Source organism: Hippoglossus hippoglossus, chromosome 5, assembly GCF_009819705.1.
Source record: "Hippoglossus hippoglossus isolate fHipHip1 chromosome 5, fHipHip1.pri, whole genome shotgun sequence".
Classification (NCBI taxonomy): Eukaryota; Metazoa; Chordata; class Actinopteri; order Pleuronectiformes; family Pleuronectidae; genus Hippoglossus; species Hippoglossus hippoglossus.
Window position 1 is genome coordinate 11,569,205 of NC_047155.1, and position 288,358 is coordinate 11,857,562.

The 288,358-nt window shown below is 41.2% G+C and overlaps 11 protein-coding genes across 21 annotated transcripts in view; 9 read left to right on the plus strand and 2 right to left on the minus strand.

Annotated features, from left to right (window-relative positions):
- znf362a (zinc finger protein 362a) overlaps positions 1-4,957 on the plus strand; it is a 12,218-nt gene extending 7,261 nt beyond the window's left edge. For all 6 annotated transcript variants that reach the window (XM_034584518.1, XM_034584521.1, XM_034584523.1 and 3 more), the window contains exons 5-9: positions 1,296-1,623; positions 1,926-2,150; positions 3,157-3,235; positions 3,375-3,533; positions 3,632-4,957. In XM_034584518.1, the coding sequence (XP_034440409.1) occupies positions 1,296-1,623; positions 1,926-2,150; positions 3,157-3,235; positions 3,375-3,533; positions 3,632-3,751 (911 nt within the window). In that variant the 3' untranslated portion in view covers positions 3,752-4,957. The remainder of the gene's footprint in view (positions 1-1,295; positions 1,624-1,925; positions 2,151-3,156; positions 3,236-3,374; positions 3,534-3,631) is intronic.
- Positions 4,958-20,893: 15,936 nt separating this feature from the next.
- LOC117761542 (N-acetyllactosaminide alpha-1,3-galactosyltransferase-like) lies at positions 20,894-27,005 on the plus strand. 2 transcript variants are annotated; one of them, XM_034585534.1, is made up of 6 exons: positions 20,894-21,108; positions 22,909-22,983; positions 23,102-23,191; positions 24,083-24,178; positions 25,548-25,685; positions 26,313-27,005. In XM_034585534.1, the coding sequence occupies exons 2-6, from the start codon at positions 22,979-22,981 to the stop codon at positions 26,995-26,997; spliced, it is 1,014 nt and encodes a 337-aa protein (XP_034441425.1). In that variant the 5' UTR covers positions 20,894-21,108; positions 22,909-22,978; the 3' UTR covers positions 26,998-27,005. The 2 variants fall into 2 exon arrangements, with proteins under 2 accessions (XP_034441425.1, XP_034441424.1); XM_034585533.1 differs by having other exon boundaries at positions 21,043-21,101; positions 22,906-22,983.
- A 1,889-nt stretch (positions 27,006-28,894) lies between these two features.
- On the minus strand, positions 28,895-38,961 carry si:dkey-264d12.5 (coiled-coil domain-containing protein 30). Of its 2 annotated transcripts, XM_034585531.1 has the most exons (16): positions 38,843-38,961; positions 37,653-37,829; positions 37,441-37,561; positions 36,457-36,683; positions 35,979-36,077; positions 35,444-35,609; positions 34,240-34,290; positions 33,691-33,803; positions 32,882-32,992; positions 32,533-32,628; positions 32,281-32,421; positions 31,975-32,081; positions 31,185-31,326; positions 30,556-30,692; positions 30,348-30,465; positions 28,895-29,883 (listed from the first exon to the last, which is right to left on the minus strand). In XM_034585531.1, the coding sequence occupies exons 1-16, from the start codon at positions 38,855-38,857 to the stop codon at positions 29,869-29,871; spliced, it is 1,836 nt and encodes a 611-aa protein (XP_034441422.1). In that variant the 5' UTR covers positions 38,858-38,961; the 3' UTR covers positions 28,895-29,868. The 2 variants fall into 2 exon arrangements, with proteins under 2 accessions (XP_034441422.1, XP_034441421.1); XM_034585530.1 differs by lacking the exon at positions 28,895-29,883 and having other exon boundaries at positions 30,099-30,465.
- A 139-nt stretch (positions 38,962-39,100) lies between these two features.
- On the plus strand, positions 39,101-44,801 carry LOC117761543 (epithelial membrane protein 3-like). Its single transcript, XM_034585536.1, has 6 exons — positions 39,101-39,237; positions 40,696-40,803; positions 42,569-42,677; positions 43,101-43,203; positions 43,306-43,446; positions 44,050-44,801. Exons 3-6 carry the CDS (start codon positions 42,600-42,602, stop codon positions 44,223-44,225), a joined length of 498 nt encoding a protein of 165 aa, XP_034441427.1. The 5' UTR covers positions 39,101-39,237; positions 40,696-40,803; positions 42,569-42,599; the 3' UTR covers positions 44,226-44,801.
- A 575-nt stretch (positions 44,802-45,376) lies between these two features.
- On the plus strand, positions 45,377-48,716 carry fam83e (family with sequence similarity 83 member E). The gene is made up of 3 exons (XM_034585532.1): positions 45,377-46,278; positions 46,715-46,861; positions 48,588-48,716. The coding sequence occupies exons 1-3, from the start codon at positions 45,817-45,819 to the stop codon at positions 48,714-48,716; spliced, it is 738 nt and encodes a 245-aa protein (XP_034441423.1). The 5' UTR covers positions 45,377-45,816.
- A 3,795-nt stretch (positions 48,717-52,511) lies between these two features.
- utp3 (UTP3 small subunit processome component) lies at positions 52,512-58,004 on the plus strand. The gene is made up of 16 exons (XM_034585921.1): positions 52,512-52,745; positions 53,050-53,137; positions 54,204-54,260; positions 54,349-54,405; positions 54,503-54,611; positions 54,716-54,784; positions 54,890-55,011; positions 55,094-55,249; positions 55,331-55,402; positions 55,874-55,914; positions 56,000-56,096; positions 56,319-56,441; positions 56,538-56,674; positions 56,756-56,822; positions 57,464-57,571; positions 57,736-58,004. The coding sequence occupies exons 1-16, from the start codon at positions 52,729-52,731 to the stop codon at positions 57,823-57,825; spliced, it is 1,410 nt and encodes a 469-aa protein (XP_034441812.1). The 5' UTR covers positions 52,512-52,728; the 3' UTR covers positions 57,826-58,004.
- Positions 57,993-61,185, minus strand: ppcs (phosphopantothenoylcysteine synthetase). The gene is made up of 4 exons (XM_034585922.1): positions 61,072-61,185; positions 59,446-59,983; positions 59,256-59,359; positions 57,993-58,561 (listed from the first exon to the last, which is right to left on the minus strand). Exons 2-4 carry the CDS (start codon positions 59,978-59,980, stop codon positions 58,235-58,237), a joined length of 966 nt encoding a protein of 321 aa, XP_034441813.1. The 5' UTR covers positions 59,981-59,983; positions 61,072-61,185; the 3' UTR covers positions 57,993-58,234.
- Positions 61,186-63,854: 2,669 nt separating this feature from the next.
- Positions 63,855-145,701, plus strand: foxj3 (forkhead box J3). The gene is made up of 12 exons (XM_034585370.1): positions 63,855-64,150; positions 99,368-99,876; positions 124,193-124,267; positions 127,266-127,349; positions 129,290-129,391; positions 133,044-133,172; positions 135,469-135,637; positions 138,873-139,367; positions 139,954-140,055; positions 140,629-140,820; positions 140,943-141,041; positions 141,204-145,701. The coding sequence occupies exons 2-12, from the start codon at positions 99,556-99,558 to the stop codon at positions 141,314-141,316; spliced, it is 1,881 nt and encodes a 626-aa protein (XP_034441261.1). The 5' UTR covers positions 63,855-64,150; positions 99,368-99,555; the 3' UTR covers positions 141,317-145,701.
- A 5,835-nt stretch (positions 145,702-151,536) lies between these two features.
- prdm2b (PR domain containing 2, with ZNF domain b) lies at positions 151,537-167,420 on the plus strand. Of its 2 annotated transcripts, XM_034585516.1 has the most exons (8): positions 151,537-151,774; positions 153,556-153,673; positions 155,021-155,124; positions 156,141-156,293; positions 158,033-158,159; positions 160,555-160,659; positions 160,759-165,293; positions 165,768-167,420. In XM_034585516.1, exons 2-8 carry the CDS (start codon positions 153,559-153,561, stop codon positions 165,783-165,785), a joined length of 5,157 nt encoding a protein of 1,718 aa, XP_034441407.1. In that variant the 5' UTR covers positions 151,537-151,774; positions 153,556-153,558; the 3' UTR covers positions 165,786-167,420. The 2 variants fall into 2 exon arrangements, with proteins under 2 accessions (XP_034441407.1, XP_034441408.1); XM_034585517.1 differs by lacking the exons at positions 151,537-151,774; positions 153,556-153,673; positions 155,021-155,124; positions 156,141-156,293; positions 158,033-158,159 and adding an exon at positions 158,213-158,839.
- A 2,075-nt stretch (positions 167,421-169,495) lies between these two features.
- kaznb (kazrin, periplakin interacting protein b) lies at positions 169,496-279,304 on the plus strand. Of its 3 annotated transcripts, XM_034584754.1 has the most exons (19): positions 169,496-169,632; positions 171,852-172,404; positions 172,542-172,637; positions 192,241-192,398; positions 216,605-216,812; positions 249,277-249,384; positions 265,762-265,953; positions 267,848-267,984; positions 269,233-269,403; positions 271,364-271,544; positions 271,704-271,837; positions 272,996-273,119; positions 275,612-275,802; positions 275,892-276,010; positions 276,413-276,644; positions 276,908-277,009; positions 277,474-277,640; positions 278,211-278,307; positions 279,143-279,304. In XM_034584754.1, exons 3-19 carry the CDS (start codon positions 172,562-172,564, stop codon positions 279,302-279,304), a joined length of 2,559 nt encoding a protein of 852 aa, XP_034440645.1. In that variant the 5' UTR covers positions 169,496-169,632; positions 171,852-172,404; positions 172,542-172,561. The 3 variants fall into 3 exon arrangements, with proteins under 3 accessions (XP_034440645.1, XP_034440648.1, XP_034440646.1); XM_034584755.1 differs by lacking the exons at positions 169,496-169,632; positions 171,852-172,404; positions 172,542-172,637; ... (1 more) ...; positions 216,605-216,812; positions 249,277-249,384 and adding an exon at positions 252,474-252,784; XM_034584757.1 differs by lacking the exons at positions 169,496-169,632; positions 275,612-275,802; positions 275,892-276,010; ... (3 more) ...; positions 278,211-278,307; positions 279,143-279,304 and having other exon boundaries at positions 272,996-274,648.
- A 3,777-nt stretch (positions 279,305-283,081) lies between these two features.
- Positions 283,082-288,358, plus strand: part of tmem51b (transmembrane protein 51b) — a 9,259-nt gene continuing 3,982 nt past the window's right edge. The window contains exons 1-2 of the mRNA XM_034584759.1: positions 283,082-283,435; positions 284,035-284,136. The gene's annotated coding sequence lies outside the window, so the exon portion shown is untranslated. The remainder of the gene's footprint in view (positions 283,436-284,034; positions 284,137-288,358) is intronic.

A 288,358-nucleotide genomic window follows, 5' to 3' on the forward strand; every position in this document is an offset into this window, starting at 1 on the left:
CTCTCAGCGTGGGTTGGGTTGGGTTGGGTTAGTTAATGATTAGTTAATCTACAGTTGAAGGTTCAGGACGTTACTCACACTTCTATAGAAATCAGTCTTTGTGGGGTTTTTACGTATTTTAACAGCTCAGACTATTTTATTTATTTCTCAATTTCAGATGTTTTACAATTTTTAACCCTTTTAAACACTACAATCAAGGTGTCAGATAAAAGAAAATACTAGAAACATGGTTACTTATATCCTTTGTATTAAGTTACAGACCAAATGTATTTATATACTGTACAGCATCATTTTAATGGAAATTAATAGTGTATATTTGACACAGATATAGTCTGAAATATTAAGAATAATATGACTTATTGATGACTAATGACACAGTAATCAGGTCTAGTTTCAGCTGAGTTTTAACCCCTGGACCTGATCTGCAGCCAAGCTCATGAGATACTAAATGACCGAGTAACAGGCCCAACGTCTCAACTGTGTCTCTAGCTGTTTGTCTCTGTTTGACAAACTTTATTATCATGATTTTAGAGACTGTTGCCCTTGACGTATTTATGTGTGTTTATAGTTGACGGCAATAATGTTTTATAGTGGTTTCAAATTAATCTCACCCCAATCTACATGGAAGATGGGGTACCCAGAGAAAACCCAGGCAGAGAACAAACATATATTATATGAGTGTAATGTTTGGTGGAGACCGACAAGTGCCAGGCAGTAAAACTGATTTGCAGTTTGCATTATCTGTTAGTCGGGTCACGTTCGAGGGAATTTTAACTGATAAACACTGATTTGTGTTTGTCAACGGTTTGTCAAGGTGAAGCATTTATTTAGTCTGTTCCATGTGATGTATATGTAGACAGGCTCTGTTAAAGAATTCAAAAGTGAATTTGAAATATGAATAAAATGCCAATTCAGACGGATTGTCAGGTAAATAAATACTGCATATATGTACACACAAACACAGAACAACCTATATGTATTTTTATATAGTATATCAGTGTTTTTCTATGAGGATTTACGTTTGCATTTAAAAGCATCATTCCGGTACATGTTTCAAATCAGTTGATCTACATAGAACTTTCATAGAAAGATATATAACTACATATCTTTCTACATATCCAAATAATCTTTTTAGGCACATTCAGTAAATCAAAATTAATATATAATTTTCTCCTTGATGTTCTTATATTTTTTTATTATTTGCATTTTAATGTGAATTTTTTGTCTTAAAAATGTAAAACCTCAGTGATAATGTTTTACAGTCACGTCCATCTCTTCATTTTTGCACCCATCAGGTGTCGCGCTGGCGTCCAGAACAGGCAACCTCAACACCTCAGAAATCATCACCCCCACTACGCCCACTTCAAGCAGCCACAGTCGGCTGTGCGGAGCGCCGACCCCTCACCTCATCTCAGGGTTAGCCAGTGGCCACATGATGGAGCTTGGGAAAAACAACGGGGGTCTTGTAGGACTCCTCGGGCCCCCTCCAAAAGAGGAGCGAGGCCGCAAGAGGATCAAGGCAGAGAACGGGTCTTCGCTGTTGGTGGTGCCCTACCCGATCCTCGCCTCGGGCAACGACCAAGCCTGTGTCACCATCACTGCCAAAGAGGGAAAGACCTACAGGTGAGGCAGGATCTTTTTTTATGCAGCTGCTCTCACTCTGCAGTTATACTTTGGTTCCTGTATAATGGTGTTGGAACAGGCCAGAGGGTAAATGCAAAAGTGGAGTCAAGTTCAAGAGGAAGGAAACACAAACCGTTAAAGACTTAATCCAATAAAACGGTCAAAATCAAAGTGTTTCATGAGCCAAACTGCAATTGGATTTGTATGAATGCATGAATTACACTGTATAGCCCTAATCCACTTGTCTGTCTGCACTTTGTTAATGTATGTCTCCGCTCTCTGTCACTGTTTCCTTGTTGCAGGTGTAAAATGTGTCCTCTGACTTACTTCTCCAAGTCAGACATGCAGATTCACTCTAAAACACACACAGAGGCAAAGGCTCACAAGTGTCCTCACTGCACCAAGTCCTTTGCGAACGCGTCCTACCTGGCCCAGCACCTGCGCATACACCTGGGTGTCAAACCTTACCGCTGTTCCTACTGTGAGAAATGTTTCCGCCAGCTCTCCCACCTGCAGCAGCACACCAGGTCAGACGTTGGAATAAATCATTGTGTTCATGAAGTTTTATTCAAAAGTTGCATAAAATCTCCATAGAAATATTGAGCTGAGGTGGATTAAGATGATTCATCTTATTTACTTTTCTTGCTTTGCTTTCAAAGCACTTGTAAACTTTGCTTTTAAAAAGGGCTTTATAAATACGTTTTTATTATTATTATTATTATTATTATTATTATTATTATTATTAATATTAATATTAATATTAATATTATTATTATTATTATTATCATTATTATCTTAAAATGGAGGAATATGTTCTTTCAATCACAGATTAAAAGCTTTTTTTGCAGTTTTTCTATAAATGTATTTCTTTTAAAATCCATTCAGTACAACAGTCATCTACATCAGTTCCAATTGTTACAAAGCATAAATCAATATTTTTGTGCACAGGATGTTGGTTTCCTTGAATTAAAAAAAAAACTTGTTTTCTTTGTTCACTTTGCTCGGCTGGTTCCTGCTGCGGCCAGAGAGATAGTTTTGTTTTGATGTATTAATCCACAGTTCTCAACACGAACCGTTGAACCAAAGACGTCCTTATGAAAACTACTCACAGTTTGATCTGTGAACATTGCATTGGGGATACAGGAGATAAGGTCACATTTACTCTTATAATGAGCCAGTTTGTCAAATCACTGTACTTTTTGTAAAAAATAATACTGAAGACATTGACCACAATTTCTTCTGTATATGTCCAAGAGCCTTTTCAGAAGTTTGATAACCATTAAACATATCTCCCATTGCTTCATTTAAACAGAGTTTTTAGCATATTACATGTTGTAATTAAACATGTTATTCATATTTTTAAAAAGTTTTAAACATAATACATGTTACAATTACAAACGTTGCACATATTTAAAAAGGTAGGGTTACAGGTCTGTTCCCATGTGTTTACTCAGCCACAGTACTTCATTTGTATATCAGAGCTTTCAAAGTCCGTTAAGCCTCCTGTCTAACCTGTTATTGTTCCCGTTTCAGGATCCACACAGGCGACCGACCATACAAATGTGCCCATCCGGGATGTGAAAAAGCTTTTACTCAGCTCTCTAATCTGCAGGTAATCATTAAGTAATTTTCTCCTTCAGCTGTTTTAGCACCAACATCCACCACTGCTTGAATGAAGTTTGTGAGGCAACAACTTTCACAACGCTGTGAAAGTGACTCAGTCTGTGTGTTCTCTGTTGTTCCTGCTGAAGTCTCACCAGAGGCAGCACAACAAAGACAAACCCTTCAAATGCTCCAACTGTTACCGTGCCTATTCAGACTCGGCCTCGCTGCAGATCCACATGTCTGCACACGCCATCAAAAATGCCAAGGCCTACTGCTGCAGCATGTGCGGCAGGGCATACACCTCAGTGAGTTGCCGATCCAAATCCAGCTTGCTTTTAAGATATGAAGTTATTGCAGCAGCGACGCTTAAAAGTGTGATTATCCTCTTATTTTTCTTCTCCAGGAGACGTATCTTATGAAGCACCTGGCTAAGCATACAGTGGTGGAACATGTGATGTCCCATCACTCGCCTCACCACAGGACAGACTCACCCAACCTCCCTATACGGATATCCCTCATCTGATCTCCTCGCACGTCTCCTTCCTGAGATATTTCAGCATTCCTCTGACGGACTTGAACCCATGAGTGGGTTCTAAAAATGTGCCAGATTGTACTCATATCTTGTGAAGAGGTGCTCTTTTAATGAGCGTGTCCTCCTTTCCTTTCTTGCTGACCAGATAGTATTATTGGGGACATCCAAAGATGACTTCTCAGCACTTTCGGGCCTGGAAATGACGGGCCCAAAATGTCTTTTTCTATATGATAGTAAAGTGGTTTTGCTCTTGGCAGCTACATGGAAAATCTTTTTAAACTTTCTGCGTTATAACAGATCACTTTGTCTTTTTTATATGGTCCTTTATTTTCTTTACCCAAGTCTTTACAAAAAAGAAAAAAAGGTATTTGCATCAGAAATAGTCTTCCGTTAGCCCGGTGACCAACTGAACATAAAGATGAATGCTTATACGATGGATGTATATTGTGCCACTTGTCCACTTATGTCAATGTTTGCAATACCTCACAATCACGTGGCCATAATAAACACATAAATGACATGTTAACATTTATTTTCAGTAATTTTCACACTGTTTTCATCTTTACCAGGATGTGCGACTCGTAAATGAGATGGATGGGTGTTTTTATTAGCATGTATAATCGTCAGTGTTAGAAAAATATGCTAAAGGAAGACACAAGTATTCAGTTTAATATGACTGAGTTAAAAATGAAATAAAATAGAAGCACATTTATACATTTTTTCATGTAAGACACCAAAAACTAAATTAGTTCAATTTTAATAAGTTCAATTCTCACTTAAAAATCTGTCAAAACTCCAGAATTTTTAACAATTTAATTTCCCAACAATGAATGATGCACTTACACTACTTCTGTTTACTTTGTATTTATTTGGATATGAAAAATAAATAAATGTGGTTTTAAGTCACCACCACTCTGCTGCTGCCACATGAATAAACATCAATAATGAGGTTCCTCTGTGGGGTTTTCAGCTATAATGTTTAATGGAGGCATCAACCCTATTTGAATAATATTGTTGTTGTTTTATGAACAAACACGTTGACATTTTATGCATTTAAGCCTTAACTTTGTTACAACTCTAGGATCCACTCAGTTGTTTTATCATTTTACATTTGCCTTTTATATCATAGCATGATATACACTGTAAATAAACTATATTAACTGTCAGCCCGTTTTATAATAAATGATTAAAAAAGAACAGGTATTGGTGCAAGTCTTTCTTCAGTTTTCCTGGCTGCACACAAACAAAAAACAATCTTGAAGAAAACAAGTCATTTTCGATGTTTTCATGTGCTTTGAAGTTGGAATGTGGATGAAAAAAATGAATGATGTAAACAAGCGTTTAAACAACACCTTTTGACACTTCTTTGTAATATCTATTATACTGAACAGCAATTAAAAGGAAACAGGTGTAACAGGCATATAAATAATTACAAATTTTTGCATAATATATATAAACAAAAATTACTGCACTGCAGATGTATGCCTCTGCCACTCAGTGCAGTTTCCATGTACATATTTCTACACACTTTTCCCCCCCAGATTCATAAAAGGTCACTGTGACCTTTGACCACTGAAACGTAATCACTTTATCTGAAAATCTTAGTCCAAGTGACAACTGATCAAAAGGTGAAGAAATTCTCTCAAGCACTCATTGAAATATCACATTCAAGAGGCCCAAAATAGGTTTTTTTAAGGCCACTGTGACTTGACCTATTCGACCAATGAAATCGAATCAGTTAATCAGTGAGTCCAAGTGAATTGCAGCAGATGTAGTGAAATTCCCTACAGGCATTCCTAATATGTCACATTCACAGGGCTGTGAGGTTACTGTGACCTCGACCTTTGACCTCCAAGCACCCAAATCTAATCAGTTCATCTTTGAGTCCAAGTCAATGTTTGTACCAAACTTAAAGGGATAGTTCACCCAAAAATGAAAATCCACCACTTTCCCAATGGAGGGGTGGGTGAAGTGTTTGAGCCAACAAAACACTTTTGGAGTTTCAGGGGTAAACAGCGTTTCAGCCAAATCCAATTCAATTGAAATAAATGGTGACCGATTCTTCAAACGTAGAAAGCTGCGGTGTCATCCAAGTGTCCGTGGATTTGGCTGCAATGCTGTTTAGAGAAGAAGAAGAAGAAGAAGAAGAAGAAGAAGAAGAAGAAGAAGAAGAAGAAGAAGAAGAAGAAGAAGAAGCAGAGGAACTACTGGTCTCTTCTGAGCCCTGCCCAGGTTCACAGGAGTGCATGCAGTTTTCACCTCCAATGATATAAAGTTTGAACGACGAGAATGTTTATTTGGTGAATTCAAACTAGTGTCAACTACTTGTAGGTTTTGTGGATGAAGTTCTTTAGCTGAAGTGATGGAGTCACTCCAGGTAACTGATGAAAACTCTGCTTCTTTCTCTACAACCTGCAGTTTTTATAACTTTTGTACTCCCCACATTTCAACATCCAACTTAAGATCACAGATAATCACTGTGGAGCAACAGATGACGTGATCAGCTTTGTGAAATAATCGTACTTTCTCTCATCCATCCATGTCCACTTGCTCCCTTTATCACTTTCCTCTCCCGACTTCTATCCTCCATCTCCTCACTCTGCAGTTGCATTTGTTTATTTGATTTTTTATTGTATTTGTCTGTCTGATGTGATGTGATGTGAGCATGCAGGAAATACCTCGTATATATACAATCCCGCTTGTAACCACACATCCAAATGAGCACAAATCAGCAAACACTGGAGATTTACAGGAATTGAAAACAACTAATGGGATGAAAACCAACAAAGACATAAAAAAACTATTATCTAATTAGAACCGATCAATTGACGTGTTTTAGCTCAATCACTACAAATGATAATTCACATCCCTGCTGGTGTTTTTGCTAACCAGTGTTGTGATGTGGTTGTTTGATACCCAAGCAGCCGATGGTTTCCATTAGCTTCCACTCAGCAGACTCCTGAAACTTGCTTCAGATATATAATTCATAACCATTATGTTCTGAGGCAACATAGTGTCGACTTTTTTTTATCAAAATCTGCACTTACAATGCATTACCAAAGAAATAGATCAATAGTTGTTGAAATTAAGAAGCTGATGTTCACTGTCTACTTATTGAAACTGTATACAATCTGAAAAATATCTACAGAAAATCTACAGAATACTCTGAACATTGTCAGCAGTGATACATGTAAAAGCAAATTGGATTTGAGGAGCTAAAAGTTGCAAAATGGTTCAATACATTAGATATAATATGTAAAAATTCTTCATTATTCTTCATTAATTTTGGGTTGATTAGACAATTTTTTATATATTTTTTAATTTTAAATTTTTATTTCCAACCAATTTTTTCCCCACAAATTTAAGTTTCTTTAAATACACACAACATGAATCCGACATATTGTAGCGAACAGATAAATGGAGGCAGAAGACGTTATCTTTCAGTCAGCAATGCACACATTCAGCGACACACAGGAGCTCTCTCAAGCTGGGCACCGGTTCACTCACAGCACGAGACTGCACAATAACAGGGTAGCTATGTTTATACATGGTGTTAAGACTAAAATCTATGTTTTCCTTTGAATATTGTTAAGACTAAAATCTATGTTCTTCTTTGAATATGTGTCTGTGAAGATGGCAATGAAACTGAACTAAACAAGTGCAGTATGTTAGACAGGGGTGGGGGCAGGGGCAGTTTGGGCTGAATCTGAATAGGTGGGAAAATGTGTGGCCTTCACATAGTGACTGATAGTAGCCGTTGCTGGCTGGTTTTAATCTTGAAGTTGATTGTTGTGTGTGTGTGTGCGTCACATCGCAGTTCAGTCTTGCACCTGTCTGATAATGCCTGTTTGAGAAGACTGTACATCTGTGGCAGACAATACACTGTACTTTAACTTGTTCTCATACCTAACTTACTATATTACAGCATAAACTCCATTAGCTTTATTTCAAAAATCACACATAGATGAATGCACTGTTTTCTTAAAAAACTGTGACATACCCTTAGAAAGAATTCAAGCAGCGGCCACTAGGGTCTGAAGGACAGATAGGAAAATGTGCATGCCATACTGAAAGCTCACAAGCTGTCAGCCGATTCAAGGCTTGTTTTAAAACACCAAACCAAACACTGTCAGAATGTGAAGATTTGTCCCAGCTACGGTCAAAGGAGGGACGAAACTGGGAGCGGCTCCTCATCATTGGCGAATTCCAGTGCCTTGAGGCTGGGACCAGCCTGTGCACTAGCCACGTGACTCCCCCTCCTGCTGAAGTTCTACCTATTATTATAAATATTGCACCCACCGTCCGCTCAGGGCGACTCTTGACTTCCCTGGCGGTATTAGGCGGCTTGGGGTTGTACGTTGAGTGCCCATAGCTATGTAGTAGCTGTTCATTGCTTCTAAATATATATTTTTTTTGAACCAGACCGACTCTACCATCTCTACCTAAGGAAAAAAGAACACGACAAATATGGTGACCCCGACGTGATCCTGTAGGGAACTTTTGACCAGAAAGGCCGGAACCCAAAGTCGAGGCCGCTCCGATCGATTCTCTACATACTCACAAGGCGCCAACCTAAAAGGTAAGCAGAAACCTGTTAAAACAAATTCTGCATTAGTTATATAGGCATTGATATAGATTGTGAGTGTGCGGAGAGGAGAAAAGGAGGTAAACTATACCGTTCTGTGTTTTATGGAAGCAATGAGGGGCTATGTAAAATAAACAGAGGTCTGGGACCCTGTGAAAGGTCAGGGACCTTGTGTGGGGTCCGGGACCCTGTCTTGGCTCAGAAGAAACAAGATCAAAGCGAGGTCTAGGACCTGCGCGGGACGGGCGCCACACCCTGTGACGCACGAACCCTTAAAACTAATTCAGATTGGAGAAAAGACAGACGATTCATGCAATAGATTGCATCCGTGCAACCTAATCTGGGATTAGGGTGTGAACTGGAGGAAGGGGCTACCGGCACTGACGAGTGAGGAGCTTAACTAGCCAGACACACCGTTGCTTGAATCGGGCACAAATTAAAAGATGCCGGGACCATAACGTGTTACGAGGACTGACAGATGAAGTAACTGACTAGAATAAAAAGACTGACAGAGACCAAAAAACTGATAACATAAAAAATATAAGATTTAAGAGGTCTGAATGTGTGGGTATTTATTAAATACTAAACAATAGCGATTTGGAGATTGATTAAAGAACTTAAGGTAACTAATATGTGTGGGTAATGGAACTGATCCGAGTAGTCCTAATATGAACTTCATGTAAAGGAACTATGGTGACACAGCACTAAGTTTGATACAAATGTGAATGAAAGTGTGTGTGTGGAAAACGAGAGAGAACCAAATTAGGAGGAGATAACAAGAGGAAGGTCACCCGGCTGACAGAGACAGAATAAATAACGAAATAAGAAAAATAGAGCGAGGACGCCATCTGGTGGTGGATAAAAGAACGTACAACTAGCGGTGTACGCCTGCCATCTGGGGCTGATAAAGGGTATTACAGCTAGGGTTAAAACAAGGACGCCACCTGTGGGAGACCAAGGGACATTACAGCTCGGGTTACAACTGGTTTGACATCATTGGAGTGGCTTGTGTTTTTATTTTTTATTTATTTTTATTTTTATTTTTTATTTTTTCCACTAAGAGACAAATGACGACGGGAACTTTTTACAGTTAGAGATACACACCCCTGACATACCAACACGACCAACCCCGACCCACACAGATACACACACATTACAGCAACATGTCACAGCACTAGCATGTCACAACACCTCACTCGTCGTGGGTTGAAGCACTGCCCTTGGCGCTCATGTCAATAAGAAGTTCATCCAATGGTGTCACCCATCTATCCCCACATGAGCTTCTCACAGGACGGCCCATGCCAGGGCCTCCTCAAGACCCTGGTTATGGACCCAGGTGGGTTGGATGTATGTCAGGAGAAATTGACTGACTACATGAAAGCTTTAACTAATCTTACTGAAGTTTTGTCTGCAAAGGTCCAGGCGGCTGCTGGATGTTCTGACAAGACCCCCACGGAGACTCCTGTTCCAGTAAGACCGGGTGATTGGGTGAGGGTCAAAGTTCACAAGAGAAAGTGCCCGACCCTAGGTGGACAGGACCTTGGGAGGTAACAGAGTGTACCTCACATGCGATCCGAGTAAAAGGAAAAACAGGAGCAATTTGGCACCACCTCACACATTGTGCACCCACTGACCCACCTTCTCGGTCTTTACGAGAAGTAGCCACTGATTTGGCCGACTCCTCCTCAAAATCTTAAAGTAATACGTTGACCACAAAAGGAGGGTCTATCTGTATGTCTTGTCTTGATTATTTCCAAATATAAGCTTGTATACTCTACTTTAAACTCAGCTACGCACCTCTGAGTTCCATATGAGCAAAGAGAAACACGCAGATAATGTAAATGACGATGGAGATAGCAGGACTTCACCCCTGTGGGTGAGGCCATCAATGTTTTGTTTTTTTCCTACCTGAGACAAATCCCTACTGCTTTCCATGATTTCGGTTACAAGTGTGATTTCTAGTAATCAGGCAGTGAATTCTTATAATTCTAATAAATGTGTTTCTGTTGCTCTAACTCCATAGATAATTAAGACAGGACTGTTGACTTTTTTGTGACAAATTCTATATAATACTTTGTAATGAATTCAGATATTTAATTCCCAGTTTAACTTTATGTTTGAGCACATCTTTTGTTTAATCAATTTTAGTGCTCCTATTTGATAAGATTATTAAACTGTTCTTATCCCAAGGTTGTGAAGGTAAAAAGTTCGGTTAGTAATTGTCCCAACAATTTGTAATTGTACAATATGAATGTTTTGTATTTTAACAATTCAATTAGAGAAGCAGTTTACTGAGCTGGTAACATATATCCTGTGTCAAATGTTTTTATGTATTCAAGAGCAATTTTCGTTAATGGGACTAGAGAGTCCATCTTATCTGGTATTTTAGTTGTTTTGTTTATTTTCTTTATGTTTTTTTATTGTTTTATTAGATGTTTGTTTTGTTTATTTTCTTTATGTTTTTTATTGTTTTATTAGATGTTTGTTTTATTTGTTTTCGTTATGTTTTATACAAACAAGGATATTTTAATATTTCAAAATTCAAATGTCAGACTGAATAATGTTCATTGCTCTTTGAAAAGGTGAACTTGCATGATTATGTTATAATATAATTTTTCCTAAAATGGTTTTAGAGTTATGACAATATATAATCCAACTAAATTTGCTATCGAGACCGCCAACCAAAATATTTTTTATAGTGCACAAAATTAGAGGGTTCCTTGCACTGTTACACAGATCCAAGCAAAATTGGTACTGTGAAATGATATATCCTTAACCGAATAGAGATCGAATTTGGAGTGAAGAAGCAATTTCCACACAGAAATTCTTTATTTATTTAATTTTCTTTGTTTTTAGAATTGGAAGATAAAGACTACTTAAGAATTTTACTTGAGATTTTCACCCTTAGATATAATATGTGCTGACATTTTGCAAGTAAATTTTGTATCTGATGTTGTGATCATTTTATGATCAAAAGGGAGGAATGTAAGGGAAAAATTTTACCATTATACCACACTAAATATTATCTCTGCTTATGCATACTATTTCTGCTTGTGTAAACTGCCAAATTGACATCAGAGCCACAAATCTGAGACTGTGCTCGTCTCCCCAACAAGACCTCGAAGAGGCCTTCAGCATGTGTCTGGGTCTTATCTCCTGGGATTTTAATATTCCCTCAGTCCACACACGTAGTTCTCACAACACATAGTTCACACACACACACACACACACAGTTCAACTCTTCACACACACACATCTCTTCATTGCATCTACATAAAAAGCATACGCCTGCAACTGTTTCTTTGTCATTACAAATGCAGTGTGCTACCCAAGGGAATGAATGTGATAAAATGGTCAATGAATGTGAACGAACAGATACATCTTCTTTGTATCCTACAGTGCCTCAGTGTGTCAGAGTGGACCACGATCTCGACTGTGCCCCTCTTCAGAGACCTGAAGTGGCTTCAGCCCCAGCCATTGACCTCCGCCCTGTATTCCTCCACGAACAGAACAGCAGACACCTGCTACAGGTGTGGAAAGAGGGGACGTTGGGCGAGGGAGTGTCCAGAGGAACGAGGTGCAGCTGCTCAGGCAGAATTGAGGAGGGGGGGGGCCGGGAGAGAGCGGTGGAAACTCTGATTCATTCGACGCCTGAGATACATGGTATCGCACCCACACCACACACACATGAAAGTGACACACCAAATGTCACTGACACACACACATTGATATTAGAAGCAATCACATGCTTAGAAATGAAAAATTACTTTTCGGCATTGTACATCACATGTTCATATGGTTCCTGATATCATATATAAAAAACAATGGTTTAGAGATGAATGCAAAATGATAAACCTTTGATAACACGTTTTGTGGAACACAGGCCCCAAGGGTTACACCCACAGATACAATGCACAAAACCCCTTAGGACAGCTCCAAAGAAACATCACCCTCACCTGGAGGATCACGCCTGCCGGTTCCCCCGACAATAGTCTCTTAATGACTCTTAAACATCTCCACTATAGCAAATTGACTAAAAGAGCCGCACCAACAAGTCCTTATTATTTTGTTTTAGGAGTAGACATGACAGGAGCTGACCCAATGGGCATCGTTAGGATAAACGTCCGTTCCTCCTCCCCTAGAACTCAGCCTTCCCCTTCCCTGTCTGATGACTCCACGAGCTCTCCCCCTGAATCCACCTCACCACTACCATCCCCACCCAGCTCCCCTGCGGTACAATATTACGACGCCAGTACCGTTGAAGATGTGGTAGAAATAGAGACTGGATACACTGATGAAAACATATGGCTAAAATGGGTCCACTTTACCGCCCGTTCCCAAAACCTCACTAATTGTATAGTCTGCAGTCAGCCCCGGCCCACTTTAAACCACCACCCCCGGCCCCCTACTGATAGACTCGGATCGACCCGGTTTTGATTGCATGTATGGCTTACACATGGAAGCCAGTCTGTTCTACTCTCAGTCATCTCTTTCCCCCGGCGCCAAACAACACGCTGCCCCCTATATTTACTCCAGTAAAGGGAAATTACACGTGTCTGACTAAAAAAGGTAACTCATCTCACAGAGAGATGGGTTCGATACCGTCCTCCTGGTGTTCTAGAAACATCAATGTTACCAACTGGCACAACGCCACACAGCTGGAGTGGGCCCGCAGTGACCTCTTCTGGTACTGTGGAGGAAAACGCTTGAGGAACCGCCTTCCTTCAAACTGGAAGGTTTCCTGCACACTTGTTCAATTGGCCATGCCCCTGACTACCCTCTCTCCCCGCCCAGAACAACCCACTAGCACCCGCCGACGAAGAACAACGCATTTTGACTTAAAGAGGGACTCACCCACATACATAGACACCATAGGGTTTCCTCGGGGTGTTCCAGACCAATATAAATTAGTGGATCAAGTTGCAGCGGGATTTGTGTCTATCTGGATATGGGTAACTCCCAACAAAAACGTGGATCGCATTAACTACGTCCATTTCAATTTCCAACGCCTCACCAACCTTACTCGAGACGCCATAACAGGCCTATCCGAACAGCTCGCCCCTACGTCCCTTATGGTCACACAGAACCGAATGGCCCTAGACCTCCTACTGGCAGAAAAGGGTGGTGTGTTCACTATGATAGGAAGTTCTTGTTGTACATTTATCCCCAACAATACTGCCCCTGATGGCTCGGTGACCAGGGCTCTCTCCACCTTACGCACCATGGCACAGGACATGGCCGCAGACTCTGGAATTAACAACCCCCTACATAATTGGATGAACACTGCATTCGGCAAATGGAAAGGGCTAATTGCATCCTGCCTCCTCTCCCTAGCTATCTTTTCAGCTATCCTAGTCACCTGTGGCTGCTGCTGCATCCCTTGCTTTAGGACCTTTCTCAACCGACTCATCACCACGGCTCTGACCAAGGAAACCATGCCCCCTCCCCCACCCTATCAGTTGCTTTTGTTGAGTGGTGATGGTGATGATAGTGATGAGTTTGCATTGGATGTGATGGAGGTTGGGGAGTTCGTGGATGATCCCCAGTAAGTTGTTCACACCATGAAATGGTGTGAAAGGAGGGATTTGTTAAGACTAAAATCTATGTTTTCCTTTGAATATTGTTAAGACTAAAATCTATGTTCTTCTTTGAATATGTGTCTGTGAAGATGGCAATGAAACTGAACTAAACAAGTGCAGTATGTTAGACAGGGGTGGGGGCAGGGGCAGTTTGGGCTGAATCTGAATAGGTGGGAAAATGTGTGGCCTTCACATAGTGACTGATAGTAGCCGTTGCTGGCTGGTTTTAATCTTGAAGTTGATTGTTGTGTGTGTGTGTGCGTCACATCGCAGTTCAGTCTTGCACCTGTCTGATAATGCCTGTTTGAGAAGACTGTACATCTGTGGCAGACAATACACTGTACTTTAACTTGTTCTCATACCTAACTTACTATATTACAGCATAAACTCCATTAGCTTTATTTCAAAAATCACACATAGATGAATGCACTGTTTTCTTAAAAAACTGTGACATACCCTTAGAAAGAATTCAAGCAGCGGCCACTAGGGTCTGAAGGACAGATAGGAAAATGTGCATGCCATACTGAAAGCTCACAAGCTGTCAGCCGATTCAAGGCTTGTTTTAAAACACCAAACCAAACACTGTCAGAATGTGAAGATTTGTCCCAGCTACGGTCAAAGGAGGGACGAAACTGGGAGCGGCTCCTCATCATTGGCGAATTCCAGTGCCTTGAGGCTGGGACCAGCCTGTGCACTAGCCACGTGACTCCCCCTCCTGCTGAAGTTCTACCTATTATTATAAATATTGCACCCACCGTCCGCTCGGGGCGACTCTTGACTTCCCTGGCGGTATTAGGCGGCTTGGGGTTGTACGTTGAGTGCCCATAGCTATGTAGTAGCTGTTCATTGCTTCTAAATAAATACTTTTTTGAACCAGACCGACTCTACCATCTCTACCTAAGGAAAAAAGAACACGACAATGGCACTAGGCCCAGTTTAATATAAAACACAATTTTATACAATATATATAGTACGGGGTCCCTGCTCCATCTCTTCATCAGTTTGGGGGTCCTTGGCCCCTGCACTAGAGCATCAGTATCCTTGACCTGAAACAAACTCCACAACTCCTCTGTCCCTTCATGACCGTCGCCAGGTTTTGGGAAGTGAAAGTGGCCCCTAGACACACAACGAGATGCACAACTCAATAAAGTCTGTGCTAACTTAGTAATAATAATAATAATTATTATTATTATTAGTAATAATTAGTAATAATAATTAGTAATAATAATAATTATTATTATTATTATTATTATTATTACAATACATTTTATTTATAGAGCACTTTTCTTGATACTCAAAAACAATTTACAACATTGGCAACATCTGCTAAAGAAATGATCTGACGTTATCTAATGAATACGGACATTTAACATCATGTGTAGCATTGAATTCCTTCGAGAAGAAGAAAAGCCAGTTCTGAGTGAAGCTATCATCTGTTCTGTTGTGGTGGTTGTGGTTTCTTAAACTCTTTAAGGTCGACCTGACAGCTTTCCTCTGAACCCTTTTTTGGAATGTGCCCATCTCACTTTATAAACACAGGGAAGGACACAACAGGTTTTCACAAGGAGGAGCTCAAGTGCAATTACATGAATATGTGGTCGGCAGTGTTGTGCATGAACAAGTTCAAAAGAACGTGTTCATTGAACACGTTCATTTTTATGAGAACGATGAACTGAACGCAACTTAATGACAAATAATGAATTTGAACGGTGAACACGTTCATATTATCTGAGGTCTAGCTAAAACGTTACGGAGTGTTTTCCTTCTCCTGAGGAGAGACGCTGTCTAAATCGAATGCTTGCACCATGTCGTTGCTCAGTGCCCGTAAAATGTCCGCGATGTAGCCTAACCTAAACCAACTAACTCGACTTCGCACTACGTTACCCATGATTCATCGCACACACATGTAGTCCAAACAAGCAACGTATTCCAAGACAACAGCTCTCGGTCTCATATAAAAATGGCAAGTGAAAGCAGAGACGCAGACTCAGCGACTACATCCGATGCACCTTATTATTATTTGCGGGATTTTTACACACTGTCTGATAAAGATTCCGACAGTAAAAATCTCACCTTTCTGTGCAAATTGTGTCCTCCTGCGCTGAAAAAGCAAGTCCGGACGTCAGCCTCATCCGCATCTAATTTAAAACGGCATGTGGAGCTGAAGCATCCAGCTAGCCTATAAAGTTATCTCCAAGTAATTGAAAGTCAAAAAAAGACCAAGACCCCCTGCCAACAGCCCCAAATGACCCAAACCACATTGTCTGCAGCCTTCAAGGGTATGATTTCCCAGCAACAGGTAGACAAACTCGTAATTGACTACATTGTTGGAGATTTACAGCCTCTGAGTAAAGTGGAAAAGCCCTCCTTCATCAGACTAGTGAATGGTTTGCAACCAGGCAGACAAACCCCCCAAAAAACTTGTTGTCCTCTGTCCACACATTTATTTTATAAATTTAAATGATAGAATTTAAGGTCTAGCCTAATAATTGGTTTCATCGCAAGGCATAGCACTATGATTTGTTGTGCCTTTTGTTTGCAGGGTATGAATAAATAAACAGGCAAAATTAGCAATAATTAAAAAAAACATTTCTTTTAGGAATTGATACATACAGTTTAAGGCAAGGGGTAGTGATGGATGAAGTCTTTCATTCTCACTTTCCACCTTAAAACTATGAAATGAACTGAACTATAAACTAGTTCAGAATTTAAATGGTGAACTATGAACGTGAACTATTCATGTTTACTTGTATGAACTGAACTTTGAGCTAGTTCATGAGAGGTGTGAACTTGGTCGGACCGGCTACCTAATGAAAGCAAATACAAGCCTGGAGATCACCACATACAGAGAGTGACTTCCTTCTCCACTCGGGACATTTGTACTTTATCTTGATATAGAAAATGGAAGTTTGCTGCTACATTAAAGTTTTAATTCCCTGAGTTTTTATCAAACCTAGTCCTAAAGACTGATAAAATTATTATTGTTGGTGACTTTAATATTCATGTTGACAATAATAAAGATAGCCTTAGCGTAGCATTTATTTCGATATTAGACTCAATTGGTTTCAGTCAGTGTTTACACCAACCTACTCATTGTTGTAACCACACACTTGACCTTATATTATCATACGGTGTCAAAATTGAACATCTAACGGTACTTCCACGCAATCCAATTCTATCAGACCATAATTTAATAACCTTTGATTTTTCACTATCAGAATATATGCCACTAATAATAAACTCATTTTCTAGATGTTTACCTGATAGTGCTGTAGCTAAATTTAAGGAAATAATTCCGATTACATTTAAACCCGTACTATCCGCCGATATAAACAACAAATTCTTTAAAAACCCTAGCTCCACTGAGATTGACCATCTCGTCGATAGCTCTGTAGACTCATTACGATTAACATTAGACTCAATAGCGCCTCTAAAAAAGAAACATATAAAACATCGTAAATTAGCTCCGTGGTATAATTCCAAGACACATGAGTTAAAACAAGTATCAAGAAAACTAGAAAGGAAGTGGCGCTCCAGCAACCGTGTTGAAAATCTCCTAGACTGGAAGAATAGTGTTAAAGCATATAAGAAGGCCTTCCACAAAGCAAGAGCCGCCTACTATTCGAAACTAATAGAAGAGAATAAAAACAACCCCAGGTTTCTCTTCAGCACTGTAGCCAGGCTGACACCTCCACCGAACCCAGTATTCCTCGATCGCTAAATAGCAATATCTTTATGAATTTCTTTAATGATAAAATTCTAACTATTAGAAATCAAATCAAACATCTCCTGCCCTCAATTGGCACTAATACCCCATCAAGAACAGAAAACTCAGAAACGGCTAAGAATCCTACCAATTATTTAGACAGCTTCTCTCTGATCACCCTTGATCAGCTGACCAAATTAATCTCATGTTCTAAACCAACAACTTGTATCTCAGACCCCATTCCTACAAAATTACTTCAAGAAATTCTGCCCCTAATTGACAGTTCATTACTGAACACAATACATCTGTCATTATCATCAGGATATGTACTTCAGTCTTTTAAAATAGCTGTAATCAAACCCCTTCTCAAAAAACCCACCCTAGACCCAGAGGTTTTAGCCAATTACCGACCGATATCTAACCTCCCCTTCATGTGTAAAATCCTAGAAAAAGTTGTAGCCAATCAGCTGTGTGAGTTTCTCCAGGAAAATAATATATATGAAGACTTTCAGTCGGGGTTTAGAGCTAATCACAGTACAGAGACAGCCTTGGCAAAAGTCACTAATGACCTTCTAATAGCTTCAGATCAGGGGTTTGTGTCTGTCCTCGTTCTGTTAGATCTTAGTGCAGCATTTGACACAATTGACCATAACATTTTATTACAGAGACTAGAACAGTTAATTAGCATTAAAGGAACCGCCCTAAACTGGTTTAAATCCTATTTTTCTGATCGCTCCCAATTCGTGCAAATTAATGATGAATCATCTGTGTGCACCAAAGTTAACCATGGTGTTCCACAGGGCTCTGTGCTCGGCCCAATTTTATTCTCATTATATATGCTTCCACTCGGAAACATTATCAGGACACACTCGGTAAATTTCCACTGCTATGCGGATGACACCCAGTTATACTTGTCAATAAAACCTGAACAAAGTAATCAAATAACTAAACTCCAAGCATGTCTTAAGGATATAAAAACCTGGATGACCCGCAATTTTCTCTTATTAAACTCAGATAAGACAGAGGTTCTAATACTTGGCCCTAAACACTTGAGGGTTTCACTTGAGGGTTTCACATTTCATATTCAGTTGTTTCTTTCCATTTCATAAGCCTCTTTACGTCCTCTTCGTGTTCAACTGGCACGTTTGTTATCAACAAGTTTCAGTGACATCAGACAGGAGAGTTTCGGTCAACATTTTATTCAGCTGCTGTGAAACCTGCCAGTTGAAACAAGTCTCAGCAGCCTTTGTCCACTTGTTTAGCTCACTCCCTTTTACCTGACGAGGACACTCCCATCTTTCTGTTTGATGGCTAGAATGAGATACCAACAGACTCTGCACAACAGAGAATCACGTGTGCTCACAAAGTCTCAAGAGAATCTGCTTTACCTCATTAATGAGAAACTTTAGTCAGCAAGGCACATTAACGTCAAAAAATGAATACGCTACTTCATACGGGGTACCTGTGATGTAAGCATGCTGTATCTGCTGCATGTGAGCTATTGTGTTTTCACACTTGGGACATATACCATGAGTCATGGTGTCGAAGGCGGAAGAAAAGCAAAACAAGAGAAATGAGAAGTTTGACACCAACATTTCAGCACAATAGTCAAGTTTTCCTCCAATGTTGCTTAATGAAGCAAAACCTATGGTGCAGTGTTTCACTGTGTTACACTCACACAAACCACAGCGGAACAATGTAAAATAACGTTAACACTTCCTACACATAAACTGTTATTATTATAAACATAATGTGCAGGATTGGATTCAATATTTCAATCAATCATTGGCTTCATCAACATCATTATTATCAAAGCCCTGTGTGTTTCCTGTAGGGACTACTTTAAATGAAGTAGTCTCTTACTAACGAATAATGTGCCAATAATTTATATTTTCGAATTTATAAGAGAAACAATTTTCAACATGTATCCAATGTTGTGTGGAGTAAACAGGGAATGACTTAAATGAGCACCTTCCTGAATCAGGATTTGTACATCAATGTTGGACAGATAATTGGCCCCTCTGTGTAAATTGTGGCCCCTGCACGGCCCTTTATTTAGAAAGCTCTGCTGCTGGTTTCCTGTCAATTCAGATTTACTAACTTAACTCCTAACCCTTCAGGAGCTGCTTTTTTTAGTTTTTTGGTTTACTTTTCAGCAGGATCGCACAAAAACTATGGAACAATTTTCCACAAAACTTGGTGGAAGGATCATGGGCCAGGAAAGAATCCATTAAATTTCAATCCAGATCAGAGTGTGCATCCAGGAATGTCTTTTTTGAACTTTCTGTCATAAGCCGTTTTCAGACATGACCTTCCGGAGGAATTCCAGAGAAATGGGGCCGGACCTTCTCCACAGTTTTCCTTTCACGGATGCTCATTGCAGCAGGAGGTTATCCACTGCGTTGAGCATGCAGACTTTAGGGGGCAAGGCGGAGAAAGTCCGCAGAAACTCTGGAGGCTCTCACTCGGACATTTGCGTTTACACAAACACGTCCTCTGGAGAAACTATGGAGGATCTCCGGAGTTCAGTGCATGTCTGAAAGCAGCTATATATTGTGATATCATATTAATACATTATCACGATGAGCGCAATCGGGCATGATAAGAGAGAGAGTGCAATTTAGGCGGGAAAATAAGGATCCTGATCTAGCTGATTTAAATGTGGTTTCAGTCACTGTATGGCAACGGTTCTTGTGATAAGGCTTCTTTGTATGTGATGGGACTGTTGGTCCTTGATGGATTTATGTGCTTTATTCAGTTCCACATAGATAATTTGTTTCCGTGACTTCTGCATTAGTGGCAAACTGAACTTACATTCTCCCTGCAGACACCTGCCGTGCTTTACTTACAAGTGGCTGCTGTGTTTGTCAGACGACCATTGACTCTGATGATCAGTTTTCAATCAGTGAATTTATTGAACAGGACACAGCAGCTGGTTCAAACAGGAGAAGTTTAAAATGCATTTTTCTGAAGCGGCAACTATGGAGTTTATATGTGATCCTAACCAGAAAACACAAGTTTAATATGAGATCGAGGCTAAGTCAATGCCACAGCAACAGGCATCATACTCGCTGTTTGTTTTCATCCACTCTTGCAGGGGGAGATACTGGCATATGCAAAACAATTATAGATTCAGGGTGTCAGTTATCAGGCTGCTTGTGCAGATGGGCGTGAGACACAGAGCGAGAGAATTGTAAGGCGTGACAACAATCTACCCATAGACTCGAAAACGTTTTATGCGCCTCCAGTCTCTCTCTGCGGGTACTGACACCATCTGCGGCGGGGGGAGGGACACATGCATTCTTACCTGGATACGCCCGCAGAGGAACTTTGTAAAGGAGCCACTCCCTTTTCTTTGGGGTTAATTCCAACTGAAGACTGGAGACAGAAGGTGACACTTCTTTTTCTTCCCCTGAAGGTCATTGCATCTTTTATTCATTGACCTGCGGATAGGAGGAGTTCGTTCAGCCTCTCTCAGGTGGGTTTATTCTCACATTTTTATCCTCCATCTGCAGCGAGCTATTAGAAATGTCTCAATTGCTCTAGATTCTTGAAACAGACACTTCGAGGAGATTACGAGATGATTAAGATGATTTTTGTCGTGAACGTCAGAGAAGATTGGGTCTGATTCTTTGATTCTTCTTTTACTCGCAAACAGCTGGTTAACAATGTTACAGCCGCTTCCGCAAACGGCAGCACAGGTTACACGATGTTCGCTTCAAACCTGACATCTCTGCAGAGTGCAGCCGAGATGCGATATTAGCGCTCACACACTAAGTCAGGAGATAACTGGAAAATCAAGGGCAACAAAAGACCACGTGACAGAAATTTGGGTTTAATTCTGCAGGGTTTCTTTCCCCAGCTCTAAAAAATACACTGTGGCTGAGCACTTAAGTATAATTTAGACATTTGCGACTTGAAATGATCAGCAATAAAATGGTACAAACTTCTAAGCAACTGTTGAAGCATGAACGGGCCCAATGCACAGGTATCGTACAGGTTTTTATTGAAAGAGCTTATTGTACACCTGACCTGAGTCATGGTAGTGACTCAACTGGCAAATACTGCAACGATCCCCTCCCTGATCCAATCTACACTCTTCCAGTTTATGGATTTGTTTCCCTGCTTGCTTTGCTGTAGTTTTCACAAGTATTACAACACAAAAGGAAATATTATTATCTTTAATCACAAAATGCAGAACTTGCCTATGAAAATCACGAGTCCTCAACCACAGGCTCAGTCTTCAGAATGCAGAAACCAGACATTAGCACAATTCACTGGATCATCATTATGACTCTCATGAGCAGCGTTGGAACATAAAGTAAAGAGTCAGTGGAGCAGGGAAATGGAAAAAGAAATCAAATCTTTGATGAAATGTACTGAGAGTCTGTTGTAACTTGTTGTACATTGATGAATTTAATGATGAAACCTTACAAATGATTGAAATGAGGTTTGGCATTAAAACAAACTTTGTGGTCATTGCAGAGCAGAAACAAGAAACTGAGGCAGTAACATAAAATCAGAAACGTTTTACTTTTGTAAGAATGTTTGACTAATCCATACTGCATCATTTAATTTTAAAGTAAATTAGAGTATTCGTTAATTTAATTGTATCTGTTTTTATTCCAAATCTAGATTTCTGCATGAATTGCATGTTTTATTCTCACAATTATATAGATGACAGCATTGTTTGCTAGATTTCGTTTTACTTAAAAATAAAACATTTGCGTAAACTGATTTGTAGAAAAATATATTCAAGGTAAGTGTAATATTGTAATCAATTCTAAAAATGTCGATGTTGTATCAATACTTAAAACAAGGGCACTCAGTAGACCAAGGCCCAACAGTCTCCTTTCGAAGATCGGAATTTCTATTTGAGTCATAAATATCAGTCCCCTAAACATGACTGATCGATTCCTTATTACTTCTGCCGATATATTTCCACCCCTGCCTGTTTGATCCACATAAAAATTAAATGGGTTATTCCCTGATGCATACTGTTTTCTTCCATCAAGTTTTGTGGAAATCCACCCAGTAGTTTTTGTGTAATCTTCCTTACAACGAACACACGGACAGGGGTGAAAACATAACCTCCTTGGTGAAGATACAGTCTGCTCCATACGTATTTGGACAGTGACACAATTTTGCCTCAGACTACCAGACTGTAATTAAGGCCCTGATCGTGAGTGTGAATCTGAAGTAAAGAGTTTGTACATATATTTGAGCTGAAACTGTAACACTCTCCCTTCTCTTCTCTCTTTTGTCGTTCCGTCTACAGCTGCCTCCACTTAATTATTTGGCAAGAGGGAGATTGGTCGACCGAAGTTGGATGCCTGTGTTTTTCAAGAATGGGGTGGGTATCAGATTTGACAGCTTTGTGTGCTCAGGAGCTTTTGCTTCCACATAACTCTCTAGATTAAGATTCATAATTTGCTTTTCTAATTTTGTCTGTCTCGTCTTTATTCCTGCAGATTTTCCCAGAGGTTAAGGGGTCTTTGGAAATGCGTGTTTTGCTTTCCGGTTCTGCTGTGTGTTTTGTACTTCAGTTCTCCGTCTTTGAGGCGAGTACCAAAACAAATCAGAACAATTAGATGTAGGAGACGCCACATACCCCCAGTCATCAGTTTATAGGGAACACTTAATGGAAACCAATGCAGGCTGTTTTGAGACTTTCTAATTCAACCTCATGTTGGAGCCTGCAGATTCTGGTACTGATTAACTGCACTGATTTTAAAGTGATAGATGTTTTTTTTCACTCCATTTAGTATATGAGTGAGGGGGGCTAAATAACAAAACACCTCCCTGTGCTGCTGCAACCACAGACTGTATTTAAAGATGGACGACATGTCAGCTCCCCAAAACTGAAGCCAAAGCATCTCAATCACCCCCTGGTGTCTGGCTGCAGTATAGGTGATAAGCCTTGCCTCCCCCATGTGAGTGGATGGGACATGGGCCAAACTAAACAGTACATGTCAAATAGATTTAATTTAAATAGATCTCAAGGATGGTGTCTGTACATATATGTAGTTCTCATCAGACTGACGTACGTCCAAGTGTTCCGTTTTTTGATGCTATAAAAACAGGGTCATGATTGGCAGCTAAGACTGACTCGTGATTGGTCGAGCATGTGTATAGATGTGACCTCGATACTGCAGCTCCATCCCCCAATCGCTATTCGCCCGAATCTGGCTCCAAATGCTCAAGACGGTGGCGTTTGTATCCAGGATATTCTGGCTTCATTTCTGGATAGTGGGAGGAAGTGGAAACACGTCGTCCATCTTTCTGGGTGCAACACAGTTGACCAGCACCTTCGTGAAGATGGGGTTTATTGTAGGGTATCAACAGACTGCGTCGGTGTACCTAATAAACTGCCCACTGAGTGTAGATTCATTAATTTGCCAAATAACAAACACTACATTATTTAAATTTTGTTGTATTTTTTTCTTCACCAGAGTTTTAGTGAACATCATGCCTATGGACAAATGTAAACTGGAGAGTGCTCGGGATCTGCTTCAGGACAACAGCGCGGATGCTGGGCTCGACCTCGTGTAAGAAATTAAGACGTTAAGTTCTGCCACTGTCTGCTCACTACTCAAACTCTGAGAACCATGATCTTATTTTATTTTGGGTTAGGTTAGGTTAACCAGCTCTGTAGCAGGTTAACTTAAGAGGTCAAGATGAAAATCTGTCAACAGGCGCACCACAGTTTGTTTTAGAATACCAAACTAGTTGATTTTCCTCTTTTATTTTTCTGTTACAAGAGTTGGACAGATTCGTTGGATTATTTGCCCCCTGGCTACTGCCTGTTATGCTTCCACGTACCTGGTGGAAAATAATGCACCTTTTATCTGTTGAGGTATAATGGTAATCTAATCTCAGTTTGGCTGATAAACCAAATTCAGTGCTGGGCTGGAGGCTCTGTGACCACGATTAGTCGTGTTACTTTGCTGCAGTAAATTCTCGAAAGTTTACTTATAATAGCTTGACGTTACGGAGAGAGAACACAAAATCTTTCCTCTTTTTAAATGAGGTTGATTATTAATATTTTCAGCACAACAGCGGCCAATGTGGAGTCTACCCACGATCGCTCCTCTTCCCTTTGACACAGAATGACTTTGATTCTCTCAGTTTGCATAAATTTCTTTACCGCATGAACCTGTGAGGAAAAACCCATAGGAAGGGCCGACAAGCACAAGACTGTACCGTGCATTAGGAAGCTTTCAGACCCCTTCACTTTATATTCATCCTGTTACGATGCAGCTTCATGCTAAAATAAAAAAAAACATTATTGTTCTTCATCAATATGCTGTTAATACTCCATGATAACACAATGAAACTGAAAAACATCCTGTTATGTATTCAGACAGTTCATGTGTGGTAAATTCAGTTGACTGTACATGATTTGTAAAGGAATTAAACATTTGTTCTATATTTGTTCTTTATTTGTTCTAAATTAGGTCCCACATCTTACAATACTATGGGGTGTCAATTGTAAACATTTAGTTTTAGATGAGCATTTAGATTTAATAAGATTTGCATTTAACATTTAGATTTGAGTTTCAAATGAACTTTTAGATTCAACATTTAGATTTTACATTTAGATTTTAATATTTAGAATTAACATATTTAATATATTTTAACGGAAAGAAATTTATATGAAAAAGTTCACAAATATTGCTGTAAATACACACCACTTTATTTGAATGTTTTGGCGCTAAATAAGGTGAAATCACTGAAATGTCGCCGTTATTTACAGAATGCGTTAACAACCCCCCGAGGTCGATTAAACTGAGGGAGGTTTTGTTTCAAGTCACACATCTTGGGAAGGGCAACAAAAACTCTGCAAATAATTCCTGGAAGTGATTTTCCTGAGCCTGACACAGTTTAAACATTTGTTTAATTTTTTTTCTGTTTCAGGACCAGACGTGACGTGCAAACATGCACAGATTGGAGAGCTCCCATCATCTGGGAGGGCATGTTTGACCCTTTCCTTTACGACTCGATGCACAAAGAGGCAGGCTCCTCTGTGGCTCTGACAGTGTTTGCTGTCGGCAGGTTAGTTTCACTCGACGACCCAGCGCTGAAGTTAGTTTTAGGTCCGACGATGATAAATGCCTTGTTTTTAATCGCTTCCAAGCCTTGTGACTCACTAACTCCAAATCGTATCAGATATTATTGCTACCTGAGACAAATAGGATACACCTCTTTTAATGAATTTTAACGCTTTGTCCATATCCATATTTTTAAAAAACGTATGGATTTTTTCAAATGTTTTATAGTGTGTGTGTGTGTGTGTGTGTGTGTGTGTGTGTGTGTGTGTGTGTGTGTGTGTGTGTGTGTGTGTGTGTGTGTGTGTGTGTGTGTGTGTGTGTGTGTGTGTGTGTGTGTGTGTGTGTGTGTGTGTGTGTGTGTGGGGGGCATTGGGGTAAAAATCCAATTTGGTATTTGTTTGGAGTCAGTGGGTATTGGAAGCCATTAAAAAACCTTATTATCTCCTATTGAAAACAGGATTTTATTGATGGTCCGGAAGTTAAAACCCTCATAAACGTCTGTCAATATCCAACCCAAAACTAACTTCAATGTGGTTCTACCGACTGCCAATTTCCGTTGCGTGTTTACTGTGACTGTAGTAACTGAGAGGATAGAAAATAAAGCTTGCTCTTGTATCGACTTCCATCAAAGGTACCTGGATGCTTACCTCCCCACCTTCCTGAACTCATCAGAACGTCACTTCATGCTGGGTTTGCCGGTGACGTATTACGTATTCACAGACACGCCGGAAAAGGTGCCCAACATGACGCTCCCTCCTCTGCGGAGCCTGAGGGTGATCAAAGTGGAGAAGCACTCGAGGTGGCAGGACATCTCTATGATGCGAATGAAGACTATATCGGACGTCATAGAGACAGATATTCGCCATCGCTGCACGCACGTCTTCTGCTTCGACGTGGATCAGGTGTTCACCGGGAGATTTGGCTCGGAGGCTCTGGGAGATTCTGTGGCTCTACTCCACGCCTACTACTACCGCCTCCCGAAGAGTTTGTACACCTACGACCGCAACCCAAAGTCCAAAGCTTGCATGAAGACGGGGGATTTCTACTACCACGCTGCCATCTTTGGAGGCCTGTGTGAGAGCGTGAAAGCAATAGCTGACGCCTGCTACCGGAGCATCATGGCGGACAAAGAGAATAATGTGGAGGCCCTGTGGCACGACGAGAGTCACCTGAACAAGTACCTGTGGCTTCACAAACCGAGCAGGGTGCTGTCCCCTGAGTACTGCTGGGACCCGCTAATCAGCCAAAACAGCGACATAAAAGTCACGCGACTGGAGTGGGCGCCAAAACAGTACAAGAAGCTCCGCAGTGCTTAATGCGTTTCCAACACTCAAATACAAAATCCACCACCCTTCTCTCTGATATCTGATAAAAACACTGTGTGGCTCCTCTGTTCTCACGTGAGGAATCTGCCAACAACTGGATTTCCTGTTGAGTAACAATCTCCCATCGACCGCCTGCCTTTTCAGAGAATCACGTTTTTTTTCTTTAGGACTCAGGTCAATGTCTGCACATGATGCCTTGTACCATGTAAGTGTTGGAATAAATTATTTTTGATGACTAAATATATTAAAGCGTGTTGAAAATGGGAGACGTCATATTTGGGGAGTTAAAGATAGGAGCATGGTAAAGTTCAGTTGTCAGAATATTGTATCGTATATCTTTTTGCTTTGAGATTTTATATTTATTTTTGAGATGTTTGATATTAGATATTAGTTGATGTTTATGAGCTTACTTTCTCTCACACTTCCCTTATTTTTAGGGAAACGACTTTATGTATATAAAGATGGACTGCTTCCCTCAGTCCATCTTGGTCCCCCCCCCCCCACACTCCTCCATGTTAGCAGATTGGACTTGGACCAAACTAAAAAGTACACGTCAAATAAAGGACTTCTGTCATTTACAGTAGTTATCATCACATGGACGTACATCTAAGTGTACATTTCCGGTAAGATTAGTTTTATTAGTTGATTGCTGAGACTGACTCGCGCTTGGGTCAAGCAAGTGTATCAGCGAGACCTTGCTACTGCAGCTCAATTCCCCGCTCGCTACTGCTCAAGATGGCGGCGTCCATATCCAGAATATTTTTGCTTAATTCCTGGATAGTGGGAGGAAGCAGAGTCCATCTTTATTTACAGTCTGATTCCAACCAGAGAGTTTTCTATTAGTGACAGGGGCATTGCTACAAGGTATGCAAAGCAGGGAATTGCCTGGACCCCCATTGTGAGAGAGGGCTCCCCTATGAACAGCTGTGTGAGAGCCCTGTTAAATTCTATGATCGATTTTGTACATGAAACTACGACACCAGGGTCAGCACCTGGCACTTACTTTCTGTAAAAAGCTTCCTAACTAGTTTGGTTAAAGACTAGAACTTTAAAATGTGTGTGTACATCATGTGCCTGGGAAGTTGGTGAGGGTTTGCAACTTTATTATTTTTACTATTTGATTTGATTGATTGATTTGTTTTTTCTGGGGCCCCCAAACACCCCTGTCAAGCTCCCGATTAGTGATTTGTCCGAACCACGTCCCACCTTCTTACTTAGGAAAACTATTTGTTGCTCTTTGTATCTGTAACCACACTATTGACGTCCAAATCAAGATGTGTAGCATGCAGGAAGTCAGTGAGTTGTTAAGATATTTTCTTTCAAGTCGCCCAACTTAAAGGATTTGTCAGGCCTTACCTGGACTTTATTCAGAAATAATAACATTAATCTTTTAACCACAGTCAGGACACTGGGTTCTTTAATGTCTCACACAAGACGGGACCGGTTGGCAGAGTTTCCTCATGAGTTTGCTTACGAAGGCGGTTACTGGAACGATGAAACTACTTTTTTGTGTTGGTTATTGACACAGAACGCAGGCTGTTTCATTTCCCACATTCATTCATTGTGGACTTTAGTCAAAAGCCAATAGCAGAACAATGATACATAAAATATAAATCTCAGGCTCATGTTGCAGTTCACGGCGTTGACAAATCTTCACAGCTTGATCAACATTGAAAAGTTTATGGTTAGGGTTTGTGTTCAGTTTGTATTTTGCACTAATGAACTGTTTGGGATTATTGTCAATTTGCTTTGTGTGTGTGTGTGTGTGTGTGTGTGTGTGTGTGTGTGTGTGTGTGTGTGTGTGTGTGTGTGTGTGTGTGTGTGTGTGTGTGTGTGTGTGTGTGTGTGTGTGTGTGTGTGTGTGTGTGTATTTATATATAAATGTAAATTAGAGAATCTCAAAATGCTTTGGTTCTGTTATTCTTATATCTTTGTGAATCGTTGGTTGTCAAATCGCATCATTAAGCCAAGTTGTGCTGTAAACACGTTTGTGCATTTCTAAGGTCCTCGTCAATTCTTGTATATGTTGCATTTTAATATTGAGTGTTTATGATGGTTTGGACGAAGGGGTTAAACGTGCCGCTGTCACTGAAAAGAAGCTGTAACATGCAGCTGATTCACCTGCAGGCAGCAGCTCAGACTGGATTTTTCTTCGATTTATGAACTGTAATTGGATTGATAAGATGTTGCAGCTGATGCATTCCAGGAATCGGTGTGTTAAACTGAGCAAGAGGCCGTAAATGGTGAATGGATTATGTTTTTATAACTTTCTTATACTTAACAACCATTACTTCAAATGACTTCACTACATACACACACCACTTCAAACTGTATTTCCATAGTGACATAAAAAAATGTGTTTTATTTAATGCAAAGAAGAAAGCACAAGAAAGAGTATAAAGAAGAATTGATTTATACCTACCTCAAATCAAGCTCAAATTATTTTTTTAAATAAATAATTCCATTTTTTAATAATTTTATTATAAATATAACTAACATTAACTCTCTAAAGAAGACCTGTCCGTGAAGGTTCAGTTCGAGAGATTGTTGTGCTGAGAGTAAATTAAATTAAACTGAAAAAGAACATTGCCGAGCCAGAAGTAGATTCCTGGTATTTATTCATCAAATTTACGTTTAAGGTTTCTAAACGATATATTCATATTTCTGATAGAGAATTTCAGGGACACAAACGCTCTGAGCTGCTGAGGGCGCGCCCGGGGAGGCTGATAGTTGGAAGTGGCTCTGAGCAGTGGTCAGGTTCAGGTAACCCACCTCCGCTGATCGAGACAGGGAGAAGTCCCGTCTGTCTGCTTGGTGCGACGACTCTGAGTCTCCTCCAGTGACGTCTGGATTTCAGAAGGCTTAGGCGTCATCACACTAGAGACACAAACATTTTATGATGTTTTATTTCATCAAACAAAGATCTAGTTCTGAAACGTCAGCAGACCCTTCCTTGAAGTCTGAACACTTTTATGTATTTTCTTCAGTTCCTAATAAAACAAATCAAGCATCTTTGTTAGATAAATATTATTTCATTTCAGAATAAATCATATCCAAAATCCATATCAGTCTGGCTTTATGTTTGACAATTAAACACTTGGTCTAGAGTAATATCTTGAAAAATAAATAATATATTAAAGTTAAAGACATTCATGTTTCGAAGAGAATGAAACAATAACTCTGAAGACCCCCTGAGGACGTCTGAGGCATTACAGTCTCAGAGGTTTGCTTTTAATCAGAAGGAAGCTGAAGTAGCTTTAAAACTACAACAACATGAAGAACACCTGCTCCAGACCACAGCCTACATATACAGATAAAGCAGGTGTTACTGTTTCCAGTACCTCAGCAAAGTGACGTGACTGCTGGCTCTGTATGGTTCGTTCCAGGACAGTCAGCTGATTCGACATGTGGATTAGTTTCTCTCCCAGTGTCTTGTTTTCCACCTCCAGAAAAGTCACCCTTACAATCAGAACAAACACCTCGTCTTCGTCAGTGAACACATCACAAAAAGGACTTTTGCTATCTCCTGTGTGTGGACTCATTCAGCACCTGCACTTGGACAAAGCAGCAGTTAGATTTGTGTCCTGCTTGTTGTGCTCCTCCTCGTTGAGCTGCTGGAACAACCTCGTCCTCTCAGCGAGTAGTTTCTCGTTCTCTGCAGTTATACTCACAACAAGCTCTTTCTCCTGGAAAAGAAAAACATTTACAAAAAATGCAATTACCATCCTGCTGTTGAATGCCTCCGCCTACCAGTGCGGTTTCAATCCCTCTATGTCTCCCTGACATATTGCATCCAATCGGTGGTCACTGTGACCTTTGACCTTGGACCACTGGAATCTACTCAATTCATCTTTAAGTCCAAGTGACACCAGGTCAAACTGTGAAGAGGTTCCGCCCCTTTTTCTTCTTCTTTGATAATGTTGAACTTGACTTGTTTTTATGTGCGCAGGTTTTTTTCCCCCATCTTGTTTTCCATTCATTTTCTACAACAATCTTTATATTCATTCTTCTTCTTCTTTGTTCAGTTTATTGGCGAGTGGCAACAAACATCAAGGTGCATTACCGCCATCTACTATACCCTCTTCCTCATTGTATTTCTTCATGTCTTTTATTTAAACTCTAGAAAGAAAAGAAAGACAGAAAGACAGAAAGACAGAAAGCCAAAGCTGCAGGTTTACCTTTGTTAACGAATGGGAACACAGCGACAGCTCTCGCTCGAGACCTTTTATCTTCTCGTCACGCCACGTGGTTTCATCATCAAACTTTTGTTTTGCCCGACACAGTTTGACTTTGTGTTTTTCCTTCATTTCGTGGTATTTACTGTCAACAGATGGACAAACATACAACATGAGTCATGAGTCATTTCAGGGTGTGAAATGCAGATTTTCAAGCTGTAACATTGTCAATGAACTCTACAGCAGCGTTTCCCAAACTAGGGGCCAGGGTCCCCCGGGTGGGTCATGAGACACAGAAGAACGGGTCGCAAGCTGATTTCAAAAAATCAAATACAATTCAAATGTACAATATGTCCCTTTGGCCACTAGGTGTCCCTAAATAAATACAATAACAGAAGACCCAGTTTGATGATGTCATGAAGCAGCGTTGGATCATGGGAGTTGTTGTCTTCTGTTGTGAAATTCTACTTGATGCAACTCAGGCATAGATGTTCACAGATGAGGTAATGTAAAGAAGTTTTATTCACGTTACACAGCAAACAGCAAGTAACTAATCATAATCCATTTCTAGTGACCAATAAAAACAGTGGAGGGTAAAAGCGGCTGACTGACTAGCAGTGTGTTTTTCATTTGTCTTTCCTTTGTTTGCCCCGGAAGTTAAAGCAGAGACGGACAAAGCCACAGGTAAAGCAGACATGATGCAGTTAGTAGGCGACCAAAGTGAAACGTCCCGTTCCCAGGAACAAAGTCGTGGAGGAGTTTGAAGTGTTTGCAGGTGTCGTGGGCCTGTTACCTGCGCTCTTTGTCCAGACATTTGAGGGTTTCACAGATCTCCTTCTTCAGTGTCTCACACTCATCTTGGCTGGACAATAGAGTCCTGACTGAATCATCACCAAACTCCTACGATCCACAACACAAATCTACGATTTCAGTATTCACAGTTTGTAGGTTAGGAAAGTCAATTTGACCAAATCAAATGAATTTACAGCTTTATTTTGGATGGATGTTAGCTTTCTCTGTCCTTTTGCTCTGATAAAAAGAACGCAGCACAGGGAAGTAGGTTAGTTCTGGTATATTAGCAGCATATGTAAGATATAACCTTATTCTGTGTGTTTTCCTTGTTCAGCTGTTGCTCTTTACCCTCTTTGGTAAAGGAATTTTCCTGTTTCCAGTTCTCACGATGTTTCCAATCGGCCTCTTTTTGATTCCAAAAACCCAGATGCTGCTTTAGATAATATATCTGAAAGGGTAAAAAAAAGTTTGGACATAATGTATACATAATTCTAATTATTTGTTACTGGATTTAATAATCTGAAACTTCTTAAGAATCTTTTAACTAAGATTCACTCACCTGTGACTCCTCCAAAATACATCTCTTCTGAGCACTGAGGCTATTTTGTAAATCTCTACAAACCTGGATGCTCTGATTCAGTTCAGTTTCCCTCGACTAAAAACACAAGTAACAACAAACAGGGTTTAACTCACAATAACCTCATATCTTGAGCTACATTTGCTGAAACTGATGTTTATATTTGACTCTACATCTTCTTCTTTTAAAAGACTGCATCAGTATAAAATAATAATTCCATGCACAAAGAGGGTTGACACACTGTTTGATATTAATATATAGAATGATTTGTTTTGAGGTATAATTTTCTCTTGTAATGATAAAGAAAAATAAAATGAATAAAAGGATTTACTTTAGCCAGCTCATTGGCCTGCTCAGCCTGAAGCTGCACAGTGTGGATCTGCTGCTGTCGTTCCTGCAGGTCGGACTCTAACTGCTCCACCTCCTCCTGCAAAGATACAACCTGGGACAAAGAAACAACATAAAACCACAGGTGTTGTATGATCTGATGGGTCAAGTACTGCATCTGTGTCTCTGACCAGGGTCCACATTTATACAGCATCTTCCGACTGCTAAATGTGATGAACATGATAAATCAGGCTTGAACCTTCTGGAAGTTACAGGTTACAAGTCAAGGTGACTTCATAAGCAATTTTTTTTACCTTGTGAACGCGACATCTTAAGAACACCTTTTAAATCTGGCACGAATGATCAATTGGACTCAAGGAATTATTGATTAGTTTTTAAGGGGTCAAAGGTCACAGTGACCTCATGAGTCTGGAAAAAAGATGTATGTAGACTGAAACTGCACTGGTTGGTGGACGCATTCGACCACTGTGCAGTACTTCTAGATTTCTTTATTGATTATTTACTGATTATATACTGATCATTTTCTGGTTTACACAATTAATTGTCTGTTTTAGTTGCAGTACTTTTCTCAGTTTTCACGCTGCACTGTCAAAGCCACGTGGACATAAAGCAGTAAAAGAAGTCGTAAAAAGTATAGATTTCGTGTATTTTCATTCTACAAGCCAACTCCATAACATTTGACAGAAAACGGACCATGGGATGTTTTATCCTGTCTTAAAACTCAAAAGTCAAACAGATTATTGAATATATGTTTTATCTCACTATATCATCATCATCATCATCATCTCTTACCATCTGCTGCAGAGAACTTTTTTCAGCATCCAGTGAGCGAACCCTGTTCCTCAAAACTCGGATCTCAAAATCCAGACGATCGTTCAGCTCTTTGGCCTTTCGCAGTTCCGTTTCTTTTTAAATAAAATCAGATCATGTGATTGTCAGACTATAAATAATACATATAATAAAGAATATCACTTTTATCATGCTGATTTTATATACGTACAAATATATATATATATGAAAAACTGAATGCTTGTCCTTTAAGTTATATATTGCCTTTTAAAAGTCCCTTCCTAAAATGCATCCTAAGTGACGAGAGACAAAATTCATGGTCCTTGTGTAAGGCAAACCTATATTGTGTGTTTGGGTGTGCTTGCCCTTTATACACTTGCGCTGTGGCTCTGCCTCTCATCCTGTACACGATGGAATAATCTCCAGCTCCCAAACAGAATAATCTTAGAGAGTGAGATCGTAACCCTGAGCTTTTCTCTCCCTTACAAACAAAAACACAGACATTCTCTGACAAACAAAATTAAAGAACGCACATGAAAAATAAAATCTCACCGCACATCTTGAGTTTTTCCACCTCCTGCTGCGCTGCCTGCAGCTCCGGCTCTGAAAAACACAAACAATGGAATAAAACGCAGATTTGTGCAAAGAACTCTTGCACACAAGTTGCTGCAGAGTTTGGGAACTTCGGCTTTTGTTCAGTCTCTCTGGATTCTGTATGATGTTAAAATAACTTGGGAAAGTTTGGAACATACAAATATCTATTGAAGCTGAAAGTTTGCGATGTTTTTCTTTTTCCCAGAACCAGTGGGAGCCTTTATTAAATGATAAATAAAAGCATAAGGACAATCACAGTGACAGCAGCGTACTGTATTATCGCCATGAGAACTCTCTGTGACACTCTCATCTTATCTTGATAATGAAAAGTTCCAGATCTTATGTATTCTTCTCTGCAAATCACAGTAGAAATGACTGAATGCTCACCTTGCACATGTAAATTAATAATCTGTATTTCATGAACATATTGTACATTTGTAGAATCTCTATATTGTATTGTATATTGGTATCGTATGTAGTATTCCTTTTTCGTAATCTATTTTAGGAGGTTATGTTTATGTTATGTTTGTCTGTCTGTTTATTATGGTAAAAACTACCAAAATGATTTTCATCAAACCTGATGGGGTCTGGGAATAGCTCATTAAATGTTGGTGTAGCTGCAGATTATGAGACTAGTGCACAGATCTTGACTCAAGACAATAAGGCACATTTAGTGGGCTGATATTTATGAGTTGTGTAAAGTTTGGTTTGGATCAAAATAGCATTTTTTTGGCCTTGGCGGTGCACCACTGAGTGCCTTTTGAGTTTTGGATGCTTTTTCTATTCTCATTTTATTTCTTACTACTTTTTCCCTATTTGTGCTGCTTTGTCTAATAAAATGTCCCTACATATGATCAATAAAGTTACATTGTATCGTACATGTTAGTGTCTCACTCAGTGTCCAAGGTACAAACAATATGAATGAATCTGTTGTCCTCGAAGATGCTGTTGTTGTACCAAAAGCCATCATTCAGATTCAAAGCGACTCATCAACATGTATAAAAGCAAACACAAACATTTTCCTGAGCTCTGTACTTATTCATGCATCTCGTGAACTTGACTCTGCTGCGACTCCATCTGCAGATGCTGAATTAAACTCCCAGAGAGACATGAATTGACTCTGTTCCTCTGTTTCACAGAAAATGTTAAGCCGCACTCTCACCATAAGTCTTTTGGGTCAAGTGTGCTGACTCCACCTCATCAGTCAAATGTCGGATCTCATTGTGGGCCATGGCCAGCCGGCGGGAGCCCTCCTCCAGGTCCCGCTCCAGAAGAGAGCACTTCTTCTCCACACTGCTCGACTGGCCGCTCGAATGTCTGGCCTCCGCCTACAGAGAGAGACACGGCTCACCCAACAACCAAGATCACAGCGGCTCTGAAGCCAACCAGTAAGTACAAAGAGGAATCTTCAGAATTACATGCAAGAGAGACCTTGAGAAGTGCATTGGATGAAGATACACGTGTGGCGTTGTGTCTTGAATTTCTTCTGCCATGCAAAGCTCCCTAGTTTGTGCTGGTAGCAGATCTTAGGAGCACTGGAACAAAAAGGGGAGCAGGTCAAGTGGATGCTGCTGAGTTTTCAACAGACAACATGCAAAAAAGAAATCCTCACAGTCGGACATGCAAGTTGGCAGTTTTTAGTGTTAGTTAATATTTTAACAGGATGCAGTCACATTACTGTAAATCGAAGTACGTACAGGAATAAAACTGTGTTTGCTTTGCGAAGCTTTGTGGAGTCCGAATAAGAGTCTCCTCCAGGGACTATGGCCGTGATGTGGTGCCCCCTTGTGGGGAGACTGAGGGATAAGATTACATCACAGAATCACAGAGTAAATCATTTGATCACAGAGAAATAATGTAATGTAAGATGTGTTTCTCTAACAACCGGAGAAATCTCAACAAGATATCACTTGTCAACATGAATCTGACTGAATTATGACTTAAACGTACAAGACATATCACAAAGAGGAATCACGTGCTTCAAAAGACAAATAACAAAGAAACTTTCACAAAATCCATTATTTTCTCCTATGATGGAGAGAAAATGCTTGTACATTCCTGACTGTGCTGAGGGCTCTGCGTGTTCAGGCTCAAGTTATCAAAGCTAAAAGTCAATGAACTACAATGTGACATATGAGCCATTTTAGCTTTTTTTGTTTATGTTTGTCTTCTAACCTGTCGTACGTTGCTGTTGGACACCTGTGTCTCTGTCCTCGGCGGGCTGCTGCTGTCTCCAGCACTCATCAAGCTGTTGCTGTTGCTGTTGGTAGGATGCTCACTTGTCTCTTGCAGAGAGGCCCTCTCCACTAGCAGGTACGCCACCTGCTCACTGGGGCTGCTGGGAATCAGCTCCGTGAGGCCCTGCTGGTGCAGCATTTTAGCCACCTCGCTTGTCTGGGTGTCTGTCTCAGTAAAGAGGGAGAGGAAGGAGACTGGCTTTATTTCACTGCCGCTGTAAATGTGGAAGCTGATTTTATTTGCTGACCTTGTTCCAAGGGAGCAGTCACATAATGTTAATCTACCCCAGTAATGGCTTTGTTTATACAGTATTTTGATTTACACATCTCTGCTTATATGGCTTTAGATTACTGCTGAAAAGTAACAAACCAAATGTACATTTAATCTTGAGTAGAGTCTGACTGATATGGAATGTTGTTGGCCGATACCAATATTGAGGAGTAAAATATTTCCGATACAGATTTATTGACATATTGATAATATAAAGGCTGCATTTTAAAATTTGTGGCAATGATTCCTTTTTAACAAACCTTTATGACATATAAATGTAATTGAAGCTTGATATTCTAAGATGATTCATAAACTTTATTATAAATAACTAAATAACAAGAAAATGCTAATATAACCAAATATTTAGAACTTGAAAATTTGAGAGAAAATAAACATATTTAAGTCAAATGTGAACATTTCTCTGCAGTTTTTTCAGTAAAATATTTATCAACTTAAACATAAACGCAGATATCTATATGACTTTGAACGTCTCAGATCCACTACTTTTTGATTGATCTGTTGGGCTCTAATCCAAAGAGAAATATTACATATCACTTGGAAATATATATAGAAATATTGAGGACAAAGACTCAGAGGTATGAGTTTTAACACCAATGCTCATGCTATGTTGATGGGATTCATGTTTACAACCTTGAAGGGATATTAGCTGCCGCAGCTGGTCCTTAAGCTGGTCGTTCTCGTCTTGTATCAGCTGAGCCAACACGTCTTTCTGCTCTGTAAAGATGCGGATCTGCTCCAAGGATTTCCGCACCTCGCAGACAAAAAGCACAACAACATCAGACGTGTCCAGACTTTGACATATTCTGTCTCCGGCTGACAAAGTTGGAGTTGCAGTAACTTACCTCTGCCATCTCTGCCAAGTGTTGTGAGTGCTGCATGTCCTGCTCCCGGGTCGCACTGCTCAGACAGGCTCTGGTGCTCTGGAGGCCACGCCATAGAACACACAGCTGAGCCTCTTTAGGGGAGTCGGGAGCACATCCCTCCTCTGTCAACCATGTGGTAATCTGCTCCAGCTCCTCCTGTGGACAACATGGGTCACTTGTGGACTTGATTCTATACATGACATGGTGGGTGGCTGTGGCTCAGGAGGTAGAGAGGGTCGTCCATTAACCAGAGGGTTGTTGGTTCAATCCTGAAGTGTCCTTGGGCTACTGAGCCCCAAACTGCCTGACGACTGTGCAGACAGTGTATAAATGATTATTGAAGTGCTGTACAAATGGGTGAATGTGACTTATACTGTAAAGTACGGTGGCCCTGAAGTCCAAAATACAAGGGTATTCATTTCTAACAGAGAAGTACCTACTATATCGAAAAGGCTTGTTGCTGATTGAACGTCTGTTACTGTCTTTGTGATTTGTTGTGTTTTGCACTTCAGGGCTACCCTAGTGAAGCTTTGAGTGGTTAAACAGACTAGAAAATGGTACTATATATATATATATACACACAGTCCAAATATGGAAAGGACTACTTGCACTTTTAAGGAGGAAACATTTTGTTTATATAAAATAATATTTAATAGGAGCAAGTTACGAGTGCCATAATGAAAACATAGCCAACTTTCCCTTAAAGTTTCTCAAGATGTCTACAGTAAAATCTTCTGAAACTTGACATACAGACAGTGGGGGTCACAATGAACAAGAATGAGGTGAAATATCGGTGTCTCCTCTCAAAGACTTTCCTGTGTGACTGTGTTTTCATCCCCAAAATGGCTCCAAAAAGAATCCTGACAAACTACAGACAGGACCGACACTCGTTTGGTCAAACTGTCTGCACTTTGCGAGGAGCAGCTGTGTCTGTGGCGACAGCTGGAGCTGCTCCTGTTGAAGTACTCATTCCGTTGTGTTTATGTGGTGTATGAAGAGCCAACCGTTTGTAATGGTGAGAGTTGTATCAGGATGGAGAGAGGAAGAAAGTAAGAAAGAGAAAGAAAGAGAATTAAGAGGAAGGAAAGAAAGTGAAATACAAGGAGAGAAAGAGAGAACGACAGAAAATGAAATGTCACATCTGCAGCGGAGTTCAATGGTGTTCTTACCTCTGCTGAATCCATTTGTTTGCGGTGTCGACAGAAAACCCCTCACACTTTAGTTTGTACCGTCGCTGTCATGGAGATGAACGTTCCAGAGCAGCAGCAGCGACGTAAACACGCGAGCGGACCGTTGTTTGACGATTATATCGGTTCGTTAAAAAAAAAAACGCACTCACGCAACTGCGACTCTGCGAACTTCTGGGATTCTTCAACAGGACTGAACTAAACAACCTCAACGTAAAATAAACCGCGGTAATGAGTGTAAACTGCGTGGGATTGATGCTGCAGCTTTGTTCGGGAGAATGTGTCTTTCTGTGGTTGGTTCTGTTGGTTCCTCCTGGGAAGACACACTGCGAGTTGTCCGTGGGTCCCTGAAGGCGTCTTCTGGGACCTTTAACAACGTGAGTAGTTTGGAGTCACCGGTAAACATCAGTAAAACCGAGGTGTTGTGTGATGGATTATCTCATTTGTCTCCATTACTTCATTATTTTTTTTACTTTATAGCTCTACTACGATACAACAGAGAGAGAGATGTTTTACATTTTCAATCCTCTGCATGTTTTGACTGTTAAAGTTACTGCAAAAAATTAAGATTTTACAGATGAAGCTAAATTAGTTTGGCTCAATAATGGCCCAAATCCGGCAGGCCAGAAGAAATACCTTGGCTCAAGTAAGGTTGCCAGACTTGGGCCAAACCTGGTTGCAATGACACCCCAGAATCAGCCCAGCACAGTGGCCTGGGTCCGGCTGCTGAAAGTGAACCGTCAATGATCGTACCGGGCAACAAAAAAATTACAGACTTTACCTATACTGGTCAGACTCTGGTTGCCAAAACCAAACTGCCAGCATCAGGCTGAAATCAGCTCAACAGAACTGGCCTGTACCTGCTGGCTCAACTCCAGAGGACGGTTTTACCAGAACTGGCCCATATATTAAAAACTTACAATGAAATGTGAAGCATTGTTTTTTTGAAATGTAGACCACTCAAAATATATCAAATAGTTCATATTAGCACAAAAAAATAAAATACTGCTTACACGTTTATGCAACATTCATAATAACCCATAATGTAATTAATGATAGTGTAACACTGTGGTGTAGGAATCTGATTTGATGATGAAAGTATGAAAATATCAACACAATGGGAGATTTGAATTACATTAGTGTAAGTGTGTTAATATTTATATTATGTTATGTTATTCACTGTTTTTATCATTGTACTGGTGAAAAAGACATATAATAGCTTTCCTCGTGGGACATCATTTATTATATTATTATTACTGTAACGGTTTTTGAAATAGAGTTTAGACATAATTTGATTTTCCTTCTGAAGATTACATTTTGTGTTGTGTCTTGGGTGGTCTGAGATTTCCTGCACGTTTACGGTCAGAAGTGGGCAGTAATTGGCCCTGATTTCCTTCCTTTCAGTCACCTCACTTAGAAATGAGTGTGGTGGTCTCTATGCTGAGCTGTGAGCTGAATGCACAGCATGAGTGCATGGTACAAAAGTGTGGATTTGACCATATAAAATCCAACCAATGCCAACCCACACATCAACCGCTGTTGAGTTGTGATGTTTCTACTGTCTGACTCTATTTGCCCCTTCGAATACACTCTGAATAATGGATTTACATCATCATATTGTGTTCAGTACTTTAATGCAGATCACATGTCTGCTGTGTAACTTTGGAGAAAATGCTCTGTGTTGAAGCAGGTCCAGAGGAATGTTATTTTTGGTGCTGGGTCGGTCCAGACCACAGATTTGAGGGGGAGGGCAGGGAAAGTTTAGAGGAAATGGGTGTTGAGAACTCCTCCTATATCGGACTCCACATTCCTCCACTGTCACCTCGTCTCCATAGTTTTCGAGCTGAGGCATCTGAGAGGGAAGAAACGGCACGAAGGGAGGACAGCAGCAGAAAAAGACAAAATAATCAAAGGCAACCACTGACGTGAAGAGAAGCTGAAGGGTAAGAACTTCATCAAAACATCTTGGTTGTATTGGATTAAACTGAATAGATGAGCCTGGGTTTGCTGTCACTGACACAACTTAGTGTATGCGTGATGAAACTCTTGCCCAATGAGCTGCAGGTCACACCCAAATGTGATCAAATGCTAATAGGGCTCTTGTTTGAGCGTCTGAGATGCTCCTCCACCATGAAACTCTCTCAGTTTACGTGGTCGTTGCTCCTGCTCTGTCTGTGCCAGGTACCTCCAGCGATCACGTAGACCAGATGTAGAAGTATGTAATCAAACGCATGCCTCCCTCAACTGTCCACAATCTAACAGCAACAGTGACTTCCCTCTATGGGCAGAGCTGGATGGGAAAGACAAACATGTGCAAGGCGAAGAGTTCCAGCTCCCAAGAAAGTTAAAAGTTTAAATCTAGCCCTTGTAGTATTTCGATCGGATTAAATTATTTGTGAAACCAAAGCATCAGTCTTTCTTTCAGGCCTCAGAAACGAAAATGCAATATATACAATTAATACACTAATTTGTGCATTAAACCCTTTTCTAATTTTGATAAAGTCAATTTTAAACAAAACTATATGCATGTTTTAGAGTAATTCCTGATGTACTTTATTCTGATTTGGCAACATCTGTCTTTACTAATCTCAACAGGGATTAAGAAGAAGTGAAACAGGAAAAATGTATTATTAATAATGTGCCTTCTTCTTTTTTGTGCTGATGTCCTCAAAAATCATGAGGACAGGATATCATGAGTATTACTGGATAGTTCATTTATCTGAACACTTCTCCACGCCACAAGGACACATCTTCTTTTATATCATCATTAGTGTCGTTGTCTTTGTTTTCATCACATGTTATTGTGAATTGGTTGACTCTCGTAGGAGGTCCCTTATTTTCTTTGTTTGTTTTGTATTTTCAGATTTTAATATTTAAGTGGAGGCTTGGAATAGGCCCAATGAGTTTTCTGCCTCTCCTACAATGTATATTATTATTTGTAATTTTTCTATGTATTTATTCTAATCATTGCTAAATAAAATAATGTAATCTATAATCTCATGCTCTTTGATAGCTAGATAGATAGACAGATAGACAACTGATCCCCAGAGGGAAATTAAATTGTCATAGCAGCCAGGTATAATAAAATACAATAAAATACAAGGTAAAGAAATACACAAAATACAAAAGGAAATACTAAAAGTGCAGTAGAGATCAAAATACACACTTAAAACACGACAGAATGAGAGATTAAATAAATAAATTGCAAAGGAAGTTGCGATACTGGATCTGCAAAGAATCGTGGTGATAACATACTGATGACATTAGGATGATAATACTAATACTAATACTTTAAAGACTGTTACAAAAAATTGCCTTTTCATAAGTTTAAGAAAACTAAATAAGTGTATAGGTATGTCTTACTTATTGAACTTTAAGTGTAATGATTCATGTATTATAGATAGAAAGTAAATGGGATGTATTCCTCAGAGACTGGACGGGCTCTGGAGATCCCCCACCCAGTCGGGCTTGTGACTCGATAAATGAGCAGAGATTGTCAGTGTAGATGTGGAGGAGCGTGATGAAAGAGGTCAGAGTTTCCCCGAGAGGAAACTGCTGGCTGTTTTAAATGACATGCAAGGAAGTTAACGCAAAGGGTTGATGACATTGCTGTTTGATTCTATATGAATCCACCCGATTTAGCCAGAATGGACTCTACAGGTGGAATTGTCTTGTTTTATAATCTATAATCACATCGTCTGTACACAGGATAAAAGTCTTCCCACATCTACCGGCAGCCATGGTCTTCCTCCTAGTATCCCTGATTGTGCTACATCTGGTCACCTTGGCCATGCTCCTCATCGCCACCCTGGAGAAGGTGAGATATAAACTGGGCTGGTAACTTGTATTGTCCCCACTTTGCCAGTAGATGTCACTATTAACCCAGTTATGGTCTTATTGCTCAATAGTAAATAGACAGAATAACGTAGCGCTTTTCTACTTAAAGAGCTTCATACAGCACAAATTGACAGTGTCAGTGCAGCCGTCAGGAGCAATTTGGGGTTCAGTCTCTTGTCCAAGGACTCTGTGGAGCCGGGGATCGAACCATACAACCTTTGGGTTAGTGGATGATCCTCTCTACCTCCTGAGACACAACCAGAGACAAAGAGGGAAATTAACCAAAAATGCTGCATAACAACATACTAGTTTTGTGCATGAAGTCACAGGAATACTCTCTTTTTTAAATCTGATCCATCACAGAAATGTCTTTCTTTCTTTCTTCCTCTCTTCCTCCCTGTAGTCCTGGTGGATATGGGATGACTCAGAAATCTCAGACCTCTGGTATAACTGCTTCCATGACAACTCCAGTGACACCTGGATGTGTGCTGCTACAAACGAAAACGGTAAATGATCCCGCTGACGTACATTTGTTCGAGGATGTTTCCTTATACGATGATGATGTAAATTGTGTCTGTATGAATGAATGTGTGAACTTGTTCCCTCAGACTGGCTGCAGTCGGTCCAGGCCCTCATGGTTCTCTCTGTGGTCTTCTCCTCTATCTCCTTCCTGGTTTTTCTGGGCCAGCTCTTGACCATGTCTAAAGGAGGACTCTTCTACTTCACTGGCTTCTGTCAGGCCTTCGCAGGTGTTTTCCTTATTCCTTCATCTAACCCTGTAAATTAAATTGTGACAGCATTTTACATTTGCAATTCATTTGAGAATTCTTTTTACATGTATGCTTATGTTTTGTGCACTGAGGAAGTGACGGGTATTTGGGGATTTCACCGTTGTGATTCATCTTGTTGTCAAATTATCCTATGAGAAATATCAAAACCAACAACGAGCTGATTCTAAAAACAATGGTTGTCTGTGTAGTCAAACCCAGACATGGCTTATTCCTCTTTAGAGCTCCTTGTTGTCCAAACATTTTTCAAAGGACATCAGTGAGCCACACAGTTTTACTAGGCAACATGGATTCTTTCCAATGTCCAATCCTTCCACTAAGATTTGTGGAAATCAGTTCAGTAGTTTTTACATAGTCCTGCCGTTAAACAAACAAAGAGACTGAGGCAAAAACACAACCTCCTTGGTGCCGGTAACTAAAGGTGAATTTCATGGTTGGTCTGTTGTACTGAATTACAGTAGATCGTACAGGTCTATCTATTGAAGAGAGTGTATGTTGCATTAAAAATGTATGAACATGGTGATATGAGATCATTTGAACTAAAACTTGTTCATACTCTTGCAGGTTTCACAGACTTTGCCGCCTGCCTCATCTTCACCTTCCACAGAAAGGAGATCCTAAATGACACCAGAGACCTGAGCAAAGGACACTTTGGCTTCTGCTTCATCCTGGCGTGGCTGTGCGTCCCTCTGCTCCTGGTCAGCGGGGTCCTGTACGTCCACCTGCGCAAGAAGCAGTGAGAAGGGAAGAAAGCTCTTAATAGGAGTCCCCTCACTTCAGTCACCACCCAGTTAAGAGTAAAGCAAGGAAATAAGACGACTGAGAAGGAAATACCTCTTTAAATGACACAGTGCTGTTTTCCTTCTGACTCAAGATCCACCCAAACGTGCTGCACGGTATGCAGGACATTATGTCATCATGAGGGCATCTCGTTGTCCTTCAAGAACAGCTCAAGGAAATTTACTAGAACTCAGTTGTGTTGTAAGAGACAATGCTCTTGAAGGATTCTGACAGAGATCTATTATGAACCTAGAATGACTCTCTCTTTACGAAACCACATTTAAATTCACTAGATCCTGATTTTTACGTTATTTTACACAGTCACAGAAGCATCAGTCTCCCAAACATGTCAGATATTTTTGATATTTCATGAAAATCGGTTTAGTAGTGTTTTTGCACAATCCTGCTGACTCTCCAACAAACAGATGAAAACATAACTTACTAGTCGGAGATAATAAATGAATAATTTTTGTGAAAATATTGTGCCTGAATTACTTTTGTACATATCTGTGTTTACTTATTAAAAAAAAACATTGGTTCTTGTCACTTTATTATTTGTGTCAACACTTAAAGGGCTAAATCTGTGTAAGACCTGCTTTGTTTGGGATTGAGTGCTGTATTTATGACACAGTGCAGGTGCAATCCTTCGTCACGACGCTGTGGTGGTAAAAGGGTGCGCCGTCTTTATCACTATCTGTCATTGTTTGGTGGAATTCCCTGTTTACTTTTTTAAAGTATGCCCCAGACTACTTTAACAGAGAGGAAGAGGAGCGTGACCGACTGGGGGCAAGGTTCACAAAGGTATTCCCACAAAAACGAAAAGTGTGAGGTAAATGGTGTTTTGTTATTGCACACAAGGGTTCATTCCAATATAGAATAGGTTTATAGGAAGACAGAGAATCAGAGACTGAATTTCTTGAAAGTGCTGTAGCTGTGGAGGCCAGGGGAGGTGCAGTAGGATAGTGATCATGTGGGTGAGCAGCGCACCAACCTGTCAGCTGCACAGATTCTCTGGAATCTGAGAACAATGTCCGTAACAAGGAGTGGAAGCGTTGAGAGGAGTGAGATGACATTCATGGGAGGAGACACATGAAGAGCCAGTGTCTCACAGCTCATAAGAAATAGTTGAGCCTGAGAGTTGATCTGAGAGGTGAGTTTCACAACCTGTTGCATTCATTTTATTTTTTATTTTGATCAAGCTGATTATTTCAACTTGTGGATGTTTCTCTTCTGTCAACATGAGCTGGGGGAAAAGGCTCCTGCAGAACACGAAATGTGCTCAGGACTGAACCCTGAACAGGATTTTATCAGTAAGGAGCAACGTGATTCCAACAAGACAGAAACATCCAGACTTCTGCGTCCTGGGTAACTCTTACCAACCAGGAAAAAGTGTCTTTTTTTTTTTGCCAGAAGGATGAATGAGGAAATCATTTTTAGATTTGAGGATGACGTGAGTTGGCCTTGGATGGTCTCATCATCACACAACTGCAGTCACTAGTGGGAACTTTGAGAGGAGCAACTTTTCCCCCGGAGACACACCAGACTGCAGTTATGTCAAACTCCAAGGAGCAGAGCCTCGATGAGAACGTAATATTCCTGGAGGTCACCGAGTCTTCTCCAGAGTTCCTCTACAGCGAGAGGGAGCGTCAGGCGGTGGAGAGGCTCCTGAGCGCAGGACCGGAGACCTTCTACAGCTCCATCGGCACAGAGCGCTCCGGCTGTTTCCTGTCGACCGAGGAGGTCAGACAGATAGGCAGCTGGGCTCAGGACTATCACTTCAACCAGGTGCAGTTGGAAGAGGATGGATGGGAAGGCAGCTCACAGATGGAGGACTTCTGCTCCACCTACTTCCCTTGCAACTCAGACACACCGGCCCCCGGCCTTGACCTGGGCTGGCCTGAGAAGGGGCCCTGGCTGACGATGGGGAGCATCACAGTCCACACCAGCCCACCCGCTGAGGGAGAACCCCCCGTCAGAGAGATAATACGACAGCACTTGCAAAGGGCCACCCAAGTATGCAAATACAGATTTATTTGTGTAAATGAATGTCCCAAATGTTTTAAGGATGGAGGTGAAGTCATAAGTGAATCTGACGTATAGATACTTAAATACCAGAACATTTTTATATTCTGAAATGTTATAGTTTGAAAAGAAATATTTCATTTGGGCTTCACTCTAAGATTTGATGCTTTTGTTCTTCCTTGTCATGTTAAGATTTTAGGATAAACTAATGCACAGCTTCGGTTTAAATGTTATACCTGAAGCACCTTTAATAATTCCTTAGAGTATTTTTCTCATCACAATTTTACTGTTAGATTTACTTTACTTATGTAGTATCTGTGATTTTCACCTGTAAACAATAAGAAAAATCAGTTTTTCAGTTTTTGTAAGTACCATTTTGAGTTAACAAGCAAATTACAAGCTGAGTGACATTTGGTGTGCTGTGCAGGTAATTGCCATTGTGACAGACAGATTAACAGACGGTGCAATAATTGGTGATTTACACAACGCTGCCTCCCGGGCCGTCCCTGTCTACATCATCCTGAACCAGAGATCCATTCAGAAGGATTTCACGCTCAACAGGCTGCAGCATCCGGTGAGTTAACCACCCCCCCCCCCCCACCCCCCAAACACACACACCTAACAGCCATCATTGTGTGTGTATGTTTACATGGCAATGAATGAACCAGAGATTATATTTAGCTGAAATCAAGGACCACCAGTCTTACAGAGCAAAAATGGGGCCACTGTCTAACATGTCTGAAAGTGAGCATAGATCAGTATCATTAAAAACCTGACACACTGCATACGTGTCTAATAAACTAAAGTGCGTCTCTCTACTTTGGCATGCTTATGTAAGGAATGTGGCGTGAGCTTTTAACAGGAAGTGGTTGAACTGGTTGCACAGCATTCAGTGGTTTCAGTGAGGTGTGAAAACTGTGCCTGATGTTAAGAACAAATTATCCCATCTTCGTAAATACTATACGTTAAATGAATGAACATGACTGAACAGAAGTTGATCTTGCAGACTTCCTAACTTTCTTAATTATACTGGTAGTAGAAAATCTCTACTATTTGGCAAAGATATCCATGGTGCCCTGAGAATAAACTCGAACGCCTCTCAAACTCATGAGGATTTTCAAGATGAATATTGTATTTGGTTCACCAACACATTCTCACAAATTTTATTCGTAGAGCACAATTAAACATGTGGGTTTTCAGTTTAACCTTCAATAAGTACACACTTAATTGTAAAAGCTAAACTTTAGCTAAACTGCTATGTCTTTTATGTCCAATTTCTTGGACATAAAGGACATAGCAGTAGTTCTACACTATTATGATAATGTATGGTATAAATGGTTGACTTGTGTTTAAGTCAAAACTGCTCCAATGTGTAGCCCACCCTCTTGAGAAACTAGCGAAACAGCCTATCGAGATAAAATCTGATGCTGTTGTTGTTGATTAGGAGGAAGGTTGAACTATATGTACATATATATATATATATATGTACTGTATTTATGAATATGTTGATGTCACATACTTACGTTTAAGGTGACATTCCCCCTTGAGGGGTAAATAAAATATCTCGTACCATATCTTATCGTATTGTATCGTATTGTGACGTATCGTATCATAATGTATTGTATCGTATCATAACGTAATGTATAGTAACGTAAAGAATCATAACGTAGCGTTGTATCGTATTGTAAAATACTAACGTTGGCCCCAACCACATCTTAAACAGTGGCTACAAACTGTTGCCATCAAACCGGAGCTGTAGGGTTCCACAGTATATCAAAGTTAGACGTGAGCACTCTTTGGTGCATTAATCAATCCACGAATGAAATATGGCATTTAAGTCTGTGAGATCTGATGTTTGTTGAAGGGACGTAAATGTGTTTTTCTGATCTCAGCTTGTGTGATTAATTAATTATCATCATCCTCTTTTTCATCATCTAGCATCATCAACAGCTCCAAATTTCAAATTGTTAAATACATTGGTTCATGACCATATACCTGAGAGAAAATAGACCTTCCTGTCAGCTTTACTTTGTGCTGGGAAACAACTAATCATTGCTAAATAGGCTGTTAACTCACCGAGATAAGACGATGAACATGGCAGAATGTTGGCATTGTCACTAGGGCCGTGTTAGCATGCTTCTGTTAGCATTGGGCTCAAACCAAATTGACCAAGCCTGTTTAACTATAAATATTGTGTATGAAACATGATGGAGTTGATTATTTGAATTCCATCATAGAAAAAAAAACAAGTTTCAATGTAATTCAGTCTTCAGTTTCATCTTCACCTTGTGATTTTTCAGAACATCCGAGTCCGTGTTCTTGGAGGGAAAGCCTTCTGTTCCAGGACGGGAAGGACGGTGGTCGGTGAGATGAAAGACAAATTCCTTCTGGTGGATTTGGAGACAGTGATTCATGGCAGCTACAGGTAAACAAGCATGATTTCATTTTTGACTTCCTTTAATATAAGCTATAAACACGTCTTTGTTCTCTGCAGCCTCACGTGGACCGACGCTCACCTGCACCGGCAGCTGATCACCGTCCTGCACGGCCCAGCCGTGGACTCGTTTGACCAGGAGTTCAGGATCCTTTTTGCTGCTTCGCTTCCAGTCGCAGACACATCGAGAGTCACAGGATCCCACATACCTGTGACTCAAAAGCTAAAAGACTTTTCAGATCTCCGCTTCCAAAAACCGCTCTCATTTGACCCTGACATTATCAACCCTCCATCTCCACCTGCTGATTCTCTCTTGGACTGGGAAGCCATGGGCGTTGTCCAGAGAGAGAGCTGTTTTCCTGAGAGTCCTATTGATCAACATGAGGAAATATCACAGAGGAATAACATGCTGTTAAATAAAAATGCACCCTTTATGGATGATTTTACCAACAGTGGAAACAATTTTTGGGATAAAAAAAGGTAAGAAAACCCTTTTAAATGAACCTATTTAAGACATAATGAGTGAGTCCTTTTTTTAAGAGTACGATTTACCTTTAATTGAAAATTGAATTCAATATAATTCCTGTTTTTTATAATTATGATCTATACATTGTTTGCAGGACCTTACTGAGCTCTTATTGTATTTGACAGGGTTCACGTTAACACCTCTCCAGTGATAAGCCATGTGTCAGATAAATCAACAATACTGAAGTGAGCCTTGTTTCAGCCTAAATATACAGATAAAGTATTGACGTTCTTTTTCTGATGAGGTTTCATATCTTTCCTTTTGATCTTGATGATTTTCATAGCAATATAAAGCCGTCATCAACCGATCTAACCCCAGAGAGAATGAAGAGGTAACAAGCAAAAGATAAAGAAAACACATTGAATTATTGTGGAAATGTCACATTTAACAGAAAATATGTTGATTTCATCTAAAGGGTGGAACGCATTGTAGAAAAAACAATTTCCAGGCAACTCTCCACAGAGAAGAGAACCACTTTAGATGACAGAATGACAACAAGAGCTGGTGATAAAACAACAGAACCGACGCACAGGATGCTACTTTCATCTTATAAGAGAAGAGAGACATCGAGGGAGGCTCTCTGTGTGGAGGACGAGAGCAGCATGGATGAAACCGGCTCCAAAGTGGAGAACACACCATCTTGTAGAGTAAGTCACCAGCCTTTGCAGTCAAAACATTTGTTTTAACTCCGATGTGCGAAGCCCCAGTGGAAACTGAGCAGCATTTCTCTCCTCACAGAAACCCTTAATCCTGAGGGTGCCACAGTCTGAGAGCTCCAGCTCTCTAAGCGACATCATGAAGAGGATTCAGCCTCAGCAAAGCACTTCATGGCTGCTCAAGAAAGGATCCAACACCGCTGTGTCGGAATTGAGCCAATCCATGAAGGACCTGAGCGTACACAGAAAGGACACAGGTCCAGACGGGAGAGGAGACCCAGTGCCAAGGTTCAAAACCAGTGTAAGTGTACAGACTTATGTGAGCTGTGGTGAAATAATACATAACCAATCATAGAATTGAATGGGGTTCTCACAAAATTGTAGTTGTTGACCAGGGCTTCAGGTAATTGCTTGCTTTGCCCACCCTGTTGCAGCGCTGCTGAATTCATTGTTAACCAAATGCTGAGACTCCCTGACACATAACCATGAAAACGTTTTAAAAGCTGTGCTGCTCTCTAGGAATGATTAGAGGACTTCAGTATTTTGGTGGAAATTTGCAATTTGATATTTTAACATTTCCTTATTATGTTAACAGGAAATGTAATCTGCTTTTAGCAAATTGGAGACACATAGATCAATTTCAGGAAGATGCAGGTTAAGGCCTTTATTACCTTAGTTCTGTGCAGTGCGACAAAAGAGGGAATTATTCTTTGTTAAATTTGAATACTCTGCCCTTTTAGAAGCCACATGTCAAATATTTCAAAACAAAAAGATAAAAACTTAAACAGGTTTTTCTCATTTAACTGTTGTAGCTACTGTTCTAAAGGTTAATTTCATTTGAAGTTTGTATCTTCTTGTAACAACGTGCACAAAGTAATTCATTGTTTTAGGTCGTCTAAAAAGTGCCTAAAACTCAAAGTGATGCATCGTTACATTTAACGTATTATTGGTCTCTGTTTCTTTGGCAGTGCCTTGAGTCCGATTTCATGACGCCTGCTTTCACTCTGATGAAGAAGAGGAACGATGACTTGAAATCTGCATTGAACAGAACTCCAACAAACTTTCTGCCCAGAGAGAGGCCTCGCAGCTTTGGTTATGGTCTGAATATGGACTGGAGGAGGTCGCTGGCAGAGAGGGAATTAGGGGACCAAGAATGAGAACAAAAATACAAGAGCAACAACAACTTCTGTACCTGACGACAGGCGGCAGCCAGTGGATGGTTTTGACCATTTGCAGTGTTAATTACCCCAAATCAGCCATACTGTTACTATGCAGGATGTGTTACAGTTTTAAATGTTGATGTGACATCCCACTGAATCTGATTATGAGAAGCTTCACTGTATGCAGTGCTGTACTGTAGTTTCCTTCATGTCTAAATAAATAAAACGGTTTTGTTTGAGCAGCTCACAACGAATAGCTGCTTTAACTTCAGGAATTGATGTAGGTTTCTGTAGGAGAAGGAGACAAGGCTGCTGACTGGTAGATCAATTTTAAGTCAGTGATACATTATGATGGGATGAAGATAGGAATGTGGGGATTATCACTGAATGCAAAGATCTGCTAAAGTTGGTAGTTATTTTATTTTTCAGTATTAAGGTTGGGACATACTGGACCTACTGCAACATTTTACAACATGATGAAAAGACACTAAATGTCAGGTTCATGTAAATGTTCTGGTAAGATGCCAATTAAATCTTCACTGGAAAATAAAACAGCAGGACTGAAGCTAAAACTCCTGACCCACATATCATGTCCTCAGTGATTTTTTTAAGTTTTAAGAATTACCTGCGGGTGCTACAATTTAAACATTTTATTTTTCAAATCCTGAGAGACAAACGTCAGGCTGGGGTTGTGGAAATTAAAATATTGGTGTCAGAAGGAAGGGGAAGTGATGACAGTCTCAAGAAGAGATTTATTTAGGGCCTTGATGGGTGACACTGTTCACTGCATAATGCATTTGGTGATCCTCTGACCTTTCCTATGGCGCCACCAGGAGGTTGAAGTTTTGAGAAACATCTACAGGACAGTGTATCTGACTTTTGACTTTTCTCCATGTGCCTCCAAGAGGTCGACCCAACACTTGTCAACAACTCTTGTATGAACTAGAATTGCAATGTGCAACACACACACACACACACACACACGCACGCACGCACGCACGCACACACACACACACACACACACACACACACACACACACACACACACACACACACACACACACACACACACACACACACACACACAATGCATTGTAATGGTTTTGATGATCCCTGACTTTTGTCAATGATGACAAAGCAAAATGGATGAACCAATGGAACCCTCAACATCCTCAGTACTTTGTGTTTGGTTCATAGACTGAATGAAAAATGGATGACACGTCTCCACTTCCTCCCACCATTCAGAAAAGAAGTCAAAATGTCAGCTGTCTTTACAAACAGTCTATGGTTTGGATCCTGTCAGTTTGAATGTCACTGTGAGCACATTGCATCACAGTGGATTTGACTCTGAACTTATTGTAACTGAGAATTTTGAATTGTTTTGTTTTTGCTGTAAACCAAACATTAAACTAACCTCTAACATGTACATACACTCCCCTGCCTGAGGCGGCGCTGTGCATCTTTCGCCCTCCTTTGTAGACTCAGATTGATACTGTAGAAGAATAAATCACGGAAGCACATGGTGACCAGTGGGGGAACATATTTATCTGAACGCAGCTGGATTTTTACACTTATTATTTTACTCTAACCTCCGGGTTTAAACTTTTCTGTTTTCACGTCCTGTTTTAGTTTATCCGCGTGCGGATAACACGTGTGATTTCTACAATGGTTCGAGCTAAAAGGTGAGTTTGGCTAAAGTTAGCTTCCTCACGTTAGTATAGTTTAATCTGGATGTTAGTGGCGATGGTAAATCTAAGAGTTGTAGGAATTTTGGGGGGAAACTGTTGCTATTTGAGGTCTAAACATCTTCACAGTCTTGATCCAGGAACTGAACAGACAGTGCAGGACTGTGGTTTTCAGTGTGAAGGGTCCTGGATCTGTGCTAAACAGTCCTGCATCCACCAGAGGAGAAGTGGAAGATACAAGACTCCAGTGTGATGATGCATACTCTCAGTTGTTAAACTCCTGTGTCTCTTCACTGCTCAGGATTATAAAGCCGCCGAAAATCAAAAAGACTGAGCGATTCGGTGAAGATGATCCTGAAGCCTACAAGAACATGCCTGTCCCTGACAAGGTGAGAAGACTCAGCAGAGTATCTACAGGATAAAGGTCTTTAAACGTTGTGTTTTTTAATAAAATGTTGAAAATCAATCCAGTGGGCCAGTGCCACAGTTCCTGACCAGAATTTAGTGATGGACAATGGAAAACCAATTCATCCACTCACTTTCAGTAGTTATTTAAAGCTGTGTTTACTGCAGTGAAGTTGTGTCAAAAAATGTGAATTAAGTTTGAATAAACTCCTGCATTGGGATAATGATAATGAGGACTATGATTAAGGCCATTTCATCAGTATGGTATTAAACTAGAATGGCCCACAATAGAGTGAATACCTCCGCCAAGCCACTACAGTCTCCTGAAATTCAATCAAGCTGCACCAAATGTCCAAAACACATGATCAGACCATTATTTTTTTCATCAAAATCCATTCCCTTAGAATATTTTTTTTTATAAAACGGCTTTTCCCGCAATGATAAAGTAAGTGGAATAAAATCAATTCTGCATCTGCCTCCTGATCTGGGTGGCAAACGGATTGAATGGGTTGAACGAGCCAACAAATAAATGTACAGTGGCAAAATTATAACCAATATTTTTAAATAAATATCCATAAGAAAAGAAGATTTACCAGAATTCAAGGCCCATTGTTTATTCTAACTAGACAAATGATTAAAACCCTTTATTGTTGTGGCTACATCATTAAAAACACGAGCATGTGTTTCGACTGCACACATAATAATTTTCCTTCCCTTTTGAGTAGTGTTAGTCGTCTTGTTCAAGAAGTGTAATTGCTTCATTTGTGGTCATGCTCCCTGTGTTTTTTTTAATCCACATTTCTTCTCTGTTAAAGTGGTATAATAACAACAGTAGTAACATGGACATGAAGCTCTGTGAAATAATACAACATTCAAAGATTTGTAAACCTTAACCCATGTTTCTGTTCCACAGTATCTGATGCCAAATTGTTATATTATACATTATAGACTTATTAACTGTCAACATACTGTCACCACATTAATTCTGCTTTGGTGCTGTAGTTATTTTCAACAGTCAAACGTTGACCTTGTCTTCTCTCTTGCTCTCAGAAATCGTCTCAGTACACAAAGGACAAAATCGATGAGTTTCACGACGAGAAGATCGCAGTAAGTTTAACTCATAAGATATTATCTGCTCAACTACTGTGTATGGTGCTGTTTTTACTTCACATATATTTTTCTCTCTTTGCCGTAGAAACTTCTCGCCCTTGGGACTCAGATGGGGAGTGATTCGGAGGAAATAGACGATGAGGTGATGCACTTTTTCAGTTTTTGCCCCTTGTTTGGATTCACCCTCAGTGAGTTATCTTAGCCCAGGGAGCAAATTCAAGCTCATCTGAATTTTACAGGAGGAGGTGATGGCCCTGGATGATTCTGAGTCAGAGGAGGAGGAAGAAGAAGAAGAAGAGGAAGAGGGGACAGACATGGACAGTGATTTAGAGGCGAGAAAAGATGATGGTAAACACAAAGTTCTCTGTTTATATGTCCAGAGTTTGGTTTATTTCCTGGTACAAGCCTGTTTAACTATAATTATGTTTTTTTTGTTGTTTTTTTTCTCTCAGACCTTCCAAATGAAATGGCATGGGGCAAAAAGAAGAAGATCTTCTACAACTCAGATTATACGATCACCAGTGAGTATCTTTAATCTCTGACTGTATTATTGAGGCATTTTGTGATAATTGTATCACCTGAATGGATCATGTTTGCTTATGCAACATTTACATGACTTATTACAGAAGGGAAATCAAATGAAGTTTTGGAAGCTGATGAACAAGAGGAAGAAGAAGAGGCTAAAAATATCCAAAACCGATTGGCTGCAAATCTGAGCGAGGAGGATTATGATTTAAACCTTTTTCAGGTATTTTTTATTGTAAATCTATCCTTTACATCTGCATTGTTGTGCTGATGTTTTGTTGACCTTTGTTGTTTTATGTGTTTAGGAATTTGCTGAAGAGGATAAGGATGAAAAGAAAACTGTTGAAAAAGAGGAGAAGATAGTGAAGGACCTGAAGCAGATGTCTCAGAAGGAAAAATTGAAACTTCTGAAGACAGACTCGCCAGAGCTGCTTGAACTTATTGAGGACTTCAAGGCAAAGGTATAAGCACCTACAACTTACATGTGAAACAACCTCCTTGATCCATTGACCAACATTTCTGTCTGTGCTTTATATGTCCAGCTTACTGAACTCACAGATGAGCTGCAGCCCCTCATGCAGATGGTCAAGGAGGGAAAGATCCCACCAGGAAAAGTGAGAGCATTTAGCTTTTTGTGAATTTTTCACCAGACTTTGAGTTTTGAAGATTTCTAAAAGTGCTTTAATCCTTATTGAAAAGATTATTGAAGCAAGAAAATCCATTTACTCCTTTACTATTATTTGATTATGATTACTATTATTTTATTAGGCTCATTGAAGTAAAAGCACGAAACATAATTTTTTTTCTCTGGTGTTTGGCACTGTGTTGAAGGCGTGTGGGTATTTTGGGTAATACCAAGAAACCTTTTATATTTTAGCTGCATAGTTTTTGCAATTAAATTGTCAAAAATTCCACTCTTGGATCAGCCCCTGATCTGGATCCAAAAAAACCACAGGTTCTTCTTTTGGTTGTGCCCCACCCCTTCACAAAATGTCATGCAAACTAACAAACACAGGTGAAAACATAACCTCCTTGGTGGAGGTAAAAATTATGAATCTAAATACGTTTGGTCCTGTTTTTTACAGGGGGCTAACTACATCAAGACAAAACAGCAACTTTATCTCAAGTAAGTTGTACTTAAATTTTACTTTAAAACTGTAATGTCATGTAATTGTTCTTCCACTGAATGACTGTTCTTTGTTTCCTACCAGTTACTGCACAAACATCAGTTTCTACATGGTGCTGAAAGCAAAACGAATCCCTGCTCATAACCACCCTGTGATTGAGAGACTGCTCACCTACAGAAATGTAAGTCCCCTCATTGACGCAGTTTTACCAAATGTGTGTCCACCATGAATATGTAGCGGTCAGGAACACTGCTCGTATGCTCTTTAGTTTTGACAGTGGAAATAATGACGATGACTGGGATAAAACACTACCAGCATCATGGGACACACCATTAAATATCTATAACATATTCACATGGATGGAATCCTTTGTCTGTCTGACTCTTCAACATCTCCCCTGCAGCTCATCAATGAGCTGGGAGAAGTGGATGCTCGGCTCGCACCCGAGTTTCATAAGCTTCTAGCTGGTGAGGACAAAGGGCCAGCAGAGGGCAAGAAGACCAGAGTCTCCAGTAAGAAGGAGAAGGTGAGGTTCATTTCAGCCAATTTCCCATACTCAGTTTGACTCTGTTGTTGATGTTTAATATAAAATAGTATTCTCACGAGTACTCATTGGCTGCAGGGTTCCAGAGAAACTATGGCTGAGGTCGAGGAGGACTCTGACTCCGACCTGGACGATGAAGCAGCTTTGCGGTTCTACAGAGAGGTGGAGGAGCGGTTGAAATTGAAGAGAAAGAGCAAAAACCCAGAAGATGAAGAGTAAGTAGGACTTTGAGTTGCAAATGGCTGTTGGGACCAAATCAAATGGGAATGGTTTGATAAATGGTCAATTTGCTGCAGGTTGGCGGAAGATAAGCAGGAGATGGAAGCGCTGGATCCAGATGCTAAGAGAGGAATCACTTACCAGGTACTGAGCTCAAACCACTCACACACTCAAAGATCAGTATTGCACTATGACATTCCTCAGCCAGTTACCTAAAGGAATTATAATATTCATCATACACTACTGATGAATATATGTTAATGCTGGAGTAAAAACACTGAATTGATCTTATATGGTCTTACAGCAGCGTTGGTTTTCTCTTTATGTAGATGATCTTTTTCTCTTTATTTGGGAGGCAAATCTCTAAGAAGGTTAAACATTCACTTTGTTTTTTGGTGACTTTAGGCCGCCCCCTGCTGGAGTGTCTCTGTAGTATGTGACCTCATATCCAGCTGTGTGGTACTAGATTATAGATAACTGTGGATATACAGTTACGTTTGCACTCTGCAACTTCAAACAGCCGCTCATGTCTGGCATACACTTGAAAGCTATAAGTATATCAGAGGATGATAATAAAATGCATTTCCTTCACCGCTGCTTATGCGTCTTTGAATGTTCATCACTCGCTGGGATCTTCTTTCCTTTTGGCTTAGAAGATTAAAGGGACATTTTAGATAAACCCTCAAAACATTAACTTTTTCAGTAGATATCAATGTCTGGTGCCCTTCATACTGTTTCCCTTCATGAACATTTATTCTAATTGTGTGTCTCTACCAACTCCACAGATGGCCAAGAACAAGGGGCTCACACCAAAGAGGAAGAAGATTGACCGTAATCCCCGAGTCAAGCACAGAGAGAAGTTCAGACGGGCTAAAATCCGCAGAAAGGGACAGGTTTGTATTCTGCACATTGATGAAACCGTTTTTTATTACATTGTTAATCTAGTACATCATAAAGCCTCCGGTCTCCAGGCTCATCAGTATAAATCAAGAATATTTGTGATCTGTCATAACGCACTCCCAAGAACAACACTCAGACTGTTGTTTATATTTGCCAGGTCCGTGAGGTTCGTCGGGAGGAGACGAGGTACAGCGGAGAGATGTCTGGTATTCGTGCTGGTGTCAAGAAGGGCACCAAACTTAAGTAACCAAGAGGGAATCGAGCATATGCTGCAAAGCGTAGCCATGGGATTGAAAAAGTCATTGTTATTGTAAATGTGAATTACAGGTGACTCTTGTAGTACAGAATATCTCTGAATCATTCTGTCAGTCACTGTTGTAGAAAGTATATCAAAATGTGCAGTTTCAATAAACATTTTATAAACTGTCAATAAGTTGTATATTGATTTAGTACAGAGACAGTGTTACAACCATAGAGGCTCATCTTGCAAAAGGGCAGTCATGTTTTTGCAGATATACTTATCACTGAGGTTACACAACCACATGACAAACATGTACAGCAAGAACAGGGAAGATTGAATTTAAGCTCAGGATCCGGGAAGAGAACAGACACAACTTAGAGCTGCGTCACTGACTCAGACGTGCAGGTGATGACTGTCAACTCACTTGTTGATTTATGAACCTGTTATGTGCTGATGTCAGGTTGCTCACTATCCTCTCTTCTATCTCCACCTCATTCTTCACGTCCTCCTCTGTGATGATCAGCTCATCCTGAGTTTTAGGGGTCACCACCACCACGTAACCCCGTCTAGAGTCCAGCACGTTGGCCACCACCGCCTGGTGCCTGTAGTTGTTCAGAGCTCCACGAGCCTTATCCAACAGGATGGCTGCGTCGGTCTCCAGTTTAAAAGATATGACGAATGCCTGAGGTGCCCAGTCCTTCACCAGTGGCGACAGTATCTTAGGGACCATGTTCAAGCTAAGCTGAAGGAGAGAGAAAGACCTCATTAATAACAGGACTGAGTCTACAGCCATACTTGCTGTTCTGTGAGGCTGTACTTAGCAACAGCAGTGCTTGGAGCTAAATGCTAACATGCTTAGCTGGTATGTTTATCATGTTAGTATGCAAACATTTACTACAGCTGAGGCTGACTGTATTGTCATTACCTTCACTGAGGAGACTATGTTTTCACCCCATATCCTTTTCTTTGTTATTAAGTAACATAACACAAAAACAACAGGAGGGATGGCTCAGGGAAGAACCCTTTAGATTTTGATGTGGATCCGGATCAGGAGTACATTTTTCACTTTCTTTAGCATTGCAAGATAGGGTGTTTTTCAACATTTTAACTATTTTCCCAGAGTGAGTAATTGATCTCTGTAGAAAAAACATCAAGAATATTTAGGGAACTTCTATCCATGTGGACAAAATTTGGAACAGCTTGATTGAATTTAAGGGGACTGTTTTTGCCTTGGCAGTCATGAGCTCTAATGAGTACCATTCTAGCTTGTTTTGGAGGTATTTAGTCACAAACAAAAACTGGACCTGATGATGGCACAGGATCAAACGTATGGGATCTCATGTACAAAATCAACACTGCCATGCCTAGAACCATACGGCCACCTCGGTCTAAATTAGAAAAATAAATCTTGCATGTACGGCAGCATTCCTACTCACTTGAAGAGGACCATTGGAAGACTGGATTTTGTGTTCAGGCATCTCAGATGCTGGGATATAGAAATCAGACACAGCTGCCGCCAAATAAAACATGGCCTTCGGTCCTAAGCGCAGAAAAAACATTGGAGAACAAATTATGAATAATTTGTTCAGTAAGGACTTCAACCTGTGAATTGTTATTAATCTGTACCTATAGTGCTGAGTGCCTGTGCTGCTGCTTTGAGAAGATGCAGATACTCTGACAGCGTGCTGAACTCAATGGGCAGGAGAAGTCCGCCATCTTTCACTTCCTGGTATTTCTTCAGCACTTTAGCTATGTTAGGAAGCACCTGCGGGTTAACCAGCACTTCACCGGAGGAGCCAGATGCTTCATCCCCACTTGTGAACTGCAGGGCATCCAGCACATTTATGGTCGAGAACATTCGAGTATAAGGGTAGAGGGAGCGGTGCCTGTGCAGGAAGACGACAGCGTAGCCGGAGTCTATGAAGTACTCTGCTGAGCAGGATCCTCGTCTGCCACTGCTGAAGTTGTCGAGGAAGCGGACAGTGCGCGACTCGAGGGGAACTTTGGTGCCCCCCGACGTGATGAGAACCACCCGGCGACCTGCTGCCGCATGTTGGGTCGCAAAGGCAGACATCTTTGCTTTGACCTCCTCAACATGGGCGGGAACGGCAAATTCTTCAGCTAACTTCCCATCAATGGAAGATATCCTGGGTTCAGCCATGACCTGATGAGAGAGAGAGAGGTGCTATCATCAGAAGAGAAGATAGATGCAGCATAGTTACACTTCACATAATCTGCATATCAACATCAGGTTAGCCTGCCTGCCTGTCAGTTGTATAATGTCCACTGTGGAGGCAGTCAGCGCTTATAACCTCTGATGGAAATATATAAATAAGGTGTTGTATATTTAAGCAGCAGTGATGTTGAAGATGATGATGACGGAATCTCCGCGGACACCATTCTTGCTTGTATAATAAGGTTTATTACACAGAAGTTACAGGTCAGGACAGGTACCTAGGTATACCCGGAGACGTTCTCGGCCAATGCAGAAGTCTGCCTCCCCGGTGTCGGACAAGCATTCATATAGGGAAATTGTGTACGCCCAAGATTAGAGATAAAATGATATCATACATAGGGGCCTTTAATTCAAGACATGCTTCGTACATAAAGATGGAAACCCCTCCATCTAACAGGTCAAAGAGCATTCTCAGAAGGAGAGAACTAACGAGTAACATATGGAATAATACTTAGGAAATCTGAGAGTCCAGAAACGAGGGGCTCTAGCTTTAAACCTGTCATTATGTTTTACACACATGTCAAAATGATCCATGTTAGCTAAATACACCACAAAGGGATATACAAAAGAAATATGACACAGATGCAGTAATGTAATATAATGTCAGCTGATGTAACAACTGGTAGCATATGAGGTATTTCAAAAACAGTGATGCCATTATAGATTTTGTTTTTGTTAAACATTTGTAAAAACAAATGTTTGGAATGGATCCTTCCCGAAAATGTGATTGTTGTGTATATATGTGAAAAGGTACATTGATGTTTCTTTCTTTCAAATGTTTATGAAGCATAAAGTGAGTGTATGAACAACACAGGTGAAAGTTTACTGTGCTGGGAACTGTCACGTCACAGAAAGTTACAGATAAACCCAAAGACACTGTTGTGCAACCGCATCATGTAACGTCAAACGCTGCTGGAAACAAAAATTAGCCACTGTGACAATAAAGTGAACAAAATAAAATGTGACACTTGTTTTATTATGACGCTTAAAGAGAAATGAATAAAAATATATCCTACTTTGTTTCTTCAGTTTCTTCTCCTGCAGCTTCACAACAACTTCTGCACTTCCTGAAACCAGCGTCTTCTTCTTCTTCTGCAGCTTCTTCTTCTTCTGGTGTTTATTAGCAATTGGCAAACAGCTTATAGGTGCATTACTGCCACCTTTTGGACTGGAGTGTGGAGCAGTAGATTGACTAAACTAAAATTAATCTATTTTCTTTAGTGCTGTTTCTCTTATTTAGTTCATTAGAAGATGTATATTCCTTGAAGTCTTTCTTAACAAATTTTTTTATGTAATATTTTTCTTTTCGTCTTTTAATCGTGATATTAATTCCCTTCTTCGTTCATTATATTTGTTACACTCTATCAGTACATGAGAACCAGTGTCTCTCACTGACTCTACAGCTTTTTTGACTTGTTTTATAACTGAGAATAGCATTAAATGAAAACTCCAAATTCTTTAAAAAAAAAAAAAGCTGAGTTTCTTCTAGGTTCAGGGTTGAACATCCAATTTTTGATGATTTTCAATTAATGCAAATTGTAAATTGACTTGATTTGAATTGCTTTTATTAGCCTTTTCTAAATTTTCTTTTTAATTTGACTTATTGACTTGATATGACATTTCTGCAGTGATTAAAATAATTATACCTTGTAATATGGAGGTGTGAGGTAAAGGATTTGGTTTAAAGGCCTTTCTGACATTTAACCCTTTACTCGTCAATCCGTATTGACATCAGAGTGTGTGTGTGTGTGTGTGTGTGTGTGTGTGTGTGTGTGTGTGTGTGTGTGTGTGTGTGTGTGTGTGTGTGTGTGTGTGTGTGTGTGTGTGTGTGTGTGTGTGTTTCAGTCTGAACAAAGGGCCGGGGTCAGTCATTATCACTTTAAATGCTCTGATTTAAAATGATTAATCTTTTTATTACCATACTGTCACTGTGTATCAACAACAGTACCCATGATCAACCCACAAGAGGCGCTGTTGCACTGCTGAATAGATCATCACAACACAAACTGTGATACATGGTTGTGTTGCAGTATCAGTTTCCACATATTTTGTTGATTTGCACTTTTTAACAAAAACGGAATCTCAACTCTTTTCAACCGAGACAGCCCCACTTAAATATATATACTGAGGCTTGGTCCAGGTTTTAATGGGCCGGTACAAGTGGGGTCATGTGTGTCAGTTCAATAATCAGCCAGGGTGTTTGCAAATGATGGAAAAGATTCATGAAATGCAAAAGTGAGCGGTCCATGTTGCCAAATAAATCACTATAAATTATATAAGAGATGTGTGGGCTTTTTATATGGAACATTTTTACTCAAGGCCCACTGAGACCCACTCTGGGAAAAAGGACCTAAACCATAAAGTAATTTTAAGACCTCAATAATAACAAGTTTCAACAGTTTGGCATAAGAACTCATAAAACAATCAGATAAACCATCCATTATAGTCATTGTAGTATTTTTATTCCTATATCATATATCACACTAAAAATGTTAACATATTTCACTAACTACTGAAAGCCAAGGTTGTAGGACTCTGAGGCCATAACCTCCTTTTTCTGGGAATTCAATGGTTTATTAGCTGAAGTGCAGTTTGCATTGTAGAAAGGAGAGTGAGACATGGTGGAATTTTAAAGGACGATCCTTTTTTTTAAAACTCACCATAGTTAAACGAGTCTTTCAGGCCAAGAAACAAGACTGAAGGAATGAAGTCAAGGATTCTTTAAACAGCAAATATTGAAACCATACTTAAACCAGACATACTTCTGCACTTATTATTATTATTGTTGCAATTAATATTAATATTATTATTATTTAGACAGCCAGAGGGGTACAACCTAGACAGGTACCCCATCCTTTTCAAAATTTCAATTTTTTTAAATTATATTTCATAACTTTTACATTTGAACAAAAATTCTGAAGGTGTGTTAGGGCTCTGGGCAACTATGATCAGCATCAGTCAGTCTTTCAGCAATTTAATAGAAAATAATTATAAGTATACCTCACCCCTGATTTTACATATAATTTATTGCTCACAACAATTTTTTGTACATATTCACATTCATAAAAAAAAAATTCTATAAAAAAACGGAATGGGAAAAATTACTTCCAAAAACGAATAGACTAACAAATAAGAATTCAATATAATATTATAGTATACATAACATCTATAATACTACTGTATCTATAACTGTCTCCTGGGTGTATTTTATTTGCTTTGAGTACCTTAAAAAAAAGTACATTTTCCTGCATATTCTTAAGCAATTTAATTGACAAATTTCCATCATAATCTTAAATAGAGGACTATTAGCACTTCTTTAGTGTGGTATTAGTACTTTTACAATCTATCTAAATACTTCAACCACTGCAAACACGTAGTAAAGGGTGAGTTATCACCAGTGATACCCACGTGGACAACAATCCTCCTTGTGTTCTGTGACTTATTTGAAGGTCTCCTCAGTTCTTTATTTATTAAGGCCATGTGCTACGTTAGAAGACACATCGAGTGACTTTCCCCCGCAGAGCTTCGAAAGTCAATATAATGTATCGATGGAAACACAGATGAGTTCACGCGTGAATGGAGCCGCTGTTGTCTCCACTGCGGGATTTTGTCGCGTTTGACCGCGCGCTAGTTTCTGTGGCGGCAGCGGTGACGAGGCTGACGGAGGGAAACAAAACCCCAAACCTTCCTGTGCGTCGTCGTATGGGAAAGTAGTTCCGGTCACTTTTAATGAAACCGGGGAGGAGGAGGAGTGGGGGGGAGAGGTAGACAGAGAGAGCGAGAGAGTGAGAGAGAGAGAGAGAGAGAGAGAGGGGGCAGGGTCCCGGATGTTGGCACCGCCGCCGAGAGAAAGGCGAACGAGAGAAGGCGGAGAGAAGCCGAGCAGGGACACCACGGCACCGCGGGCACACCGGCCGAGCTGCAGCGACTCCTCTGCACAGGACCGTAGCGTCAAGAAGCGCAGGACACCCGTGGGGAGCTCCCGCTTAGCCGAAGACGAGGAGGCGGAAGAAAAAGGGGGAAAGAGGGGGGCAGCTACTCTGAAACTACCGTGAGGATTACAGGGAGCCAGCGTCACGGCAGCTTTCACCCAGAGTAAGTGAGCTACACGGGCATGGAAGTTGAACTGAGGCCCACGAAATGGACGACTTTAACGGGGAAGTGAGCCGCGCTGAAGTTGTGTGGGGGACTGCGCCGGGCGAACAGGCCCTGACACACCGTGTGGCGGGGCGTGCGGGGACACATTTTTTTTTCTTCCCTCTTCCCCCCTTTTTCCTCCCACCCGGGGGAGCCCGTCCGTGTTGTCCCCCCGGTCAGGGTTGAGTACAACCCCGGGCGCGTTGCTGTAACTCCCCGCAAGTTGACAGCTCTCGCGTTAGCCTGCTAGCGCCGCCGTGCAACCGGTGACAACTGACAGGGCAACTTTGACAGCTAGCTAGCCAGTTGTAGTAGCCTGCTAACTTTAGCTGAGCGGTGTGGGCGCTCTCTCCTGGGCCGGGACTAGGTGTGTGTTTTCCTCGCGTTGGAGGGATACAATGTCCTACCCCGGCTGCTATGGTTAGCTAGCTGTTTGCTATGGTAAGACGCTGTGTGTCCAGCATGAAGTGCGTGCGTGCGTGCGTGCGTGTGTGTGTGAGAGAGAGAGAGAGAGCCCAGTGTCATTTGGCTTTCCTGCGTGCCCGGGTGGTATTTGACTCAGCTGTTGCAGCGTGTTTTCTCGTCTGTCAGTCGTCTGTTTCTCAGGCGGCTAATAAATTCCTCCAGAAAGAAAAAGGAAAGCGACGATCCCCGCATGTAGGAGCAGTTTCGCTGTATGACAGGGCGCAGGTTTGTCATGCGGCTGCAAAATCAACAAGTGCAGAAGCGTGTTTCAGGTCAATTTTATGCTCCAGACTTTGATCGCCGGGCTGTCTCCTGCCTCTGGTGGTTATACCCTTGTGGGGTATTGCCCTGAGATGGCTCAGACCGTGTTGCAGTCAAATATTTTGGTCCTGTGTGCAAGACATCTCTGAGGGCATGCTCCTCTTCGCTTTGATGTTAAACCATTTGCTGTGTGTGTGTGCGCGTGTGTGTGTGTGATCGCTGATTAGTTAATGCTACCAACTTTAAACTAAACAGCTGTGGCATTTGCGTGCAGCTGTATACAAAGCAGTGCCCTTGCTTTATCCTGACGGCCTTTATTAGACGATGGATGACTGAGCTCCTAATTTGCCTCGCTGTCAACTTGTGCAAGTTTTATCAATGAAGTCACAGTGTTGTTTTAATGATCGGAGTGCAATGGGGTGCACATTATTGGTTAATCATCATATATTCTCATGCTCAAGTTCACTTTGCCATAAAATCGGCTTTAAAAGGTTGGATTTATGACTACAACAAAACACTATCTCCCCCCCTCCCCCAAAAAACACAACAAAACATCCCAAGACCTTGCCAGACCTTATGCTTCAACTAACAAAATGCCCATAGCGTTAGTCAGCAGCCACAATCAAAGGTCAGACCTGGTTTGCTTCTTAATCACCCATCCTTTAAATAGCAAGCCTACAGCTTTCTGGATTAAAGCTATTGTATATGAAGCTGTAGTTTTCCCAGGTAAGCAGAGCTGGAATAGATTAATTTAGCCTATTGTCTTGAAATTAATAGGATCATTACTCTGTCTTATTCTATGAATTATCCCTTTTCTCTACCTGCCTTTGCCCGGAGTTTTAAGAAAAGATGTTAAAGAGGCTCTGTGTGCCGTTTATGTTGAGTGGCATTTGATTGTAGTGTCTGCAGCTCCGTCTGAGGCCATTCTCAACCCCTGCAATACAGATATTTTGGACCTTGATGGCATTCATGAAATTGAAAGAGACATTTTGCTGTTGTTTGCTGGCGGACTGTTAAAGAATAGACAGAGCGCAGCCAGTGCATGCATTTTACAGATTGCATGCAGAAATCTGAATCACAGCCACACATTGTAAAATTTGCTCCTCGGAACACTACTGTTGCATTCATCAAATTTGAGTTTATAAGCAATGTGTTCATGATGAACAATGTTATGCAGGCTTGAATTAAAAGGCTTTGTTATGTTTTGTTTTTTGGGGATTTATTGGTGTCAACATTCTTAATAGGGCAGAGTTAGTGACTTAAAAAAAAAAAGACCTCAAGGTTTTGATTAATGGACTGAAAAGCTGTGAAGACAGAATAGAAAATATTACACATCTGTGTGTTCTCACAGTAACCGTTTAAAAGTGTGAATGGGAGGATGTGAAACAACCTCTCATTAATGGTGGGTTTAGCCTGGAGTCATTTAAAAAAAAAAAAAAAAAAGTCTTTTGCCAAATGGTTTAAAAACGTGTGTGTGTGTGTGTGTGTGTGTGTGTGTGTGTGTGTGTGTGTGTGTGTGTGTGTGTGTGTGTGTGTGTGTGTGTGTGTGTGTGTGTGCGTGTGTGTGTGTGTGTGTGTGTGTGTGTGTGTGTGTGTGTGTGTGTGTGTGTGTGTGTGTGTGTGTGTGTGTGTGTGTGGCAGCACATCGATCTATCATCGCTGTAGAAAAAAAATATTTAGTTTTCACCTGCAGAACACAAAGAATGCAGAATAACTGTGTAAATAAATGTTGACATTCCATCAGTGGGTTACAGATAATGTTCGTCTTGGGGGTGATAGTGTATAATGTAATAAATTAAATGTAATAATTACAGGAGGAATATGATTTGGATAGATGTCAGGGGTCAGCCATCTAGTGTAGTACAGTGAATTTGGAGCGGGCGTCTACTTTTTTGAATACCAGCCCCTCATTTGGAATTCAGAGTGTGGCCCTGTGCCTAGCCTCCTCTCACTGAGAGGCTTTTTAATTTCTCCCCTTGTTGAAGTGATTATTCAAATAGCCATCCTTGAGATGCAGTTATCAGGATCCTGGAGGTATATGAGCCTCTGGCAACATGAAATGCCCATCACAGCCCCCCCTCACCACCCTGTGTATTTGGACAGCACCCAACAGGTACCCTCTGTAGCAACCCCTATTAGGCCGCTACCCCCCTCAGGCTGAAAACCTATTGTGATCTGCGATTGGCAGATGGCAATTTATTCATGAGCATGGCTGATCTTTTTTTGGCATGGCGTAGTGGTGATGCTGTTGGTTAAAGGCCTCTGTTTAGGTCTTTTTTATTTTATTTTTTACAATGACTTATTTTTGGTCTGAATCCAAAGTGTTTTTCTTTCTCAATCCCTCTCTGCTCAGGAATGTGAAGTTATTTTAGGTTGGAGTTTCTTTCTCTTCGCTTCATTGCCCGTCATCTTGTCCTTCACTGCGTTTTTCACCTTGAATAGACAAAAAAAACAGGATCTTCCTTTCCTTTTAACAGCTGTTTACTATGCGTGGAGTCTGGGCTGTCGTCTAACGCAGCTCAGGCCAAATGACTGGACGGTTTTGTTCGAAATTTTCTCCTGGTACTCTGCTCATATCTAGCGTGAAGTTTTGCTCTTATGGCGGCTGTGTTGGTAAGAAGGGAATGGCTCAGTCTTCATTAGTAACTCTGTGCATCACTAGAATGCAGATGAGCTATGAAGCCATTCATCTGCTGGAAATGCCTCCCTGATTCCAATTTGAATCTTGTTTGCAGTCACATTGTGTGAGCCCACTTCTCCATGTTAAAGAAGTCTCTTTATGTGAGAGATCAGAGGGGGATAATTGCATTTAAGTGAACCTCATTTAGTGCTGGCCAGAGCAATTACTGTAACTGCAGTTCTAGGCATTTTTGGGGGCCTGGAGCAGCTGTCATTGAGTCTCTGTAGCAGAGATATCAAATGGTAAATAGAATGACATTGGCACCGCATCATGGGAACGACAGATCCTTGGATGGATTTTAATTAGTTTTCGCAGGTTTTTGCGCAGCTCTTGTTTCCATCCAAAGAAAAGCATAATTAAAAATGACAATTAGAAATGCATTATTTTAGTGATGATTTGAAAATGTATGATTCATAAGGTGCTGTAAGGTGAAAAAAGTCAGCACTGTCTCTTCAGGCAAAACCCCCCCTGGGCTTGAGGGAAATATTTTATCATTAATGTTATTCAGGAGCCAAATTTTGAGTTTTGCTCAGCTGGGTGCTTTAATCTATTTTTGCTGTAAATTAATGAATTTTTAAAGAGCCCCTCGCTGGATACGGGTGGATGTGGGAATGCAGCACTGGTTCAGTTTTCAAACGAGCCTCTACTCCCCCCACCACCCCTTCACCACCACCACCACCACCACCACCACCAACCCTCCTCACGGGATGTAGAGAGCGAATTTACTGAAGCACTATACTTTCATTTTTTATTCATCCAGCAATACACTGCCTAGCTATTTCTCCTCATCCCACCTCCTCCCAGTCTATTGAGTTGAGTCTGTCAGTGAACTAGTCCTATATGCTCCAATTCATGTCGTGGCTGGGAGTTGGATGTGTGGACATGAATCAGTGAGGGGAGCATATGATGTTTAATTCAACCGGTTCACTCCCGTTGTTATTATTGGCACATTTACTTAGATACATGCCTGGTTTGAAAATGTTTAACCTTTTAATTTCCTCATTCTGGTTAATTATTACTACTGTAACAACCCACAGTCAAGTCTGCTGGGTAAATTTAATCCCCTTTTCCACTGGTCAAAAAACCAACTAACCACCACAAACATCTGGCTTTTGTCTGCAATAGGAATGGATACAATCAGCATTCACTCCCGTGTCAAATGACTAAGCAGTAGATGTTTTTATGGGCTCCAGCTCCAACTGACAGTGATGGAACCCCCCTGGGTTAATTCACTAGTTTCTTCTTTATTTTGCCACATTTTTCCTGCGCAACGTTATGATAGACATTGAACTTCCGGGCATTAGCGCATAGCCCTTTTTTGTTAATAATGTGCAACACTGGCAATACCTGCTAATTTAGGTGTAAAAGAGGAATAAGAAAGTGTAGGAGACAAAGGTGGGGTGGGGGTTGGCTGCATCTGTTCTCGATGGTGGTTTCTGTGACTCATTCCAGGCTTGTGGTAGCAAAAGATGAATACATTTTGTTGTAATCCATTATAAATGTTTGGCTTGATCTTATCTTAGCTTTAAGTTGAAGTCCAGTAACTGTGTGAGGTACATGAAGAGTAAATCTAAAAATAGATTATGTGCTGTATGGTTGTAGTGCACTTAATGAGAAAACAAAATCGGGGACCACAAATCAACTCTCTTAAAGGGGGAGTTATTGTGGTGCTTAATAACATGTAAAATAAGAGATTTCAGAGTAAATGCGGTATTCATAGAGGCTGTGTCATTTGAGAATTTACTAATGCGGTTGCTAATGAATAGCCAAGTCCTAAATGAATAAGACAGACTTGACTTTTCAATCCTTTAAGGATTTAATAATTCATCATATTGTATACTTTGTCATTGAGTTCTGATAGGCCCTCAGCATCAGTATATATTTCTTAAGCTTTTTTTGTTCTTTACTTGGAAGAAGCAATTGATATGCTTATACTGTATGATTCACACTCTTAGGAGACATTAGAGCTGTATGCAGCAAGAAGAGCTCGCTAAGCTGACACAGCTTAAGTAATAAGAATGGGGCTTTCATTTTAGTATTTGGTATCTGATTTAATCATTACAGTGGCCCCTGTAGCAGATACAATATTCACTTTCAGGTAAAGTGGAAGAAAACCTAGATTAGACAGGGATGTCTGTTTGTTTTGAACTGGGAAATTTTGAATCTAAAAATGGTTTGACCAACAACTGCCTAACAGTGCTGCTTTGTCTGCATATGAACAACCACAAAGCTGTGATTTACGACTATATTTAACTGTTTCTGTACTCAAGTCTCACAAAAAATTATAGTTTAATAAGATGATATTTACAGCTTTTACCTTCAGCTCCCTTCTGTGGACTGCATGCATCACATGACAATTTAGAGACGATACCATGGTAATGACAAGTGCAGCGTCTTGTCTACCGCAAACCAGACATGATTAAATATGATAATCTCCCTGCTCTGTGAGGCAGTGGTTGGTGCATGCGTACAAGCATAAGTAAACACTGCCTGTTGTGTGCAGTTCACCAGCATTTAAGATTTACTGAGTCTTAATTCAAAGAGATAGAAGGATTGTCTTGTCGTTCACAAATTACTTTACCAAACGTGAGCCAGCTTCTTCTAGAAATACTTTGTCTTCTGTTGAAGATGGTCAGAAGGTCTGAGCCATAAATCCTATTTTCATCATCAATCATTGACATATGAGCGTGTGAAATACACATGTTGCAAAAGACTGCCTGAAATTCTATGAATTAGAGAAAGAATTATTTTATTTACATGCACAATGTCATCACAGGGCTTTCAATAGCATCATAAGACTTGAACTATGTTGAATGTTCAATACTGTGTTTTTCTGTCCATTACGGTTGGGCTGCAGCCTCTCCTCTCTCTAATGAGATGGACACTTGCAGCAGACAGCACACAGGTAGTGAAGATAAGTGAGAAGTAACCGTTTAACTTAAGTTGAACACATCTTAGCTCTGTAAATGTAATCAAAATGTTCATGTTCAACAAGCTTTAAAATGCTCTGCTCCCATCCACCGTGGTGTGTTTCACGCAACCACAGTGTGTGGTTAGGCTTAGAGTGAATTATTATGAACAAACTAAAATTAAAGTTTTCTGTAAGTAAAAAAATTTTTTTTTTTTTCTCACGTCTTCAAATTGGTCAAATTTTTGTAAACTTATAGCTACAAGCTGAGACAGTAGCTCTTGCAATGTTACCAGAGGAAGGTGGACCGAGGAGATGACCGATCGTGACTGATGTCTGTGTATTTCATTCAATTTACCCAGTATTTCCATGTTAAAATTTTTAATTTATTCACATTTAACTTCTGTTTCTAGAGAGATATTATTTAGTACTAATGTAGCGACTTAGTAGTGCTGTAAACATAATTGTTGCTGCTTAAGAAAATAACTTAATTTACTCTAATCCTGCTCTTTATTTTATTACAACAAAATAAGAACCAATTATTATAAGAACCACAACACATTAATAAATAAGAAGATAAGGTGTGTAGTATGAATAAAAATAGATAACCATTGGATGCATGGTTCATGTATTCACACTATTTGACCAATTACATGAAGCCACAGCCAGCCGTCAGCTACTCTCAGATTAATTGGCGTCAATTTGGTGGTGACTGTGAGCTTAGGTAGCACCATGGCTGAGGAAGACATAGGAAGTGTACTGTATATGCACACCTCACATATCTAACCACACACTGTATTGAACTATGTTATTACACATTGCAGATTTGGTCAGTGATGTTTGGTGGGATAATTACCTCTGCCAAGGAGGTTATGTTTTCACCCCTCTGTTTGTTTGTTGGTTGGATGGGTACTTAGGTAATTTTGTCAAGCACGATAATGCAAAAACTACTAAATACTAACTACTAAAAAAGGTTTTCAATGAAAGGATGGGATGAAATTTGGCCTGGATTCAGACAAAAGGGCAGATCCAGGAATTTTTATTCACACTTTCTTTAACATTACAAGATGGGTCTTCTTTTTTTTTAACATTTTTTACAGGTATCCCACTGAATAATTCATGGATCTCGATGACAAAAAATCGGGCATAAATATATCGGATATCTATGGGGACTGACATCTATGAGTGTGTGTAATTTAGTGTGGCTTGATTGAATTTAAGGGGACTACTGGCCCCTGGCGGAGGTATGCACTCTACTGAGTGCCATTCTAGTCTCTAATATGCTCGTTTGCTGCAGTGGTATTAGTATCTCTAAAGGAGGTGTGCAATCCAAGTTGCAATTATGTCAGCTCTCATAGGTTTATTGGCTTATTCCTGTGTGCAATGTAGCAACGGCAAAGCATTTAATGTTTGAATGACAGTGTGCAAACTCAGAGAGGAAAGTCAGAGTGGCTCAGGTTTAATTAAGTTCACAGTTTTAAGCCTGCTTAGCGAGGTTAAATAGTGGAGTTTTGAGGATGTGGTTTACTGCCACATCACTCAAGTTCATCCTCTGCTGACAGTAAAACATGGTCAGAGACTGCAGTGTTTGAGATTCTTAATAGATTCTTTATTTTTTGGTTTCTATCTGTAGCTGCCAGGGGGTTGATTGTTGTGATTGGCCAGTGCAATCAGTCATAGCACACACACACACACAGCCTGCTCTCATATGCAACCCGAGTGACAGCTACACTGAGGAGACCAGGCTTATGTAGAGTTTCGCCTGCTTGCTGAGGACGAACATCTTAATGAACGTTTTGACGGTCCACTGAGCCATTGATGTGACAGGATTTCTCCCAATGCTCCTGATGGTCTGTCGGACTATGACAGACGGGTCTGAGTCAATGTGTTTGTGAGTGAGAGAGATGAGCATTTAGATATTTAATGTTGTAATGGGAAATAATACAAATTTTGGTTTCATTATGAAGCTGTGGTGGGCCGCCACAGTCTAGTTGATTAATAGGAATCACTGGACTGATCACTTATCATGAAATCACAAGACAGGCATGTTTCAGCAGCCTTGTGTTGGTTGATCAGACTTGAAGGCGGTGTGTAGCTTCTCTGTTTGTTTTGTGATTTCAGACAATGTTAATATAGACTAGTCCCGAAATAGCTTCATGTAGAAGTTGGAGAGTGTGTGTGATGCAGTGTGTGAGGCTCATGATCTGTAGGGGCGAGTGCCAAGTTTTGCAGATGTGGGGTTGGTTGAGAAGGAGCTGCGGTGGATCTGTTAGACCCAATGATTAAACACTTTTTCTTCCTAGCAGTTGTCTATGCCTCATTATCCTCTGCATGCTCAGCAGAATCGCACATTAAAACCCTCTCTGTTGTCGTCATTTGTTGTTTTTTTTCTGTGTGAAACCTGATGGATTAGCCTTAGATGTAGTACTTGGAATCTCCATCTGTGATTCAGAAAACCCCGAACAGAGGCCAAGGATTCTCTCGGTGGAGTTGGAGGAAATGTTGATCTGCGAGGATCAGGAAACCCACACAAGTGATGACTCGCTCTTGCCCCATCTTTCCCACCCTATTTCTCATATGTCTTGCTCTCACACGTAGTCTGCATCTTGATTATTGTTAAATTTTGTATCGGCTCTTCTTTTTCTTTATCTCTCTCTGCGCTGTTCTCTCCCTAGTCTTCACTTAGCAAACAACATGTCTGTAGAGAATTCTGAAGAATGCATCTTGTTACTCAGATGAGTCATACTTCCTCTGGCCTGCATGCCTCTCCCTCAGGGTGGATGAATGAGAGGGCGGAGAGGTTAGCTGGGGGAGGGGCTCAATGGCTGAGGCGACGTGATCTGTGCCAGTTGCTCAATGTAATTAAGTATCGGTGTGTTTGGCCCGAGACGTGCACATAAGCTCTGCCTCCAAAATGTGGTCATCCCTGGGTGGCTGTGTGACTGATGATTTTGACCAGGCTGAGTCACCGTGTTCAAAAAGTAACTGTTTGGGCCTTGGTACTGAAGAGGAACAAAACTGCACCTGCAATCTGAGAAATCTTCCTACTTAAAGAAATTTATATAGATGGATCAAAGGACTGTAGAGGAGTTTGCAGGCTGAAATGCTCCTCAGGAGGCCAAACTACAATATGATTTTGTTAGTGTATTTTTCTGAAGCACATAAGTGTGTAAAGCTTTTTGGTTCTAATTCCCTAAACTTCTGCATCCAGTTTTGCGTAATATCACATTGTACAACAAAATGCAGTTGTATGTGAACTTGATTATGTTTATGATACCGATGAAATAGTCGTAGTAAACCATTAGGCCCTCTTAGCTCCAGCGCTGTCTCTCCCATACCTGCTCTTCTTGGTCTCCTGCCAAAATCTATGACTCACAGGAGACTGAGTGACCTACTTTTTCAGTCTTCCAGGAGTGCCAGAAGGTCTTTTTTATTTGCAAGACAATACACTGGGTAAATATAAGTCAATTAAAATGCACTTAATGCACCCATTTTTGGATTTAAGCACCTAAGGGCTGTGTCAGCATGGCAGCAACCTCAGAGGATTCCCTTCATTATCACAAGGAAAGAAGATACGTAGTAAACAGTCAAGCTTTGATATCTCATTAGAAGCAAACTGAGTTTAAGGCCACACTGGCTCTCATCAAGCCAATTTAAAAACATAACTCATTTAAGCGCGCTCATAATCCTGCAATTTCTGTGTGCTTTTATATTGCACATTCCTGGTTTATCCAGGTTGTCAGAGATTTTGGTTGTACATGTAGACAAAGCATTTATCTACGTGAATCAGTGAAAGCAGCCCTGAGGCCTTGTTAGTTTGTTTTAGTAATGATAGAGTTTTGGTTTGAACAGTTGCTCTTAAATATTATTTGTAGTAGGGTGGGAGATTAAAGGTTTGGGTACAGAGACAGTCTCCCAAAAGCCTGGTTTACAGTTTGCCTACCTCCAGAAGAGAAAACAACGATGGGATCAAAGACCATAGGATCACTCTGATGGTGTGATGGTTTTAGCAGTCTTTTTTATTTGAGAGAGATGCAGCTTTTCAGCAGACGGAATTTCCACTTTAATCGCTATTAGCTGTTTTAGTTGTGCTGTCTCTCATTGATGCAGCAACAAACTGTGCCGTTGAATGCTGTGTCTCGGCTGCTCTTTTCCCTTCTACAAGGCTTGGCTGCTTTGATATGTCAGTTTTGTTTTAGTCTGCCGCCTTCGTCTTGACATGATTGGCCCCGCTCGCTCCGACCTCCTGGAAACCCCCCGGCATGCCCGCCCCAGGGTGTGTGTTCAGTCATTTATTCGGCTTCCTCTAAAAGACTGCCATGCCTTCACTTCCCTTCTAGTTTCCCTCCTCTTATTAAGATGCCGAAGGCTGAGCAGAGTTTGGTCTGAAAGGCTTAGTGCTGGGGCGGTTACTGGTGTGTACAGTGGGAGGTTAGGGAGGGACTGTGAGCATGGGGACTTAAATGACTTAATGTGCGCTGTACAGCCCAGCCACACTTCAGTTAAGTTTTTCAGTCAGCTCACAGTGCCCTGATTTCAGCCTTTTTTGTGTCCAGTCCAGTGAACGAAAGTCAAAATGATGCTCTGCAAGTGCCTATAATTGGAGAGGAGCAAATTATCAAGTCTTTGGTAAATGTTGATTGCTGCTTGGGTTTGTGCCTGATAATCCCTATTTAGTCGTTCCGAAATGACTGCCTTTTTAAAACCTCTCTATTTTTTTTTATCTTGTCTGTTTTCTCTGTTGAGTTTTGTCATGTTTTTGCTTATTTTTAAGAGGTCTCAGCGGTGAACCACTTTGACCATCTCTCTGGCATTTTGATTTCCCTTTTTTGTGTTATCACGCATTTTGCTTTCATCTGTCTGGTGCCGTTTATAAAGCCCAACATGAAATTGCTCTGTCCAAAAGCACACCTACATTGTTGCTTACATGCTATATGCTCAGTCTGCTACAAAAAGTATGTCCTTGTATTTCCTGGTTAGGTCGTTTACTGGAACATTGGTGCTGAACGGAGGAGCAAGTTTACAAATAAACACTGGTTGTACTGGTGCCAATTAATTATTTGTGGTTCTCCTGTTCTCCAGCTCAAAATCTTGTCACAACCAAACATTTTATACAGCACCACACATTATTTGCCTTGTAGCGACACATAAGTCAGTCACAAGAAAGGCAGATACATCTTTAAGCCGGTGCAAACTGTATCGAACTACATAAATTAAGCTTAAAGTCACAATTTTTAAATGCTTTTCAAGTAGAGGTTGCTCATTGCTGCACAATGAACATAGCTGCACAGTTTGCCATTGTGTTTAACAAACAAAACTGCTAATAATCTGATATGAATGAGTACGACTTGATTTACAGTGTGTACAGTGTGCAACATACGTTTGAAAAGAGGATGGGCATCACTGTACTACTGACTGTAGGTGAAGGAGAGCAGAGTATCACAATTAGACAGCCAACTCTCCCTCACTGCCAACATTACTGTAACAACACGTTCCTGTCGATTCATGCTGTACAACATCAGGAGAATACGCCACCTTCTCACTCAGAAGGCGGTGCAGGTTCTGGTCCAGGCCCTGGTCATCTCACGCCTAGACTATTGTAACTCCCTCCTGGCAGGTCTACCTGCTAGTGCCATCCGACCTCTGCAGCTCATTCAGAATGCAGCAGCTCGACTGGTCTTTAACCTAAATTCACTCACATGACTCCGCTCCTCCGCTCCCTTCACTGGTTACCGGTGGCTGCCCGCATCCGTTTCAAAACACTAGTACTTGCGTACCATGCTGCGAACGGATCGGGTCCAGTCTACATCCAGGACATGGTCAAACGTTACACCCCAGCCCGTTCACTCCGCTCTGCTTCGGCCAATCGGCTTGTTGCTCCCTCACTGCGAGCTAAACACTGTTTGCTGTCCTGGCTCCTAAATGGTGGAATGAGCTCCCCATTGACATCCGGACATCAGAAAGTTTACACATCTTCCGCCGCAAACTAAAAACACACCTCTTCCGACTATACCTTGAATAACATTTTTAAACTAACAATTTAGTAGCACTTAAATGGCACTTACTTATAGCACTTTGTAGTTTTCCTTTTTTGAAGAAATTGTACTTTCTCTATTCTTGTTGTTCTGGGTTTGTACCCTCATGGTTGAATGCACTTATTGTAAGTCGCTTTGGATAAAAGCGTCAGCTAAATGAAATGTAATGTAATATAGACAGATTTTGCTTATACCAGTGAGACGAGTGAATTTTTCGGAGCAATTCACGATAAAATAGATACATGATTAATCATACAAAGCTAACAATATTTAGAATATAATCTTTTTCTCAGTTTTATCTTGTGACAATCTAGGTTAGGTTAATATGTATAGTTTAATGAAAAATATTGTACTTCTCAAATCAACATAAGCTATTACAATAAAAATCAGTATGAATTTGTTTTAGTTGTATGTTTAGATTTAGGCTTTGTGTTGTTGTGGTGGCAGTCAGGGTTTGTATGACGTCATCACCACCACAGACACCGCCGTCACCACCTTTGCTTTAGAGACAGTGCAACTGTTGCAAAAAAGCTTCCATAGTGAAACACTTAAGTCATTTGAGGCCATTGATGTCGTGGCAACAGATTGTGGTTTCACAGTCATCTCGCCCTGCAGTTAGTAGGTTTGACAACTTAAATATTGATTGATCTGTGATACATTGTGGTTCGATAAGAGTCCCTAAGCTTTGTAGGTACTTCTGCTGGACTTTTTTAAGGGTGGGTAGAAGAGCCTTTAATAATGTCTTTATATTATTCCTAGTAAATAACTTTCGTAACTGCCTGGGTATGGATTATATGAGTGTTTTGATGGATTTGAAAGTTTTTTTTTTTTGCCCAGGCAAGCTGTCACAGAAAAAATTACCAGTGGAATCAGTGATAAGATTCCGGTAATGTGCTGCTACATACTTGCAGACTCTCTCAGTGGGTGGAGTTAGGTTTAGCTCGACACAATTCCGTGACGCCAAAGATGACATCATCACGTCTCTTGGGCTGAGCCATAGCAACAGTGGACATTGTTGATCAACTTAACTGCTATGTCGTAGTGATGGAAGTTGAATGAAGACGGCCTTACAGCAACTCGTCAATAGTGATGAACCTAATTTACTTTATTCGCCAACAAATAATTGTACTTGCATTTGTTAAGTGGCTTGTGCTAATTTGGGACTGTGCTAGTAGTAATGAATATAAATCTTCCTGTTCTAATGGTAACTCTTTCTGAGAATATGCGTCTTTAAGTCTTGAAATAAAAATAACGTCCAAGTACTAATTTTTTTTTCTTTTTTCTCTTTGCTTATCTGCTGAGTAAGCCCTCGCATGCATATGAGTCATAGTCGGGGAATGAGTAGAATTTTCCTCCTCGATATGATGCAGTAAATGATTTTCAAGACTGCTCATAGCAGCAGAATGTGTTTGATGGTTATTATTTGAAGAGGATATGGACTTTTAAAATATTTCATTTCTTGACTTTTTTTTATACTACATAGTTTGCAGGTCATTGAGGGTTAGTGCTGTTTTATTAAAGTGAGGTCTGCGGTCAGTGGGGAACCATACAGGCCAGGAGCTTTTTCGGTATAGGTCTTGCTGCCCTTCTCTTTCACTGTGACTCATGTCGCATGGCACATGCTGCACCACTTTCACCAAGTGAGTCATCCTGAACAAAAATGAAACATGGATTTTTTTTTTTGTGGTTTTGCCTTTTTTTTAGCAAAGTATGTGACATTTACTCATTGCTGACCAAGAAGTATTCGTGCTATTTGTGCTTATTGTAAATAGTGGCGCAACTGTATTGAAGAATAATTCTCTGTCAACTTATCTTAAAAACAAATGTGATATTTTGAACCCTCTGTCTCACCCTAATTGACCAAATAACTAAAAATTAAGTTTGTTTCATAACTTAAAATAACAGCGGACATTTAGGCTAAAAACATGGTGTAAATGACGCCATTTTCAGTTTACATTTACGTTTGAAGAAGTAGTCGCCATTTACTTCAATTGTATTGGATTTGGCTGCCATGCTGTTTAACTCTGAAATTTTCATTTTAGAGAGAGAGAGTGGATGTGCTCTCAAATGTTTCAGAGTGTCATCAGAGAAGCAGAAGCAGAAGCAGTGTGAACTGTCCCTTTAAATCATTAAGCAGAATAATAATAAAAAAACATCCTGGCACAACTTTGTTTTAAAGTAGATCTCATGCTGAAAAAAGATTTTGTCAAAACTAAAGTTATTGCACTGTGAGAATATTCTTTATAACACAATTACAATGAAAGATGGTAGGCGATGGATTTGAATGATCACCTAGCCATAGTTGTCTCGCAAATTGGCTGTAATAAAATTGTAGTGACAAGTTGAGAGAGTATGACATACACATAAAAAAGATGGTCATCGGTCTTTAGGTGTGTAATGTCTTGACAGGAATGGAGACGGATGGTACAGTAACGTAAGTCTTGGTCTCATCCTTCCTCAGCTGAGAAATTTGTTTTCTAATGCAGGGAGGGAAGCAGTGTGCTGGAAGGTAGACTCCTGTTTTTCAATTTATTTCCTGCATATAGATATATTTAAACTGAATACAGTGCAGCGTAAATTCTGTTTGGGGGAGTATCTTTGTGTTAGTTGGTGTGTATGTGTGTACGTGTGTGTATGGCCCCTTTTAAGAAGCCTGCATTTGTTTGCTGGCTGTGTCTGGGGCCCAAAGTTGAGCTCTTTCTGTCAGATGAGTGAGGCTCTGCAGAGGCAGCCACTGGGAGTTCTGTTTCATCTCCTCTCATACTGCTCTGGAGCAGACATGCAAATCCGCTGTAATGAGCGCAGCCTGTGTGGTGGTGGTGGTAGAGGGGGGGGGGGCAAGGATGGGGGATGAACTCAGGAATTTAAAGTGGAGAAAGGGAAGGTGGAGGGAATAAGGTGAGACACCAACAGCCGTGCCAGATAACAGTGCAGGAGGATTGAAGGGGTTTAGGAGAGCATTATGTCAGGAGCGTCGCAAGTGACAGGAAGTCTTGCCTCTCGAATCAAACATTCATTAGCCTGCTGTAGCTGCTCTATTCCTATCACTGTAGAGACGCAGAGGTAAAGATGCAAATGCCGCCACGTTAATTAGCCTCATCCTTTACACCAGCAAGATGTGGTGTGGAAAAAAAACAGTCATCACCACTGTTATCAAATGTAATGAGGCTTTTGTATGGATTCCGCTGAAAGTTTAGCATCCTAAAGAGGCTGTTGTTGATATAATCCTGAGGTTTGTGAGTGTCTTGAGTTTTACAGTGTACGACAAAGATGTGACATGTTGCAACAAAACACTCTGAGTGACAGTTATCTCGTGATAAGAAGAACCACACCCCTAGTTTCAAGATAAAATCACATAATTGAAGAAATTTCTCAAAAAGGGATGATTTATTTTTTCTCTCTGTAGATTCTTTAACCATCCATAAACTGAATACTGCATATAACAATTTATGAAGATGGTAAATACTTTGCTGTGGGTGCAACAGATGTGCAGGAATATTTCACCTGCCATCCAAGCTTCAGTCTGTGAAGTGTGCCATAAACCCCATTAGTCTGTGCTCGGCTGTCCAATAGCTGCACGAATGTGATTTTATTCACTCATAAAGAATTAAATACCTAGTCAATGTTGGGATGCTCCGGCCTCATCCAATAATGTAAAGCACTCAAGACTTTTGATGAGCTCTGCAGATCGATCAGAGGTTAACAGCCACTTCACACAAGCTCAGACCTATAATATGTCATGGGGTCTTTAACTCTCTAACTATTCAGGGGCCATAGTACTGGGGCTTTTTGCCAATATGTTCCAGGATATAAAAGTCATATAAACCATCCTTTAGTGCATTTCCCCCCCATATTTCAAGAATCATGAAGATTGGGCAAATTAGACCGATAATGCATTAAAAGGCTGTGTGAGACAATCATGGTGGTTATGCTTTTCCTTGTAATATGCTGTTGCATGACAATAAAGCATGGTGGAATATTGTCACCAGTGTGGAAAATTTTGGAAAAAGACACTGCTAGATCATAAAGACAGTTTTTCTTACAAACTCTCATTGGAATGATTTACAATTAAAGTTGACCATTCATTGTCATTTCACTGATTTTTCCTCATTATTTGTTTATTTAATATTTCAAACCAGTCAGCTTTTAGTAACTGATAATCAATAATATTAGATCAATCTCTTTTATTAGCCCTAATATTGATTAAGTGACAAACCTTTGGGTATTTAGAAACTGTAGTTTGTAACCAAGGTACCAATACCAAGGTACTAAGATGACTGCAGGGGTTTATAAAATGCCTTTCAGGTATCTGGGTGCTTGTGACAGAGATGCAATGAAAATAATCATAAGCTCTAGTCCTAATGGAGGACTCAGTCATACGCATTGGAGGCTTCAACAGAAATGCTGCTCATTCACTTTGAATGGAGTGATGGCTAACTGCATGGTGGTTCAGTTGTGTCGCTTTGCTCAAGCTATGTGTGGTAGAAGTTGAGAACTTTTAAGCAGAAGCTAGCCAATCCAATCATGTGAAAGTGGGTATGTTGTGTGTCTTGAGCATGAAATTGTGGTTGTTTTAAGTATGACGATAGGGCCAGCACCAAGCATCGGGCCACCATCAAGTGATCCCAACGCATTTGTGAGTCCTGCGTAATGTAACACATAAAGTAGTTAGTAAGTCTTAGATAGACTGGGAAACAAACTGTCACTGCTGTACTTTTTGACGTATTTTATTCTATCTGACGTCAATGATAAAAACAATCTTGCAATCTGTAAGTGTGCAGTTGACCCCGTCAAGACCAATATTGTGGTATAAAAGAATTAAATGTCAGCTGGCCACATAGCCTCTCCTCTGAAATTAGAGTTCCCCATTGGAAACACCACAGCCCGTTTCACAATAGTGGTGCAGTGTTTCCTTCTACTCCTGCCTCAAGTGTGACAACACTCAGATTGCTGCCTGACTATTTCTTCATGCTGACGGGAATTCTTGTGTTTCTGATGGTGTCGGCTATCAGAGGGAGCGCAGGGTGGGGACGTCATCGGAGTTCCTCAGGGTGCCCTAGGCTACTGTGGCCTTAACTTGCCACTGACTGGGACAGACAAAGGTTGACTGTTGTACATCCTTACTGTGGAATAGTGTTAAGTAATAATCTGATGTTAAGTGTTATTGTTTTGAAATAAATTAAATTAGCGTCACTCTTTCTCCACTATTCATCATTTGTAACTTTTAGATTTTTAACAATTAATACATAGTTTACCTGCAGTAAAATGAATTGGAAGCCATTTTCATAATTCTTAAATATTTTTCATTATTTATGTCAAACTTTCATATTTCGGGATTTTATGCTTTTCTGTGTTTTACACTATAGTAAATCAAATTGTATTTGGAACATTGGTTGGACAAAAAAGAAGGAAGAGGACTTTGGGCTCCAGGATATTATTTGGGGAATTTCTTCAGTGTTCTTTGTTCTATTGAGCATAACAACAAATTAATTGATTGAAAAAAGTTATTTGCAGCCTTCAAATATTTTTTAAATTTAACTTACTTTTCTTGTGTAGTGTTCTTTTTAGTTAGTTCATTTTCTGTGGCAATATTGTGTCCTATGAATAAAAATGTTTTTTTCCACACTTTCATTAAAAATATTTTTTGAAATTCCTTCCAAAATCGAAACAAAATATAAGAAACTGTGTATTTCAATATAATGAATTGTGACGGAGGCATAACAACCTCAAATTAGTCATGTTATTGCTTTATTTGCTGCATCTGACTGCAGTTGTTAGACCCAAATAAGGCTCATAACAAAACCATCATTTGCCTAAAAGCCTTTCTTCAGAGCCATTACTTTTCAGCTTACATCAAATATCATCTTGTCAGTGAAGTATTGGAAGCTGAAAACATTTGTCTCCAGGCCTCACTCACGTGTCTGCTGTTTGTTGAGGTAAATCCCCTGGTTTTGCAATGACCCATTGTGGCCTTTGTGAGACAGTATCCTCACAGTGATCGCTCCTTTTTTTTTTTTTTTTTTTTTGCCACGAGGTATTTTGACTGCAGAGCTTAAACCAGCAATGACTGCTGCTACCTTCCCTGCTCATCCACACCCAGATAAATAGAAACATTGTCTCCAGGAAACCTCATTTATTGAAATTATCTGGAACGGAGCAGGGCGAAGAGAACAGGTATAGACACCTGTCTGTTCCACGTGAAAACAGATTTCTGGTCTGTCTGAGACCAGGAATCAGAAACCAGAAAGATCTGTAGGCGGTCTCTGTGTCACGTTTTATTATACTTCTGTCTCCTTAATCAGCATTAGATGGAAACCAAGCTGCCCCCAGTACTTAGCGTGGAAGTACACTGGAGAACAGCCAAGGATTTTATTTTCTTGTATAAAATTCCTGGTGATGTAAGACGGTGCTCATTAAATTCAACAGCTGATTGCTTTCATACTGTATTCTGCCACACTGCATAGCGTGTTTGTGAAGTTTACGTTCTCCATACATCTTGTGTAGTATCTGACGTATTTTGATCAAGCAGATGAAGTTGTGCTAAATTCAGCTTGGCTCTGTAAAGGCCTATACATTGGTGATTTCCTAACTGGGACAGGGTATCACCACTGATTTCCCAATTATTATTCCCCATTATTCAAAAATATTAAGGAAGTCCTGTCATGACAGCAAATTTTGTTGAACAATATTTTGTTCCAGAAATTATTGTAATAATTTATGTTATTGTCGTCATTTTAAACCATTTTATACGACTGATATAATGATAATATTATAGTATAATCATGCAAGTGCACCCTTTCTAAGAGCAATGAACTTTTAATTCTAAATATTATTCAGTCTGACATATGAATTACAATTTACAATGATAAAATACCCTAAATATAGAAAACATACAAAATCGATAAATAAAATGGACTCTCTGGCTCTTTTAATACAAATTATTCTTGCATGCGTGCGTGTCACTTTTCACACACAAACTGACGATCACGTTTATTCACTTAAACATATGTCCTAGACTCCTGGCTGTGCGCGTCTCATGTGTTGTGTGTTGCGTGCGCACTAAATGTTGGACTTTATTTGTGTGTTTAAATAACACTCATAATATAAACTCTGGAGCGAATCAAACAAACACAAAGTAAACTTCAAGTACTGTTCAGGTCCTAATAACTTCTGATTAGTGTTGGTTTATTGTTAAAGTGTAAAGTGAGCGCGGGTCAGCAGGACTGTGGAGGGATCAAACTCAGACAGGAGACTGACACGGTACAAACCAACCATTGCTTCATCTCTGTATATGAAGCAGCAGTGCTTATCATTTTGCGTTAGTGGTCCGTCTTCGAAACCCTGTATTAAACCAGTTTTGTCGCCATTGTTCGCAAGTACATGTTACTGAACTCTCATCTCTACTTCACTGTCCGTTTGTCTGTGCGTGAGTGAATGGCAGCGGGCTGGCCCAGGGACTGTGTGTGTGAGTGTAAACTCTGCAGATTAGAGGAGAAAGAGGCAATACCTCTTGATCAAACACACAGAGACTCACCAGCAAAATTTTAGGTGCACCAGTGCGGCCAAGGAACATTATTTTGTCGCATTTCACAGATTTTTGGTCACAAGTGCAACCAAAGTGGTTTCACTCTGGAGCCCTGAACATGTAAGCTGTTGACATGTTGTGACTTCTATTTAGTCTCGAGGTCAAAAACCTGACACTAGGAGTGCTGTCTTTTCAGCTACAAGTGACTACAATGTCTTAGTAAAGCATATGCTGTCTTGTTTTGCAACTTCCAACACATGCTGCATTATCACTCAGGGGAAAGGGCAGGGATTTATGGCAGCAATATACCCTCAAAACCTTGATCGTACATGGATTGTATGTCCTGCAAAGCCTCTTCATTCAGATATCTAGCTTAAGTCATACATTTGCCATGTACGTGTTTATTCATATAGCTCCACATGTTTGCGTTAAATGTTAAAACATTGTCTCAGGGAGAGTGGGAGAGCATAAACAGTGCATGTTCTCAGTGGGCTGTGTTATCGTCTGCAGGTACAGTAAGACTCCAGGAGCATTTTAAAGAGCCTATACGGAGGCGCTGTAAACCAGTGAGATGGGACATTAGGAGTCAAAGAGCAGCGCTTCAACAGCTTAATGATGTAGAGGCATCCAGCTCCATCAGGCAGTAAACTCTTTAATATGCTGTTAATTATTTCTGAGAGATTGAATATTGATTAAAAAGCAAAATGGTTTTAATTATAGCTCCGGCTCCACTGCCATCCTAAATGAAGATGATTTTAGGCTTTGCATTAGTTTGAATTTTGGTCTTACTTTGTACTCAGTGAAAGCTCAGTCTCAGTGTTACAGCTTCTTCTCTCAACTCCTGCTTCAGAGCTGCAAATACGGATCCATTGTCTAAATTTGAAATTCATGACCTGATTCCTGCTCTGTGTAGCACTCCCAGAACATGCATTGCCCACCCAGGTAATTCCTTTAAATCGCGCTTGAGTAAATCTACCATGGTTTCCTTTTAACACGTCTCTGTTCCACTTGAAAATGAGGCTTATGCACAGTTGTTTCTGAGAGGGATGACATGTTCACATCTCACCATACCACATCATGACTACAAAAAAAGAACCAAAAAAACATATCTTAGCTAAAACTTTAATCTTTATTTATGTGGAATTAAATATGAGCTCATTAGACCAAATGATCTTTTATTATTTTCATCACTTTGAATTTGAACATGCCTGTCATTTAGGGTTCAGGAGAGGGCACCATTTTTAGAATTCATTAATCTGCTAAATATTTTCTCAATTAAATTGTTATCAGTGAAAACTACCTTTCACAATTTCCTGAACCCCAAATTAAGATCAGCTAGCTTGATGTCTAAAACAAAAACATATTTATCTTACATTCTTTAAGAAAACCAATAAATGTATTTTTCAAAACAATATTTGAACAGTGAATCGATTTGTCAAAAGAATTATTAACAGTTTCAGCTCTAGTCCACACTATCTTTTCTTTTGTCTGTTTAACTGCAAAACAGCCAACATAGAATAAGGCCCTCTTGTCTATGAGTTTGCTAAGGGCAATGGAGTAAATAGCTGGCAGACGTACTCGACCTCCCCTTTGCTCACTGCTTGCTTCAGAGACTGGCTCAATATTCAACATCGACGTTGAACTGGCTGTAGCAGATGCAGATGAACAGAGGCCCTCAAGATTGCCACCAAAATGCATGTGCTGCCAGTGCTTTAAGTGGTCTATTTGTGATTCAGCAGTAGGATCTTGCTGGCTGCCAGGCTGGCATGGAGTCAACTTCCCAGGGGGTGTGTGTTAATGCGGGCCCCCAGGCCGTGGGACCAGGGTAATTGGGTTCGCATGGTCGGTGTCAGGGCACCCCTGCCACCTCCAAAACAAAGGCCACCTCCCAGGCAAGCTGTTAGGGATAGAGAGACAAACCCCTTGCGATCACTGCTCTGATTCACTGGAAAGGCTTATTCAATTACTGGAATCGTGTATGTGGTTTTTTTGTATTGACCTGCAGATGCACAATGAGCTGAGGGCCTCGTATTTGTGTGCATTTTCTTTGCTCTTTTCATCTGCCGTGATCTCTCTCTCTTTTCGGTCCTTTATGTAAAATATAGGGTAGGAGTGTCGCAATATATCATGTTAATCTAACACCTCAATAATATAGTGATACAGTAAATATCTCGTTTCTTTCGCAAACACAGTAGGTTTCAGTTATGTGTTTTTTGAGCAAAACACTCTCTGGGGTGGGGGAGATACGTGTAGAAACAGGGGGAAATTGGGACTAAAACCCAAAGCAAGAAGACTTAAGGATGCTGCTCTCTGTCTGTCAATGACTTTGTCCACTTGTTTATGTGTCAGCAAGGGACCTACTCACAAACAGCTGTGTGTGTGTGTGTGTGTGTGTGTGTGTGTGTGTGTGTGTGTGTGTGTGTGTGTGTGTGTGTGTGTGTGTGTGTGTGTGTGTGTGTGTGTGTGTGTGTGTGTGTGTGTGTGTGTGTGTGTGTGTGTGTGTGTGTGTGAGATTGTCATTGGTGATGCAGATGTGAAAAAAATTAAATCTCATATTAATTCAACACTATTACCCCAAATAACAATATAGGGGGTTTATTTGAGCACTGTGACCATTTTCAATGACTGCACAACCTTAGTATCATAAGTATTTTGTAATACTTTAAGTGCAGTTCTTTTGTCAAGAATAACATTAAACATATAATAAACAGAGTTAAAGTGGAAATTGACTGATAACATTATTTTTTTTTTTCAAACTTTGCTTTCAGTGATAATATCATAATCATTAATTCTTTTGGCCCCGATAATTGTTTAGTGAAAATCTGATATTGTGACAGCCCTTAGTCGGCTATCAATGCTATCCAGAGAGCAAAAATTGGAAAACAAAAGCTTCGAAACCACTTCTGTTGTATTTATATTTAATTTAAGCAATACATTTATGATAGGACATCATCTGAAATGTTCCAAGGAGTATTTATACTCCAAAAAATCAAATCAACAAACATTTTGTTGATCTTGTGGGCTGTCAATAAAACTGAGGTTAAATTGTTGTTGAAGAACATGCAGCTGTACATGTGGCGTAAAAAGGGCTCTGCATAACGACATGAAAACATCATCCTAACTGTGAGGTACAGTGGAGGGGGCATAATGATTTGGGGGAACTTTGCTTCCTTAGAGTCTTGAAAGCTTGACAGGATCAAGGGTGAAATTAATTCCTAAGTTTATCATGGAATTTTAACAGGATAATGTCAGGGAGGCTGTCTGCCAGCTGACGTTCAGTAGAAGTTGGGTGATGAAGCAAGAAAATGAAGAAAATCCACCTGTTGGAGTTAAGAACTTAACCCAATAGAGATATTGTGGAAGGACCTCAGAGCCTTTCACACCAGACCTCCTTAGAGTATTACTGACCTGAAGCAGTTCTTAGCGAAGAAAGGTCTAATATTCCTCCTGAACATTGTGCAGGTCTGATCTACAGATACTGGAAGAGCTTGTTTGAGGTTATTTCTGCCAGAGCAACCAGTTATTAGATTCAAAGCTTTACCTACTTTTTCCATCAGCACTGTGAATGATTAATGGGTGTGTTCAATAAAGACACAAACGATTATAGCTCTTTGTGTGTTATTAGATTTAGCACATTGTTTGTTTGTGTAACTTAGATGAGCAGATCACATTTATGGCAAATTAATTAGAAAAAACAAGTTTTTCCAATGGGTTCACTGACTTTTACTTGCCACTGCCTTGGCTCTTAAACTGCCCATACAATGTTTCTCACATCACAAGATTTAAGATAACGTTTCACAAACACACACTGCTCCTTCTCTCATAAATCAGCGTGGCTGTGCTAGCATAGCACTTTAGTAGTACTTTTGCTCGTGTTTTAGTTTTTTATCTCTGCCATATGGTGTACTGGCCTATTTTTCTTCCAGTACAAAACGGAGGGATTACAGCCACACAAGGCAAGAGTGTACACTACCTATTAAACGTACAAATCAATAGGTGTTAGACACCGCTAAGTAGAACCTAAAAACTAAACAAAAATATACACGCTCATGCATTGTGCCCCAGATAATATTTAACTTCCATTCTACAAGTCCAGAAATTTAAAGACATTTTAGACCTTTAATATCAAAAACTAAGTGTCTAAGACTTTTAAATGACTCATGCTGACCCTGTAGCTTGCTAGGTAATTGACTTAAGTGAAACTTACTAGGCAGCATCATGATGGACAGCCACTGTTCAATGTTAAATTCGTAAGATGATGTCAAGATATGAAAGACATTGAAGTACAAGCAGTCAAACAATAAAATGGTTGTGATGGTGTGGTTTCTTTACACAATGAGAAATATAACCAAAGATTGTTTTTATTAATGACCAGCTCATGCACTTTACCCACCTACCAACATACAGAGAAGAAATAATGTAAGCAATGATGATATAAATATACAAATATTACTTAACAAGAGTTGGGGCAATTACTTAACAACTTATATCTTAGACATTATAGAAAATTGACTTCAGTCAATTGGCCTGTTGAGTATGGGCAACACGGTGGTGCCCATACGGATAATGGGTGCAGATAATAGATTGATGGACAATGCAGCCATCAATGAGTAGCACATGATGATGTACTTTATTTTTTAATGACTTCTAGCTTTTCTGGTGGTGTTAGGAAATTTCTTTTCCACTTGTCCCGGTCAAGCCTAAATGTCGAGCCCTGTTTAGTTTTAGTGGTTTGCATCCAGGGGTCACAAACACTACTGCTTGCATTGTGGCCTCTCCAGACAGCCTCATGGGACTCAGTTGATCCACAGCCAACTCTCAGATCTTCCACTACTCTGATCCTCTGTCCCTCTGCCTGGTCCTCAGTCTTTCTTTAGGTCTGCAACAGCTGGATGCTTTTTCTCTACTTAGAAGTCCTCCCTTTGTTTTCCACTGACTAATAGGACAAAGGTGTACCCCTTGTGCCTTTTTAAGGTTCAGTGGGTTTAAAGGAACTCAGGGGTTTGCTTTGCTTTGTTGACAACTCTCTCCATTCAATGTTTAACTGCCCCACAGCCACAGTTGCGCTCCCAATTGATTGGCAGAATAATTATGGCCTTGATTTGTTCAACCACAGGCGAAGTGGGATTAAGGGAGTTGGGGGAGCAGAGCGAGAGCATGTATACCATTTTTCTTTTTGAAAAGCACAGCAGAGAGGTCTCTTTTCCTGCATCTTTAAAGCCAACTTTAGCACAAAATAGCCCACTAATAACACTGACAGGTAGATTGCACTCTAATGATGTGTTCACACCAAACACGGGCACAAACTTTTCACGTGACGACATTACATACAAAATAAATGCAAAGACACTTCTAGACACGAATTTGCATCTCCCGTCCCATTTGACGTGAAATTTGCGTCTAGACTCGTCTTTGCTTTGACTTTGTATGTAGTCTTAATGTGCCAAAAATTGCACCGAGTTCGGTGTGAACACAACATAAGTCTCCATTGCACTTTCTGTTACCAGCCAGTTGGCGGTGTTCTCTGCTGTAGGCTGCAATAAGCCGAACAATGTGCTCAGTCACGTGAATGGTGAAGTGATAATTGACACATTCTAAAAATGCAAGTAAGGACGGGGTTATTAATGCTTTCTTCCAGGGGATGGTTTCAGCGGAACCATTAAGCCCTTAATTGAGAAGGAAGACTGACATTAAAGCTGTTGCTTGGCATTGCCCTTACCTACTTGTTGTTTAATGAAGATGAGGCTTTGGGAAGTTTGCTGCAAGATTACAGAGCTCGTGTGCAATCACAATACTCAGATGCAGTGCTATTTTAGTTGGAGAGATTTTAAAAATAACCCCTTAAGTCCTTTGCCTGGAGGGCTGGAAAAAGTGAGGAGTCGTCAGTCTTTGACTGAAGGGCAGGTGCGCAGAGTTCCCACCTCTCCCTGTTTATCCCTCTAGGAAAACAAGGGCTTCTCCCACGCTGAATATAAATCCGTTGATATGGAAGGTATGACCTGGGTTTCGGTCGAGAGTAAAGATGCCAAATGCTTGTTACCAGGTTACATCACTGTTGTTGTTGTGAGTGCATGTGCCAAATCTGTGCATAACAGAGGGAGCACGCTTAGCGATTCTTCCCCTCCCTTTTGCCAAGTTACCATCATACTACAGGAAGATTCTTGTCATAATAAGCTCTCTCTCACTGTCCCTATCTCTGTCTCTCTCTCTGTCTCTCTCTGTTTCTCCATGTCTCTCTCTCATGCTGTTTCTCTCTTGTTCTCTCCGTCTCCCCACACACCAAAGTCTGTGCAGCATTTAAAACTATCAGCGGTGTAAATATTTATTGTGGTCTGTTTGAATCCTCGTGACATTGTTTTAATGCGGCATTCATCACTTCCACAGCTCTGAAGTAGCATACAAGACTGTATGGACATAACAGGTCTTAGTGGTTGCATCTGTGTAGCTGAGCAGACACATGCTGTCAGAGCGTTACCCATGACGAATGCATGACTGCAGTAAAAGGGGATTAATTGCGGAAATTGTAGATAAGTGCAGGAGAGCACTGGTCTGGTACCTATCAACAGTCTTGTGTCTGCAAGTGGGAGTGAGAATGTGAGCTGAATACCCTGTTCTTTACTCACAGAGGAAATTATAAGAGAAATGCACAGGTATTTCAAAGGAATTTGTTCTAAGTCGGCAGCTAGGTGTTTAAGATAGAAAATAAAACGGGCTAGTTGTGGTGCGAGCATTATTATATAAATACATTTTAATGTATTTGTAGTATATATATTTTGTCATTACATAGATAATTGATATGAAATAAACCAAAAATTAAGCGTTCTTTCTATTAAAGCAACTCTTAGTTGTGCTAATTCATGATGTCTTTCTAGAAATATCTGTACCAGTTTAGAAAGAACGGATAGTAAGAAATAATGTTCACTAACTTTCACCAACTCATGCTTAGTCAATGTTATTGTGAACCTTCATAAAACCTTAAATGAGAATAAATTTCATTGAGTGAAAAGTCATTCTGAACAAAGAGTGCATTCAGGCGTTGTGACCAGAAAGGGACATGTTAATTAGGGAATGGTCACACTGTCTGTGTTAGCTGTTACCATTTAACATGCTTACATTAAAACTGTAATTTGGGTCAATCATAATCATCTCTCATGAAACCCAAATGTAACTTGGAATACTTCTTATAAGTTAAACCCATATTTGATCATTGGTGTTTGATATAACTAGCTACTTTCGTTTTTGCTATTCATACAAAAGGTTAGCAACTGCAGTTTCAGACCTGCGTAAAATGATGGTCATGAGCAGGGTCATGGCCCAATGCCATGTTGACTCATACACACCAATGACGAACATGGATTTGTTCCCCCAAATTACCCATTCACACTGCAGTATGCACCACACTCAGCGCATAGGTAAACTGATGTTTGTTTGCATCAAACAAAGAATAAATTAACTTCAGTTTATTGTCCTTACATTATTAAACAGGATGGTAGTTGAAAGCGTTAAGTGTGTCTGCTGTCTGTTTCAGTTCTACTTATTCTTTTCTAATATTTCCTGTGGGTTGTCTTGTCATATCTTTTAAAAGCAGCTTCCTTCTGGGGATGTACTACAACCTGATTTCTCTTTGCATGTTTTTATATTGGTTGAGATGACTTGGACTGTAATTCAAATAGCTAAACCAATTTTATTCACCTTTTTGTATGCCTACTTCCCTTTCGTGTGCCTTCTGTACTTCTGCTTTAGTCAGTGGTTCATTGTGTTTTGCAGTTTATCTTGTCTGATAGTTTCATTCATTAGAGTTGCATTTCACAAGAGTGAAATTAACTTTTTATAGGATAGTGTACATTTTTTTGAGAAGTTTATCTTGCATCTGTTGCTTGTCCTTTGGTAATCACAGAGTCGTTCATCATTTGTTATTTGAAAGCCTAGGCATCGTAGCTGGAAGAATTATCAACACAAAATATTCAATATTAAAGGCAGATACTGTAAGATATCACAGTTTCTGTAATTTCTAGTGGTCTAATGTTTGAGGTTGATTGATTGATTTAATGTCCTGCATTGTGTCATCACAGATCACCAGACATCAGCAGAGCGTGTGCTTTACCAAGTTGTAATTCCTCAATAGGCGTCAGAGGGATAACCAAAATGTTTTCATTTTACTGACTTGAATATGTTATGCAATATATTTGCAATCTCATGTTTTTTATTGACCGTGAGCTAATTAAACTAGCCTAACTTTATCACAATTTGTGATATGTTTTAGTGTAAATTTAGTTTTTTATTAAAAATAAGTTTTGATACGTTAGTAAAGTAATGAAAGCTCATCAGGCTACGGTTACTGTGGTGGCTGGGATATGGGAGATTGCAGACATTTGTATCTATGTCGTACTCTGTTTCAGAATCACTACACTCCTAAATATTGAGTACTGTCTTCTTTGATGGGAACATAAATTACTTAAACTAACTTGCTGCACTTACTGTGAAACATCAGACTGTGATAGTGTAAGGGACCCAATGAATTCAAATGTAACTTAACACATCCCTCAACAAAACATCAGCATTTTCAGCTTTGGTTACTTTCTGAAAAACGATACTTCGGTCCACAAGACTGAAAAGCCTGCAGAGCACTGTCGCTGCACTTTCCCACAGTTTCATTGGTTGCTGCTTGACAATAGATTATTCAATGTAAAATAATATTTGCAATGAATTAAATAAGATGTGGGAACAGCATTATAACCTTCAGGGATATTTTTGCTGTAGCAGGTTGAAAAACCAGTATTTTCCTATCCTTAACCGTAGGGTAAAGTAAAGAATATGCTGTACTTAACAATAGTGTTTCAATTGGATACGGGAATAAATAAGGCTGTGTCCTAATTCCTCTCCATTTGCCCTACCCCTTGATAGGAAGTGCACTTTGCTGGGAGTGTCCCCCTCCAAACGGAGCCACAAGGGAGATGGCTAAAACATCTTCCCCTAGAAATTGGGACACCACTCACTGTGTCATCAGCGGCCAATTTCATACTTACTTTTATGAGCATTTTACCGGCAGCAGTCGCCATCTTGATATGGCTCATCCATTCGTAAAGCATTGGGTAATTTCATTCTAGCCCTTCGTTTTTTTTTGGGGGGGGGGGTCCTGAATACACTACTGTTGAAGGGGTTTTTAAAGGGCTAGATGGCCACTACCCCTACATCACATAGAGAAATGCGAAAACACAACCCCTAAATGGCCACGCGCAAAACGAAGGGACAGGGAAAAGTGGTAGGTGTTTGTTGTTTTTGCCAACTAATTTAATGACTTATCCAACAAATCACAGAACAGAACATCCTGTGAATGCTACATTCCATTGTATATTTACAAATCAGAATAATACCTTACTATGTAAAGTACCTTTAGATAATGCATGTTATCAAATCACAAGAGACACAACCACATCACACTGTGCACACCGCATCCAGGTCTGTGCATGCAGTGCTCTCTGTGTTCGCATCGCACGGGACTTGAACCCGAATTTTATTATAAAACATTTGTCTGATCCAGGGCGAGGATCCACAGATGCTCAGCTGAGGATTCACCTGCAGTGAAATGTTTCCAACGATAGGCTGCTCCAGCTCAGATAATTTTACACCTTCCTTTTCTTTTCCCTTCCCCCGCTCTCTTCTGTGTTTGACAATATTTATTTTTACTTCAAATTTTATTAATTCAATTATGCAGCTTTCACCCGATACAGCATTCACTGACCATGTCACTGCATTCCATGTATCGCTTTTTTGTGTTATTTTACGTCCACTGCTGACCTTCCAAATATAACAACTTTTTTAAAGGTTTGAGTCTGGTGCAGCGCCGTCTTTAGATTTTCATTTAATCATTCCAGGGTTTTCTTAAATGTTCTTCTCAGTATTTGTGATTTCTGTGTGTGCACACGGCACTGCAGTCTCATGCATGGGCACTGGCAGGTGTTTACCTATGCTAATTAGGAAAAACTGGAACACGCTTTCAATTTACGAAGACATGGCATTCCTCAGTATAAGAACACAGATGCGAACAATTCTACATTTTAAGAACGCATCATGAATCTGACCTAGAGTTTTCTTAGCAATTTTCTTAGGAACAGATTTAAGAAAATTATCAAGAAGATATTGGTGAATGAGGCCCATTGAAATTATATGATTTATATGACAGGATAATGAATTATCGTCCAGTCCTATTTCAAACAGTTTTTCATTGTCTGGGCTTAGATAAGATCTAAACCCTGATTATCAGTAACATATCTGCATAACATTGGGCCAAAAAACAAACTAATATGCTAAGAGAGTCGTTCACTTTCTCAAAGAAAATCGCTGAGCTGAAGCAGTTCTGTGTGAAAAATAGTCCACGATTCCTCCTGAACGTTGTGCAGGTCTGATCTCCAGATTTGTTTGAAGTTATTGATGCCAAAGAAGGTTTAGCCAGTTATTAAATCCAAGGAATCACTTACTACTTCCATCAGCACTGAGTTTAACAATTTGTAATGGGTTTATTCAATAAAAACACAAATAATTATAATTGCTTGTTTTTAGCTCAAGTGCGTTGTGGTTGTCTACTCTTGTGATAAATATTATGAACAATTCATCAAGAAAACAAGGTTATTCAGGATTAATTTTCTTTTTCTTGTCACAGTCAAACATCTATACTTTCTCAATAACAGTTGAAATTAAGTAGCTGATTGTTATAAGGTTATAACGTCGAAGCAGATTAGGCTTTCTAGCACAACCTCACCTACTTCCATGATGCATGGAGAAGGGATATATTCTAAACTCAACTGTTGTGTATATAGAACAAATTCTTCTAAAGTTTTTGACATCTATTGGCATTATATTGAACTGTTGAAGTCAGCTAAATGCTGTCCATTGTATCAATATCAAACTTAAAATATATATTTTATCCTGGGGTCCCTAAATCGCTTGCTTATTACAGACATCAATTTTGTAATAGTGGCTTCTGGGAACATGACTGATTTTATGACGCAGTTAGTGACTTGCACATCGGTGCATACTTGGCTAACATGATGAAGTTGATGTAATCTGCTGTGTTGTGTTTGAGTAATCCCTGGTTGTTACTCAGCTTGTTGCCTCATCGGGCATTCTTGAATAAAAGAGGGCTTGGCACATGTATAATAACCATGCTGGGAGCTTGATTGGGCCACTTCAGAGTTAGCAGCTGAGACACAGCACACAATCACTGATTTGCTGTCAGTGCTCTTTTGGCAGCGGGAACGTTGATAAGTCCCGTCAAGAATTTGGTAAATTGAGATGTTTCAAAAACACTTTCTCATTCAGAGTTAAATCTGCCGTTAATCCCTGGAGGATAAAGAAAATTTGAGTGTTGAATGGAGAATAAATTTGACCAGCCATTTCTCCCTCTGAGCCTGCCTAAATACTCTCAGCGCTCCATTCTAAAAACTAAATTAAAGTTGAGAGAGAGAAAGACGTTGGATTTTTTTCTCCCTTTTTTTGGCGGTGACAGTGACGGAACCCCATTTTCCTACAGCCAGATCAAAGTTGCTCCGTGTGTGGGATCGCAGTCTGTTTCTATTGGACTTGCAATCACGGAGCCTGAACTCTTAGACCTCTTCGATGCAGAATCTGTTGGTACTTCAGCTCTCTGCCGGGACTGATGCCAGCATGGTTGTGCCCTTCACACTCTCCCCTGCTGCTCCATCTCCCTTGGCTTTTCCTCTAATCTTCCCTGCCTTCTCAGTACTCCTTTGCCTACCCCCAGACCCGTTGGTGAACATACTCAGACAGTCCCTCTTGACGCGGCAGCAGACTGGGGCTTGTCTCTGCTCTGACTGTCCCACAGTCCTGGCAGGGTAATGAAGGCAGCAGGAGTGCCGCCTTACCTCCCTGCTGTGTTGTGCTTCATCATGCCTGCTGCAGCTCAAGGTTCTCTAATTAAGACACTGACTGGGCCCTGCAGATTATGTAGCAGCTGGATCATTAGCATGGAAGGTCAAAAGGCATGTGTCTCTGTGTAACGGGCGGAGCGCCTTTCATCAACCCTTGCCTCTGTCGGCTCACCCCCCAGCGGCCACAAGAAGGCTCCGCCTGCTTCTTCCTCTGTGTTACCCCCATTAATACTGAACATTTGGCATCAGAGGAAACATTTAGATCAAGATCCACCAACTTACACAACACTGAGCTGTCTGTTTATTAGGTACACAAGCTACATCTAATGCAATCCATTACAACAGACACCGTCAGATAAAGGGTGATTTAAATCCATACTCATTTTGTTGGCTGTAAATAGGGCTGGGCAATATGACTTCAAATCAATATCGCAATTAATTCAAACTTTTACCTCGATTACAATTAATGAGCGATTATTTTATGCCATGGCTGCAGCTAATGACTTTCTGCATTACCAGTTGTGAACTCATCAAGCAATATCTTCAGATATCTTGGACAGAAAGTTCCCTGTACTGTGCTCAGAAAATATCAAACTAGAACTACAATAAGATAAGAGGTAAAATATTTAGTTCCTTTGATTTATTATGTAGATATTTGAGTGCAATTATGTTGGTAAATATTTAAATCATTTGATCTATTTCAATAAAACAATATATAGATTGGAAAATTACTGCCATTTGCTGCATGTGAGTCACCTTTACCTCAGTCACAGGGTGGAGAAGAGTTACCTTCTGTTTGACTGCTTTGTCTTTACGGGGATGAGAACTACTCCAACTTGACTGACTCACCTGTCCACAGTCAGCGAGGCTGCTCATCTCTCAGTTCGCTCATGGCTGCGGAGGTTGGGAGACTTTCTTTAAAGCCTTTGGTGTTTTCATCAAGGCCTCCAGCTATGTGAACAAACATGGTGCAAGTAATAATAATGAAAGAATGGAAAAAGCACAGAGGAAGGTAAATAACCAGCTCTTACCTGAAGTGGACAGATTAAATAAACTGTACCAAAAAATCCTTTGAGGCATGAAGAAAGGCAAGAAAGGTGGCTGAACACCATTTTTTCATGCTTGTCATTGAATTAGAGTAGTTGTTTCTAGTCAGTTAGGCAGTAAGTACACAGTTCACAGTGGGTATATGGTGGTATTGTCAAAACATCCTTAAAAACTCCTGCAGCATAATCTGCTTCAGTATTGTCCAGCTTCATGCTTATTTAATAATTGTGAATATTTTCCAAAACATTCACAATATTACTTGATTACATTTGTATAAATATACTGAATTCATTTCTTGGTCTCTCCCGAAGACTTTATATTAAGTTATGCCAATGCGTCTTGATCGCCACCTGGTGGTGGTTATAAATCCCAAATTTAGGTCATAAATCGTGCTTTCTTCATATAAGTGGATGCGACCAAACAAAAAAGTCAGTGTACATTAAATTACATTTTTGTCAAAGATTCTTTCTGTAATTTTAGGTAGTTTTTGCCCTGCTGGTTTTTCAAGTGCTCAACAAAGTTTGCTTTTAATTAGTTATTTGATGTTATAAAAATGGGATGAAATGTCACGTTTGACGGCTTAGACGGATTTACAATCTGACTTTAAATGAGCAAGATGGCAGAGTTCATATCTGGGATATTTTGACTTAATTTCTGGATAGTGGAAGGAATTTGAGACACATCGTTCATCTTTATATACATTTATGCTATCTCCCCAAAAGTAGTATATTTGGCCTTAGTTTGGGGAAAGTATGATAGTTTGAAATATGCTGATCATACAGATGGACAGCGCAAGAGTGGATCCTGCTGCAAGAGAAGCTCAATTAGACTTTAGTGTTAACTTTGTGTTCGTAAAAACTAAGGAAAAAGCCTTCGATACCCAAAGGAATTAAATAAATTTGAATGCAAATATGTTTTCCTGAGAAAAACTTGGATTTACAACTTTGCAGCATCCTATGAAAACCAACACTGATTATACAGGAATGTTTTAGACCAAGTCTCCTCTCCATTAATGATCTCCCCCTGTCGGATTTGGTTTTCTCCTTCTCAGAATACTGTCTGGATGCCTGTCTGAAAGATGCCTTCATCATCTGGCTCTGTCCGTCTACAGTGATAGCGGATATTGAATTGGCTGCTGGGCACTAGCTAACCCCCACTGTGAGAGATCTTTGAAAAGGACAACCACAAACAGTTTTTGACCATCTGCCACCAATTCAGCCTGCCCAATTTAGGAATTTCTCACTATTCCTGAAACTCATCATACGGAGAGCAGGGGCTCATTAATTGTTTTTATTCCTTACCTCATTTTTGTAGATTTAAAACAAATTTTAGATCTCAACAACTCCATGTAAACTGTCTATTTAATTAAGATTTAATATTTTAATAGATTGGATATTTTGAATTACCTTACTTTAATTAAAACTTCAATATTCAGCCGTTGAAATTAAGGTTTTGGAAAAACTGAGTATGCTATCATTAGTTTAAATTGTGCAATGAACACAATTACTGGTTTTGAAAGACACAGTATTTGACCTATTGACTGCTGTCAAGACTGTATGTATTCCCAGCCCACTCAACCGCGCACAGACGCACACATGCGCACACAAGCACACATGTGTGAGCATGCTTAGTCAAGAGAAAAATCCCACAACTTGGTGAGGATTCCTCAGTCTCCCGCCTCTTCTGTTTTTTCCCCTCGGCCAGACTGCAGTGTCATCCAGCTCAGGATTTTTTTCCCCCCACACATGCCCTGGTTCACCTACATTTGTAACTTTAGGCTTTACGCTGCCCCTCTATTTTAAGATAGTGAGGGTAGTGTGCCGCAAGGGACAGAGAGACGGGCTGTTGCCGGCTGCACTCTGCACAGCACAGTCGACACGCACAGGGCCGAGGACTATTTGCAAGACGACACTGCCTGGCTTGTTTACGGCAGAGGCTCCGTTTGGGGGAGGAAGAGGAGGAGGCAAAAGAGCTGGCAGACAGGGAAGAAAAGAGGGGGTTTACTACCCTCAAGAGAGTCGGAATTCCTCCTGAGCCATTCCCCCATTTGGCTGGCAGTTGTGAAAACAATTGCCTGGCATTTACTCTCTCTGTGCAGATGGAGTCCCAGCTATGAGTCAGCTTTGCGAGCAGCAAGTGATGGAGAAAGTGGTGGGCTTGTGATCTGCACAGAGAATATAAGCATACTTTGCAGAGGCATAGGGTTTTGATGTTGGAAAAACTGTTCTGAGCTGCATTTCTTTTCGTTCACTGCAGTATTGCTGACATGTATATCTTATATTTATCTTTTATTTTCAATATTAAGTTGCTGCCTGTAACAAAGAGTATTTGACTAATAAATATATTTCTGTGCCCTCTTTCTCCAGAGTTGACCTAAGGAAGATAATATGCTGATGTCCTGAGCTGAGGGAGCCCTGACTTCATCCTCAAGCTGTCTCTTGTCTCAGTTTGTTTCACCAAACGGGATCAACTCCGCATCAGTCAGCGAACACCAACCACCACCACCACCACCTCCACCTTTTCCCCATCCCCTCCTGCCCAGCCTGCCACCACCATGACGTCGGAGCTGGAGAGTAGCCTGACCTCCATGGATTGGCTTCCTCAGCTGACCATGCAGGCGGCCATCCGCAAGGCAGACGCTCAAAATGCCCACGGGCCAGGCATGGGCAAGAAGAGTGCCCTACTGGATCCTAACACAACGTTGGACCAGGAGGAGGTGCAGCAGCACAAGGACGGCAAGCCGCCCTATAGCTATGCCAGTCTTATCACGTTTGCTATCAACAGCTCGCCAAAGAAGAAGATGACTCTGAGCGAGATCTACCAGTGGATCTGTGATAACTTTCCCTACTACAGGGAGGCGGGCAGTGGCTGGAAGGTAAGAGAGACATTTATGAAATACATCTGCCCTTTATTAATTGCATAGGGAAATATAAAGGTTTATTAAGATGCCATCATCGCGATGATAATAATTAGATTGTACCAGGGCTTTTAAAAGTCAGTGCTGTTTAAAGTTAAAATAGAATGACCTTTTGACTTCTGCCACTTTATTCACTTGTGGAGACTTTTTTCATTTTGTACTAATCAGTTGACAGGATTTGCAGAAGAGTTGAAATTGATATTCCTTGACTTAAATGATTGTTTTGTGGTTGCTGGGCATCTTAAACAAAGTGAGATGCCATTGGTAATCACCGTTGTCACTTGTGAGAAAGCTTAGAGAGAAACTATGAGTACGCCAAATCACACAAAGTGCCTTACTCCTTCGAATGAAAAATGGTGCAGCCCCGAGAGAACCATATGAAGTGTAAAACCCTGGATTAATATTCAGAGAAGTGGCCCCTATCTGTGCGAACACAGACTAAATAGCCCATTCATGGGTGGTATTATTCATTGCAGATGCCTTGATAGGGGAAGGCCATTATGCCGAGGGAGAGAGCCAGTGCTGTGTCATCATCTCAAGGAGCCCATGATATACAGAGATGAAGCTATGCTGATTGCCTTTTAAAGGGCCCAGATGGAAATTGATATTAGAATGAGTTTTCCAATCAGTCGACGTTTATTGGAAATAGAATCTAAGGCACTGCTTTATTGCAGTCAGACAAGATGTATGAAGTCCATTTCCTGGGGCGACAAGATCTGGCATGTGTTCAGCCTCTATGGAGGTGTGTGTTTGTGTGTAGGTGAGGGAGAAAAGAGACAACATGTGTTATTATAAATGGAATGATTTTGTGTAAAGGCCTTTTGTAGGGAAACTATTTGTTTTATTTTGCCACCTTTGTTTCCTCTTTTACCTTCATCATTTCTTATTTCGTCATCGGCAACACAGTAGCAAACGTGCTGTTAGTCTGTGTGTACTCCTGCATTTTGACTAAGCTCTACATTTTGTACACCGCCTACCATCAAATTTGCAGCAGTATTAAGCCGTTAATAGACTGTTCCTAGTATCCAGAGAGCAGCTATGAGTAAATCATTATTTAGGTGGTTTAAAGTGGACTTGATGAACTCTTACGCATATCCGCTGACTTAATTACTCAGAAATATGAGGGTGTGGCTGACTAGCCCTTTTGAAATCACAGCAGATAAGACACAACGTTTAGCAGATACTTGAATTCATAGGGCTACACTTTTCATACATTGTAGAGTGGGTAGCCTCAGTGGGAATAAGGCTGTTGCTGCTGGCAGGGTTGAAGCTTTGCTCTACCCAATGAGTTACTGTTCGACTAGCGGTGGGCGATATATCGAATATACTTGATGTATCGCGGCTTGTACCACGTGAGATGTTTGAAATTACTATATCGCGACCATCGAGTATACATTTTCACGTGAATGTATAAAGCAGCATGAAATTCTCTTATCATGCCCCTCTCACAGCAGACTGCTCACTCCCCCGCCCATCCAGAAAACTCTCCTGTGTGCATGCGTATATTTGTATCAGGAGAGGAGGGAAGAGCCCCAGCGAGTTGATGAGTGTTCAGAGACGGTTATTGACAGATTGTTCATATTCTTTGTGAATGCTGAACCGAACGAATCAGTTTACAAATGATGAACGTGAACGGCGTTCACTCCAGTGTGCGCGTGTGCGTGTGCGTGGTTGAAGTTTACACAAATACACACACACACCGGCCCTGGGCCTCTGCCCCCACTCACTCGGCTGCACAGTGAGATCAGAGGCGCGTCACGTTAAGCAGCCGGTAAGTGACTTGGTTGAAGAACAGTGGAAACAAACAGTGAAATCACAGAATTTCCTCTATGATCCACAGCTGATCAATGATCAGAAGGCCCCGACATTTATATTCGACTCGAAACGAGGTCATTTATATGTCCGACTGTGGTTACGGCACAAAGAGCTACATGATATATTAACTCACTAAAACTTGGCTAATGTGTGGCTGTTAATGTAAATGTAGCTTCTGTTGCGTGTGACTATGTTTTTAAATAAGGTGGTGATTTCCGGATTCATTCTGCAGCAGAGTCTGCATGGGTTTTAATTAAAGTTAGTTAAGATCTGCAGTGATGGAACTTGACACACAAGAATGCGCTGATTCCTCCTTCTTTATTTTTGCAGTCTAGACATTGACGCAGCCTCTTTTCCAACTTAACGTTATGACGGGCATTGAACTTTCGGAATCGGTGTGTAAATAGCCATGAACGTTAGTGTTCTCTCCTTTTTTTAAAAAAAAATTTTTTCTCTTTTTTTTTTTTTCTTTGTATCATGCAAGATGCAACACTAGCAAGACAGAGAGGTTTCCAGTGCGTCGGTTTCAGGTGCATTTGTTTAGAAGGGGTGTAACAAACAAATGGTTTCAGTTGTGTTAGGGCTTAACTGACCAAAGCAAATTCCAATATTGGAAGTCAGTGTGCAGTTAAAAGTTGTGTTATATCAGGGAAGATGTTCTCTTTGAATTCAAAACATTACGTCCATAAAGGAAGAGGGATTGTGTTTATTGAAAATATTCCCCAAGTTGAGGCAAAAGCCACATTTTAATGCAGGGTTGCAATTTCAGTCACAGTATTTTCAAAGGTTGCATCATATTTAATATTACAGTAGCATGGGTTTCAAGATCTGGTATAAAGTGGTTCTAATAATTCAGACTTTCTTCTTTGCATTAAATTCTATTCCCTTTATGTCATGAGGATATTCAACTATTAATGTTAACGCTGCTTTCCAGTAAGTTTTATAAGTAAAAAATGCACATTATTCAATGTGTTTATTCATCAATTACTTTTGGCAAGGCTCTTATGTTTTTAAATGTTTCAGACGCTATAAACTTTGGTGGACAGTCATTAGTCAGAATAATCAATTACAGATTTTATAAAATGTCTACATCATTTGAGTTTACCTCGGAGATAGACTAAACAGAAATATGATTTTGAAGTGATGAGGCTTTCTTTTCATTCTCAAGTGTAGCTGATGTAGTTTTGCGTAACTTGAATGGTGTCCCAGGTAAAAGGGCAAGTTAAAGAATTAGTCAGCGTTGGTGGAGACTGACGCACTTCAAGTACTTTCTAATTTAGTTGCTTGCACTGATACAGTGAACAGATTCTGGCCTAATTGATGGCTGCAACTCTCGAAAATACCCTTCACATTCAAAACCTAGCGAAACCACATCACTCTAACCAGGATGCACAGGAAACGCGGAAAAAAACTGTTTAAAGATGTGCTCATAGGCTGGAGCCTGCGTCACAATTTTTTTCACAGTTCTTGTTAATAGGTGGTTTTCCCTGTCATTGTATTTTCTGAGAATCTAAACTGCTGAAATATTGTGTACAGAGTGTGTGTGTGTGTGTGTATGTACATATATAAAGTCTTCTTACTGCATAAGGGACATTTGAATGAAATCCAAGAATGCTTAGTTTTCATGCCAGAGGCATTTGAATGAGCTCCAGTTGACTTAAGTTTGTTCCTAATGTTTTTGTGATTGGAGAATTTTCATAAAATTACACACAAATTATATTTTCCTTAGAGCCTGAGCGAAAGCCTGGGGAAAGTTTCTCTCCTGATCATGAGGAGGTCACTAGGAGCTTGTACAGTTGTGAGGGTTTATTTACCTTTAAAACCCTCAATTATATGTTGTTATAAGTAGGATAACGTCTAATTGAAATTTTATAATTTTGTAATATGCATGCTGTAGTAATGTTCCCCCTGCACTGTGACTATTACTTTTATATGAATCCACCTTTAAATTTGACTGAGTATGCATGTTTGTGTGTGTGTAATTAGTTAGAAGCAAATATGCCTGGGTGGGGTGAATGTAGGTCGGATGTAGTCATCGCTTCTCTGTTCCCCTGGAGATGTCAGTCACAGGAATTTGGGACTCAACGCACGCATGCGTCTGTTCTGTATGATAATGCAAGCTGTGCGGGCGAGATGAGACTGAGCTAATCCGGGCGCCAGCAACTCATTTAATCATCTCAATAGAACTCCATTAGCCTGCGCTTTTAAGAAATATCAATAAGTGCTGTCAATGAAAACATAATTCATCAAGGTCAAAAATGTGAACGCCGCCTTCGAGAGTGCAGAATATGTGCTTGGCATCTATGAGTAAGCAATTAGGTGGTGCTTTTCTTCACGCCCTCTCCAGCTCTTTGAGGTACTTTTGATTCATATTTTGTGGGCTTGTCTAAGCAGTCTTGTGTACGATTCAGCTCAAATACTGCAGCTTCCCAGTCCTTCTGTTCCGTGCATAGCAAGCATGGCTTTTTGAAGATCTGCAAGATTGCTTTAGGATATTTCACATACTTGGATTCCAAAACATATTTCCAAGAAATGTATAGGCTTTTGCTGACAGTGGGTTTCTGTCATGCAGTATCTGCTTCAGATGTTGCTGTGTCCTCTTTGTCATATTTCATACCTGTTGCTCAGTTTCTCCCATTTCAAAGCCATTACAGTTGACGTAAGCTGGCCGATCTTACTCCCCTGAGAGTAAAAGGTAAATGGGAGCAGTCTCCTTTTACTTCAAGGTCATGAGGAAATGCTTTTCTCCCTGTAAGAGGAGACTAGTAATTCTGTACAGACTTTTAACTTTGAGTCAAATTCAGTTTTTAGGAATCCATTACATAAATGTTGGAATTTGGTCTTGCACGCTTTGTTAATGAATTCAAAGAAAGTAATTAAAGTAAATGAATGGAAATGGCCGCTAAACATAGTTTTCAGATCTATTGCCACAATTTCTCGAATCTGCTCTGACTCTTCACGAATGCCCTGTTGCGTGTCATGAATAGCAAATCAGCGATCTCTCAGTTCTGCTTCAACATTGTGTGCTACAATTGTTGCACAGATGACTGGCAGATGTAAAGGTTTCAAGGCACTTAAGCCAACAGCTGCAGGGGAGAGGGTATTCCCCTTGTCGTACTCTATCTGCGTTCATCATGATGGGCAGTGAGGTAGAGGACGAGTGGAACAGTTACTGGAAGCGTTGATTCATCAAATAGAATGGAGACATTTATTTTAAAGAGACATACAGATGGATAAACTAAATTTAAATACGTTTTTTTCAAAGGATACTTTTACATAATTATTAAAAAACATTTCAAAAATGTTTGAAACCCATACATTATACTCTGAAAAAAGAAAATTGTTGAACCAACTTAAAATAAATATTACAGTTGTTTAGTTTCTTCAATGAAAGTTAACTAGTTATGTGAACACAATTGATAACTTAAACTCCTAAAAATGTATGTGTGTGTTACAAATTGAAGTAATTTGGTAAACTATCTTTTTCAGTGTATATAATGTGATGCTAAAAAGTATATGGAACATTAAATATATACAAACAAATATTATATTACCTTAAATACATTGTATATTGAGTTTATTGGTATTTGCATGAACTCAACTTGCATTTCATCTCTTATGTGTTGCTGCAATAATACCTTCATACTGAATGAACTAATTCAAGCAAACAGCCTTGTTAATTCATCTGCACAGATGTCTTATCCTTTGACTGGCAGTTATTCTCCCAAGCTTCGGCTCTGATCACGCTGAAAATGTAAGACTTTGTAAGTGCTTACTTCAGCTCGGCAAAACACAGAGTGACAGTGTTTTGTTTTTTTGGGGTATATTTTCACTTGAGGGAAGGAACAGTATTGAATAGAGAGACTCCGCATACACAAATGTTGACCTCCATGCTCCTCTCAAACTTTCTCCCAGCTCCTCTTAGGCTCACTCCAGGCAAAGTGTGTAAATTCCCCACTGCATTTCTTCCAGGTGAAGAATGCCAAAGAAAATCTGGAGCAATTCTCAACCAGTTTAAAAATGCTTGAAATGTTTGCTCTTGAACTTGAACTGTTGAGGAGATTGTTGCTTCTGGCACGATTTTTTTTTTTTTTTTTTCTTGCACACCTGAGTACAGGAAAAGAAAATTAGCTGGGAGAAAATGTAGGCTACTGTTGATTACCAAACAAACATCTCCCACTGCATTTTCACTCAGGTCCATAGCTCTTACATGATCTTGTTAACAGGAAAATGTAACTTTGGTCTGTAAATCGTCCAATGTGCAGAGATGGGGCACAGAGCTCCCTTCTGCAGGGGCCCTGGACCTCCCTTTGATCTCATTATAAAATGCAAATACACAGAACCCTAAACAGATCAAAGGTTCAACTTCCCATTGGATCTGAGGCTTAATAATAGCAGCCTGAAGCAGTTTCCTATTTTTTAAGAAGCACTTTGGGTAGCTACTGGTCCTCCAGGACATTATTTACTCTGGAGATAATGTTCCTGCTTCTGACTAGTGACTAGCCACAGCACAGAAAAAACCCTGCTCCTGTTGCTTATTTAAATAAGATTGTCAGGTATGAGCATTTGCACTTATGCTTCTTGCCCCTATCTCCTACCTCAAGCTTACGGTTGCAGGGCTTGAAATCTGAAAGTGTAAAATTGCTTTGGTGCTGGACTCTGTGATACCTTCATCTACTCTCTTAACCTGTGCCACCATTACACCGTAAAGAAAGCATTTAAAATGCAGGCAGTTTGCTGATATAAAATTTTTCAGGAGCAACAGCACATGAGTTTGGCTGTTCCTCTTGTCAACTATGAACCACCCTAATTCTAAAATGATCCTAAGTTCATAAATTTATATTTTCCAGTCCAGTGTCATATGAACCTTGGTTTGATGAGCGATCAAGTGATAAAGTGGCATTTTTTGCACTTCTCTTTCATCCTTTATTTTGTATTAATTGTAGAGACAGCGAAAGAGAGTGTGCTCGCCTGGCGCTGACTTTGTCAGGTGGTGGGAGGGGCAGTGATTCACTCGGCAGCCAGTTTGATCCTGCTGTGAGGCGGGTTCCCATGTCAGGAAGCTCCAGCCTGGCCACCCGCCCACCAGCCTCACTTTGCACCCGCCTACCGGCGCCCCACCGCTCACGCTCTGGCCCTTAGAGTGGGTGGGGAGAGCAGGCTGGCAGGCCTTGGCACGGATACATTTTGGCAGAAGCTGCTGTCCCCACACTGAGTGAAGTGCTGACTGCAGTGCAGAACATAAAAGGCCGGAGGCTTCTATCGCTTCCCCTTGTGGCCCGCAGGCCTGTGTAGAGATGTTGGCTTCAGTTTTACTTGAAACTGTAGCTGTCTATTTGCCAGGCATGGCAATGGCCCCTCAATTCATCCCCTATATGTCTTCTGTTCATTTTAAACAGTCATCAACCCTTAACAGCTCCCTCCCAACTGCTTCTTTTCCGTTCAATGTGATGCATCAGCCAGCTGTAAAAGCTTTTGACCATGGTGATCACTTGATTCAGTGAGCTTCCTCCTCTGTGATAATGAGATCTGTTAAAGTCAATATCTGACTCACAGACTGGGTTATAACACTTGTGTCATTGTACTTTTTTTTTTTTCTTTCGAAGAATCATTTATAATGCTGATAATACTGGACAATGATTGGCTGCAAATACCCAGTCACTGCATTGAAATCACATTTAATCACTCTGTATTGTTGAGGCTCTTGAGTTGGAAATTTTGGAGAAATAAGAGAAGTCAAGGACATAGTATCACTGTCCCTGCAGTCAGGATTGTTGGGCAGCTGGTTTTCCACTTTTTAGTTAAGTCTTGGGCTTTTAACCAGTTAAATGGAGTTTGGATATGACAGCTAGAGAGTTAACTGAAGTAGTTAGTCAAGTGGCATTAGTGAGACCCAAAATATTCTGTAATAATGATGGAAACGGTAGGATCTGCATTACTGTGTCTTTTCCAGAGCTGTGAATTTATGTGGCGACTGAGATCATCACCTCCAGTTGGCTGCGGCCCGTGCTTTGTCACAGATCTGCAGCCTGCAGCGCAGTCAGGCAAGAAAGTCAAACTCCTATGTCACAGTTACAGTTATAAACTGCAAGGAATTTGAAGCACAATTCAGAACAGCTCATAACTGGAAAAATCATTAGCTGGCTCAAACAGTCTTCAGAGGGGAAGGTGAAGGGGCACAGGGAGCTGCACAGAAACTCTTCAGTCATTGTTTCGTGGATAGAAAGATTTTATACAGAAATAGCACTTTGCTTTCCCTGTATTTAACATAGATCTCTCAGTGAATTGCCAATTTGCCCTCTATACCTTTTCTACTTGGTTTGCTGTCACCTTTGTGTGACTTTACTTTGCAATATTTACATCAAGTATAGCTCAATATTGCTGAGAATATATGTAAATCATTTATATATATTCTCAGCAATATTTAGCATTTAATGTTGCCGCGCCGTCATGGATTCTTTGAAGATGAATCAGTTGCTTTTTCATCTGTTTTGAAACTGACGCTTCTTGCAGTATGTTTTGGATAAGAATTAAAAGCAGTCAGTTTTCTGAAGCAAAAATAACAGGTATATTTTTTGGAGAAAAGAAGAATTTCAGCTTTAGATCAAATTGAACTTATTATACATACTGATAAAACACTTGTAGTTGTAATCATACAAATGTAATTGAACATGTTAAGGAACTATGGTATAAGGCATATTACTTGTGACTAGTTTGTAAAGGTGACCTGTTCAGCCGGTCATATGCAATCCACTAAACTTTATTTATATCGCACCCTTCAGATAAATCAAATGCAATTCATAGGCCTTTAGACATGATTAATAAAATAGAGTTTGACTGATTATTAATTAAATAAGTTAAACAATCAGATTTAGAGACTAATGCTTACCAAGGCAATCAATAATAGAAAAAAGACAATAACAAAAGTTAAGATGATAAAAGATATATCACAATAAAAAAACAAGCAGTAAAAACAGCAATTAAGGCTTAGGACATACTACATGGAATAATATTAATAAAATGAATAGAAATTTCATGTTCACCAAACACAGGCTACTAAAAAACTTTGACTAGCTAGTTCTTTTTTAACTGTAATTTAATGAAATTTATAACAGAATGATGAAGCCCTCTGCCCTGGTGAGAAAAGTCTTTGCTACGATTTTGGAATTATTGGACTTAACATTTGCCTCTTGCATTATTTTTCTCTTCTTCCCTCATCATGTGCGGCCACTTATTTCAATAATTCAATTAATAGCCTCAAAATAAACAATTAGTATTCTTAATGCCAACTTCTGTGTTTTGCTTAACCTATGGTTACTGTACAGTGCCTAACACAGTCACAACATCTGGATGCATTAGTTTAGCTAATAAGAATCAAGGCAATGTCAGACTGAATAATGGAGGAGGAGCATGCTGGCCATTCAGTATCAATATCAGGCTACCTTTGTTTACATTAGGATCACAGATGGTACCTTTTACTTTTACTTTTAACGTAAAAGTACCTTTTAACGTAGCCTCTTGTATGTGCACTGGGTTTTGCCCTGACAAGGAGGAGGAGAAAGGAGCTGATGAATTTTGCATGCTATAAATAGAGCACAGCCCTTGGAATCTGCCTTTAACACTGAATCTGCCCTGTTGAATTCATCGAATCTGAGTTTGAGTGGCTCGTGCTGCCTCTGCCCCCATCTGTATCATAAAATCTAATTTCACAACTGTTTCAAGTAAACAAGGTGTAGTTAAATTTTTACAAATATCTTTTATCCGGAGAGTGATTGGTGTTTTTTTTTGTTTTTTTTCAGTACTGTTGGTCTTTTTTTAAATGTAATTAATAATATTCATAATTAAGGTAGCCTGCTCTCCCTGAAGAACGGTTGCCTCCTGTGAAGCTTGCAGCTAATTTATCTGCCTGTACTGTTGCGTACACACAGCGTTTCCTTTTTGGAAATGAAAGGGAAAGAGGCAGCAGGATTAATTAGCAGAGGCTGAAGAAAGATCTCTTAAAAACAGTCTACAGCAACCTGAGACTGCTGATATGGTCAGAGGTCTGTAGCCTGACTGCGTTAAATCCTCCACTGAACATCCACTTAGAGTGACTGGGAGCCCAGCCGTGCTGCTCTACATCCACCACACTGTAGGGCATTTACATCTGATAGGAATATTAAAAGTAGTAGCCTGAACCCTTATGATTGGCATGTTGATAAAATCTTCATGGCAAGTAATTATCGTGGGAATATGTCTGGCGAGTGTTCTGTTTTTTCCCCTATATTTAAATCCCCCCTCCCTCTTCTTTGGCAACAATTTAACCCCCGTCACCTTCTATGTCAGTCTCCCGCAGCTAATGGCTTCACCCTGCCCTTCACAATCCCTGCTTTTTTTGGAATCAAAGTTGAGTAGCCGACTTTGATTCCTGGCATTAAATGCTGCTTACTGATAAAGATGTCACCGTCGTGTGGATATGTAGGAAAAGTTTTTTTTTTTTGTCCTCTGCCTTGTCAGTGAAGCAAGATGCCTGTCTCTTATCCCAGAGAGATATTTGATCATCCTGCTGGTGCGTCCTCAGTGGGGTCAGCGGTCTGTGAAAGGGGGACAGTGACACAGCTGTGGCAGCCGAGTGGAACCAGTGATGGATGACATGCCAGAATGGGCCCCGCTGTCTTGCCGGGCGCCTGTATTGACAGACACCGCTCCTTCATCTTGCATTTAGCATCAGCGGGGCTAATCGTAGGTCACTCTGGCCACAGATGTGACGCGTGAATATCGCTCCTGTAATTGCTCATTTGTCAAAGTCACATTCATAGAGAGCAGGTTCTCATAGCCCCATTATTGAATGATATTTGATGTAATTAATAAAACTAAAAAAGACTTAAATAAAATTTGATAAAGGTGTTCTGTAAGCACTTCTTAATTGCCTTTTCCGGATTCCCTTTAAAAAATATGTGACATTTCTTCATTAAAATGTCTTAAAACTACTGGACCTATGTGATATGTTCTTCTGATTGTGTATTTACAGTTTCCAACAATGTTCAAACCCAGAGAAATCCCCAATTTTATTCAAGGTGATGGGACATTTCCTTTTAGTCGCCCTTTAACTGTGTCTTATCTGCCATAACCTCTCAGTGCACATTAAGTATGAAAAAAAACAACAACAATGCTAGCCAGTTAGCTGTTTTTACTTCCACTGTTTGTAATGGTCACTCTTAATTAATCACGATTATTCATTATCGTTTGCTGCGTAATGTAAAAAACTACTTAAATACATTATATCGTCCGTAAACATGATTTGGACCTGAATCAGGTAGATTTTCATGGCCAATGGAGGTGAAGTCAACAACTCCTATGATCCAATGCTGCTTCAAGACATAATCTAAATAGGTCTTTTGTTATTGTTTTGATAGAGAGACCCCTAGCGACCGAATATTGTACGTTTAAGATGTTTGCTGTCATTACTCATATCAGAATTGTTTCCAGCCACAGCAGGCAGCTGCCATCAGCAAAAAACGGTCCCGCACTAAACAGCAGACAGATAGTTTTTGTTTGTGATTAGCTGGTCATAGTGGAGTATTATGACGTTAACAGGTTGAGAACATAACGAAGCTAAAAGGACAGTGGATTTTTTCATTACTCTACACATTCACCAAGTGTACAGAAACAAAACTCCAAATGAATGCATCTGTTTTACAGTTTGTTACCACTGCCTCAAAGATGCCAAATATATCATAAATTTGACTAGCAGACAGTATTTGAGTGGTTTTAAACAATAAGGTTGCAGTGATCGGTCTGTATGATCCAAAAAATCCTACCTACACAACAAAAGCCAAACATCACACTGTCAATCACTTAATGAACATTTCAGTCTTGAGACATTCATCAAGCAAAATTAATTAAAACCTAATACATGTTTGCTGAATTTTAACTAAAGGTCCAAGAACTAAAACATAGGTTAAAACAGTTACTCAGCCAAGGGCTGCTTACAAACTGAATTTTGAGGGATAAGTATGATGACAAGTGTAAATTATATTCAACAATTGTGTGTGTGTGTGTGTGTGTGTGTGTGTGTCTGTGTGTGTGTGTGTGTGTGAATGAGTGATTATATCCAAGCCCTGGCTCTAAGCCCTTCTGCCTGTGCTTCACAAGCCGCAAGGCCACAGCCTCTCCCCACCAGTTAATTGCATCTGAATTAGTCCATTAATGTGGCCGTGTAGAGGGATGAGGGGGTGCACTGAGGTGTCTGGCCTCTTTTGACCACTGCAATGTATTATTAATGGGTCAGTAAGTCTGGCAGCTCTGCATTAACTTGGCTAATGGACTGTGGGGTGGGTCTGTGATTCCCTTTCAGAAAGAAATCAAATCTCATACACATCACAAAAAAATGCTATTCTTAGGCTTTTTTTTTATAGAGCATCTGAATAAGAGCAGAGCATTGATTTAAATCGAAACACTACTTCTTGCCATTCCTTTTGTGGATTTGCTCCCCGCTGACAAGTTACTGTGGGAAGTCCAAGGTTACACTTAGTCATCCATGTCCAAGATTACACTGAGTCATCACCCTGTGTATGCATGTGTATCTCATAGACAAGTGCAGTAATGTACTGCTAATGAAAAGCTGAGGATCAGATTAATATGGATGGTGGTAAACTGTTTAATATTTTTCTGCTTGTGTAGTGGCCTGCAGGCTACTACACAAGTGTTTTCAAGAGCCTTGGGATGACTGTAGTAAATGTAAGAGTGATTTGTATTATGAAAACACAACTGCATAAAAATATTACGCTTTTAATGTAGCACCTTTTGCTATTAGACACCCACATTTTGACAGATACACATAGGCCTGGTAGCAAATTTGAAAGTGGATTCTTAACAGTACCAGGCAAACCACGCAGGGTCCTGCTCTGATCAGCTCTAGGCAACTTCCTCACAACAAAATTCAAATGTTGTGTTTTATTCTAATATAAATTTTAAGGGATGGTTTAACATTATTGGAGTCATGTTTTCTATCTTTACATGATTAAAAGTTCTGTATGTACTGTACTTATATATACTGTACTTATATAGTGCTTTTCCGTTCTATTCGACCACTCAAAGCACTTTTACACTATATGCCATGTAACCATCAAGGGCAATTTGGGGTTTAGTATGTTGCCTAAAGACAGTCCAACATTCAGACTAGAGGAGCTGAGATCAAACCACCAACCTCCTGATTAGAGGACCACCCGCTCTACTCAGCAGCCACAGCCGCAGCTATAGTCACTATTTGTTTCTCTGCAGTTGACAGTTAAAAGAATATGACTGTACAAAGAAAGAAGGTTAAGGAGTGCATGTGACTTTTATTTATTTGTAGTCTGATGGTAACGTGCATATTGAGCCGCAGCATTAGCTCTATAATGTTTGTGTAGACATGCAGGAAGACTAAAAGGTCAAAACATCTGTTTTTCCTCTACTCATTATAATGTGTTTTCAGTAGAACTTGTTCTACTTTGCAATCTATCTTCCAAACATTGCATTTTACGGTCTTGATATTTAAATGTGAAACTTGACCCTTGCTGCTTAAGCATACGAAGAAAAGAATATACATTGAAGAAGGACAGTGAAGGCTTTCTGTGCCGTTACTTAATTTGTCTAACTCTTAAGTGGACAGTTGGCAGTACCCTGTCACTATTAGTAGCTACAGTCAGTTCTTCATTGTTAGTGGGCACTGTAGTCAGCAGGCTGCTGTGAGCCATTGTCAGAGGATAGCATCAGAGGCTCTTCTTCCGGCTGATAATTAAGTGGCGTACTGACAAACGGCTTTCATCAGATCCCTCATGTGGAACTGAGAGCATGCGAAGGCTTTCAGGGAGGATAAACCAGAGGACGTCGCTTTGCCTCCAATCTTTCATGGCCTTGTGCTGCCTCTGCAGTGGAGGAGGAAGGGAGAGAAAAAGCACCCTGTGTAGCACAGGAGAAAAGTGCGATCCTGTGAGGCTCAGAGAACCAGACTCGAGTTTCAGCACTGTGCAAGGCAGCTCTTTTTGCTGATGTTGTCACTGTTCTGTACCAGTTTCTCAGATTGTCTGAAGTGACCAGGCATACAGTATGTGTGAAGTATTTTTTCCCATTTAAGAATCTGTCAGTTATTTTTGTTTCCTCAGGGCTGACATAAGTTGTGATGACTTCAGGATCGGAGTGCATGAGAGTAGATAGACTGACAGGGTTTGAGCCAGCGCATGTTGTTGTGACAGTGACATGAAATGTCTTTTCGTTCCAATTTCCCTTTGTTGATTCATCCCCCGTAAAATCCAGGGCAGGATCAATGTCAATAGCAGGCTACGATAGAAACTATAAACTGTTGTCTGCTACCTATTAAATTTGCATTTCAAATTGGTGTCGGGATGCTTTGCTAAAGATGATTTATCAGTTAACGTTAGCAGCTGAAGAGGAGTGTAAAGGCTCTTTTATGCTGCCTTTTTGTGCAAAAAGAGATGCCTCCATTTCAAACCATGTTGCCACCAGTTCCCACAAACTTCCTTTACTTTGGCATGGTTGGTAACCGATACACCCCCTAGCGGGCAGCGTACAGTTGAGAGTTTCTCTCAATAACAAACATGTCGACTATGGACGAGGTTGTGATAATATACCTCTTAAGAAAGAGGCAAAGCGACCGTTTGTCCCTGTGCCCAGATGAAGTAACATATTTTTACCTTCTTGCATTTTGCCTCAAAAAATTCCACCAGTGTTGAATTTCCTTCCTTGTTTCCTGTGGTTGTCTTGCTTGAACTACTGGCTACATTGCGCCGCCCCCCCCCCCCCCCCCCCCCCCCATGAATTCTGCTGGTACTGCTCTGTTTCATTGTTTCGTACTTATTCGTAAACTTTCAGAAGACGTGCACAAATATAGACGAAATTAACATGAGTATGGACAGAAGGCTCTATCCATTTGTGGATACATATCTAACGTTGAGCATAAATTTGCCTTAAGCATTCAACAGAATCAATTTAGATTATATCTGATATCTTAAGCTTTAATTATCAGACGTGACTGAGTAGTCATTACCATAATTAACAGTGACCCCTTAAGAAAAGTACAGCCAGGCCTTTTTGACCCCTTCCCCAGACAATAGCAATGCAAACACTGGGCTGACTCTGGATTTCCTCCAGCAGATTTTCCATACTCTCATTTTCTTAACTTGACTTTACTCTTGCCATGTTTTAACCTTGACTGATAAATAAAGAAATATATGTATATATGCCTGTCAATGTTTCTACTCTTGGTTCATTGTAATTGACAACTATGTTGAAGGTCATGTATGTTCTGAAATAATCCACTTAATGGAATCATGCCATACTTAGGCACTCCGCACCATGCAATCGTGCTGCAACACCAGAGGTTGTACAAAGAGCTTTGACTGTGTGTGGTTTGGCTCTGAGTGAGAGAGTGAGACGGAGCGGGAGAGGTACAAATATCGGCAAAAGAGACAGAAAGACAAAGACGGATAGCTCTCTGAAGGACTGTGATCAAAAAGGCCTCATATGAGTGGCTCATGGCTTTTGTTGCAGTGTGACCTGCCATTCAGTGTTGCATTAAGTGAATTCCCCCCCCCCACACACACACACACAGCTTTTCAGATCTGCAGTGACCGCCTTCCAATTTATGAGGGGAATGCTCGAATTTCAAATGTAGCATTCAAGCCAGGGCTGTGACCTCAAGTGCACATAGAAAATAATGCAGAAGTTTTATTTTCCCTTGAATTTCTGCAGGTCCATTCCAAGGTTGGCCTTACAGCAACAAAGCAGGTAGCGAAGGGAATGTGGTTGCATGTGCCTGAGTGAGATTGAGTTCAGAAGCACTTACATTGGAGCTTTTGGTCTCTCACCCCTCTGCTTCTGTTGAAAAGGGAACATCCTTGGTGCAGCATTCATAAACTTCTTATATGCCACGAGAGAACTATGGGTGTTTTTGTATCGGCTCAGCCTATTGTCTGAGCTCTATAGTAAGCTCTATCCCTCAGTAAAATTACTTAGAGATACAGTTGGATTGCTTTGCTTGCTTGGTGTTGGGGAGGATACGTAAGTAAGTTCTATTTTTGCTATATATTTGCAGATCTCTTGTTTATGTTTAGATGACAGCTGTTAAAGGTAGGGTTGGTAATTTGTTTCTGAAACTCTTTTTTTACCTTATTTGTCAAAATCCTTTTCACATCCCGATAGCCATGAATAAATGAAAGTAATCTGGAAAATAATCATTTGGCTGGGTGACACTTAATGACATGCCTCCCTGTGTGCACCCTGCCCATGTTCTCACTGTGTTTGACTGTAGTCTTCGCAAGCCAGAGAGCCATACACTGCTGAGGAGGAGTCGATAGTCAGAAGTTGGCGAGCAATTCATGGAAAAGTCAGCTTCCAGCATTTGTTGTGCAGTGCGCATTCATATGGACGTAGCTTTGACGAGAGGGTCGATGGGAGTTCTGTTGCTAGCCTATCCAAGAATATCAACCCTAGCTTTCATATATGGACAACTTGGTTCAATATGGCTTGCTTAACTTATCAGAAATGTTACTGCAGACAGTTTTGTAGCTCGCTTGTACTTAGACTTAATGTTTCTCCTTACACATATGTACCAGCACCTCTGTCTCTATCCGTCCTCTTCCCCTTTCCTGCAGTTTGAATGTACGGAGCAGGCTTCTGGAAACAATACACCTGTGGAGGCAGGTGACCTTAGCTGTCATTTATTTTTAATCCCCTGTAGTTGCCGGTGGACAGCTTTGATTTTTGTCTCTTTTTTAAATTTTTCATTTATTACAGCCTCTAATTCTTTAAAAATCCTTAATAATAAAGTCCAATATAAATCTCACTGATGCAAATGCTCTGAAAGGTTTTAACTGTTCACACTTCTCCTGATAACGTGCTCTTTTTGAGTCCACACGTTTAATCGCTTATCAAGCTAATTTCTTTCTTGCATGCTTCGCCCTCATTATATGAGCCTGCTTGTGAAAAATGGGTTTAATTTAGCCAAATGCCCACTGTTAGGGTGGGGTGTGATGGTGGGTGTGGGGGGATACAATTTCCCCATAGTGTCATCTCCTTCTGCAGAAGTAGCTTTTGAGGTTTAATTACTATAATACCTCAATGTGCTACTCGAGGTGACCTGGGTCTAGATGCCAAAGGTTAACGATCATTTTGATCCTCTGTTTTTCCCATTTTCTTTTCTCTTTGCTTTATGGACACAGACACAGGGTCCTCTGAGCACACAGTAACAGGTTATTTCATTAATGACAGATTTCACCTTGGCATGTATTTTTCTGCGGCAGGCAAGCAATGTGTTCATGTTTTATTAAAACTACATACAAGTGGGTGAAGATCAGAGACTAAGGGTTTTAAAACCAAGCATGCCAACACATTACTACTGGATGCCAAGGGAGGCAGATCAAATACCTTTGAAGAATGCTAAAAAAAAAATCAAGTCGAAAATCGTTACAGTTGACTTCATTGGTATTTGAGTGTGGGCTTTGAGTCTCTCGGTAGTTTTGCTCGATGCAAGAGAGCTTTGCGGTGTTGGGTTGTGTATTTATGGCAGGTTTCTTGAGTCAGACAGCATGGTGTCGGTGGGGGAAGTGTCACTGTTGTTAAAAATGCTTAAGTAGAGCTAAATAGAATAAAATAGTCCTTTAATATGTGCTCGATGTAATTATTTTTGTCACTGATGCCCCGGAAAATCTACTTGACAGTCTCTTTTGAGCAATTAAAGCGAGATTAATTCGTGATTTTGGTGTTTACTTAGTAAATGGTGTGTAGCATAACAGGAGGTGACAGTGGTTTTAAAATGCTGAAAGAGAACCACACGGCATCTGACATGCCTTTGTCATCACACCTCAGGTTTTCACTCATTCCTCAGCCTCATTCCATTGGCCTTCAGGTTGCAGCTCCTCTCACAGCGAACAGGATTAAATCATCCGATGATTGCACCTGGGCGAACTTACCTTTCTCTACCTGTGTGTATGTGTCCAAAGTTTTTTTTTTTTTTGTGCCTTCCTGAACGAACACTGTGGCATCCCACATGCCTTCCCACACCCACTACAAATAGACAGAGAAGGTGCTACATTCCGTGGCCTTGGTGCAGATCCCCGAGGCTGAGGAGTTTGTTCTGTGTTGGTGGGCATGTCACCGGGTCCATATGAAATAACAAAGGCCTAAAAATACAGTTGTGTGTGTGTGTGTGTGTGTGTGTGTGTGTGTGTGTGTGTGTGTGTGTGTGTGTGTGTGTGTGTGTGTGTGTGTGTGTGTGTGTGTGTGTGTGTGTGTGTGTGTGTGTGTGTGTGTGTGTGTGTGTGTGTGTGTGTGTGTGAGACTATCTCTACTGATTAATTTCCTTTATTGTGTGCTTTAGACCATCTTTACATCTGTCAATGGAACTGCTAATTAGAGAGAAGTTGAGATATTTAGTTTCACAGCTCTCAATTCAAAATTTATGAAGTTAATTCATAATGCATTTTTTGTTCATGTTAATATCAGAAAAAGGTCGGAGATACTTTACACCCCAGCCCGTCCACTCCCTCACTGCAAGCTAGCAACTCAACAAAATCACGACTGTTCGCTGAAAGTCTACTCATCTTCTGCCGCAGACTAAAGACACATCTTTTCCGACAACACCTTGGATTTTAAAAAATAATAATTTAGTTGCACTTATAAGGCACTTACATGTAGCACTTTGTAGTTTGGCTTTTTTGAAGCAAATTGTAATTACTTGATTCTTGTTGTTCTGGGTTTTTACCCTCATGGTTGAATGCACTTATTTTAAGTCGCTTTGGATAAAAGCGTCAGCTTGAAATGTAATGTAATGTAAAATAACCATTATGGTTCCCAGAAAGTAAAGGTATTAAAAATGCTTAAATTAACCTAAAGTTTAAAGTTGAGCAAACTAAACAGAAGAATCACATGTTGGGGGGAAATAATCTAGAACCAGGGAATGTCTTTTTTGAAAAATTACTAATATTTTATTAAGTATAAAAATTATATAAAGTAATTAAGGATTCAACTCCAATGTTTTGATATTGCAGAAAATTGCAAATTTGAGTTTGTCCTTCTTCCTGTTATTTTAATTTTATTTGTTGAGATCTTGTTCTCTTAATGTTGAATATATGCAAGTTTTAGTAACTCGTGTCTTCTTGGCAAGTCATTTAATAAAAACATTGTGTAATATGTTGGCAGCAAAAGCCACAATTTATTCAGCAGAATTGTTCTCCCACAAAGTGATTATTTAAAATTGCATTGTATCAGCGGCTTCTCTTAACTCTAAATCCGTTCTTTAACAGGGCTTCCATGTCGAGCCATCTTTTTTTGAATTTGTCTTAGTTCTCTTGTCTCACTCGATCACTCATCAATTCACTCACTTAACCTCTCTTCATTCGTTCTAAAAACACATGTTATTTCTGTATATTTAAACCAATTTGAAGCATGGGCCCAAGTCTCCATCATTCTTGACAGGTCAAGTAGAAGTCGGTGTCTAGTCATCCAAGTGATGCCACTTGTAGGAGTTTTTGTCTTGTTTGATCTTATTTGTCACTCTCCCCACATCTCTACAGTACGTCTCAGACAGTCCATACGAGAAATATTAGATGTGGTCACACAGACCTGTATAATATTTTTACATGGCTGTGCGATGCATACTTTTTTCACTGATGTTAAAAGACATGTTTTTAGACGGAAACAATTCCCCCTACACACTGTAATGCGATGAAGAACATTTTGAGCACAAAGGCAGCATATCCAGCTTCATTTTAGTTTCCATCGTTTTGGAGTTTAATCTCAGACGCTCACCTGGTCTCATGAATTCTTCAAGTTAAGTAAAGCCACAACTGGACTAATACTAATACATCAGTGTGTGAGTTCTGGTTCATTAGTTCCCCCGCACAGATCTTTCTGCCTTTTTTAAGCTTTATCAAGATGCCTCAACTTGCAAGAAGATGGTGTGAATGTGGGAGGTCCAAGAGCCTATGAGGACACTGATGTATTCATATTGGACCGCAGTGTGACGTCCCTATGTCATAACTGGTATGTGTGCATACGTGTGTCTATCCCAGCATGCCGAGTTCGCTCCCTTGGGTCCCTGACCAAGTGTACAGGGTGCCTCCTCCTTCCCAGCTGTGAGGAGCCGGGCTCTGACATGGCCTGTCCCTTTAGCTCACTCTGAACGTTTGACACGGCAAGCGCAGAGGTCAGCCTGACCTACTTTCCCCTGGCGGCCCTTCTGCTGAGCTGCAGCGCTCCTCAGCAGGGGGGACAGCGAGGGCGGAGCTGCTTACGCCTCCACTGCTGTCCTGGTGTGTTAAATCACCGCCATTTGTTCAGAGACACGCTCGTGTGTGTGTGTGTGTGTGTGTGTGTGTGTTTTAGGTGTGTGTGTTTTTAGGTGTGTAGGAGGCATCCCACACACACAGACACACACACTCACACAGGCTTGTGCTGAGTTTGGATATGAAGTGCTCTGTGGGGGTTGCAGGTAGATGCTGGGCAGCACTTGGGTAGGACCCCCTTCAGTGAGCTCTGTCTGACTCACTTTGTGTACCACTGCTCACACCCTCTGACCTCCTCCACCTACTTCACTTCCCTCTGTGCTGCAGATATATGCGTGTGCATGTATATATGTATATATATATTGTGCGTGTGTGTGTGGTCATGTATGTGTGTGCATGTATATATGTACATGTATGTATATGTGTGTGTGCTTGTATGTGTCTCAGCTTCCCAGCAAATGACTATAGTATATTTTAATGTACTGTCGTCTTTTTCTTCCTCTGCTGCTGTAATATGTTAATCTCCTCTTTTAGTTGTGATTCATGTCTTTGCCTACAGTTGACCCAGTCTGTTAGTGTCACACACGCATGTGTCTGAAGCAGTGAAAAGAGTTTGTCTGACATAATATGGGACATCACAAGAACAGGGCCCGTCAGAAGGAGAAGAGTTCATTAAAAAGTAATCCTCTAATGTAGCGGCAGGCATCGGCTGCTTTGCTGTATCAATGATTTAGGCCCAGCAGAAGGTCCTTAATGGATAGAGCCACCTCTCTGTGCAAGTTCAGTTGCTTCTGTCCGCCTGGTATCAACTGGCACACGCACTCAGACACACAGAGGCTGTGAAGGAAAACTGGTTTTAAGTACTTAAGTGTGTATGCCCATTGTACAGATTGCATCACACACTCTCCCACTCAGACACTCCCCTGCTGGACATGGAGTTTTAAAGTGCCATAGGCTAGCTAAATTGAGAGCCTTATATCTGTTTGTCACCATCCACTATGCATGATCACACTCTGCGTTCACACTGTTTTATTCATCTGAACTAATGTTAAACTGTGACGAGGCCAGGGACAAAGCCTGTATACATGGTGCTGTCTCTGCAGCCTGTACAAAGGAGTCAGGGATGAGTGTAAGTCAAGTTTATCTGTACTCAATGTTGTGCTCAGTCAGTCAGACCTGTTACTTAGCCTGTCACACAGTGTTGACACACATACAGTATGTGTCAAGTCTATGTGACTTCGTCTGATTTTACAGAAATGCCTTTTCTCCATTATGACAGTGCAGTTTTCTGACTTAGAGGAAAAGTGAGTAACATGCAGCTGGATTACATGAAATCCTATAGATTTACTGATTGCAGTACAAGCTTGGTTGCTTCCAACAGTGGTAGGAATTTTAAATTGTAATTACATTTTTTTCCCATAAATGTTTCCTGGTGTGTAACAGCGACCATAGCGGTTGATAGCATTTTGTAAACTTGTAACTCGTGTTAATACTTGTCATACTATAAGATCAATTAAAACAATAGGTAAACAAATTGACTAATGATTGATCGAAAATTAACAGGCAATTGTTAATTAATCTTTCCAGATATTTATTTAAGCAAATATGCCAACTTTTGTCTGATTCCTGCTTCTCAGGTTTAAGGATTTTATGTGTTATATATTTGAAGACGTCAAGTTAATACAACTTTAATACTAAAGTTTTATCAGTTAATCAAAACATAATATAGAGATGAATCAATAATGATATTAATAGTCTTTTAAACGTTCTGTTTTTGTAGCTTTTGAGTGAATTTTAATTTATTAAATTAAATGTAGGACAATGTGACTTCATACATCTTGTGAAATAATGTTTGTTGTTACCCCATCAGTTGCATTTATATTTGGTCACGTCGTCCTTTTTCACAATCATTCTTCAGTTACGGTATTGGTACAAAACACTCTACCATGTGGTTTAGAATGCCGTATATATCTGCTCCTTCACAAAGAACAGCAGCTATGGTTCACTTGAATGTGGGTCAATTATATTGGATTACATTCATAGCAAGACCAAAAGTGTCAAAATATCCTGCACTATGGTCTAGTTCTCCTCTGTCCATTCCTGTTTCATTCAAACTCATGCTCAGTTTTAAAATAACACTATTAATGCATATTTCAGTCCAGTTTTACAGCTTCGGAAAAATAAATGTTGTGTTAATCTCTTCAGTTTTATTTTGATGAAACAATGACTGGAATGTGTTGAACATATGTCGGTCCAGCAGAGGAGGTTATGTAGATCGTGAATAATGTCTGTCAAGATATTTAATTTAAAAATAATTCTGACCTGTTAACCTTTCCTTTTTTACCTTACATCCATTTTTTTCAGATGCTTTTCTTTCAAAGCAGCTTACAATAAGTACATTCAGCCATGATAGGAAAAAGATTGAGATGTCACAAAAGTTCAACCATCTAAAACAAACTACTAAAAGCATATTTAGTGCTACAGTAGAAGTTCTTTGGAAAATATTTAATCTTTTTGAGAATGAGATTTAAGTGCTACCATCACATGTCAAACTGGAGTCTGGAAAGTTCAGTGCTTTGGGTTATATTGTAAATAAATTATGGAAGACTTGTAGGTACATGATTTGTTTGTAAAGGAGCAAACCTCAAACCTTATATAACCTTCTTTAACACCTAAAGGGAATCACGAATACTATAGACTGTACATAAAGATGGACACATAACAGCTCCCCAAAAGGAAAACCGGATGATTTTGATCGCCCTGATGGCTGGCTCAACTATAGTCCTCCTCCATGTTAGCAGATAAGACATTGACCAAACTGTAGTAAATAAGTTAAACTAAATGTTAAATATATTGTTCTCAAGGATGTTTTCTGTCATTTTTGGTAGTTCTTATCACACTGATGTTTTTTCAAGTTTTCATCGTTCTGATAAGTTTGGTTTTAATTAGTTATGCTAAAAAATAACAGGATGAAATGTCATGATTGACAGCTGAGACTGAATCATGATTGGCACAAGCATGTGTATGGGTAGGACCTTGATACCGATGCCGGCACCCGTATCTGAGATATTTAAATTTCATTTTTGCATAACAGGAGGAGGTGAAGACACAGTCTATCTTATATACTGAAAAAAAGATAGATATTGGTTTAAGTTTGACTTAAACTTTTAGTTTGACAAACTTAAATCTGACTTATTATTCCTCTCTGGCACAAGCACAGGATTATTTTGACTATGACACAGTTTCACCCTCTATATTGTCTGTTGGAGAGCAGTGTTAGAGGATTGCACTGGCATTTCAGAGTGATTTAACCAGCGAGATTGACAGCATTACAATGAGGCTGTCATTATCATCCCTCCTGTGGTATAATTGCATATAGTGTTGAACAAGCAGTCTCTCTCCCTCTCTCTCTCTCTCTCTCTCCCTCTCTCTGCCTGTCTCTACTTATCTCCTGCATCCGTTAAACTCATGAGAGAATCCTACAGTTTTTTAGTGTGGCCATCTGTCAATACCACTCTATAAAGTGGAGTGGAGAAATGTGTGCATACATTGGCTCTTGTAAGCCCTCGGCTGGCCTGTCTCCAGCTGGTTCTGAGGGCTCTGCTGTGGCTGGTTAGCCCAGGCCTGGAGCATCGCTCTCCAGCCCACCTTCGCACCCCCAATCAGGCAGCTGGAGGTACCTCCCTCTTCACTGCTGTAGAGTACCTTGTAACACTGTAATGAGTTAACTTTCAGAGTGATCTACATAATTTATTTCCTGCCCCCACAGGAGGCCACAGAAGCATTAATTAATATCAGGCCCTGGTATCCGCAACCATCCCAGTGTGGGATTCCTTCTGGCTCCTATTTTTGGAGCCTATGGAATTCAATGTGTGCAACCAGAATGCAGTTTGTTGGACATTGATGAAAGATATTACCTCCTGATGTCTTTGTGCACAGATTGAGCTACTGTATATTTGTGTAGAGAGAAATCTGAACTGGTCACAGTTGTAGGCCAGATCTGACGCCGCTGACACATGCCGCATCAGGTCACAGGAGCTGTGATTAAACCTAAATGATACATGCCACCAAGTTATGTGCTCTTATTGCGCCTGGAAGTGATATTCTCCACACCCATGTTCTACAGACGTGTTTGTGTAAGCTGATTTTTGATATGTGTTCACTCACCTTGCCACCTCTGTGTGTTTTCCCCACAGAACTCAATACGGCACAATCTGTCTTTGAACAAGTGTTTTCTCAAAGTGCCTCGCTCCAAAGATGACCCTGGAAAGGTGAGACTTTCTAAAATTTATTTAACTGTGAACACAGAAGAAAGCATTTTATTATAAACTAAATTCAAGAAGAATATGTTTTTTATTTTGTAACCACTGCTGGCAGAATTCACTGTTACAACATCTTTTTATTTTTTGGTGTGCATCATGCTATCTCCGGTAGAAAAAATGTTAACCTTTGAATGGCTGCCAGGACTCTGACAGTCTGGAAATGCATGGCATGCTTGTAATCTATTATGAACCTCCCACCCCCAGAGAATTGCATTTCAAATGTAAGGAAAGACAAGTTTTTTGGATCGGCACAGACAGCAGATGTGGGTGAGGAGAGAGAATTCAAAAACTGCGAGAAGATTGGGCTGTAACAGGGTAAAAGTCAGGGCCATTTCCAGTATCTGGCATCCGTGAAGTATTTACTTAAGGTGCTGAACCAACTTGGTTAAAAGAAACCGGCCTCATTTGCTCTCTGCTCGGCTCTCTATCTCCCATTTTTCTATTCGGAGAGAGAATATATAGTCAACATGTTAATTTGACATTTGAATCTCAGTGGGAGCACCTACAGTTGCTTTTTCAGCCCGATTTATTTTGCAATCTCTTGCGACATCAACCTGATAAGCAGTGTCCCCTGATCCACTGGGTAGTTCATGAAGAGGAGCCTATGGACCTATATTTAGTATTATGTGTGCTTAGGTCTAACCATATGTAGCCTAACCCAGATTTCATCCGAGCACTGTCGGAGCATACGCTACATATGCTTAGGGAACCGCACAAATAATTACATACACACACACACACACACAAACACACACACACACACACATACACACCGACACATGCATGAAGAGCTACGCCTAGCTGTGTAGAGGATGGGGACTGAATGCTAATTTCATGTTTTGCTGTAATCCTCTGATATTGACACTCTTGGGAGCTGCTCCACTAAATACAAAATAATCTATTGCTGTATGGATCCCATTCCAAATGCATGGCCAACATGCTCGCATCCTTAATGTTTAATTTGGAATTTTCCTCACTCCCTTCCCCCCCGAAGACAACTTCAAAGAAGCGCTAGCCGCTCTTGATATGTTGCATCAATATTGTAATGTGGCAGGAATATGAGAACTGCTGGTTGGATGAGATAGGAGAGTCTTGTCGCTCCCTGTCTGTCTCTCACTCTGAGATGGTGTAAGAGATGGCAGTTGGTATTGTACGTACACACATCCTCTCTACCTCGGAGGTAAATATGCAGCTTGTGAAGGCTACCGTCAATAATCGTAACTTTAATTGGTCGTATGTCTCGACCTGAAGTTGCCAGGATTATCTGCATACTTGTTTGTGGTTGTCCTTGTTATATTTACACACAAAAGAGGAACTAGATGACATAATTTACGTTGATGTATGGAAATGAGCTGCAGCTGCGTCATTTATGGGAAGAGAACAGGTAGAGTGTTATCTGTTATCAGGATCTTTTTTTTTTTTTTTTCAATCAATCTTTACAGCGGTCTGTATTTTATGGCTGCAGAGCATATTGTGGCTTTGGTTGTTGCCCCAGACTCCACGGACACACTTGCTTTGGCATAGCTACAGTATATTGCAGTGTATTTGTGAATAATTTAATGACTCTTTATATGTTTTTCTTTTTTCCCGGCGTACTCTCTGGGGGTGGGTGAAAGGGAAATGCAGAAACTCCCCTCCCATGAGATTTAACTTAAAGTCTGCTTCCCCCACTAATTATAAAAAAACACCATGCAGCCTGGCTTTGTCTCTGCCACTTCTAATTTTGAAACATCTGCTCCTGCAGCCCTGCATTTAACCCTTGAATCTTAACAAAGAGACGGATCACATGTATGGATGCGTCTCACCTTTGCACAGTGTTGTTAAGTTGAAGCCCTTTGAACAGAACATGGGAAGTGTAATTAGTTTTCTGCTGTAGCCTACATCAATATGAGCTGTTTCTTCATCTATGGTTGATTGTGCTGTGAATTATTCTTCCCTCTAAGGAAAATATTAATTGACCCCAAAGCTACGCACATATTAAAACTTATAATTTTAACCCCCTGACAAATATAGGCCAACTCCAGCTTTTAATTTTAACAGCTGCAGTAGTGGTGTATGTGAGCGGGGAAAATAACGGATTTGCCGGCTTTAACAAGACCAGGGCATTGTGTATGCAGCAGGTATTGTGTAGATACTCAAGATATAGCTGTTCTATGGCCCAGGTTGTTGTTCAGAGAATTTCTTATGGAAATATCAATTATTCTCTCTGCAAAGGAAGTAATTTTAAAGGTCCTGATCTCACTTTCTCTTGACAATTGAGATTCTATCGGGGGTCATATGAAATATTAAAAATAAATTCAGAACTTGCAGGGCCTTGGGGTACAAATCTCATTTTTAACAACTGTAAGCTGCATTGCTGTTGGCTTGGAGGAGGAACACCATTGAAAAATAAATTAAATGGGGCTGAATGCAAAGATAAATAATGCAACCTGGTTTTGGAATTGCTAGCTGCAGCCCCAGAGCCAGCCCTGACGGTTCTTTCGTTGATTATCCTTGCTCAGACCTCAGTAGAGAGCTACGCGGCAGGGCTAGCGCTGCCTTGATTCCTCGGCTGAGACTGTGTTCATCCTTGGCAACAGCGCTCTGACTCAGTACCTGAGGCTGAGGAAGTACAGCTTCAGGAAAGGCTTAGCATTTCACCACCACCAGCTGCCCTCACCAGCCTCTCATTGAGAAGCAGCCACAGAGGAGAAGAAGCCAAGCTTCACTTACTAACAAAGCAAACCCACACACCACACAAACACTCAGCTATCAACTCAAATAAAAGTCTTGGCTGACTGACTTTATCAGAGCAGATGAGCCCTCATAGTTTGTAATAATATTGCACAGTAAGAATAGCAGTCCCTGTTATGCCAGGGAGGAAATGTCTAAGTACATCCAATGGATGTCACATGAGAAAGCAATCTGTTGTATCTTATCAGCTCACAGGTCTTTCCTCTGTCCACAGGGTTCTTACTGGGCCATCGACACCAACCCAAAGGAGGATGCCTTGCCTACACGGCCAAAGAAGAGGCCGCGTTCTGGAGAGCGAGTGAGTCTGATGAGAGAAACTCTTCTTGTTCCCAAGAAAATATTAAGTGCTCTTCTGCTGCTTTGTTCCGTTTCTTTGTGTGACTCTTGCCCTCTACTTCTGCCTTGGTTCTCTTTTCCTATTGCCCTCCTTTCTCTCATACTTTCTTCCACTCTTCCTCTACCACATGCAGTCACACACATGCATACGCACACACACTCATTTAGAAGGGGTTCGTATCCAGACTTTTTTAAACTGCCTCTCCATGCTGCTTCGTAGCCTGTCATGAAGTGGGCTCCTTATTAATAAACTACGCCCCAGGCAGCCATTACATACATTACATTCTGCACTCACTTTTTTTTAACAAACATCAATTAATGCAGAGTTGTGTGCACCGGCTACTCTGAGCAGTTGCTTTTGTCTAAATTATGGATGAGTTTCGTCCAGCGTTACGCGTAGCTGTACATGTTTTTAGTGAGCTTCTCGAATTGACCTGGCCCTGGGGCTTCCCGACTTAAAGGACTCTTGTCTCGTCTTACCTCACATTGTGGCTTACAATGTGGCTGACCTGAGGCTATGAGAGGCAGACTCGTGCACACATCCTAACACACAACATTTTTCTCAAAGCAGTTTTTAGACATAAACCTCATGACTTATTTGTTTGCCTTTCTCATATGAATGTTGCAGCAGGAGAATGTCCGCCTTAGATGCCTTCTCACCAACAGGAACATTTCTGGAACCTTTAGCTGAGGGGCAGAGCATGCAGGAGGCAGGGCATGACATATTAATTCCGCTGCGGAAATCACATGTTTTTGTTTACAGCACATCAACTCCATCGTTGGCCTTCATCGCCAAAAGCTCTTGAATCTCATTGTCTTACCAACTTGAAATTATTGTTGGTGTCTTCTGTGTCTGGCACCTCTTTTTCCATGCTGAGATTTGTATTCTTCCAGTTTTAGCACAACCACTTGCTCACTGAATCTTCTGGACTTTTTCCAGGTTTATTGTCACATGGGCTCACTCTGACATTTTCTGGATATTTTATTTGGGGGCTGATAGTAAAAGTTCCAGAGCAACTGACTCACATTCACATTGTAACATACAGCCCCTCTGGAAGAATTTCAGGAAAATGTCTTGACTTCAGTGCGTGTCCTAAAGCAGCTTACCCCCCACACACGCACAAGCACACAAGCACACACACAAGCACAGAAGTGACAACATAAAATGTTCATCTTGTCACCCTACATCATCAGAATACTATCACTTTCATTCACCGAAAAGCTTCCGTTTTCTGGTGTGAGATTGTGTATATACAAGGAATATAAGGGGACATACAGGGCAATGTGCGACTCTGCCAGCAGATTTAAGCAAAGCTCTCCTGATGCAGTTGTGTTCATTTGAGCATGACAGAAAAGAACGCACAGAGTGAAGAGTGTGTTTTCTTTAGGACACATGCGCTGTGCTCACCCTTCCCCCTCCAGACACTGTCTGCCTACAAGGCATTCCATTAAGAGTCTCACACTGAAATTGAGAGTTTGTGAAATCTCATTTATGTTTATCATGAATTAAAAATGGTATTGTTGGCAGCCAATCCTCTTACAGTAAGCAGTATTGGGAGACAGGCATGGCAGACTTATCTCACCCAACAGTGAGCCTATACAGACGAGGGTGGGTGGGTGTGTGTGTGTGTGTGTTGTATGAGGTGAGGGTGGGGATGGAGTCTGCCTCCATCTCCTCAGAAAGCACAGTTCAAATGTGACCTAAATAAAGGTGTTGCTCTGTCATATGAAAACAGTTCTGGTTTAGTTTTGTGTGTCTCGTCTAAGCAGAAAATTTGTCACAAACATAATACTCATCTTAACCGCAAAACCTGCTGTGGGATCTTGTGTGTTTGATAATTGGATAATGTTAAATCTTTTTTTTCTTTCTTCTGTCTACCTCTACACCCCCAACCCCCACAGGCTTCCACGCCGTACAGCCTGGAGTCTGAGTCTTTGGGGATGGAGTGTATGATCTCTGGAAGTGCCTCTCCAACGCTGGCAATCAACACTGTGACTAACAAGGTACTAGAGCCAGCCATCCAGCCTCCAGCTTCAACACACACCTGGCTACACGGCTGCACCCTGACCCCACCCACTTCTCTTACCACCTACAGCACTATTCCCCACAGAGAGAGGAGCACTCTAGTGGAGGGGAGATTCATGCACACACAAGCACACGCTCCTATTCCTAAAGCTTCTCTGCAATGCAACCCACACCAAAATACACAACTATCTGCACTGCAGCACCTTTTTTCCCTCCACAACAACAGGCAGCAGGCTCTTGTTATCTTCAGCACGGAAATATGATGCTCACACTGATACTTGGCGCTTTGCAACCCGGTAGACCTTATACAGCCCTGTGTACACATGTAATGGGATACTCCGCATTCTGCATGGGATGTCTGTATTGGCACCTATAGTGGAGGTTGACGCCCAGAGTCGTGTTTCTCTCTCTGTGACCACATTACGCTGCCGCACTACAGGTGACCACCCCTGCTGCTGCCTCTGTCTGCTCTCAGTGGGTTTTTTCTTTTTTTCTAATATGTGTAAAAGCTTGCACAACACAGAGCAAAGCTACAGGGACTGCTAGCTGTTAGCTTTGAGTGTGCCTCTCACTCTGAAATTTAAATAGGCTTTTTAACCTTAAGCTCTCATCCTCTGGGCCCGGTGGGGGCATCTCTCAGGAGTACTTTTAAAAAGCCTACAAGAGTCGCGTATTCATTTGCTGCAAGCGTTACAAAAAATGGTTTAATGTGAACAGGGGTGTTCATAGGAAAGAGGAGCTGGCGTGTGTACGTGCGAGAGAGACAGGGCCTCAAAAGTCTCAGCGTATGTAGTTGTGTGTTAAAACTTGTGTGTACATGTATGTGGAGAATGCTAAAGAGGCTCTCAGCTTGTTTTGATGAGAGTGTCACTGACAGCTAGGGGCTGTTTCTACAGGGAACGTACAGTTTGTCACGTTTCTGTAGCAAACAGATTCATGGGCCCGAGTGCAGAGGAAAATGACCCTTTTCCTCTCTGATTGCTCCGAAAAGGCACTTGCCAGCACAGCACCAGTCTCCAGGCATAACGTAAAGAGCTAATCCAGTCAAAGAACTCATATCAGCAACATCAGGCAAACATTAAAACAGCTTAAAAGACGACTACTGTTTGATTACAGGAGCAGATGACAGGACATTTTTTTGGTGGCTTGATTGTGATGAAAACTGTCTTAAAGTGAACAGAAGACAAAGTAGAATAGCAACAGATCTCCTCGGAGAGAGCTTGTTTCTCACTGTCTTACACTGTAAACACACGGCTGGCCACGCCTCTTTCGGTGCAGTGTGCCAAGCCACAGGAATTCCCTCTCTCTGTTTTTCTCTCTCTCCCTTTCTATTCCAGTCTCTCTCCCTCATTCCCGCCTTCTCATATAGACCAATGGGAGACGCTGGTGGGGACGACTACTGAACCAGCAAGAATCTCCTCTCTGTCTCTCTTCTTGTTGGACATTCCTCGCAAGATTGCCCTACGCGCCTTTCTCACATAGACTCAGACTTTTCACTCCCGCCCCCCCCAAAGGTTGTGTTCTGAGGCGGCCCCTTAACATTGGTGTGGATGTGATGAAACTCTGGCACTGAAGTGTGATGCTGAAGGGAAAGAGGAGATTGTTGGAAGTGCGTTTGCTGATGAATAGTCAGGACTTTTTCTCCTCTTCCTCGCTCTCTCATATCCCTCGGTTCGGTCCTGCATGAGGGAATTGTGCGCAACGCTGGCTGGCATTGTTGGAGACACCTGGGCCAATCTTGCTTTGATTTCATAATCCATGTCTCATGCTCCAGATTAGGCCCCCATGTAAAAGACACCTCTGGCTTTTTTACTAAGAATAGATCTCTGACTCGCTCGCCTGCTAGTTAACACTGTACATATAGTATTAACTGTGGAGTCGCTCCTGCCTGTATGAGTATGCTTGCCTTTGTCCGTGTGTTTAGAACTGTATTTGTGTGTCATATGTTCGTGCATGCTTTTACATATGTGGGTTAGATGTGACCGGTTGTTCGTCTGTGACGGTGCGTGCTTGAGTGGGCGTCTTTACTCAGGGGACTGTGGGGTCTGCTTAACCCACAGAGCATTGAGGTTCATCACACTTTATTGGTGAGTAGAGTAAAAATAGAATGTGGTGAGCGACTTATGGCTAAGTTATGACTTCATTACACATAACATTTGTATTTCTATGGCACGCTGTTTTTGATTAGCATTGTAAGGCTGATTTTGTAGACGTGCCTAAGCCTTCAGTCTTAGCTGCTCATTGAGTTCCCCTTCACGCTAATGAACACTGGAGCCAAGCGTACACAGAGTGGAGGAAGGCTAGAGTTGCCTAATGAGCTTCTCTTACTACCCCCCTATCCTCCTCTCTTCCTTGAACAGTGTTGGCTGGAGTCAGCATTTGCACTCTGTTTCATTTCGTAAATCGTGGTATTTCTTTCTTATTCTCCCAGTGCAGGAGCCAAGCTCCATATTAAAAGCTTAATATGATCGGACGCTCTCTTTCTGCTTGTGTTCGCCCTGGATTCAAACCAGCATGTTAGTCAGCAGGCCAATCAGTCAAAGAGGGGCTGCCTGGGTTTCCTCGCCTCCTTGTGGCCCCTAGTAGCTCACTGCTGCTCGACAGAAGGACAAGAGGCTTCAGTCCGATGCTGCTGCTGCCGCTGAGAGGCAGCGTGCTGGGCAGGGTCGGGGCACTCTGCCTGCCTGGAGGCTGCTGCCACTGCTGTCTCATTGTGCTGAGCACAGAGCCCACTCTGTTCTGCTCACAGTGATGAGCAGAAGCCACCATGCTGCACTCAGTCACACATGCAAACACTCACACAGACACACCGGTCTCATATTGCCAGGCCCTCTTTCACTGCAACTCCATCAGTGCATTACAGCCATTCCTTTCTCACAATAAAAAACTCAACACATGGGCTATTCTCTCTGGGTTTCATTATATTAATTATCAGTATTGTTCTTCTTAATATCGTCTTAATTGTGTGATGGCACACTTTATTCGGGAAGGGTGGGAGGGGCAAGAGCGGGAGGGCTAAACCTTGTGAGACGATAATTAAGATTGTCGTCCTGAAGTGCTTCGGCTAGTTTCGCTGCTATATTGAAAGGTCAGCGTCTCGGCTGCACTGAAATCCTTTGTTAGCTGTCCCAAACGGATTTGCGCTTGGTGAGCAGATGTGGCTGACATCGCCGGTAGCGTGACCTTTAGTGATGGGAATGTCTCAGCTGTCTCCAGACCCCTTCACACGTTCAGCTGGAACCCCTTAGTGACTGTGGTGGGTGTTCAAGAGCACCCTCTGTCTCCCACACACATTGATGAAAAAGTGGGGAAAAAGTGCTCCGTTATCATGATTTGTCAGCAACACACACACACACACACACACACACACACACACACACACACACACACACACACACACACACACACACACAGAAATACACACATGCTCAAGCTTTACATTTCCATACTAAATTACATCTTATTATAAATTACAGCTATGGACCAACATAAGTTTCATACCTGTTCTTTCTGAGGAATGCTGACATGCTCTACAGTCAGCAGGACTGGAGATGACACTGGGAACGTTAATGTGCGCGTTTTGGTTGTGTTTCTGTGAGAGAAAAGCTAATGTGCATGCATGTGTTTCAGGTGGCATTGTACAACACAGACCAGGAGGGGAGCGACAGTCCAAGAAGCAGCCTTAACAACAGCCTGTCTGATCAGAGTCTGGCCTCTGTCAATCTCAACAGTGTGGGCAGTGTGCACAGCTATACACCGGTAAGACCAAGGACTTTTCTACACATGGACAATCTGCAGATGTTAAAAAAAATGGTCGAATTCGACATGCACAAATTGATATTAAAGAAAAGTCACCTAATGCAAAAGGACCTCAAGGACCTGAATTTTCTAATGCTATAATAAGACTGTAGTTATTAGAGTTTGTATAAAGTGTCTGCCCACCTTTTTGAGGACTTTGTCATAAGCTTGGCTGAATCATTGTTGACCAGTTGTAAGCAGTTCAAGGATGTCTCACTCAGGCAGGTGAAATCGGAATTACAGTAATAAAGACTGGACTAAATGAACGCAGTTTTATCACAACCATCTAAATTACAGACACTGGACCTGAGTTTAGCAGTGTTTATCAGCCGGTGGAAACAGGAGTGAAATGAACACTTTACATGCTGGTCAAGATTCAAAGCCTGACCCAAAAGAAACGCGTAGATGGCGGGGAATGACTTTAACAGAAGAGGTTAGAGAGCCAAGGCAGAAATAAGTACTTCTGTTTTGCCATTAACTGACTGTTGGCAATTATCTGTCATCCAATCGTTTACAGATTTCAATACAACAGACAGGGTTGAAACATTTTGCCGCTTGAAAGACATATATAATTTAATATAATCTGCATAACAATAGAAGTGATACCTTTTATCTGCCAGAGCAAGACAGAACCTTCGGGAACACCACAAAACAGAGACTCAGTGTCACAGAGAAACTCCTGTCAAACAGGTATTAAGAAAACCAATCCCAGTTATGCACTGCTACAAAGGTTCCTGTGCAGTATCTTGGATGCCAAATACATGGTGCCCCTGCTGTTCCTCAAAGGGAGAATCGAGTAGGATTGTGACATTCAGATTTATGTAGATGTTGCAGCTCATAACTGTGTCTTGGAGGGATATATCTATAACAGGATATTTATATAATTGTTGTATAACTGTTGTTTTTTTAGCACAAAGTGTGAAGGCCGAATGATAAATTCTCTTTTTATCCACATTTTTCAAGCTGTGGGGGAGCCATGGTCACTAATTGAATGAGAATGAAACACTGCCAGACTTATAAAGTGTACTGTATCACATATTTCATCCGATCAGAAAGCCTCAGGAGGCTCTCTTCAGAGGAGCCAGTGGTAGACAGCAATAGACCGAGGTTCAGGGTGGACATGCACTTGAGTACAACATCAGGAAGGGAGTTAAGGGAAACAGAGGAAAATGTGCACGTTCCTGGAAGCGAGACAAAGAGAAGCGCTTCCTCTGATGTCCTCCCACCAGAGATGCCCCCTCTTTGGTGTGGTCCTCCTGCATCCTAGAGTGCTCCCTGCTCCAGGCACTGGGCATCGATCGACTCAGCCTGATAGATGTGCGCTCTCTCTCTCTCTCTCTCTCTCTCCCTCTCTCGCACAGCCAAAGCAGCAGCTCACAGTAAACACTCCGGCTTTATTATCACCTCTTCACTCTTGCCCAAACCAGACTGCGAGCCATGCACTTCAGCGGCTTGCCCAAATCTTGAAAGAGAAGACGTTATGACCAAAAATTGGCCCTGACCTCTCTCGTAACTCAAGCCCACAGTGGACACGGGTCAGGGCCTGCTTTGTTTTGCATCACTGCCCTTGCTGTGATGAATCTTGTAGACAAACTTATTTCTGGCGAGAACGCCGCTTGCTGTCTCACACCCAGTGGCAGTGCATAACATTGACTGCCCACACAAATACATGGATAAAATGGCTGCTTATTTGTACAAGGTATTGCTATTGATTTTGATTTATATATATTTTGCTCGGCCACTTGAGTATTGACTTTGTGTCCATTCCAGTTGCTCTCTTAATGTTGTGTGAGCCGAGGTGGTAAGCACTGACCGAGATTGTTGCAGTTTGTGTAATTGTTCTTTACATATTGAGTGACTGACACCTCTTCAGGCAGAAACGTGCGTGCGTGCGTGCGTGCGTGCGCGCGCACGCGCGTGTGTGCGCGTGCGCGCAGAATGTACATATGTTCACATAAACCACCACTTTCATTAAATATTCTTGAGGTTTTCTGTTCCTGCTGTTCCATGACCAGATAAGCACAGCGAGTATCTTTGAAAAGTATGTGTATTATTAATGTCTATGTCTGAACTTCTCAGTGTTCCTAGTAGCACAACAGACCCTATAGTCTTTGGCGCAGATGTAGCCTGTGTTTTTTCATTTTTTTTTCACACAATCCTTTACAAATTTAACAGTAAACTTCTTTTTCTTGCACGCAGTATTGTTCCCTTTTTTTTTTAAATTGCAGCTTTCTTTATCTCTTTATCATCTCCCCAGGTGACCACTCACCCAGAGCCCGTGTCCCAGTCTCTGAGCCTCCAGCAGCCCCCACAGTACAACATGCCAGACAGGGACAAGCAGCTCCTGTTCTCTGAATTTGAAGATCTCAGTGCCTCCTTCCGCAGCCTTTACAAGTCTGTTTTTGAGCAGTCCTTCAGCCAACAAGGTTAGTGGCCTCACAGGAGCATCAAGTGGAAACCTAATGGAGAGGCCAAGCTTCACTTATCAAGAACAGGATGATTCTCAGAACAATTTTCCCAATGTGGGTTTGTTCTTAACAGCTGGGGCTATTGAGAGTCTTTAGCCACTAATTACCTTTAGTGAGAAGTGAACAGATTTTCAACAGGCTGACGAGCCTATAGAGCAACTCTACACTGAATATATTCATGGTCTTTTGCCAGAGCAGCATGGAAAAGGATGTGGAGGCCCTCTACGTCTAAGTACGTCATTTGGTGTCAGAGTGCGTCTCCACATGTGTCTAAATCAGGGCTGGGGAACCTTCTCCAATCAAGAGCCATTTCAACTTTTTACAACACCCTTTGTGGAACTCATATTTTGTGCATGTTTTCTTACTGTGCTTCGTTGGTGTACTTTTTATTGATGAAAGTAACTTTTTGTATCTGTGAAAGGTGCTAGAGAAATGCATTTTATTTACTTTGCATTAAATGCCATCTGTTGGGATGGCTGCGCCTGCTTCTCTTTGGCTCTCTCAGCTGGTTTTAGCCAAAAAAACGTTCTCAAACACATCCTCACCTTTCGTAGTTCCATGCATGGCTTGCAGAAATAGTAATTCCTTACACGTATCAAACTCTGCAGTGAGCCCATGTTTAAAAACGACTAATTGGCCGGTCTTTGTTATGGCTGTTGTTTCATCACAAGCCAGAGTGAAAAGGATCAAATATCTTGCGGTGTCCTTCACTGTTTTTTCCATATCTTGTGCCCAATCAGTAATCCACGCTAAGATGTTTCTTTAAGACAAACTGACAGTTTGGAAGAATTTTAATTTGTCCGGTTCTTACTGCTCTGCAGCTGCAACAAGGCTCCTTCACAAATTTTCCGTCAGAGTGAGGTTTCAGCTTCTTGACTATTAGCTCACAGCCAAACTTGCCTGATAACATTGTCTCTATAAAAGATCCTTGTTGGGCACCCAAACAAGATTTGGAAAACTTGATAACCGTCATAAGATTTTTAATCTATTAATCTTCTCGTCAGCCTTGCATGCCTCAAGGCTGGATGTTACCCACCACTGGTGTAGATGGACCACTTATGATTGGATCTCACGTCCCGGCTCTATAAGCAAATAAAAACACACACAATTTCTGTTTGCAAAGACCAAATGTGTTGAAAACGTTGCCCAAGAGGATAACGTTTGATGCACTTGAAATATACCGTATCTTTATGGGCTTTTCGAAACTTACAGACGTCATGGACAAAGAGAACAGGTGAGGACGTCAGTTGAGTAGGTGGTTCTTTAATGTGGACTGAGAAACATTCACTTACACAATGCTAAAATAATGTGGCCACCTGCCGTCCAGACAACCTCCAAATGTGATCTGAGCAATTGGATCTGAATGCGTCCTCAAAGCACCTCGGGTGCATTCACACTTCCACTTTTGATCGGATCAACCAAGACACATGTTAATGCCAGTTATGAACAAGGCTCGAGTTTTAACAGTTGTATCGTTAATTAACAATTAAAATGCCACCTGTGTTGCTTTATATCCTCAAATTACTTGAACGTTTTCTGTATGTTGTTATGTGTGAAACGTTTTCTCATGCAGGCTGTTGTTTCACTCGAGAGGTGAAAGAGGTTACAAGCAGCCCTGAGTCCTGAGTAAATCGGTTGGCTTTGAGCTCAATTTGTCATAATGATAGGGATCCTGTATGAGATACTACGTAGTGGTGGATAGAGCCCAGCTTTCCAAAAGCCTGTGAATCCCTGTAGAACCAAATGCATTTTTTTTCCTTGTAATCTGATTGACTGATAAACAAAGAGCACTTGACAAGCGGGTTATGAGCAAAGTAGACTGAGCTTTCTGTGTATAACCTACTTTCACAAACCAAATGCATTTCATGCTAATGTTTTCAAAGAGTTCCTCTCCTCTTATCTATCATCTATGTTTCATTAGTTGAAAGTTGTTACCTTTTTTTATGTGCATAAAAGTGAAATCTCTTAGTCAGACAAGCTCTAGCAATTAAAAAGCGTAAATAATCGAGCTAGAGGATTTCACACTCTGCCGCTGTAGACAGTGAGCTAATTCACTGGCTTTGATAATAGGTAATGAGCTCGCATTATTATTCTGGTGTTGCGTTAATTGCTTTCTGTATTTCCCTGGTTGGACAATGGGCTTTCTGTGCCGATAAGAGATGCACCTTTGTCACCCCTGCAGTGAGTGTTACGTGCCGATTGTGGAGGTGCGGGACTGGAGTCAGCTCTAAAAGCACTCCAGTGAAATAGGTTTACTGTGCCAAAGCTGTGAAGGACAGAGCCTCTTAAGACCACTCCCCACCACTCAGATGATTGCAGTGGGGTGTGCAGATGTTCATGCTCCAGTCATGTCTGTTAAAGAGCAACGCAGCAGCGCTATGGATTTGTCAAAGACGATCCAGAGCTGTGTGAGACGGCAGCTCGGGCACGTGGACCTCAGAGTCACAACTGGTGCTGAGTCATTCCCTGATACAACAAAATGGCAGCTGGTCTGTCTCAAGTGTAGAAGTACTTAAACACAGGAGGACCACATTCCATCATTGTAAGATGTTAAGATACATGACCTTAAGTAAGTGTTTTAACATTTGAAGACCCCGGCTCTCTTTGTGTTGAAAGTGCATTATACTAATTCACCTAAATCTGAAACCATGAGACTGGTATTTGTATTGGACTTAAAGTCTTTTCAGAAACCAGGGCTTCAACTAAACGTTTTCATCTTCAATTAATTTGTCAATTGTTTTATTCAGTGATTCTCAGAGCCCAAGGTGACGTCTGCAAATTGCTTTTTCTGTAAAATCCGTTTCACACATACATTCAATTTACAACAAAAGGAATCAGAGAAAAGAAGAAAATCCTTCCACCTGAGAACGTGTTGACATTTGTGCTTGATAAACATTGAGTCAAAAGAAAATTAGGCAAAAATGTTGATGATTGATAAGTTGTTTAAACGATTTTTCAAGCTGTTTGTTCTGGCTTCTATTTCTGGCTTTCTCTGTTAAACAGCTCTGTAAACTTTAAAAGTTACATTTCTAATTATTTTGGGGTTTTTTGGTTACACAGAACAAGATGTTTAAAGATGTCACCTTAGGCTTTTCAATCCATATGATAATAATCATGAGTTGCAGCAGTGGATTAATCATTTTTTGATCGACAATTTGTTTCAGCTTTGTGTTTGTGTGCTTTTGTTTCCCAGGTCTCATGGGATTACCGTCAGATTCATCCCAGCAGACCCACACCTCCTGCTCCTATCAACACTCCCCCAGTGGCACCATAAGTACACAGAACAACCTGTCAAACAACCAACCCAACAACCACCCCAACAGCCACTCCGCCAACAGTGGCCAGGTGCCCCTGTCCCATCCTGCCCAAGCCCACCCTGGCCACGGCTCGCCCCACGCGCCGCACCTCCCGCAGCACGGCGGCCCCCACAACCAACACAGCCAACACGCTCAGCACAGCCAACACAGTCAGCACCAACAGCACTCCCAGCACCCCCAGCACGCTGCTCATTCCCAGCACGGGCAGCACCCATCGCAACATCCGCCCCACGGCCAGCACCCGCAGCAGCACACGCCACACCCCTCCCAACACACGCAGCACAGCCAGCACCCTCCTCAACACGGGCAGCAGCATCAGAGCCTCTCCCACCAGCCCCATCCTACCCAGCAACAGCTGGCCTGCAACCCAGGTAAGACCCTCTGTCTGTCATCGTCTTGCCTTTGAACCACCGTCATTGTTTAGTTGTCTCCTCCTTTTTTCAATCAAAGACGACGTGTTCACGAGTGTCGGGCCTTATCTTTAACCATAAAGCGTTGAGAAATTGTTTTAGGTACATAACAGTAAATCATCTTCTGATTGATTATCTTTGCTTTTGTGAGAACAAAGCAATGTTGCATCCAGAGACTTTAGTGCCGATACAGAGTCGACTGACTCCTCCTAGTGGCCTTAGCGCAGTACTGCTCTGTTTAAAAGCCTGAATAACGGTTATATTTGGCATTACCGTCTTACTCATTTGGCACTAAAAGATTGCCTGCATGGCTTTGAAAATGTGACTACAGTGAAAATCCATCATCTGCATGCATCACCTAACCCATAGGTAATAACAATTACAGAATCAATCATTGTGTAGTTGTCCAATAATAATGTAATTAGGACTAAATCTGTATTTGTCCCACGAGTGAAGTTGATGTTGGAACAAAAATCACTTGTGCTTCACATCTTCCATCTTGTAATGTTAAACAGAGTAACAGTTTGAGTGTGTGTGTGTTTTACAGGTTTACTGTCTGACTGGTATCCAAATCTGGATGCACTGAAAGAAAGCTGCCGTATTGCTAGCAGCTACAACTGGGCTGATGTCGACCTTTCACCTTTCCAAGGTGCGATTTGGATGCTATGAACAGATCTCACTGCATTTACAAATACTAAACAAATACTAATGAAATAAACACAAGTTTGAGATGGTGATATTTGATTTTCTGTGTCAGATGTTTCTCCTGTGTTCTCGCATGATCAGAAGAAACAAACATTTGGAGCCAGGAGCTGATAGAACAGCGCTGGCCAAGCTTTTGATTGAGTCCTCAAGTGTTGACACTGTGGAGTTGATTATGAGTTTAATTAAACTGAGCTCTTCAATTAAATAACACTGCCTTCAAGTTTAATTACCAAAACACAGAGCTCAGCAGGTCAGTTTATCCAATTACAGTCTAGGATTGCAAGGTAGGATGTTTTTTAAGTATCACCCACTGAAGGTTACTGACATAATGAATATATATTGCAGCTAAGTCTTTGCTTCTTGTTAGAAAATTAATTTCTCATTTGCTAAATTTATATTCTCTGGACAGTCAACGGGTGCAGCTACATACATTTAACTGTCACAAAGGTATTTAAGTGCAGACTGATGCAGCTAGTTGTATTTTTAAATGTAAGTTGTTATGTTTTGTGCTCCTCAGGTTTAAGAGACAGTATGAGACAAGCTGAGTTGAACAACTGGTCCCTGGAACCCACCCAGATCGCAGACCTCTGCTCGTCCATCAATCAGTTTTTTGCCCGCACCGGTGTAATCCAGCCACAGGGGGCAGTGCAGCCTTCAGTTTGCCTCGGCTCCATGCACCCCAACAAACCCAGCCAGCACCTCAACACAGGTTTGTCAGCCAGTACACAAATGTACAAAATTATCTTTTTCTAATGCATCCTATGAATTTTATCTGCAGGTTCTCTTATTAGTGTGGTTTTAAATTAAGTTGTGTTCTGATTCCCTCCTCAGGAAATCTCTACATGGACTCCAGACAGAGCATGTCCATGATGGGTCCTCCAGGATACCCCCACATGCCCCCCATGAACAGCGCAGGACCCACAATGACAGGTGACATAAAGTTCCATCTATCTGTGGAAAAACATGATAACTTACAGCCATTCAGTTTCCCAATGTGATCAGTTTATATACAAAACCATCACATTGAGTTTCCCTGACCAAGAAAGCAGCTGGGTGGACCTAACTCTTCCTTCCCACTTTGTTTTTCTCCAGGACACCACGCACAGATGAACCAGCAGCACATGATACCTACCAGAAACTTCCAGATGCATCGTATGCCAGCCGACGACATCCAGGACGACTTTGATTGGGACTCCATTGTCTAGCCCCTAGACCTCCTTTTTTTTTTGCAAAGAATGGGGAGCAAGGAGAGGAGGAGGAGGCTGGAGGAAGAAGCCAGGCTGAGCTGAAAGGCCGCAGCAGGAGGAGGAGGAGAAAGAGGCCGTTGTGGGTGGGATGCAGAACATTTGATACGCTTTGGAGAAAGACAGACTTCAGAGTCCTGACATTTTTACAAAAGCAAAACATACATAGAAAATGTTAAACTTTGAAGACAATCATATATAGTCGGACATGTCAATGTGATTGCTTACATACTTGTCTAGAGGCAAGTAGAACACATTCATGTCTAAACCACATGCTCCTCAGCTCCTCAGCCAGCCCTCTCCCCGTCCCCAGCCAGCAGCCTTCCAAAGTCTGAACCCCTCCCCCCCGACTGACCCCCTGCTCCGTAACTGTTATGTGATTTGAGCGACGTGTTCAGCTTGTAATTCTTCTCGTGTTGACATTGGCCTCAGCTGTCTCTTGGATGAGTTTATCTCTCTTTTTTAGATTCTTTTTTGTTTTGCCTTGTCTTTTTTTAAAATTTGTTTTGAGGAAACACAGGCCGTCTCTGAGTAATGTAAAGGTGCTTGTTGGTCACTTTTTTGGGAGAAAGAGAAAGCCCCACTGTGGCTGAATCGGTGGTGAAAGTCAGGTTTACAATAACTGAGGTTTTGTACAGGGTGTTAAATGTTTAAGGCTTGATATTAAACAAACCAAGGGAGAGAGATAGTGAGAGAGAGATCACAGAGAGTGTTGTGATCTGTTTTCACAACCAACCAATGTGATCAGGCTCACTGCAGCAGACAGGTAATGGGATTACATTTTCTAAGTTTTCTGTGTCAAGCACATCAAGATGAGTGAACATGGTGAGTGTGAGTCGATTGTGATACCAGGGAAGTCAGACATTTTGTCTTTTTTAAAACTTCATTGAACTCAAAGGAACCGGATGTTAAGTTTCTCTGTGTCGTTTATATTTGCTCCACCAATCAGAAGCTGTCATAACATTAAAGTTTTAATGGTTAAAATCATCAGTTTTACACGAGAAGCCAATTGATCCTCAAACAAGCCAGCATCAGTCAATAACTATTAAAATGAGTCCAACCGACATTTGGACCGACAACTTTCATCCGGTCTCAGTTTATCGCAGATCGATCAGTATTGGCATATATGTCGGCCAATAAGTGAGAATAAAAAAAAACTAGCACAAAAATACCAAAAATGTCATAATCGACTCAGCAAATATAATCATAATTCTTGAATGAAAGACGGACTAGATTGATTGGTGGATTTTGTTAAACCATGTTAAGCTGCCCATCCTCTGCCTGTAGCTCTGTATACACTGAATCTTCTCATCTTAATTTTCCAATAAAAAGCCATTAATCATATTTCCCCCCCAAAAAAGTTTAAAACATCCATTTGTATCGAAATCCAATTATACTAAATTATAATAACAAAATAAGATCAGGTTGGCAATTTTTAGAGTAATTGTTTTAAGCCTCACTGACTTGAAACAGTTGAGAGACAAAAAGAAACCAATAGAAAGCTCACTGAAGCTCTTGTGGAAAACTAATGATCAGATGTAGAACTCGACTTTGATTTTCATCCAAAGTCACATTGTGTACGTCAAAAAGAGTTTGATGCTACCTTCAGTGTTATTTGAATTATGGATTTGAGTCTTTTTTTAAAAAACTCATTTGAGTTTGCTATTATACAATCATAACAGAATGAGAAATGTGATTCATACAGTACATGCAGTGTGTGTGTGTGTGTGTCAGTGTGTGTGAGCGTGTGAGCGTTTTGGTTTTATTGTAAAGTTAGGGCTATGATGCAATCATCTCTGTACTATCTATGAGCACAAAAGCAGATGCACACAGTGATTTAAAGACTAGATTAGAGATTTTGTGTTTTAATGAGAAGGGGTTTCTCAAGCACAGAACAGGGAGATCAGTGGTTGTGGAAACTTTTCCTCTGTGTCCTGTAACAAGTGACTCGTCAATCAGCCCGGAGCTGAATGTCTGAGACACAATGTTAGAAAACAAAAAGCCCTTTGCACACTCTTACTTTTTGTTGACCTTAACCGTTTTTAAAGATGCAAAGCACCTCCTGGTTCTAGTAGCAATTCACTCCCACAGTGAGACTATCTGACCCCTAGTGGCAAATATGGGGCATTGTCTACATTCGATGATGAGAAACTGCTGAGCTGTGTGTGTGGTGCTTTGCATCTATAACACTGTGTGTCCCTGTTTAAAGAAGTAACTAAATGCTTTCACCACTCACATGTAAATATGAAGCTACAGAAAGGAGACTGCTAGTGTCAGTGAATTTGTTACGTTTACACCTTTTTATACCTTTTGATATTGTGTATGAGTTATATTATGCCCAACACAAAATATAAATCATTGAATCTAAAGTATTCCTGCAGAGGCCTTCACACCTCTCAGGTCAGCCATCTGTGAAGCAGGATTTTGGTCAGGCATAGTAAAAGTCCTACACAATATTAAAGGTAATAAAAGGTCTGAATCAGGGTTTATTGCCAAGTAGGTTTGCACATACATTGAATTTGCTGTAGTTTGTATGTGCATAAGCATAAATATAACCCAAGGGAACAGTATAAAATCTGTGTAATATGAACGATGGATATGTACAATTTGACGTATGTACATATACAGGAAAGTTCAAGTTTCACAGTCAAGGTGTAAAGGCAACAAATTCACTAAGCTTAGCACAAAGTCTGGGAAATGAATGCTAGGCTAAGCTAAGCTTTCCACCATCAGTCTGTAGCTTCATATTTGCAGTACAGACATGAGTGTGTTTTCAGTAAGAAAGAAGGTAAATGAGGTTATTTCCCCAAAACTTTGACCTTAAGACAATTCATCTGCCAGGACTCTCGTAGTGACTGTTGTTTTAATATCTGGATGACAATCATGGATTTTTTTTAATGATATTGCATAATGTCTTTTGTTATTGTGAGAACAGGCACTTTTCAAGTCTCTGTTTTATTGGATATTACAGAACCATACGTTTCAACACAGAACCAGCCCGGTTTGACACTGTTGATCTCTCTTTTGAACCATGAAGTCATATTCTCTTCTTTCAATTGATACTGCCGTTCATTTTTATATTTTCAGCTAATGTTCTTTTTTGTTGTTGTTGTTTTTCTTACCAATCATTCACCCCCGCTTCCTCCACCTCACGTGGCCAATCCTCGCCTGTGGATCTCAACTACGAGTTTTTTTAAAGTTTTGTTCTACTGCCAGAATTTCATACCTAGTGTTCGGACATGATCCTTTAATCAGTTGACCCCAATCATGACTTTTTTTAAGGTGAGTGTGGATCAAAGGACTGCAACCGAAGACGGCAGTGGGGAAAAAAAGAGCAGCGGTGTGTATTTGTTTGGACTCTACGAGCTGAAATAAACCGTGAACATCCTGTGAGTCCTGGGTTGGCGGAAGGTGACGAGAGGTTCGGCTCTTCCAGGTGAAGACACGTGAACGTGGAGCTGCCATTTGAGCACATCAGCCCGAGGGAAGAAAAAAAACGGTTGCGGCTATTCAAAAAAAAAAAGGGGGAAAAAGGTGAAGACAATGACTGGATCACAATCACAATTTTACATTTGGTCTGTATGTGTGTGTGTGTGTGTGTGTGTGTTTGTGTGTGTTTGCTTGTGTGAGTTGAATTTCTTTTTTTCTAAAAGATGATTTAGGTTTTAAATACCGCTGGACATGTACCTGCCAGAGAGATTATTATTATTGCGGAAAAAAAAGATGAAAAGATGAAAAAAAAAAAAAAGCCTTGTTACAATATGGGAAAGAACTGCCAACAAGTACTGCTGATCGGGGCCTATTTTATTCAGTGCTGGTGTGTCGTGCTTGTATATATATGTCTTTTCAATCATCCCTTTTTTCCTCTTGGGGGTGGGGTCTGGAGACAGGGGGTGGGTCTTCTTCACAAAAGAGAGGAGGGAAAAGAATAGAGTATTTTGTTATCGTCCAATCAGAGGGTGACAGTATGTATATATCTATATTGTATATATGTGATGAAAATGCGTTGGCTTTTTGTGTGACACTACCTTTTACCTGTACTATGGTTCTACATTCAGTGTTTCAGTGTTGATAATATATATTTGGTTTGTGTTTTATTTTTTGTTTTGATTTTGTCTTTGTCATTTCTTGTATTTTTTTTCCTCCTATTTGTCCTTTTTTGTTTATTGCACGGTTTATTACTTTTGTTGTCCGATGAGGTGACACAGCTACTCTTTGTATTCGTTTAGTGCTGTAAAATAACTCAAGTGTTATTAGAATTGTCTATACCACCGCCCACCCCACCCCCCTTCCCCAATATGCATGAATGGCACTTAAAAGAAATAAAATATGGTAACTTCACTGTGGAATAATGTGCTGCTTGAGCTTCTTTCACCTGAGAACTTGTCTCGACAACAGAACCAGCAGACGCAGCGATTTTCCAAAAGCACAAAAAGGACTTATCAAGACTCGAAAGAGAAAACCTGACGTATCAAATGTCAAAGTGCAGATCCACCTTTTCCCACAACAGCTCATAACAGCGTTTTTGATTTGGTCCTCCTGCTTTTTTTAGCACCAACATCTTTCAAACTCCACAGCCAAAGTAAAACTATCTTTTCGTTCAGACTTGACATTGGACCGTTTTCGTCAAGAGAAGACGTTTAACTACTTTTTGAGAATTTGAGGAATGTATTTTGAATTAAAATGTCATTCATCAGCTACACCGCTTATCTTTGGAAGGTTGTGGGAGGCGGGAGCCAGTATCAGCTTTTCCAGCCGACATTGGACGAGAGGTGTCTTAATGTGTCTGCACTGTGATGAAGGCAACTGCTGCCAGTCCTGCTCACATTCACACCCACAGACTCCCCAAGTAACAGGAGCCAAAAATGGGAGAACATCCAAACTACAAACAGCCGCAATCGGCCCGCAGGTTTGAATCCCAGAATCTACTTGTGCAGCAGCAGTGTTGAACCACTGGCCCACTCAGTACAGATCCATGCAATAGAAAGACTTCAGCCATGGCCACTCTCTGCATGAAAATTCAATAAAAAATGAAATGAATAAAAGTTGTGCTTCACATGACAAGAAAAGAGAATTTAATGTGTAAAAAACAATAAATATAACATGTTGTAATGAACCATCTCATTTTCAAGAGGTTCCCTAAATAAAAACATGAAATAAAATAAAGGCAATAAATATATGGAAACTAAGAAACATTGACATGACGCATAAGAAAAATAATGATAAATATAGGGACAGGCGATAAAGCAATATCATTATTTATTGTAATATAATTTGAATTAGTAGCAATATGACTAAAGGTCGATGTATATACCAATATCATTCTCATACATTGTGCAAACACAGGAGATATAACACATCATTGTTCTACTTCAGATTTGTAAAGAGTTAAAATGTAAAATCTGTGGTTAATCAAGTGTTTGTCATTCGCTGTTCATAAAGAGTTTAAAACCACAACCTTCCCTCAGGAGCTAAAATCAGTCTTTAAAGAAGAAATCATTAAATGTGTTGATTCTCATGATCAATGATGAAAACTTGTTTCTTGATAAAAATGTTCAGCCATTTTCCCTCATAGCTCTTTTGAGATGGTGCTGGTTACTTTGAGTTTTGGCTGGACTCCAAGATTCAGCATTTCTTTCTTCAGTTACTGTAAAAGAAACAGAGCAGGTCCAGGTCTCAGGAATCAGGACGCCAGGGACGCCTGGTTGTTCCCACTGAGACTCAATCCAAGAACAAGTTCAACACCACTGAGGTGATTCTGAATCAATTTGTGGACGTTACAGTTCCTGCAGCAGAGACTTTAAACTGACGCCTGAGTTGAACGTGTCAGGGATCATGCACAGAGACCATGTGCGGTCACACTGAAGATGAACCTCTAGCTAAGATTCGAACACTGAGGTTTTTTAATCACATCCACAGTGTCCTATTTTACATTTGGCCACAATGATGATTCGTTCATCTGCTGTACATCTTATACACAGTCTTCTATCACGGGACTACTGACCTGAAAAGCTGACGTTTTCTTTGTAGTTATATTCAAACATTCCAGGTCATAATTATCATTAATCAAAAAGACATTCCACACAACAGAAAGTTATGTGGGAAAAAAGGCTTCATTAATTCCTGGGGCACATGCAGTGTTATAACATGTCGGCGGCTGCGTCAGAGCTCCCAGTGAGAAGAGCTGACGATTACGAGTGTTGACTTGACTAATGGCGGTTAGAGTTTCTCACTGGGGCAGTTGCTCGGAGCAGCATTCTGCACTCTCATGTCTTTTATCACTAAAGGATGAGCTGCGGTGAAGAAGTGTCATCCAATCTAATTGGTTTAACTCCGTGATTGTTATCAGGGAGGTTGGTATCGAGATGATGATTTATTTTTTGTCTCTCGGCATTTAAAAAGTGTTTCTTTTTAACGTTTCACCTCTGAAATGTTGTGTCCTGTATTTGTGTTTTGTTGTTGAAATAGAAATAAAATTTGTCTGAAAAGTTTACTTAAACTATCAAAAGTACAAATATGTTTTCGACGTCATAATGATCCCAGATGTATTTATAATTAGTTTTCTTAGTTTTGACAGCTGTACTTTTAACTACGCACTGTGTACATATCGTTTAGAGTTAGATTGTGGAGTTTTCTTTAGACAAAAGTTATGTTTACAGTCAGTATTCCGCAACAAAACATCCTTGAGGTGTCGTTCTAAAAAATAGATTTGTGTGGTTTTACATTTACATTCATCTTCATCAACACTTCTTCTTCTTCTTCACTGCACATTTCTACTTTTCTTTGTGCTTCACCAGCATCAACAGGTGATCGGCCAGAGGCAGGAATGTGTCCTTGTGCACGTGCACAGTACAAACAATATCAGGGACCTACACGTAAAAAGCTCTGTGGCTCCACTTGTAGTCAATATCTCAACAGGGAACCTTTAATCTACATGTCAGTGTAAAATCCTGATCACAGGTTTAAACTGCACAGTGCACACAATGCGGCGTGTGTGAAAAGTGCAATAATTCCCTCTGACGTGTGGTGGAGTAGGATGATAAGGTGTCGTAGCATCATGGAAATATGTGAGTTGTTCCACCTGATTTCAACAGCGTGTCTTAAATCTGTGGGATAGTTATTATACAGTAGGTCGATTATTAGCTACCTCCAGGGCTGATAACATACCAGTGCATTAATGCCGGTCATTATTCACCATAACATCTGAAGTGTGAGCATTTATAGATGTTTTGATTCATATTTGATTGACGATGATTGTTTGGTGATGACTTTAATGTTCATGTGACTTTGATATTTGATTTCTCATCTTAAAACAATAAATGCAGGTAGAGTGAAAATGTTCCTTCTTTCTCAGGGTTGTTCAAGCATCAAACATCGCCTCGTTTTTAATCACAACATGTCCTTTACATAGAGCATGTACATTTCCACTAGCCTCCATACACTGAGTCCAACACAAGCATTCAAAGGCTCACACCTCCTACGAGCCGTTGAAAGGTTGGCCCGTCACTTTTTCTGTGCTGTCACGCAGCATGAGACAGACAGACCACAAGATGATTTTGAAGGTTTCATTTCCTGCCTAGTTTGCATCATACTCGCAATCCTTTAAAGAAACATCTCTAATGAATAAAAAAAAAAATTCTATCTACCAATCGTTATGTGACTTTGTAAACTATAAGATATCTACATCAGTTTTGGCTTTTAGACATCCTGTATCAGCTGCTCTCTAACAGAAGTACATTTAGTTTTGAATACTAAGTAAATATGTTTAAATCAAAAACATGTCTCCACTTTCTCCCACTATCAAGAAATGAAGCCAAAATATCCTGAATATGAGCGACGGCATTTTGTGCATCTGGAGTTAGAGTCTGCTCTGTACCGATCTGGGGATGGAGCGATGTATCGAGGTTCCACTGATACATGCACTCGACCAAAGTCAAGTCAGTCTCAGCTGTCAACCATAATGTTTCACTTCGTTTTTGTTTACATTAAATAACTAATTAAAACCAAACTTACCAGAAACAAAAGAACAGTTAAACAAAAATCTGTGATGAGAACTAGCTCAAAAGACAGAAACCATTTTTTTAGATGATCCATGTCCCAGCCACTAACCTGGAGGAGGCAGGGTTCATGACCTATACTGCAGCCATCCACCAGGGGGCAAGTCAATGGTTTTTATTGGGTTTTGTATGGTCCATAATCTTATAAAAGACAAGTGGCCATTCAGATTGTTGATGTTTGTAAAACAAACGTTGTTTAAATGTTTGTTATTGACAGTATGTGATGAAAACAGGATTTTCTCCATCATATTCACATTAACTCTTCGTAATGAACGTTATCTTCTCACAGTGTTGACAGGATGAAAGTATTTCCACTCCTCTTCTGTCCGATCTGAATATTCCTGTTGTTATTATTTCTTGGGCATGAAAACACTAAAGGTTGATGGACATCCTCTCATGGAAGAAGAGGAGTTACAACTGTCGTTTCAAAAAAAGCAGAAGGGCCTGTGGCAGCTGTCGGCCTGATGGATGTGGAGAGGTCAGGGGGTGGAGGAGTTCGACATCGGAGGTGGGAGCTTGTGAAAAGGGCTGACAGGGATCAACACACCTGATCGTGGCAGGAGCGGCGAGTGCATGAATGATCCACGGTGGGATTCCTCCTGTTGCAACATCTCAGAGATTTAGGTTTCTGACTGAATACAAACAGAAAACTCCGAACAGGAACTGCAGGTAACATAGAAACCTCGACTGAGGTGAATTAATTTGAATGAATTAAATGCCACGTATTAATGACGTTGCATCATGTTGCTGCATGAAGACACGCCTGAAGGTGCGGTGACATCGATTATCTCATAATTATTACCTTCACCTCTTGTAAACTCTCTTCTTTTATTCCTCTGTGGTTTCATGTAGAACTGAAATAGATACACACTTTGTAGGGGTTCCTCCCATGTGCACACTCAACACTTACTTATCTGACGTTGTGTTATTCTAATGGTAATACACACATGGCATTAATTTAAATAACCTGGATGATAACTTTGTGTGTATGAGTCCTGATCCACCACAGTTCACTGGTCACTTGACCACAACACAACGTGTTTGTTGTAGCACAGCGGCCTCTAGTGGCTGCAGACAGATGAACAGTGTGGCAGGATCACACTGAGAACTGACTGTTGTTAGATCCCTTCAGCATCTGAGCCCATTGTTCATAATTTACAGAACTGTTTTTAAGTCATAGTTTCATTTTAATAATCATTGCATTGATGGCAGCTTCATCATGAATGTCAACCTATTAGTTAATTATTAAACCCTTAATGATAAAGGGTTTTAACTGCAACCCCCAAAATGCACCAGTGCTTGATGATTTTACACCCCCGACCGTTTACCACATTTTCCATAAAATGTATAATATCATGTTGCATATAGATTGTGCATTATAATGTTTATTTTGATGTGGTAAAGGATTTTATCAATATCACCCACTTCTTGAGAGGCTTGTTTATATGATACCTATAAAGAAAATAATCCACTTTTACTCAGATCTGATGCCAGATTAGATTTTGGAGAGTAAAAGCACATAATACTACTACTACTACTACTACTACTACTGAATGATAAGTTGTCATCTATTCATGTATCTTTGACTTTTATTTTGAACGGGATAGTTAGGCTACAGTATTTGAAAAGAACTAACTCTGAGACTGTATATAGTGATTGACTGTCCTCATGAGGACATGATAATTATGTGTCGGCCTTACCACACACACACAATTTAAAATGGAAAAAAAGGAAATTTACTTACATCGAGTTCAAATTGGGTTTATTGGCGAAAACAGATCTGTAATTTTTAAAAAGTCATTAAATTACAATCACACCATATCTTCAGGCAACATTGTTTCAGTTTAACCATAAATTACTCACTTTAGATTATTAGTTTCCACTGTAGCAGCTGCGATGGGTCTTAGAATACGTGCGCTGAGGACTGAACCAGGAACAGAAGATACACCACAAGCAAAGGACAATATTCACCTGCATGGACAAATCTTTTGAAATAAAATGCTGTTACATAAATAAAGTTATTTCCTGGATGCAGAGACAGCAGCAGCCTGCAGGTCTCATCGCCCTCACAGATAAATAAGGCTGCTGGTTAATTGACCTGGTTTCATGTGGGGCTGCACGCACACGCACACAGACACGCACACACAGACGCACACACTCCTCTTTAAAACCCTCCTGACTCCAACATGATGAACGGCCCATCGCTGCATGTGCGCGCTCGGCTCTGACAGGCTGCCTCTCTCAGCCACACCAGCAGCACCAGCAGCACCACCCGGGTTACTCCCGAGCCTCCATCCGCCATTTTCAGCAGATTGAAAAGCTGCTAGAGCACAAAAAAAAGCTCCCCGGTCACATAAAGCAGGTAAGTGCGCGTGCAACCAAACAGGCAGACAGAGATGAGGGAGGAGAGAGAGAAAAGCCTCCGTGCACCTTTACTCCAGTTTGGAGAGGGAGAAGAGAGGAGAGAGAGAGAGAGAGAGAGAGAGAGAGAGAGAGAGAGAGAGAGAGAGAGGAGGGTTTGTAGAACAAGGGGAACAATAAAGTGCATCCTGTAGCTGCTGCACCGGTTCTGCTTCACACAGATCCGCCGGCTCTGTCTCTCATGGTCAACTTTTCTTTCAAGGACAGAGTCACAGTGGCTTTAAATCCGCTCCATGCAACATCCTGCTGCGTTTGGTGCTTGAACTTCAGCTTGGGGGGAGGGGGGGGTTAAAAAATGTCTGATCACACTTCCAGCTCAGGAAAAATCTGATCCAGTCATCCAGACAATAAAAAGTAAATGCTTTTTACCTTTTCTTCTCAGGAGGTGAGGGGATAAGCTTCATCTGCACAAAACTACACATGTGTCTGATCTGCCTTAGAGATCATATGAGCATCATTAAGACTGTCAGGTCACATTATCATGAAGGTTTCATTTGAATGACTCGTGTGTGTGTGTGTGTGTGTGTGTGTGTGTGTGTGTTTGTGGGCTTATTACCTCATAGGTCAACAGCTCATTGTGCCACTTACATCTGGCTTCTCTGGCAGCTGCAGCAAAGTTACTCAAACACAAATGTTTAATCCTCAAGATTTCTGTAAATGGAAGAAAGCAGCGATCGGATCAGACTAATTAGCAGCTTCTCTGATTATCCACATCCAGCTTCTCACATGTGAGGATTGACAGTTTTTTTCTCTCTGCTCAATGATCATCTTTGGGTTTGTAGGTCAAACAAACGATCTGAAGTCCTCACCTTTGAGCTTTGGGGAGTTGTAATGAGCATTTTTAATTCCATGAGCCAGAAAATCTATAAGTTTAGAGTCTATACCTCATTAAATTGGTTTTAAACTGGTTCTTATCATAGCTCTGACAAGAGAGAGGTAAATATTGCAGCCCAACTGATGTGGATTTTTGGGGGTTGATATGGGGGGGGGACTTCTTTTTGAATTGGCCATGATTCCTATGACGACAAAGAACTGTAATTGAAGCTTGATATTTTACAGTTCAACCATAAACTGTATTTTAAACAACTAAAGAAAAAACTAATACAACCAAATATATTAGAATTTAGAAATGTAATGTTATAATATAACTTAAATGCACATCTTTTCCAATTTGTTTAGTCTGTTTGTTTTCATATTGGCAAACATAACTACCAACATTGATATGTCTGTGAAAGGCTCATATCAACCAATAAACTGGTCCAGTTCTAGTAAATATATTCAACGTATTGTTTACATGTGGTTGAATTTGCATGACCCAGTGTTACATCCGTGATGAGAAACAGGAACTACAGTCTTCTTTCAGGAACTGAGGCAGGTCATGGCCACTACAGAAATAATCTACAGTACATTTTAGGTGGTAGGCCTTTTTTAGTTTTATGCAAAAAACCTCAATGATTTAAAGAACACTCTGAGATGCAGTTCATCTCTTTATGATTATTTAATTTTGAGAACATTCATCTACATGTGCTGCTGCTTTCTAATCTATTCACCTTGTGGAAACCCACCTGAACATGGGAAATCTCCATCTTTGAAACTGACAATAAATTGAAAGATGTTTAGTTTTTATAGCATGCCATTGATGATGATGCTGATGATAATAATAGATTCAACGTTTTCAGTGTTTTGAGACTTTTTGGTGACATATTAAATCTGTGGTTGCAGGTCATGGCTATAATTGGAGGGACGGTGGAAACGCTGGATGAAATTCCAGCTCACGTGTGGAAAGGTTTGCCCGACTGTTTGAGTCTCAGACCTTCTGCTATAAATCAAAGCCGCATCGGTGAGTAAATAACTGTGTCTGCAACTTTCAACAGCTGCACAATTCCAATTGATGTACGTGTCTGAAAACTGAGTGAATATAATGTAGAATATAAAATAATGGGCACAGTAAAGAATAACATTTTAAGAAAGTGCAGTATACAAATAAACACTCAATATTTAGTAGCTGCTCAAAAGTAGAAAGTGATGTAAAATTTAACAGGGCTTAGACTAGTTATCGTTTAATTGATGATACTCCAAGGGCGCCCTGAGAGTAGAGGCCTCCGCCAAGGTTTACGCCCCATCTAACCATGTCAATGGAAGTGGAAAGAAAATCTTGGATCTGCCTGTTTATCTGGATCTGCTCCAAACTCCCCCCGCCCCCCCAACCCTCCATGGCATTTCATGGAAATTGGTTCAGTAGTTTTTGAGTAATCCTGCTGACAAACAAACAGACAGCAATGAAAACATAACCTTTTGGTGGAGGTAATAAATTAACTACTATAATGATGCTGCTGTCAAACATAATCCACAGTCTGTTTTGCACACGCGTTCTTATATTCAAAGCACCTTTACCCAGTTACCAGGGTGTTTTGTCTAAGGATGCTATACAGCATGTTTGTTTCTAGACCCGGGAGAATATATGTGCAACATTTGTTTTTGAACAGCACCAAAATTTATAATTTCCTGAGAAATCAAGGAAAATGTTTGAAAACGTCATATCCTCCCCTGATCTGGATCTGCACCAGAATGTATTGGGTCCTTCTCTGACCCGTGCAGTATCCTTTCACCAAGTTTCATGGTAATCCGTGCTGATCGCCTGATCCTGCGAAACAACAGACCAACAAACAAACAAATGCAGAGGACAACATAACCTTCTTGGCAGAAGTAACAAAATCAGTCAGATTCACGTTTTTGCAGTTTGTTCGTTCTTAAACAGAATCAATTTAATCGTGTTGTCCGACCATGTCGGGTCAGCCACACTGAAGGAGGGTCGCAAAGTGGGTCATCATAGAGAAAGGAGGGGGGGGGGTCATGATGATTATGTTTAAATATGACCGTCTCCCTGGACGACAGTGGAGTGTTGAACCCAGTTATTCACATGACAAGTGGCAGAAATGGTTCAATCAGCCAGAGCAGACAGACAACTGGTTCACACAGCTGCTCAATTTACATCATGAAGAGGTTGTGAGTTTTGGACTGTCTGTCTTGGGTGGGGGGGTTTCTATAGCTATCTAACGAGCAGGTCTGGTGAGGGTATACTGGCAGATTAAGGTTACTATGGACTGATGCCTCCTAATTAATTTCTTTTTTATTGCTCTACAAATTTGATCACATGGTATGAGATGTCCTGATTCTGATTTTTCAGGTGTCTGGGCCACTCGGGTCATTCCTAAAGGCAAGAGGTTTGGCCCATTTGTCGGCGAGAAGAAGAAAAGGTCCCAGGTGACCAGTAATGTTTACATGTGGGAGGTATGTACAGCTGCTTTCGGACATGCACCGAACTCCAGAGATCCTCCGTAGTTTCTCCGGAGGGGGGGGGGGGGGGGGGGTGTGTGTGTGTGTGTGTGTGTGTGTGTGTGTGTGTGTGTGTGTGTGTGCAAATTACAGAATGAGAGCCTCCAGAGTTTCTGTGGACTTTCTCCAGCTGGCCCCCTGGTATAAAGTCCTCAGAAAGTCCAGAGAGCCGATGTGAGGACACAGCGGGAGATCCTCCGCAGGACTCACCACAGGCGAGTGGGGGATTGATGACATTTCTAACACGGAACAGACGCAAAAACAAAACAAAAAAATAATTGATGAAGAAGCTTTTGGTGATGCAGTGTCGATGTAATGTAAACAAAAAACATGCAATCCTCCAGCTGAATTAATCTATTACATCCTGCCTCTGCCTACCGCTAACCCCCCCCCACTCAGCTGAATTCTCTAGAGATGTCTTTGTTGTTGCAAACACGTCTGAGCGGAGAATCTCCCGCTGCGTTGTTCATGTATGAAAGGCAACTTGTCATGTCTGAAAACAGCTTGTGTCCCAGGCTGCTGCTCTGTTGGCTTCTCTCGCTAAAACACTCCCCTCCACCTATAGTTAGTAACCACATAGCATTAAACAAGCCCAACTACATTGTCCATCAAGCTACAGCTCAGAGGAGTATATACTGTAGCTATGAAGTCGACTGTCATCTCCAACTGTCTCACAACAAGTTAACACAATCATCCTGATGCAACAGGTGTCGTTATTGTATCACTATGACAAATGTTTCAACTTCCACTTAAACATTTAACCCTCTTTCTTGGAGAATCTTTAAATTATTCACTTATAGACTTATTTTACGAAAAAAAAGCTCGTAAAAAATACTGAGCCAAATGATTTCTAGACAAATAAAAAAGGAACAAAATATTTCTCAATACCCCATAAGTTATTTCAACAATAGATATTATTTTATATATATTTTATATAAAAATCACATCATCTTTGCATCTTTTACCTGTAGGTTTATTTCCCAGCGCGGGGCTGGATGTGTGTTGACGCCACAAACCCCATGAAGGGGAACTGGCTGCGATACGTGAACTGGGCGTGCTCCAGTGACGAGCAGAATCTCTTTCCTCTTGAAATCAACAGAGCAATTTACTACAAGGTTTTAAGGGTAAGTTGAAGACACATTTATGAAGCTTAATGGGTCCTGCACCCAGTGGTAGAGGGATATATGATATGAATTAGTGAATGAAATGAAAGAGCTTATGGTTTGGATGCAGGATCAGTCTGAGATTCACAATTATTTAGATCATATATCAGTATTTCTAGTAGTTGAAAGTATTTGTGGAGTGTGGTCATACTGGAATGTAAAAACACACATTTGTATTCATATATTTGTTTCATCAATCTGAAACTAATTCTCTAACACAAGAGGACAGTACATAATATCACAACACACTGTAATTGTCAGGTAAGTTACTGGAGTACATTTCTTTGTCACTTTAACTTATTATGTGTTTATAGATGATACACAGACCTTGTATACTCCTACTAGAAGTTACTCATTAGATATCACACTAAACTTTAAGTTTTTTTCTCAAAGCAGTTTACAGTTACTACTTTACATTTTATGGTTTTGATGTTATCAATATTAGGATCTTATTAGATGAAATTACCTAATGCTGTACAAAGTAGCTAAAACTAGCTCTACTTTGACCAGCTACAGCAGAAAATACTTCTATACAGTGTGTAGTATCACTCAGTTAAAAATGTAATGTATCATCACAAAAAATAAATTAGAAATATAATAAATTAATCACAGAGGCCATTTCTCTGCACAAATGGTACTTATACAGTTTAAATATACTTTTCTGACAATACCTGGTATTTAAATAAGATTTTGTAAGAGGTGGGTGGATACTATACTACTAATACTAAGTGTCATGAGTATCACTACTCTGAATGCTCTGTCTGTACTGCTGTTGTGTGCTTGTTAATTTAAAAGCAAACATGCACAAATTTGAATTTACAACTGAAAAAAACATTTTTTCACATCCAAGCGAGGAAGTCATTAGCAGTGAATGAAGAAGTTCATGATTTTTAGTAAATTATTCAGTTGTACTTAAAATATATTCACAAAGAAGCCACTTTTAAAGTACATTTATAACTGCACCAAAAAAATAATAGTAGCTTATAATGTACTTTTGTATCTATAAAGTATTTGTTATTTTAGAGGTAAATACATGCTTTATTTTCCACCACATTTAATATTAATGAGGTAAATAGTGTTATATAACACTGAGGCTGAATCAGTAGCTTTCTTTTGAAATCAAACCTTAAAACTTACTTTTATCGTACAAATTTCACCTAATTCTAGTTTTTATTATGTAACGGGTGCTTTAATTTCTGTCACACGCTTAGTGTTTTTATTCTTTAATGGGTGTTATTTATTTGTTTAGTTTTTTTGAAGGACTTTTTAAACTTTGTTGTGTTCTTTATAAATACAGAAATAATTATTATAACACCTTGAGAGATCGATCGATAGGCAGACAAACTTTGAACCATAAAAATATCTGAACAAAACAAAGTGTACAGAACACAAATAAAGGACCAGAGTGACCTCTGTAAAACAACAGTGCACACTTCATGAAGGGAGGAATCGTTGAAGGTTGTTTACAACAACACGCAACCAGGTCGACATCACAAACTGTGGGTGTTGCATGAAGCTGTGTGAGTGTTGCCGGCCTCAGACGCTGCGGCGGACCGGGACGTGAGAAAACACACACTGTCAAATCCCGTGCAACCCCCTCAAGACTCCGTGTAGATGCACCGTGGCCCAGATATCCCCCCGGCTGCCTCCCAGCAAGCCGGGCTGTGATTGGAGGCCGAGCTCATCTCTCATTGTTGCAGCCTATCCGGCCTGGAGAGGAGCTGCTGGTGTGGTTCACTGTGGAAGACAACCCCGAGATAACAGCTGCACTGGAGGAAGAAAGAGCCAGCAGCCTGAGCAGGAAAAACTCAGCCCGGGCGAAGCGAGGTGAGGCCTCACCCTTTCCCCACCGTCATGTCTGTCCTGTCCCGTGTTCTTTGTGTGTCGAGCGGCTCAGGCCGACACGGAGAGGCGACGGGAGGCTTTCTTCCTCCCAGTCGAAGTTGTGTAGCTAGCTACGAATGAAGGCTACCGGGGGGGGGGGGAAGCTAACGTTAACGGCTGCGGTGAATGTGTGTGTGTGTGCGGGGCTTCTCTCCACTCTTACCCCGACCCGAAACTGTGGGTTTAGCCCCGAATAACGAGCACAGAGCCGGTTCTTCGCTCGCTAGCGGCCCCGTTAAAGCCCTGGCCGAGGCCGTGAGAAACTTTTTACCTGCTTCTGCGTCTCCTCGGGCTCCTGGCGGTGTCGAGGATGTGACCTTCCCTTGAGTTCCCAAAGCATGAGAGCCATCCATCGGCGAGCCTGTCTACTTGATGCTGGGCCTAGCAGGGGAGCTAACTAGCTGGCTGCCTCACCCAGCAGCAGGGCTAGCTGGTTAGTCCGCGGGTACTGGTTAACAACACGTAGTTAAGGTGTAATATCGCTTATGGAGTGTTTTCAAATGGCCGGTGACGCCGACATGGCTGCAGAATAACCAGTTCATCGACTTGTCAGACTGCATGTTAGCATGATGCTAAACGGCTAGGTCTGAAGACACGGACATCTCAGTGCACAGGAGCAGTTGGCAAGTGAGATATTACTTATTTTTACTATTAATAATACGAGTGAGTGTATAACCACGGTTAGCACGGTGCTGCGAATTTAAACGGGTCACCCAGGTGTTGTAGCATTGTTGTATAGCATTTGCATTTAGTTATAACATCAGACTAATCGACACAGAAACGTCATTCAAACCAAAACAAGAGGATCAATCCAATAATATCCAACATGCTGCTGTTAAAGTGATGCGAATATCTTCTTTTAGCAAGAAACCATCCACCTAGCTGCTGGACGTCATTGACATGTGTTAGCAGGACATTTGGACATAATGTTTCCTGAAGAAGTATTAGATTGTGTAGTTTATTCTCGTGTTCATATACGCTATAGATATTGGATTGTTTTTGACACATGGGGATAACAGACTTTGTGGAGCGGTCGGTAAAGAAATCCTGCTGAAATGTGTATATATAGCATAATGCTACCGAGGGTAGAGTAACCCTGTGCACTTGATATGTTATCAGATGCTTGCAAATGGCATTTAGAGACTTCGTATCAACATGTAATTAAATCAATGTATAACTAAAGGCGACATATAGAGGCAACGTCTGTCCTTGAAACGCCTGAGATGAGGTGGAAAACAACATTTGAGTTCTGCGAGCAGCAGATCCCGAGGGTTTATGTACTTTATATTTCAGAGGCGCGTTAATAAATGTGTTTTGTATTATTTCTGTGTAATCTTCCGTCTAACCCTACAGACACAAAGCTTCTAGGACACCATCCCTCTCGCTCTATGCTGCAGTAGTAGTTGTTGCTCCTGGCAGGCGTGTAATTACTGCATCGCAAAGTCAACCTTGATGAAGTTAGCCTGCCTGTCCTGTTGCTTAATTTCAATATCAAACATCCTGCATGTGTTGCCTAACCAATCTGGGGTGAGAGTTTGTGAAGGTGTTGGCTCTGTGAGAGCAGGATATATTAACAAGTAAGACGCTAATGACAGGACAGGCTAGGACTATGAAATGCTGTTAGTATTTGATTATGAAAATGTATGGGTAGTTGTGTTGCTGCTCTAGATGAATGCCTCTTACCATTCCAGTCAGATGACTGACCTGGAGCATTTGTTTCTCTGGTATGAATTAGGCTTTGTGGTCTAGGTCAGGTGACCTTGTTGACACACTCCTATTATGAGGACTCACGCAGGGAAGCTGGTGTCATGTTAGCATCACCTGGGAGCTTATCAATAGTCTTATTTAAATCACTGATCCATAGAAGCCCATGATTGCATCCACAATGTGTGGCTGCCTTGGAATATTCTGATTGTCAATGTATTCATGTTTCTGAAGATCCAAAACAATGCTGTGGTTAAACTGAGCACATGAGTGGAAAAGTAAAATTGATTTAAAGGTGTTATTGGCAATGGGCCTACTAATCTGTTGATCCTTTTTTATGTTGCATAATTAGTTTTTCTTGATTTCTCCAGAAATGTAGCCCTGTGACCTGACTGACTATCCACACTCCTTTTGATTTCTGGAGTTTTGTAGTTGTGTAAATCAATATTAATCATACTCTTTAATGTCATATACATTTTGTTGGTGCTTGCTTGGTTGTGGAAACTAAGTATTTCTGAGAAAAATTCTATCATTGGCAAATGATGTCATGACATTCTAATGTCAGTTTCCTGTATTGATATTTTTAGTTTTCATTAAGCCTGATACAAACTGATGTGTGTGTTTGTACTTACAGCAAGAAGGAAGCTGCTGGAGGGAGCCAGACAGGCTGGTTTGGGTGGATTCAAGAAAACAAGTAGAACCAAACCTACTGTCAAGGAGATGTGGGATGGGGAGGAAAGTAAGTTGACTTTTCCTCATCGATAATCAGTGTAAATTTATTTATTTTTAAGGACTCTTTCTAGCACGTAAATTTCTATTCATTACTATTTGTTTACAGGTCAGAAGGAGGAGGATGAGAGGCCATTGGCCTTGGGAACCTCGCAGGAAACCCATCCCATGGCGAGCACTGACTGTAAAGATGTGCAGGATATGTCAGCAGGATTAATGGACAGGGGAAATGGGGAGGAGGTAGAGGAGGAAGAAGATGAGGAGGAAGAGGATGCTGATGATTTGATGGTACAACAGCAAACGGATCAACATTTAGCTGCAGCTGATTCAATGCAAAATAAGCAGTCTGTCATGTCACGGACTTCTGGCAAAGAAAGCCACAATATTTCAGAGCTAAAGTTAGAGTCTTCCTCAATTAGAGGGCAAGAACCAGAGGTCGACCCTGATCTTGACCTTGACCCTGACCCCGATGGTGATCTTGAAATAGATCTACATGGAGAGTCATATCCCTGTCAGCACTGTGAACGTCACTTCTCCACCAGACAGGGTCTGGAGCGTCACATACACATTCATGCTATCACGAACCAGCAGACACAACTGTTTAAGTGCAGATATTGCAGTAAATCCTTTGGCTCACAGGTGGGTCGGCGCCGGCATGAGAGAAGGCACGAGAGTGGACCCAAGAAAAGGCCTGGCTCTCTGGCTGGAACTGCCACTCTCCTCAGTCCTGTGGTGCAGACTGATGGCTCAAGTCCAGACTGCACCAGCCGAACTAGTCAGTACATAGCCATAGGGTCTCAGTTAACTGGAGGGCCCCTGCACACCTCTGACTTGCAGAGAAAAGAGTTTGGGCCCCATGGTGACCGTCCCTTTATGCTGGATGACAGCGGAGAGTCAAAGGAGCTCCATCCCTGCAAGTATTGCAGCAAAGCATTTGGCACACACACCAACATGCGGCGACACCAACGCAGAATACACGAACGGCACTTGTTACCAAAGGGTGTTCGCAGGAAAGGAATGCTGCTGCAGGAAGCATCAGTGCAGCAACAGCCGCAGCCAGACGAGTCCCCCAGCACCAGCCCTCCACCTGTCTATGTGCCCAGTGCAGACACAGAAGACGAGGTAGACAGGGATGATTACGCAATTGATATATCCAAAAACATCTCTGAGAATTTGAGCTTCTACATTGACGGCAAGATTGTGTCCAGCAGTTCAGTGAGCACCTGTGAGGTTATAGAAGTGGACTCCAGGTCTGCAGCTCTGTTTGGTCTGGACACAGTTATAATCAGCCCCAATCAGATCGGACAGGCGCTAAAGATGGAGGGGAGAATGGGGGCTGCAAAGCAAGTCTCCAATGTTGGCCAGTCAGCAGCGAAGAGGAGAACATCTACACCTCCATTTATTCCCAGCCTCAAAGTGGAGACAGAATCAACACCTTTCACAGCCTGTTCATCATCCTCATCATCCTCTACATCTTCCTCTTCTAACTTGCTAATGGGAGGACTGTTCCAACAAGCCACAGATTCATCAGCATTTCTGAGAGAGAAAACAGTTTATCTGTCACCAAAGCTCAAACAGCTCCTTCAGACGCAAGATGTTCAGAAATCAACCATTGCCCTTATAACAGAAAGCCATCGATTGGCCTCCCCGCTGTCAGTCACGCCCCTGCCAGGGGCTTCAGGCAGGTTTAAAAGGAGAACAGCGTCTCCCCCTTCGTCTCCACAGCTCAGTCCTGTGTGTAAAACAGAGAGCTGTAAATCCGAGGTGGCAAGCTCATACACCCTCAAGGTGCCAAAGCTGGAAAGCCACAGTGTGTCACTTCCTGGGAGCCTACTGGACAAAGATGATGGGGACACCCTGAGCCCCTCCGGAAACAATACGCACAACCAAACGTCTGCTGGTAGCGGAGGAAACTCCTGTAATCAACAGCCCTTGGATCTGTCCAACTCTGTCAGTCGGAAAAGTGAGAGCTTGAACAAGGTGATGGGAGATTCAGCTCTTGATTTGAGCTTGAATCGTAAGAGCTCAGCTGAGCCTGAAGCAAAGGGATGCCCAGCGCCACAGCCTTTAACAAAAAAGAGAAAGCCTAACACCAGCATGCTTGAAAAGGTGCTGATGAATGAGTATGTAGGTCTGAGTTTGCCAGGAGAGGAGGGCCCCTCGGCCTTAGCAAACCTAAGTTGTTTCCATTCTCGGTCTCCAAATGTTGAATCAGAGTCTGCCAACCCATCTCCGCCCTCTTTGACCCCTGTCACATTGAACCCATCCTCCCCAAGTTCTTCTAGCGTGACATCCCCAACACCGCCTCCCCCTGTACTACCTACCATACCGTCTCCACCACCTATGCCTAGTTCTCCTCTCTCTCAGCCTACAGACTCATCTGCTCTGAGACCTCTTCCTGTCCTCTCGCCAAAAATGTCTCCGAGATCAGTCGAACACATGTCCCTGTCAGATTCAGAGAATATTTTGTCAGCTGAAGAAGACGAATATGAGGAAGAGGACAATGTCTCTGAGCCCCTGGACTCCCTGAAAACTCCACTTAAAGATCCCCTTAACCGTTCAAAACCAAGTCCTCTTGAATCTACGTCAGTAGATCTTCACGCTACAGAAGATGTTTCTGTGACTAGCAACACTCTGCTAAATGGCAATTTGAAGCAAGAGCATGACTCGGTAACAGAGAAAACTTTCAAATCTGACTTTGCTCCTGTCTCACCTCAACCAGAATCCTCATCTCCTTCGCCATCTCCTTCTCCTACATCACATGATCAATCCCCATTGCTTGTTCCACAATCCCTCCTTCAGATAAAGATAAAAGAAGAACCTCAACACTGCACTGACGAGTTGTCAGTTACGAAACAGTCTCCTCAGGATGATGTTGACACTTCATCCAAGCCTGCTGCTCCTGATAAACCTCCTGATAAAACGTCTGAGCCGATGGAATTCGACTCAGCATACTGCAAGACTTTTGTGTGTAATGTCTGCGAGGAGCCTTTCAACTCCATCAAAGAGCTCAGTGGACATATCACAGTTCACGCTGCCGACTGGCCCTTCAAGTGTGAATTCTGCGTGCAGCTGTTTGGTGACGGGCCCGCCCTGCTGGCTCACCGGACAGCACTGCATGGAGTGGGCAGGATCTTTGTGTGCTCTGTTTGTTCCAAAGAGTTTGCCTTTCTCAGTAACCTCCAGCAGCACCAGAAGGATCTGCATCCGAATGAGACGTGTTCAAATACGACCTTGGAGAGCGGCAAACTCAGGCCACAGAACTACACGGATCCATCCAGAGCCAAAGAGGAAAGCAGTCCCTCAACACCAGCACCGCAGATGATTAATGAACCTGTTCCACAGAGTGAGTCAGATTTAGTTAAAGATGAACCTGATGTTAATGGTAATCATGCAGACGATGGAGCGGAGGACCCCAATGAGGAGCTATACACTACAATAAAGATCATGGCTTCTGAGGGAGGGAAACCAAAAGGCCCAGACGTTCGCCTTGGCCTTAATCAACACTACCCCAGTTATAAACCACCCCCCTTTCCTTATCACAGCCGTTCCCATGCTGGCTCTGTGGCTTCGGCTACCAACTTCACCACCCACAACATCCCACAGACTTTCAGCACTGCCATTCGCTGCACCAAGTGTGGCAACAGCTTCGACAACATGCCCGAACTGCACAAGCACATACTAGCTTGTGCCAATGCTAGTGATAAGAAGCGTTACACTCCCAAGAAAAACCCCATCCCCCTCAAGCAAATAGTGAAGAGCCCGAACGGAGTTGTGTCGCCCACAGCAGCCGCTGCAGCCCAGAGTGCTTTCCGTAGAATGGGTCAGCCAAAGAGACTTAACTTTAATCAAGATACTGGTAAAACAAAGATGAGTGCCCTCAGTAAGAAGAGGAACCAGCTTGTCCAGAAGGCGATTTCTCAGAAAAACAAAGCTGCCACCATTGCAAAGAAGGCTAATGTTAAAACTGAAGAAGAGCAGCCCTCTAACGTTTGCCACCACTGCAGCCGGGAGTTTACTTATCCTGCAAGTCTCCATAAACATATGGCGGTCAGCTGTCCCATGAAGCCCGTTGTGAAAAAGGGCAAAAAAGGTCTAGCAGAGGTGAAAAGAGAGGCAGGGTCTGTGGTAGACAAAAGCATGAGTCTTAGGAAAAAGGCCTTAGACTGTGAAATGCAGACAGAGCCACAGCGTAAACTGCTGGGAAAGACCAGAGCTCGTAGCTCTGGTGCAGCGAACCCTGAACCCTCCCAGACAAGCAAAGGAAAAAGTGCAGCTGCTCCGGGCAGACTAAAGAGGCCTGCATCTTTCCCAACCCCCGTTTCTGCGAGTAAAAAAGTTAAGAAGGGCCAAGTCCAGTCTCTACCTCCCACCCCCATCCCAGCCCCTGACACTCCCAGTGACACTGCACAACAGCGGCCGGCCATGAGAATGCAGCGTATGGGTAAAGAGGCAGCACCCAAGAAATTAGCAGAGGCCAAATCTCTACCACCATCACAACAACAGCTGAAGAAAGAGGAGCGGTTCTCTTTGCGAACACGGGAGAGAGTTGGCGGTCCAGTCACCAGGAGCTTACAGAGCACAGCTCCTCCTGCTGAGGTTAAGACCGAGGAACCACCGGTTCAAGAGCCAAAAGAGACTCAGGTGAGATGAGATGTAAACCTGTGTTTAAGTCTGTTTCTCTTCTTTATTGGCTCTGGTAACTGTGCATTTGTCCTTTTCAAAATATGTCTGTCAGTGAGTGGCATTGTTACAAAACACTAGCCTCACTGATGTCACCCACACAGAATCCATTACCCACATCAGGCTGTTTCTTTTAGAAAACATGGTCACAAATGTACCAACCCCATTTTCACTTTCAAATGTTCTATTGATATTTTCTTGATAATAAAACCAGAAAACAATGTAAAATGTAAACCACAATTGACTAACGCCTTAAAATATCTCGGTAGGCAATTGATCAAATTTGAGCTCCTAGAACCATTGACTGTATATCTTTTTTTGTTTTGATAATTGTCCAACTTAAACGATTGATTCCTTTTCCCTCAGTCAGAGAGTTGATTGATCGACAAATTATTCCTGTTGTGTTGCTCATCTTTCCATCTTCATGTGTTACAGGAGGTTCTGACCAAGTGAGCCATGTGGACATTGTTGAGCTCGTCCTGGGATGATGTTTCTCACCTCTCAGGCAGAGCTCTGGATTTACCAAGATACTGACAGCACTGAGGTTGACCTCTCGTGGTGGGCTCACTCACTCACTCACGAACAAGTGAAGTTTGCTTATCTCAACTGCCTTTGCTGGATTTAAGGAGGGAACTCTCTTTATCTTCCATCTAATCAACTGAGCCTCGATTTTAGCCAGCCTTGCAAAAAAAAGAGGAAAAAGAAACTGTAAATGACAATGAGTTAATATATACATGTGTCATTACTTGACCCAAAACAGTAACATTAGGGCTCCGTTATTTGGGAAGGCTGATATATTGCAAACGGCAATCATGTATCAGTTAGTTCGGGAAACCTGTTTATTCTTTCGTTCCTTGTTTTCCCCCTTCGGTTGTTTAGATTTATGGATGTTCTCTTAATGCATGTGCTGAATAGAGTATAAACTAGATTAAGCCAATTTACATGTCTCTCACAATGGGCACCCTACTTCAGTTTATACATGATTTGCAAAGTATGTATGTTTGATTTAAATTTCTGTAGTCATTATATTGTAGAATATATCTTGTTGGTGTATTTTTGTTTGGGAAACAAAAATGAAAATGGCAGTTGTTTACTGCAACAATTGGTCCTCAGGAACACTGTATATGTGTGTGGTAAGTATGTGAATGGTTATGGTTGGATGCGACAGCTATTCCTTTGGTCGAAATCTCAAGTACGTCTCATGTTTTTTACACTTTTTTTTTTTTTCTGTTTATCTGAAATTAGCAGGTAATTCCACTTGTAAAATAATGGGGAATTATGTGTCAACTCAAATATTGCCCGTCTTGATTTTAGACGTCACTCACCCGGCCCAGTGTTCTTACAGCACTTTAAAATAAAACTGCCAAAATTTCCAGCTGGATAAGTGAAGATTGGCTTAATTCATCGGTGAATAATGGAATGTATTCTGCTCACTTTGCAGACACTGGTTATTTACGCCAAATTGGTGTGAATGAATGGTTCATCTGGTCTCAAATAGTACTTTTGCAGCCGTTCTGTCGAATCTCCGTTAAGCAATTTGATAAATGAAACTGACACATGAACCAACTTTTATCTGCCAAAATGTGAGATGATAACAGTGTCGAAGAGTTGCTGCAGTATTCTGTAGATTTTGTAGAAGTTGCTTCATGTGTTGATGTTCCTACAAGAGCCAGGCAACAGTTATGTAGCTGAATGATTCAGTTTATTTTATTCTGAGGATAAAGTCATCTTTATTTCAGTGTCTTGATTTATTCGGTTAAAGCTGTACATGATGGAAATGTCCCCGTTAATGAAAAGCCTCTTATTTTCATTTGATAGTGCTCTCCCCCACTTGTTCACTCTTGACCACATTCATTGTACCACAGAGACAGACACACAGGCAGTGCTTAAAAACACTTGTAGCATGTTATGGCAAAGTAAATTGAACAATATGATTTGAAGCTAATTTATTTTTCCATGAGAAATCTTCATGTTTTTTGCCTTTCAGCATCAATATTATGTATTTAAGGATGAACAAAGACAAAAATCCCAAATGACCTCAAGTAAGACATTGCTGTAATTGACATAATAAAAAAAAAAGTTTTTCAATTGGTGTTATGCTTTTATTATTATTTTCTGTCGCTTATAGGATTCCCAACTATACCCAGCTGGACTGGGAGTGTAAACAGATAGGATGTACATTTAATGTGGAGTGTAAACATTCTTATAACTTCTTTTTATTTCCTTTCTTTTTCTTTCAGCTTCTGCTAAATGTACATGCATAGTTCCAATAGCTAGGGATGAATAATGAGTTTTGTCTATGGGCCCAGAAAAAACAAATCGATTCATAAAAATTTACATATTATTTATATTTATATTTAAAGAGAACATCCTTATTTTCGCCCTCCACTGTGTAACTGAGGCCTCAGCCAGGAGATTGTGATCATCTTCTTGGCAAACAGAGGAACTTCTCTCAATAATATAAAATAAGATGGTTCTAGGGGAAATTATATAACTAAACATTTTTTAAATTAATTTTTGTATGTTTTGCCAATGTATCTAATAGCTTTGGGTCGTCCAACTTTTTTGAAATGGACTTTTTAATATTGATCTTTCTTAACGTCTGCAGACATCTTCTCCGATTAGATTTATCCATTGGCGGATCTAGGATTTTCTTTTAAATCAAGGCCACAATTCACACAGAGGGGCCAATTATACGTCCAACATCTGAGCTCAGTTCCTGATTCAGTAATGTGCACTTTTAACTCCCTCCTTTTGGCTGTTGGCTCTAAAGCTTTGAGCAAAGCCTCACATTATAGTACATTTTGAAAATTCCTTCTTCAAGCACATGTTTTTCAAATTCACTCCTGTTTTTTCTCCTTATGGATTTTTCTAGTTCATTATTTAAAGTGGTGAGTATTTCTGCATCATTATAATTTATTTGTTATGTAAAAAAAATCAAGAGGTACTTTTAAGAAGCAGTGAAAGAGGATGTGAGTGACTGCACTCACAAGTGGGTCTGACTTCTCGCAGACCGTTTAGTTTCTACTCCCTGAGACCTTTTTGGTTGGAACGTAATGGATCACCCTGCCATTACAATCGTAATAAAGTTTTCCACATTACATTCGCTGATTGCTTTCTGTACTTAACACCGTGTCAGGGACCTGGCTGATGATGAAAAGGAAAATGCAGTTTCCCTGTTCCATTGATTTTAATAGAAGCTACAGTACTTGACATAAATCAAGTTATGAGTTGATGCTTTTACTCCGCAGGTCACGAAGCTGCTGCCGTGCAGCCATGGCCATCGTCAGCTCGCAAGTTGCTGCAAGATCTGTATCTATTTTGGGAGCAGAGCACTTGACAGAGGTTGATTTGTGAGTCATGCAGCACCTTAACTTCTTTCCTCTGCTGTGTAGCTCCACACGAAGGTCAGCAAACAGTGCAAGAGATGTTTATTTTTCAAAGATTCTTGATGTTTAAATTGCTTGATAATGCTCATATGTTAGAAAGGACAGTTCGTAATGAGTTCTTTGCTGAATTAATTAGATTTGAATCAACTTAATCACGTAAAATGTAAAGGTCTCTGTAGCTGCAGTCACATAAACCTGGCTATCTCCCATCTTTATATTCATTGGGTTTATTTACAGCCAATATGTCTTACTGCTTTATACTTTGTCTTTTTATGGCCACTACTGTGCATAAAGTCTCACTTATATATTACAGTCATAAATCACTGGGATTGATATCACAAAGGCAATGAGAAAACTAACTTGTTCAGTATTGTGCAAACATAATTCACCCTGCTACACTTCAGTTATACTCTATAGCATTTATATAAAAGCGTCAACTTCAGTATATTCACAAAAAATCTATACAGAATCCTAATCTCCAAAGTGGAAGCATTAGAAGCAAATGTTTTAATAATTAATTTCACCCTTTCCACGAACTCTCAGCTGCGGTAAACCTCCCTCTATTTCCATCATGTTCTATTATAATTCATGTTTGCAGTATAGATCAAATGAAAAAGCCATGTTTGAGATGGAGAAATATTCAAAGAAGCATTTTTAAATATAAACCTTTGTCCCTGCCAAAAATAATTAGGTTTATAATATAATTTTTTATTTCGGGAACATCACACAACAGAGAAAAACATGGGATAATATTAACCTGGACAGACGAGTGAACATCTCACTATCATTGATCGTCATGTGTCACCATGAATATCTCATCTGGCTCGTGTGCCAGGACCTGAGCCGTCACACGTCCGTGCATTAATAATCGATCAACCCCACCGGTGTAGAACATGCTTCAAGTGTCAGAGGTAAACTGAAATAACTGATGTCTCATTGACTGGATCCTCCCATGACACGTGGTCATCGTGTTGATGGATGAGGTCATGAATTTAATTCAATCTGTGTGTTATGTTTGATCCACAGGCTGCGGTTTTCGACAGTGGGATGGGGGGGGGGGGGGGGGGGGGGGGGGTAGTGTTTATTTGTCCCAGTGCCACGATGGTACAGTTTATGGCTGCGTGTATTTTATGGGTGTCGTTCGGCTTTTTGTGTGTGTGTGTGCATGGAGGGGACTATGTGCGTGCACTATACTCATGCTGTCCGGGTGAAATATCACTGCACTCTCCCTTGATTGCTGTGTACGCTGCTTCAGCCCTATTCATAAAAATGCAATTCCATGCAGCTCTGTGCCTGACTTGACAGAATAAACTACGACACACCAGAGAGACAGATTTAAGACGTGAGAGAGCACCGAGGCTGCTTCAGGGAATACATGCTCAATAACCAAAAAACACAGGGTTTAATACAAATAATCCATCTGGAAAAAAAACACAGACTCAACTTTAATGCGCTAACAAAATCACATATCAGAGCGATGGTCCAAAATTCAAAGAAACGAGAGACTGGTTTTCTTTTCGGCCTCATTGATTTATTTATTAATCATCCTAATTGTTTTCAGGGCAAACTGTATCGTTCCAGCTTTAAAATGTGAACAGAAGTTCAGGTTCAGGTCACTTTATCCGCATCAGTAGGTAGATTTGGTCGGCAGTCTGAGAAAGAAGCGTCCGTTTGACAGACATCTTACAGACAGGACATGATAAAACATAACAATAAAACCTTAAAGCTTTATAAATCTGAGTGAAACAAGTGTTTTCCTTTTCTTACAACAAAAGATGTAGTTAAAAAATAAGGCATCTGGATCTGGTTGCGTGCTGGTGTTAAACTATGTCGTTATGTACCCTCTCCTCTAGAGAAAGATGGCCGCCAGTGACAGGAGACACAGCGGGGGGGATGATGACAGCTGCTCATACATGACAATAAGCAGCCTCCTGAAAAAGGCTCACTCTGCCCCGACTTCCTGTTCAAAGAGAATGACATTAAAGTGGATGAAGATGGAGAGGAGAGTTACTCTGCTGGGCATTAGTCTGTCAGACATGAAAGTGAAGTGGCATCTCAAGTCCTCTCATAGTTTGTGAAATTCTTGTTTTCACCCTGACCGAAGCACTTTACAGTTTTTTCGAGGCGCTTGGATGCGACCACATGCTGCTCGTCGCTGCCTCCGACTGCTCCTTTGTGAACATACGCTTGTGTACAGTTTCTAACTTTGATGCTTTAAAGTGTCAGGCACGGTTTTCACGTCTCGCCGTTCTCTGTTTAACCCGTCGAAACCACCTGCTGAAGTCGCAGCGTTTGTGGCCGCGCCTTCCCTCCCCGCTCCCACTGTGGCCCATCGAGCATCCTGCTGCTTCCTTTCAAAACAGGAGGATGTGATGGGAGGATGTGAGCGCTGTGGTCGGGTCTCTGGCGTGCTCGGCTCGCATAGCAGCCGTGTGAGAGATGGCTCTGTGACAATGGGCTTCCTGGCAAATACTGTTTCCCTCTTCGCTGTGTAGGAAATCGGCTGGTTAAAGCAGGGGCTGCACAGGGGTTAGAGTGTGTCTTATATGTGGTGGAGGTCTCTATGCCAACTGCTGCACTATGGGCACAATGCATCTCAAGACACAGCTGGAGCCCTGAGAGGCTGTTTTAAGATCTTTCATCATGCCACTGTTCATTTTTTTCAATACAACAACGTCATGTACATTTTTGCTGCAGTGTGAGGAAGGTGTAAATCACATTTCTTCACTCCTCCATCGATGCTTTTGCACTGAACACACAGAGGCAGAGGCAGTGGAAGTTTACAGCTGTTTTCTTCAGTTCCTTTTCAAGATGACGCCTCTGGAAAGCAGCAGCAGCTCTACACCAGCCCTGCTTTTCACTTTTTATACAACCCCTCCGCTCTCGCGCTGGGCCGAAGATGAAGCACTTGAGTTAGCTCGAATCTGTTTCCCCAGCAGTGGCCTGGGCTTTAAGATGGATCGAGGGGGATTTGCATGGGTTGGGGAGAGAGAGAGAGAGAGAGATAGAGATGTTACTGCTAAGGCACAGCAAATGAGCACTGAGGAGAGGGGAGGAGGGAGAGGGAGGAGAGAAAAAGGGGGCATTTTCACACAGATCAGAAAACAACAGTCCTGCTCTGTGCCCACAGGACAGATGCTGCTGTCTACTCGCACTGAGAGTGAGGAGTGAAGGAGGGAGGGAGGGAGGATTGACTTTTACCTGCCAGAGACGCCACACTCGCCCCTCGCCCCCCTATTCTCTGCTCTCCCATTCAACCCAGCCTGTGCGGAGCCGCATGAGAGGACTGTCAGCCAGCACAGACGAAGCACCGGGATCAGAAAGCTGGCACAGCAAATTGTGCCTCCAGCTCTGCAACTTGCTCTGCCGCCCTTCTATTACTCTCCCTCACACGTGCACACAAGAAATGCTCTCGCAGCCGCACACTGAGGGAACTTTCTATCTCGTGTGCACACTTGCACGCTGACAAGCGAGCAAGCAGGCGGGCAGGAAGGCACACCCCCCCTCCCATTATCTGTGCGGTGGGCAGATCTGCTCGTATTGGTGTAAGCAGCACGGGGCTGTGTTCTGCTCCTCAGCAGCAGCAGCAGCAGCAGCATCACTAACAGCAGCAGCAGCAGCAGGACAAGTCCAGAGGAGAGCAGTCATCACCAGAGATCACACACCAGCCTCCACAGCGGAGGGTAAGCCTCCCTCTACTCCCTCTTTTCCTTACCCTTTTCCCTTCTCTTCTTCTTTTTCCCCATCTTGATGTGACGCAGTGTTTGGTGCTGACCTTCCCTCATCTTCTCCCCCCCCTCCCTTCTTTCTTTCTCCTCAGTGTGTGCCAGTGGGACAGCCATGGAGGACACCATCACCTGCAGCCACGCCACCTTCTCCCAGGTGTTTGGACGCCAGGGGCAGCTCATGCAATCCAGTGAGTAGCCTCAGTCACAGCCCTCCTGCCCCCTGACAAACCATTACACAGCCACAGTCCCACATGTCAGCGTAACTCATGTCTACCCTCAGCATTTCTCCAACATCCCATCCTCAATCTCTTTGTCATTTTAATGCTGAGTGGTTCAACAAACCTTTTCATAAGGTGCAACAAGGTCAGAGTCATAATCATTGGCTGCTGCTTTAAAAAAAAATCATCGTTTTTGGAGGGAAACTGTTATTTTTGTTCCGTGAGTGAAGAATCTCGATGATGTGCAAGAAGAAATGACCATTTCAAGGTTTTTGTTTTCCATCCTCCATAGATTTTTCTGTGATTGTGATTGCAGTTGATGTTTCTGTCGCTGCAGCAAGTTTCTGGAGAGCAGGTCAGACGCATCAACTTGTGTAGTTTTGTATTTTTAGGAAAACATGCAGGCACAGAGCGGGGGTGGAGGTTGGGGCTGTGGCTCAGCTGTTTTGGGGCTTGCATTTTGGAAAAATGGGAAGTTTGATACATAAAAACAAATCAGAAACAGGCTGCTGTGTGGATTTGTTGTTATGATAACAGTGCAGTTATAGATGAATATCAGTAAAGAACATTTCTGCATGTTTTATTAATTTGTTTTGAATTTTTACTGTCAGGTGTATTAACATATTCTCTCTGAAATATATTCATAATGCAGGAGTACAGTATTAATGAGTTGAGTCTAACAGGGTGAGACACTATCAGTGATGCTCTCAGAGCTCGGACTGATGGCTAAATTATTGAAAACTGAATTAATCTCGATTTTTCGAGGCTCAGAACCATCGAACACAAAGGAGTGCTGCCTACTTCAGTGATATCTTAATATGTAATGCAGCAGGTCAGGGTACTCACTTCTCCCAGGAATATGAGAGCGCAGATTGACTCCCCTCCAGAATGACAGTGTCAGCTGCATCCTCCCTCATCTGGCCTGCTTATCTCTGCTCTTGAAGTCGCGCTGCGAGAACTTAGTCGACGTCTTTTGATCCCTGCACTCTGCCATGAATGCAAAGTGATTCTTCATACGGTGCTATGATAAATAATGAGGAGAGTCCAGGGCAGACATCCAAATAAAACATCTCTTCCCAGCTTACACTTTGACTTTGGCACATCAGCTGTTGGCTTCATTACCACCTGGAGAGAGAAGTGTCTGAGTGGAGTTTCAACACAAGAGTCATTAGCAACAAATTGTGCTAAGACAGCTCGTTTTGTAGCTAATGATGAAACGCATCAGTTATTTGCCTGAGCTGGAAAATTCATGTTCCCCGATAATAGACTGTATATAAAGATGGATGACATGACAGCTCTCCAAAAGTGAAGCCAAAGCCTCGTGATTGCCCCCTGGTGGCTGGCTGCAGTTTGGGCGATGAACATTTTAGGTTGCTCTTATCAAACTAAAACTTGTTCCACTAAATGGCTTTTAATAAGTTATTTGTTTTTAAAAACAGGGCGAAATGTCATGGTTGACAATGACTGACTCGCGATTGGTCGAGCTCGTGTATTGGCAGGAACTTGATACCGCGGCTACAAACTCCCCAATCTCTTTGCCACAGTTTATGGCTCCAAATGACATCATCGGCACAAGATGGCAGCTTTTGTATCCTGGTTATTTTGGCTACATTTCTGGATAGTGGGCGAAAGTAGAGACGCGTCGTCCATCTTAATTTACAGTCCACGGCCCTTGACACATTCGTATAGGATTTCATTTGTTGGGATGTATTTCACCTGCTTCAGTCACTTGGTGCAGTGGGTCTTTGTTGTCATCTCTGATGCACATCGCCTACGGTGGCCAACAAGGACAAACCTGCTGTAATTGAATTCTCCAGGCCTCTAGGGGGATATTGCTTTTTGGTTTTGCATTTGCAACGTGTTTATTGGTTTTGTTTCCTGCAGCACAGTTTTTTCCTTTGCTTCGTTGTTGCATTTGTTTTCCACTTTAATAGGTGTTTTTTTTTCTACTTGGCATCCTCTCTGTATCTGCAGCTCGTTTCTCCTAATGGAAATGTTTTGGGCCGCTGCAGCGTCTTTTCCCTTGTCTTGCCGTATGCGCTCCCTCTATGCACAAGAGCACCCCGTTATAAATAATGCACTTTGTGTGGATGTATCCGTGGGCTTAATACTCTGATGATAAGAGCATGTTACTGTTGAGGGGTTGCAGGGCTCTGATTTATATTCCGTTTCAGACATGCAGGCAGAACACTTCAAGAGTCTGAGCTTTTTGCTGATCTGCTTTGTATTTTTTCTGGTTTTTATATCTTTTCTTTGGCGAGCAGAGAGGGCGAGCGACTCTCTCTGGTTTTATGTGCAAACAATGGGTCCACAAAAACGCAAGCACTGAAAAACACAATCTGAGTGCTGAGATGTTCGTAGAACTTTTCACATTGACTGGACCTGTTTCGATTGCATTGACATGTTTCACTGTGTGTGTGACTGGGTCAGTTCATCTGGAGGGTATCACAGCATAAAGAAAAGGTAAAACAAGATGAGGGTGCGGCAGTGCTGAAGAGTCCTATCACGTTGCATCATGGCTGACAGCTGAGTCAGTTGAGCCTTCAAAATAAAAGCGTGACAGTTTTACGAAACTGTATCAAAAAAAATTAAAGCAGGATAGTAAGAATTTAGACGATTGAGGAATAGCTGTAAAATAATACAGACGTATGTAATATATTGTTTGGTTCTCAACCGTTTTTGCCAAATGACCCTCAATGCAACACATTGTTTTCTTGTGACCCATAATCACATGTTGCACAGTGTGTTAACTGAATTGAGAGCAGGACAAGCAAAGTCATGTTCCCGTGCCAGGCTTTGTACAGGCCTAAAGAGGAACATCTACCCATTACTTCACAGCAGAAGAAGTGAAGATTAGAGGAAATAAGAATGAAACATAATTTTATTTGCAGAAACATGTTTTTAATCTTCTTTTTTCGTCTCTTGTTAATCATCTCACGATCCCCTTAGATTTATCTTGTGACCTCCAGATTCGGTCTCACTGCTGTGCAGTGTTTACGAATGTAGAGGCACATTTTTAAACAGCTATATTTAATATTAAAAAATAAGTAAATGAATAATGCCGTATCTGTTTTCAGCGAAAGTCTTTTGTGTGCAGTGTGCATACACCATCTCTCTCATGCAAATTCTGTTTGATGAACAGATTAGTTGTCAGTGTGTTTGCACGAGCAAAAGGCGCAAATGTAACAGATATGCTAATCGCAGTTCCAGTTAGACTGCTGCTGTGTTTTGATGTATTGAGCCGAAATTGGGTTTTATGCGAAGTTACTGTGAATAATTTTTTGACGGGAATAAACAGGCTTTTGAGAAAAGGAAACTAGGAGGAGAAGAACAGGAACTGTTAGTAAATGGGTTCTAACATTTGGAGATAAAACCTCCTCCTTCCTGTGTGCAGTGTGAATTGCTCATACTTACACAACATAAGCAAAACTTTAAAAAGACTGTGCTCTTGTCCTAACAGCATTTTTCATTTGTGCAGTTTAGCCACGATTATAATTTTGCCCCAAAGCAAACGCCAAGTGAACCCTCTGTTTCTCCGAACCCCATGCATTATTCACTACATCTTGACTTTCTTTGTGTTGTCTCCTCATCGCTAGTTGAATTCTCTCCTTTATCTTACCTTTTAATTATACCAACAATTTGTCCTACTTTCCCACCTCAAACTGCTTGCAGCAACGGAAAGTTCAGGAGGACACAGCTTCAAGAAGAAGAAAAAAAGCCATGTTTTCACAGTTACTGCATTTTTCACAAATTCTTGCAAACTCAGGCTTTACTACTCCTTCAAAAGGGGGGGGGGGGGGGGGGGGGGGGGGGGGGGGGGGGGGAGGGGGGGGGGGGGGGAGAGTGCCCTGACACTGCAGCCGTTTCAGTCACCTTTCTGCACCAGTGGACCAGTGATGTGAGGACAGACGCAGTGTGTAAGGTTGTCAGCAGCAGTGGAGTCCAGAGGAAGGTCTACAGAGGCCTGTAATGTCTGAAAACCTTCATTCTCCATCTGGTGTCGTAGTGTCATTCTCGTGTCTGTGCTCAGGGAAGTCAAGCCTCTGGCCTGTTGCCAGTGTTCTCATCCCTATTAGACTCCCGGGCTGTTGGACATCAGCCTGCATAGTGATGTAATTCCAGAAGAGAGCGTCTCTTTACGTGCTTTTTTAATTGAGTCATTTTCAATGCAGTAGGTGTATGGAGACTAATCTCATAAGAGCAAACTGAAATTTTAGATCGTCTCTTGGCAAAAATTCAATCAGAAACATTAAACATGGAAATAATATCTACAGCCACCGTTGGATTGATCTAATATGTCCCTCACCCCAGTTTGTATTATCTTACTAACTTTATTGATCCTGGTCCCTGGGCTTCTTCAGCAGCACTGAAAATCACTGTCACAGTCAATACAGGCCTCGTTTAGATCATGCTCCCTCCTCTAATCCCTATATTGGATTTAAGAACCGAGAGTGGTGGACGAAGCGTGTCTGTAAGTCGGTGCTCCCCAATCACAGCGACAGCTTCTGGCCAACCAGAGCAGTTACATGACGACCTGCACCCAGGAGGTTGTGTTTTTGCGTCTGTTTGTTGATTGGTTGGTTCGTTTGTTTGTTTGTCAGCAGGATTATGCAAAAAAAATGGATTTCCACAAAACCTGGTGGAATAATGGAACATTTTGGCGTGAATCTGGACAAAGGGGCTGTCCTCAATATTGCTTTTTTTTTGACAGTTTTACCAATTCTCTGGGGAATGATGCATGATTCTAACTATATAACTCCCACTGCGGTTGAATGTATCGGCCAACCAGTGAAGTTTCATTCTACATAGTTTTCTTTTCAGACTCATGAGGTCACAGTGACTTTTGACCTTTGATCACTGAAATCTAATCACTTAATCTTTGAGTCCAAGTGACAACTGGTCTGTCAAGGCAGAGGCCACTTTGACCCTTGAGTTGACCATACAAATCTAAACAGTTAATCCGAACGTCTGCTACAAATTCAAAGAAATGTTCTCATGGTGATGTTGAGATATTGTGTTAATAAGAATGGGATGGACGTATGGAGAGACAACCTGAAAATGTAATGCCTCCGGCCACTGCCTGTTTCCGACACTGAGGCATAAGAGTCAGGCACATTGAGGGAACTGATTTCCATGAGCATGTGGGTTCTGGTGGAGGTATGAACTCTCCTGAGTGTCATTTCTCTATAAGTTGCTGTAATTGTTTGGTTCAAGTTTAAACTAAATAATTAATATCTACAAACTGTGCTTCATCTTTGTTGTGTATTTAGTTGCATATGCTGCTTCGGTCTTCATGGCCGATGGGATCACATGTATCCTCATTAGCACACTTTCTCTCGGGTTGATCAATAAACCGATAGGAGTTCGCTGACTGTATTAGTTCAGCGTTTGCTCTCAGCACCAACGCGTCTGCTCTTTGACAGGAGATCAACATCTCTCCTTGACTGACTGGAGTCTCCTGACTGACTGGAAATCCTGTGTTTAGAGGATGAACAGCTTCATGAACTCCTGACCAGTCACTCACAGCACAACGAGACAGATGCTAGAATAATATGATGCAACACAGGCTGCTTGATGGAGCTCCGAACAGAACAGAGTTTTATAGCATGAAAAATTTAAGAAGGTTAAAACTCCCAAGCAACTCCGTCCTTTGTGATTGACATTTTATTTTATTTTACTACTTAAAATTTTTTTTTTTGGTTTCTTTTGTGTGAAAAATACAAGAACATTTGAGGTTTTTTGCTCAAACAAACAGAATAAAAACAGATGTGAAACTGTTTTGACAGAAGAGGTCATGAAGCTGCTTAGTGATTATACCATCAATAAAAAAGAAATTCACACAAAGCATATAATAGAAAGTAAGAGATCAATACCTTCAGCTGACAGTGATCCAATATTAAGAAAGAGGCTAAAGTTACATTAGCAGCTCTGAAGATCTACTTAGGCTCAGTGGTGCCTTGAGCCAAATGTCAGAATGCTAACATGCTCATGCAGATGGTGCTAAAAACTCTGGTGTTTAGCAGATACGATGTTTACCATGTTCACCATGTTAGTTTAACGTGTTGACATGCTAACATTTGCTAACAAGCATTAGACACAAAGTACAACTGAGACTAAAGTGTCGTAAGTTATCTGGTTATAAACCAAACTTCTGGGCAAAGTCAGGGGCGTAGCGACACCGTAAGCAAAGCAGGCAACTACCAAGGGCCTCGAGCTGAGAGGGGGAACCTGAGAACGGCTGACTATGTTAGTCCACAGCAACAACTGATGGCATAAAATCAAGAGTTGGAGAATGACCAAAGTTATTTTGATTCATCTAAAGAGGGACACAGATGTGTGTACCAACATTTCAATACCAACCATTCAATAGGTTTCGGTTACACACGAGATCTTGGAGGAAAGTGTCAAGTGATCATCCAAATCATCAGGATTGATTCTCTGGGAACCATGAACATCAGTTTCATGGTAATAGTTTTTTTTTGTTATTTCAGTGGGGACACAAGTTTCACACCGATCAGCAGACACTTTTAATGACCTGTTTTTCTGATCCAGGGACAAAACATCAGCTGCTGCGTCGTCCTCTGTCCCGTGCAGAAAAAAAGACTTTGTTGCTTCAGCAGCACAGCCGCAAACTCGGTGTGTTTTATTGTATGTGCTGGATTTATTATAGTTGAAGAGCTTTGTTGTCTGTTCGACCTTTCATACATTGCTGCATTGTTTGAAAGGATTGCAGGAATTTCTTGCACTTTGAACTGTGGTGCCTCCTCGCACTCACTTTCTCTTAATCTTCTTCCCTCTCCATCTCTATCTCACACATACACACACATGCACCCAGAGTCATAGAAAAGTGAGGTTTTTGCAAAATACAAAAAAATGTAAGTGGATGCATATAAGCTGAACACTGTGCGCTCAGCGAACACATCTCCTGGATTTAACAGTCACTCATCTCCACCACTTTAAAAGCAGCTAAATTTGTCACTGCTCGATCTGCTGTGTACACACTGAGCCGACAGGAGAGTGTGTGAACAACAGCAGGTTCCACAGGAGGGCTAATCCTGCTCATCTTGGTGTGTGTGTGTGTGTGTGTGTGTGTGTGTGTGTGTGTGTGTGTGTGTGTGTGTGTGTGTGTGTGTGTGTGTGTGTGTGTGTGTGTGTGTGTGTTTTGTGTGTTTTGTGTGTTTTGTGTGTGTTTTGTGTGTGTTTTGTGTAGTTAGGTGAAAGCGTGGTATTAAATACGAAATTGTGGGAAATGTTTGTATCACAACATTATTGACCAAAATTATCACAGTTATCATTATGCATTATGTTGGTATTGATACATGTGTGGAACATGTTACTGATACACAAACTGAAGTAATTTCATCAAGTTTTATATTTAAATCATATATTCATCAGTACAAATTAAAATATAGCACCAACACCACATCAACATTTTGTTTTACAATGAAAACTCAAACACTTTCAAACTCCACACAGGGAGATAGGATTCAGACCAAGAATCTTCTAACTGTGAGGCAGCTGCAACTAACCACTGCACCACCCTCTGATGACAAATGTTCTTAATAGATTGAAAAACTTAGAGAGCAGCTTCCAGTGTGCCGTTCAACTCCGCACAGAGCTTTCTGCATCATTAAACCCTGTGCCTGCCTATCTGCTGACTCTGCACATCTTCCTCACCCTGCCCAGTGCTGCTGGCCTCCTTTTCCCTTCCTGCCAGCCATAAACCCCTTACTGCTCAGCGCTGCTCTGCAGACACATGCTGAGCCTCTTTCCAGAACCCTATTGCTCATCTCACAATACAGCACAGAGCAGATGGAGTAAATGGAGAGAGGAGGAGAAGGAAGGACAATAAAACAGTCAACACCTACAGCACAGCGCACAAAACTGAAAACTTAGAGAGAACTTAAAATCACCGCAAAAAGATGTCACAGTCTAAACGTCAAAACTGTCGCCTCACTGCAGCAAACAGAGCTGACAAATGTTTAAGCCTTATTATACAGCTCAGCATGAGTGTAAATATCATCCTGCTCCATCAGACATCTCACTTCTTATCACTCGGTGCACGGCAGCACTGCGATGCAGAGAGCAATCCTGAGGAGAATCTGGCATGCTCTCGGTCTGTATAAATTTGCATCACTAGTTATTGCAGCCGCTCCTGTGGTGATGAAATATAACCTTTTCTCCGGGGGTGCTTCTCTTTAACATGCAGGGCTTGCCAGGCCTTGATAGAAGTAACAGTGCAGACCGTGTGTATCAGTGTTACAATGAGAGGGTGAGAGTTTCAAATAGATTGACTCCCTGCATATGTGACCAGAAAATGTTAACAACCGGAGGAGGAATCTTTTGGTTATATTCTCACCCCTGTCTGTTTGGTTGTTGGTTTAAGGTTACACAGTGATTACAAGACGGTTTTCCACAGAACTAGGTCGAAGGATACGTCATGGGTCAGGGAAAGAACCCATTTCGTTTTGGTGCAGATCTGGATCAGGGGGCGATTGTTTTGCCTCTTGAAACCTCAGCGTTAGATGCTACATATTTGTGGATCTTATCGCGGTTGTTCCTCTGAATTATAGAAACGGCCTCACACTTTTTGCTGAAGTGCGTGAAGCTCAGTGATGTTTTGACAGCGTGAAAAGCTAATGAGCAGAGCTAAGTTTGAACCTCCGCACTTTGAATCAGATATGCTCAGAAGCTGAAGACGCTCGACTGTTAATGTGCTTTGCCACCAGTTTACCCAACAAAGGATGACGGGTATATTTAGTCCAGAGTTTCTTAAGTGCAGCTACAAGAGAGGAGTCGGCTTTGATTCACGTCAGGAGATCACACGAGCACTGAATCAGCCGGAGCTCATGATAAGGAAGTGTTAATAAGAAGAGGCTCATTGTGAAACCCACTGAGTTTAAGAGGAGATTGTGAAGAGTGTGTGTTTGCAGATGAGTGTGTTTATGGCCACGTGTGACCAAACAGCCAGCCAGCCACCACAGTGATGAGCTCCATGGCTGCTATATATCCCATGGTAATAGGCCTTAATGTGAGTATTGAGCTACTAATTTCCCATATTACGTTACATTAGCTGCAGCTTGTGTGTAAAGATTTGTCACTGATACCAACTCACCAGAGCCGACGCCTCAGTGACGTCTCACATCAAACACTCTGCCGCTCTAACAGACGCCTCTGGTGGTTCTGCTGCCGCCTGCTTGTTGAATAGCTCCTTGTCCTCGCTCCCATCTCACGCTGACGAGGACAAGCCGAGGTAAAACATCCAGGAGCCACTGGTGTGACACAAATGTCTGCGCTTATCGGTCCATGTGCGTCAATGCGTCACAGCACCTGTCGAGCTCCACAGCCTTCCACCTTTGCAACAAGCAGAATCATAATCCCGGGACAAAGCGTCATTAATTTACCGGTGTATGAATTAAATAAGCTTTGGAGCGACATCCCATAAACAAACAACCTCCTCATTAGCGAGAATGTGAGCTACAGTGAAGCCTTGAGGCGAACTAATTGGACTTTTTACCCGTGGAGTCATGCAGAATATATTGAGAAGAAGAAATAAAGTAATAATTTCATGGAAAAGAACTGATGTTTGTGTAATTAGGATTTAGTCTGCCACTTAGTGTACTGATGAGTTTAAAGTCAATGTGAGATAAATAACTAAGCTTCATCGCTTCCCAAATGTTTGGATCGTTAGTCCAAAAAAGACACTTTGTCCAGGTTCAATCTGAAAAATGCATACAGTCCATAGGGATTTGGATTTCTTTTCAATGCAACCAATCAGATTTTGCCGTGACATCTGAGAACCAATCATCAGGCTGCTGTCATATTTTGAACTCTTTTCTCTTTTTAACTTGCACTGCATTGGTGTAAAATTCCCAGACTCCTCATATCTTTTCAACTTTTTTCTTTTATGTTCACACCGTATCAAATAAATTCATTATACCTGCAACTGATGATTATTTTCTAAATTAATAAATTAATTTGGTTCAAGGTGACATCTTAACGTGTCGTGGTTTATTTGATCAGTTGGACAAAACATTCACATTGATACAAAACAAGGGAAAACAGTAAATCATAACATCTGTCAAATTTGAACATGAAAAATATCTTGGTTAGCTACAACTGGTTAGTTGATCAATTGCATCTTTCAGTTACTGTCTCCTGATGTAAATGATTTAGTTTGACAAGTGGAAAAGTCTAATCAAAGAATGGTGAAAAGGTCAAACTTGATATGATAACGATGATATGAACAACAGCGTCTGAATGATTGCACACTCCCACAACTGACCTTCTGTAGTGTGGGGAAGTTAAAGTCTGTTTTTTGGATGAGTTTTTTGTCACGTCCCCATGTCGTCCCCCCCCGTCTGTGTGACTTGTAACCAGGCATGTGGACGAAGCTGAGATCTGAGACCTTGAACACAGACTTTAGATCAGAGGCTCCGTTCTGGTTTCACAACCGCAGCAGCTCAGCAGTTTTGTCAAACGGTTTCTGCATCACACCTCTGATGTCAGCCTGGTCGGAGCTGTCCCCGCACAGACACGGTGCAGATATGCTCGGCATCGTTAAACAGCGCTCAGCTCCCTCCTCTTCGGGGCTCACGAGTATCGGCCATGTGAATATGTAGAGCGAGCACAGTTTGAGTGTTTGATGTGAAGGGAAAGCGAAATAAAAAAAACGAATTGCCCAGAGTTGTCTCCGGAAAGAAACGTCGAACTTCGTATCGTGTTGAGTTGATGTGTCTTTGAACTCCCAGAGTTGTTTACCTGCACAGCAACGTGTTAATGAGTGATAGCGGAGGCTAATACCCGCAGTCTGAACTCAGAGTGGCTCGTCTGCAACCGGAAACCTGCTTTTAAACTGAATTCTGAGAATCAAAGTGGCTGAGGATGATAACGGATTCAGAACCGTCAACTTATATTAGAGCAAATATGAACTTCAGCTGTTTAATCCCCTTCTCTCTCGTTTCAAGTTTTGTGAGTTGTGTGCTGGCTGCCATTGTGCTGCGACACAAAGATGCACTCCGGCTCTGACCCACTTTCTCCTGCCATGAAAGACAGGTACAGACACTTGCTCGCAAACAGTCCTAATTGGCTGCGGCCTTGTCACCGGTGTCGCCTGTAGGCCCGGCTCTCGAAGAAGCCACTCCGGCGTGCAGCCTCTGGATTCTGAAATGTCATGTACGAGCTCACACAGGTCTGCTCTAACAAGGGATGTTTAGCCTGACTCTGGGAAAACAACAAAAGGATCCTCGTCCCCCCCCCCCCTTCCTCCTTATCTGAGCAGAGAAGTTTCCTCCTCTCTGTCTGCCAATCGTAGCGTGTTCGCAAAGTTTCTCCCTCAGCTGATTTCGATGCTTTGTAGCTGAAAACAACCAGTGGCGATGCACCTTTCACTCCCAGGTCCATTTTGTGCTGTGAATTTTTCATTCCTGTGGATATCTCAACAAACGGTGACAATGTGTTGAGGTATTTGCAGCATCTAAAACATTAGAGGTGAAGTTGAGGTGGGGAAATGTGTTATATAAGCAGAAAAAAGTATCAGTTTCTCCAACAATAGTCTAAAAGAACATGATGGCGTTGACGCGTTGAGCTTTGTCTTCCTCTGCAGCTGCTGTCACCGATGCTGTTTTTCCTCCTCCTCCTCCTCCTCCTCCGCTCAACGTGACATGTTCTTATCAAAGTGATTCGTCTTTGGCAAACAATTGACGTCTCTAACTGATACGGACGGATGAGGCAGGTTGCAGAGTAATTTGTGCGCTAATTAAAACACACACTTCTTGAGTGCACTCAGCATCAACACAGGGTTATTGAGTAACAGGATAAGAGGGTGGATTTTTCTTCTTTAACTCGTACACGGCTGGTTGGAGGATATAAGCGCTTTATGTGCTGCTTTTACCTGCTCCTGCTCTGTGACTGATGAAGCTGTTATGAAACAGTTATCATCTAAACTAACGTCAATTAACCTTTAACCCTGAAAATCTATCCGTCTCCGGACCCCTGACCGTGGCCCTTTTTTTTCACCATTACACACACTGTTGCATCTGATATCAACCAGAGCTGCTCCTTATCTGAGAATTAATTAGCTGTGTGTGAAGCTTTCGTGGCCCAGTGGAGGATTTTCAGTGAGAATCACCGACGTCCGACTGGTTTCATCAGGTGCCGGAGAGGAGGCAGATTATCAAAGGTCCTGCTGAGGCTTTTATCTTCGCCACGCTCCCCAGGATTTATTTTTCTAACGTTTTTGATTCAAAGGCAGAAGAGAAAGAAACACTCTGCATTGGTCTGTTGTTCTTCTCACTAGTGGCCCACTGATCAAAGTAATTGAAAATCACTGTCGGGCACTTTAACCTGGCTTTTTTCTGGACTGTTAAATATCTTATTTTAATTATACATCAGTAGCAAGACTAGATCAGACGGTTTACGTTTTATTTGGAGATAATTGTATTTTTCTTGTTTGAAGTTTTTGAAGAGTTGATGAAAGGTTATTAGGAACCTTACAGAATCATTTATTTAACACAGTTTGCCTTTTTAAGTGTTTGATGTTTTTGAATTGGTTGTCTCGAGCCGACTCCGTGGCCTTATAGTGTGGAGGCAGGGATGGATGATGTCAAGGGTCGGTCGCCACTTCCCCTCTGAGAAAGATGCAGCTGCTCAGGCCGCTATCAGCGACACAGTGAGAGAAGGTGCGTGTTCGTTTCATGTGGACGCAGCATGTATCGAAGCTGCCAGGTGGTGGCAATGTTGCTGTGGGCAAAATGAAATTCCTCCTGCAGTCTCGGGCCTCACACTGGAGCTGGATGCTGTAATGCAGAGGCAGTTTTCAGGAGGAGATGCAGTGAAGGGTCTGCAAGGGTTTTTATCTCAGCTGATTGTTTATTAACTTTATTGAAAAGGTCAAAGGGAAACTATGGACTTCACATGAATATATTAAGATCTGCTGAGATGTTGTTTTGGGGAAATTAAAAGATTAAAGATTTTTTTTGGAGCGAGACATTCAGGATTTATTGTTTTTTCAGCTATGGGGATCATACATTTCAACACTATCTCACAATTCAGGATTGATATGAGAGGTAGTTTGTGATTTCAACGCAAAAAGTATTAGCGTCTGCACGATTATATACATTATGTCAAAGCTTTGTTTGTCATTTAGTTAAGAACCTTTGCTTCTGATATAGATGAGTTTAAATGATCTATTTTTCCATCAAAAGTCCAGAAGAGCCTGATGCAAATGACTCTGCAGCTGCCAGTACTAACGCTGCCTGCAGCTGCACAGGGGCAGTGCAGGGGGCAGTCTTTCACACATTACTTTACATATCAAAGTTGTCTTTATTCTGTGTAAAAGCTTTGGAAGAGACGTCATCAACAATAACTCGATGGTGTGGTGTTAGGACAGATTTGGGCGTTTGCAGAGCAGTGAGGGTCAAATGAAATATGCTGTTGTGTTGCATTATGGGAAATATCAGCAGGTTATCTCAGCCTCTTAATGCTCTAGTTATTACAATAGTCTCTTAAGTCTGTCTCTTATGTAAGTGAAAAACTAAATAATTGAAGCTGATATTTTAGACAGTTGTATATATTTTGAACAGAAATGATTTTATGAGTTTTGCTCTGGATGAACTCGACTGACCTCAATCCCATCCAGCACCTGTGGGATCCACTGAGATCATTCAGGTCTTATTGCTGAACTTCTGGGGCCAATCTCATGGAGGCTCTTGTTCCAGAGTGGGAGCAAATTCCTGCAGCCAGGTTCCACAGTCTACTGAAGTTCATTGTAGCAGCAGGTTCATTTTAAACACGTTGAAGTGTCCACATACTTCTTGCCTCAGAGAGCACAGGGCTCAATATTAGATTTACCTATTATCTGTTTTTGTTGTTATTTATAAGTGACTGCATTGTAATTAAGGTGCATATCACTTAGTTCCATGTAGTGGTTTAAAAATATCTCTCCTTAAATAGTCAGTGATGTTTCCCGGAGGTGTTTTACTTCAGATGTTTGATTTTGAAATGGCAAGTTTGACTGAATCCTTGACAGAACAGTTTTAGGATGAATGAGAAAATTATTATAAAAATGTGAGTTTGCAGAGGGAAGGTTTTACACTTAATATTTCACTCAGTGACAAATTGGTGAGACTGAAGAGATAGAAAGACGGTGTCAGTATATTGGTCCGTCACTTTATTTCTGAATTTATCCACTATTACTGGATGGATTGCCATGAATTTTGGTGCAAACATCAATTTTCCCTTCAGGAGTATTGTCTTAGTGATTCATAAACATTCTATCTGGCACCATCATCAGGTCAAAAGTTTGATTTGATTAGTATTTTAGTATATGACAAAAAAATACCTTCAGCCTCAACTGCACTTTAGTGGTAAATAAAAAAAGTCAGCACATTAAAATAAGATTCTCACGTCAGTAAACACGGAAACTGCTGCACATCAGCACAGCAGCATTGACACTGGCCGTACAGATGTTTGTGTTCAATGTGCAGCCTCACAAAGTTGTTGGCATAGTTATTTCATTATGTTCCAGTTTAACTTTTAAATGACTAATTTGACTCTTCAATTGGAGACAAGTGACCAAGTCACTCAGCCAATTCAAGGACACTCTTGACAGACTTATTGATCCAATAACAAGCTTAATCTAAGTTGATCAATATTTATTTCACTCATACAGAAACTGATCACTGGCCTCCAGTTTATTTACAGACAATAAAGCAGGATTCAAAGTATGCAGAGTTTTGTGATGTTCCTTTTTCAAACTGGCTGAATGGAGTTGAAGTGAAATGTCTCGATGTGGGTCTGATCAGATACCGTTTATTATCTAAACAAGCCACAACCTGCCAGTTACATTGTGAGACATAAGAATGAAATACAGAGTGGAGGGGATCCTCCTGACAGACGCCTCAGCATCAGCCCGCCTGCACGATTCTGGGCAGCTTCTGTGATTTCTCGTTGCTTAAGTCACGGGGGAATACGGCAGCACAAAGAAATGTACAACTCACACGGTGTGTTTTCCAGTGAGGCCAATCTCCTAAACCCACTGTCACAATTATGCACTTCATGTTCACATTATATTACCGGCTTTGACCGTAAAGGCAGACAGAGCTCTGCACACACAAGAGCCTCCATCTGCTCTGCATCAGCAATGACTGGACACCAGCCAGAGAGAGAGGAGGAGATGTTGAGGGAGCGTGACAGTGGAGTGTAATATCAATATGAAGCTGTCAATTATATGCGTGTGTGATGTTTGCAGTTCACCGGATGCTTTTAGCTAATTATTTTAGAATAAATGTTCTAATTCTCTCTACGTTTCAGAGACACTGTATCCTTATATAGATCTTTTATATTCCTTTAGGTAAAACAGTGCAAGTGACCCTCCTGCAGATGCTGATGCAGAACAATGAGGCAAACAACAAAATTACAGGCTTGTGTTGATGCTGTCAGATACGCAGGGACTCAGTCATTCCTATGTGAAGCAAACTTTGCTAAGCTACAATTGATCTGTCCAAATCCCCGCGTTTGAACAAACTTGTAGTTAGCTTTACAGCGGCGTGTGTTTCCAAATCCTCAAATGAGCAGTCGCTAACTCTCGTTCTGAGATCAGGAGATTGTGTTATTCCCCCTCAAGTTGCAGGCTTTTGTCCCTCAGCGAGACTGTGTTGTGTATTTATCTGGCATTGGTGTAATTGAACTGTGGCCGAGCCTTTTCTCAGGGCCTGCCTCGGATTCTCACAGTTGCTCTCTCATTCGATCCCGGGCCTTTCGGGATCGGAATGTGAAGTTCTTGGAACTTCCTCAAATTGCCTCGGAAGAAGGTGATTGGCTGCAGTGATTATCAGACGTTAACTGTCACTCCCCAAAGTGAGTCATTTTGATATTTCTCTCATCATACTTCCCGGTTGGACAGTTTAATGAAGTCATTTGAATATATTTTGCTGTATTCCACACGTGTTAGAAAAAACCCACAAACAAAGAACTCCCTTGATCATATTTTGTACGATTTCACAAATTAACAACAATCATATATAGAAATGGGAATAGATATTTTTTCCGCAGAGGTGTGAATGCTTTTTATGGAGGATCGTCTTTTTTTTTTCTTTTTTCGGAGGACCGTGCAGGCTGACAAGACACCAACACGCCTCATTAGAGTTCATTGTTGATGTTGTTTTGCTCCTGTGGGTGGTTACAAAGATTGTAATGAGCTGTCCACATCTCAGCCACCAGAAGCACCGGGCCACCTGTGAGTGGGAGTGTGTTTCACAAAGGACTACAATGTTCCTCTGATTTAAATGATCGTTCATATTGTATCAGTAAGTGTGATGGGAGATCCTGCATAGTCGCAGTTTAGAAAAATGCCCCAGAATAAAGGATCTAACCCTAGAAGGCTGTGAGGATGTGATGAAAGAGTCTAAATGAATGCATTGAATGCATTGTTTCTGTGAATAGACCAAACACACATCATCAACAACAAACATTTGTTTATAGATGAAAGTATGGATATAGGACTTTCACACAGTATCTTATCTGTGTCTGTAGCCCATAAAACGTTAATTCAAAAGTAAAAGGAAACTTAACATGTATGTCTATTTACAGGCACGATAACATGACGGGACATAATCACTTTACATTAAAATACTGTATTATTGTTTTATTTCTTGCATTTTGTTTGTGTGTGTTTGTAAATACCAACACCATTGATGTAAAGACAGTTTAAAAGGTACGGTGGCCCTGAAGTGCAAAACACAACGACAGATCACTAAACATGTTTAACAGTGCATCTGTCCAATCAGCAACTAGCCTTGTTGACACCTTTTCCATTAGAAGTTAATGCTGCCATGATTTGCACTTCCATAAAAAGGTGCTAAATAAAGACAACATTTATTTCATTGGATGTCACACAAAAGAACCAAAATGAGCCTGGACTCTAGGCGTTTAACACAGGAAGCTATCTTGTCCTCATTGAGATTCCTGTCCTGGTGTCTTCTCTGTACGATCGTGTTCATGCTGTTGTTCCCTCGTCTGGTTTGCTCCCAGCAGAAGGACATTAATGTGTCAGGTGGCGGCGAAGACTTCAGATTCACACTTCAAGACCTAATCTGCTGTCAGATGTTGATCAGGGGTGTCAGCAGGAATTTGAACAACTTCAGAACCTGTTGTAATTTCACGACTGAGAATCAATCGGTTACTACAAAAGGTTCAACGCCTTCAAATTCAACGTCGTGTCTGGTTTCCGTTACAAGTGTTTGACGCTTGTCGCCTTCGGCCAGGAGCTGTGGCAGTCTGATTATGATGCGATGCATTCAGAGCAGTCAAAGTAACGTTGCTCAGAAGAGCCACCTGTCTTCACCATCCAGCATCACAGAGTGTGACAGGATGCATTGAATAAAAATCGAAAGTGGAGGAGAGGGTGTGTCTGTGCTCTGCATGTGACAGCATGTCATTTGCAGCAGCAGCAGTAGCAGCGTGTCATTGCCCGACGTCTTGGCCCATCTCCGGGGCACAGAGGTACACCTTGTAAACTCTGGATGTGAAATTAGAATCCAATCGTCAACCTCTGTTGTAAACATTTTACCCCCCCGCCCCCCCTTCCCTATCTACTGATTTGATATACGCCACGCTGGCTGCTGGGCTGCTGTCTGCTCGTAAACATGCCTCTTTCTGCCTCGCTGCTGCAGTTCAAGAGAAGGCAGGAATGCGTGCCCGTAAATCTTTGATCATTGTGCTGAAAAGCCGACCTTGGCTGGTCACACGTCGCTTCGCTCGCTCTGTCACTTTTGCCCAAATTGACCTCTTAGCCGCTCGCTGGTGAACATGAGAGAGAAAGTGCTGATTGACTTAGAGCCAGTGTCCTTACATCCTTTAAAATACTCTCTGTCTCTGAGGAATTATTCAATTTCAACATTAAACAGCAGTTCATATTTGTTGCTTCCTCCATCCCGAATGTGAGAATCTGCTTTAAAACAAAACGGGTTTTCAATTTGTTTGAGTTTGATTGTGTTTGTCAGACAAAACGAGAAACTTCATTATGTCACCTCCAGCCCTGAGAAACTTGGATATGATTAAACACCTAAAACTGAATTTTCCCCTTTTATTTTCTCCTAAACAGCTTTTAAGTTGGAAAAATAAGTGTGTTGCTCAGTCTAACACCTAATAATAGTCTTTGATCTGCTTCTTAATTGATGATGAGAGACGTATTCAAACACAAGACAACTTTTTGAGGCAGCACCTCCATAATTTAGAACCTAGATTGTCCATCTAGCCCTCAGGTCGTCGTCTCTTTTATCCCGAGGGCTTTTGAAATGTTTAATGGCACCTCGGATGCTTTCCTTGCGAAACCTTGTACATTTGCACGTCTGCACTTTGGCACACTTGCACTTTCCATTTCCATTCCTAGTACTTTGCACATTTATACTTAGTGCAGCTACACTTTTAGTACTTGGCATGAACTTCCATTCCCTGTACCGGCTCAATGTTTTTACTCTTTTCCTTTTATTTCCTTTTTTTTTTATGGTGTGTTGTTTGTCATAGCTGATGTTGTCTTGTTGGCTTTGACCCTGGCTGCAAATCCATTTTCTTCAAGACAACAAAGACAACCTTGTATCATTTTATATGTATTTCCCCAGTATTCAGACGTATTTTATCTTTGGATCTATTGTAGAAATTTGTAGTTTAATAGAAAAGATGAAAGTAAATATTTACATTGATACTTTTGTCATCATTCTATTTAGTCGAATATTCTAGCAATTTTTTTGTTTTGTCTTAATTTTAGCTCTTTTTTAAAATATCTTTATGCAAGTACTACTTCTCTCACATATTCATATTTCCCTGTTATCAGGACACTTCTGTAAAAGTGAGCGTTCTCTCTGTTTTCAAGTATTTAATGAATCAATCACTCCCAAGATAAAGGCGTTTGGATGATGTTTGGCTTCATTACTTCATTTGGATAATTAACAGCCCTCTTGATGGTTGCTGCTTGTTTATTATTATTATGTATATTTTCCTGTTGGATTGGCTGCTCTGACAAAACACATTTCTATGACTCTTTGTTGCTCTGAGTATATTTTGGGTCAGCATTGATCAGACCTTTCTACATTACCACCCACAGGCTCTGACCAAAGAGCTTAATGGAAACCTCTTAGCAAACTCTGAGACATTTCTGAACACCATATTGTGTTATTGTGTTGATATAGACTCTAACTGAAAAACAAAAACACAAATATTACTAGAACTCTCTGCGTGAAAAAATGGATTATATACTGTAATGTCATGAATGTGTCTTGGTAATGGATTTAGACTAATGATGCCCCTCTTGTCCAAAAGAGGGATTATTCTGAGGGCAGAGCAGTGAACGCAGTCCAGCTGTGGAAAGAGGAAATGTCTCCCATTGCACAAGTCTGATCCAGAAAATCCCACATGGTGTGAGAGGAAACAAAACACCAACAACAAACCTGGGAGCTCCTCAGCCTTCATGAGGGGAATAGAAATGAAACGCCCACAGTCACCAACGCTTGTTTGTGCGTTTTCGTGTGCTTTGACTTTTCGCTGACCCACCTCTCTCTTGATTTCCTTTCTGCAGCGGTGCAGTCTCTGAACAGCCTGAACGACCAGATTGCTCAGTTCATGATGACCAGACCCTGCAGCCTGGCAGACGAGGATGTGGCCTTCATCCAGGGAGAGAGGGACACCCTGAGGAAGTCCATGACTCTGATGAGACACCTGCTCATGGATGCTCAGGTACAATCTCCACCCTCTCAGCAAGGTTGTTAAATGGATGCTAAATGCTTATCTCTAGAAAGAAATGACAAACACTCTTCATTATCTAAACTAGTCCCCATAGTTCCCTGGTTGGTCTGTCTTCTAGCTGTTGGGATATGGAGGCATACTGCTGCCACCATGGTGTGTTTTTTAATATTATATTAAGTTTCTTGTATTTTTCTCATTATTGTTTAACTACATAGTAAATGATTATGATTTACATTCATCCCTTGTTATGTAATGTAACAACATTACTTTGCCTTTTTATACTACAATACATAAAATTAATTAATTAACCTAATTTTTAAAACACCATACCGATCTATTGTGTGTGTGTATATATATATATATATATATATATATATATATATGTGTGTGTGTGTTTGTGTGTGTGTGTGTGTGTGTGTGATATATAAAATGTTTAACCAACATTTCTTTACAACAAATACATTTTTTTTTTGTTTCTCCCCATAATTTCATACTTGTAGTGTGTAGAAATAGACATAATGGCCCATCAAGACCTCAGTGATTCTAGAATCCTGGCTGGGGCCCTGAATATATCAACAACATATTAGACTGAACCATGTTTGTCCTTGTGACATGAACAATGTATTTTGTAATTATCAACTAGTCTAGTCACTCTATTCATACTTTTGCATCAAACTAGAGCAACAACAAACAGTTGCTTCTTTTTCCCTTGTCAGTGTGACTTGTTTGGGACTGAAATTAAACCTTTGCCCTTCTGCCTACAGCAGAATTTAATTTATTTTATTACTTTATTTGATTTATGAAAATATGCCAGTTACTCTCAGAGGCTAATTTTCATCCGTAGTCCCCGGGCAGGCAATAGAAGCGCACACGTTAAGAATAAAAGCATTGAAAATGCAACGATAAAAGCAGTGAAAAGACATAAACAGGGCCTGCCTTTCATAAAAGTAAGAGCAACAGCTGTTAAAATACACAGAAGGAACAGTATATGACAACAACTAACAAACAGCAAGACAACACGATATTAGCATAAGGCCTGGTGAGATTGTCTTGGAGACATTAACAAGCAGAGCAGCTGCCAACCTGAGCACGAGAAAGACGTGTAAGACAACAGATAACATATTTACAAACCAGACTGTTGATACAACTAATGATTGAACTTGAAAGCATCTTTCTTTAAATTCTCAGGATTCGTCAAAGAGGCTCTTTTGCTTCTTTTGTATTTTGGCTGCAATTTCTTTAGATTTACTTCTCGAGCTTTATGAACTCGTTTGACCCTAAAGGGAAAATATGTGTATACAACCTTATCAAAGTAAAATCACTGCTCTCTGCTTTGCTTCAGAAAAGATGTGTTTTTTTCCTTTTATTTATATTCCCTCAACATTTAGTTGAATGTTGGGTCATCCATTAGCACCATTGCAGACCTGTATGATGGATAGAGACTCACCCCCGCCATTCTCCTGGAGATATTTTTTCCCATGCGGTGTCATTGATTAAAGGGAAGGGAATTCAGCATAAGGCCATTTCTTTCACCTCAGCTCCATGGTATGCAAGGTGGAGTGAAAGATTGTTAGCCTGCAGTCTGCTTTTTTTTGTTACATCAAGAATATAACATTGGGAGGTGATGGATGAGTTGGAACCTCAGCGTCGGATGGAGCGACGATTATCTCCCCAAGTAGTTGTACTTGGAAAAAAAAAAAAAGTTTGCCGGCAGTTCATTGTTAAGTGATGCACTCAGACACCAGTCAGCATGACAGATTCCTCTGCCTGTTGGCCTTGTCGGTGTCAGACGCTACACCTACAACCTTTACACATTCTCTGTTTTTTCTCCTTCGAAGGAGTGTCAGCTGGGGGCTTGTTGCCATGAACTGTCAGAGGACAAAACCGATAACCGGGGGATGCTGACATGTGACTGACAGTTGCTAGAGCGATACGTTCGTTTTTCATCGAGGCTGCAACCGATTCCAAAAGAAACTCTTTGTATTCAAACTGGCAGCATTGCCCCAAATCCATATTAAGTGTACTCAAACCAGACAATACACATGCTTAATCTGTCTAATGTTTGAGTGTGCTGTCAAAGGACACTGTTATCCACAGCGCAACACACAAAGGAAATGAATGAGTTGCTCCCAACTGAAAAACATATTGTAGAAAGTTTGAAAGTCTAATCGTCATTGACATTTCAAAGTCACTGTTTGATTCCCGTCTGACATGTGACGATCTGGTTAATGTATTGTATTATTTCCTGTTGATTTTAAAAATGGTGACTAAAGTCGGGCCTATACTGGATGTAGACATGGATTAGTGACAAGCTATGGCAGTAAGGGAGGGGTTGGATTTTGATGGTTTCATTTTGGATATGTTCCTCGTTTAGCAAAATACCCAGATCTGTTAAGCTAAGACGCAAACAAATTGTCAATATAAGCTTGTTTCTCTGCCCTCTGTGTTTATTAGACAAGAGCAGTAGGCGATTTGTTTGCTGACGAGGGGATGCCATCCCCCTTCAACTAAAATGTCTTAAAATCCATTCCTGTTGATAACCTGCCAATTCTGCCATCCCCTCTCAGCTATCCCCCCCATCGACTATGAAAGAGAGGGCTGCATGTGCCGGAAGAGAATTTGTGTGTTCAGGTGGGCGTCCTATGGTTTGTTCTGCTAGGTAAATCATCCACAGCTAGTTTTTAAAAGTTGAAGCTGCCTGCTCCTGTGAGATTTGCATCGGAGGAGGTTAGTGTAGAAACGTCAGAGGCACACAGTAAATACCGGCCAGAGGGACATCGTGAAGAACAGGAGGACAGCGCTCTTTGTCTCTGTCACGATTAGATTGAGCACAAGTAGCACGGGGAGAAAACCTGCGTCAGTGGTTAAAACATCCACAAAGATTTCACCGTATTCTGCAGGCGGGCAGGATTCAGTTCTTTTGCTCATACAGCGACAAGCATCTAATTAATGGTAAGTCAGTGATGGCATAACGTACACATGCCTCCCATTCAACAAAACTGCAACACAGACATTATCAAAAAAGGATGTGATGTCAGACACAGGAAAATGTTGCTGTCCTGCTTTTCGGGGGCATCAGATGAAATGACACGTATTGTTTCATATGTATGATTTGTTTCTGTCTTTGTTTCTTTGAGCTTTATTTATTTTTATATAAAGTTACTTGCAGATCGTGAAGGCTAAACCTAATTACCCACAGAAAGAAGTTTTAAAGGCTTTGGGGATCAATTAGCACATTTTATACTTGACTCGTTCGATATACACCAACCCTGGTTTCTGCTTAATTCAACTCATCTGATCAGCTGGATTGAACTTCCAGGCTCTCTACCATCACACAGGCAACAATAGACAGATAAAATAATTGTGGCCATATCAAGCTTCAGATTTCTTTGTCCTTTGAGTCTCAGAGGTCAAAGTCAAGTGCGAGCTCATCCCACGTAGAAGAGCTCGGCTCATCCAGAGGGGTTTGATGGAAAGCAGAGTTTCTGCTGTCAAATGGAATATGAAATGAGTCCAGCCCACAATCACTCTTTTCTTTTCTGGTCTCTTGTTTCAAAGTGCTTTTCTTTGGCTTTTCAGACGAGGAGACTTTTTCTGCTGAACTAGAAAAATAAAGAACTTTTTCTGCCAGTTAAATCCATATATTCACATATTTTGAAAATAATTTCTGAAAGCGAATGGTTTAGTTTGTCTGTGGAAGTCGGGGGAGAAGCACCATCACCACCACCCGATGACTTCAGCATTCAAATTTGAAGTCCACTGCAACAAAAAGGCAGAAAATTAATTTAGAGGGGATTTGAATAGTTTCTCTTTGAATGCAGTCCTGGACTTGATTGCCTCATTTGTCATTTGCACAGATGAATTATTTATGTTCCTGTTGCTGTGCTGGGGTGACTAATCAAATACTTTTCAGTGGGTGTGGAAGCTGTGAATTAATGTAGTGGAACGTTGCACTGCATTAGGTACTTTGGTCGAGGAGTCAGCAGGGCTACAATAGCGGCCTGATGATGTCGTGACAGAGGACACACCGCTCGCCATAAATCTTAAGAAATGCACAGAAAAAAAGTGTCAATTTAATTTAAAGTGTGAGTCTTTTCACCCCGAGAGAGTGGATCAGTTCAGGGGAAATACTCAGTAACCACACAGAGCAGCACCTCAGAGGCACATCAGAGATTTACACCGTCTCATTAGACAATAACTGATTAGTCAGTTTTGAGCATGAATTTATTTAGATCCGACAACAGGAAGTATTTATCACCTCCCCTAAGGGGGTTATGTTGTCACCCCTGTCCGTTTGTTTGTTGGTTAGTGAGTTCGTTTTTCAGCAAGATTACGCAAAAACTACTGAATGGATTTCCACGATACTCGGTGGAAGGATGGAACAAAAGCCATAAAAGAACCATTACATTTTGGCCTGGATCTGAAGAATACGTTAAAAAAATTGATGAAAAAATTTGGCATATTCAGGTGGCCTGATTTTTTGGCTTTGATGACTTTTGGGGGACTGTTGGGCCTGCGCAGAAGTATGCACTACTCTGACTGCTACTACTGTGCAGTGTTGTGTTATTGACTTGATTCATGGGTAGAGTGTGGTATGGATGGTTAAAAACAAAAAGCCCTTAATAAATATGGGATAGTACAAATAAACCGACTTGTAACAACACTTATAGTTTGTTAGGACAAATAAATCATTGACATTATCAGACTATTTCCTTATTTCTTTAATATTTCTACGATAAGAACTAGACCATAATGAGAAGGATCTCTCAGCCTTGACGGCAGTATGTACTTTCTTTCTACTTTTAGTCAAGTGAAAACCTACCCTGTTTATTTATATAAACATGTTATCTTCTCTATAGAGTCCCTGATGTCCAAAGCTTAGCAGCCTTCGAGGAGAATTGAAACTGAAAAGTTTCGTATGAGCCAGAAATCAGATTTTGGCAGACCAGTAAGCTGCCAGTTCAGTCATTTCAATTACAACGTTGGCAGATCCACCTTAATTCATTATTGACTAGAGAAGAATTAAAGGAGCGATAGGAGCCGGAGCCCAAAGTAAAATAGATTGCGAGGCCAGATTAATGATGCAGGGATGTCCTGCAATTGTTAGTGAGAAAATGGATCTGCTCAAATCTGGTACATAATGAACTAATAAACTATTTGACACACAGAGAAAGGGATGAAGAGATATAGTCGAGGAAAAACAGGACAAAGGATCCAGAGCTTGCTGCAAAAGTGTAGCTCCATCCCTGACATTGATCCAGGATTTTCTGTTATTTCTATCCAGCCATTTTGAGTCTAACTGCCTGCAGGAAAAGTGGCTTATCTTTTATGAGATCCTCTTTATGTGAGGCCGCCTTTGTTCTGTAAGTATCTTTGGGTGTCTGAACATAAAGAAACTCTCTGTCGGAAGAAAACCGCAGCTTTCATCTCGCGTCTCATTTCAAGATTGTGAGATGGTTTCCTCTGACCCTATTGTATGGAAATCAGTCCTCTCCCTAATCCATCGCATCTATTTCAGCGTCATGTCCTTTGTGTTACGCTGCGAGCTGAAGTGGGCTGGACTTCAAAGAGCCTAGCTTGCTCTTTTTTTTTTTTAACAATCGCCGTTTCTTCCGGTATTTGTCTTTCACCAGTTTCCACATTTCTACCCCCTCACAGAAACACCGGGGGAAAGAGGGAGATTAATGAGTGCACATAAAACTGTATTGGAGGAGACTGCAGAGACAATTTTAAAGCACATCTGTCACAGCTGATGATTAGGCAAACCTGAGTGCAGGGATAAAATGACAGCGTAGATTTATACTTCCTGATATGGCATGACGGATTAGATTGTTTTTCAAATGCCCCGAAGCAAACACATCCATTTTTTCGTATTGTTTGCCAACCCTGACACACACACACACACACACACACACACACACACACACACACACACACACACACACACACACACACACACACACACACACACACACACACTCTGTTATCGCTCATCCAATCAAATGGATGCTATTTTTGTCTATGAAGGCGCTATCGCTCAGTGGATCAAACTTTCACTGTGGATATTTTAAGACAACAATATGGCCTCCGTCAGATGAAATGATGCATGGCAGATTGTGCGACTGCAACATCCTTCATCCTCTCCAGAAGCCATCTGTTGATGCGCTTCAGGATGTTTAAATCTGGTGTGTTTGCGGTGTGTGCGCGTGTTTCTATGGAAACGCCAAGCCCTGTCAGAAAGCTGATCTGGATCACTCTGCGCATCTTTCCGCAGATCAAAGGTGTTCACCTCAATTTCAGAGAGAGTTCTGGGTGATACGATGCCCCCCCTCTCGTCGATCTCTTCTTGAGTGACAGATGGTATTTGTACTCTTTGCAGCCCTTTTTTCGTGGGGTTGTTTGTGTCTGGCTGATGCGGCTAAGTGTCTGGGATTGCTTTGCCTATGCAGGAGCCTGAGAAGCCGTGCGGCGGCGGCGGCGGCGGCGGCGGCTCTGCGTCCTCCTGTGACTTTCTCTGCCAACCACAGAAAGCTCTAAGCTACTGGAGAGATTTTCACAGCAGATATGCGAGGCCACCTTTAAGTTTTGACTCATTCAAAATAAAAATAAAAAGGGAACTCAGACATATCCTTACTTAGATGTGGTGCTTATTTCTTGAGGGTACACCATGGAGAGGCTGCTAGTTAACACAGGGTTGACATATAGACAATCAACTACTCACCTTCACACCTATGGGCAATTTTGGAGTCTCCAATTAACATAACCTGTCTGGACTGATACCTACCTGATACCTCTTTTACTCCCAAATACACGCAGCTTTTTAACGCATGTAAAAAGAGGTGATCGACTCATTTCCCATTGCCAGTTTGTTCTTTTCCCTGGTGCGTCACGTTCAACGTCACAAGCGCACCGACAACTCTCTCACTTTGCTGTCTTGCCAAATTAGCAAGTTCACCCGAGTGTTACATTTCCATCAGTGCCGATTGGAGATGATAAAAACTTGTGTCTTCTGCAGATTCATTTCACCCTGGAGTGAATGCAGATGTATCCGTTCCCAATGCAGACAAAAAACAGATGTTAGTGAGGGTTAGTGGAGTTTTTGGACCAGTGGAAAGGGGCTTAAGAGGAAGCTGGTACCAGGAGAAAACCCACATGGAAAGAACATGTGTTAATTCTAACCCAGAGTGGGTTGTTCTGCATCTAAGGCAACAGTGCTAACCAGTGCACTGTGCCACCCACAACCAATATTAAGAATGTTGAGCTCACTTCCTTGTGGCGCTGCTACTGGATTTGCCTCCACAGGACTGAAACTTGAATAATTCATGAAAAAACACCAGTCTGTGTGTACATGGCTGACATGAGTGGGGACATTGATGTTCCACAGAGCGACATTTGTATGCCTTTTGTTTCCCTTATCTCATCTTCTTCCAAATGTCAGCTCGGCCTCCTAATCACAGCTATTTGCTGATGTCCCCTTGCCTCGTTTACCTCAAGTTTTCTGGCAACAACTCTTCATCAGAAGCAGAATTTCTTGCAGGAGCGACGAAACTGTGGAATCAAAGATGGGATGGTTGTTATCAGAGCCACTGAGTTCCCTGTTGACCTCAGACGAGATTTAAATGCTCCCTGCCTCCACAGCTTGTGCGGTGGTGCAGGAAATATAAATGACTCTCCTCTCTATCTGATTCCCTGCCAGAAGCAATCGCTCTGAGGAGTTGGGGCCAGGCGTGCATCTGGCCCAGAGCTGCTTCACACCCCCCCCTCTCTCTCTTTTTTAAAACCAACACACACTTCAAAGTGTTTTGATTTGATTTGACCGCTGCACCTTCACTTTGACCACTGACTATTTTTGTGACAATTTGCAGTACAGGAAGCAGACTTTGCTCAAGTTATTTCAGTTTTTAAGACTTTATTATGTAAGGTGCTCATGTTATTTTTCTTTCAGACATTACAGACATAACATGATTAATTTTTTCTGCTTGTAAAAATATTATACACTTTTGTTTTTAAATGTTTCAGTCTGTCTAAGCTCTTAATTCTATTTGAATGACTTTATAAAATTCAGATTTTATCTGCGTAGAAGATTTTCCAAATCTTCATTCATAGTCAGTTATCGTCTTTAGTACTTCCTTCAGAATTATTGACTTCAGTTTCAAAGAAACATAAAATCAAGAAGTTACAGTTCTAGTTTGCTCGTAGTGTTTATAGTTTGAGCATAAATTTATTTTAAGATATAATATAGTTGATATGAATAAGAAAGCGGGGGAATCGACTCTAATAGAGGTCGCATACAGCAGTGATACACAATTAATAATTATATTAATATTAATATACTATAATTACTGTAACTAGAGTTGATTACAAATTTAACCTCAACAAAGAGTTTATATAAAAGGGTTAAATCATTTTCTCAAATTGAATTTTGCTGTATGTTATGGCCACGATCACAATAGAACACAATTACATCAATTCAACGTGTAAAACACCATCATGCACAGAAATTCCACATGAAATCACATCATGAGTCTTAGATCTATTTCCCTCTGATTACAGTGATGTAAATCATAGTGTTAGTGCAACTCAAAATCTGTCCATGTAATCTGGAATAATACAATTAAACAGAGAGGCTCTGTGGCTTTGATCCACAGCGTAGGTCAGGCTTAGGAGATGCTCGGGGTCAGAGACCACCGGGCCTCAGCTCACTGGTGCTCAGGATCACTCTCTTTAACCCATTACTACACCCGAGGCCTGTCACAGTCATTTACTGTTATGTTGCCTTGTGAGGAAAACACCACCAGGTGGGGATGACACAAACACACCGAGTTAAGATTAAGTCAAACGCCTTAAATCCAACGAATCAGATTAGATTTTGTTGTGTTTTCTATGTTATGTCTTTAACTAATTCACTTTAAATTCTGGAAGCAGTTTTGTATTTTTCATTGATTTTTCAACATAGTTCTTGTTGATTTGTTGTGTTGAAGTGGGACATAAAGCAAAGCCCGATTCAAATTGGATTTTAGTTGATGAAGATAAATGATTTGTTGTCGTTTTTAAATATGATATGATCTGGATAATCAAAAAATATATTACAAGTCATTTGTGATCTAACAGTTTAACTGTTATTTTACTGTTTCTATAGCTAGTGATCTGGCACAATGAATCTGACTCATGAGAACACACACACACACACACACACACACACACACACACACACACACACACACACACACACACACACACACACACACACCAATGGATGGATCATGAGACAACGGGCACAGACCTACAAACCAACCCACCTCTTCTAAACTGTAGCAAGACCCCTGATTCTTCCCATTCATGTTTAAAGATGACTCACAGTGAGAACAGTGAATGCTGTGTCTGGATTGCTTGTTTGGTAGAGTTTACAGTCCTGGCAGTGTTTTCTGTCACTGTGAAGAATAACAAAACATCCTCTAAATAAGACATTTGTCTTGAAATGTTATGGTAATGGGAGAACTGTGAAACAAGACAGACTGAGGCAGATCGCTGCAACAGAATTATGAAAATTGCATTTGATTCTATAGTATATTCTCACAAAATGTTGATTTTATTTAGAAGCAAACAAAATAATCACAATAATAATACATTTTATTTATACAGCACCTTTCATGCTCAAAGTGCTTTGCCTTAAAATCAAAGACATGAAATAAGATAGATCAATAAAAACACGTTAGCAATAAGAAATGAATAAGAAATAATCCCCTTGATGGCAGTTTTAACATGTTGTGTTAGTGTTTCATATTAAACAGGTTGAGAGAAGGTGAGCAATATATAATCTCCTTCAAAATAATGTATGTACAGATCAGTTTGCCTTAAAAACTTTATTTTCTTGTGGCAGAAAATGATTACTGTGTGCCATGAAGTGAACATGTGAGTGAGTGTTGTACATATTTAGGTTTCTTCTGTCACACAGTAAATGCAGTACTCCAGCAGGTAAAGCCTACACATAATGTCCTGTGATTTCCTTTCGTTTAGAAACCCTACGGTGAAACCCTGAAGTATGAGTGCAGAATGTAAAGCTTCAATCTCTGCATATTCTCCTCGGGTCTCATATTTAGCTCATTTTAATGTGTTTACTTTTTGCTCTGGATGGACGTCGCTGTATATATCAGGCTTAGCTCAGTTTAATCCACATACTTCTCACTCATTTTACCATATTGCTCATATATTAACACTCATCTCTCCCGGGGGACACAGGAAAGGCAGCAGATAGATTCATTAAAAGACCACAAACATTCAAACAGAAAGTCTAATAGAGAAAGCAAATCAAAGGATAAATTCAGAGAATGAAATCCTCATTATGAAAATCTAATTTCAGTATGTTTCTACAAGCCTGTTATTAAAATAGAGGCAGTCTTTGCTGCGTACGTCTTCTTGTGTAATGAATGATGTTCCTAATGCTCTATTTTGTTCTTTCCCAGTCTTGTTAATTTTCATAATTATGATTACGACTGCTGCCCTAAACTCTGAATCCTCTCACGCTCTCCTGCCGTTCTTCGTGTATAGATTTGTTAGCGTGGTGCTGGTTGCGCTGCTCCGCTCTGCCTCAATGCTCCACTTATTGCATTTTGACCGCTTCAGTGAGAACGTGTTTCCAGGGATCTTGGCTGAAAACCTATCCGCATGCATAATCATGCATCCGCTAATACCGCCGTCGCCAGATTACTGAATCGTACTTTTTTTAAATTTTTTTTTACAATTCCCCGGAGAGCCATTCTGCTCTGTCATGAATCTTGGTGTTTTATTTTTGGTGTGCAGATGGCATTTTAATGAACTCCACAGAAGATAGTTTAATGTGATGCTCGTCCTCTTGTAACCCTGAAATAAAGTGCCAGACAGGTGCTTTTGAAAATAGTTATAATTGTTAGTCTTTGGTGGCGAGAAGAGGATCAACATGACGTGTAAATTACTCAGGGAGTCGCATTGGAGGTTTGAATTCACTTGATTTTATCACGTAAAGACAAATAGAAACGTCACAAACAACATTAGGATGTTCAGTGTGAGCAATGTTTCATTGTCTGTGTGGCAGCAAACGATGACAGTCATAAAAACTGTATGCAAATTTGTTTTGAGCTCCATGGTGCTACTTAATGTTCCATGTAAATCATCACTACTCTATTTTACATCACATTCTGTTGTTTGATTCAGTCTTATGTTATTTTTATCTGGACGTCACATATTTATTACAATATTTCCTCTCATGTTAAACAGGTAGTAAACAGGTTCCAGCTTGTTTACTATGGGAAGATTTGGATTTAGATCATTAACAGTTTTGAAATAGAAAATAGTTTGTGTGGTGTCATTTTAAATGGGTAAAAACTGTGACTGTGTATTTGGGCTATTGGAGGTTGATGCAACCATGTGAAGTGAAGCAACTTTGAGTTTTTTTCTTACAGATTTGACTTTGAAATCTCAGAGATTATACATTTTTGTGAACTCTTTTTCATAATATCACCCCCATCACCTGGGTCTGTTTTTTCCCACCTCCTCCAGCCCAAATAATCCAAATAAAAAATCCCTCCAACCCACTGCTTCCTCCAGACAATCGCTCACTCTTGGACAATCAAACTGTGTTTGCTGATACTGACCCATGGCCAACCGCAATACTTTAATCAGCCATTTTAATAACTGTGCTGCAATCAGTGATGTGGCACTGGTTTTGTTCTTTTCTCATCAGTCAAACATGTCTCTCTTGTGTGTCTCTATACCCAAGTGTCTACTTTGACTCCTCTCGTATTTAGTACATGTTACTCCTGGGTATATTAAAGTAAGTAACTGCGTAGCCATTATATAGTCGTTCACATTGCTAGACAGATGACACCCAATTATGTGCCAATCAAGCCTGGTACCACAGATGTATCATTTTACTATGTCCTTCTTTGCCAAAATAAAAAAGTGGATGTCCAGAAATATCTGCAGCTGAAAGATGCCAAATCAGAGGTAATAATAATTTCCTCCTGTGGCCCCGGCACTACCAACTTTAATAATCTCTCATATAGTCTGTGTACTACGGTGGCCCTGAGAGCTCTCTCTCAATTCATGTATTTTGTCAAATTACATGAACAGCATTTATCTGCAAATATATCTGATGACATGTCTCGGTTTCCAACAACACTGAGGGACAGCCAACCTCAACTAATCACTTTTTAGATTCCACTTCAAAACACTTCAACAAAATACATTTGCTGTCAAACTCTCAGGGCCACCAGAGCTTATCGGATAATGTCCAAAAAGAGGTCTGCAACCTAGACACAGTATTATTTTTGACTCAAATTGTCCTTAGATGCTCAAAGTGACTGAAGTCATGCAGGTCTGATTTACCCAACTGAGACAGCTAACAAGCTATTTCTTTGTCTCTCCTTATGAGCCTGATTGCTGCTTGAGATCCTTGAGGCAGGGTCCTTCTGGTGGTTCCTTATTCCCGTCCTGTCACTAAAGATGATCAAACCTTTGCTGTTCTGAGCAGCTGATGAACTTATTGGATCATGTGGGAGCATAAGAGCCAGATCCTTCATCTAAAAGAGAGCTAAAGATTAAATATTCACATTTGTTGCTATACTTTGGCCATACAAATCCAGACAGCATGTTTTTTAAACATATAAGGCAAAACGTTTTACACTTAGATAAAGGAGAAAGGGATAATGTAAGGTACCGCATATTAAATTGAGGCAGGAAATGGGTTGATCTTTATGGAAATAACAGGAAACAACATTAAGATGACTGAACCTCAACCACTCTGCAATACCATGAATATTACACAGGTTTTGCAAACATGTAATAGGTGACGTTTTGCAGTATAACACACTTTACCACATGTTCCATCCAATCCATTATTTCAATTATAAATGACATTAGAGTGAGAAGACGTGTTTCTGCAGGGGTAAGGAGTGGAGAGCGTTTTGTATGCGACCGCAAACAGAATGTACCAACCGCGCAGCCTCTCTACTTCACCTGTCGTTTATGTTTAGGCAACGGATGGTTTTTAGGCCCAACGTGACTGTTATCCTTTTTAAACAAACTGCCTTAGATTGTAGCTCTAAGCTGTGGTGATCGACAAATACTCATTTTTGTCCTCCTCCTTCCTGGCTCCACTCCCTCTGACTGTGTCTCCGATAGAATCCCACATTCAAACAACAAGACAGCGGCAGTGCTTACCCCAAAACATGTGCACAAACAAAGCACTCAAACACAAAACATTACAACTGGAAACGCTGTAGTCACAAAGGACGACAATCACACAGGGACATGTCTGCATCTACGGGAGCATAGTCTTTATTCAGCATGATAATGATTCTGTGGTAATTAGTTTGCCCACATGCAACATTTTAAGAAACAGAAATGCACTTTGCATTGTTTTGCTTTCAGTGCATCTCAGTATTAATACCCTGTTATAATCCCTTTCAAGAGCTAAACTCCCTGAGCCAGACAAGTTTTGGATTCAGACAAACTCAATTACTATGCAGATTAATGCAATTCCGAGCCCCTGCAGGAGCCGGCGTAGTAAATGCATTTAAATCACATATATTTACAATTAGACTAAGTTTGAGCCACTAAATGGAAGGCAAACTATAAAAATAGCTCATCAGGGCAGTTTGTCTCCTGAAAGACATTTACATAAGTGCTTCGCCCCTTTTGCACTTCAGCGTATAGTTGCAGCCTAACAACTGCAGCTATAGTCTAAATCAGGACTCCAGTCAGGAAAGTGAAGCCTCCTTTTCCTTCAGATGTATTCATGGATGAGTCAGCCATATTGCTCTAATTAAAATAATCAAACTCCTGCTGTCAGGTTGGCACTTCTTCAGCACTGTTGTGGCTTGCGTTTAATTGCTTTTGCATTTTAATGTTTAAGATACTTCAGTGTGTGCATATGCATGTGAGTACTGGTGTGGGAGTGTGTGTGTGGCGCATATGTGTGCTTGAAAGTGGCTCTCCATGCAGAACAGTATGCTAAGTCGAGAATACCGAGAGAGTCTCTGGACATCAGTGTTCCCTTTACCGACTCCTGCTGCACGCTTGAATGTCTTTCAATTTAGCCGTTCTGATAACTCGGCTCTCGCTCGCAGAGATAAAAGCTGAAATATAATAAATGACTTCGCAACTCCACGTGTTTCGGCTCAAAAACCTCGTCTCCCTCGCGCCGTCTCCGTGCCCGTCCATTTCTCTGCCTTATTTATCTTTCTCTGCGCTCGCCTTGTTGCTCATTTTTTCACCATGTTCCAACACATTTCATATCTTGTAGTATTAGCTTCAGTAAATAAAGAAAGCATTTCTGAGTGCATTGTGACTTGCAGTTCTTCATCCACTTTGAATTCTCTTGACGCCTCATTAATGTTATTGTTTCCGATGAAATAAGATTTTTTTCTCTATGATGTTATAATTCATTAAAAATATTTTTGTTGTATTTGTCATCTTATGCAAAAAAATAGCACTTACAGACATTACCGGGGCAGTAATTGGACAAGAATATTTTTTACGGCTTGCAGTAATGCATTTTGGATAAGCAGATGAGGAAGACGTGAAGAAATTGGAAACAGTGTACAGTGTATTGACGTGCATACAAAGTAGCTGCATAAGGACGGCGATAAAGCGGTGATGGAGTGATCATTGTCTGTAGTGTTGCTATTCTTTGGAGCATTCCTCTGGAGTGGGAACACATGATAGTGAGTTGAGTCTCTTAATCAATAGGCTCTGCAGATGTGCCTTTACACACACCAACAAGGGGGATAAGCTCCTTATCAATACACTAGTGAAGCAGCTCTCTGTCAGATATGGATTAATCTGTCCTCCGGCGCCGCAAACCCTTTTTATTTTCTTTGCTAAACCTGTGTGTCAGTTATTCGCCCTCGGTGCTACAGTTATCCTGGCTGTGTTTTCACCGCACACTGCAGCAGCTTCACTTACTTTATGCTGGTCACATGCTCTGGTCACTAAAAGGACATTTTGGTAAAAACACTTGATGAAAGTTTGATGAGAAGATCGAAATCACTCTCAGTTAATGTAGATAGATGAAATATTGTACGTTTATTTGTCAATTTTAAAGTGGCGGTAGTGGATTGCAGTACTTTCGACAAGCTGGCCATTTCCCCATAGTATTTCTAGTCTTTGTGCCGAGCTACGCTAACAGGCTGCTGGCTGTAGCTTCATATTTATGAGAGTGCTTTCAATCCTCTCATCTATCTCTCCACCAGGAAGAAAATAAGTGTGTTTCCTGAAAAAAAAAAGTCAATCTATTCCTACCCTCCATTAATTCTGTAGCCTTGAAAACAAGCATCTCTCTGCTGTTCACATGAAAAAGCCAGACAGCCGCCGTGCCACTTCATCTCTCTATCCAAGGCTTGCCCAGTTGTCTTCTGCAGGTGTTCTCTAAGCTGCTCTCAGCAGCCCGCCATGATTAGCCAATAAATAACCAAACATATATCATAAATCAACAGGGAGAGGCTCTGTCAGGGGGATTTCAGCGGCAGTTTCCCTCCGAAAACCATTCTCTGCTCTGAGAAGAAAAACTGTCTGAGAGCGAGAGATGGATGGAGGAAAAGTTGGCAATGAATGAGGTTCTCTGTATGTTGGAGAAAATGTTTTACCTTGGGAGATATCCCCCTCGTAGCATCACCTAAATACAACTCCTTGCTCAATTAAACATCTGATCAATAATGACATCCTGTAGCTCTTATGCTCAGGATCCAGACTGTGATAAAGCTGCCACTATAGCTGCCCACACGCTTTAATCATATTAATGTTTATAACACTGTCAGATATCTGTCTCATCTCCCCTGCAAGCTATAGGTATGTCTCCAAGTCATTCAACATCACAGGTTAATTGTGGCTCCTGCAGAAGAGAGTGAAGAACAATGCCAGGGGTGAGGAACTCAATTAGACAGCAGCAAAGCAGCTGTAAAGAGTGTAAAACGTACTATTCGTTCTATCGCATATGTTTGTCATCATCTCAGCATGATCTGCATGTCATCGGAGATAACTGCCACATTCAGCCCGGCAATGGATTGAGAGGATCACTGGCACAACGCGCAATGACTGAAAACATCCAGCAGGGAGCAGAAGATAGATCATGTGGAAAAGAGGCAAGAGGGAAAAAGAGGGTCTTATTTGAGAGTAGGAATGAGAAACTGTGAAGGAATGTAATTTTTTGGGGGGTTTGATTCTCCATCTTCAGACGTCCCCCCCTCCCAGTGGTCTTGAAGTTCATCACAGCCCAACACCCCCCTGCCTCGTCCTGGCATGCTCTCTCCCTTTGATTCCCCCAGAGACCCGCAGAGAAGCCTTTATCTTGACACTCATCACAGCCCCTGGCACCGCATTTCATCCGCAGCCCTGTCGAACCGTTATCTCCAAGTAGAGTGGCTGTCAAACTGTTTATTATTATCAGACTATGAGAGGTGGGAGAAGGACATGGCTGCAAGGTGTCGGGGTGGAACTTGGGAAGGACTTTGGTGTGACACATGTGGTGAGTTTGTCGGCAGATAATAAGTGCCGCTCTCCAGGTCTTATCTCTGCGTCTGTAGGCCAGCTTCAGGGATCACAGTTTTATCTCTGTGCCAAAGTTTAAGCCACAGAGGAGATGCTGCTTTTTACTCAATAACCTGTTGATAGCAGCCGGCTGAAGGTTTGAATGAGTGTTCAGGGGCTAAAGACATCTGTGCATTAGGTGACAGCCGACAGTGTGCTTGTGTGTGATTAAATGTCTGTTTGAGATTTAACAAAAAATGTCGATAGAATTTTATTAAAGCCCAAATAAAACTAGAGACAATTATTACAATGTGAAAAATAGCTTTTGTGATTGTATGTCATTCCTCAGAACTTTTGTACCCTGAGCAGGTAGAAGAAAAGAAGAAAAAACTGAAGATAAAATATCTTGGCTACGAACACTGCCATCGTGCATCCAGAGTCCGTGCAGTAGCCGTCGTGGGGATGGAGCCAGATCCCATCGATACACGTGCTCGACCAATCGTGAGTCAGCCTCAGCTGTCAATCACCTCGTTTAATAGCCTCAAATAACTAATTAAAACCAAACCTATAGTGGAAAGATTAACACATGAACAAACATCAGTGTGAGAAGAACTATCTAAAATCACAGAAACCATTTTTGAGAAAAAAATGTTTGACGTGTACTTCATGTACACGTGTGAGCAGTCATGTCATCCATCCTTATGCACAGTCTATGGTTATCAAAAAGGTGGACAGAAAATCCTTGGCAGTTGTATTTGATAGAATCAAGCAGTTAACAACACTGACAAAACCTAACTTTATAAAGTTACTATGAAGAACTTTGTGGCAACAGTTGCATGTTTAGACAGTAGCAGATACATAAGCATCTAGTGTACCTGAATGTCACAGCAAAATCCCTCCCCCTTTTAGTTCTGGTGTCTAAACGATCCACTACAATCACCAGCTAGTTGCTCACTTTATGTTTCACCAGTTGTCGCAGAGCAGGTAGTACAACATGCTTATCAGGGTGTTCTCATCTGCCTGCTGTGGCTGAAAATAACACGGATGAAAGAAGTGCGAGTGAACCTACGCGTCGTGGGCAGTGAACCGATAATAATAAGTTAAAGACGCTCATTTAGAGCTGCAGGCAGCTACGGAGTCGGCTGATGAATCTCCATGGGTTTGTCACTACATTTGGCATTACACGTAATCATGTGATCCATAGCTCATATAAAGATACCGATTACAGCTGCTTTAGTTTATGCCGTGTGGTTAAACCGAGGACAGTTTTCACATTAAGGTGCAAACTAACCAGAGCAAGAGAACTGTAAAAAGAAAGAGCGCGATAGAGAGAGACAGAAAGAGAGAAAATATTACAATTACAAAGAGTTGAGTTTCCGCTCTCTGCCATTCACCCCATCGGTGCCCCTCTCCCCCTGTGTGTCAGCATTCGGAGGCCAAAGGCTTTCTCTCGCCATCACTCGCTCGGTATTAGAAATACCCAATTTTCTGATCCAACTGTGACATTTGCATTTTGTAAATCTGCATTCTGCGCTGTGAACTGTGCCATAGAAACTACGCTTTGTGTAGTTTTTAGCAGTTTTTTTCCATTCACTTACAGTGGAGCAGTGAATGCCTGACGATTTTTATCTTACATACATTTTAAACAACGCACATGCTGCAACACAGCACATATTCTTTCTTTTGCTATATAAATGATTCAAGAATCTCAGCTTATTCAGGTGTCAGTGCTGCCTTATTGCTGTGGGAACCCAGTGTTTTATTTGATCTTGACTAACAAAGACCACTTTTGTCTATGTTGTCACAAATGCTGTCAAAGAAAAGAAGGTGTAGGTGCACAACAAAAACGTGTTTTAGTGGTAACTTCAGAAAGGGCACTCTTACGCAAACTCTTCTTCTCGGTCCTTTTCAAGTGCTTTTTTCAACTGTCTCAAGAGCTTTTTACACTGACCATCAATCGACAAAAGTAAAATCCAATTATGACGCCAACAAACCTGTGTACATGTAAAAAATTGAAACTCTTGTGTTCTGATGTTGGCAGACGGAGGACTGTGTGTGAAAATTGCCATTATTTTGAGAATAAAATGGCCTGAAACCTGCTGTTTTCTTCCAGTGGAAACATTTTGACATACAGATATCCAGACCTACAGTCTGTGAATGGTTCTATTCAGAGCAGGTCTGTATGGAGGCGGAGGGATGCTTTCTAAAGTGCTTGCCTGAAATATATAAACAAAAACCATGTTAGCAGCATGCTTTAATAAAGCCCTTTGTCTTTTGAAGGGGTGTCTCCAAGTGAGGAATTCTTGTCACTCTAATGTCAGTTAAGCAATGAGGTCTGTTATTTCCTGGCCATGCAATGAACTTCAAATATTTCAGGTTTCTCATTGTTCTTGATTTTAAATTCGGAGGATGGCGAGGAAGTGACACATTCTGATTTGTTAGATTTGTACATGTCTGAAGTAAAAGCTGAACAAATAAAAACTGCAACATCACCAAGTTATATCATAGAGTGAAATTCTGTGATATTTTAATCACAGTGAAAAAAATAGCTTCAATTGTAAATTAAATGAATTTAGTTTGGTAAATTGTTTTAATTAGATTGCATTCATTAATTAAATGCAATCTAATTAATTTTTTTTAATTTACTGAAATCAAATTAAGTTAAGTAGTTGATGTTACTTTCGGAAATTAAATGAATTGAATTAACTTAATTTATTTTAGCGAGTTCAATTAAATTAAATTTACATACATGTCATCACGTGCTTATTTTGGAGTAACGTTTCACATTGTGATATCAGTAGCATGGGACAAAGTTGATGTCCTCATGCACCTTTGCTTCATTTCCTAAGGGTCAGGCCCAACTTAAGATGATTAGCCCCCCTGCAGTGTTTGCTCATTCCTGGGATTTTCTGCAGCCTGCTTGCACAGCATGTCTTGATTTCAACAATGCCCCAAATGACCGCCGTTGCATTTTAAAGATTCAATCATGCACTGTGTGACCCAAGGGCGCAACGTGGGAAGAGTCCTTGACCAGTGCAGAGGTCTGAGAGTCAAGCGTTCGCTCGCCCCTGATGGATCTTCCTGCTCTCACATCATAACCTAAATGAAAATGACTATGAAATATGGTTACGGAATTCTTCACAGCTCATTTATGTGTATACCAGGCAGGGAGTAATAATCACATAATTCAGCTTAAATAACATTCCTCAGAGCATGCCCTTGTTTTTTTTCATCTGTTGAGTTATACTCCTTAATTTTACACTTTCCCCATTTCCCTCCATGACAGGCACTATATCTTTGTCTCATAGTAATTGATGGACATTAGTTAGTCGAGTGTGGATATTTTCCCAACGACCCTGATAAGACCTGTATAAATAGTTGAGCAGGGCATTATATCACTGTACTATTGGGGAAAAATGGAAACCGTTCCAGTGTGCGCAGGATTAGTCGATATTCAATTAACCCAGGCAGACAGTCATGGTGACTGTTTATCAATACCTCTTTTTAACTGCACACCCTCGGCACACTTGATTAAACTTCTCATTAATAGCATCAAACAAGTGAGCAAACTAACAACACAAACATGCTAAGTTTGGAGAAGGGAGTCAAATCCATAGAAGTGCTGGAGGGACAACTGGTTATTTAACGGAATCAACCTTTCCTAAAGTTAAGTACTGAAATCCCTGTGTTAGTCTTGAGGTCTCTGCCTTGGCCGTACATGCTTTTATTCCAGTTGTGGAGACAGAGGAGGACTTTGTGTGTTTGGGTAACACCATAATTACACATCCTCAGAGTATTTGTCCGCCTATTGATGTGTATCTGGGACACGTCCTGACCCCTGACCCTAAAATCATTAATTTCCTCACATTCCATAGTTGAACGTATGGAAGCCTGACTCCTATAGCACAAAACAGACTGTGGTTGTGGTTTCATATGAAGAAAGACTTTGCATGGTTTAAAAAAAAAGAACTAAAAAAACATTTGCAGAGGAATTCAGGAGCCTTCTTTGTGCAGAGTAAGAAGTGGAGACAACCTTTATCTCTTCCCTGTGTCACAGGCTATGTGCTACATTTGTGCTTTGCTCATCAGCTACAAATCAGGGCCAGTGCACTAATCGGGAACAGTGATGTGACTGTCTAGACGATGATAATGATCTGCTAACATGTCATGTGATCAAACCTGCCAATGCTTGTTTTCATATTCTCGGGTAACTGTAGCCTAATAATTGTCCTGTTTGTGGATCGTGGGTAGTGAGGTGGACAGCAGAGGTGTTGACATTATGATTGTATGAGATAAGTCCGGTTGTAGAAAGAGACAGAGGACAGGAATCAGAGATAAGCATTGAGCGAAGGACTGCATATGTGCTGGTGAAGCACAATAGGAAGTAGCTAATTATTTTTAACTAAGCCAACGTCATATTATCAGTCAGTCGACCCATTTGGTCTCAAAAATTGTTGGATGGATTGATGTTGTTACAGACTTTCATGGTCTTCAGAGAACGAAGCAGACTGAATGTGGTCATCCCCCAACGTGTACACATTGGAGGCTTGAACTGAAGCGCTGCCTATTCACTTTGAATGGGATGAGGTGGAGTGTTGCCGAACTGCTTTGTGGTTGTGTTGTGTCACATTACTCGTGTTGTGTACGGCAGAAGATGAGTTCAACTTTTAATGCGGCAACAGAGGCACTATCTAATCAAATCACGTAAATGCAAAAGAGGAGGCAGAGGCACCTGCTAACCTGGTGTGCACTCATCTGGTTGTGGACTTTATGTCCCATTAACATTGCATTGATAGATATGGCACATTAGCATGAAAGTGGCCATGGTGTGTGTCCTAAGCATGAAACTGTCATTGTTGTCATAGTCAAGTCCAGCATAATATTACAAGTAGAGTCATCATCAAATCAAGATTCCATTAACCTTTACTTTTAGATATAAATTCATTTAATTTGTCCAATATTTCGATTTTTGGGCAAATGACAAACCAGCCACATTCCCATCAATTTCACCTGCACTTCTATGTTTAGTGCTCATTCGCAAATGTTAGATGCTGAAATAAGTTTGCAGAACATGGTAAACATTATACCTGCTAAACAACAGCAAGTTGGCATCACCACTGTGAGCAAATTAACGACCGCACATGTCAGTGCTGTGAAAAATTGCCATCACTTGTTTCCCAGGAGACAAGATGACATCTTCAAATTAATTGCTCGTTTTGTTCTGTGTGGAGTTTCTTTCCTGTCTTCATTCAAAACTGCGGTCTTTCATTTTGAGAGCATTATTTCTTCATTTCATGGTTAGATTTTGTTTTGCTTTCCCCATAAAAACCTGTCATCTCTCTCAAACAGTCCATGCTCCCGGGGCTCCTGTTACCAAAAACGATGGGCTTTTTAACTTTGTAGAACTTTTACATTCACAAAAAAAAAACTATGTACCACTCTAGAGGAAAGAATAACTGAAAAAGCAAAAAATGTCTCCTTTAAAGGTTGAATGTGTAGAATTTAGTGACATGTAGTGGTTAACTGCCGTGTTGCAGCTGAACACCCCTCACCTCACCCTCCCCTTCCAGTTGTCATAAAAACTCAAAAGGTGTTAAGTTTGTCCAGTTTGGTCTACTGAAAACAACATGGCGGACTCCGTAGAGAGGACCCGCTCGTGATGTTAATATAAATTATTTAAACATAAAAGACCCATTCTAGAGTAAAGAAAACAACAATTGCTACAATTTAGATGAAACACAATAGTAAAAACATCACTGGGATAATTTTTCTGCCAATAGATCTCTTTCACCTGAATCTTACACACTGAATCTTTAACAAAACTATTTATCTTTGTTGTGGACAGTATATGTTTATTTTGTAGCTCTGGCAATAAATATTGTAATGAAGTTAATATTCTGATTCTGATGAAATATGAGAAAGCATTTATAATCACCAGCTCACAGTGTGTTTTTAGGTCCCGACACTTCAAGATACAAATCAAAGCAAAAAATCATTAAAAAAAAAAAACAGATATTAAAGTAGCCCCTAAATATTATATATATTGTCATATTCTTCACCCCTGACCGTACAGAGTGGAGGAGCTGAAGTTGCCCATTTGAGGCCACACTCATGGATCTCTCTGATCTTCACAGATGATCTGTAGCTGCCACAAAGACAGGATGCAGTGAGCTAACTACTGGTACAACCACCAAATTGTGTGTTTCATTCGCTCGTCAGTCTTGTGAGCTTGCTGTGCCATCTTTGTTTGTCTCTATCTGCCATTGTGTGAATACCAATGAGCGTGTAGCTGTTATCACCCGGGCTGCGGATGACAGAATCCGAGTGATGTATCACTCACATACCTCAGTTTCTTGCCAGAGACAGGATGTGTTTTCTTACTTGGGAAATGAAATGTCAAATGCAGATTCAATGTTGTGATGGCTCAGCACTATCGTTTTAAGATTGGATGAAGGGAAGAAGGCCAGGCCCCCAGTCTCTAACCTTTTGAGTGTGAAATGGCATTTTACAGCTGCGCAGATAAGAATTAACGGCAGTGTTTATTGTTTGCGTGGCCTCTCGTCCAACTGTTGTGAAGCTCTGTGTTCTCGCCACCGTTCAATTGTAATTCTCCGGGCCTCTCCTCTTTGTGTTCAACCTATTAGAGCTCTGCGCCTCTGTCCTCTGCTAAGTTTGCTCTCGGAGTTGAAATGTTTTCCCCTTGGGCGCCTTGAGCCAGCCCCCCTTCCCCTTCCAGTGATGTGGGGGTGAGCTTTCCCAGGACAAAGAGATGAATATATATAATGGAATGAAAAAAAAAGAGAAGGTGGGGGGGGGGTGGGAGAGACAAAAAGACAGCGGGTGTGTGAGTGAGAGGGAGGAAGGGAGAGTGGGAGCGGGAGTGAAAAGATACAGAGGGTTTGACAAGTGCTTGTCAGAGGGTTTAACACTGTCACCGAGCTCTGAGTGCAGGGACATCGGGGAAAGAAGAAGTAGAAAGAAACAATCGGTACTTTCCCTCCTATTACAGACTCCGGTTTCTAACTCATTACAGACTCTATAGTGTGTGGGATACACAGCTGTAGTTAGAGAGTTGCTGGAGAGCAGCTCAGTCCAACTGCGTCCCCCCCTCCACCTCTCCCCTGGTCCTCCAGCACATGGTACAGTCCATTTAAAAGGCTGCATGTCATCTCAGTGTGTGCTGGGTCCTCTCTGAGAGCAGCTGCTCACAGCACATTCTCCTCGGCGGGAGCACTCACTTTCCCCTCCGCCTGCTGGGCTGCATCTCTTTTCCTCCTCTGTCCTGTTTCTCTCTCTCTCTCTCTCTCTCTCTCTCTCTCTCTCTCTCTCTCTCTCTCTGCTCTCTTTGCATTTGCTCTTCCTCTTTTTCTCCTCTTTCTCTCCTTTGCCCTGCACACACACACTAGCACATGCTTCCACTGTGTGTGTGGTGCTCGGCCACACAGATGTTCTTTAGACAGTAACAGGTAGACATCATCTCTGTGCTGCTCAGCGGAGGACAGGAGAGGGACTGGCGTCTTGGCTTATTCTTCTCTGTATATGTGCAAAGTAAACTGTGAGAGAGGAAGCACAGGTGGAGGAGGAAGAGGAGGACGACAGGAGAGGGGGATAACTGGAGGAGAGAGGGGTCTTGGCTTCACCCCGTCTAATGCTCCACTTGACACCATGCTGCTCTGTGTGGATTTGGTCCTCAGGGGAAAATCCTTAAAATGATGGAAGACAACAAACAGCTGGCACAGAGGATTGATGGGGCCATCCAGTCTGCCAGTCAGGAAGTGACCAACCTCCGCTCCGAGCTCTCGGCCACCAGCCGCAGACTGGCAGAGCTGGGTGCCAGCAGCCCCCCTGCTCTGGAGAACCACCACCAGCACAACCACCACGATGACAGCCTCCATTACCGTGGTGAGTGTCACACATGTGCACGTGGACATGAATGTGTGTGAGAGTGAGAACATGAACATGTGCGACTGGCTTGGGAACAACAGTGGGGGAAATATTGGGGGAATGTGCAGCAGGGTGGCTAAGATCATTCCTCCTTTAGTCCGCTGACTTATTTTCCCCTAAACTCCAGAGCAGAGGGACAGTGGAAAAGGCAGTGGATCGAGAGGGAAAAAAGAACTGAGTTCTCTTATTAGACGGGAGGGGTTGGGGTTAGAGAGCGTGGGCCAGAGCCTGTCCGGGTTTTGTTTCCCAGGCAGCAGCTGGGCTCCTCTGGGGCTGCAATCCCTCCACTCTGGCTCCTTCTCAGCTCGCTCCCCTGAATCTGGCAAGGAGTCTTAAACAGCGCTTCAGGTCCAGAACTGCGTGCCAACATCTCTGATCGGGGCTGGCGACACCATGGCACCGTTATGTAGTGGTTGAAAAAAGATGTGATGCTTTAAACCTGTGAATGATTTAAGTGGGAGTTTGCAGGGTACTGCTCACTGTGGCCTTGTTGGCTCAGAATGATTTGTTCTGGCTTCACGCCGCGCTCTCTAATATCTCACTTGTTGCTTTCAGTAAGAACATGAAAAAGTACTCCTTAATAGTTGCTGCATGTCTAATGATGTTTCTTGGCACTTTTTTAATCTTTATTTCATGTTTGTGTAAGACGTCACATCTTTTTAAGCTACATTTATGTATTCTATACGTCTTGGAATTAGTAATGATTAGTTGTGTGTATTTTGATTGGAGCGACAGGAAACGGGGGGGGGGGGGCGTATTTGACCGTTGCCCTGTCATGTAAACTGAACATCAAAAATCCCTGCTTGTGCTCACATCAAATTCCTGAGCAACTAATTAGTCGTGACAAATTTAAAGCTTTCGACAAATACAGGATGATATGACAGATTCAACTTTTACGGAATGCTTGACTCGCTGAAATCGTGAACATGCCACAGAAAGAACAAACCCTGATGGTGCAGGTCTTTTTCGCCCCGAGGTGCCTGTGTTCTGCATTTGACTTGGATAAGTTTAGAAGCCGGGGGGTTATCGAGATCATGCCCTGCCAAGCAGTTCACTGTCTGTATATATTAAATGACTCCCAATGACTCCCTGTGTCGGGCATATGGAGTTCAGCGGCTTGTGATTCCTCTTGTCCGTTGCTGGTGCTCGAAGCTGAGGACGGATCTGTGTGAAATGAGGCTTAAGAGTGATGATGTACTTGTTTTCTAAGATATAATGAGTAACAGATCTTCAATAGAATGTGTAAAAATGATGATGTTGTATGTTTTGTTACCCTGTAATTATACGAAATGTCATATGTGCTTTATAACTCCTTGGAGCAAACAACAAAGGAAAAACACATCGCTAGCCTCTTAGCCAGTTAGCTAGTTAGCCTTCCATTGTCTGCATTGGTCACTCGTAATGCATAACAATTGTTCATTGCTCTTTGCTACGTAATGTGAATGAAACTTTAAGACATGAACTCACCTGTGAACACTGCCTTAGTTGTGGTGAAGACAACAACTCCCATGATCCCACGCTGCTTCACGACGTCATCAAAGGCCTGTTTTGATCGAGAGACCCTTAAGCTTTGTCTTAATTCAGTGGTCGCATCCTTCCGAGGACCCGGTCTACGCAGCCGACTTCAGCTGCATCCTCCTACGGCCGAGTAGACCGGGTCGGTCAGTCCGATATGAGGTGGTCTGGTCTTCCTATTTCATCTCCAGCTTGTCCCGCCCTTACAGCCATCAGCTAACAAAAGAGCTACAGCAGAAAAAGTTCAAAAACGTTGAAAAGATGTGAACCGTTAGCTGTTCGGTTGACTACTTATATATAATTAAATTCTTCTGAGGTTTTTGCCTTGATTTTTGCTGCCATTACCTCTTTGAAAAACAGTCCCTCACTAAATCGCAATGAATCATGGGATATGTTGGGCAGCGAAGGATCCACCGGGTGGAGCCTCCGTTGCTCAGGGGTGGAAGGACACATTGGTCGCCCGCATTTGGAGGAGCCTTTGAATTGGTACAGTCTAGTTCGCTCCGCTGTGACGTAATTGGTCTACAAATGCAGCTTCCGAAGGATGCAGCCCCCGAATTGAGACACAGCGCTAGAGACCGAAGTTATATATTTTACGTTAAACTATGCCGTATGTATGCACCATGGAGGCTGTGTTCATCCTGCATTATTTCGTAATGTTAGTTATGCGTCAGCTTTCACAACATGCGGTTAAAGGGCAACACATGGTGTCACAGCAGTGCGATCAGGGTTAACTCAGCTTGCAGATTATAAATTTTGAATCAGTGATCCTGCTTGACAATCTCCGAGGTGGTGAGGAATCAGAAAGACGTGGGAGTTTATTAGGCAGGCAGGGTTTCATAAAAAGTGAAGTTGCATCCTGGGAAATTTAGTAATTTTTTAGCCTGAAGCATACAAGATAATAAAAGTCAGGATATCCGAGCTTTTGCTGCTTCGATGCTGATCATTCGAGAGCTAAGCCTGGTTTAAGTTATTTGCTGGATAAGTTATGTCAACAGAACGGCCAAGTAGCCTTTTTTCTGCACAGGGTTTGAGTCAGTCAGAACATGGCTTTTAGTCCTCACAGTTGGAATAACTTAATAATAAAATAACTCTGCAGTGACGTCTCCGCTGTGTCCACCCTGCTCGCTTTCTGTCTCTGTTTCGCTCCTGCAGCGTTAACAGGCAGCCTGACATTCCCACATTCCTGAATGTCAGGGCAGTGATGTCATACTTCCTGTTCCCAGAGGCCAGGCCAGCAGTCAGGTGACGGTTAAAGCCAAACACAGCTTCACACACACCGTCCCCCACCTCCCTCCTTTGCTTCAAACCAAACAAACTTAACGCGGCTGAGCCTTCACCTCTCCTGCATAAAGAGGGATGAGCCAGAGAACTGCTTAGCTTTAAGGATGTTTTCTCCAGATTTCGAAGTTTAGGATGATTCGTTTGGGAAGATCTCTCGTGTGAGGCAGTTTAGTGTGTGACGAGCCAGCGTCAGCGTCCAGTGGCTTAGAGAGATTAAATGTTCTTTAGGTGTGTATCCCTCTCCAGGCCTCGCTGTTTGTTAGTCAATTTGTTGGCTCTGCCCTGTGCAGAATCAAAGCTGCTGCACAGACAAGCTTTTTCCATTTTTTCTTTTTTTTCAAACATGCAGGACCTGCCTACCAGTAAATATTGTATATTATATTGTGCCAAAATGTCACAAACGTTTCTGCTGTTTCACCTCCCTGTGGAGCTTCAATAACATCTCTGACAGATGTCCAATAAGACTGTAAACATGGCAACAGAAGCTGCTGTCGGCCTCAGAGTCTGTTCTTGTTGCTAAACTAATCACAAGGAACAAGAGATTAAATCACGCAACTTTTTGACTCTGCACGCTGCACCAGGATTAACTTGACTCTTCACATTTTGCCTTTTTTAAACTTTTGTACTTTTTTTTTTTCTTCCAAGCAAATATCTCTATGACTCAAAGATTTATTTTCTATGTTTCATATTCACTTTATAGTTGAGTCAATGGAAAGCTCTGTGGCTCACAGTTACAACCCTGCCTCCTTCTATTCAGGCCATTGACAGTAATGCATTCATTGCCGGGGTGATGACACCCCTCTATTATTGGCTCTTTCTCTCGACATACTTAACGACAATCTGAATTATGAGGAGGGAAACATATCAAGCTTTCGTTCAATTCGTCTGAAGGAACAGTAGCTTCAGGAACAATATTTTGTCCTCCATAATCAATGGGAGCGAACCTCGCAGGGGTTTTCATTATTTATACTCTTGGTAGATCAGTGCCCGGCTGTCGGCTGGAGAGAAAGTGCTCATCACGGACTCAAGGGATTCTGCCAATACTAATCCATAAACCTTTCTAAGACACAACCATAAGTCAGCTGTTAGTGACTCATGCAGCACAGGGAGTATGGATGACTCCTGCCGGCTTTAAACAAGGAGACTGATGTAGTCGACACAAAGTGTGAAAGCAGTGATGTATATGTATTACATTTATTATTTCTCAACTGTCCATGAGCATCATGATCAGCCACAGTCGATATCCATAGCCAAATTAACGTGTTTAAGGTTAGACCTATATCAACGTAAAGGAAGATGAGTTGTGGATGTCCAGCTTTGGTACGGACAATGCTTAGAATTGAGTCAGTAGCACAAAAGTATGATTTGAAAATAACTGATTCATCAACAGAAAACCAAAGATAAAACTTAGTGAGAGGTGAACTACAACTCTCAAGTGAGAAAAATCCGAGCTGAGCAGAACTTCAAAGTCTTTTTTATCTATCAGTGAGTGAAAGCTAAAGGTTATGCTTTGCATGAACATGACAAAACATTCTGCAGTTTGGATAAATTTGGCAACCAAATGGTTTGATTGGGTTTAAAATGCATCACTCTGAACGAGAGGGGCACAAGCACACTGTGAATGCTAAAAAAAACACTTTAAAAAACCCTCATTAAAACCATTATTGGTTCAAATCTAACCATAGACGGAATAAATAAATTGAGAAGGTTTAAAAGTCACAGACTCAGGCCGGGCAGTGAGGGCTTTAGTTTTTATAAAAATTATCTGTGACCTCCATGGCCTCTCCCTCGGCTGTTAAATTAAAAAAGACAAGGCTTGTTAAGATGACAATTTATAATAAATACCAATAGATCACAGCAATAATGCATAATATGAAATTCATAAAAGGAGAGGCAGGTTTAGGGTGAACCCTGGCTGTTCTGCATAGTGATTATTTTCTGTTTCTTCTTGTTGGTCAAGTATTAACAACTATCCACCAATGCACAGAAAAGATATGATTTCTTAGGAATAATTTCAAACGCCCGTACTTTGGCTCTACTGCTGAGAAACGATCTCGGAGTCATTCTGCGGTATCAAAGTGGGTTTAGCCCATGAAAAATTAAAAGCTTTTCAACATACTCAGAACTCAAAGTGCCTTGGAGTTTTCTGTCATGTTTGTTATACTCATGGACTATGAATCAGAGGAGAACCATTGTTTGTTTGGCCTTTTAAGAAGACACATTTGCCTTTTTCTTATGCATAGCTGCTCTTTTTTTGGGTCCTTTTAAATGTTTGTACAGACTGATGAGGAATGCTGACAATATCATAAAAGCCAACATTCAAATGTGAATTTGATAAAGAAAAAAAACCTTCCAGAACCAGCAGCTCCTCCAACTAAACTATTCTATTATATCTGCTCTCGGCAGTATACGCTAGAATACACGCAGTCAAGGATAGAGGAAGATAAAGCCGCTGAAACCTTTAAGGACATTCTCCAAACTGTTCGGCTTGCTGTAAAACAATGTTGATTAAGTATTCTCAGTGATTATCTTATCTCCCAATAGCTGCACTGCCTCTAATGCTCTGTACTTTAGAGTAATTGTAGGGAAGAATCATCTCCCCATCTGGCCTGAGTTTGTCGGAGGCCCCGAGTCTCTCATTACTTCATCGTGCACATGAGCGGGGCTGGGAACAGAGCGCCAAAGTACAGGGGCAAAATCCCACCCACTTCAGCTCTTTCTCTTTCTCTATCTCTCTCTCTCTCTCTCTCTCTCTCTCTCTCTCTCTCTCTCTCTCTCTCTCTCTGTAACACTCTCCAGAGACCACCCGCGTTCCCGTTCGCTCTTCACATGCAGAGAAAGTATGCGGCGCGCTCTAACCTTCCCCCTGTATCCACCACTGTCCAAATACCTCACCCCCTCCCCTCCCAATATTCCCTGCCTGGCCTCCCTCAGCCACGCCCTGTCTGTGGTCAATGCAGCATGAGAGGAACTGTGTCCAAACAATAGCTAAGAGAGAGGGAGCCCCTTACCCCTCCAACATTTCTCCCTCTCTCTTCCTCTTCCTCACCCACTTCCTCCAGTAGAAAAACTAATCATGGCACAGCCAGCACTCCCGGGGCCTCCCATACCATGTGAAGACACCGGTGGTGGTGGGCGGGAGGTTTTACTTCTCTTAGACCGGATAGTTAGATCTAAAGAGCTCATTCCTCTTAAATGACAATAAACTAATGGCGTACAGTATTCCCATTCATTTATGACATTCGTATCTCATTAATATCTTGGAACACCGCAGACATACAATTTTGATTAACAGAGTTAATGTAATCACTATATGAAGCATATAATTACATTAATATATATAGAGGATAGTTGGGAAAAAAGAGCATTGTATCAAGGAAATACAAACTCTCACAACAAAAGCAAAACCAACCAAAATGGATTTGACAGATCTATACAGTATAGGAAATAATATAATATAATTCAATGCATCTTTATTTGAGTATTTGCAATTTACTTACCTCATGGTTAAGCTTCTTTTTCATTAAGTGTTTAGTATTATTATTTTTGTGTGTATCTGCACTTAATAGCCGAGGGCTTAGAAGTACTTACTGGCACATTGGCAGCTTTTGCTCTACAGTGGTTGGTAATGACCTTAAATAAATAATGACTCTGTGGTTATTTGTTTTGCTTTTTAATGGAATGCAAGCCCCAGTAATGAACTGTCAGAGCTGCACAGGCTGTCAGAGAGACCAGAGGCCCTGTGGACTCTGAGTTTCCACTCCTGAGCTTTGCTGCAGGGAGAAACAGCCGGACGGCACATATTCGCTTTCATGACCATACAGGGGCACAGGAAGCCGCGCCGTATTGTTTCAAAAGCTCAGAAATTCTTCAGAGTTTGTGGTTCACCGGGAGGGCATTGTGATTTCATGTTGCAGCATCCAGGGGCAGAGGGGACAGATGACAACTAACCTCTTCCTTTAGCTCTGTTGGGCGAGGTGACAGAAGTGCTGCCCTGCACACCAGCTGGTGAGAGCATTCCTTTGTCTGGGTTTGGTTTGCAGATGGCCGCAGTGCCCTCGCCATGCGGCACCTGATGTGAACCGCCACCTTAGAGAGACCCGGGGCCTGCGGAAAACAAAAGCATGCAGTGAAGCAGAACCAGAAAAGGGAGTTGCGAGAAGGATGCCAGCTCTAAGACAGGTTACATCTCCAACAGACATTCCTCTGCAATTAAATCTGCGAGGCCAACTTCATCTGAAAGAAACTTCACAGAGTGAGTCAGTGAACGCCAATTCAAGGAGAACCGGGGAGCACTTTAACCGTGACACTAAGCAGTGAATTACTCTCCGGTATGACACACTGTCTCTGAGATGATATTATTCCTATCAGTGTGACTGATATGTCTCCGTATGCTAATGAGATTCATGAAAGCCAAAGTGCTCACTTAACTATTTCCTTCCCACCGGCTCACGACAGTCTTTGTTTCCCAGTTGGTTTTTGATGAAGACGACATTTAATATGGATTTCCTGTGTGTAGGTCACGACTCGGGTTAAGAGCACATTATGAGGACAGCTGTTATTGGCTGGGGAGTGGAGGGAGAGGAGAAAATTAACGAGGATATTTCTCCCCGTTATCGCGTCTCCTATGATACTTTTCTCCCCCATTTCCCTCTCATGGCCCATCATCATAACTTTGCATGCAGCAAGTATTCTATAGTTTTTTCATCAGAGGAGCAAATGGACTGTAGCCAGTGACAGAAAAAGAACTCTACGGAGGGTATCCTGTATTTATCACCACCATATGTGGAAGATTCATGTTGTGGACTGAGTGAAGTATTTCTTCCGAGTTGTGTTTTATGGACCTGCTGCATATTTAATTTGCATCGTGTGCTTCTAGAGAGGATCCTGGAATCTGTTGGTCCAGATGGGGAAACCTGTCGTTCCTCACTGGTACAAAACACAGTGAGCTGGGATGGAGCTATGCTGAGTTCTGGGTGAAGACTGTATATAAAGATGGACGACATGTCTTCACTTCCTTTTTGTTGTACTAAACTAAAGGTTAAATATCCTGGACACAGGTGCTGCCATCTTGCACTTTTAATGTCATTTGGAGTCCGTGCAGTAGTGAATGGCTGTGGAGTCACATGGTCGACCAATCACCAGACAGTCTTAGCTGTCATTCATTATATTTCACCCCGTTAAAAGCCAAAATACCCTGGACACGAATTCCGCCATATTCTGCCAATTACATTTGCAAAAGCGATCATGGATGGAGCTGCGGGATTGAGGTCCCATCAATACTCCAATCGCAAGTCAATCATGACATTTCACCCTGTTTTTATAGCATCAAATAGCTGTATGAACACTTGAACATACGTCAGTCTGATAAGAACCACCTAAAATGACAGAGACCATCTTTGAGAAGAGGATTTATGACCTATACTGCAGCCAGTCACCAGGGGGTCGTCAAGCTGATTTGGCTTCACTTAAGGGGATCTGTCACGTCGTCCATCTTTATACAGTTTATTGGGTGAAGCCTGACACCTGCAGAAGCATCTTCTATTCTCCCGCTGTATTCTCATTGTCTCCATTGATGACACTCAGTGGAGAAATGAGAGAAAAAGATTCACTGTACATGTGCCCCGATACAAGAAATGAGCTCTGATTCTCTCATGTGTGATGTTTCAAGGCCACCACCTGCGTGTTGTGGTGCCCGCCTCGCAACAGGAGGTGCAGAAAACAATTTGACTCTAAGCACCTAAACTCCCTGGTCTCCCCCCATGCCGCCGCTCCATACATCTAATCCTCTGTTTTCACCTTAAATCATCCAAATCCCCGTTGAGTCTAAACTTCAAACAAGTGCAACACTCAGAGAGAGCGAGAGAGACGAGGAGACAGACGGCGAGGAAGGCGAAGCCTGGTTGCCTTCACTACAGTCTCAGCTCATCCTATTTAAATGCCTCATTGCTTTAGCAGTGGAGATTTTTTTTCCTTGCTGCTGGTACATATTGTTGCCTTGGCAGATGAGAATGGACCAGACATGAGGGAAAATTAGTTCTGAGGAAGTACAGCCCCCCCACCCACCCCCACCCCACCCCACCCCCCCCACCCCTACCCCCCACCTCTCTCTCTGTATCCAGGGGACGTAAAGCGTGACATTCCAGCAGAGCAGAGGATAAGCAGAACACTTCATCTGGTTTCACGCAGGCCTCGCACAAGATTGATGGGCTGAAGGCAGAACATCGGGGTGATACTGTGCACTTTTATACATCCACACAATTCATTAATGGCAAAGTAGAAACATCCTAACGGTTAGACTAGAGGACGGTCAGAGGAAGGTCAAACTTTGGCTTAAGTCCTGTGTTGCTGAGCCACAGTACATTCACGTATAGTGTCTCAAGTCCCTGCTGTGTCCTCTTCTATGCTCCCCACGTACACTGCAGCCTTTAGGTCATCCATAGACTGTGAAAGAGATGGACGATTCTTCTCCGCCTCCTCCCACAATCCAGAAATTTTACCAAAATATCCCCTCCATGAATACTGCCATCTTTCTCTGAAAACGTGATTGAGAGCCCAAGTCTGCAGAGTAGTGATCGGAAGATGACGTTGGTGTATTGAGGTCCCGTACATACACACGCTTGACCAATCGGGCATCAATCTCACCTGTCAATCAAGGCGTCCCAGCCTGCTTGTATAGCATCAAATAACTAATTCACCAGTTATAAGAACACTTGAACAAACGTAATTGGGATGAGTACAGAATCCATCTTTGAGAAAAATATATTGAATGTGTCCCATCTACTAACATGGAGAAGGCGGGATTTATGATCAATACTGCGAGCAGCCACCAGGGTGCGATTGAAATGCTTTCTTGTTACTTTCAGGAAGCTGTGATTTAGTCAATTAATCACCTGAAAAAATAAGTAAGACTGGTTAGATGTTTAAATACAACCTAACCGTTTCTAGCTTTCAAGGACGAACATTTTTTCTGGTTTGTTAAATTATAAGATTTAATTAAAAAAGATCTTGTGGTTTTGGACTATTGATTGGACAAAAGCAAATTAAGGTTTTGGGAAATTGCTGCAGAAACAAAAACAAGACTAACCAATAATTAAATTAAAAAGTCTGTTGCTACCATATGTCAGTGTAAAACCGTTATGCTTGCACATAGTATTCATGGTTAATTTTCCATGTTGTATCTCCACACTCCAGACTGTAACAGATGGCTCAGACTGCAGCAGTTTTCTTTTTAGTGGTATTCCACCGAGCTCTGCTACTCAGGTTGTTTCCAATCACGCTAAAATGAATTAAATCAGTATTTGAAGTCATCATCAGGCAAAACGTGGGTTTCACAAATAAGGTAACGTCCTAAAAACAAGCTCGACATTAAAGTCAGAAAGTGTCTCACTTATCTGGCTCTCTCTGGAGTGAAGCTTTTGAGCCAATATTTAACCAAAACAGGAACTTAACATTGTTTTAATTTCATTTGTTTTTAGCGGGAACTAAACGTGATTCATTTTAGGCAAAAATAAATCTCAGTAAGTCGATGCATCATCATCAGCTCCCCAGCTCCCGCTGAATTGTCGACATTGAGCATTAAAGTGGGCTCCATCCCTGAATTATTTTTGGTCTGCAGCCTGAAGGCATTAGAGCTGAAATCATGCCTCTCTGTTTTCTCCTGCTGAGGGGCTTCTACACAAATATTTAGCAGGTCACCAATTACTGTACACAGTGTGCTCAGGCGTATGTACACACACACAAACACACGGCGCCTCTGTTGAGAAGGCTGTGTATATACATTCCTGTAAATGTGTTTATTGTTCAAAATAACTGTCTGGCTAAAACTTTACCTTAGACCAGATGTCCTCCACCAGTATCCCAGGAGACAAGGCCGTGTGCATTGGGAGATGCATGTGTGTACATTCCTATTTAAAAAGAAGTATCAGCACCTCTCAAAGTTATTCACAGCTGTCAGATCAATGTCAGGGAGACTGCTATCTGTTTCTAAAATGTTTTTATTTAAAACTGTATTTTTCTCCAGAATGCACTGATTAAATACACTAATGTTTGATACACCTGTATTTTCAATACAAAAAAACATCTTCACCATCCTGCTCATCTTGTGAAAGTTAAATATGATTCCAAATTATCCAAGTATGCCCAGGCTATGTGTAACCTAATATGAATAGGCTACTTATCATATTTACTCCTGGCATTAAAAGGTGTTTTTGGTTGACCATATGAAAGTACAGGTGTGTGAGGACGGATTGTGATCTTATTTGCCAAACACTCCACACAAACATAAAGGCAATCCTCTCCTTATTCCACTTTTGGATGGAGTGATGAAAAGCTCAAGACAAAATAAAGTCGGTCTAGCACCTAAGTCCTTCTATAAATCTAACATTTATGAAAGATATCAAATTAATATCTGCTGAAACTGTGTGGTCGTTTTGACGGTTGCTGTTTTTGCATCAAATTATATTGAGAGGTGGACCCCATTCTGTGCTTTTACATTTAAACTAGTGCAGTGCCGGTTCTAAACCAGTTTGGAATGGGCTGTTTGTTTGGTCTGTGGTGATGCTGGTTGCAGCTTTCCTTTCTGAAACTGTAAAAGTGACCTGCAGTAGCTGAGCTGTGACCGGCTGCTTGGACTCAGTCCACAGAAACATGAAGCTGCACAAACGTTCTCAAGATATTTACATATAGACCGATTGCTGGAATTATTAGACAGATGAGCAGGACAGAACATTAGAAACACCATTCAAAACGGACCCACACCATTCCTCGTCTGTAGTGCAGGCTGTTGGTTAAAGATTTCTAATCTCCAAACCCAAACTTATGTAACAACTAATGTAGTTCTCTCAGAGGCAAGGAGCACATTGTGCAACAGTTTTTACAGCAGTTGAGTCGTAATTCTTGTGACTAGTAAACTCACTTTGACCTTTAAAACGAGTGGATTTTCCCTTAAACGTCTATCACCCCTTTGATTCTTCGCTCCTCTGTGTTCTGGTAGTATAACTGCGACCGCTCTCTATTGGTCCCCTCAAAGTGTGCACCACAGTTCCGACGACTGGACATAAGCGATGGAATCTTCTGCTCTGGCCGCCGAACAATGAGTCCCTTTCAACATGGCTACCATTACTTGAAGTGGTGTGAGTTTTTTTGGAGGAGGGTTTCAGATTCAGGGGTTTCCCACAGACTCCCCCCTAATTAACCACCGCGAGCGACTCAGCTACTAGTCTCTCCGTCCAGGAATGTTGCTCCCAGACCGCCAAGTATTTCTCTGTTCCATCCACCGACACAAAACCTCCATATTTCCAAATTATGCGCACCAGACACACTAATGAGAAAACAACTAAGCATTTTATTTTACAGTATTACACAGTTGCAGCATCAGATTTATGTCCTGAGGAGGGATAGTAGCTACTTTCCATACTTGTGTGGTTGACAGATCGTGTTTTTAACCTGTGGGTGTAGTCGAAGAGAAGCAGTAGTACAATGACACATTCTGTCCATGACTGTTGTGTGTGACAGGATCGATTACTTTGCCTTGATCTGGTAATGTATGCCCCATGCGGGAGGAGGAGAGGAGAGGAGAGGAGAGGAGAGCAGAGCAGGATTTTCAGACCTATAACTCCATTAATAGGTCTTGTGTGATGGTGAATTGATTTTGAGGTCAGTCCATAAAGCACACTGCCCCAGCACTGTACTAACAGTGGCATCATTATGGTGTTATTAGTGCTGTGGGGGAGGGCTGGCAGAGAAGGGGGAGGCTGGCCGGGCTGTGGGAGTAATTCACAGGTGCGTTAAACCTGACTACTCTTCTGGAGAGAGAGAAAACAGCTGAGGTGGTGGTCAGACCACCTCTGTCACCACGCTGTTAGCCAATTAGCACAGGCACTTGAACAGTGTGAGTTTCAATTAACATTTTCTGCACTCTCTCTTTATGGCCGTCACAAGAGTCGCAATCAGAGAAGCGAACAAAACTCAAATCAACAAAACAAAACTGCTGCTTCCAGCAGCAGTGGTAGGAACAGTATTCAGATAATTCACTTAAGTCAAAGTAACAATACTGAAAATACTCAATTACAATAAAGAACAGAAGTATTGTGAACCAGTGATAAAAGTACAAATACTGTTACATTACCCTTATACTGTTAGATCTTTTTCAAGCATAACATTTAAGTCGATTCTCTGTTTGGCTGAGTTGATTTTAATGACCTGATTATTTAATTAACTGTCAATAGAGGGACAGAAGATTAGAGCCTTGTCCAATTTTACAGAATAAACAATGCAAAGAGGATCTGCATTTATGTTTACATTTTACATAAATATTGCAACAATGTTTACATCACAATTCAAGTTCTGTTTGGTTGAATTTGTTTTTTTAATTCATAGATATTTACAGTAAAGTTTCATTAAATTGACATCTTAGGAGTTATTGCCTTTATTTATTTTACTATATATATCAGCATCATATTTATTACTTCATAATATTAGCATCAGCCACCTCAAATCCATAATGGCCAGGCTCTACAGAAAATGTCCAACCAGCCAGAATGTACTATTCACCTTTTGTTTATAAAATCTGAAAACTGAAAAGTAACTAGTTATTCTAGCTTTGAAATGATATGAGTGATCTAAGATATAATAGAATTATTAAGTTGCAAAAATTATACATGTCAAGTAAAGTTCAAATGCTAGAGCACAGTACTTAAAGTAAATAGAATTTCCACTCATTAGGTGTGAACTGTGGAAGACAGTTGTGAAAATCACACCTTCACAGTTCAAACCCATCCTCGAGAAGCAAACAGAGAGGGGGTGTCTGTCACTTCCAGAGCCCTGAAGTGCTAATCCCAAAACACAACAGGAAATCGCATTATGTCATCATTTCCTGTCCAATCAGCGATGAGCTTTTACAATAACAGGTGCCTGTTGTTTCCGTTAGAACTTAATGCATTTGTATCTTTGGATTTTCTGTTGTATTTTGTGATTTTGACATTTAAACATTTGCACTTCTGGGCCACTGTCGTCACAGCTCATGACTATAGAATGATGTTATTCATTGAGTGGGATTATTAAAACAGATTCAAATAAAGTAGGAAATCTAAACAACCTCACCATCAGGATGAGAAGGTCCCTCTGCAGCCTCCCTGTTCTGCTGCATGGACTCAGTGCTGCTCCATCTGGACTCAATTACAGCTCCTGCTATTGAACTCAACTTACTTTTAATTCCTGTTTATTGATGCAACTTTTCCTTATTAGTTGTGCGTTGACCTTTTCAACAGTTAACACAAGCCCGGGTAGGGATTTTAATGGGTCCTGCTCACACTGCGCTGCCTTTATGAATAAATGAGTAAAAGACATGTGAGTACCTGGTGCAGGAAAGATGTGCAGTAATTATTAAGACTGGTTTCACTTTAATAGTCCTACAGCAGTATGTAATGCTGATTATGACTCTTCCTCTGAAATGGAAATCGTCCCTTTTTTTTGTTGCACACTCTTTTTTTAACCCTCAAGCTGTTGCACTGGAATAATCTCTGTCTATGCTTTTCCCAGCATCACTACAGTCATGGGGGGAATTCCAACCATCTCAGTGCTGAGTCAAAATGTAGTTCTGTTAAATTACGGCTAATTTCTCAGAGGTTTATGGTTACATGGTTGGTAGCGTGCTTTTTAAGGGGGGTGGGGTGGGAATTTGGATTGTTCCAAACATTTCATCCGTCTCACTTGGACAAACTGTTTGGACATCTTAAGCAAGAACATGCACACAAGCTCAGCCCTTTGTGCCCCCACACATCAGAGCGTTTTGTTTTACTGTCCGACCGGGAGGGGAAATGTTGAGATACGAGCCTTTCTGTCAGTGTCTCTGCGTTTGGGGATGTTTGGATGTCTCTGCATTGTTTTGATCTGACGCCGCGGGGCATTTCCATTTCTCTAAATCTCACGAGTTCACGAGCGCACTCCTCTTTGATTTTCTCTCGTCTTTGTGCTGTCTGTAACTTCAGCTGTGACATATGTTCACACTGATTCATAATCATTCACATGCACAAGATGCTTCTCTCCGTGGCTCGGCTGAGAGGGGAATATTTTTGGCTGCTGCCTTCACTTCCTCCTGTAACTGAGAGAGAGAGTGTGAGACGACAGATTGCTACAGGAAGGAGCACAGCTAAGAAAACCAGGAAGACAGAAACAGACAGAGGATGATATGAGAGGGTAAAATTCAGAGACTTTCAACAGACCAGTGAGCTGTAATGTGAAGAGCAGCAGAGCACAGTGACGGACAGGTACTAAGTGTGTGGTAATGCACCTCCAGACCTTAATTGGTTTTAATGAGCCGGCTGGAGAGGCTCTTCCATCAGGATGAGGATGAGAAGACTGTCAGGTGACACGCCACGGGAAGAGAACTAATCAGGTCTCTGCTCCAGAAACAACACCTGTCTTTACTCGTGTTGCTGACACAAACCTAAAGCATCATTGTTCAGATCTATATTTCTGCTTTTATGGTGTTTAGAATCAGAACTAACCTCTATTGCTGTTTTCAGACATTACCTGTGGATAAAAAGGAAGAGATTAAAATGGTAAATGTTGATGTGTGAATGGGGAAATCGGTTAAATTGTTGCTTTTATAAAGTACAAGAAAGTCCAGTGGAAAATTGTCCAGAAGAATAATGCTAAAAAATAAATACGATGACAAATTTTTAATTATTTAATAAAAAAGAAAATCCGCAGTGTGGCTGTTCTGTAAATACGCAGTCTAACAGTATATTTCACTGTGTTTATTCCAGCACATTATGTTGATTTATCTGATTTCTGCACTGGCTCCAGTGCTAAGCACTCTCAGGGGAGACAACATATTGACGTCATTTGATCTCACCAACAGGGGTGTGAGGTACTGAAGTGGCTGTTAAGATGCAGACTGCGAGTAGAGGAGTGTCTCGTTTTAACGTTCACATATGCTCCTGCTATTACATTGTAAGTGGGGACATTGTTGCCCGCACGGCGCTGCATCTGTATAAGGTGGGGCGGATGCAGCCCTTTAATACTGCAGATATCTCAGGATTACACCAAGATTGTCTCAGGGCCTTACATATGTCTCAGTGTCTCTGTCAGGTATAAGCTCTGTGGCACGCTCTACTTTAGCTTTCTGATTACACAGCTGGAGGGTGAAGGTCCTGATTTAGGAATGAGTGTAATCCAGCGGTATATATCTCTGTCTTTGGCATTTACGGGAATGTCCCATCTGGGGTGTGGGGTGGGGCAGGGGACCAGCAGGAGGTGGGCAAGACCATCGCATGGTTGTACAGGGTAAGCTTTACCATAGTTTATAATAAGGATTGTCTGTTGGGGGGGATAGAAAGGATGGTAGGGCGTGGACTGATCCTCCTGGTAATCTGCGTCCCGTCCCTCATCTGGGATCCTGGGAGCTGTAAGCTGATGCCGCGCTAACGGCGAGAGGGTTGAGAGTGAAAGGGAAAAGGAGAAAGGAAGGACAGATATGGATTTCTCCTTCATGTTGAGGGCTGAGAAGATGCTGCGGCCCAGCTGTATTCCATGGGAGCTGCATGGACCAGAGATGAGCAGAGGTATAGTAGCGATGCATTCATTTTCATGCCAGGGTCACGATGCTCCACATGCACCAGCTGCTGTCCACCTCTGACCTCTACGAGTGTCGTGCAGCTGCAGTGCAGTAACTTTTGATTTATGAGGCTGTGTTTCTGCAGCCTTGGAATGAGATATGCACATACCGTGCTATAATTTAACCGCGTGATCAGCAATATGAGGACATCTGACACCAAAGGCCTCTTTCTCAGGCCGAGGGACAATGCCTGTGTGTATTTGTGCAGGCGCATGCACATATTAGGATGATACATTGCAAATTAATTAGGATTGTGTCACAGGGGGGCACAGATGCATGATGGAACAGGAAGAGTGTGAATCATTATGTGTTACTGCTCAGTGGACTGACACAATAAATGAGAAGAGCCTATGAGCCTGTCCAGTTTTCTGTACCTCTTGTTTTTCTGGATTTATGATGCAGTTTAGCTATTAGCTAAATCTACACCATCAAATGTGATTCTCTCAGCTCTATTGACCTCTCATAATGTTATAATGAGTTTGTTAAAACAGTTTAAGGACAAATTTTCTTATGCATTAAGTGGCTTTGCCATTTCCTGACAGTCTTAAGCACCAAATTAGCCTGCTTAGCTTGAGTCCTGCAGACCCAACAGCAGCCAGCTGCTCTGACATTTCTAGGCCAGGATCAGGTATGGAGATGAATGATGGTTAATTTAAGAAAGGCCAACCACCCACTGACTTTGTTATTTCACAGCACCTGCCTTTTGGAGAGACTGGCTTCAGGAGCTTTAGCAGAGCCAGCTTCATCTTCTAAAAATGAACTGCACCAGTATATGTGGATATAGATGTCTATATATCATGTCTATTTCCCTTTTGTTCTGTTATTCTGTTGTAAAACCAAAGCAGATGGGTTATCCAAAGCACAGCACATGCATCACCCGAGAGGCCTCATCACTTTCACTGAATATGACATTACATTGACACAGGGAATCTAGTATTTCTTTTTTTACTCCTACCTCCAGTTTATATTATGGTTCACATCTGTATCAACAGCTGTGTCAAGACTGTTAATTTCTTTTTCAAGGTACATTGCTCAAGATATCCCAGAGGGGAAATGCTAAGCTGACATAGAGAGCCACGTTTATCCTGACACATCTTGTCTCATGATCAGTTTACACACATTGTTTGGCATGTGTGAAATGGTGTTTTCCTTTTTCCCCTGAAGGCGCCTTTTTATTTCTCAAGAACATATAGATATTTTCTAAAATATTTGTGGAGGTGTTTATTTGGTGCTAGATGGCCTATACCCTCACTATAACACACTAAGTCTATGTGTGTGTGTGTGCGGGTGTGTGAGTGCCTGAGAGAGTGCATGCGTGTGAGTGTGTGCGTGTGAGAGTGTGTGCGTGCATGCATGTGTGTGTGTACTCATTTTTGCTGCCATCTCTTTCGGACCCTTTTCAATATAAATGCTTGTCAGGACCAGTTGACCTCATGGGGACCAAAGATTGGTTAAGATGTGAGTGGTGGTCAGGTGAAGGTTAGGGTCATCAATTCATTGGTCATGGTTAAGGTTAGGAACAAGGTTTTGGTTAAGCTGCCCATAATGTACAGTAGCTGCGCAAACCTGTGTGTGTGTGTGTGTGTGTTCTGTTATATGTTCTGCACAGTAGCGACTTACGTCCCTTTCCCAGCTTTTAAAAAAGCAAAAATAATGTTTAAAAATAGTTGATATTCAGATGTATAATTAGTTCAGCAAACATATTAAATGTGGCACTATGAAAATGTCCTTGTAAAACACTGTCTACCTGTATTCTTAACCCTCTAAAGTTGAAAGGATGATCTTGGTGTGTCAGTTGTGAGAGACGAGAGCTCGGTCCGTGGTAATGAGAGTTGTTTGTGTTGACTGAGGTTTCTGAACATTTGACTTTTAATACCTCACACCCGTCGTTTGGTGGCTTCCCTTTCCGCCCTGCTCTCATCAGTCATGCTGCATTATGCACTGGCTCTAATATCTCTGACGTTCCTCAACATTTTGTTTTGAGAAAGGATTAAAGTTTAAGCCCAAGGTTGCCGACAGCAACTGTTACCTAGGAACCCCGCGAGGACGGAATGCCAAGGAGCAACAATGGATGTTTTAGGCTCTCTCTAGTTGCATGTTTTCTAGTTGCCAGTTGTCTTCAGTGAAACTAAGGGAGGGGAGAAGCCTCAGTGTTGTGTTTGGTTCCTTGACACTGTCAGTGGTGGAGGAAGTACTCAGATGATTCACTGAAGTAAAAGTAGCAATATCACATTTATTGTGTTGTGGTACAAGCAAATTTCTGAAGTCAAAATTCTAGTAAAAGTGGAAAAAACATTAAGTAAGAGAAATAATTCTGCAGAATCAAGAACAATATAAGAATAAGATATAAAACTTAATTATCATTATTGATGCATTCACGTCACTTCAAAGGTTCAGTGTGTAGGATTTAGTGGCATCTAGCGGTGAAGCTGCATATCGCAACCTATGTAATATCACTCGTCTCGCCCTCCCTTCCAAGCATTAAGGTTAGGATACTTTATAACCTTCTGCAGCTTAAATCTAATAATACATTATAATTTATTTTTTAAATTTTAATTTGTATTATTAGTCTGAAGGTAGAGAAAGTAGAGTTATATATATATATACAAGTTGATTATAAAGTAGAATAAAGTGCAATGCACTTTTATTTATTTTTTCACTTCAGTTCAGTATTTGAGTACCACTGGATACTAATAGTCTGCACATCAAAGCCTAACCTGTTACAGTAAATCAACATCTAATATAATCACATCTGAATAATTAAACACCTGAATCAATAATTTGATCAATTCAAGTTGTTTGATCAAATACCAGCTTCTTAAATGTGATTATTTGCATTTAATACATTAACCAAAAGATGGAAATGATACTTCATAGCGTGTATCAGCTGGTGGAGAAATTAGATTTTGAAAGAACATAATTTAAAAGTTCCGTGAATGAATAAGTGAAATATTTTGAAAGTTATATTAACATTTATGATGGTGGCAGAAAAAAAAATCTTGGAATCTTTTGAACTCATAAGCTCAGTATTTCTAAAATCTTTGGCTGTGACCCAGTTTGGAACAGATTCTGAATCCTGATACTTTGTCTCCGGGTGGTTTTGGAGAAGCTCAGGATGTTATTAATCTTATAGTTGCAAATGTTTTAGTGATGAGCTTTTTGATTGATTTTTTTATCAAATACTTGGCTCTTTGAAGCACTTAACTTGTCAACATTTATTTTTCTCTCTCTCTTGCTCTCTGTGCATGACGGGGCGTTTTGCTGCGTTTTAAACTTGGCATGCTCGTAAAAGAGGGCTCTTGTTTTTCATTGTTTTGTTCTGCTGTAAATAAAAGCTGAATTGAACCTGAACGTGGGAATACTCATAAAGTCGGTGGGTGTAATGTCACCATAACCGACATGATTAATACCCGAAATATAACCCACATTGTAAGAAAACTTGAATTATGCTGTTACAGATGAGGGGGAAAAGCAGCACTGACCCATAAAATTAAATTTCATATTTTTCAGTGAGATATAAGTGACACTATTTCCTTCAGGCACATTTTCCTGTCTGTGAATTTTAAAGCAATCTCCCGCTCCACACAAGAGTGAGCCCACTTTTCCCCAAACAAACCTCAAACAGTAACTTTTATGGTAAATTGATCTTCGGTGTTGAAATAGCAGCTTTCTTCGGCACTTCAAAGTGAAAACACCGTTATTGTGCGCGGTTGGCCAGATGCTCAGGAGTGTCTCGGGTGGTCTCTGCCTACAGAAATATACGGTGTAAATAGGAAACAAAAATGGTGCCTGAAGAATCTGAGGCTATTAATTAAGCAGGCGACGCTGCGGAGGAACAAGGAGCCGCTGAGTGTCTCCAGTCAATCCGGCACCGTCCTTGGAGAAAACACTGCCTCGGGGAGACAGGGGGACTGAAAGCCCGGTTATTTCAATGTTTCTTATTGGAACGATGACGCTGAGGCTCTGCAGAAATCTCATCGAGCAAGTCATGATGATTTGTGGAAAAACAAGAGTGAACGTTTATGGTTCTAACATATTAAATCTTTTCTTTTTCTAGCATTGTCCTTGTTTTCTTTCTGCTCCTCTAGTTTTACTATGTTTAAGAGTTCCTAAGTTTATGGCTGTCTGTTACAGGCTGCCCTGCAGGGCGCCAGCAGTATGCATCCCAGAAGCCTCTCTGCTCTTATTACTGCAGTTACTCTCCAGGGAAGAAGCCTCTGCAGATTGAACGAACGGTGATCAGTGACGCAGAACCAACCGGGGGGAGGCGGCGGCGGAGGAGCATTAAAGGCGGAGGGGAGCAACAGTAACAGACGGGGGAGAAAGAATATCTATCACCGCAGGAGTTACAGCACAGAGGAGAGGAGAGGAATCTTAATAATCATGAGGAAAAAAAAATCCTTAGAGAGAAAGAAGTAGATGAGTTTAGGGATTTAGGGATTTTCAAAGTCGGAGAGGAGCTTGATTGATGCAGGAAGTGAGGGCAGTGAGGGAGAGGAGAGGCAGTCGGACTCGCCGCACTAATGCAGCGATGGTGGCGACACACGAAAAGCCAGGGCGAAGAAAAAGGGTGCACCCTGATGGAGAAAGAGTGCCTGCATCGCTCTCCGCTGTTTCAACTCCCATAGCTAATGAGATGACATCAATCACAGCAGACCACTGAGCCAGTGGGCTGTTGTCTGTATCCTCTCATGTACAGTATCACAGGAAAGGTCGGCTTCAGGTGCAGGTGGAGGAGCGACTCCACTTCTTATCAGTAATTATCTTCGCAGCCTGCAGGAGAAGTGCAAGGAAACAAAAAGCATCAGGATGAAAAGACCAGTCTGTGAACTAGCTACAGTAATAGAGTGAGAACACACCATAGTCTCCAGATTTTATAAAGGCTTGATAATAAAAAACTCTGTACAAGGTTTTTACCTCAAGAATTTATTTATCTGGTTGTAAATAGAGATCTTCAGCGCTGGCTTGCATCAGACCAGGTTGTGTTGTCTTCCGTAAACAGACAGGAGCATTTTTATCATGGACGTAAAAGTTTCACGTCTGATTATTTCAATTCTCTTTACATTTTTATGTCCAACAAATTGCTTTCAGTCTCACGTTCCACTGCTGGTGGTGAAAATCTGTAAAAACTCTCCCTACGATCTCTGCTTCTACTCTGTCAAAGCCTAAATTATAATATGTGAGCATACGGGAAACTGATGCTCCCCTTATAGATTTAAACTCACAGTCTGATGTGATACAAGTAAACACATATATTTAGAGAAGACATTTGGGCAGCGGTGCAGTGGGTAGCCACTGTCGCCTCCCAGCAAGAAGGTTCCTTGTTCAGCCGGCGTTATTCTGTGAGAAGTTTGCATGTTCACACAGTCCTAAAAAGTTCAGATAAGGGTTAGTTTGATTGGAAACTCTTTATTAACTGTACCGGCAAATGAGTGAATTGTCTCTATGTATTGACTCTGTCCAGGATGTACCCCGCCTCTTGTCAATGTCAGCTGGGATTGGCTCCAGCTTCCCCAGCGGTCCTCAAAGGAAAAGGGGTAGAGATAGTAGATGGATGGACTTTTATTGGTCAAGGATCTCCCCCCCCGCACGCACCTTATTCATGTCCCTTGAAATATTTTGACTTTCTTGCCTGTTATTTACACTTCTACTGTTGTGTAGAACAACACAAGAGAAGCGTTTGCAGTGTGCCAAGGACCCCTGTCTGTGAACAACTGTGTCAGTCTCTCGGGTCCTCAGCAGTCGATTGGATGGGTGGTCGTTGAGAAAATCGAAATAAAGACAGACGGACACACAGAGATGGTAGAGCTCTGTGTGTGTGAGCATAGGATCACAAACTCTGGACTTGAAAATAAATCCAAAGAATCCTGCAAATTGTGCCACCCGCAGTAGAGATCATCATTATAATTACCAGGGATTTCCAGGTAAGGAAATCTCCACTAATTGGTAGATGTGTAAATTGTACTACAGGAAGAAGAGAGACCCTGTGTGTGTGCGCGTGTGTCTGTGTGTGTGTGTGTGTGTGACATGTACTTGAAGTGAACTGCGGCTCGGTCTGTAAAACTTTGCAGAGATTCTAATTAGCTTCTCCTCCGCCGCCCCACTGAGTACACTTTCACGTAGGCAGCAGCACTGACAGAGGGGATTGTTAGATTTTCAGTGCGGACGCTCTGCTTCACAAGAGCTAATCACTTTTCTGCACTCTGATGCGGCAGGCGAGGAGTAAGTGGTCAACTCCCTCCTAGAGACTGTGGCCCACACGCCGAGGCATTAGTCATTCTGAGCGCTGCGTACCGCTGAGCGAGAACTTGATTCAGGCTCTTATAGAACTGTATGCATTGCGAGAGGAAGCCAGCGACCTCGGAGACTTCAGCATCTACTGCAACACCGGCTGCGAGAGGAAGTTGTGGCACGGACGGCTCCCCGGGTCATTTGTCATTTACGGAATTTTTCACCATTACTGTAAAAACTCGCCACTATAATGGGTAATTCATCACCGCAGCACAGGGATGTAATTCTGTGTGATATACTGTATTTCCTCCTCCAAGAATAACAGAATGGCTTTACTATCTCTAATTCTCTCTCGTACATCCCCCCTCTATCAAAGCTTATTATGTAATTCATGTGCAGTAAAATGAGTAATGAGCGGTGGGATTGCTCGGCATATGAAGGATTCCGGCATTAATCTCTGCGTTTCTTAAACCTCCTCCTCCTCGGACCAGGTCCATCTCATTGAAGTGCTAAATTAACTGAGAGAAGAGTCTTTTGAACAAGTTCCCCGTTCCAAAACCAACACAACACACTAATATACAGTAGTTATCCATCTTTTCCTTTGATTACCTTGGACGTCTTCTTCCTCTGTTAGGTGAAGCAGTGATTTTAACCCTTTTTAGTTCTTTACCTTTCACACTGACCTTGTGTGGTCCGGACTGTCCGACTTCTCAGTTTACAGGTGTGAAAGGTGCCTCGGACCAGATCAACAGAACAAAAGTTACTTGCTTTAACTTTGTGAGATAAGGCGTTTTTCAACATTTTCGTTGCCGAGAATAATTCATGAACCTTGATGAAAAAAGATCAGTAATTAGTGAACTGATATCAATGAGTGTGTGAAATTTGTTGCAGCTTGAATACATTTAAATGGACTTTTGGGCATTTGCGGTGGTATGAGCTCTACTGAGATATATATATATTTATTTATTTATACATACGTTTTTTTTAGTAACTAGAAATCTGTTAGTGTGCAATAAAGCCCAGAGCATGGCACGTCAGGGAAGATCAAGTAGAGAGTGCATGAAGCAGTCGTTTGTGGATTCATTACCTCTGAAAATGTCACAGATCTTTTTTTTTCACATACACTGCAGAATCATTGTGTCTGCTGCCAGTTTGAGTATCATTAAAGCAGGGGGGCACATTTTGACTAATAGCTCTATAGACTGTCATCGGTTCCAAGATAGCAGAGCAGCACTTGTCTTTTTATCATATTGTGTTTGATGCCAGGAACACAGCATGGCTTTGTGTTCTCGCTGCTTCTCTCCTGCATTTAATGACTGGAACTGACATTAGTGGCAACTCCTTAAAAACAAGATATTCAAAACAAAATGAATACATGTCAAAAAAACATGTTAGCGTCTGATTTGAATGTTGTTGTTGTTTGCCCTGGCAGATATTCAGTTGTCAGGTTTGAGTTAGGCCTTGTTGTATTGAGTTGTTGGACATTTCAGGTGATATTCAGTGAGACAGTGTGCTGGCTCGTGCAGCTGACAGTGCAGGTTCCTGCGTGGGTGATTCCCATCCCTCCATCAGCCGCTGGCTCGTCTAGAGCCGGCTTAACAAGGTGTAGTCTCAGTTCTATTATTCACACCTTCACCCGGCATCACTCACGGTCAGCACTTCAAACTGTGGCTCACACACTATGTCAGCTCTTACACAGCAGCAGCACCAACAGAAGAATGTCTGCTGCTGTGTGTTACACTCACCACTGACTCTGAGCGCTGCTTCACTGTGTTGTATTATTCAGCTTGATGAGTGGTGATGGTTTCCCCTGGAGGAAGGACTCTGCTCTCCCACTGGGGCCCTTTAATTTTTCATTATGGTGCTGTTTTTTGGAGCTGTTATTCCCCTTTTCTTGCAAATTCTTTAACTCGCAAACAATCTTCACCATCAACTCACCATGTTGCTTGTGGGCCATTCAAGTCCATTTGCAACCAAGACTCCCCCGAGTATAGCATTTAGTGCAGTGGTGGATTTAGATAGGGGCGACATAGGCAGCCACCCCGGGGTGGCAAAGCGAGCATGCAGCGAAAAGAAAAGTTACATTTACTCAGTTTTCTATCACCCATCATCGCAGTCAGTGATATATTGTAAAGGTGTGGGTCAATTAAACTTGTTAGAGTGCGCTCCTCATTTGTAGTTTGTGGGCACGACAATCTTCCACCTACTGAGAAGATCTCGAAAGCTGTTTGCAGACATTAACTCCAGAGGGTGTCTGCACAATTGGGTTCTCATTCATTGTTGCATCTGTTGCGTGTTCAGCAGCTCACCCGGACATAATCTGGAGTTCTCACCAGGGGGCAGGCTAAAGAAACTCTATCTGACGTTTGCGTTTTCACATACAGCCCGTCCAAAGAATGTCTGGGAGATTATCTGGAATTCAGTGCATGTCTGAAAGGAACTAAATGGGGGGGGGGGCGCGCGCGCTGGTTGCCCTCTGGTCTCTCCCATGGAAGCCTGAGGGGGAGCGCAGGGATCTAGTGCATCTAATTTTTGTACAGTAGCCTTGTGATTCTAAAAGTAAATCAGTCAGTCTGTGATCAGTGCAATTGCTGGGCAAATTTCATATGATGAAGTAATTGATGACTTTGCATCGAGGAAAGCACGACAGGTCAGGATTTAGATGGCAGCTATTGTGCATGTTAGTTTGTGTGTTTCTTGTTTGAAGTTACAATTGTGTAATAACTAGGTTTTCTTCTATATACGTATTTTGTTCTATTTGTTTTCATCTAATTTACTTAGAGTTCAGTTTTTTGTACTAGCAATTTGTTATAATTTGTGATAGTTTGATTCTTTATTTTATTAATGTTTATATACTGGAATTGTTTCAGTTCCTCATACTTCATTTTTGACATTTGACATTCGCCCATGGTGCCATACAAGCTAGAACCGCATTTGTTTATGAGCAACTCATATGATGGACAGGACATCCTCTGTCCCAGTCCTGCTACAGGGGGAAGAGGGTCCCTCGTGGATCCTGCAGCTGTAGTTGGGATGGGTGAGGCAGAGGTGCCACGCCTACGTGTGAAAATATTGCCAATCAAAGGGGATAGAGGTCAGCAAGACATGTCACATTTTCCAAATGTCCCCTCACTCGGACGACATTAAAGAGCTGAGCCTGCAGCTGCCATCATTTCAGCTTTTTACCAAAGGCAGTAACAGGAAAGGCCTTGGCACAAGGAGAGCTGGAGGAGTTTTTATTTTAGTTGTGTTAGCGCTGGATTTCTTCCAGGCAGATTTTCCTGCTTAATCTTCACTTTAAATCCACCCTCATCTAGCTTTCCTGGTCCCGCAAAGCCTTTGGGTCATGGCAGGGCAGATGATGCCCTGCCATGACCAGCTGAGACCCACAGAGTCGACCAGATGAGCCATAAAGTCTGTGTTTGTGTACAAGCACATGTGTGTATGAGCAGAGGGATTGCGTGTGTGTGTGTGTATTTCTGTGTATTGTAGTCTGCATATAATTATATGCTTACTGCCAGTTTGTTTTGTCATCCTGCTGCATTTAAGACTTTTTAAAGATAATAATAACATCATCTTCTCTTTAAGATTATTTCCTTTCTTATATTTTAAGCCTAATCTCACTTTTCTATGGCAACTCTAGAGTGCCATGATCTTTAATTCTGTGTTTCGCAAAGTTGTGCCAAAGTTTTGACAAAAATATCTGGGATTTGCTGTGGCAGTCTTTTATTCTAGTGTCCCTGTAGTACTGTGTCTCTGGGGACAAGGACAAACTGCATAAACTAGAATGGCACTCAGTAGAGCTCATACCTCCACCAAGGCCCAACAGTCTCCTTAAATTGAATAAAGCTGCACCAAATGCCCCACACTCATCGATATTAGTCCCTAAAATGTCAAGTTCCATGAATTCTGAGAAATTGGAGAAAATATAAAAAAATTAAACATACTGTATCCCCCCCTGATCTGAATCTGCACCAACATTTCTTCCCTGACTCATAGCACACCCTTCTGCCAAGTTACCCTCAAGTCGTTTTTGGGTAATGCTGCTAACGAACACAAATATAACCTCCTTGATAGAGTTAATAAGAAAACTCACACTGGCTAATCCGACCGAACCTTGAGCCCACTGTGCTGCTCTTTGTGGAAGCTGTGTTGGATGTGTACGGATGACAGTAATCCTCTGGGGTTACAGAAACATTTATTTTCTGGGCCATAATGGACTCCACATTTTTCTCTGGATGAGCCCCAATGATTACAAATGCTCGATAGGCTGCCCTACATCTGTCCTATGTTTATATATCTATAAGGTAGCCAGCATGAGGGATGAGGTGATCTATATTTTTTCCATCACATTGCTCTAAGCTGCAGCCTTCCAGTTTGGCAGGTCAGCCCCACTGTGATTATTCATCAGCTCAACTCACATGATCGTACCAGTCACTGAGGGATGATGCATATCAACATCCTCCCGTAGTGATTCCAAGGTCAGACATCACCTTGCATCACCTTGCACCTTGCATCACCTTGCTGTGCCTCTGTACCAGCGACAGCCAGTGGCTGGAGGCATCATGTTTTTGTGTTGTCCATCCGTGTGGGGGAATTTCTTTAAATTTGGTACAAACAATCATTTGGACTCAAGGATGAACTGAATAGATTTTTGTGCTCAAAAGTCAAAGGTCATGGTCATGGCGGCCTCACAAAGCACATTTGTGCCTTGTGAAGGTGATATCGCTGGAACGCCTTGAGGAATTCCTTTTATGAGCTTGAGGGAATGTCTTTAAACTTGGTTGAAACATTCATTTGGACTCAGAGATGAACTGAATACATTTTGGTTGTCCAGCAGTATGGGAAATCTCATGGTACATCATGGTATATATCCTCATGTGATTGAATGTTCTGGTTTTACAGTCGTGAACTGTACTGAGCAGTTTTGTTCATTTTGTGCGTCCTTCCTTCATTTTTGTCTTTTCACATAAACATCATTAAAACAAAAGAAGTGTAATAAAACAGCAGACTGCTTGGCTGAGCAACACCAGCAGTAACCCTGGTTACTCATGTAACTCAAGCGATCCCTCCTCATTGATGTTATAGATGTGTCCCCGAGGGGTGTTTTTGTGCACGTTTCCTCGGGGCAGACGGCTGTTGTGATCTTACCGGTAGAATCCAGAGGCTATGGATCACAGCAGCAGCCTTGGAGCCGCTTTTCCAGGCCTAATGTTCTGCGAGCGCTGGGAGAATTAATTTACTGTGTCTCGTATGATTATAAACACAAATTAATAGACAGTAGGTTATTTCCCTTTAGCTCCGGGCAAAGTAAAAATATTAGAAGAATTACATTGTTGTTTCGGCTGCATGTCTGGGTTGTTTAATAGAGATGTGACAGCTCGACCTTCGATATATAGCTTTTAGTTCCACTCTCAATCTGTCCCCGAGGAGAAATCTATCTGTTGCTTTTCTCATGGTGTAAAGAGTGCGTTGAATACTAAGTCAACTGTGCCCCAAAGTATTTCACTGCAGTTGTTAAATAATTATTATATGACATGTTTACAGCTCGTTTTTATAGAGGCTGCAATTTGTCATTTTCTGGTTTTACACACAGTGGCAGATATTGGAAATTTTTCTAAATCCGGGGCCATGAAGGGGCCACAATTTACACAGAGGGGCCAATTATATTTCAAACGTCCATACACACATCCTGATTCAGTCAGGTGAGCACTTAAGTCATTCCTTGTTTACTGTTTGCTCTATACCTTTGAGCAAATCCACACAACATTGGTATATTTTTTTAATGTTCCTAGCTCAAGCAAATTTGTGTTCTTCAAAAAAGCTCAGGAAAAAAAATCTTCTTCAGAAATTGTCACATTTATTGTCAGTAAAGACTGATGACAGGGCACTTCAGGGGCCAATCAGATTTGTGCCCCCTGGCCCCACCCCTGTTAACACAGCCAGTTCCTGATTTCTGTCCCTCCATCACAAAGGTTATAGATAAAGATTTATTATAAATCAATAACTGGTTTCTATGTTTAATGCTTTTAATAATAGCTTCCAGTGGAGATACATACTGTAGTGATGTGGCAGAGCCTGGGATTTGGACGGGCTCCATGTGTCTGTGCCTGACAGTAACAGAGGGGACCTGTGAGTGCCGGGGTCCGGGATGATCAGTGTCCCTCGTGGAAAAACTCAGATACTGAATATCTCAACCAAACTCAATCCCTGTGTTTTGTAACCAGGCCAGATTTTTCTGGGTCTGTGTTCTGCCAAAGGTTAGAAACCCAAAAGGGTTCACATCATTTAGCTCTCTTAATTTATTCATTGTCGGCCCTGCTGCGAAATTCCATTTACAGAGTGTTTCAAATTCTTCTCACATTATGTTGTGTCAATTTAAATGCATGAGAGGAAATAATAGAAAATTGAACACCATGGTTATTGTCATGCCAATGGGGGGATCATTGCTGTGTGTACCACACAAAATGGTAGAAGTCTGCAGGGCTTTATATTTTAGAATCATAACTGAGTCATTTTGCACATAAAACATCTCATCTCCCTTTTTGCCCCAGTGTATATTTATCATTTAAATGTTTTTTCCATTGTTTTTGTTCTAATACTTAATTATCTTTCATTCTTATACATAAAATAAGCAATTAACAAAAAAGGAAATCCTCTCAGTATGTATTGCCGAGGCTTTGAATTTTTAATCTGCACCGCAAACCCCCTGATCAACGCTGTAGCTCTCCTCCTCTAACAAAGACTAGAACCCTTTAAGTGGTGGAGAATAATACATGGAAACAATAAAGTGACCTTTTGTTCTAAGAGAACTGCTCTCAGCCAATCAGCACTTACAGCTGACCCTCTCTCTTTTACACACAGTGGAATGGCCTGGTAATTATAGCGCGTTTCCAGCCATCATAAGTGATGCCTACACGGGTTTGCATTAAAATAAAACATGTTTCTGCAGCAGCACACACTCTCAAATTGATAAGAAATGAAAATGCGTATTTTGCACAGTAAATAAGATCAAGCCTGATGTTTGCTTCTTAGGCAATATATATATTTATATTTTAAACTTTGTATTGAAAGGTGTCTCTGTTTTAACACTATACTTTCCATCACCTTTCACAAGCTACAGCCACGAGGAATGTGTTTGTTAAAAGTTCATCTACATTTCAACATGTCACAATAGGAAAGTCACAGGTAAATAATAAAATGAATGGCTGAATTCCATTGAGCTGCTCCAGTTTCAGGGTCCTAGTATAGTTGATGTCTCTTCGTGTGGTGAATCACTGCGACACCTGAGCAGAGCTAAGTCATGTTGGTTACACCTGTGCTTTCCCCACTATGATGGGTCAAAATATTTAATGTGAAAGTTCTTTCCATGTTAGTTTGTGAGGTTTTGTGACCTTGTGTAATTCCTCAGTCGGAGTAATTGTGTGTGGTTGTGCTGTTTGTGTTGGTCAGCTGGGTGACAGATATAGACCAGCACAGCTCTGCCTCATCATTTCTGTAACCTGTAGGTTTCAACCATAGACTGTGTAAAGAGATGAACAACATGACAGCTCCGCAAAAGTGAAGCCAAAGCGTCTCTAGATCACCACCTGGTGGCAGGCTGCAGTATGGGTCATTAATCCGCCTCCTCCATGTTAGAGGCGGGACATGAACCAAACCAAAAACTCAAATATCAAAGAATATTATCTCATTTTTGGTAGTTTTTATCAGACCGTGTGTTCAAGACTTTTTTTCTTTTGATTACTTAATAAGTTCAGTAAGTTAATTTGATGAAACAGGGTGAAACATCATAATTGACAGCTGACACTGACTCATGATTGGTCGAGTATGTGTATCAGCAGCACCTTGATGCCGCGGCTCCACACGAGCAATATAGCAGTTTTGTATCAGAGATATCAGGAAGTGGAGCCCCGTCATCTGTCTTTATAAACAGTCTGTGGTTTCAACCAGGCAGAATATAGTCGGCAGATAAACTCCCTCCTCAGGGATATTCCTAATCTGCTTCATGCACATTCATATGCATTGCAGCACTCACATAGACACAATGACGGGGTGTTTTCCCATTGAAATACAATGGACTGTGGCTAATGAAAACAGCCCTCGGGAATGGGAAGTCACATAAACCAGTGAAGTGCTCAGACAATCAGGACATGTTGATGTACCAAGATGAAACATTGTAATTATATGAAACACACATGGGGAAGGAATTCATCAAGAATCCCACGTGTTAATCGACACACAGCTTCCATTTGGTCTACGTTTTAAATACTAGCTCCGTTAATGACTCTGACAACTTTATTTTTAAGTTTAATAAGAGCCAACACCTTCAGCTAAATGTCATAATGGTCTTTGAATTAGTCTCGCTTCCCGCAGCTTTATCCTCTCGCTCTCATTACCATTGGTGTTAAGTAAGGCAGAGCGGCTGAGCTGGAGCCCACCTGCTGTCCAATCTCCATATTAAAGACGGAGGAAAAGGTCAGCTGAACCACACCTTAACGGTTATCGACAGGTCAGGAGGACGGAGGAGGGGATTAGGGAAGGGAAGGGAAGGTCGTCGGTTTAGGTAAATACCATACGGCCATGAAAATGAAGCTGTTAAAATATGCAGATTAGAAGGGAAGAGAGAGAGACCCTTGTTGTGGAAGAGGAGCCGGGCAGATGGTGCAGCCGAAGTTGTCTGATGGGAGCTGCTTATTGCTGTCTTCATAGATGAGGATCGTGGTTTAACTAGAAGACATGTTTAATTTGAGTTTAATTTGTATTTGCTGGAGGTGCTGTCGTGGCTAATCTGACATGAAATCTGACATTTACAGCCTCAGAGGGATGAATACCATCAGCAGAATTACTTTTCCCTGTAAAGATTTCAGATCAATAGCAGGATCGGGAGTCTTCTTCAAGATAAAATCAGTTCCGTTGTAATGCTACGATGTGTAAAGATGTGTTGGTGAAATATTTTATTCTCAATCTCGTTGAAGACGTAATACAGTTTGATGTTTACTTGTTTATTTCTTAGAATTCCCATTACCTGTGCCTTAAAGCAGAGCTATAGTCTCGAAACGATTCAATGGAATCCCCACGAAAATGTAGTAGTTTTTACCTACAGGCCACAAACCAGTTGAATGAAGCGAACTGATCTGTATAGAGTTATTTTTTTGTGTGCCTAGAATGAATTAGATTGAAAATAGAGTCTGTATCAAGAAAAAATAGAGTGAAAGGAGAGAAAAGGACGAGCAGACAAACCTCAGGATCAGCGTCATTAGCTGAATGTATGGAGCGGAAAAATGGGTCAGAGCAGCACTAAAGAAATGCAAAACATAAAAGGATGGATTTTGTTTGTGGAAAGACAAGATGAAGAAAATGTGCGTGAGATTCAAAACCACTGGTCTGAATTGATTCTCTTAGAAATAAGTAAAAAGCCAGGAAATGAAAAAAATGTAGTAATGCATCATTACTGTTTCAGTGTGTGCGTTCTTATTGGTTTGAAATGCCGATCACAGCTGCAGTGATTTGTCGGGGAGGTTCATATTTGTCTGAAAGCTCAGGGGTGTGTGTCGAATTGACATCATGTCAGAGTGAATCACCTGATTTTACAGAGCAGCTCCACAGCTGTACACACCAGCACTTCTCCAGCACTCCTCCTTATTGTTATCACATCTTTGCCTCGGTACTTGGCTGTGTGAATGTGAATAATACGTTGTGATGACAGTCTGTGTAACAATTTTTAAATGACTGTGACATTGCATTCATTGATAATTTCTGTCCCCCCCGCAGATCCATCAGTGCATCACAGACAGAAGACGGTGGTGACAGACATGTGCTACCCGACAGAGATATCCAGCTTGATGGACTTTGGCACAGCAGACTGCTCGCTAGGCAAAGGTACGTGTTGCTGGAAAATATAAGGTGTTGTCTTGGTGACAGCGGGACGTGTGCGGACTGATTTATCCCGGCAGTTAAAAGACACAAAGCTGTCGGCTTGACTGAACTCTGGGGAAAAGGGCCCTGCACAGGCTGAGAGCCATCAGTTCTGGGTACCTGACCATGAGGGCCTTAGTTATTTCACTGCAAGCTTTGATTCATCGCGGCTAAATAACACGTTTTTTGTCACCACATGCAAAGCACAGTGGCAAAAGACGGTGAGGCCTGCTTGACTTCAGAGCCGGCCCTTCCTACAAGCCAACTGAGCAGCCACCAGGGGGCCCCCAAAGTCATACGTCTTTCGCCGAATTAGGGTTGATAATTTATTGCTTGCAACTGAGACTCTAATACAACAGGGCCACAAGTGAAGGTTATCACGTATCCTAAACTTACAGCAGTGACATTGGTATGTATGCAACGCAGAGCCAAGCTACGACAGTGACTTAAACTAATAGACTATATTAAAAGAATGTTTACAAAAGCTGGTCTGTCCACTGTGACGCAGGTACCCGAAACTAATTCTGCTTAGGGCCTCCGACTTCCTGCCGGAGAAAAACGTTTCACTTTGCAATTAGCTTTAATCTGAAAGGAGTTTTATTAAAGTTTATTGCGCTAATGTTGCAGTTATTACACTGCAGCAAGGCCCCTTCACTGTCATGAGTCTGAGAGATAAAATGTTTTATAGAGGCGGCTGCGTGGTTCAGGATAATAGTCTCGCTCAGTCCCTCGTGTGTGGTAATCAAACCTGCCAGCCGGTAATAATACGCACCACAAAAGGTATTGATCGTAAAGTCTATAGATCGCATGTGTATTGTTGCTTAATCTATAAGCCCCATGTCCATTTCTTCTTCTCATCATAAAGATGGGTGTTATTCTCCATTGTAAAGAGTGTGTAGGGTAATAGAAATGCCAATCTGGCCGAGCACGTTGGGAGGCTATTAGACAAGCCTGATGTTATTATCATCAACAATGGGCAGCGACAGTGGTGACCTCAGTCACTCATTCTTCTTCTTTCCCTCAGTGTCCATCGCCGCTTTCAGTGTCCCTCCTCCTCCTCCTGCTGCTTTTTTTCCACCTCCTCTCTTCGTCCCTCTCAAGGCTAGCTAATATTATAATGCCGCTCCGTCCCGGCTCTCTATCAACGCTCCCCCAGCTCTGATAATGCAGACTGACGGGTCAACCGTGTGCAGCTGAGAGAGGAGAGAGGAGAGAGGAGAGAAATACAGCGGAGGAGAGCAGAGGGTAGGACAGAGTGAGGCTTTTAAGATTTCTCCTGGCTGTAATGTGAGCAAAGCAAATGAATGACACAGTGATACAGGGGAGTTAATCTGAAGAGTGCGGACACTGAGGAGCATATCATTTCACACTGAAGGATTGTCGGGATGAAAGCAATACTGTGAATCAGGCTGCAGCGTGACCTTGGAATTATGAAGTAGTCTCAAAAACTCATATTCATATGAAAGCAGCTGTATTCAGACAGGTTCAATTTAATCAAAGCGGATATGAGATGCCGAGGTCCTTCTGAGAAAATCCTGCACTCGCACTACACCTTCATGATTAGATGTTAATTCTGTCCACTATCGTTGCGATCTCTTGTCTCGGCTCTGATCTCAGGCAGAATGAGGCTGCCCGTAGTCCTTGAGGTGTCAGCGTGTGACTGACAGATCCATTGCCTCGTGTGACAAGTGTCTGGTTAGAGCACATCTGATCTTTGAACGCAGCCAAAACGCTGGACGTCAGCCTCTGACAAGCAGGACAAATGGCGCGGCCGCTCTGAACTGCTGTCACGTCTCTTAAATGCAAAAGGTTGAAGTCAAATCTCTCTTCCACACAAACACACATTATGTGTACACTCGTGATTTAAGATGCTAGTTGCGTTACTCAGGTGCTCATAAACTAAAAAGTTCATAATAAGTTAATATCCAGTCGAGCTCTACAGGCTGAATTAATTCAGTTTATCTCTTTCCTCGAACCACCTGATTGTACCTCCCTCTGGGTTCAAGGCCCAAGGACCCTCAGCAGCCAACTGGACGAGCCTTAACCCTATTACCTTTCAGGTTGGGTTTTTGCCCCTGTCCATTTATTTACTGCATGACACTACGTATCAGATTTCCATGAAACTGGGTGGACGGAAGAGAAATGAACCAAAAGAGATTTTCTTGTTCTCGTGACCCGGACAATCTTCTGCTGCATTCTTCATATGTGAAAGGCAAACTCTGGGAAATGCACAGGCCCAAATTTATGGAGTTAATTTCTGAAAACGGCTTATGAGTGTGTGCATTTTGGTGCAGATTCAAATACAAAATCTGGATCAAGCAGATTTAAATGGGGTTTTATAGGGGGTGGGCTTTTTTCCCCCACTGTACGGAAACAGCTGAGCAGGATCCATAGAGGGCCAGTATAAGATATATACAGGGAAATGAGCATAATAGGTCCCCTTTAAATGTCTTGGATCGTTTTAGAACTATGTGCAAATGAAATTACTGTTGGGCGTGGGCAGATGTATGCTCTCTACTGACCATATTCAGACGTGCCCAAGTTTCCGTCCAACATGACAGGCTGTTCTGTCATGGACCAGTCCATGGAAAAGAGAAACATGGCAAACCTTGTGTTAATAATCAAGTTTGTCATGTTTCCTTTATCAAGCATTTTCATTCAGAGTTTATTTTCCTACTGCTTCTCCGGCCAAAACACACATCCACATTCAGGAAGTGAGTAATGTAAACTGTCGTGGGCCACAAAGGCACCGTGAGCTCGGAGGGAACGCGTCGCTCTCATACAGAGGGGAGTATTGTTCTGTGTTTAGTCAGAGTGTAATAACACACGCTGGCTTCTGCTCGCTCTCGGCCATCAGGTGGAGTCACAGCTCCACTGTCTCACCTGCTGCTTTACCTGAGGCCTGAGGTGCAGCCTGTTTTCCCTTCCCCCTCCTCCTCGCTTGTGCTCTACTATGGGGGAGGAAAGATGAAAAGCAGGGGTGGGCGTCGGTTGAAAGTTGACCTAGCTGCTTCTGGGCGTGTCACGAAACAGGTATACAGAAAGTCGGAAAGAAACTGATAACAAGAAAGAAAAAGAGGAGGAAATGTAGCTGAGTGGCTCTTGGGGGAAACAACTTCCTGGTAACCTGTCTGGGTGGAGCCTCAGCAAGAAGGGCTGGGAGCGGCTGTCTGTGGTGGTGCCTTGTGTGTGTTGGTTTGAATGGTGTGGCCTCTGGTCTGTACATGAGGGAGAGTGTGTGCGTGCCTTCTTTTTCTTTTCTTTTTTCACCTGCTATGAGAACCAACACCACAGTTGACAGTGGAGCCGAGTGGAGCCTGCGCCGGGGAGGCCATGAGGTCGGAGAAGGAGGACGGGAAGGCCGGTGAGTGACAGAGAGAGAGGCAGGTAGATAAGGAGACAGAGAGAGAGACAGGAGGGAGGGGGAGGAGGGGGTGTAAGTGAAGACGTTGTTTGTGTGTTGAGAGGGTGGATGGTGGGCCATGAAACTGGCTGGTGTCAGTGTTGTGTGAGTGAGCTCAATTTGACATGTATGTGTGTACTGTAAGTGTCCACGTTGGAATTGTCTGGGAGGAATTTGAGAGTCACAGCCAAACCACATGACTGAACCTCCTCACGTTCGTCATTTAAATAATATGTGATGCGTACAATACAGTAATCAGTGCTGGAGAGTAAACATTTACCCAAAGAACTCTACAAGTTTAATGTTTATATTTGAAATACTATGCTGCTTAACACCTGTATTGAATTAAAGTGCAGAGGAAACTATTTAAAGGTACTCCACCACATTTATTTGACAACTACTGATACCAGGTACTTTACAGATTAAGAACGTTTTATTGCGGTGTATAGAATTTGATTTACTGGTGTATTGATTACATTATATTTGAATTAGTCCAAATTACTCTAACCACGATCAGCTGCAACATTATTATTATTACTTCTATCACTACTATTACAACAACTACTACTTATAATAATAATAATAATAATAATAATAATAATAATAATAATAATAATAATAATAAAATCTAATCATCACTTAATCCTATGTTTATCTACACTCTATCTTTTTTTAAGATAATAGTTAAATTACAGGTTAACATTCTTTGTTCCTTGTTATAATTTCCCCAGAACCAACGTTGATGTCTAACGCTGCCTTGTTTTCTATGACAAACAGCCCAAAATCACCAGGTTGTTTACATTCTATTTACTAAAATATACGCCGAGAGTTATTTTATACAATTTATTTTTGTCCATCAACTCAGATTTATTTAAATCTGTTCTTTATCCGAGACTTATTTACTGTTTTACTTCAGATCAGAGCCACATTCTGACCTAGATATGACATGTCCATATGGATAACATGGTAATCTGTTAATCTTCTGTCAGCATTGTATTTGAATGGAGCGGTTTTCGGTCAGACATTGAACAGTATTACAGAATATTATACATCAGTAGCTCAGCAGACGTGCTAATGCTCACATGAGAGAAAATAGCACAGAGGGACAATAATATCTACATGTCAGAAATATTCTCCAGCGACTGAAGGTGCATTGTGATTGATTGACGATGTTAAGAGACACTGTTTGAGTTGTTTTTAAGACCAGGGAACAAGGTTCTGTCTTTGAGAAATTATCTTTATTCTTTGGTCAGACGACGTAAACAGGATTTTACATTCATGTGTGTGTTGCGGTGGTTTTTGATTGAAGAGATCTTTGTTTGGTTTGACCTCTACTATGGCTCATGCACTGTGCACCCTGGGGTCACGGTAAGATGATGAGCTTGACCAATTGGCAGATGACACCATCACCGTCAGAGAGACGACACGTGGCACAACTTTAACAGAAGTTTAGTTTTTGTTGTGTTGTGTATATTCATTCTCTGTGTGAGCTGAAGAACATCATCTCCACTACTGTCACACTCAGTGATAATGAGCAGGTGATTGTTTCTGTACGCTACATGATTTAAACTCATCAGTGAGACTTTTATAGTTTACATATAAGCTTCAGTAGCAGCTCCAGCTACATGCAGCTTGTTGGATTATTCTGCTGCAGGACATGAGGGAGATCATGTATCAACTCATGTAGATTCCCAGTTCTCTGCTGTTTCAAACAGATCAGTTCATTCCACACTAAAGAAGACAACACCCCTGATCACTCGTTATATATATTGAGGCCCTGTTCCAGCGTCTGGCCATATAGGATCATAGCTTTGTATATAGCCAGACCAATTCTCATACATGTATGTGTGTGGATCTGGATCTTCTCAGTTGTTTGTTGATTTTGAAGGGGCATTATCAAGAGTGGAAAAAAGTGTCTGCATACAATTCGATAGACCTACAACCAATCAGAGCATCGGAATATGTGAAGTTAGCCTTACTCTTTCAAAGAGTAAGGAAATCTGCCTCCAAGCACCTTTTAAAGCACACTAGTAAGACATTTAAATCTATACTGCATAATCGCATTGTTAATACCTGATGTTTCCAATAAATGTTTCCCCTAAGTCTTTATGCTAAGCCAAGCTAAGCTAAGCTAAGCTTGCTCCAGTGATATATTTATGTAAAAATGTGACAGTGTTATCAACCTTCTCACCAAACTTTTGATGAGAAAGTGAACTTGTAAATGTCAAACAATTTCTTTAAAAAAAAAACACATTAAGTGGGAAATGTCAGCCTCAGGCACTGGTGTCCCCAGAATGTCTCCTCTCATACGTACTTTCACTGCATAGAGCCGAGCAGGGGACATTGAAACGGATTAGGTGTTTGAGTCAAATCTTCTTGAACACACGATTGGCTGAAATGAGAGATAGAGTGACTGAATTAAAAACAAGGATATCCACTGATCATATGCTCCCATCAGCTCATTGTCACTACATTAATCAGAGGAAGCTCCGTTTCCTGGTCAGAGCCTCCATGTCAACCAAGTTAATTTGCTCAATCACTGGCTAATTGACATCACGCAAACTGAAGCCACGCGCTGTGAATGAAACCGCTGTCAAGTCACAGCGAGGGTCTGTTTTTCCAAATGCAGACCTTGACAGTACCGTTAGAAATAGCCTCATCCAGGTTCCAGTGGCACATCCTTGGCAGCAAGCCTAACCTGCACATAATGAAAGTGTGAATCAATTACAGCTTTCTGCACTTGGCATCCTTGCACTGACCTTACTTGTAATATAAACCCATGGGCAATTAATTACTGGAAGCTGTTCCCAATAGATACTGTTTACTCATAGATACTCATAGATATACTGTCCTTGCATCCCTACGTAAACAAAATTGAGCATATATACAAGCAACGTGCAGGACCTGGTGTTCGCTGCAGCTATTCTGATCTGCTCCAGTGGCCCAGGCACGTACACTCCAACCATATTAGCATGTTATTCGTGTTCAAGTACATTTTTCAGAGGAAAAAAACGATAAATGATCAACATCCATATTCAAATTTTATAGATGTGCTGACAAAGAGAGTTTTACTTGGCTGCTGACACCGGTGAATTACCATTAAGTGGTGAATACTCTGGTCAGGTAGCTGTGAGAGCCAGCAACATGCATTATTTAAGTCAATGTGTATCATAGAGAGGAAGTGTGATACCCTGAGTGGGAAACGGACCTGACCCCGACTCGCAGGGGCCTTTTCAGGATGCAGGAAGTGCAGTGTTAAGAGTCTCATGGTGACGTGCTGTCAAGAATGAGGATTTGAGGTGTATGAGATACACTGGAGGCCTGTCACTGCTATTTGGAGAGTAAGCATGACAAATTTGAATCTTTGCAGCCCACACAAGTCCATACCACCTCTGCTCCTGTATCGCAAAGGGTCCTCCTGTGACTTAAGTACAAATTAACAATAAAGATGTTAAATATAGTCCTACCTGCGATTTAAAAAACGCTGCTAATCGCTGCAGCCTTCCTGTGCCACCCACCCACCTGACCTCCCTGTGATGTGAGACTCGGTGGAAGCCTCTGACAGGATGAATATGTTTATTTGTTAATCCTCTCAGTCTGAGCCTTTTCTCTCTCTCTCCCTCCTTTGTGTCTTTCTGTCAGATTTGGGTTTGGAGTTCATTTGATGCTATTCTTTCATAAATCCTTCCAGAGGGTTTGGATTGTCCTGTTGTCTTGAGTTGTCAACCAGATGTTTATTTTAGGAGAAACTCCAAACAGACATTTTTCCAATATGTCATTTTATGAGAATCTATTATATAGATTATTTTCTAGAGCCACTCTAGCAACTGGCAAAATGCTCTTAACAACAATGCTGACATTTATGTGGTCAGAAATCTGAGAGGATCACCATCGATTCAGGCACCAATTTTTGTTTGTGCTTTAAACAGTTTAATGGCCGACTCCCACACCCAAAATATAACTTATGCAAAAAAACATAGCTTACACGAGTTGTTGCCATATTGCTTGATAATTGATCCAATCTAGCACCAACCGTGAAGTTTTAAATCAAAACAATGAATGTAAAATTAGCTCTGAGTGTAAGCTAGCACACGAGGCCCACTCTGTTGGTGCTCAAACCCCCGGAAGCCCCGGTCGGCGCCTATGATCACCACCATCTCATTAATATTCATCGTCTGTGAACCATGAGCGTCTGCACAGAATTTTATGACAATCCATCCAGACGTGTACGTTCCTTAGAGCCGTGCCGCTAGCGTTGCTGCAAACAGAGGATATGGTAGGAGACATAAGAGCGTACTTAGAAACAGACGGTTTCTGCTGACACCTGTTTAACACATCCTCTCCTGTGCAGTTAATGTTCTTAAGACAGACAGAGTGTCACCTGAGGAAAAGACCCTACAGCAACAGAGATTATTAATAAGATCAGGCTTATTGCTCCTCGATACATTACTTCCATGGGTTATTTCCGACCAGCCACTGTCTATATTTACCACCTGTCAAGGCCACTGTGTTACCTCCACGATGTGTTTGATCAGGAGCTGAAGCAGACTGCTGTCTTCTCCCAGGACAATCTCAACTGATCTTTATACTGTAATTAGTCATTAATTAATCATTAGAGTCCAGAGCTGCTGCAGACATATGCTCCTCTCATGATACAGTGTAGAAAAACACACAGACAACATGTACATACACATGTACGCACACGAATCAAGTCATCCAGCTGCAACAAGGGACGACTCTGCTCTGCTTCAACTAATATAATCTCAACTTTTTGCTCAAAACTGATTAGATTACATAACATATATGATTCCAAAGCTCACTGGATAAAACCTATGATTCTTCTCCACGTCTGGGGTTAATTTTCCAAACACCTGGAGTGAAATGAACAGGTTTGTCATAAGTTTCATAAACACAACAATAACTATTTTGATCAGTTAATTAATTAATAGACCAATCATGCAAAATTGTTTCTTTCCTACATTGGATCTAATGGGCAATATATGAAGATTATTTTTAAAGCTTATAATGGAATTTCTAGTTGTTGCTGTATTTTCAAAAAATGTTTTGTCTTTAATATTTTATTAGGCAGGACTGAATGTAAATAGTTGAGTTTAACATTGTGTTTCCATGGGGTTTTGATTATGATTCTCTGGTCATGACTTATGATTTAAAATCATTTTAGTATGATCAGAAACAAAATTCATATCCGTCAATATAGCTTTTGTTATGTTACTAATGCTATTGATTAAAATTACATTGTGATGATTATTGATATCGCTTTATTGCTCAGATTATCATGACTTTCACGTATCAACATGTATCATATTATATTATTAGTTTTGTATGAAAGGATAATGTATATTGTATCATAGAGGTGAAGACGCAGGAATAATCTTTGGCAACGGTGTCGTTTAGCTCACATGCAGAGAGACAGGGCGCCCGCTCACTCGCCCTCAGGGAGACTCACAGTTTGAGTCAACACAGTCACCTGCATTGCAGATCCACTCTTACATAATTGTTTTCCATTTCACATGAGCAGGACACTTTCCTGGGAAACGAGTTTTTGATGTTTTCACTGGTTAATTCTGGGAGAAGTTGATCAAAAAGAGCAGCATATGAAAGAAAAGCTCACCGTGAGACTCAGAGGAAACATTTTAAAGACTTTTCCTGGTTGTTTGAAGCAGCTTTGCTCCTATCAGTGAGTTACAGGAAAGCTTTTGTTTTTTTACCCTCTCAGCATCCCTACTGAACATTTGTCATACTGCTTATGACGCATATAAAGGATGGTGCATATAAAGAAAAGTTTGATACGGGTGTCCTCATGTTTACTGATTTAATTATCTGCTGCAGAGGAACCTGTTTGAGAAATGCGCTGTTAGATGATGTTGCTTTGCTTTAATGTCTTGCTTGAGCTGAAACCACTGTAATCCTACATCAGAACAGCCCACAGCACTTTCTGTAGAAAGCCATGACTGTGCTTTAACTTCAATTCCACACCCAGCTTATTGATAATGTGTTGTAGCTGTGCACCTAACCAGCAGGAAGAGAAGAAGAAAGCAATGAAAGATCAGCTGGAGCAACTTAACCAAGCTTTAAGTAATGTACTACACACTGATAATGATAACATTCACGTTTACAAGGTCAGTGATGTTACAAGAAAGGAGAAACCTTTGAGGAAATTCTTGAAGCTCCTCTTTCCACAGACCACGTTTCCATTGTTGTGTTAAAGCCTTGTGAATCTCCAGGTACATGCATCAGACGTGTTACATCTTTTGACAGCAGTATGGTCACAAGGTTGTTGTTTTTCAGCTCTTGGCTCCTCCAGTGTCCAACAAGACAATGTTAAAGCTCCTACAAGGAGTTTTTAACTGGTTATGAAACTGTCTTATTTTAATAGTGCTGCCTCTTTATGACCAACAACAGCAAATGAGACAATCAGGGAGAAAATTGGCTTTTTCTATAAACTATTCTAAATGTCTGTCGCTGGGACGGATTACCCAGAGCATTGATTTACGACAGTCAGGCTGGAAAAGCCTATGTTTAGGTGGGGGGGAGAGGAAACAGAAGTGGGCTGGGCTACGCGCTAGGCCAAAGGCTAACCCGTACAGACCAGCGGTCCAAGATGGATGAGATTAGAATGATAATTACCATACATTATCTAATCGCTATGCAAACATCTGTGTGTTATGGTGTGGTTTGATATTCTCTATGTGAATATGCTGAGTATTTTGAACTTTGTGCCTAGGAATCTCTGCCTCGGTCTGCATTTGGAGAAGAGAGAGACATGTTCTGTGAAGAGGATGTAAACTGATGCGGCCCTTTTTATATTATTACAGTGAAAACAATCTAAAGAGAGCGGGTGAGAGTGTTTTCTTGGCACCGAGGCTTCAAAATCAACCAAAAAGAAAAGTTCCTTGTAAGAGCTTTAATATACAGTAATTATGTTGTTCCCAGGAGTCATCTATTAGAACAAGAGGACGGTTATGACAGCGCTGCGTGGCTACATCCTGTAGGAAAGATGTAAAATAATGTATGACCTTGTTATCCAACTATCAGTTACTGCACCTGAGAGACGAGCGGAGGGGGAGCGGGCAGCGTCGTCGCCCTCCGGCTTTGTCTTGGACAGAAATAGCCGAGTGGAACCACGGCACAAAACAAAATTACACAGATTTGAGTTGTCAGGGAGACTGAGGTGGGAAAGTGACAGTCGTGCACATCGTCAGTCCTCGGGGCAGAACAGTTGGCTGCTGTCACTGCAGACATCTCTGACACCCTGCTCAGTCCGCACATATAATTTTCATGGCTTTGCTTTCAGGTTGACTGTGGTCCACTGAAACTGGGGTTTTCATTATGTGCTACAGAAAAATGGTTCTGTAGTTAAGTTACAGGCCATTTCACCAAAACTAAAACAAACAGAGGTGTCTATAGCCATGTAGTTTTACGATGTCTGTCTCTGGCATTTCTGACAGTTGTGCCTCTCACAGCATTAAAGGAATCATTTAAAAAACGAATGCCTCAGTTACTATGAGCGGTCCGCAGACCTCATTGTCAAGTTTTTATTGGAATGACTTTCTGTTTCTAATCCTCATTAAAACAAGCTGTCCCTATAAAAGCTGTTGTCACTGAGGTCTGGGAACTATCCACAGTGGACATTGTTTATGAAATAGTCACTTACATTACTATCATGAGGCAGATGCTTTTGTAAACACATTACTTACAGTGCACTTAGACAACATAGAAGGGAGAGCTGTATTGTTTTAAAGACTAAAAGCAAGTTTAGTGAATATGAGCATCTAAAGATTAATTCATGTATTTAATTGAAAAGCCATTAGTCGATGCTTGTAAGAGCTGTTTAGATTGTTGCCTGAAAATTGGGTTTTCAAGCCCATAATGTCAAACTGGCCGGTGTCTCTGCTCCTGTCAGTGTGCAGCCTATTTCAGAGCTGTGGCGCCAAACAGAGAAGAGCCTTGACAGACATGAGCCATATGTCCTTTGAGTGATGGGAAAGCTCAATGTCCCCCAAGGCAGAGGAGCACAGTGGTCCGGCTGGGGTGTAGACTTTGGTTCAGGGTTATGATGGAGGAAGGTGCTGTTTCCTTCACTGCCCTGTAGGCCGGCTACAGAGTTTTGAACTTGGTGAGAGCAGTAACAGTGGTGAACAGAGAAAGGGTGAAGTTTGGGAAAACTTGGGGAGGTTGAATACCAGAGGAGCAGCTTTTCTGTTTCATATGATTGTAGAAGGAATATTTGGGTGGCAGGGGACATTTTGGTGCAGCGGTTTGCACTGTCCCTTCACAGTACTGGCTCGGGCTCTTCATGTCAGGAGTTTGCATGTTCTCTTGGTGGGTTTTCCCCGGCCAACATGCAGATTGTGGTTGGGTTAATTGTAGACTATTAATTGACCATAGGTGTAAATGTGAATGTGAATGGTTGTTCGTCTCTGTATGGTAGGATGTCGCACGTCCCAATGTCAGCTGGGATTGGCTCTATCCCCCACGCAACCCTCGAGGATAAGTGGTATAGATGATGGATGGATGGATATTTTTGAGGTCGGTACTGTTGGTTGCAAAGAACATGACATTTTAATATGTCAGCTTAGACTAGATGGCAAATAGATAATTTGAGAATCCATAATACAAGTAGTCATTAGTGCATCCTTGAATCTTTTCAATGCTTCAGGATGTACAGCTCTATTTTATTGGGGTCGTGGAAAAAATCACAATCACTTGGCCAAAAACTATCTGCATGTTTTTTGTTTGTAATATTTCATTGACTGACACTTTCACTATATCTAAGCTAAACTAAACTTTGGTGGAGTTTAGGTCAACCCTGTTCTGAGAAGCTTTTCAGGACCTTGTCAGTTCACTTGCTGTGAAACTGATCTAATTGTTAAACGATCAAAACTGATGTGGACGTGCTGAGAATAGTTAGTCAAAAAACTACTTTTAAATTATGACAGGTTTTTGCGACAAGAGAAAAAACTTAAAATAAAGTTCGCTATTCAAACACAGCTCATATTAAGCATATTTGATCATTCGAGTGTATAAATGGGGCCTTTTTAATCCTGCATATGGTTGAGAGGAGACGGGTTCAGCTCTTTGACCACCAATCTCTCTCTCAAACATTACCAGGCCTTACTTAACCTGCGAGCAGAGAACTGAGCCTCTGCTTTCTCTCAAGCCTAATCATCTCTGTGTGTGTGTGTGTGTGTGTGTGTGTGTGTGTGTGTGTGTGTGTGTGTGTGTGTGTGTGTGTGTGTGTGTGTGTGTGTGTGTGTGTGTGTGTGTGTGTGTGTGTGTGTGTGTGTGTGTGTGTGTGTGTGTTGACCTGGTCCTGTCTGGCTTTGATGGACACTCTAATGGGAGCCTTGGACGAGCAGTTAATTGAATGGGCCACTGCTGAGGAGGAGGACGAGTGCGGTGCTCTCCTTGTGTGGGCGGACTCTAATAGCTTGGCCAGGCTCACTGCACAGCCACTCAAGGTTTAGAGCTGAGGGAGCGTGCAGGGTTTATATGACTCCTGTCAATTCAATTTGCCTTTTGTAGATTCCATGAAACAGTGTGTGTGTGTGTGTGGAGGTAAATTATCCACCGTACAGGACGACGTCTCGTGTCTGTCAGTTCTCTCGATGCTGCTCAAACTCAAACCAGTGGGCAGTGAAGCAGCTCTTCTATCTGTGTCCCTTCACACGTTTTCTTAGATGTGAAATGAGAACATAGTCAGAGAAGATTGGGAGATCTCGTGAGGTTCTTTCTACGCTGGGATTTCACCTCCAGAAAACCAGAGACAGATGTGTGACTGTTTATTTGAGTAGCTAAAGGCGTTTTCAGGCATGAACTCTGGAAAATACCTGGAAAATTGGTTTTGGACATTTTCTGGAGTTTGTCTTTTACATATGAAGTACATATAAAGTCAACCATGTTCACAACAACAGGAAAATGTCTGTATAACATTCAGGCAAGGGTTGGTGCCTGAGTAGAACATGCAGGAGGCAGGAATCACAAAATCTTTCCATGTGGACATCTTGGTCGCCTTCTTTTACGCGAAGGACACGTCTGTATCATCGTGAGATATTCGTATTCTTTCTGTTTGCTAAAAATGTCGTCAACACACCCAATTGCTCTCTGTGAATTCTTCTGGACGTTTTCCTGCTGTATTCTCAAATGGGCTCACTCGGACACTTTCCAGAAATTTTATTAGGGGCCTGGCAGAAAAAGTTTTGGAAAATGTCGGGAGCAACATTTGCGTTCTCACATACAGCAGCTCCATAAAAATTCCAGGAAAATATGAGTTACTGAATTGCTCAACACAGCTGCCGTAAAACCAGGAGTGAGATCGACTGTCACTTCCCAGGGAGTGCAGCTGCTGATTTAAATGGCCTGTTTGGAGTTGGAGACTAAGCCAAGCACAAAAAAGACCCTCAAACACGCACACTTCTGTCCAGCAGCATCAAAAGCAGCAGCTGAGCTCCCTGTGACAAATATAGGAGAGCCTATAGGTAAACCGATGAATAAGCGGATTTAGGTTGCAAGAAGGCGGTGAAAGATTTCTCTCTCTGGGAAATAAACTCTTTTTGTCACATGCAACGTGGAGCTTTCACGTGTTTCTGCAGTCCTGAGTCGACAGAGACCGATGGACTGTCCCTTCGTCTCTTATCGGAGCTGCAGCAGCCCCAAACGTCTGGCTGCAGGCCTGCAGAGACCTTCTGTCTCCTGCTCGCTGAGACACGCGTGCAAGCACACAGTGTGTCGCTGTGCTTGCCCTAAACCTTGCACACAATGTACTTCCTCACACTCACACCTACATTTTACATAGTTTACTTGAGTGGTATAGGAATCAGCATACAAATTGCCTCCGTGCCGCTACAGCTGTGGCCCGAGGCTTTACATTTATATGTTGTCCCTCCTTGACATTCTGGTGGACCTGATATCTGAACACCTCGAGGGAACGTCTTCAAATGTGGCAAAAATGGACTGTCACTGTGACTTCACAATAAAATAAAGGCCATTATTCAATGCTACAATACAGGAACAGATTTTACAATATTTCCTATTTGGTCTGATCCTGAATTGGTGACACTAATCTTTGGTTCCGACGTTGAAACTAGATCTTATAACCAGCACATATATATCATCAGTCTGGACCAACATGGGTGTAAAGTGCAACTTGACTGATGAAAGGCAGTCTATGGCACCAGAGATATTTTTGGAGCCAACCCCTGCTGGTGCTCTGTAGTAGTGCAGTTTTAAGCACTTCTTCATCGTCTTTATTTTGTATAAAGTCTATGGTGATAATTTGTGCTTAGTGGTAAGTGTTAGCATGTGAACGTGCTTTGCTGAAATACTGAATTTAATGATACACAATAATGAACATGATAACGAATGAATAAGTAACAATGGGTATATTTTTGGAAAACGTATTAAACAATACGAGCATGATCTGAATATATCTGAATAATATTGAGCAAAACATTTGGTATAATTTGCCAGTTATTTATGTGTGACTACCTTCTGGCCGGTTATTACATTTACGTCCCTGTGGCTGCTATGAGAACTAATTTTGGACATCAGTTTTTATCTGTCCAACCGTTTTCTCTGTTTTGCACTTAAAATTACAGCTTCCAGCTGCTACCATGGCCGAAGACTATTATCATTGTTAATTATCATAAAATTCACACACGCACGCACTCACAGATTTTAAAAGCATTCAAGTTTGGAAGTGCAACTTAATTTTCATTATCGGTTCATCTGTCAAATGTTTTTTTAAAGTGAATCTAACTAATTTGTTTGTCCATAAAATGCCAGAATGCAGCGGGAAACACTCGTTATAAGATCCCAGCGTCTCGTTGGCTCCAAATTGTTCATTCTCTCATAAACACAATGATTTCTCATACACACAAACACACACACAAACACACAAACACGCACACACATACATACATTTTTTATTTCTGTGTCATGCTAATGTATTTGGCCCATCCCTTCTTGGGATTACACAACAGCCCTAATCTACAAACACACACATCTTACAGTCTTCTTCTGTTATTACATAAACAAAACAAGTGTGGAACTAATTAAAAGTTAACAACATTTTTTTTTTTTTTACAAGAACTTATTCATAAGATGCAGACGTCTCATTACCTCAACAGTACTATTTACACTTTTTTCATCAGGAGTTATAGACTTTAAAGTTTTGACTGCTCGTGTTCGTCGCTGCTCTAATGAAAAAAGTGTATCCATCTGTAACAGACCTTCTACCTTTATGTGTGCTGTATAAATCATTATGACATATTGTTCCGGTGTCGTTGCTATGGATTTCCCTGACTGGACTAAAAACCTAAACTCCTCTCATCCTTTTCATTTTCCCCGTCCTCTGTCGGGGCAAACGTGTCGACCAGCCCCTGTTCATTAGTTCACACTTCAGTTCACCGCGTCCTCTCCTTCGTTTCCTGCTCCTGTTTGCTCGCCTGTTTTTTCCCCCTGAGGCTCGGGAGGCGTTTCAGAGCAGATAGAAAACACAGCACAGAGGAGTGCGGCTCAAGTGTTGTTGTTGCTGATATTTTATTAGGTCTTATCAGGCCGCTGTCTCTCACTTACCCACTACCCTCTCCCCGGGTCCAGGCCTGAGAATGTCATTCAGCATATATCTGAATTTACACAACACCTGCAGCCACATGTGAGGGGGAGCTGTGAGTCTTGTGGGGGTTTCGCATGCAGCTTGAAGCTTATATTTTTTAAATTTACAGCATTATCTCACCCATCCCCTTAAATCCAGCGATTCGATATGACTTCCTCCCTTTCCTGCTGCTCGCACACCTCCATTTTCCACACTTTTTCATATTCTCTGATTTGAATCCTCTTGTCGATTGACCTTCTACATTCCTCTTCTGCCGCATACTCCAAATTCCCTAACTGTCCTCTCTCTCTTTCTCCCTCAGTGTTGTTGCGCGAGGAGGTAGCGCAGCTTCAAGAGGAGGTCCACCTGCTCAGGCAAATGAAGGACATGTTGAGTAAGGACCTGGAGGACACGCAGGGCGGCTGCTCCTCTAATCTGCTCTCAGCCACCGAGCTCCGCGTGCAGCTGGGCGACAAGGAGCAGGAGCTGGACCGTGCCAAAGAGGCCTTACAAGGTCAGGGGGAAAAACATGTGGGGGAAGTACTCAAACAATTCACTTCAGTAAAAAATACAAATACATAAGCAGATATGTACTCAAGTAAATGTAAAAGTGCTGCATTAGGTTTTCTACTCAAATATAGGTAACTACTTGCTTTAAAATATATTCAAAGTACTTTTCAAGAGTATAGCCTATTCCCTATTGCAACAGTCACCGAGTCTCGGCCTCCTCTGAATCCATTACAGGTGTTTCTTCACCAGTGAGTGCTGCTGCTACAGGAGGCGGAGTCTAATGTCACCTGTCGTAGTGGAGTAGAAAGTACAGATACATGCTGATATATGTTGTGGAGTAAAAGTTTAAAAAAGTATCCAAAAGTAAATCTACTCCAGTAAAATACAGATGCATGAAAAATGTGCTTAAGTAAGGTAACTGAGTAAATGTACTTACATAAGCAGCACACTCCCTTCTTTCCAGCAGCTGTCCAAGCTTTTAGTTGGAAGTGTAACTCATGTGAATATATCTCAGGCAGGAATATGTTGCAGCTGAACTAAATCTACATAAGTCACAGTTTTTGTGCATGATTCAGGTAAAAAAAATTGTCTTTAAAGTGAATCTGATTAGAAGTTGCTGTAGACCCCAGTACATTTTTATGTAAATAAAGAGATTTGCTTTTTTACACAAGTTAAACAGCATAATTATCTGCACCAAATAAAAAACAATACGTCATCATCGTAGATATTCACAGTTTTGGTTTAAATCCAAATTTCATTAGCTCCCTGTTCCCTGAACTCATGTTTTGAGCTTCACCTCTGACGAGCGAATGTAACTCAGTTTTGTCAAAGGTCTGAAAAAAATGTAGCACACAGCGGTTTGGTGAGGGGAGACGTCAGGCAGAGTTTACATGCACGTGTTTCGACATTGTGCCGTCTCAGAAATGGGCGTCGCCCCGGACAAGCAGCCAAGCAAATTCCAGATTCGCCTCATTTTAATTAACATCCACCCCTCACAGATACAAAAAAACGTTAGTGTGGAATATTAATGTGGGATAGATGTGGACTGGAATGTGCTGCTGATTGTGTAATATTGGTTTGTTTCATGTCGTGTGTGAAAACAAATGAAGCTCTTACGCAATCCAACAGTTGGGACAGGAGTAAAAAAAACAATGTCAGTCCTGCAGTGATTTAGGGAAACTGAAAACTCCACTGTTTCCTCGCATGCTTCTCTCCTGTGCTTGGAGAATTACAGGTGTTCAGCTGCCAGCTTGTAAACTGCTCCATGCAACTGCTGCAAAACAGGTTTGAATGTGGAGTGTGTAACATGGAGTCTCTGGATGTTGACAGCAGGAACGCTTGTTGAGTGACATTTGTGTGCAGCTATGAAAAGTATAGGGGCCAGACTCGTCTCTTCCTCCTCAGCTCAAACTCTAAGGAGAGCGCCGGTGTGGTTTAGTTTTTTGTTTTTTTTCACCTGCACAGAGCCCCAACGGTTGCATCATATGCTGTTGAGGTTTCTCTGTGGGAGAGTGAAGTTAAAAGAGATCAGATCAAATCTGTCTCGTCACGGATGAGCCATCAGAGGGTGCACATGCCGACCGAAACGGTTTCATGTGTGAAGGAATAAGTGGCACTTATCTTCTGAGATGATTACATCATTTTCTTCAGGCCATTTCTGTGTGAAAACAGAAAAAAATCACACACCACCACCACCAGCTACTGCTGCTCATTAACAGAAGGCACAGTGCCACCTAGTGGCTCGCTGCTGCAACTATAAAGCTTTGTGTCTGAGTGGTCCACATCCAACTCTCCCTGACTTGTTGGTCTGATTCTGTCCTGTTGGACAGTGAAGTCCTCTGTTAAGATTCTCCTTCGTACACACGTGCATGTGGTGAAAGTGTGTGTTTGTGTTGCAGCTATGAAAGCTGACCGGAAGCGTCTAAAAGGGGAGAAGGCCGACTTGGTGAGTCAGATGCAGCAGCTGTACACAACACTGGAGAGCAGAGAGGAGCAGCTACGAGAATTCATTCGCAACTACGACCAGCACCGAAAGGTAACACACACCAAGCAGCCAGCCGGTTTATCAATATCACTCTAGATGTAACGTTGTTGGTGTTTAAGTTAAGTTGGTAAATGATCAGGAGGGTCTGTACAGAAATGACAAAGACATGTATGAAGTCATTATGAGAACTACATACTATATATTTCTTATAAAAGATATACTATGCAACATTTCATCATTTATAATTAACCAGACCTATTTTATATATTTTGTTCACTTACATTATCCAAAATTTCCAACAAAGTTCAAACCAAGAGAAAATTTCCTGTTTCATTTTGGATGCCTTTTATGTGCGTCATGTTTCCTTCACCCATGGATTTGCCCGTCTCTGCTGTAACTTCCGGGGGAAACGATGTGTGATGAAGGAAAAACACTCTGATAAACAGTTAGCCAGTCAGCTTACTGTGATTTATTTCCGGCTGCAAATATTTACATTAATAAACACTTGAATTCTTTGCATACAAACACATTGTACTATGTTATAAACCTTTTATTATTACATATCTTAGCCATCTTTATTCACGACATATGTTTTCTCATAGTGACACCATGTTTCCAACATAAAATGGGACATAAAAGTTTATATAAATATGATGAAGCTGTGATGTGCTTCCTGACTTAAACGTGGAACTCCATTAATTATCCAAAGGGATATTGGCAGGTATGTTATCGTGTCTGTGTGTGTTTTGTGTGTCAGCTGAATTACTCCGATTTATAAGATTTACCTTAAACCTTTTAAGTCAAAATACTAAATATTTGTATTGTAAAGTTTAGATAACCCTGCTCAGTAAAGCTTTCTGGGACTTTTGTCAGTTTATTCGCTGTGAAAATGCCTGATTAGAAACAAATTGTTTAATGATGGGAACCGGTCAAAAGCAAGTCCAATGGGGACGTACTGGGAATGGTTTGTTAGAAACTCCTTTTGAAATGTGATGGGTTTTTGCAACAAGAGAAATAACTTTAAATAAAACTCAGTATTGAAACACAGCTCATATTAAGCATCTTTGAGCATTCAAGTGTATAAATGAGGCTTTTTTTAATCCTGCATATGGTTCAGAGGAGACGAGTTCAGGTTTCTGACCACCAAGTCTGTGTGTGTGTGTGTGTGTGTGTGTGTGTGTGTGTGTGTGTGTGTGTGTGTGTGTGTGTGTGTGTGTGTGTGTGTGTGTGTGTGTGTGTGTGTGTGTGTGTGTGTGTGTGCGTGCGTGCGTGCGTGCGTGCGTGTATGTGTGTGTCCAGGAGAGCGAGGATGCAGTGAAGGTCCTGGCGAAGGAGAAAGACATGCTGGAGAGGGAGAAGTGGGACCTGAGGAGACAGACTAAGGAGGCCACGGAGCAGGCCAACATCCTGCGCTCTCAGATGGACATGAAGGAGAACAGGATCAAAGAGCTGGAGGCCGAGCTCACCATGGTGAGTCCGCCTGCATGTGGACACACAGTCACACACTCTGTTGAATGCTTTCAAGCAGACTACTATCACCTCAGCATTATTTATCTGTGTGTGTGTGACATAAATGCAAACAAGGTGTGGGTTGGTAATCCTGTCATATCGGTGTGCACACATGCAGTATAAGCCGCTCGAGTACATCCTCGTCCCTTCCATCTCCCAAAGCATTAACTTCCTCTCTGGGATGAGGAATAAGAAACTTGTTTTTTATGTGCTGCTGTGTCGGACTCTCTGAGGCAGACTGTGTCTCCTCCCTCTGCACTGACCCTCACATCGAGCTGAGTCACACATTTGTCTCATCAGTGCAAGAGCTAAATGTCGTTTTGCTACAGATCAAGGGCGGATCTATTTTTCACTTTGTTTAACATTGTGGCTCTGGATCTGGCTAATGATCTGGATTTTGTGAATTAAAGGTGGGGGGGGGGGGTTATTGAGTTACTGTATGGTAACAAATATTCCTTTCAACTATATCAGAAAAGGGACATTCTGCCTGTTTAATCATGTTTTTCTCGTTGACAACAAATCCCATGAAAGTTTGAAACCAAGGTTCTGTTGGTCTGTGTCTTAATAGTTTCAGACTCCACGACTCGGTTTGTGCCGCTCAGCCCCAAACCGATTGGTTCCAGCTGAAAACGTACATTTAAAGAAATGGGTGAAATAAATACTTAACTTTTTCACAATAGACTGATTTTGTAAAACAGTGGGACACTGTGGGTTTTAACAAATAATACTCAACAAGGAGTTAATAGTTTAATCATTTTATTATGACTATATTCTATTTTCATATTGTTTAGTTAGTCAGCAGTGGATTGTTTATGAGCTGCCGACTGAAAATGAACTCAGTGTTTTTGTTCATCTTGATGAATGTGTCATCCAGTACACTGATGTGCCTCAAAGAGTTTATTGTAAATATAGAAAATTGCTTTCTTCAATCCATATCCAGCTGAACGGCAGTGTGCACATGTGTGTGTACACTTTCATGTTTACAATACTTATGTGAGTCTCTGTGATAAAAGACGAGACAAGATTATTACTATTTATTTAACTGTCAATCGCAAAGGCAACACAGTGGTTTTCATAATGCATGGAAGAAAATACATCTAAGCCAAGACAGAGAAACATATTTTACCTTTAATTAAAAGATTGAAACTATGCGTGTATCCGTGTGAGTTTTCATATTTTACTTATTGCATTTTATAAATAACTTGTGATATTTTATAAATAACTTATTAGATTTTCTTAGTAGATTCAGCAGAGAGAAAAAAGAAAAAATCCTCACACAATTTGTGCTAAAATCAATATTCCTATAAAGTCGGACTCAACACTCATTACAGAAAACAGAGGAATAGAAAAACCACAATCGATTCTAAATAACCTCAAGTGATTTAACATCAACATGGAAATGTTTCTGTACAAGACCTCAGAATTTCCACCGTTTACACATTTAGACAACAAACATGCATTTGAGGAATATCTGACATTAAAGTGATCGTTTGTTTGTGGAGCAACTTTATTCGTCCAAATTCTCGCAGCCTAGATGAGGTCCACCAAAGACTGTATATCAAGAATGACGGCTGAGTGACTGCCAGCCAAGAGTGAAGCCAAAGCATCTCGATTGCCACCTGGTGGCCGGCTGCAGTATATGTCATAAATCCCGCCTCCTCTATGTTAATGGTTGGGACATCGACCAAACTGAAAAGTCAAAATACCACCTCAACTCCAACCACCAATCACTAGACTCATGCAGACTCTGGCTCCAAATGCACAAGATGGCAGCATTCAGGATGTTTTGGCTTCATTTCTGCATAGTGGGGGGCAGTGGATCCATCTTTATATATTGCCTTTATTGTATACTATTATATTTGTCGATAAAGGATTGGATTTCCTCTCACCTCATATGTACTGTGTCTTGTGTGTTTCCCAGGCGAAGCAGTCTCTGGCCACCCTGACAAAAGACGTACCGAAGCGGCATTCGTTGGCCATGCCGACGGAGCCCGTGGTGAACGGCAGTCAGGAGTGGGTAATGCAGGCCGACCTGCCTCTCACCGCCGCCATCCGACAGAGCCAACAGACGCTCTACCACGGCCACACCACAGACAGACAGGGTAGGCTCTCTTTTCCCCTTGGCCTCTCAGGGTCTAAGCTGCTTCGGTGTTGCATTTACAGAGCCGACACACTAACAGAGGGTTCCCTCGAGGTTTCTCATACTAACTGCAGGAATTTTTCAATTTGTGTGTGTGTGTCTGGGGGGTTTGCGCCTCCAGCTGTGGTCAGAATCAGCCCCTGTCACTCTCGCCAGCCCTCGGTCATCTCTGACGCCTCGGCAGCCGACGGGGACCGCTCGTCCACGCCCAGCGACATCAACTCACCTCGTCACCGGACCCACTCCCTCTGCAATGTAAGAGCTGCCTGGCCCCCTTGACCAAGTAATCACACCTTCTTCTCCTGTTTGTGTCCGTCCCTCTGTCCTGTCCTCTTGCTGGGTGTCAGCCTGCCTGCTTGGTGGTGGTGGTGTTGTTGTTTTTTTGCATTCAAAGTCACTTTAAAGCAGTAGTTTGAAGTTGCGTTTTGGATTTCTTGCCAAGAGCTTGATGTGTCTCTCATGTCTGTTAAATAGGAAGCTGCTCCTAGCAGCTGTTAGCTTAGCTGAGAATAAAGATTAAAAACAGAGGGAAACAGCTGACCTGTGTGTATCAAACATAGACTGAATGTAAAGATGGACGACATGGTGGCAACTCACCAAAAGAGAAGCCACACTATCTTGGTCGCCTCCTGGTGGCTGGCTGCAGTATAGGTCATAAATCCTAAATAATCCATGGTGTCCCCATAAATAATCCTCGTACATTTTTCTGATAGGTTTGGTTTTATTTAGTTATTTGATGCAATAAAAACAGAGTGAAAGGTCATGATTGACAGCTGCCACTGAATTGCGATTGCAGGAGCGCATTTATTTGCAGGACCTCGATACCACGGCTACTGTGCAGAATCCAAATGACCTCAAAAGCACAAGACGGGAGGAATTGGAAACGTGTCGTAAATTTTGATATACATTGTATGCGGTCCATCCCAATGAAGCACAATGGACGGTGTAATTTTATATTTGTCATTTTCATCTCGCTTCTATGGTGTCAAAAGGTGATCAAATTAACCAACCACCACCTTTAAAGTTCACAAATTATCTTAATAGTTTACGTTTTACAAAAACTGAAATGTAAAATTACAAGTTCAGGGGTTATGGGCAGTCAAACCACAGAGACGCTGCGTTCAGCTCATAACTTTCATAAAACCCAAACATTTTTACAGTTCAGTTTTTACATTGATGAAACAAATAAGATATGATGTTTTAAATTACTGAACTTTAGAGGTGAACGTCAGCAGGTTTTGTCTTTTATGCTACGCTACCCAGCTTTGTTTTTACCGTACAGACATGAAAAACACATCAACCTCATCAGACTTTACGTCCAACAAATAACCGCAATTCCCCCCAAAATGTCAAACTGCTGCTTTCCCTCGGCCGTGTGAGAGGACTAACCTGAGTGTCCTCTGCTTGGTGCAGTCCATGGAGGACCTGGAGGACCAGAAGCGTAAGAAGAAGAAGGAGAAGATGACTCTGGGATCTCTGTCGCGCGTGTTCGCTCGGGGCAAGCAGCGCAAGTCACTGGACCCCGGCCTGTTTGATGGTACAGCCACCCCTGATTATTACATAGAGGAGGATGCCGACTGGTGATACTGTGTGTGTAAGCGTGAGTGTGTGTGCGTGCGTGTGTGTGTGTGTTAATGTGTGGATATCCACTTGGCTTTAACTGTGTGTTCAGTTTGTGGAGGGGGGGAAATGGGGTAAATTTTAAAAGAGAATCCCTTAAAGAGACTGCTATTCTATAAATGTACAGTATATTACCCTTAAATTGTGTTTGTAAATTAGATATATATTTATAGATGTACATGTATGCATATGTATATATGTTTACATGCTTATAAATATATACAGTACATGGGGTTATTATGATGTGTAGACATGTTTATGCTGTATTATCTTCCAAATGGCGTAATGTTTTATGTTTTTTATAACTGGAGACTTGAAGGACTGCTGTTTATATGTACATAGGAGTGATTGTGACACTAGTGTTTTTACTGTAAATGTCATTTGGCTTTTGTTACTTTACAGTTGCTTCTATCATGCTTTGCAACACTGATTTCTATGTTTCTTCTTATTCCCAATTTTATTCAGCCCATTTTTTTACTATGAGAGAAGAGATATTAGCTGATTGACCTGGAAAAAATGGATCTTTCATTGGCCAAATTTACTTGTTGATGTGAAAATACAGCACTTTGTTTGAGGGGCGTTGCTGTGACAGGATCGTCATCGTATTCCTGTTATAAATACTGGCTCATGGTATTTGCTGATAATGACACCTCAACCATTTAAGATAAAAAAATATATACATCCTCATTTACGGACTGCTAATTAGGGCTTCAGAGTCAGACTTCCATAAAATATGACTTAAACGCACATGCACAAAGAAATATAAGAAAATGAACAGCAATGCATATCCAGGCAAACCTCTCGCCTGCTGTCAAATTCCTGTGCAAGTGCCAAAGCTAAAACGCTCATCTTTGAAAAAAAATCTGCATATCACTGTGTCACTGTTAGCACTAGCCTCATAACATTGTTTTATGTCTGACACACGTCTCACTGAGAACTAACTTACGTGTCGATACCAGACAGTGGAATGTGCATTAAACACCTGCATGATCCCTGTGTGTCGCTTCGAGAAAATGTCCATTCATTACCGATCAGATTTAATAATCTCCACACTCCTGTGTTGCTCCTGTGTTGCCTTCTCCTCCCTGTACCGACTTCTCTCTCCTTGCATTTTGAATGCACGGCCCCTTTGTTTTCTGTTTATTTTATTTTTTCTGTTACTGTTTCTTTTTTGTAGAATTCCTCCTCATTTCTCGCAAATGTGGCTCTACAACGATTCTCTGTCGAATGCTTTGTAATTAAGGAGATGTTGCATAAAAAGATTAAATCTATTGAAGTATTTTATTTAAAAGAGAAAAAAAAAAAGACACAAACAAGAGGCGACTTCAGATATTTATCTGCTGCAGCTGCTGCGGCCAGATGTCAAGGAGGTTTTAGCGTTTTTTCGACAAATGAATCATAATTGAAATGAAATCTTATTTTAAAAATAAAACTAGTAACTGAATACATCCGACGTGACCTTTTTCTGTTCCATGAGTAATCTTGTTCTTGTGTGCAGTCTAACGTGTCTCTCCCTCTCCTCCTGCCATTTCTAATGGCAAACCCCCTCCTGCCAGTGAGTAACTCCTCATCTGTGATTACCAGCTGTCTGTTTCTGCTCTCTGGGGATTATTCATGTCACTCAGGTCCATCGGAGAAAAAAAATTGTCTCGTTTTTTCTTTCGTGGAAAGTCTTATGAGAGATGGTGGACTTTGCATGCAGCATTTGTTGTCAGCATGTGGGGACGAATCAGGTAAACACGCAGAGTTCATCCTGGATTTGTCGGTTCAGTATGAATCAGTGTTTCCCTATTGTTGAGATGGGTGGGTAATGGGCGGGAGCATGATGTTTTATGAATAATCCCTGTGTCTCTAATACATTACCCTAATGGTCCTAAGTCCCTTCATAATCATCAAGATAGTAACAAGTATTTTAACTTTTACTAAACGATGATACTGTAGTTTTAGACCTGGACTAAACAACTACATCCTCATGAAAGAAACTTATGGGTTACATTTAACCTATTTGACACAATTTTAAATTGCGAAGCACTCATTTGTGTTATGTTTATTACTTATTATCACTTATTATATAGCTATTTGTAGCTAGTGAAATTCAACTGAATAGTCCTGGCTCCATCTAGTGGCCATGTGTGCAATTTCAACACAGTGAATATCAAAATTGGATAAAGGAAAAGGTTGAAACAGTTTTTCATGCAGCTGACTCGAGCAACAACAGAACTTATTGAGTTATTTTAGTGTAGCATCCAAACCAATGTCGTGTATCGAGGTGGAGGAGAATTTTTCCACTCTAACACCCTCTGATACTTTAATGTCAAACTGTCTCCAGATGAGTCTTTTGTTTTGATTTCCCTCTGACCCTGAACCCCTCCTGTATGCCACACCATAACCTCTCCCGAACCAATCCAGACTCTGACAGCCTCACACAGCAGAGCCTGTCCGACGGCGAGGAGCAGCTCGACCGCCTCCAGCAGGCGGAGCTCACACGCACCACATGCATGTCGCTGTGGAGGGCAGGTGCAGTCCAGGCCTGGATGGAGGTTGTCATGGGGATGCCCATGTACATCCGATCCTGCTCTGAAAATATCAAGAGTGGCAAGGTACACATCTGGTACAAGTGGTTCCTCTTCGGCTGTTTGTAGTAAGTGGGTGCACTCAGGTTTGATAGGTTTGGACTTCTGCTCTTTAGGTGCTGCTGGGATTGACAGATGAGGATTTAGAGCTGGGTCTGGGAGTCAGTAACCTCATTCATCGCAGGAAGCTGAGACTGGCCATCGAGGATTACAGAAGAGCGGAGGGGGATCAGGGGTGAGCAGCAGTCTAAAGAAAAACTCTACAGAATAAGATTCAAAACAATCAAAAAACCCATGAGGTGTGATGTATTACTGCAGATTGACAGTGTATAGAATAGTTAGAATTAGATGTACTTCAATTACCAGTAAAAGAAAAAGCCAGTAACTTAATATATAATATTATAACACCCTTATGGGTTATATAGTATTTTTGCATTACGAGTGTTTTTACTTTTGATAGTGAAACTGAAATTTCTTAATTATACTTTTAAGTAATATTTTGGATCTTGTTCTATTAAGAGAGTGTTTTTTAAAAAAAATGTTTTTTGTAATATTGGTACAATTACTGAAGTAAATAATCTGAACATCTTCCACCACTGCTAATAAAGTGTGTCATCGGTATCTAATCATCTTGTAGACTGTCAAAAGCCTCTGAGATGGATCATTACTGGGTGTCCACCTCATGGCTGAGTGATGTGGGCCTGCCTCAATACTCTCAGACCTTCCAGAGTAACTTAGTGGACGGACGAGTGCTGAACTCTCTGAGCCGCAGAGACCTGGAGAGGTTCCTCAACATCGGGGACCAGTTCCACCAGACCAGTCTCCTGCTGGCGATCCAGCTGCTGCAGATTCTCAGCTTTGATAAAGAGGTGAGACTATACACCAGAATTTGTAATACTGACACTGAGTTGTCTTTTTTCTCAAGTAATCATTCCTCAATGGCTTTAACTCAGCCCCACTGACGTCCTGCATGTGATTTTCATTAGCATCCACCATAGCTTGAGGCACACAGAAGCTGTTGGTGCTGCATTATCTCAGCAGGCCATCATCCTTCCCTGACCTCTCTCCGTGTTTTGCTTGGCCCCTGCCACATTAGCACTTCTGTGGCTATCTGTGTGTTGTGTTTTCGCAGGCCCTGCAGGCACGACGGGCAAAATGTGAGCACCAGGACCGTGATCCCATTGTTTGGACATGTCACAGAGTAATGAAGTGGATTAGAGACATAGACCTCAAGGTGGGTGGGAGGTCAGTGACGGCGTTCCCTTTGCTCGGGAGTTTTCCAGCGCAGATTGGAACCAGATCCCGCACATTTTGTGTTTCTTGGTCTCCCGCGAACATAATGATAGCTTTGTTGCTTTGTTGCTTCACCGCAGCCGAAAGAAATACACAGAAAAAAACACAGGTTTTGCACAAATAAACACAGCAAACTACTACACATGTGTTTTTCTGGCTTAGGTATCCTCTACTTTGACATAAACATGGAGCTCTAAAATCCCAAACACAATTTCTGCCCCACAGGGACAAACATCTATTTGTTTTAAAGCCCCATCATGACTGTGGTTTCTCTTTACATGCTATTAAATCTGACCTTTGCACCCTCCTGACTACTTGGCTGACTATAGATAGCATCTGAAGTGATTCTTCTCAGCTGTGCTGCACACAGTCAGATACAAACTGCCTCTGCGTTTTGCTCCTCAGGAGTTTGCAGACAATCTTCAGGGTAAAGGGATTAACGGGGCTGTGTTGGTCCTGGATCCCTCCTTCGACACTGACACCATGGCCAAAGTCCTGTGTATCCCCGGCAACAAGCACATGCTGCACCGGCACCTGTATGAAGAGATGAAATCCCTTGCTGTTCATCACAGGTCAATCAAAATCTGCTCTACACAAATTACTACCGAGCACAAACCTCCGCCAAGGCACAACAGTCTCCTTAAATCCAATCAGGCAAAACCAAATTGGACAGTTACAGAAATCCGCTCCCTAAATATAAAATATTTGTCTCATCGAGATCCATGATTTATTTCCTGGGAAAGTGGTGAAAATGTTAAAAAAAGTAACACCCTATCTAGCAATGTTTAAGAAATGGGGGAAAAAAAGAGAAATTCTGGATCTGCCCCGGAGCCAGAAACAGACCAAAACTCAGTGGGTTCTTCCCTGACCGACACCACATCCTCCCAACAAGCTCCGTGTTAATCCGCTCAATTGTTTTTGTGTGTTATCTTACTCACAAACAATCAAAACAACAAACAAACAGACAGGGGTGAAGACATAACATCCTTGGCGAAGGTAATTATAACTTGAAAACATTCTACCTAAACAGGAAGGATGAGATAAGACCCCAGGGTTGTGAAATGTGACAAATCGTGAAACAAACAAAGAAATAATCCCATTTCCAGTAAATAAAATGTCTTGTAATGTCTTTGCCTTCACAGCAATTCAGATCAGGCCAATGAAGTTATCGGTTCTTCTTCACCTGTGGCTGTTAACCGCTTCACTGAGGAGAGGGTCTCCATGAGAAGAACTGGAAAGGTATCACACGGCTGGAATAATATTATATCCACTTCACAGTATAAAATACAATCACATCTGGTTTTAACATCAACACGGCTGTCGAGCAAACAAACAAACAAAAGTCATAAATGTGGCTCAGTAGTTGAGTAGTTGTAAAACGTCACATATTTTCCATGCTTATGTGAACAACGGCCTTTCAATGACCTTTCCTGGCATTGTAGTGATTGTCACTGATGATTCATAATGTTTCACAGACACATTGTAAAAGCATCCACACCACACACTGCAATACAGCAAAATGCACAGCATACCATTATGTCTGTTTTCATAGGAAGCTCAAATATAACTATTTTAAAAATTTGTATTGACAATGAAATATTTGATCTAGGAAATTCAATTACAATGTATTTCATTGCTGCGGGAAAAAAAGCAGCAATGTTAAAGCAGCATTCTGCTCTTCAAAATTGTGTTTTTATTTTGATTTGGGTCAAGAAACAATAAAAATGTAGAAGATAATAACACGTACCTCATGGAATAAGTGTTTATTGGACTTGTGTCTTGGGGACATTCTTGCCTCGGTCAGATAATGGACAGTACAGCTGACAGGAAATGAGGGGGAGAGAGACGGGGTTGACATGCAGCAAAGGTCGCCAGCCGGATACTAACCGAGGACATGGAGATTACATGATCTGCATCTTAAACTGTACAACATCTGGTCATTTTTATTGGACAGCTTTACTTAATCATACGAGTAAAAAACAGTAAAGAGGCGATGCTTTAAACAAGGACAATGTCACATTCTTAAGAATACGCACATGTACATTTTGTGCGTCATGTCTTTTCATTTTCCCAGAGTCCGCTGAGGTTACGTGCAAACAACCACTCTGTGGAGCGGAGCCTGGGCTTCCACGGCAGCTGTGGGTCTCTGCCCAGAGAGGCCAGGGTGCAGGCTGTTCCTCGGGCCAGAGGCAGCCCCATGCACACCTACAAGGGCGTGGAAATCACAAACGTCTGACTCCCGCGGCGGAAAAATGCTCATCATTGTTTACATTGTTGTCGTGTTATGCTCGTTTACTACTGAGAGAAACCTACGCTCAGCACTTCAGAGGCAGCTGTCGTGAAGCGTATTACCACATCATTTAATTATTCAATTCATTTTGGCCTGCATAGGAATCACACATTCCCCCGAACAGAAACACACATTTTTGACCTAATGTTGTTGTAAATATAAATGAGAGGAATCACTTTGGGAACATAAAGTTTTGTTTTCAACTGAATATCCAAATGACTTTCATATTATGACTATAGAAAAAAACAGTAATGTTGAAAATAACTATATAACTGTTCAGTGTTTTTCTCCTTTGATGCCTTACATGAAATAGGTCTCATATTTATATTATCTTCACGGAACGTCTGTGGTCTCAATCAACTATTTTCAACAGCTCAGCCCTTTTTTGTTCACATACTAAATGAAGAATTATGCCTTAGGTAGAGAAGCAGACATAATATTTCACAGCAGAGATACTGTACATATCCCCGTTTATCTTCCGAGGACTGTGTCATGTCAGCAGCTCTCTGCGTATACGAGGGAGATGTTGGCCAGAGTTTCTGGCTCAAATCGGGTCCTCTACCTCCCTGTGACCCCCCCCCCTCTGCAAGTTCGTCATCACAATTATTATGAAATATTATAAAATAAAAGAATTATTAAATAGTATCATTATTGTTAGTACTGTAACAGATAGATCTACATATTTTAAAACCACAATAAGATATTTTGATTGCAGACATTGATTTGTCATCAATACTATCAAGACGTAAACTTTTTATGAAACAGCAGATTCTAGCACACCAGACAATCTTTAAAGTTCAAACTGTACTTTTAAAATCTCTCTTCTCACATTGTTACATTCAATTAATTAATGAACTGTGAGGAAGATGTTTTGGTTGTTACTGGAATATAAATTACTAACAAGACTCATCCATGGTGATATGTAGAAAACGATCCTGTTGAATGTTGGGTTTTGAAAGTGTGTAAACTACAGAGAGAGACTGTGTTTATACTGTGTAAGCACTGAAGAAAAGGGACAGTGCTGTTATATCTTAAATGGGAGAATTGAATCTTTTGTACAGTTTGATCATGTTTTATAAAACAAAGTTGTGTTAACTTTGCTGTTCCTGTGCATGAGAACACAAATATGAAATGTCACACTGTGTGCAGCTAAATCCCTGAGGCCAATCCAGGTTGTGTCTAACAGGTTTTTCTACAACTTTTTGGGCGTTTACGACGTTCACCAACAGCAGGGCTGCTAAAGCGGGAAGATCAGACCAGTTCAAACCTGTAGACAGAGAGAAGGAACTCTCGTGATGTTCACTGTGAACTGGGGTTAGTATGACGCGCACTGTTTCTCCTCCTGCCACAGCTTTTTTTTACATATACACCAACAATACAGGTGGAATTATTGTCGACTGTCATATTGTACAGTGTTTACCTGCTCATCATTTTCAAAACAGCTACAGTAAAATCTGTGTTAACACAATAAAAACGTTATCTGCTGAGACTTAAGTTATTTGTTTATGATGATTTTGTAAAGGGTGTATTTGTACAACACCGGGTTTTGCTGCAGCAGCTCCTCTTAATTTTATCGATTTTGGACGCAACATGTGTTTCAGTGGAAATAGAAACTACACACACAAACTATTTATTGGTTATTTTGTAGAGATTTAAAAACACATGTCAGCATATTCAGATATTTCCTACTCACTCTACACAGGTTGAATACGACTCATCTGAAATATCTATTATTCTATGTTTACATACAGTCAATTAATCAATCAAACTTTATTTATATAGCACCTTTCATACAGGTTAGTGCAGTTCAAAGTGCTTCACAAATGACTGGTGAGCCAAGGATGAGACAGAACAATGAAAAACCTCATTACAGTAGGAATGTAAATAAAATACTTAAAAATTTACAATTGATTACAAACGTTTTGTCATCTCATTTTCAAACCAGACCAATGTCTTTGTTCATTCCCCAGTGGAATAGTGGAAAGCGATTGTTTAAAAGTAACAAGTAAAACTTTGGAATAACGTCGCACACAATCTGGTTCAATAAACAGCCGCAGCGACAAATCCAGGACTTTGATATTTTGAAAACAGCCTCAGTTTTGAAAAAAACGTCATATTAACATGTTTGCTTCAAGCTAGTCTTTGAATTGAATAATGCATAAAAATTCCTGTTTGCTACAGTTTTAATTGTCTTATAAAACTTTATCTAACTGCCACGTCTGTAAAAATGGGTTTTTCACACATTCACACCAATCGTCCCAATTAAATGGTCAGAATTGGAATTATCATAGAAAATTGCAGATGATTTATGTGACATAATTATACAAGATGACAATGTTATATTGTACCACTCTGGATATGCAGGCCTTAATTAAATATTGAACAATCATAGCCCTAGTTGTTTTACATGGGGCTCAGCAGTGGAGACACAACTAGGGGCCTTGCAGCAACGATTGAAACAAAGACAACTGCCATCCAAAACATCAAGCGCAGTTCACAGGACAAGATTTGTCCGAGAAGGGGAACAGGGACAGAGAGGGCCCCCTCCACCAGCCAGGAGTGGTCAGATGGAGCAAGCCAGAGACTGGGAAATGTTGGTGGACGTGGGCCAGCGGCTTACAGTCCCATCACATATTGTCACCACCACCCTTAGACCAGACCTGATACTCTGGTCCACGCCCTGCACGTTGTCTACTTCATAGAATGGACAGTACCCTGGGAGGATGTTGTTGAATGCTTGGTTTTATGCAGGGATGGCATCTGAGGCAGAACATCGTGGCTGGAATAGAAAAGCAATAGTTTGCCTTGTGGAGGTTGGCTGCAGGGGTTTCCTTCATCATCCACCATCAGGTTGCTCAGAGATCTGGGGATCCATGGACAAGCCCTGCACCAGACCATAAAAGAAACATTACACACTGCAGAACGCAGGTACACAACTGAAGATATGTCCCTAACATCCACTGGTGGTCACTAACATCCGCTAACATCAACTGGAGGTAGACATAAATTTGGGCAGTAGAACATATGTTCTCCATCTTGTCCTATGTTCTAAAATGGGAACGTTTAGTTTAAAAAGACATAGAAGTAATGATGTCTGATCTACTGAGCAGCCACATGGCTTTCATAGTACTGCCATACAAGCCACTAGCCAGTCAGATTTACCTTTAGCCTCAGCATACCCTCAAATTCGGCCAAGGCCAAAACACCTGATGACGCTAATGTACACAACTTAAATGATGTACCTATAATCTGCTGCTGGCCGTTAACACCTGCAAACATCTACTGGCACAATGAATCTAGAATCTAGAATCTTAAGACCACAACATTGTTACAACTGCTGGTTTCTACTTCAACGCAGCACAACCAGAGACAGCTTGCAAATAGAACTTTGTTTTATTGATATTGACATAAACGTCATCACAGATAAGATAATACTTTAGTTACCGTTGCTGCATTTTTTTCTCTTATGTGACAGTAAATTAGGCGTGCTCTGTTTTTTGTTTCATTTTAGAAATTAAAAAATCATAAATTGAGAAACTTGAATTGAATCTTAACCTAACTTGACTTAATTTATGTACTTACCTACTTTACCTAACTACGTAACTTAACTTGACTTTACTACTTAAAAACCTCACTTAACTTTACTTAACTTAACTCTACATAACTTCACTCAACCAAGTTATTTTATTCGACATTAATTTCAATGTATTTCAACTCCTTTGTGTCAGTCACCAGCGGAAGTGCCGGGAGGAGCACTAGGACCGGGGGGAGAACAGGTCCCAGTCCCGCTTTACAAACAGGAGAGGGAGGAGGTTTGTCGGCGGCTGGAACGTGAACAAAGTTCCTGTGAACTAAAGTTCAGCGGGGCGATAAATTATTATAGAAACAAACCGACTGGGTGGTTTTTAAAAGTGGAGCCTGAGCTGAGCCGGACGGGACCGTCGGTTGCTGTTGTTGTTTGTATGTCTGTGTTTTGTTCCAGTTTTCGCTGAGTGTGAGTCTGATCTTCCTGAAAACACCTGCGTGCTTCAGGTAACTCACCGATGAAGAGGGAAGTGTGAGGAGAGGAAGGAGAAGGTGAGGCCGCCGGTCACCTCCATGATTTACCAGTTCTAAGTGGTGGGTGGATGCTTGTTGGGATATTTTGTGTCTCAGGTGTAAAATCAGTTAGTGGACAGGTAGATTTCCCTGTGGAGGGGCAGCTCCTCTCTCTCTCTCTCTCTCTCTCTCAGCTCCTCCCCACAAACAACGTGAGCACACACACACACACACACACACACTCTCTTACACCATTTTTAAACTTGACTTCTCCTGCTCCAGCATTGGGTCACTGGTTGAGCTGTTATGGTTTACTCCTGTATTTGCAGCAGTGGCATGTTCTTTACTGGTTAAACAGCTTTTTACATTCTGGAAATGTGCTGATGTTGAAGAGGACACACCCATGCACGGTGTCCAGCAGGCCTGCAGCAAAGACACAGCCCATCAGGAGGGAAATGTCACCGAAGGTCGTGCTGTGGCATGTTGTCTGTCAGGCTCACAGAATTGATACATGACACGTGGTCCTGCTGCATTAGATGTCATGATTTATGTGTGACTGCAGGGAAAAGGCCCTCAAATGGCAGCAAAACCCAGAAATCTGTCACCGTTCATTCACCTGCCGCCGATCTGTTTCACAGTTTGTTCACCTGAGGATCAAACCCTGGATGCGCCCATCTGTACTGCAGTTGGAGGAAGTTAAGAGCAAATCAAGTTCCACTCAAGACCACGACAACATTAAGGTGAGGACTGAAATAAGTTTTACTCATTGGTGCATAAAGTTAAGTTTCATTTATACAGAGTAATGGTTATTTTACTCTGTATTGGTTTCCATTCACTTTAATAACTTTTAAAGTTGTGGTTAGGTTAAGATTCATTGAACTAATTTGCTAGAGGATTTTCGATTTATAAATCTTCAAATATTTCTACAATGAAATAAATATTATTTTTCTACATTTCGAGATAAAACGATGTAAAAACTTTGACACAATTATATTGAAGGCAGGTTTTAGTTTGCTGAAAAAGTCAGAATATCATGATAGTCCAATGTTCAGTTCCCCCCGACAGCAAAGTAGACCAACAGACTCAGGACTAGAGTTCAGCAAATTACTCAACTTCAGATAAAAATAAATAATTATGTCACATCCCTACACTCTGCTTAGACAACTGAAACAAATCTGTAACACATTTTTACAACACACAACAAATGCATGTTGTTTGCTGCGCCTGTTTCTTGGAGACTTTGGTTATTGCTGGACAGCATCAACCAAATCACCACAGTAAGTACTGTATTGAATGATTGATACAGTACAACTAACCATCAGGTATTTTACCACGGTATACCTGAACATACATACATACTTATGTAATAATATACGTATGTTCAGGTTTGAATTAGGGATGCACCAGTCCAGCTTATTCTTTCCTAATACTGATATAAATACCAATGTAATGCCAGCGTTTTCTTTCATGTAAAGTAACATGAGGTCATGGGAAACACAAGTGTGCACTCAGGCATGAATGATTGAATGAATGAATGAATGAATGAATGAATGAATGAATGAATGAACGGTGACAGAAACACAATTTGTTTTAATGATAATGACATATAAACTCTATTAAGTTTGGATGAGTCCTTTCTGAATTGCTATTTTAGCTGATATCCATTTAGTATTGGCACCAATACTGATCCAGCCCATTGGATCAATATATCCTCATGCCATAGTGCATAGAGTTTCATATTTATGATCCTTATAATAAGAGCATGGGTGCTAGGACTGTACAATATGGCTGGAATGAATACCACTACATGTATATGAATATTGTCTGTCATCAAAATATGATTATGAAACAAATTAGTGTAAAGTTATGTGTATTTTGATGTTTAATACAAAGAACTGTGCTTCACTATAATAGATTATAGCAGACTCAAGGTTCTCTTACAGAACCTGATTGGTCCGGAGCTTTGGTCCATATCACATGGTTCAAATCAGCAGTTTGTGTTTGATGATGTTCTGAACTGTTGATGTTGAAGCTTGTCATGGTTCTGATCATCTCAATAAACCTGAGACTGTTTTCTCATCTGGTGTCAACAATAACCTGTCAAACTCAATGAAGTCAATAACTTTTTTAGTTTACGATAAAATAACGTAATTATCTGAAACAATAACATGATAATATCACTGCAACAGGTTTCTTCTGAAAGTTTCTTAACAACATTTCCAAGTTATTGCCTTTCATGCTTTTTATTTATTCATAGAACTGAAATCCTTGGAAGGAGTTTCCCTGGCAGCACTGATCTTCAAATTGCTGAGCCTCATCTTTTTTAACTCAGTCACAGTGAGCGCAGATATTTTAATGTAAAAGAGTCGTTTAGTGACAAAAAGCTGAACTAGCAGAAAGTAGAGGATTTAAATATCTGCAGGAGGAGATAGAAACACCTGCTTCAGCATCACAAGGTAATACGCCGCTGTACTGATGCCTGTGTATCAATTACACCTTCAATAGACCAGGGATAATTTATTGTTCTTCTAATTCTCCTCTCCCGGCCTCTTTGAGTCATGCATATCCTACATTCAGGACCCCTGTATTAACATCCGTGCCTCCCTGCCCCTCCCATCATTTGTACGTCGGAACACGGTGACAGGAGCTAAATTGCAGGGAGTGCTCTGCATGAAGGGTTGGACTAATTAACTGGAATTTATGCACCCTGAGTGTCATGCTTGAAATACTCAGTCCTTTAAATCCTGAATGAAAAGTTCTTCATTTAACGCGTGAAGACTTTTTAACTTTGTGTCCTGTCCCGAGAACAGAGCAGCAGGTTATGGGTATGAGGGCGGATGCTTGAGATATTAACTTTATATCTATCGATTTATTAGCTTGAATATGAGGCCATATAAACAAATTATCTTATTCAGGATTCCTTTTTCATTACATTTTACTGAGTGATGTGAATATAGATTTGTTTTTCTATTTTCTGATCCTTCACAATTTATCATACTGGACATAAAAGGCAAGGTCAAACTGCTATTGATCTTATTATGATCTCACACAGATGGTGTCATTGTGTTACTTACTGTACAAGGAAAATAAGGACCTGGTTAACTGAACACAATTCTATTAAAATCAGATCCCTTAGAGGATATGACGAAGTTCAAGGACATGCTTTAAGAATATGGATTGGTCTAATATTATGGATAGTTGTAACATAGACGTAGCATGAAATGACATCGACTGTAATTTTTCTTCAGGTTTCAGAGAAAATGACTATTAAAGGAAATGAAAGAAGAGTTCAGCCTTGAATAAATTGATACATTCTGGACACTATACATTTGAGAAATAATAAATTTCAGATTTGTAAATTAAACACAAAAAACATGGAAATAAAGTGCACAGAATAGTAGACAAAGGCAATTTTTGCTATCTGACAAAATCCTTATTTTAAATTAACCATAGTTCCGAATTACTATGGATCTCTAAGCTTTGATAAAGCCAAGCTTGCTGAAAACTCAAAAGGGTTTTCTCAACCATAGCAAGTGACTTAGTGCAGAAACCTTCAGTCACTACAGGGGACTACGTGAAATCTATGGTGAAAAAGTATGAGGAGATCAGGGAAGAGCAGTTTTGTTTTACGCCGATAACTACAAAAATCACTAAAACACTTAAGGGCTCCGATATTACCAACGTTATTGCCCTGGATGCCGTCCCACCTGAGTTCCAGGGAGATGCTGAAGAGGTTATTGCTCCCTGTTTCACACACTTGATAAATCTTTTAATTTCCCACTCAAGAGGCCCCCAGGAAATTTTAGTCTTACATATTCTGACAGGTACGCATCAGAACCCTAAAGATTTTCCCTGTGGTGTCCCTCAAGGAAGCATAATTGGTCCTTTATTTTTCTTATTGTGTATTACCTTAATGATATGTAGGCAGCGATGAGACCATTAAGCTTTGTTAGCTAGCTTTACTACTTAGATCTCACTTTGTAAAGAGCTCCAAAACATAAGCAGTTGGTTATATAACAAAAAGCTATGCTTGTACAAAACTGAATGTAATGTTTCAAGAACAAGAGTGAACTAAGGGAATCGTCCAGGTTATTTGTTGAATGTGATTGAACAAATACACAGGACTATTACTTATGTATGGTGTGAGGTGGAACCATGTATGTCCAGATCCAGAGGGTCTATTTCCCTCATGGTCATTTAGAATGTCAACTCGGAGACAAAGTTTTTGTCAAGAATGTCCAAATTCCAGGATAACGAAACAATAGTAGACACGTTCACATGGACATGAATTTTCTGATATTAACCCGATAAAGGCAATTGTCTGAATAAGACACTGACATGTAAACAGCATTTTTCTGATTCCCTAAACCTAAATAAGGTCTTACTCTGAAGAATCCATAATCAAATCAAGACATGTGGAGTATTCCGATCCACATTATGTGGACATGTACACATCTCAATCACAATATAACGTCTTATTGGGGTTTTGACAGAATACTGCGACATCGACTTAGGGCAGTGATCAAATGTTTGATGACGCATGCCCCTGAGTTGGAGTGTAAACAAGTAGTCGGATGCAATGTTGACATGAGTCATTATCAGACTATGCTCTGTAAATGGGAATATGATTGGAATATTCTATCAGCCACTCATGTAAACATCACAATAGAAATAGTTATGACTCCACCTGGATATAGTGGTGAACCTAAAAAGAACCAAATATAATGACGTCCGTCCTTCATCTCGGTCCACGAGCGGACATGAGCCAAAGATATTTTCAGCAATGAATTGGCTCGCTGTTGAAGGTAGAGTTCATCTGTTAAAACTTGTCCTGGTTTATTTGAGTATTTTCCGTTTGTTGGTGACATTAGTCCTAGTATATGTAGGTGTACATGTTGAGCTGAGTCTCTTTCTGTAGGTCAAACTGTTGAAACATTTACATTATAAGCTTCACAATCCAAG

Excerpts from the sequence above, each read along its gene's own strand:
- LOC117761543 (XM_034585536.1), top strand. The coding sequence starts at position 42,600 with ATGGTCTTCCTCCTAGTATCCCTGATTGTGCTACATCTGGTCACCTTG. Across the intron at positions 42,678-43,100 it reads TCATCGCCACCCTGGAGAAG|TCCTGGTGGATATGGGATGA; the intron begins GTGAGATATAAA and ends TCCTCCCTGTAG. Across the intron at positions 43,447-44,049 it reads CTTCTGTCAGGCCTTCGCAG|GTTTCACAGACTTTGCCGCC; the intron begins GTGTTTTCCTTA and ends ATACTCTTGCAG.
- prdm2b (XM_034585516.1), top strand. The coding sequence starts at position 153,559 with ATGGCTATAATTGGAGGGACGGTGGAAACGCTGGATGAAATTCCAGCT. Across the intron at positions 156,294-158,032 it reads TTTACTACAAGGTTTTAAGG|CCTATCCGGCCTGGAGAGGA; the intron begins GTAAGTTGAAGA and ends TCATTGTTGCAG. Across the intron at positions 158,160-160,554 it reads CTCAGCCCGGGCGAAGCGAG|CAAGAAGGAAGCTGCTGGAG; the intron begins GTGAGGCCTCAC and ends TTGTACTTACAG.
- foxj3 (XM_034585370.1), top strand. The coding sequence starts at position 99,556 with ATGACGTCGGAGCTGGAGAGTAGCCTGACCTCCATGGATTGGCTTCCT. Across the intron at positions 133,173-135,468 it reads GTGTGCACAGCTATACACCG|GTGACCACTCACCCAGAGCC; the intron begins GTAAGACCAAGG and ends TCATCTCCCCAG. Across the intron at positions 139,368-139,953 it reads ACAGCTGGCCTGCAACCCAG|GTTTACTGTCTGACTGGTAT; the intron begins GTAAGACCCTCT and ends TGTGTTTTACAG.
- kaznb (XM_034584754.1), top strand. The coding sequence starts at position 172,562 with ATGGAGGACACCATCACCTGCAGCCACGCCACCTTCTCCCAGGTGTTT. Across the intron at positions 271,545-271,703 it reads CCACACCACAGACAGACAGG|CTGTGGTCAGAATCAGCCCC; the intron begins GTAGGCTCTCTT and ends TTGCGCCTCCAG. Across the intron at positions 277,010-277,473 it reads TTAGAGACATAGACCTCAAG|GAGTTTGCAGACAATCTTCA; the intron begins GTGGGTGGGAGG and ends TTTGCTCCTCAG.
- fam83e (XM_034585532.1), top strand. The coding sequence starts at position 45,817 with ATGTCAAACTCCAAGGAGCAGAGCCTCGATGAGAACGTAATATTCCTG. Across the intron at positions 46,279-46,714 it reads ACTTGCAAAGGGCCACCCAA|GTAATTGCCATTGTGACAGA; the intron begins GTATGCAAATAC and ends TGTGCTGTGCAG. Across the intron at positions 46,862-48,587 it reads TCAACAGGCTGCAGCATCCG|AACATCCGAGTCCGTGTTCT; the intron begins GTGAGTTAACCA and ends GTGATTTTTCAG.
- LOC117761542 (XM_034585534.1), top strand. Across the intron at positions 23,192-24,082 it reads TTCAGTTCTCCGTCTTTGAG|AGTTTTAGTGAACATCATGC; the intron begins GCGAGTACCAAA and ends TTTCTTCACCAG. Across the intron at positions 25,686-26,312 it reads ACAGTGTTTGCTGTCGGCAG|GTACCTGGATGCTTACCTCC; the intron begins GTTAGTTTCACT and ends CTTCCATCAAAG.
- si:dkey-264d12.5 (XM_034585530.1), bottom strand. Across the intron at positions 36,684-37,440 it reads GCAGCTAATATCCCTTCAAG|ACACCCAGACAAGCGAGGTG; the intron begins GTTGTAAACATG and ends TTACTGAGACAG. Across the intron at positions 32,993-33,690 it reads AAAGTTCTCTGCAGCAGATG|GTTGTATCTTTGCAGGAGGA; the intron begins GTAAGAGATGAT and ends TCTTTGTCCCAG.
- utp3 (XM_034585921.1), top strand. Across the intron at positions 53,138-54,203 it reads ACATGCCTGTCCCTGACAAG|AAATCGTCTCAGTACACAAA; the intron begins GTGAGAAGACTC and ends TCTTGCTCTCAG. Across the intron at positions 54,261-54,348 it reads TTCACGACGAGAAGATCGCA|AAACTTCTCGCCCTTGGGAC; the intron begins GTAAGTTTAACT and ends TCTTTGCCGTAG.
- ppcs (XM_034585922.1), bottom strand. The coding sequence starts at position 59,980 with ATGGCTGAACCCAGGATATCTTCCATTGATGGGAAGTTAGCTGAAGAA. Across the intron at positions 59,360-59,445 it reads ACAGGCACTCAGCACTATAG|GACCGAAGGCCATGTTTTAT; the intron begins GTACAGATTAAT and ends TTCTGCGCTTAG. Across the intron at positions 58,562-59,255 it reads CTTCCAATGGTCCTCTTCAA|CTTAGCTTGAACATGGTCCC; the intron begins GTGAGTAGGAAT and ends TCTCTCCTTCAG.